Source organism: Scomber japonicus, chromosome 15 (genome assembly GCF_027409825.1).
Source record: "Scomber japonicus isolate fScoJap1 chromosome 15, fScoJap1.pri, whole genome shotgun sequence".
In the NCBI taxonomy this organism is placed as follows: domain Eukaryota; kingdom Metazoa; phylum Chordata; class Actinopteri; order Scombriformes; family Scombridae; genus Scomber; species Scomber japonicus.
In genome coordinates this window covers 12,321,640-12,609,350 of record NC_070592.1, presented here as the reverse complement: position 1 = coordinate 12,609,350, position 287,711 = coordinate 12,321,640, and the positions used below count along the sequence as shown (strand labels likewise).

The following is a 287,711-nucleotide window of genomic DNA, read 5'->3' as shown; positions in this document are numbered from 1 at the left end:
GTTTGGGGTTGTGTATCTGCAAGTTTCTGGTGCATCAACAATCTCAGGCTGCAGACTCTTCATTAGCCCTACTATACAGCTACTCTCAACCTCGATGTCACACCCAAAACTTCAGCAGGAACAAATCTACACCAGCACCACACCAGCCCTCCTCTGTGAGAGGATAACAGCAGGGGTCTCAGTGTCACACTGCTTCACGTGAGAATGTCAGGCACACAGCAGGTCGACTCATTTGTACCGCAATGATGCACAATTTCACACCGGTAGTGTACATTTTCTACCCACTGGCACTGGTAATTTGTCTAATGCTTTTGTCATGGAGTGATGAGTCGCCAAATTATCTTGCTCCACAAAATAATTTAAAAAAGGAACATTATTTAATCAATGTAGTAATTAGGTGTGCAGCTAGCTGGACAGGAATAGAAGTGAAAACCTTACTGACGTCGACTCTGCTCAGTTTCCAACTCATGAATATAGAAAGGAAGACATGTACAGTACACAACAATCGGAGGGTGGCTCTCAGACATGACTCATCTTTGGATGCTTTCTCAAAATAAATATTTACCCCCCTTTTTAGTCAGAGAATGTTAAGACTAAAACTATAAATATCAAAAAGGAATAAGGTATCATTCTGTTCATCCTCTAATACATCCTGTTCATACTATAATGACTAAAGCAAGCTAACAAGTAGCTCCATTATACCCATTCCGCTCATGTGAACTCTTATCTTCCTTTTCCCCATTTGGCAGCCTGGGGGAAGTGGTTTGGGATGTGCGGCTGTGTACACACCTTGTTGAGATCCATTAGGCCATAAAAATATACCAGATCTGAAAATAGTGCAAAGCAAAGATACAGGGCAGTGACAAAGCAGGTAGCTGTATTTGAATGAAAAGCAACTAAGTGAATGGAAGACATTAAATGAACATATTTTTTTATGTCATATCATTTTGGCCAATCCCTACAGTGGCAGCCATAGCTCTCCCAACATCAGTTCAGTTTTGCTTCTTTTTTTCTTTTTTCCCCCTCCTAGCGACCTTATTTTGGCTAGCGTGGAAATGGAATATGTTAACTCAAATGACCATGTTTATTTTAAGGCAAGGCACGTGGTTCACCCGGAAGAAACACGAGATGTTGCTTTGGGTGTGTTTGGATGCTGCTGAATTAAAATGCCAGAAGAAACCAGAAGAACGTACAATCTAATGCAAGAACAATACAACAGATACAGCGATGTTTCATTTGTGTTTAGACAGTCACACAGTGTTGCTGTCTACTTTTAATAGGCGCGTCTAGGTACTAGGTGTTCCCGTAATTGTCCCACATGATATAATATACAGTATTTGTGCCACTGCATGCAATTAGCAGAGTGTTAAGTGGGATTGATTAGTCAGAGGGTACACTTTATAGGGTTATGCAATGCAATATTAAACTGTGACATCGTCTCAACAAAAAATTATCACAGTTCTGTTTGAGTACATTAGGTTTTGCAGGTCTACATATGCGGCTGTCGCTAAGGAGGTAGAGTGGGCCGTCCACTAATTGGAAGAGCAGTGGTTCGATTCCCAGGTCCACCAGTCCACATGTTGAAGTGTCTTTAGGTAATATACTGAACACTATACTGCTCCCAATGACTGTGCCAGCGCCCTGGATGGTAGCTTGATGCCATCAGTGTGTGAGTGGGGGAATGTGGCTTATTGTGTAAAAGCCCTTTGAGTGGTTGGAAGACTAGAAAGGCGCTATATATAAGTGCAGTCCATTTACCATGACGTTTTACCATGACATTAAGATACTCATGTAATAATATGCATATCTTTAAAATCCCAGTTTGGTGTTACATGAAAGTTTTCTGTGGCAAAGCAGGAGTGACCTAGAGCAAGCAAGATCAATCTTTGTAAACACAAAACACCCACATGAAAAGCAATGGAGAACAGCCCCAGTTGTGTTTTGCTGTGAGCCAGAGCACTTACCTGCTGTGTTGTTCACAGTATGATATGTGTATGCCCCTTTGACTACTGTATAGAGGCATTCTTTCTTCTCAGCCTGGCTGTGCTGCACCACAGCTGAGTGGAGAATCCAGAAAAAGACGAGTATACAGTGGATGCATATCAAGCTACATTCCCTCTGACAGCCACATGTTGCTTGCTCCAAAAATCTCCAAAAAGAAGTTTTCTCATGGTACAAAGTGAATAATTTTCGGTGATGTCATCATTTATGGCTATTGGTGTAAAAGCTTGAGGACAGCTGTGCATGGGGCGTAGGTATTTGATGAACACATCTAAGCTCATAAAAATATTTTATTGTGTTTGCTACTTGAACGTTTAACCTCGCCTACAACTTTTTTTGCCAGATTTAGATTTTATGTTTGGTGAACAATAAGTCCAAATTGAGACTTCACTCCCCCAAATGTTTTCTACATCTTCAAAGTGATATCTTACTTTACTGTATGCTATTATAGAGTTTGAACAGTTAGACTGAATCATGTGTTCACTCTTTAGGTAAAAGATACTTCTGCACAATTCATTGCATATTTTCTGTTATTTTTCTGTTTGTGTCTGTCTGACTAAAAGCCATGAGTGCTGATAACCTGGATACAGCTTGATAGGCACTCAGGCTTGAGGGGCACAAGGTTTCTCAGGCAAATTTGTCCAGATGTCAATGTAAAGACTGACTGAGACCATGAAGAGGAAACACAAAGAGAGAGAGAGAGAGAGGCCAATATAAAAGAGAAATGAACAAGCAGAAGCAGCTTTGAGCTGTGGGCAGAAACATAACAGGCTCATATTATGCTGACGTGAACCTGGCCGTGAGACAAGAGCCAAAGCAAAAGAGAGAGATGCAGGGAGGGAGGGCTAGCGGGAGCGAGCGGAAGTGGTGGGCGAGGCAGACAATATATTGAGTTTTTGCAAGACTGATAGAAAAGCAATGATAAGAAAAATAAAGAGGTTCTGCAGAGGAGGAGGGAGAGACTTGCAGAGAAAAACTATGTAGTGAGAGTTGATGAAAATTTGGTGTCAGGGGATCAAAATAAAAGAGCTCATCAAGGATGAGAGAGCAGCACACTGGCAGAGTTCATTCTGTGTAGAAAATGCATTATGCATGGACATCAATTGAATAAAGAAGAGACGGGAGGGAATGTAATGTCTTGCAGGCACTAAAGCTGAAGTCTCTAAACCCACTCTGATAAGAGAAATATAAATGATTCTGATGTCACCAACTCAAATAATATGCAATTTGAAGGAATACTTGTGTAGAGATAATACATGTGTCTATACACTTGTAGAAGCAATGAAATGTATATATGGTGTTTTAATTTTCTTATACAGCACTACATTGTATCTGTAAGGCACATTAAAATGATCAGACGAGCCTAAAGAAAAATGATCAGCAACTGGAAATGTATGAGGTAGAACACTTCAGCAATGTTTCATGACACTTTTTAGTCCATTGTTATGCCAAGACAACATCCATACTGGGCATCCTGTTACTGTTTTTGTGTGTAATGCACAAAGCATTTTGTGCAGCTTTACTAATATTGCATGGTTCATATAATACATTATTTTTTAATACATAAGTTAAACTTAATAATTTGACTGAAAGGACTAACGAGGCTTGATTGCAATAAAAATTATGCATTATGTCCTCATGATGAACAAAAGACTACAAAGTCAAACCACTGTGACAGTTTGAATGAATGCTAAATGAATTAAAAGCATGTGGGGAGAGACCAACGACTATGCTCTTACACCCAGAAAACATCTTTCCCATTCTCTCCTCCTGTCTCTCTTTCATCCTCTCTGTCTGACACTCTGTCTGTTTCTGTCGCTCTCTCTCTCTGCTGATTAGGTTTCCATGGGGACAGCAAATCATTCTGTAGGCAGGTGGTGAATTCTCAAGGACTTGTATTAGCAGTGGATTTTCCACTTCCGACAGGTTAATCGGTTCTTGCAGGAAATAAAAGAGACAAAAGAGCTTGAGAGGAATTCAAGAAAAGTTCTTGCAGGAAACAGCTGTGTCTGTCAACTACTTTTACATTAATATATGCAGCAGCTGCATACTAACTGTTTTAAATCAAATGACACAGCTAAAAGTGCAAATGCACAAGCAGCATGTGCACAGCTTCTGCTTCATCCATGGTGTCTGTGAGCTGCTCTATTATGCAAGCCATTATTATGGGATGATTAAGGGGCCAGCAGCTCAGTATAATACAGGAATGCATTTTTGTGAGTAGGCGTTTAAGAGGTAAACTTGATGTGTCAGTACCTCTCTCAAACAAAGAATTCAATTAGAGTGTTACTGAAATAAGAAAAAACTAATAATAAAAGATTAAGTAAATTAAAGTAGCTTGACAAAACCTCATCTCAATAAACATAGACATTTTTGAAAAAATAAGTTCAAAAAGTTAATTCAAAGTAAATCATGTTTGGAATTTGTGTCTGATTGGATGAGACCAGTACATACCAGTTGGGTTCAGACAATATCCAAAAGTAAATTGAAGCAAATCTGGAGCTCTGTCCCCTCTGCACATTTTCTCTGCAAGCATTTTTTTTCTACAATGAAAATGTTGGTGTTCAATACATGACAGCAAATTCAATACTTACTGTGAGAACGTATTGACCTTTACTGGCAAGCTGTCTGTCTGTCTGTCTGTCTCTCTTTCTCTCTCTCTCTCTCTCTCTCTCTCTCTCTCTCTCTCTCTCTCTCTCTCTCTCTCTCTCTCTCTCTCTCTCTCTCTCTCTCTCTCTCTCTCTCTCTCTCTCTCTCTCTCTCTCTCTCTCTCTCTCTCTCTCTCTCTCTCTCTCTCTCTCTCTCTGGCACTTTGATATACAGTAAACAGTGTGTAGCCTACAGTATGTATCCATATGAAAGGGTAATAACTGCATTTAGAGTGCTCCAGTGGGGCTGTAAATGTCTGGATATAATGCCTGAATATTTGAACTTTACATCCAACTCTATCAACCTCAAACTGAGGGAGTGTTCTCCTGAAGTAAGAAACTGTGTGGTGTAATTATCTATCTGACATCAGTCTGCGATGGCAAACAACATAAAATTGCTCTCGAAGTTGAAAGTGTTGGATAATCCACCTGCATTGATGTAACATTTCTTCATTAATGTTTGACAGAAGAGGAGCTGCAGGGAACTTTAATCTTAGAAGGCAGCGACTAGTTTGTAAGTGCTGCTCTGCTCATTTTGTCCAAGGTAAAATCTGAAAACCTTTTGGATGCCTGTTGATGAAAAATGCTGCCATGATGTGCAGAGATCCAGGAAACACTTATGCAAATTCAAGTAAAAAGATTCTCTGAAGAGCATATTACATGACAGCTCTGCAGAATCCCTCTGCTTCTTATACCCTCTCTCCCAATCTCCTTCATAGAAGATGTATTCCTTGTGGTGTTATTATCATAAAATAATTTCAGCATCCCCTTAAGACTGAGGAAGCAACTCTCAGCTGGTTATTGGGTCTTTTCTTTTGAACAATTCCTACAGGCCCATACCATTTGTTCTGTATCAATGGCCCAGCAGCAAACTGTCTCTGTGACTCACAGTGGCAGCTGTTCCTTCTCTACTATATATCCACAAGCAAATTGCTCTTTGGTCTCGTCTTGATATCCGAGGCATAACAGAAAATTGGTCTACCAAATTTATGTAATGATAGCTGGATTTTACTCCAAATCCAAACACTTTGATCCGATTTCTGAAGGGAAAAAAAGAAGAAGATGGTTTTCAGGTTTTTTATGGGAATCGAAGCGTGCTTGCCCAGTAAGTGTTCATATGTTTTTGCATCTCAGAATAAACAGTCCATCATTAAAACTATTCTGGGACGGGATGGATAGATGTTGCATGACGAGAACAGACATAGACTTTTAGTTCAGGTACTGCCATAGCTACAACAAAGCAAAAATAGAGTTAATTTAACCAAGTTTCATAGGCGAGGATTTTCAAATGTATGATGTCCAATTACCCTTCATCGAAAGGACCTCTTCTTTGAAGAAAATAGACTGTATGTATCACAACAATTTCACTTTGAAAAACAGATTGATTGAGCCACTTTTAGAAGCACTAGCCTGACTGACATCTGTATTTGTTTTCATTTAGCATCAAACAATCTCAGCCAAGATAAATGTAACATAATTGATTGTGCTCTGAAAATTGAAATACAAAGTGGTGCCCATAATTCAGGAGCTATTTTTGCTTGTCTGACCATTTCAACACAAATCTAGAAAAATAAGAAGACGGGGAGTGTTTGCAACTGTTTATAGATGCATTAAATGGACATCTAACTGCATGCTATGAACTTAAATTATTATTAGATTTCTTTGACTGTTTTTTTAATGTAATATGAGTTGAAAATTAATGTTTTGTGCTTTATTAAAAAAACAAAAATGCAATAAGAGTTAAACATACTGTACAGTAACTACTTCACCTCTCATGCTAAACTGAGCAACTCCAAAATGGATATTTACTGCAAATAAAGGTGTTTGACTTGAGAGATTTGCTGAAAGAACCTAAAACACTCAATAAAGTTGATGGGAACCTATTACTGTTCATATTTATATGCATATTACACATAATCATTTGATCCATTGTTCATATAAAATATTTAATAGTGCAGCTTTAAAATACAAAATATATTCATAAGTAAGTTCAAAGTACAAAAACATGACCTATATTTGGCTTTCAGCCTCAATTTGCACTGAAACACATCAGTTTATTCACACTTAAATGAGACTTTTTTTCTGGCTGTCACGTGTTATGGAAACATATGGTTCAACATATGGAAGATATCCTGCCATACTGCACTGACTTTTTATTGAGGTGATTTGAAATACACCTATAACACCAAGTCTGAATGAACCAGAGAAAAAGCAGTACGTTGTTTTTTTTTGTTTGTTTTTTTTTTAAGTTATGCACAAACAATTTTTATTAATAAAAAGCATCAAATATTGCTATGAGACCAAGTGAGCTGCCCTTCAAAACAGGAGAATAAATAGATGGGATGGGTTGTCAATCACCCATTTTGCTGTGCATCTGGCAGGGATGGTGTAACTCACAGCAAACAGATGTCTTGGAGGAGTTGTAAGCCATCTGTCCCCATACTGAGCGTGCCTCCTGGTACACTCTGACTGCCTCTGATGTACTCCATGTCCTGACCCAATATATTTGAAGGCATACCGTGTACACAAACAGTGTAAGACTCCAAGGATCTAACTGTATTCCTCTTAATCCCCAAAAGTTTGTGTTCTCAGTGAAAACACAATAATCTGCGGAAAACATCTCAAAATATGCACTGAAGGCAAGGCAAGGCAGTTTTATTTATATAGCGCATTTCATACACAATGGCAACTCAATGTGCCCCCCCCCCCCCCACACACTAATAATAAAATAAATAAAAAAAATAGAAAGAGAGAAATAAAATACTAGAATGGAGCATTAATTATAAGATTGCAGCATAAAATAATGATTTGCTTTAAAATCATTAAAAGGACATAGAGTGCAAATGAAAGATTAAAATTTAAAGTGCTTTAAAAGAGCTCAATCATAAGCACAGGAGAAGAGAAGTGTTTTTAACCTGGATGTGTAAATGTTCACAGTTGGGGCTGATTTCAGTTCTGCTGGTAGTTTGTTCCAGTTGTGTGCAGCATTACAGCTAAAAGCTGCTTCACCATGTTTAGTTTGAACTCTGGGCTCAACTATCTGACCTGAGTCAGTAGATCTCAGAGCTCTACTGGGTTTATATTCTACTAACATCTCATTCATGTAATCTGGACCTAAACCATTCAGTGATTTGTAGACCAGTAGCAGAACTTTAAAATCTATTCTATAGCTAACTGGGAGCCAGTGTAAAGACTTTAGAACTGGAGTAATGTGCTCTGATCTCTTTGTTCTGGTCAAAACTCGAGCTGCAGCGTTCTGAATGAGCTGCAGCTGTTTAATGCTTTTTTGTGGGAGTCCAGTCAGAAGACCGTTACAGTAGTCTAATCTACTCTCCTGGTCTGTTTGAGACATAAAACCCTTCACTCTGGATATGTTCTTAAGCTGATAGAAGGCTGTTTTGGTGATTGATTTGATATGACTGCTGAAGGTCAGATCAGCACGCCAAGGTTTCGGGCCTGGTCCCTAGTTTTTAGAGAGAGTGACTCGAGATGTTTACTGACAGCAATCCTCTTCTCTTTATTGCCAAAAACAATGACCTCAGTTTTGTCCTGATTTAATTGAAGGAAATGTTGGTTGGCTGTATTGGACTGTAGTCATCTGGGGACAGTGCTAGGTATATCTGTGTGTCATCTGCATAACTCTGATAGTCAACATTAGAGTTCTCCAGAATTTGACCCAAGGGCAGCATATATAGACTGAACAAAAGGGGTCCAAGAACTGACCCCTGAGGAACTCCACATGTCATAGTCACTTGATCGGATTCATAATTTCCAATGGTCACAAAATAACTCCGCTCTTCCAAGTAGGACCTGAACCAGTCTAGGACTGTTCCGCTGAGTCCTGATTTCCCTGAAGTGAAATCTGATTTTCATGTCTCGTTATTTTATGTAAGGGAACCAGCATAAGTCAAGGTTGTTTAAATACACATGCTGCTTTACTATGTACATGTTCTTGTTCCATGCATAAGTCAGTCAGTTTACAACATGTAGCTGGTACAGTGCCATCAGAACAAACTCATCCATTGTCAGTTGCACTCTGTTATGCTTATCTAGCAATAAAAATAACTTAAACCCTCAATTTTCTACCAAGTTGTTTAGATACTGATGTTATAAACTACACTAGCATAAAGAAATATTTATTTTAGGCAGCTTGTGAATCTGCTTGTGAATCTGTTTGAGACTGGGGTTGGCAATCATACATGTGACAGTCCATTCATCTGCTGTATCTCACTTGTGCATGTAATATGCATCCAGTAAAAAGCAAAGTAATGTTTGTCTTTTATTACTTGTTTAAGAATTAGTAGAGTTACATATGTTTATCTGAATGCTTTTAATGTGCACACACAGTTGCTTCATTCTTCTTACATACAGCACTTTTGCTATAATCTCACCATGAGGTCCATTTAGTAGCTGTTCTGGTGCTTTCATATGTACTTTATGCTTTAATGTTATAATCTAAAGGTCAAAACAGCTACTAAATTAATCTTGTGGTGAGAAAGTTTTGTCAACTACTTTTTTCCAAGATGAAAAATTAACTTTAGATATCAACTTTTAAGCCAGGATGGACAAGAAATGCTTCAAGTGCTCAGAAAAAAACTGAATTTTGAACATGTACAATTCTGGGCTTCGCTGACATTCAATTGAAAACTTCCCTGAGCTGAAATGGTTTTGTCAAACATACAGTGCTTTAGGCAATTTCCTGGAGTTGTAAGTCAGGGTGGTTTTCTTTAAGTAAAATTGAGCTATCATGTCTGGTGAGAAGGCTCATTTACTGATGATTACCAAAAGTCACTGGTCCTGAGTAAAGACTTTTGAGTACATGTATGTACTATTAGTGGGTATTAATACACACACAACTCAAATTATGATTCCATAATTCCAGTTCTCTTACTGTAGTTGTTGAGTTTGACATCTTGACCATTTGAACAGTTTTTAACACTTTATTTCTGCCTGTCACACAGTTTTCTCCTTCTCCTTGATCATCTTATCTTTATGAGGCTGTAATGCCACTGCCTCTGCAGCAGGATCATTCATTACCCTACTTCTACTAAAAAGCACTGATGAGTAAAAGTGAGTACACAGTGTGACAAAACACCAGACAGTTTAAATCCTACAGTGTTACTATTAATTCCAACATTTCCACTGCCACCAGCCCACTATGATATTACTACTTCTTGTATGAGATTAAATGTGTGGGACAAGCGGAAGACAGTTGGCAAAATAAGACAAAGGACAACAAGAAGTCATGTCTCTGTTTCATTATTGATCCACCACTACAAGTTGTAGTATGAGTAACTGCTGACACACAGCCCGCTCCCACCTCAACCCCTGGTGTAGGCTGTGAAATGGGCAGGTCTGAAGCACGAGGCTTCCTACCGGGCTGCCCAACTCTGCATCCAACAAAAACACAAACTCCCACATAAAGATAGAGAACTCACCACCAACACACACTCACACCCCCTCACTCTTTTCACTTTGTTTATATGCAGGAAAAGAGACCACCTACATTACCTGACAAATATATAAATAGGTTAACAAATCTGAGGAAGATCTAAAATTATATATATACTTCATTAAGTTGTTTAAACAATTATCCTAGGCTATACTAGGTTGTACGAAAGCTTAAGAGAGTAATGTGGTGAGCTAAGAGGTAGCTTTAATCTAGCTTTCACTTGTATGTGTCCAGATTATTAAGGAGACCTTGATGTGATGAATCACTGTCAGAGCACGTGAAGAGAAAAGTGTTGATGTCATCTTCAATATGGAGAAAGATGTGCGTCATGGGATGAAAGTTTTAATGACAAACATCTGGTGTGAGTGTATGAAGATGTATCCTCATATATGTATAAATGCACACGTGAGAAAAAAACACTCAAGTTTTAGTCAAAGTAACACCGACATGATAAGGTGAATACCATTCAGAATTACAGTGTGTCAACTTCATTGAAAAAAGTTGCAATTGTTAAATGAGCTTTTAAAGAAACCTGAAGGAAACTACTAGAATAGGTGTCTGAATAGCAGCTGGATGACTAAACAGCTGAGATGTCTTTTAGTAACCTCACTGCTTGTACTTTCCACAGGCAGTGTGCATGATGCCGCCTCAGACGAGGCTTCCCCAGCTCTCTTCTGCCCCTCTCAGGTTCAACTGGGAGTAGCAGGACTTCCGGTTGTCCTCATCTTTTCTGCTCCTATTGTGCTGCAGTCCTCTTTCACTTTTTCTGATTTTTTACGAACACAGGGACACAGATACTTGGTTGTATTGTGCAAAGTGAAATTGGTGAAGAATGAGAGTGTGGTTCAAACTTATGTGTGCATAGATTTATATTTAAAGTACTTAATTTAAAGTAGACTTAATTTACAATGAGTGAAACAATAACATAATCATAATCATAATCATAATTACTGAAGTTACATCATAATCTGCTTGTGAGTGCAAGGGCAGGTCTTTGTGACAAAAGAACTGTCATGTCAGAGTGACAGGGGAGCAGAGAAATTATGTTAGGTATTGCTCTGCCTTTGTTGCAAGATCTTGAATTGAATCGGTTAAAGAAGAAAAGGAGCTAACTAAGAAGAAAGGAAGTGACAATTCCAACACTGACATCTTAAAGGAAAAAAGTGTCATAAATTGCAGCAGCAGCAATATAAAAGGACTTACAAAGGAAGATGAGGGCTATCTACATTATTAAAACTGGAATTATTGACAGTATGTGCTATATATAATGATGAAAGGGGTCTAGAAAAGATAAATGCATAGAAGCTCTAAATTGAATGTTCACAATCTTATTTTTTAATATACATAATGTACAATTTAAACAGATTGGCCCATATATATATATATATACGTGTGTATGTGTATGTATGTATATATATATATATACATCAGGTTACCTTAGTGGATGGGGTTTTCTTCTAAGATGGAGTCTACTTTAACTCTCATCCTCCCCTCTGTTCTGTGGATGTTTCAAGGCTGAGCACAGTCACAGAAAACCCTCCCTGCCTGCCTCACTCTCATGCAGCGTCCTAAACAGACCTCTGCAAACAGACTTCACATTAATCACTTCATTATGTTATTCAGTTACATAAACAAGACCTGTGTGGAAAAAGCTCAAGAAAAAAGTTCATTCTGCTCCCACTTGTGCAATACCCTCTAGTTCCCTGCTTACGCATATGCATACCTTAGGAACAGCACTTATACTTGAATCATCTCCACCTTTTCAACCCTGGAATGTGACAGGTGTCAGTGGCTATGTTGGGAATCCACGACTGAATCATTGGTCTTACTGGTGCTGAGCTGCACGTGATTCACTGAAGCACATGTTGAAGCTGTCCACGGGACCGCAGCATCCCCTCCCTCTATCTCCCACTGATGTATGCTTCAATAGATAGCCTCAACCAAATATCTGATTTGTGGACAGTGCACAAGAAGGGTGACTGTAGTGGGTGGATGGTTTTTGCAGTTTGCTACAGAAAAGGGAAAAGAAAGTGAGACAGTCAGCCAGGCAGAGAAATGACACAGCAAGAGGAAGAAACATACATACATATAAGGCCTGTTAGCAATATTATGGACCTAATGAAATACCAGTTACACACACTTAAGTTAGTTAAGTTGAATATGCCTCTTAGTGCCTGCACCCTAACTATAAAGCGTTGTTGATATCTTCAGGTTGTAGCACTGTTTAATTTATGATTATTATGACTGTATGAGATCTAGTTAGAGAATGTGTATTTTAGGTGTCTGAACTTTCTTGTCATTTGTTTCAGCAGATCTATGTACAACTCAAAAGAAAAGCCTCTTTTCACCTTCTTATGTGCACAAACCATAAGATTGAAGGGGAGCAGCAAAAAGAAAGCTTTGCCTGTAATCTGTGGTAAATAATGTTCCTCAGCTGAACTCTCCATGTGCCATGAATGCTTCGGTACAATGACTATCAATTTATGAATGACGAGGAAGTCCATTTATATCTAATATGTTTAGACTGAGTCAGGGAAGCTGATTAAGTTGCTCACACCACTTAAATGGCAAATAAAAGCTGTGTGAATACACAAACAGCTCCTTTATTGAAGATTTTGAACTCACAGTTGCACAGTAGATAGAAAATTAATACAGCCATTGGTATGCAGCAGTCGTCTGAACAGATGATATTGACATTTTGCATCTAAGAGGCAGCAACATTTCCCTAATTGCCCCTTTTAATGAATAACAAATTATCATATTTGCACATTACACAGACTACACAACACTTCATTATTTTAAGTGTAGGATTTCTTTGTGTGTGCACAGATGTCAAAAGGAACAGAGTGTAGGTTGTTTACACAGAATTCTGTTTTTTTATTGTTTCATTTAATTTCTTTTACCTGAGATTGTTTTCATCCATTTTTTCAGCCTGCTTTATTTTACTGTTTTTAGTCATCTCTCTTCCTACCTAACATGGCAGGATTAATAATAGCATGCAATATGTAGGATCACACATTAAGGTTTTATTGTAAGTTCATTCTGGACTTTGACAACACATACAAGGTCAGGTGCAATGGAGCTGGAAACTAGACGAGTTACTGGATTGACTGATTTTATAAGAACTAAAGCTGTGCTGCAGTAGTGAAAGAAGTAGAGTTCAGTGTAAATTCAGTCTTTCATTCCTAGAAACCTTTCAGTCTGACACCTCAAACTGACAGCAGCAGGAGTAGGAGGAGGAGACAGCAGTCAATCAACACTTCATGGTCGCCAGGTATATCTATGTACATGTGCACGCAACATAAATATCTATAATATCACACACAGACGATCCAGGCATCTCACTCCAGAGCAGTGAAGATGTTATAAATGGCTGCCCTGGGTTAAAAGAGCTATAGCACTGGAGAGGACATTCTGCTGTTCCTGTGCTGGCAAAGCTGTAATTAGAGTCAAGAGGTAGATTGGGGTTTATGTCTGTTTCATGAAGTCTCTCTACCTTGATTTCTTTTAAAGGCACTGGCATATAATAATACTAAGATCACATTTTTTCTGAGCCAAGTGTTACAATATTCATACTACTAGTGCTTACACGACTTCAATAACTAGTATTGCAACTTCTACTTGAATTTCTACCTGATGAGAGTGTAAAAAGGCATTTTTATGTTGCACTTTTGCTCAGCTTGAATTCCACAGACGGAAACAACTGAGAGTCGCTCTTGTGACTTCTTGGTGTAATTCCATCCAAACCACAATCGCAGCAGCTTTTTAGATTTTAATATTCTTGCTAATATGAACTGTAATTAGCACTGATTTTCTTTATCCATTTATCTTATCTTCATTTAAGATACTTGCAGTAGTAGAGTTGTGTGAAACGTTGCACCTGCAATCTGCCAATAATGATTTATAATTCTGATTTTCTTATGATATCAAAATATTGAATATTGATATGGCCCACATAAATGACTCATACTCCCCGAACTGTGTCTTTATTTCAGTTGCTGAAAGGTTACTTTGGGGATTCCTCAGGAAGTGGGAGATGACGACATTGTTTACGGTTTGAGCAACCAGGTTATTGCTTTTAATCCTTCTTTGATACTGCAAATTTCATTTTAGTAGTGAGCACAGTACCCTCAGTGAAGTCCTCTGCTATTCTGAGCATTAGGGGAGCGTCATCCTCTGTCCCACTCTGTACCATGAGCTCAGCTAATTGCCATAAAAGTCAATGAAGCTCAGGGGATCATTTGGCATTTCACGATCAAGACTGCTTTGTCATGTATACACTAGAGAAAACAATTGTATGAAAGTTTTGTTGATCTGCAATTATATTATTGCAGCTCAAAAGTAACAAATCAAGAAATAATGAAATAATGACAAAAATTGTCATGGTAATTTGCACAATGTAAGAAAGATAGGTTTCATATCCTCCTATGATGTGAAGTCATATTTCACTTGTACAGCAAAATGGATGGATTGTAGGTCAGTAGTCGCTGGTGTATTACAATGATCCTGGGCACCATGGCAATAGCACACTGCTCAGCTCAGCCAGATGGCGGATAAACTATTAAACCCTATACTTCATATTAAATCAGCATTTTGTTTGGATATTCCAGTAATGATACTATCATGAGACAAAAAGCAGATGCTCAGCAAATAGCTACTTATGGTTTCAATATTGCAAACTAATAATCCTGACAACCTTTACCTTAAACACTGTCAATGATCAATCAATCAATCAATCAAGCAATCAATCAATCTTTATTTGTATAGCGCCAAATCACAATAGAGTTATCTCAAGGCACTTTACACATAGAGCAGGTTCTAAACCGAACTCTTCAGGTTTTATCTTTAAAGAGACCCAACATTTTCACATGAGCAACAGTGGCGAGAAAAAACTGCCTTTTAACAGGAAGAAACCTCAGAACCAGACTCAGAAGTGGGAGAACATCTGCCTCGACCGGTTGGGGTAGAGAGGAGAGAAAGGAAGGATAGAGGAAGGAGAGAGAGAAAGGATAGGAGAGAGAAGCACAATGAAAATCAACACTGAAGCTACAGTAGAAGGTCCGAGACTGGAATCTGTCATCTGGACGTCTACAGGCCCAGATTACCTGTGAGACGAGAAAGCACAGACAACTCTGGGGAAGAAGTTTAGGTTATGTGAGTATATATACACTTTATTTTACACTTTTATATCACATGAAACTCAGAAAGTCACCCTCAAGTAACATAGTCTAAACTATATTTATTCTCAAATTACATTTCCCTCCACTGAAAAAAGTTTTTCTTCTTCATCCTGCAGTTGGATGTTTGAGCATCACTCGGTGTACTAAGGCTGTTTTCACATTCATCTGCTGAGGGAGGAAAGTTTTCATGTGCTTACCTTTTTAAATCTCAGTTTAAGAGCCAATCATGCTCCATGCACCTTATCACAATGTGGAAACTTGAGGCTTCCAGTGCACATATACTGAGAAAGTATGTGATGTGTCCAGCAGTTTAACTTTCTGAAATGAAAAATATGTGAATATAAAAAAAGATTCTGGCTCTTTCAATACAGCTGAAGGAATAGATATAATTTGTTTATCTCTTGTTGTAGAGAAATGTGCCAGACACTGCAGGATTTTCTTTGAGCAATCACAGAGTAAACACTGGCCTGACGCATGGTGGAGTAAACAAAGAAAACACTTCAGAGGAGGTATATGGTCTCAAAGCAAACATTTTGGAAGGATTATTTGTTTGGAAATATTATCTGACGTGGCAACAAAATGAATTTCACTGCAGATTCTTGTTTTGAATGGATTGTGATCTCTTGTTTTTCAACTCTTCTATGACGTGGCCAAACAATTCAGAGACACCAAGTATGAAGGACCATTGTGAACAATTTAATGACTGATAATGACTTTCTTGATAAAGTTAAAGGAAACATGATTAAGGATTTTAAATGTTTGCATACCTCCTACACATGAAAAGTTGGATGAGGATGCAAAAAGGAAGACAATGAAAAGTAGTGTCAGTCTAGATGTCCTCTCCTTGCCAATGTAACAAAATGAAACTCAGCTATGGAAAACCCCAGCTACTTAAGGCTTAACTGAAGTTCCCTCTTCTCTTACTCAGACAATTACCACTTGAGGAGGATGAGGTCATCTATGCAAATGGTATACGGAGTAGATATGCAATCAGTCAGGTCCTCCTCATCGTCCTCACCCTTCTTCATCCTTACACATTAGTGCAAAGGCAGAGAGAGCAACTTTAAAGGCCAAAGCTGCAAGAAAAGCTTTGAAGAGCAGAGACTACTGCTAAGAAAAAGAGACAAGCACTCTAGTAGTTAGACTGGCGCTCAGTTTAAATTTCCCTTTCTTGATTTAGGTGCTGATAATCATCAGAGTCAGTCTGTTTCTAGGGCAAGCAATAACACCCAGCTATTACCAAGATTACAACAAGCAAGGTAATTTCAAAGTGTCTTGTATACCAACATATGAAAGGAAAACAGGAGAGTAGAAGATGACAGGAAATGACCCTACCTGACCTCTCTCCTTTTACCAACATCAGATTGGACAGTTTTGGCCTGATTGAATTGAGCCGGGGAAAAAGCAAGATCAAAAGGTGAGAGTCCTGTTTACCTGCATGTCTAGTAAGAAAAAGTGGGTTACAGCAGGTGCCGTCTTTGACCTCAGACTCAGCCCTGTGAATTTGTATGCTGGGGAATAGCAACTGCAACACTACAGTTAAAAATTCAAATTCAATCAATCAATCAATCTTTATTTGTATAGCGCCAAATCACAACAAAGTTATCTCAAGGCACTTTACACATAGAGCAGGTTCTAAACCGAACTCTTCAGGTTTTAACTTTAAAGAGACCCAACATTCCCACATGAGCAACAGTGGCGAGAAAAAACTCCCTTTTAACAGGAAGAAACCTCAGGCAGAACCAGACTCAGAAGTGGGCGGACATCTGCCTCGACCGGTTGGGGTTGAGAGGAGAGAAAGGAAAGATAGACGAGAGAGGCACAATGAAAATCAACAATGGAGCCAGATGGTCCGGGACTGGAATCCGTCATCCGGTCGTCTACAGGCCCAGATTACCTGTAGGACGAGAAAGCAGAGCCAGAAACCAGAAACCAGAAAGACAACTTCCGGGGAAGAAGTTTAGGTTATTGAATGCATTAATAGAACATGAGTGTTAATGGATATAGATAGGTAGAGAGAGAGAGAGAGGGAGGAGGAGGAGAGAGAGGCCCGGTGCATCATGGGGGTGGGGGTCCCCCGGCAATCTAAGCCTATGGCAGCATAAGTTAAGAGCTCAAAGAGCCCTAACTATAAGCTTTATCAAAAAGGAAAGTTTTTAGCCTACTCTTAAATGTAGGGAGGGTGTCTGCCCCCCGGACCAAATCTGGAAGATGGTTCCACAGGAGAGGAGCCTGATAGCTGAAGGCTCTACCTCCTGTTCTACTTTTAGAGATATTAGGAACCACAAGTAGACCTGCATGCTGGGAGCGCAGTCTTCTAGTAGGTACATAAGGTACTATCAGTTCTTTGAGATATGATGGGGCCTGACCATTAAGAGCTTTGAAGGTGAGGAGAAGGATTTTGAATTCTATTCTGAATTTTACGGGAAGCCAATGCAGTGAAGCCAAGATGGGAGTAATATGATCTCTCTTTCTAGTTTTTGTCAGAACACGGGCAGCTGCATTCTGGACCAGCTGGAGAGTCTTTAGAGACTTATTAGGACAGCCTGATAATAATGAATTGCAGTAGTCCAGCCTAGAAGTAACAAATGCATGGACTAGTTTTTCAGCATCATTTTGAGACAGGATATGTCTAATTTTTGCAATATTACGCAGATGAAAGAAGGCAGTCCTTGAAATTTGTTTTATGTGGGAATTAAAGGACAGATCCTGATCAAAGATAACTCCTAGGTTCCTTACAGTGGAGCTGGAGGCCAGAGTAATGCCATCCAGAGTAATTATGTCGTTTGATAGTGAATTTCTAAGGTGTTTAGGGCCAAGCACAATAACTTCAGTTTTTTCTGAGTTTAATAACAGGAAGTTGCAGGTCATCCAGGCTTTTATGTCCTTAATGCATTTTTGTAGTTTAGATAATTGGTTAGTTTCATTAGGCTTTATTGATAGGTATAATTGAGTATCATCTGCATAGCAATGAAAATTTATTGAGTGATTCCGGATAATGTTTCCTAAAGGAAGCATATATAAGGAGAAATTAAGGACACTGAAACAATTTAATCTACAAGGCGTAGAAAAACAAGGCATGTGCAGGGACATACTGCACCCACACTCTCCCTGTGGTAAAAACAGTAGGAAATTGGAATAGGGGTTAAAGGAAAAGTCCAACTTTAAGATGAATCCTAACCCTAACTTCACATATTCAAAGAAAAGTATTTTTTTTATGTTTTTTATGTTTTTCAATGTAGATTTACATTTAAAGTTCAAAGCAGTAGGTCTTAAAACTTTTTTTGTTTGTCCTTTATGATCGACTTTGAAGAAAATGAAGATATTTAATTAATTAGTGTTCCATCACCTCCTACGTTCCCCAGATTTGTCATCTTCATGTTTTCTGCTGTCACCATGTCAGTCACAGACACAGTGACACAATCCAAAACGTCTTTATTGAATGAAACATGATTCACCAAGAAGCTATTTAAAGATTGTGGAGGATGAGATGCTCGCTTGCTTTTCTGTGGGCAGAAGAAAGATCTTTTCACTTGATATATAATTTTAACTTGGTATGATGAATAAGGGCCACATAGTGGTTCATAGCAAGGTATTAGGGACTTTGTTTTGAGTTCTAAGACTTTAAAATATCCTGTTTGGAGTTTGCATGTTCTCCTTGTGTTCTCTGAATCCTTGATCTGCAATAAAAAAAAAAAAGAGGTATAAGTTCATGCTATTGCTATGTGGTGTGGTATGGTGTGGTGTGCTCATTAATATATTCTCTGTTATTGATGCATCTGTTGTTTAATACACTGATAGAAAACATTCAGAAGTCTGAGAGGAGAATTAAAAAGAAGAATTGTTGGTACTATTTGCTGCTGTTTAATTTGAGATAACACACCCCTGCTCCACTGACAAGTGTCTCACTTGAAGAGAAAATACTTCGTTGCTACAGTATGTGAGATTGAAGAAGCAGTTCATTTTAACTAACTGTCCCTGTAAAACAATTTATTTAACTGTAGCTTTTAAAAAATGAGACAATAAAGATTATCATTAGCAACACATAGAAATGTATGTGTTGTTTTCAGCCCATTTATTTCAGGGTCCACTGAGCAGACCGATAGGGTGCAGCCTGCATCTCTGCCCTGCCAGTGTCTTTCTGTGTTCAAATCCTATAAAGACTTTAAGGTCCAGCACTGTATAATGTTACTAACCCTAACTCCATAAATCAGATGAAGTGATGCCAAATAATCCACACAACTCACTCAATGACATGGCTTATTAACTGACTCATGCATCTTTTGTCTGCTGTTTCATTTAGGTACGATTTTGAAGCTGAAATACAAATAACTAATTACTGTCCTCTGCCAATAAGAATAAATAATGTCAGTGTCACCAAGCCTGAATTTTCATGTGCTTAAATATTTGAGAAACTACACACAATTATTGATTATAAAGTCAAGAATCAAAAAGTTAATAATCATAAATTAAAGGTTAATTATTGTGTTTTCTCCCTATTAATCTAGATGTATTGATGCATGTATCATTTCAATTCTGCATTTGATTTATATTAGTATATATCAGAACAACACCATGGCAATTCATTTGAGGACATGAAAATAGCTGTGTTAGAGTAATCAGAGAAATCTAGGTGTATCAGTAGACAGACAGACAGACTGACAGATATACAACCTGGAAGCTAATGCAAACATTACCTGTCTCTAAGGTCACATCTAATTGCAATTGAATCTAAAATGCTCTGGCAAGTCTGTTGTTCCTACTGAGAATCATTACTTCTTTCATGTAGATAACTGCTTATTACTGAGGAGAAATGACTGTAGCCAGATTGGTTACTGTTCCCATCTGTGTATTTTGTGTTTTAAAATATTATCCTGCTCTTATAATTTCCGTCTGGGAATAAACAGACAATCTGGGGTCTTTCTTATGTTAACTCAATGTTGCACAAGACACGAGGTGCAGACCTGTTTGTGCTGTTAGATCAGTGTTTTAGAGATGATGCTGCAGTCAAAATACCACACTTATCTTAATTTGTGTCAGAGAAATTACTGCTCTATTGTGCGCCTAAGACCCATTCTTTGTGTTGAGCTTGAGAGATACTCTTATTCTTCTGGACTAAATTTTGGTAGAAATGGAACTCAAAGGTAAATTGCCTGAGGCTATCATGTGGTGGATACATTCCCTGTGCTTTCAGACAACATTAAGAGCAATGCTTATCACCAGGTATTACTAATTAATGTGGTGTGTAATTGTTTTCTTTTACATACGCAGCTTAATTGTCACTTAAATAGCGTAATGACTGATTTCATACAGGCATTTCTTTTTCTTGTGGGTGCTGTAAAATTGTTACTCAGAAAATTTTAAGACCCCTAAAATTCAGAACAATGTTGCGTGAATCATGCGTTATTATTGCAGCATTGCTGCAAATGATCGTTAGCAACAGAAACTGCGTCAAACTCTTCGCTCTGTTAAATTTAATCAGGTAATGATGTGTCTTGACAACCAAATGTCTGGTGAGATTCAACTCTCTATCACCACTCTTACTCATTCTGAATTCATTTAGGAGAGGAAGTGACACATCAAATGACCTTAACACTCCCCCACAGATTCCTTCATAACCTCAGTTTCTTTGTGGATGAACCAGCATTCATTTTGTCTATTTGCCTCATCCGAACCTGCTCTTGCATTTATGTCTGTGCGACTCTAATACTGTGGAAGGGATGTTTCACATTGGCACCAAATTACATTACTATTACCCCTATAAGGGTTTGCACCATTCAGTTTTATTACTCTTAAAATAAATGGTTTGTCTAGTATGCAGCGCTCTTATCTGGTTGTCCCTATTTTTACACAGTTCCCGTCTTACTTTGTAACAGACTGAAGTTTGATCTGTCTGAAAGGGAAGTTGTAAAACAGAGGTAAGTTGTTAAGCATTTAAAATCAAAGTATAAACCCAGCACTCCTGCTCCACGGAAATCTGTCTACAGTATGTGGTTGTTCTTTTGCATGCAAACATTTCTGCTCATTTACCCTCTAAATTATATTTCTAAGCATTCTGACACACATTGCATAATTTAGGGATACAAACAATGCCTACAATCGGTTCAACAATCTTTTAAATCCTCACAGCTGTCTTACTCAGTCATAGCAAATGGTACATCTTAAAAATGTTATATAGTTTCCCAGGAAGTAACTTACATCTGTACCAAGTTTGTGCATTAAAAAAAAACCTTCACTCACAGAATTTTGAGTTTCATGGTGTAGCACTAGAAGGCTGATGTCACATTTCATCTGCGGAAAATGGAACGTTTTTCTATCCTCACTGAACATCTGATTTTAAGGGACGGGTCTGCGAACATGTTTTTGACATTAAATCTAGTTTAAAAGTCAATCCTTTACAGTATGGAACTTACACAACTGTGATGTGGCAACTTGAAGACGCCAGTGGACATTCACTGAGAATAGACTTTACAGTGAAGTAGGAGATATCTTGTGTCTAGCAATTAAACTTCTGAAATTAAAATTATTCATTCATAGATTCTGCCGTTTTAATGGTGAAAAGGATGACATGTCATGGTAAGGATTTAACATCGTCATTGGTGTGGCATTATTATTCCAAGCGAGTATTTTTATGTCTGGAGAGGATCTTTAATGAATGGGCCCATAACACAATCCATAACCTCTTTAATGACATGCTGTGTATAGTGACCCAGATACAAGAATGTTTATTACGTTATCCCACCATGAAATTTATCACAGCGTCCATCTGAACATGAACACCAGCAATCACGGCTCAGAATCCAGAATTCAAGGGCTTCTTATTTTACTTAAATCCATTGTTTTATCCGGCTGCACATTTGCATTTTTTGCTGTTGGCATTTCCCTTTATGCATTACCATAAACATAAACCTTTCTTCAGAGAGCTGTTACACATTTTCATCCTTTCCCACTCACTCTCTCAGATCAGTGCGTCCGCTGTATGACCCTTGTTGCTGGTTATGGAAATTCAACCTTGTCAGTAGAGATTACAGTAATAACCTAACTAGCAAACTAGGGACGACTTAATATGTCTATCTGACATTTAGATGAGACGATCAATACCATTCTAATATTTGCACGTAAAGAATGGAGCTCGAGCTTGGAGGCAATTAGCTGAGTAAACAGCATTAAAAGCGGGAGGCAGGGGGAAACATCTAGCCTCAATCTGTCCATAAAGTACACCTCGCAACACCAAAGGTTGAACACGTTGTTGAGCACTTAAAGTAATTTTTACATTTCTTTTTTGTATGGATTATACTAACAATTATAATGTTAATTACTGCGCCTTCAATTTCTCAGTAGGTGTATTTTTGGTCTATACTTGATTGACAAACATAAATGGTATCAATCTTTTCAACTAACTACCGGCAAGAAAATAAATGAGTATATTTCAAGATTTTGAACTTTTCCTTTTAAAATAAATGTGTGCCCAATCCCTATCATGAGACAAAACATATTAATCTACAGCTTTATCAGTTTATGAGTTGACCCAGAATCAGCATAGTTAGAAATCTCATCGGTTCAAAATTCAAAGGAGCAAAAATTTACACATGCTGCCAACAGTGTGTTTATATTTAGCCCGAATCATATAAACCACATTTGTTGCTTCATAATATGGAAGACAACCTGTTTAGAGCGAGACGATCCTTTTTGAGCCAGGGAAAAAAAATTGATGAAAATCTTGTTAACCACATAAAAAGCAGAAGCCACGGGGAATGTATTCCAAGTAATTCTGGAATAATGAGCATAAACAGTGCAGTATTTAGATTACGTGGGAGGAGTATTTCTGTGCAAGAACACTTTGCTTGGCAGTCTTTGCTCTTACGTCGACAGTGATGCAAATGCATGTATATAGTACAGTTAAGTTAAACGTAACTGATTCAAGTGCCACATGGAGCACACACCCACATACACGAACAGAAGACAGTTTGCACAAACAAGCTTGGAGGCACAGAAAGAATATCCCATCCACTTTACCCCCCACTGCCTCACCTCTCCATGATCAAATGCCATTTAGTCAACTGTGCATTAACACCTGCTTGCAAAGACAGACGTGCATGCAGAGAGGCATCAACGCACATCAACACATTTTCCAACTACACCAGTGTTAACTAACAAAATATGGAGTGTGCAGTTTCTCTTTAGCGTCAGTTTCCATTAGGTTTGACGTAGTGTGTGACGTACTCCCTTACTGTCTCATTGGAGACCAGCAGCAGTGGAGCTCTCCCCTGATGAAGTGGAAGGTCCAAGGGTGACTGTGAATCACTGCCTTCCTCAGTGGTTGTCATTATTGGCTTGGGCTTCCAACGGCGAAGGGGAAGTGGATGATTGTTTTTATATCTCTCAGTAAGAACAAGAGGTGTGGGAGAAAACAGTCACATAGTTACAATTGCCTACTCATAGCAATTCCATGATATGAGAAATACACTGTACAGTAATAATGATAGTTCTTTTATTCAATGTGCCTGGATTACTTTTCCCATGCCACCTGATCTATAGGCTTTGACCACACAACCTTAGGCCAAATCAGCAAAACATTATACATCTCTTCATACAGTACACACAAACCATCACTTGCATAAGTACATAAAGCACCAACTACACACTGATAGCATGATGGAAAAACACCAATGGCTTTTGCTTCCATGTGTGCCGAGCAGTTTGCCATCATGTTTTGTCATACATCCAGTAAACACACATATGCACAGGTATCCAAATGTGTAAAGTATGGATGTGTAGTCCGAACACAACACACTATCAGTACAAATAACACCAAAAGCACAGCAGAATAAACAAAAAATGTTGTGTTTGAAAAATGAACAGAAAATAATTAGGCTAAATCTGGGGCTGGTCATAAGACTTCATCCACATAACACGTGATGTTGTCTTGAGAAAGTGTCACCTGGAGTGCCGTATCCAGGCCTTGTCATGACCCCTGATCGTTGTCTCCACAAGCCTCCTCCATTGCTTGTAGAAGTGTGTTGATGGGGCTAGTGCTCATACACCTTTCAACGTCAGGCAGACAATTCTCCAATACAATTCAAGAACGAGGACTGTGAGGGGAGATGGACTGCAATGAAAAGTGGGTGACCTGTGGAGCAATTGTTGACCAAAGCAGCCTGGTAGAAACTAACATTGTCCCAGATGATAACATATCTGAGCTGCTCTGCCCCCTTTCATTACGAATTCTGTTGTGCAGGGTGTCTAGAAATGTGATAATGTGTGCAGTGTCGTATGAGCCGTATGAGCACTAAAACGGCACACATTGTCATGCTGTCACCAAATTGCCCCAGGATGTTGATGATGGCATGGTGGCTAATGATATTCCTGCTGCAGCCCCTTGTTTTTGCAAGGTTGAAACCTGACTCATCCACATATATTACAATAGCTCATGCTGTATCTGCTTCTAGCTGTATGACTCTCTAAAAGACAAAACAATAAAGCACAGTATGAAAAGACAGGGATCAGTCAATATGATGTAGCACCATACACTTCCAGATCCAATAGCAATGTTAGGGTAGTAGAGCTTAACTGCACATATTCACCAGTAAGACTACAGCACTTACAGTTACTTACCGGTTCCCATTTTGAAATATCTGGATGATACCTGCAACAATATAGCAGTTCAGATTGGGTGAACATCATCCTGTCAACCACAGTTGCTTTGATTTCATCATTTATTCTGTTGTTGACTTCCGATGAAAATAGTGTAGCAACTTAGTTTTGCTAGAAGTGTGTCATAAAATTAGACAGTGAGAGTAGAGCAGAGAATGTGCAATCAATTTGGTGCTCTTGGTAAATGCGTTGGCTACAAGTGTTTCAGAGTTTCAGAGATAGATCTTCAAAAATCACAGTCAATGTTTAAAAAAACTAAACAAATGTGGGTGAAGAATTAAACATGATTAATTCAGTAAGTCTATTCATGTAGACGTAGAGTTTTCGACAATCAGACTCTCCAAGAATGTATTAATCAGTATCATTTAAAGCTTGCTTGTCATTAAAGAAGAAAGGTCACGGCTAGTGTGATAAATTTAGAAATGCTGTAGTTGTACCTACTCTACCTTTGATTGCAGCAGATTTTAAATCATGTTATTTTTAGATACTGTATTACAGCATCTTCAAAGTTAAAAAAGAACAAACGCTTGTCTTTACAAGCCAGAGACTTGTGGAGTAATTTAACTTATCTCTGTCAAACTTTCAGCAAATTTTCATGTTGACAAAACCAAACCTGACAAATGCTCAGAAAAGCATGCCGGTCACATGCCTATAATCAATGTTTAGCTCATTGAAATTCCAGGTTGTAATGCAAACAGCGGTATTACCAAAACACTTTAGGAGTCAGATGAACTATTTGAGATAAATTGTGAATTATAATAACATTTTATTTTGTAGGTTATGAAACATTACGGACTTAAATTCAAACATTTATTGAATTTCAAATCTACAGGAGTATAAAGCAACAAGAGCCACTAGCATCACATCTAATCTACATGTTGCACCTGAGTCTGTGACTCAGATGGGTTGAATATTGGGAACTGAGATCCTGGTACTTCTCATGATTCTTATTTAAATTTCTTTCTGCTTTCTGTATACCTGGAATGGATTCCCGGGATTATTATCCTTTCTGTGCTTGTTTGTCTGTGTGTTCACCTACTGAAGAATTTCATACTGCTCTGAAACACAGTCTTCAAACCTCATCAACACTTCAAGGCAACTAACATAAATATAATATGAAATTACATTTTGTTCCATAACAGTAACAACTTTTCACCTGCAGTGGTTTATTTCACTTACTTTTCATGCCAATATGGCAATAAGACATATCTCCCCCGTAAAACCACAATGTTTGTTTTATATTTTGTCTTGTTTGATTAAATAAACAAAATATTGTGTTATCACTGTAAGTAAAGTTTAGATGTGCAGGTCTTTGCTATCTTTGACAGGGCCTGCTAGCTGTTTATCCCTGTTTCCAGTTTTTGTGGAGATTACTCCACAAGATTCAGATTACTTTTTGGAAAGTAATCAGATTACTTTTGTGAGAGTAATGAGATTACAAGTTATCAGTTTACAAGTAATCAGATTGCTATTTTAATCTTATTTGTGTTTCCTTTCTTTCTAAAGAACAATATATACACTTTTTAAAACAAAAGTAGGTTAATTTCTATTTTTTCAAATAAGCTGAGCTTCTCCACAATCTTTCCATATACATAGGTTACTGGTAACTGCAGAGGTACCCACTGGTGTATGACCACTCCTGGTTGGAAATCACTGAGCTACGTAGGCTAGCTGTTGAAAACATAATTTGCCATGGCTAAATAAATCACATTAAGGTCCCTCTTAGCTAGACTGAAATGTTAAACCACTGTGGTTTAATTCATCCAATGAGATTATTTCTGACTGGCCAACTGTACATTCCTTGAACAAATCAGTGCTTTACTGCATGTCCCTACTGTATGGGCCTATACTGTATGTGATAATGGTTGATAATGAAATATTATTAATGACAATCATCATGATTTGATATGGCAAATTGATACTAAATATACTAACCACATCACTGCACCAAAACCTTTATTTAAAATCCATTTCCATTATCGTTTGTTTACCGAGAAGGTGACACTGCCACTGGCAGGTGGATCAGGAAAACCAGTGGCCTCTCTCTCTTGTGTGGTGTCGAGGTGTTAGACCATAAATATTATTGGCATTCTGACAGTCTCCCACAGTGCCATGGTGTGTAAAGTTAACAAGCAACATGATGGACCCTCTCCATCCCCAAGGTGAGAATTTGGAGAGTGTTTTTATCAGCCATTATCCAGAGGATGCACCCAAGTGTCCAGTGTCACATGATCTGTCTAGCGAACAGAAAGTGCCTTATGTCGTCATCACTGAGAAGGCTTTATATAGTTCCTGTGTGATACATGTAAGTAAAATGTGGCCTAGAGCTGCTGTTAAGTAATATCTTCTGTGCTGGGCCCAGTGACAAAATATTTAACTTATTTTCTAATCATTCCTACCAGTTATGATCTTGTTGAGGTCCTCACTGTGACCGCAAGTTTAATAATGCTATATCTGTTTTGTTTAATTGTTGTCAAAAGTTGTCATCTATTCAGAATATTAAATATGTTTTCCATCTTTTCAATAAATAACTGCTTTGGGAAAATAACTTATTACTCTATTGGTGTAAGAGAGACAGAATCTTATTTGTTAGATATGTAATTGCCATACTTTGTTAATATTTGATTGGTGAAGACTCCACATAGGCACTAAGAATTAGTAATTTTCTTGATTGTGTCGGTATGCAATGAAAATAGCATCTCATCTGGGTGTCATAACACATCATTTACTGAGATGATGATGAAGGGCACAGTTAGCATTGTTCATTGACAGGTGCAACTTTTGATCAACATTTCTGACTAACTCAGTGTGGAGGTAATTATCATGGTTGAAGAGTGTCTCCAGCCACGATAAATGCCCCACTTTTAGAGTCTCATCACAGGCGCAATTTAAAGACCCTCACATACAAACACAATCTTAACAAGGACTTAACAATCACTACATTTAAAATACAGGATTACAACCTGCAGGGTCTGAGGCTGTGTCACTAACTGTAATCTTACTTTCTCAGATAAAAGCTAGCGTTAATGTAATGACTTAGGTCATTATATTATATTAAGGTAGAGCCTAAATCAGCAGACTGATTGATATTAAGTAAGCGAGTGACTGTCTGTATTCTGTTAGAGAAAACAAGGTAATAAGTTATGACATGACTATGTTGTAGCCTACTGAGGGGAAATGATGCTGTGGTAATGTGTATTAACCTGAATTTCCAATGATAACAAGTAAACACAGATGTTTTGAAAAACAGCAACAAGAATAAATGAACATGAACAAAATGGGGCCCTGTATTTGAAAAAGGAAGCTTTTTTTCTCAATTTGATCAAATGTAGGCTGACTTATAAAACAGAGGAGATAAGACAGAAAATGATTGTTGCAACATGCATCTGTCTTCAGTTGAGGTAAGTTGACAATTTGACAGTTAATATTAAGTGTATATTAGTGAATGGATTCAGTCAAACCAGTGTCTTCAGGGGTGTAGCGGCTGCATGCTAAATGAAATGACTACCAAAACAAACAAAGGTACAGCAAAGAGGGTTTTGAAGGTCACTTTCAAGGTCTGAATCAATTCTCATACCAAATGGACAAGAAATGGATTAGAAATGGACATTTACATGTAGCTTGTGAATGAATGTGTTAATTTGGGTTAATCATGGTTGGCTGTCATCCCCTCAGGTAGTCTGTGTGAATGTTGAAGATATTCACCCTCTAAACACTAGTCTGAATTTAATGTGGAATGCAGGCGTTATTAAAAAATTGCATTAATGTACTTTGTAACACAATCTGGAGAAGAGAATGCTATGTGGAGTAATGTTAGCTAATTTAACCCAGCAGGAATTACTTGCTTGCTAATGCTTTAAATAATTGAATTCTATGTTTTTTACTGTAAAAGTGGAAGTTCATAAAGGGAAATGTAGCATAAAGTCAGGTAATTTGGGACATCAAGTAAAATGGGACAAATAAGGTTCCACATCTTGGGCTATTTCAACATATAACTGCTTTTACCTCTTGGACATATTTCTTGGCCAAGCAAAAGTGTCCAAATGAGCCAGCAGTAAGAGCATTTTAGATAAATTAAAAATGTGAACACTTTAGCATCTTAATCTGACAATTATTCATCCTGTTGACATGTTTGTATATCATGTTAATTCATTTCACAGTACAGCTGAGGGAGACAAGAATTTGGCGCCATATTAATTAGCCTGCCTGAAATATTCAACAGGGGATAACTAAAGATATTAGGATTCATTCATTATTGACAATGAATGACTGTGCTAACTTTCATTGCAAAATCCAAAGGTTTTAGAGATATTTTCCTCTATCACTGGATGGGTCCACAGACTGACCAACATTGCCATTTCTGCATGGTTAAAAATATCTACTCACAATCACAGTAAATTGTCTATTATTTCATGGCAATCAATATTCCTTTAAAGAGTCAATTACAGAGAAAGCTTGAGGAATTGATGCCATTGTCCATCATGGAGAGAAGTGGCTATTTTCTTGTACCATTACAGTATCATATCTATTATGAAGCCTTTCCGAACCATTACAGCCTTCACAAATGGTCCTGCATCCTGTAGGTTTTCTGATCCAGTGCTGCAAAGGACAAAGCAAACTGAACGTGAATGTGTGATGTTCACTCCTCCACTGTGAATACAAAATGACCATAACTTTTTTTCCCACTCTACATAATTTATTGATTTCTTTTTAAACTTTGTACTTGATATGTATTTTATCCATTATGTGAGCCTTACGTTACACAGAATTGGATTAATTATTCAACAAATTAGCCTGTTTGATTAAAATGCACCTTTGAGGGACCATTCAATTTAATGGGCAATTAATAAAGGGCATCTCTCGTCAACCCTAGACCCAACGCGTTAAAAGCATTTCCCTGACTACTAAAGTCATTAATTCAGATTAATTCCTTTGTCTCTGTCTTGCTTTTACTAATGTGGACATTTTATCTGTGTTCATAGAGCCTGTTTTCATTTGACATGGTGTTTACTGCACTTCAAACACATTCAATAAGGCTGAGTGGTTGACCTTGTGCTCTCCGCCATATTGTATGTACAATGGGAGTTGTATTAACCTGTGTTACCTGACTAATATGTAGAACTGCATGGCAGACAGGCACTGTATATCAGTTCTAGTTAACCTTCATAAGTGTAGGTAACCGGTATTTAAAGAAATCCCTGTGACCCTGCAAGCTAATAAGTCAAATTAGAAATGTAACTTGTGTTTTTAAATGAGAAAGACTTTTTGTAAATGTATAAGTTACATCATTTTGCTTTAATCAAGTGTTTTATAATAATTAATCTATCTTCAAATGGTCAAATGTTAGCAAGTTGTTGTGGCTTTGTTACATATCTGTTTTGTAATACCAAATACTGCAGGCAAAAATGTCAGCCTGAGCTCCACCTGGACCTCATAAAACCCCCAAGTATACAAACATTGCTGAGATGATTCATGAATACCAGGTCTTCTGTGCCACAGGGCCTATTTAAGTATAAAACTTGAACAAATTAAGCAGGAATTTACAAGCAATATGAAATGATGTGTCATGTCCCAGTACTGTGGCAATAAATATTATCGTGTGGCATTATGCAATTTTATGTGTGAGTGATATAATTTCCTATTTCATTAGAACATTCATTTTACTCTTACACTTAAAAATGAGTCAGTAATGCTTGATGTGTCTGTATGTGTGTGTGTATGCATACTGTATGTGCGTGAATGTGTGTGTAGGCAGCTATTGTAGAGCCATCAGGTGGGCGCTTGTGTCAGTGATCCACACTATAACCAGTGAGTGATGCCACCTCACACGTCCTCAATCTAACCCAAACACAGTGAGAATGATAATGACGCACGGGCCTTTCCCAACACCATCTCCTCCATATTTATTACGAGATCTGGAAATGTATAATTAAGGTTTTAATTGGCGCATGCAAGGGGATGCAGAGATTCTCATTAACTTGCTAATGTAAGGCAATCGGGTAGAATATTAAAACGTGTTTCCGGTTCCTCCGTGAAATTACAATCCAAGAATTGTTAAGTGACAATTTAGTATTGTGGGTTCAATGATCAGGAACTTTTAGACTACTATGAAATACAAATAAATAAAATCCTGCAGCCAGACTTCATACACTTGGCTGTACTCTGGGTTTTTTTGCGTAGGTTTCTTTCCTTGAACCCACTGAAAAGACTCAAAACTGTTCATAATTCAAGTTAAGTACAGCCATGTTAATTCTGTTGATTTCTTCCTTATTTTTTGCCTCTGTGATATGGTGTCTATTAACAGAAAGTGAGGGAAGCAGCAGAAGAGAGTCCTTTAAACCCCAAATAGGTTCAGAAGCATAACATCCTCATAATGGACAACAAGTCTGAAATGTAGCTGGCAGAAACGACCCATAGATACTTTTATGCCATCTAGTCTGCTCTCCAGAATAACACGCAACAAAGTTTTAAAATATAATTATGTTTTATGGTGTGACAATGCTGTGGTTAAGGTGTGGTTAGGTTTAGGCCCCAAATCTACTTGGTTATGGTTAGGGAAAGATGATGCTTGGGTGAGAATAATTACTTGAAATGCGATATATACTTAACCTTCATCTTCATGTCAAAAGTGAACTCCAAGACGTTATGTTTCTGGCATCTAACTATCTAGTCATATAACTCACCTGCCTCCTCCCAAATCATCTTATCAAATCCTCTTACATTAATGTAATCTGAATTGTGTCACTTCCCTGGGTCATCATTACTACGACTGCTAGATTGTGTTAACGTAATGCCCAAATTTTAGACCTGTCTACTGTAGTTTTTCTTGTGTCGAAGGTCCATTCAGAGGGCACATATGGATTGAAGCAGCAAGATTGTTGGATAATCAACCAACATTAGTATCTCAGTTGTACTGTGTACTGTTTGTTGTGATTATGACTGGCTCCGGGCTACAACTCTGACACTGAGTTATTGGGATGGGAATTTAAATGAGGCGAGCTGAGTGCAGAATACAACTCTAAATTAGCCTCACATCAAGCTGTCAATTTCAATTCTTGGAATAACAGGCTTCTTTTTTTTTAAAGTGTTTATTAAGTCATGTCAAAATTTGAGAATATAGTAATTATAATATGATGTTTAAGTCAACAAAATGATTGCATTATGATTCATTTGGCTTTTCTAAATGCCATAATATAATGAAATCATATGGTGCTATTTATGTGTCTTGGGATTTTCTTCATTAGCTTTTGTTGATTTTTTTCAGGACCCTATAGTGCATATCCAACATCATCATTTACTGTAAGTTTTAACCATCTGCACTGTTGATATAAGGTTAACATTTGTGGTTTTTAAAGGAAATAACAATTATTTTAATCCATTGATCCCTAAACTTTTCATCTATCACCACCGTTAAGTGTTTAAAATTCAGTCCAATACTTTTCTTTTCAACCAAATAGGGTAAACTTATTGCAAAATGAATTCTCACCAGCCTCAGCTGTACTTCAGATGTGCTTTTTAGCTAATGTAACAATGCTAAGTAGCTAAACTTAAGAGGCTGAACATGCCTTCTAACCATCAACATCTTGGTATTGTTATTGTGAGCATGGTAACATGCTGACATTAGCATTTTCTCAAATTACCACTGTGAGTAAGAACAGCCTCACAGAGCTGCATGTCTGTAGACTTTTAAGACAATAAAAAACTTGCATTGGTTATTCTTGTTGAATCAGACTCAAAGTGTAAAATTGTCATCATTGCATTTGAATTTTCCATTATGCAATCAATGGTAATTCTAAAATGCAACCCAATATCTTAATGAGGTAATATCTTTTTAAAATGAGCATAGCAAATGTGTAAATAACCTCTGAGATAATGCAGTTTACTTATAGCAAAAAAGATGAAAACAACCATTTCTCTCTGTAAGGCATATGAAAGCTTCAGAAAGCCAGGCATCCCAACCAAGAGGATATGAATGAAAATATTAAATTGTAGATGGGTTAAATATTAAATCTACACTGTGGGTGAAAGTGCTCTCTGCTTAGATCAGCAGGTTAATGCCTGCGGCTTGCAGTTGGAGGGATTCAGTGGCCCATTATGGTTGCTTACAATTCTCTGAACAGACTACCTTGATCCCCTTTCACCTGCCTGTTTGTGTAACAGATAGGAAGCGGTGGAAGCTGTGTTGTTTAATAAATTGTATGACTGAAAGCTCTTTTGAGCCTCTAATGGTCACTTCCGCTGTGGAGCGCTGAACATGGTGATCTGCACGTCTCACACATTTCACCCCAGAGAATTCCTCTGCCATCTGTGTCTGGACTCTATTAACCTTACATTTCACCTTCAAGGTGATTACACACTGAGGTAATAAAAGACCTCACTCTGGCTTTTGTGTATGCCTGAGTGACTGATGTTCAGTGACATACAGAAGAAATCAATGAGATTCTAGCTTTTATTTCCCTTGCAGACCAAGGCTTCAGCGTCTCAGTAGCTGCACAACTAGCTTCAATAGTTTCAAACCGGAACTGATGATTCATGAATCATTTTTTAGATGTGAAATGTAGAGAAAATGTCTGTTCATGAACAAAATTGTATGTTTTATTCAGTAAACAACTATGTACGTGCAGGAAGTACATTTACCTCCTGAACAGAATATTTTTGGTGCAATGATGTGCTTTTCAGGAATAGTTCCATATGCCGTCAGAAGGACTGCTTCCCCCCAAGGACCAGTTTTACAATGAGATTTCTGCCTTGCCCCCCATGTTTCACCTCCATACCTCAATTTCTCTCCTTTTGATCCTGTAATTGCCTTTCTTTCTTATGAGCAGAAGCATAAGCAGCAATATTTGCAAAATATACAGCAAAGCAGCAGAGCAAAAGGGCAGCAATGAATTGAAATAGACCACCTGATTGCAAAGAGTGCAGAGTGTAGTACAACTTAGGTTTTCTAACAGAGCTGGCCATCCATATTTGATTTTAAAGGCATAGTTGCAGTTGAAAGTCAGCAGCTTGTTAACAGAGAAGTTGGTTAAATGCTCTCTGCATCCAAGCTGAGTGACTGGATGTCTGCAGAGTTCCACCTTGCTGACAAGAAATCCTTTATACGAGGGAAAGTCAGCAAAGGTGTTGGTGTCCGGAAATGCCTTCCGACAATTACAGTGAATCAAAAGAATGTAATTTTTTTTCAGAGGCCTAAGCACTCAATGCTCCTTTCTAATTGCCTGTGTGAGCTGGTACTTCCAAGTAAGTGATTGCTGTAAGTTCCTGCCTCTCTTAAAATGTCATTGACGTCACTTGGGTATATATATATAAAAAAAAGACTAGCCTCAACAATTTTTCACAGACCCTTTTCTTTTAAAGATTTTTTTCTGGCATAGACACCTGCGCACCCTGACAGACCCTTTTCATTCCTATTTTGACACAAATGAACCATGCACACATGCTCAATCCCACATACACAACACACACAGAGTCCACAGAGAGAAAGCAGAGTGCGTGGGCTGATTGCAGTTACTAAACACAATGACAATATGAATGACAGCGCTTCAGCAGCCTGAGCTGAGACAGACGTCATTGAACACCATGGTGAAAAAAGACACATACTGAGAGACCAAGTAACTGAAACAAAATGAGAGTGAAAGATTCAATGAATTCTCAAATGAAGGGGGAATTCAAATCCTGCTGTACAGTATGAAACAGACACTGAGAGGTTATCAATGAAACTCACTACTCACAATAAAACTGCAGGAAGTATGAATGAAGAGTAGATGTGTATGAGTCCCCCTCATTGATTTTATCTATACCACTTGTCTGCACACCACTTCACTTCACTTTCTAGGAAAATAGGAAATTAGATTTAACCAAATTGAATAAGTCAAATTCGTAGACATTTTTGCAATGAAATGTCATTCTGCACAGAAGAATGGGGGGTCATTCTCACAATATGCTCTTATTTTACTATCTTGGTAAATGCCTCTCTGTGCAATAAACTGCTGACATCCTGGCTGACAGTTTACTCGAGGAGTACAGTTCATTATAATTGAATTAGTGCTTTGTTGTAGAGCCACTCCCTCACTGAAAAAGACTAAATGGTGCTGTTTCATCTGAAAGTATCACCTAAAAAAGTACTTCTCTGAGAGCTGCAGTAAACTTATTATTAAGTTGCACTGACTCTTAAGGATCTTAGAGAACAGGCAAACAGAAAGTTGTTTACACAGTGAGTGTGTCTGTGCAAATGATGGGCTAGGATGCATACATGTGTGGTTGGCACTCTGCCAGTTTGTGTAATGATTGTATGGTTGAGGCAACAGATGGATTTTCAGTTTTCTATTAATGCTACCTAATACATTTGTGCACAGGGCAACAACACTAACATGAAATTAAAGAACTTTATCCTTTCTGTCAAATCATTGTCATCACTGCTATTGAATTGTTATCAGAGCAGATTTTCAAGATACACAGTACAAGAAAAGCAGGAATGTAGAGATGTTGATGCCTAGGAGTGCTTCAGGTATGTAGTGACACTGTGGATGGTGAAAGATAATGGAATGGAAATGGGCCTTATTTAATTTCCTGTGGATAAAATCTACTGTATGTAAATATATTTGAGGATTTTTCACCTTACATTGCATTATATTTTTTTATATTGGGTCTTTCTCTTCTTGCATTATAGGATATAAGATTTCCATTCTTTTATTTTTGTTCCTACTGTTTTAGTAAATAATGGTATCTGTCATTTTCAGCGACATCAGTGAAGTTGGAATATTGCTTTTCAGACTCACTGTTTTTCAGTCATTTTTCGTTCCATCATTGAATAAAAACAAATGGCCTTATCTTCACAGTTTTTCAAATATGGTGGAAACACAAACCGGAATGTGAAAAAAGGACTTTCAGTCCCCCAATTTCGACTTTAAGTTGCTCATTTGAGCTCCTCTTATGTCATAGCTCCTGGAACATTGGAATCAAAAAGGACTTTTTGTCACATTACAACTGAATCAAATCAGCAAAAAACAAAACAATAAGCTAAGAAAAAGCTCAAACACTTTTTAGCTGCAGAGTTAAACAATTATTCTCTATGGGTCAGTGCAGGGCTGACACCTTCTACATTTACATGGGCCTTTGATCCAGTTGTAATATAAAAATATTGATTAGTAGCTTTAGAATAATAATTTCATATAGGAGTATAGATTGCATGTCTTGATAGATGCCTAACGATAAGAAGCCTGAGTACTCCTTTAGCTTCATGAACATTGTAGTCTAAACAATTTTGTGGGCAAATGCTACCTGCAGTGCAAACAGTTCTGTTGAGTTATCATTTGTGATGTAACTCAGGGCAGTTTTATGTTACACCACTTCCACCAAAGAAATGTTTGAGAAGTGGGTTGTAGGTGGTTGCTTTGATTGGCGGGCCCTGTAAGTGATTGCATTACCTAAACATGCTACACAAATGCACCTCACATTATAAAAGACCCTGTGTTTCATATAAAATGATTTCTGTCATTTCCTGCAGCTGTTGATGAGATAAGTAATCCCGCTCTCTTTCTTTAGAGTTTGCTGATAACTGTATAAGTTCTTCACCTATAATTGTTTCATGTCACTCTTTGTCTTTCATTTACATTAAGATACAAAGTACTAACTAAGAACCTGTTGGCCACATGACAGAAGCAGAGATGTTACTGTAGAGAGATTGGTCTCACACAGACCTAATGACGCACATCAACCTGAAAAAAACATATGCTCAGTGAGGCAGAACGACAGGTGAACAGCAGGAAAGTGAAATCCATGGATAAGTGAAGCTTTTTTCAATTTTCTTCAGAGACAGACAGAGTCTTGGTCTGCCTGCAAAATTATGAAAGTGTGGTCATTTTTAAGTTTCTGCTGCAACAGATTTACTTATGCTTAGTGCACGTGGTTAATGTGTGGAACAGGAAGTAAATACACCCCCTCCTCCCCCCCTCCACCAAAATACAAAGCGTGGTCTAACACTCTCAGGATGACACAAATTCACAGCCTGCCTTTGGCCAGGTCAGGGATGAATGCAGGCTACAAAAGATCTTCTGCGTCAGATATTTTGAATGACCGCCCACTCCCCTGCATGCAACACCCTCTGACAAACCAATTCATGTGTGTGCAAACAAACATACAATCTGCATAAGCACATGCATGCTACAAATCAGACCCGGAAGTAAACACCAAATAGAGAGTAATGTTTTCCACCAAAAAGGTAATTGCTCTTTTTCTTTCAGACTCTGTGATTATGATGAGTATTCTTCATCAAGATGTAGGGAGCCTCTCTGTGTTGGCACTTCATCATGAAACATGTTGTCACGGTAACTGAGCTTGGCATATGGAGAAACCCTATGTCTGTGATAGCCGTGTTGCTGTGGTGATGTATTTTCCTGCAATAAATGTAATGATTTGTCATGACGATTGTGACCAGCACAACATTAAAATGAACATTTAATAATTTAAGATGTGTAATTTCTAACATGCACAAACACAGAATATCAGAGCAAGCAAGTTTATGATAATATAACATGATAATATTTAAATACAAGTCAATCAGTTCAGTTCAGTTCAGTTCAGTTCAGAGCCCCTCCCTCGAGGGGAAATTTGGTTTGCAGTGACAGTACAAAAAAACAACTAACACAACAACCATAAATACATAAATAAACAGTGACATAACAGACATTGTAAACAGTCAATGTAACAGTCAGGACAACTGTGCAGAACTAATAATTGATTATGCAGATAATTGATTGAACTGAATATCTGATTCCATTTTGCAAATAATAAAACTGTGCCCTACTGTACACATTATGCTCCTTCAAAAATCTTAACTCCCATTCAGTCTAACTATTTCTTTGGTTAAAAGCACTGTGCACACATCGGTTTTGTAGAATCAGCTAACCATGACTTGCAAGATCAACGGGAGGTCTCACATCAAAAGGCACTGCTCCTGTGTAGATGTGGTGTAAAGAGAGAAATTGAAAATGGGACCATGCATCCCTTTAACTGAAAGGTCGAGCAAAAATGAACACAGTCAAAACGGAAGCTGGCATGTGTTTGCAAGAAACTCAGACAAGGTGTACACTGGGTCTCTGTGGTGTTGTAATTACAATGGCTTGCATTGGCCATCGGTGTCTGCTGGAGCCTCAGCTTCCGGCAGCAGCTTGATACAGAATACTAATGCTGCAATTAGTGTAACCCAGCAACAGGAAGTTGGCTGCCCTTGAGGGGAGACGGGAGAGCTGAGCTGAATACATCACTGTGATACTGACAAGCTCTAGTGGCTGCTGTCAGGTGGCTCATACTCTCTGAAAGAAAAGACTAGAACAGCAGGGCAATGCAGAGGGAGGACTGACCGAGGTGGCTCGACGGGGGCAGGTGAAAAGGGTATGTCAAGGTAAAGTGCTACAGGATCATTAGAGGTTATCCCTATGACAATAGAGTTGAAATGCTGCCCTGAGAGGTTCTTGACCCTGCCTTTGCATTCAGAATATGTAATCTAACAACAAGAAAAGTTTGGGAACCACAATGACAATGACTGGTCTCCTGCTGCAGACTGAAGGTAGTAGTGCAACCAGGAGGAGCACAAAAGTCTCCATTTTTACCTAGCAACATTAACAGGTAGGCCTCCTCAGCTATTGTTTTATGTGACTCATCAGCCCATTATCTCTAGGAGTTACATCCATACGAGAAGATTCTGTACCTCATGATTTAAAGGACCAGAATACTCCATCTAAAGTGTAGGACTGTCGAATAGCATTTGAAACCTGCTCCTCTCCACACCTTTCTAATGTCATATCAGGGGGAGCTGTGTAAGGCCATTTTTGTAACATTACAAAACCGATGATCCAACACATCCATCTCTGCAGAGGTTACATCTAGTACTTTATATGACAGCTGACTTTTCAAAAAGGTACAATTTAGAACAACTACAAACATTTTCCATCAATATCGGACATGTTGTACGAACTAGGTCTGGTTGGCCTTAAACCAGCCCTTACATCCAAAATCAATGTTCAGCGCTGAGGGAAAAGGTAGGATTCCTTTTAAGTAGCGATAGTTTATTCACCCTAACGGATCACATGCACAGATATAGTAGATAAGGAGAAAAACGTTGGCAAAAAACACAAAAACATAAAAAAACAACTGCACTTAAGGTAACTATTTTGCACCATTGTAAAATATTAATACTCTTGTTATAGGGTTGAAATGATCCAAGGAATTGACATCACAATCATTTAAGTTTTTCTTTTTGAATGACAGGCACTTTCTCTTTCTTCTCTTTCTTTTATTTTCCTGTTAATCAGATTAAACTGCTATTTTGTTATCGATTTGATTTGCAGAAAAAATCAGGTGTGGGCAGGAAAGTCTTGAGACAGGTATCCCCAATGTCAGCATGTAGTTAACTTTCATACAGACAGGAGTCATACTGTGGACTTCCGTAGTATAAAGGACCATTAGGAATAACTATCCAGAAAACAGCTTGAAGATATCCGATGGGTACTTACTAATTGAACTTAATGGTACCATTTGTGACTCTGCAGAGTGCATCAATTCAACCTGCCTGTGCCCTCTCTCACATCTCAAGTGGAGTTAGACTATGCGTGTCCTGCATGCTGATGAACCCGTATCTATGGAAACTCGAGTGATAACTTGTTCAGTACAACACACTTTGAGCATTGCACAGCACTTTCACTTAAGTGCAGTTTTCCGCTTGAATTGATTATTGCAGAGGCCTTATCCTACTGCTGATTGACAATAAAATGATAGACACACGGTACATTTTCAACAGTTTGTATACATGCCAGGGTTCTTTAATCTGAATGAGGAGTCAAGCTCATTGACAGCACTGACATGTCTGAGTCTGTACCTTCATTCATGTTTTGTTTCTTGGCTTGTGGGAACGAGGAGGACTAAGAAAAGAAGAAAAGGGGAGGTTTACTAGTTGTCATGGCTCACACTACCAACGCAGTTATTGCTTTATTTTTGTCTTTGGTGGGATGACAGTAAACACACTTGGTGTTATAGTATTATTCATTAAAACACGGTGTAGGAGGAGGATAGCATAAACGGGATGTGACATGGTTATACAAGTGCAGCAATTTATAACAAGCCTTGGACATTCATGACATTTTTAAATATTTTTTATACACCTTTAGGCTACATATTATAACCCTAACCCTAACTACATCCTACTGTTTCACTTATAATGTGCAAATGTACTTTGGATTAAAATTTAAAAAAAAAAAAAATGTAAATGAAAATTCTGCTTGAAGTATGATTGCCATGCCTGACTGTGGTGTCTAAATCCTTTGCTTCCTATATGGTATTTGTAGGATGATACATTTTGTTATCGCTTGCTGTCCAAGCTGCCAGGTCCACCACAGGCGCCTGAGGACATGTTGTGATGTCAATGGTGGTGTTGATATCCATTTCCTGCTGAGGACTAACACAGGCTAGACAAGAAAAGCTATTTCATTTCGGTCATGCTAGGAGCCATGATTATAAAGACCCTGATTTGCAGAGATTGCACTGCAAGAGCAACCAGTTCAGACAAATTGCCCCTCAACTGACGAGCAATGTAATGTTCAGGAAAATATGTATGTAAATCAAGTGATCAGGAAACCCCAAAAATAACATATTGCACTCAGTTGCCAGAGAAGTGTGTGCAAAAAAAAAAATCCAACCTTTTTAAGGGGGAAAAGTATTGACTGCACACTTACTCCAAGCCACAAACTTTAATCAGAATGAGGTTTCAATCCTACTCGCATCTTCCAAATGAAAATGATTCACTGATGATGCTTTCTAATAGCCTTGCACATACTTGATGTGCGTGATGTGCTCCCCTTCAATGAATCATAATTTTTATTATTGTCTTTCTAAGAAAACATGCCTATTATGTGATGGTTACAGGCTCTCACATTTTAGGACTTGAAGCTTTTCTGTGTAATACATGACAGTAAACTGAATATCTTTGGGTTTGGTCAGATGAAACAATCAATTTTAAGATCTCATTGTGGCCTATTAAAATTTGATTGAAAAGTTTTATAGATTCACATTTTTTAAAATCTATTATAAAGTCAATACACCAGTTGTACACTGTCTGACAAAGAGGTTTATTTAGCAAAGATTTGCATTTTTATTATGACATTTCGTCTTTGTGGTTCCCTGGACAGTTTCCTGGCTGAGCTAATTTTGTACTAAAAAGACAGACCTGAAAAATTATTGTTTCTTTTGTTTAGTAACTTTATCATCATGATCTCAAATTAGTCTTGGATAATTTAGACACTATATCACCACATCTGCTGTTGGCTGTGTTGTGTGTTATGGATGGTATAACAAAAGCTGTCAGAATGGAACATCGACTGTATTTTAGTGAGCTGTCATGTTTTCCAGACAGTATTACAAAAATATCCCAAACCATCACTTTTATTCTCGTATCCTCCAAATATCTAAGTAAATAAACCCTTTAGTAAGCTTGTCAATTTGAGCTCTTTTCTTTGGGTTATAAAAAAAGACACCATTGGTTTCTTTTTTTTCTTGCTAGGTCTACGTAAATGAGAGACCTACTGTATGCTATTTTCATACAAAACATCTTGTGCCGCAAGTAATTCTTTTTAAAAAATTGCTGATTTCCAAAAGTACTATTTCAAGCTGTTGTCGACTCCATTTTAGATCACATTGTCCTATAAATACATGTCTTGAAAATGAGCCACCGGTTGCACACCAGCAATAATTATCCTTAATGCTTGGGAGTAGATTCCAGGGACTATTTTTAGGTGGTGCAACTAATAATTCAACCGCGTAGGGGACCATTTTCAATCACAATGCCTCTACCAAGATGTTCTTGCCTCAATAGTGTACGCCCAGTATGTGTTGAGTACACTATTCATGGTTTTTATGGGACTGTTTGGAGCTCGCCAGAAATAAACACAAGGATGTTACTCCCACAGATGACACATGTATCAGTCATGGGTACATTGTGGAGACATGGCAAGGGGTCATCCTGTCTTTGATGTAAAAAACCCACCAAAGGTTGATGACAGAGACAAATACTCTTACTCTGAATTAAACTTCATGGACAGTTTACGCTCTCATCTTTTTCAGTCATCACATCCATTTTCAGCACTAGCGGTAGGGATTTCTTTAGCCAGATAGCCTGCAATTGATCTTGCCGAATTTGTACTTCTTTCCGTCCTGTGGGTGGAGGGCACTTAGATATAGGAGGGGCTGAGTCATGCTTATTGTCTGATGGCTGCCTTGATTCACTCTTGATTCACACTGGTGCACAAGGAAAACTTAAAGCTAATGATGTGAGCACCAACACGAAATGCAAGATGCATCCAGCCTGCAGGTGAGTCATAAGCAGCTGATGATACAAACCCAGGTGAAACAAGAACAAATGGCCTATAGAACTCTTAATATACAGTTTGTGCAGATACTATATACTGTATATAGGTAGGTACGCATGGATGTTACAGAACCCCCCATCTGTCTGTTTCTCCCTCCATCTCTTTTTCTCTTCCTCCTCTCTATCAGGTAACCTGTTTATAGAGCTTGAGTTGAACCTGTTTCCATGGGGACTGCTGTCTTTTAGACTGGCTAGACATGTGTGCGTAAGAAAGTCATGCAGCTCTGAGAGAAAAGTTTTCAATGTGATGCTTAGCTGCTGACGTAAAAAGAACTGCTGGGGGCAATCTTCAAATTTCACTCCCGTTCATAAATGCCCCAGTGGAACAGCACCTATTGCGAGTTAAAACAGTAAGTCTGCAGAGTGGATCAAAGTGCACACAGTTAGGCCACCTGTTCCATCAGAGACACAGTAAATGCAGTCATTATTATAGAAGCAACCATTGAAAGATCTTTCATTTGAAAATAATAGTGGCTGCATCATCATTTTTTAGATCCACTGATGGTACGTTGAAGTGTGTGTGCATGCATGTGTCTATGAAAGAATTACTGCACCTTGCAAACATGATTATGTTCCACCTTACAATACACACAAAAGTGATAAAGTTACAGCAGTTCTTTACTAACCTTGGAGCTACATTTCATGTTCTGCCATAGACAAGGGGGCCATGAAATGAAAACAAACCTCTTGAATTTGAAAATGTATTTGTACCACATTTACTATGATTTATACTGTGCACAGGAGGTTTAGGTGCAGGAAGTAGAGGAATGCTGCACCCCACAAGTCAATTAGCCTCATGGTGTTAGTATAAAAATGAATTCATACTGCCACCCAGTGTAAGCAACAGGTTTGTGGAGAGGTGTGAGTGTATGACTCATGAATAACTGTGCTTGTCAAATTAATACTTGATGTTGATGCTTTATGATCATTGCAGCAGAAATACCTAAGTATATTTTATTTTACATCATTTAAAGAATGTATGAAATAGGTTGATTCATTTCATTTAGATAGCTGATTTCATTTAGATAGTGTGCCGTTGCTCATATTCATATTACCAGTGTGTTTACACTGATCTAAATATGCAGCATGCGGACAGCTGCACGGGCACAGTGAGTCATCAACATTGCAGGGTATGCTGTTAATGACCTTAAACACTGAAGAAGCTATTATTATTACAGCATAATTAAGGGTGAACAAACTTGACTTGATCTTCAATACAGTCGAAACAAGAGTTCAGGCAGTTAAATCTTCCTCCTTCCCCTCCTTGACTTTTTTCACAGCAGTGAGTCAGAGATTGTAGGCACTCGTCATGAATTACACAGAGGGGGTACGAGGGCTTCTGAATCCATTCAGCACAACAAATAAAAAAATAATAAACTGACAGCAATGACCAATAGATAACTTCTGTCTTTTATTTGTTGTGACTAATAGTATTTCAAAGCGGAACTGTCATGGAAACAATAGAGACATGCCCTTCACAAAAAACGTTTCACATCCTTTCAAAAGGATTTGACAGTTTTATTAGCTAATGTCATTGTGATTTCAAATCCTGAGCAATAGATTAGCTTCACGAGAGGAAACATTAGATGAATAGATAACCTGGATAAAGTTCAATTCAATTGACTTTACAGCATGCTCCAACATAGATCAAAACATACAATCTTTACAATAAACCGCTGAAAAAGATAGAGAAAAACATACAAGTGCACAACTGGCATTGAATGAAACATGTCTGTCATCCATGTCATCCATTCACAAAAGCACTAATACTGTAAACACACTATAGCATCCTAATGCCATCATTGTGTCACTGCGTACTGCTCTTTTACGTCAGAGGTGAGCAATGTACAGGAAGCCTTGAAAAGACTGACCTTGATATTAGCTGAGGTGAAACTGACGTACAAGCACGTTACCAAGAGTGTATATACTTACGACACTGTCAATACAGAGCCGGATCAATACAGTGTATCATCTGTTCAATGATGACTGAGACACCCGATCTGAAGAAAATGTAGCCAAAGCTTCTATGTACGTAAGCTTTGCTTGTTTACCAGTTGAATCTTTTACTGTATTGCAGGAGCAGAGAGTGCTGTGATCCTTCAGTCAGGCAGAATACCTAAAATACAGAAAATAGAAAAGCATTGAAACAAGTTGCAAGAAGATGTTTTTCAGTTTCTTTATGGTGCCATGTATAATATTAAACATCAATGCTGTAATTTCATGTGTTATAGTGTAATCAATTCTTATGTGCAGTAAACACATTTTGTTTTCTTGTATATTGATTTTAGAAATACTGATGTCATGAGTCCAAATGAAGCTACAGATGCTTTTTTTTCATTTTCAAACTTGTAGTCTTCCTCCCACGCTGACTTTTCCTTGAGTTTTTAGCAGACTTCATGCAGCCACAAAATTTAGTCAAACGCAGTAGTACTTCCTAACACATGTAAACAGGCTATAATGTGTAAAATTGGTTCACTTTGACTTTAAATTTAAAGTTTGGATTTGTTTAGGTGTATAGCCTAATGATGACTGGGACAGCTGGGACATGAGAATAAAATGGTAATAAAGGATTATATTGTTTTGAGCACAATTGCAATTTAACACATGAAGTCAAATCAAATTGTACCCTGATCCTAAAATCCAAATGTGTTACACCCCTAGTTCTTACTGTTTAATTAATACCTCCTCCAGTGAGTGACCTTTCCACATTAGTTAGTCACTAATGTGGGTACCCATTATGAACAGAGGGGGAAGAAGGGCTACGGAAGCTGTTCAGCCAGTAGAAAAGGAAAACTCACAGCATGATTGACTAATTAATGGCTTTTTATTTGCTTTCACTGATAATATGTGAAAGGTTGACATTTACAAAAGCAATGAAAGTGCAAAACTAAAATAAACCGTCTCATGATTAAGGATGGTGTGCATCCTCTGCATTTTCTGTTTCTTTTGTTGGTTTGTTTGTTTTAATTCAATCTTTGAGTTCTTTTCATACATCAATAATAATTGATGACGCATTGCCTCCTCATGGCCACCAGGGGGCAGTTAGACTAACTATGGGTCTATGTAAAGGACAGACATGAATCATTAAATGCGTCACCTGCTGTTAAATGTAATTCAGGTATGTATGTAGGAAATGAATGTCTGCCTCCCTCCATGACTTTTCTTGTAATGTGCGCATAATGCAGATTAGCACAGCTTTAACACGCTTTCCACTCAATGACCCCTGACATATAAACTTCATACTATTCTTAATGTTGCATTTCCCTCTGACGAGGAGGACATCCCCTAAAAAAATGCCATGACTAAAAGTGTCCTAAAAGAAGCACCACTCTGCACCAGTATAGGCCACAGGAAGCTCTCTGAAGGTTTTGAGAGCTGGCTGACATTTTACAGGATGACGGAAAAAGCAGAAAAAGATTGAGGAAGGAACATTTTCTGCAGTCCTTGAGTCAGGAAAATCCACGTCTCCCTTGCTTAGTATGTTAAAAGTGGTGATGATCATCATCCAAAATCGGAGGAATTTAGCATTTATAGGCAGTATATGAACACCTGACAAATTGTTTACAGACAATAACTTAGATATGAGCTTGTTGTCCTTGTTGTCCTTGTTGTCCTTGTTGTCCCTACAATTGAATGCTTGAGCTTCACTGTGCAGAATGATGTATGTACAGAGCTTCTTCTTTCTAGACTTCAGGAGATTTCAGCTGCATCCTACATGAAGTATATGGGTGAATTTTATATGATTATTTACATGTCATTCATTACTAATTATTAATGCTTTAATTTGACGAATACATTAATAAACACATACAAATGTATATGAGCAACAACATTATAGTGTGTTAAAAGCAGCTATTGTTTATAAGCGGTTTAAAATAAAGTGTAAGTGCAACTTGTTCAGAATATATAAATAAGGTTCAGCCATTTTAAGGCCATCTGAAAGCTAATCAGACAAATAAGGAACAATCAATGAGAATCACTGATCAATAACGTCCTTTCACGTCACCTCCTGAATGCAAAAACAAATCTTTACTTAGGTGCTTTGCACAGACTTCAGTTCAGTTTTGTATAAAATCCACTTAGACCCTGTGTGGCTACAGCATGAGGCTGAGCAAATATAAACCCAATGAGAACAGCATCCATAAAAGTACTCCAAAATAAAGCTCCTAGCAGCTTGTCAGCTGAATACATATCTGAAAACATGATTTTCTGTGAGCACCGACAATTACATCATAATTCTGGTTAATGCTGACCTCATTTTAGCCTCTTTCATTTTTGAATTCTCACAAACAGTGGCAGTGGGTCGGAAGCGTCCCATATTACAATGTCTCCCACTGATAAATTGAGATAAGGTGTGAAAAACAGCTCTTTGTGCAGCATGATAATAGATGGTACACACGCAGGGAGAGGGAAATGAAAGAAATTGGACATCTCTACTGCAGTGCCACTAAATGAGACATGCGGATAGATACACTATAGGCCTACATCGCCTTGTCAACATGTTGCACCCTGAGAGACTGAGAGAGAGAGAGAGAGAGAGAGAGCTGGCTGTCAAAGGTGTTAACTTAGTGAGACAAACACTATGGACGTCAGAAGAAAAGTGCTTCAACCTCCAGATGAGAGGTGTTTTTTTTATTTTTCATTGCAGGATGTATTTAAATGGTTGCACAACCCTTGATGGATAGGCAAGCAATCATTCAGCAGGATATGATTCACAAAGTGCTCATTCTTAAAGTCGGATTTGAAGTAGCAGGCTTTAAGAGTGTGTGTGAAAAATGCCAAAACACTTTTGAGGTCCAGAGGTCTGGTTCTTTCATTATACCTTCTTTATAGGCCACCGTTCAGGGTCATGTGGGGCCAGATTGCAGTGCAGCATACATTGGGTAAAAAGATCCACCTGACCTATATAGACAGACGAGCAAGTTCACATTCACAGATATTATGTTTGAAATGTGCCAGGAAACTGGAGCACCTGGCCGGAAATCTGGGTCAATATCTTGATGTATGATGTTAAATTGCCGTACAGTCAGGGAAATACACATTGGGGATGTTTTGGTGCAACTTGCTGTGTAATTGTGATTGATTTCGAAATTATTGCAATCTCTTGTTCCCTAAAAAAACCACAGCGGCATGACAAAGAAAAAAAAAGTGTGAATAACGTCAAGCTCTTATTCACCCAGAAAAGTGTTACACAGTGGCCTGCAAGGTTTCCTGAGTTCAATGAATCAAGCGAAAGTAGGTTATATCATTTTAAGAGCAAATTGATTTTATTATCAGATTTTCAATAAATATAATAAAAGGCCAACTCAGTACTTCATGTTATCGGTGGATTTGATCATTTTTCTTAGATTTAAATGTATAGGTGCAACATATATACATAAAAACATGAAAAATGTTTTGAGAGAACTTGGTGTATTGTCTCTATAAGTTCATGTTTGTCCATATTGGACAGCAGCTCTCAGGATGTGGGCATACTGCTGAAATTAATGTAGGCATTTCAGACCTGCCTCCACTTCCCAATGGACTGAGGAATAACTTATTTTCTGTATTAACCAAACAATTAAAACTATCTATAATATTTTTAGTGTGTGCGTACTACCATTTTAATGAAAAACTGTGATGAAAAACTCCACATAATATATTCTCCATGCTTTGCTGATGAGAAATGTAAATGGGGTGTGTCAGATCACAACAAACTTTGTAGAAAAAAATTGTAGAGACTTGCCTCCCCCTGTCCCCTCCTCCCCAGACTCAAAGCATAGCTGTTTACTGTTTTTAGGTCAGGTGGAATATATCTCAGTATATAAAGTTCATTTGTTTGCTTCCAGCTGCAACACGCTGTGTTTGTGAGCAAATATTTCATATCTGGCAACCCTGAGGTGTGGAAATGGGCGTCCACCTGATTTCACTGAAATACATGAAATGACCACATCTGCATTACGTGGCAGTGGTACATAATGTGTTAAAATTATGTCCCAGCTCCATGATCAGGTTGAATGGATGAATGTACTGTTTGTAGTATTATAGTCGCAGAAGCCAGTATTTCAATTTAGCATGTCCTTAATCTCTGATAACCTATTACAGTCTTTTTATGAGTTAGTACAGTATATTACATATTGGTCCTTAAAATCAAATCAAGGGAAATTTGCATCCAGTGCTGCTGTCATACTCTGTTAGTGATCAGTATTTATTACTCACATCAGAAACATGATCTCACATCCTTTTTCAGAGCTGAGGGTGGATTTGTCACAGTTCAGTAGATGGAAAAGGTGTCTGTGTGTGTGTGTGTGTGTGTGTGTGTGTGTACAGGCTACTAGTTTATTTAGAGACGTCACAGGTAGAGTTAACAAATTCTAATCAGCTGAGTGCAAGGTCATAGTGAGTGAGGTAAAGCAAGGATTACTTTGAAATATTTTTATTCATAAAAAATCTAAATATAAAATCCAAAGTCACAACTTAAAGCATCAACATTCAACTGAAGGAAAGCAAATCAGGAGGTTACATGAACTTTTTTCTTTACTCAAATACAAACTGAGTTGATTATACATCAAAACCTGCAAATAACTTGATGAAATAAGCATCTTTTGTAAACACTTTAAGGGTTTGAAAAAAAAAGATTTCTCTCTTGAGTTTTTAGACATTAATACATTCCTCCAAAAACAATGTCAAAAAATGTCTCTGGTGATCCAACCTGCCTTCATCATTCTGAATCCCCCTCATCAGGTATAAAAGGTTGCCTGTCGCCTGTCGTCTGTTGGTCTGTACCACTTCTATCCTCCCTCCACAGCTCTCTGATGGTGAGGGTTCGTATGAGCATGGCCTCCATGGTGCCGTCATCCAGAGGTGTGGAGGAGAACCACACAAGGCTGTTGGGGAGGCAGAAGCGATCGGGCTGAAGGTAGAACAGATCAGAGCGCCGCCTCACCGACTTTGGGCTGAATGAAAGGAGAGAAAACATACATTTTAGATGTTCTTCAGATACTCTTCAGGTGGTGTTCAGGAGCTGTTCTACTTTCTTGTGGAATAAATGATAAATCATGAGACACATGTCATCACCTCAATAACTATCCAGTGTTTTTTTTGATGGGTGTTTCTTAGTCTGTATGTGTATTTTAGACTGTGTCAAGACTTGGAAACTGATAAAACTTAGATCTTTGTTGGAATAATAACATTTAGCTATCAGTGTTTAATGAAACTAGGTCCGAAATATCTGTGTATGTTTTGATCTAATACAGATTTTCTTTTCTAATTTTAAAAGCTATAAAGATCTATTTTCTTTCAGCTTTAGTTGATCAATTGAGTTTTTAAACATTTTCTGGCCACTAGGGGGCAGCGAAACATGTCAAAACTTTTTCACTAGATGTGAACTTAATTGCAAACCGTTGTTTATTTCCACATTCAGCAGTTACATAATAATTCATTTGGAGTCCTGGTTCTGTCTTCCTGCTGAAAGCTCTGTTTTTGTACTCCTGAGTTAAATATATGCCTCTTGAGCTGCTAAATGCTCCACTATGTTCACCAGCCAGTCATGAACTGTGTCTGTTTTCCATTTGGTGCTGAGCAGGAAGTGTACTGTGTCTTTTTAGAGCTTTTTCCCTAAAAACAGCCGCCTGCTGCAGCTAAAAATTACACAATGAGAGTGCTTAGAGGGAACCAAAACAATCACGTTAGACAGCTGAATAACTATAAAGTTGAGGGAAGCTGCAGAGGCACTGATAATTCTCTGTAGGTATGGTTAAAGCTTACTTTCTGCTACAAAAGTATTAAGTGTTTAATGGACCAGATGAAACAAGTGAGAAAAGTACAAATGACAAACAAGTAAACAAAAGGCAGAAACTCAACATTATAAAGAAAACCTAATTACATAAAAAAAACATTAAAAGACACCGAATGTATACACTGTATTCTGTATTTATTGTCTTCAAAATCCCATATCAAAAGAGAAATACACTACAAAAAGTCAACATAAATGCATAAAAGCATAAAACACTCACCACTTGGAGACGTAGAACTCGTAGAGTCTGACCGGACAGCGAAGAGGGTTCTTTGTGTTTTCCTTCATCTCCAGGATTTCCTCTTCACTCTCATTTTTTCTTCGTTTCTTGGCCGGGACACCGTCTGCATTTGAAGAAGACACAGAGTTGCACACTGTCAGATAAAAAGACATCCTCAATGTGAAAAACTATAACATAAATTTGCATGTGACAAAGTTTTTTTAATGCATTTCTCTCTATGATATTTATTATGCAGTAGAGAAAGTGAGGAAAAGTGCGTGTGTTTCAATCAGGTGCACGATCATGTGATATTCATTTTGTGCATGCCAACTTCTTTTAGACAACAACTATCAGACTTAAAAATATTCATATTAACTATGAGCACAAAATGTGAATCTAGTAATCAAACTGCAACGACTCCAATTTAAGATATAAGCAGTGTTGTTACAGTATTGTCAGGTATTTCACTCTGACCCTTAGACATAACGGTACCTGAATCTGCCTCATTTGTAGAGGGCAGGTAGAAGCGCAGGAAGGTGGTCTCGGTGTTGTCCTGGTTGGTTTTGGTGTAGTGCACGACATGGGCGAAGGACAGCTGGCGATGCTGCTCCACCGTGGTGAAGTGGAAGTACTTGCAGCAAAAGAAGAGCAGAGTGTTGAGGAGGACGATGGGGGAGTACGCCCCCAGCTGTTTACAGTCCCACAGAAACTCCTCCTCAACACAGAAATGGATATTACCTGCAGAGGAGAAGAGAGACTTAGATATAGTTATAAATATCAGTTAGAGTCAGGAACAAAAGACAAAAACGTGGATGAAGTCTCACCACTGGCTGCGACTGGAGGTTTGAAATCTTGCAGGATCTTAGTGAAAACTGTCAAGAACTTGCTGTAGGTCAGATCACTGAATATGTTCTCCATTCGACCGTTCTTAAACAGATACTGAAAGAGACAATTAAGACACTCAGTCATGAACATCAGCTGTGTGAGCATTTACACAGTTTAGTGGATGCATTAAAGCCTACTGAGGAAAAAGAAAATAAGATCATTCTCAAAGTCCTCAATTCAAAAATGGGTTTTTAATATTGTTATTTCACTCAGATGTTTGAGCTTCACTGTGCAGAAGGATGTACGGGTTTGTTTTCACATTCATCTGTAAATCTCCAGTGCACAAACACTGAGAATGGACTTTACAATGAAGTAGAAGAAATCTTTAGTCCTTGAAATGAACAATAATTAACATTACAAAAAACAATATCAGACACAAATGATTATTTAAAACCAGGTTGTTGGGGATGTGGTGAATGAACACTGCAGGTAGGTGGCGCTGTTACTGTTAACAACACAGTCTGCTTCAGATTATTTCCTAGTTCACTGCACAGTGCGTTGGTCAGAGATACAATACTATATGTACTATGTACTGTATGTACTGTATGTACTGTGTGTGTGTGTGTGTGTGTGTACAGTGTTGGTCATCTTGCCTGTTGTATGCTGAGGCAGAGGTAGAACAGGCTGTCGGGGGTGTACTGCTCCCCGTCAGGTCGTTTCACCTCAGTGATGAAACGACAGAGGCCTTGGCTCAGCTCAGCCGCAGAGCAGCGAAGAATGTCTTCTTTTAAGGCTGCGTCACCTGCTACAAGAAGAAAAGAAGGAGTGGAAAGTTTTAGTGCATGTAAACTATGTTGTATTTGTTTAATATAAATAAAAAAAGTCTGACAGAGCTATTGGATTAAGTTTAGTCTATTAAATGTGAAGAAATCGTCAAATCGTCATTTCCCAGAGTCAAATATCCTAAAATTGCTCCTTTTGTTATTGCAACTGAAAAGTATTAGATGAAAAGAGAAACATATTCATCCAGTGTTTATAAAATACCTCATTGCCAAAGTGGATAAAATATCAGAATAAAGGCAGAAAATTACAAATAAATACAATACACACATTAAAAATTGTGCACAGCGCCATATAAAGTATTTAACTGACCTTTTGAAGCTTTTCTTCTGGTAACAGCTTATACTAAAGTTTAAGATGACTTCAAGGAACAGCAAACATCCTGAAAATGATTGAAAATGACCCAAAAAACCTACGAGAAACCAGGTCCGGGTTTGTTTGTGATTCCCTCCACCGTATCCATCTCCTCCAGGCATCGATCCCGTACTGACTGTTCAGTTTGCGGTACCCGCTGGTCACAGCCTCTGAAAAGTTTCTATGAGATGTTCGCTCTTTATCCTCCTGAGGCGACTGTTGCAGCTTACGACCCTAAAATAGAACGGAGAAACTGAATTATATCACAAGCCATATCTTAATCTTACATTTTTAAAAACTAAAAAACCCAAAACAAACAGTTTTATGGTCGCAGGTGGTTTATTACCTTATTCTTATTGTGGACTTTTACGACAGTTTCTTGTAGTAGCGGATGGGCCGGCACAGGGCTCAGTGAGCTCAGGGGATTCTCCTTCATCTCCATCGTGAGATCAGGAGGAGGAGGAGCTGGATGGTCCATATCGAAGTTCAGAAGGGGTTCCTTGTGGGTATGTGGTCGACTGAGCGACCCGAGTCTGGTGTCAGAGAAGGAGTCCTCCTGGTTGTTTAACCTATCCAGGTCATCACTGCAGTGACTGGTGAGGTCTGAAAATAATGAATGATATAAGTAAAAGGGGACATATCATGATTTTGTGATCTTCCGTTATTCTTATACTGTTAAAGTGTTGCATTTTTAAACATGGTCAAAGGTGAATGTGTGTATAAGGCTTCAGCCTGCTGTAAGTGTTCACAATGTAATCTCTGCTTCACCACTGGACTGATTGTAGTTTTTTGTTGCTAAGATTGTTCCATCGGTTGTTTGCGTTGGTCACTCTCATACAGGACCAAAACTTTTATACACACCTTCTCATTCAAGAGAACAATAAGGTGTTTACAAACTTCTGACTGGTACTGTATTTCAGATCAAATTCAGTCTTGAACATGTATGGATGTATTGAAATCCATCTTCTATAGTTTATTTATGTAACCTCTGCTGAGGGACGGCTTACAGAAGCTGGCCAATCAGAATAGAGTGGGCTCATTAGGAGGGGGGCTTAAAGATATAGCAGCTAAAACAAATTGAACTGAGGGGGCTGCATAAGGAGCCAGTGTAAGATAAATAAGGAGTGTAAATCATGCATAGATATTACACTAGAGTCCCAGAATATAAACATGGACCTGGAATGTGCTGATTACTTCCACTTTAAGGATAAAGCAGCACAGACCACAGAGTTTGCATTTTCTTTTGTTCCCTACAGAGATCACAAGACTGGAGGATAAACCTGAACATGTACAGGTTGTTGGATGTAAAGCTCTGCAGTGTTTTGGGCCTACAGAAGAGGACACTCCTGAAAGATAAAATGGATGTGGAGTAAGTATGGGGCCAAAATGACTGAAATGAAATGATGAATTTTTTTGTTACCTTTGAGGACATGAGTGTCTTGACTTTCTACTTCGGAGCTGAGCTCGCCCTCAAAGCTGTCAGGGGGAAGCTTCTCCCTCATGGATTTTATTGTTGAGTCTGAGTTGTCCAGCATCACAGGGACGAGCACGGGCACAGGCAGCTGTGGTAAGCAACAGGACTTGTTTTTATTTGTTTCTTGTGTTAAGGTATTTTGACTATAAAGAGTGACATGGACAGACTGTCAATGACACGGAAAAGGTTGCTGGCTGAAGTGAAATTGAGTTGTCATGTTGTCACCAGGACACCTGAATTCTTGATTCTTGATGTTTTCTCCCACGTAAGCTTTCAGTCCTAAGAGCTAAATGTCATCATTTAAAGGTTCACCACAGAAATACATGAAAGTGATTTTAAGCCCACTGGGGTTGAGTCAAGTGAATTTATTTAGCCTAAAAAAAAAAAAGGTTGACCGTAAACAAGAAAGGAAAGGAGATTCACAGTAATAAAAATGTAAATGTTTTAGAGAATCTTTGGATTTACGTTATTCTCCAGATGAGCACAATGATCTACTGATTTTTCTGATGGCATAACCTAGACCTCACAAAACAGCATTTAGAGAATGGCAGCATTTTTCTTGTCTGTGACCAAATTAAAACAAGGTTCAAGAGGTGTTTTGGAGGTGTTTTACATACCGGTAAGGGCAGGCCGACGGGTTTGGGTGTGTACTGGCTGTACATGTTCATCGGCACAGGAATGTAGACCGGAACCGGCACAGGCAGGGTTATGACTTTAGGTACAAAGACATCTTAATACAACAGACAAAGAAAACAGAAACAATATCAGAAATCTTACTTCAGAGAACAGAACAATAGTTCATTTTATCTATATAGATACTAAGTATCAAAGTATCAATCGGTCTAATTGAAAAATCAATCAAAATATTAGCAAATACACATTTTTTCGAAATCATTCAGCTCTAGTTTGTTCTATTTAAGTTGCTGTTTCACAACTCCATCCACTGATAAATATACTGTACAGATTTAATGTGACGGAGCATTTAAAACACCTGGATGAAGAATTTACCTGTTTGAGCCTCTGCATCGACTGTCTGTGTTGCACACGAGACTCCCTTGTTGTGGACTAACGGTGTGCAGAGCATGGACTTGTTCTTCAGTTCCTTTGGGACAGTTTGGACACTGGCCTGAAGAAAAGACCAATAATAATTACCATGATTAACACCAGAAACAACAATAACCACTGTACTGATGTCTAAATGAGCAGGGCTGTAAGTCATGACTACTGTTATTGTTTTCAGTTTGCAGTGATATAAAAACAGAGAAAAGCAGCAAATCCTCACATTTAAGAAGCTCAAAATAAACAATTTTTATCAGTTTTGGTACATAAATACCTGATTAAATGATTTATCCATCATCAAAATTGTGAATTAGTGCTCTTAGTGCTTTACTGACTAATCATTTTGGCACTATAAAGGAATAATGTCTGTCCTCAGCCTCAGTCATACAACATCAGCTGTAAACATCTGGTTGTTATTATTAGAGTAAGAACTTGGCTTATTCGCAATTATGTTATATACAGCTGGTCAACAAAGTCAAATTGATAAACATTGAGGATAAGTGTGTGGGGACCTTCATATATGGATATGAGTGTAATCAGATCATGAACTTACATGCCCAACAACCTTTGTTTGAATGTCAGAGACCAAATCTGTGGAGATATGAGTTTGAGAGTTTGAGTCAGAAGAAAACAAACAATAAAAAAAAGGAAATAAAAACTGATGTCCATATAGGTGAAATCTGCACAGTCGACTGAACCAAAATATATGCAGCATCATTTCTCACAATTACACTTAATATTTATTCAGCAGAGTATTTGTGAATCATGACACTAATCACAGAATGATTAGTGTGTGTGTGCTACCATGCTGTGAAGTGTCGGTTGAAGCGCTGCGATGCCGTTTCAAAACACCAGCGAGTGAAATAACGTTAGCGATGACAGGAGAGGACTCAGCTGCACCTGCAGATCCAGGAGGTGAGGAGAAACAGAGCAGTCAGAAGGAGTTATAAGAGATCGATTTTACTCCAGTAAATAAAAAACTTTAGTCAGATATCTTGAGTTAATTCTGATCTCTTGAAAAACACAGAAATGTAACCACCTCTGGTTGTAGTGCATAGAAATTAAAGTAACTGTATGGTTTCTAGATATAGCTGTGCACATTTCTGTACAGGATAAATTAAAAATCAGCAAGTGCAGCGCAGCATAAAAGTAAAAGGAGATGAGTGCTCTACATTGGATTAAAACTAAATGGAGATCTAATCCAGTTTCATCTCTCTGACTGGTCTCTGGTCCAGTAACTGTTGAGTCAATTTGGGTTTGAGTCTGTCTGGATTTTAATTATATTCATGTGTGCAGTTTGTATTTGGTGTGTGACAGAAACAGGGATATACAGACAAAATATAAAATAGCAAAAATACAAACCTGTGTTGACCATTTGTCCTTTTTTGTTGCAGAAGAGAAGCAGACATTTCATATCACAGAAGTGTTTGACCTCCCCCAGCATGGAAAGACTCTGCTTTAGTTTCCTTTTGCGACTGCAGGTGGCACAGCTGGCAACCTGATAGAAAGCAGATTATTTGTTCATCATCATTTGATTGTTTCTGCAAATGGACCAATCGACCCACCACATCTGGAAGAGATGCCTCTAAAAATAACTAGGAACCTTTTTTTCCGAACAACTATCAGCGCCTGTGTGCACTGATGATCAGCCTTTTGATTTTATAAAGAAAAATAAGTATATTATTGCAATAAAATGTACATATTCACATTACTTACACTAAACTCATAAAAATATCATAAACACTGGAAGCTTGAATACATCATTATTAATTTTAATTAACTAATTTTTGCCTCTACTTACACGGCAGTGGAGCATTTTGTAATTTAAGTTGCAGTCTTCAGAGCAGAACTCCATGGTCTTTTTTTCGTAGGATGCTGTCACCACCGCCTCGGAGATGGAGAGGCAGTAAGCACACGAGCGACAGTATTTCCCCCACTTCTTTTCAAGATTATCTTCAAAGAGCATCCTGCAGCCTGAGAGGAGAGAAAGATGCTCAGGATGATTTTTCTCACTCTGAATTACACCTTTAAAGACACTTTATTTATTGCACTTTTATACTTGATTAATAAAAGACAAAACAACTGAACCATAACGGCTGCATCTATATCTGAATATTTAACATTAACTGACAACTGTGCTATACAATTCTGCATGAAATATTTTGATCTGTCCTCTTACTGTCACTACAGAAGTAGCAGTCTTTGTTGTTGACTCTCTTGGCGTCTCCGATGATCTTTTCCATCTTACAGTATTCACACTCGCCAATAATGTTGTTCACTCTCTTAAACTCTTGAGCACAGGCCGGGCTGCAGACGAAATTCATTTTGCCCTGTGCATGCACACAGAGAGTTGAAAGTTGACAATGTAATCAATGTTATCATAAAACTGTGAACTTTAAATGCACCAAGTGTGACTTTTCTACCCTGGTTTGAAGGGCATTTTGTGGCTAAAGAAAGAGTAAAAAGCTTCACCCAGATCTTCTCAGCTTGTTAACACTAGAAGTGCCTTAAATTTCATCATCTTGACTCCAAACTCTATAATTTCTCATGATAAATACTAAATGGAAAGATTAGTGTATTTATTGTTTTATGTTATATCTGTTGTAATATCTTCTTTAAAAAAGGAACACCACCAAAATGTATATTTTAACAAGTTTAATTACACATTTATCAAAATTCATATCATCACATATATTCACATCATTTTTTATGCAGAGAATTCATTCAGTGTAACTCAGGACATCATAATATAAAATAAAAGCATCATATTTGATTTTGAGACATTTCACTTTAACATGATAACACAGAAAGCAAAAAAAGGCGAGAATGAAGTTTAGGCTATAAAACAATAAAATGAAAAAAAAAAAAAAAATTCAACTAATTACATCAATGGTTAATTAAACGTCACAGTTAACACACGTGACCTCTTTCCTCCCTGCACAGTTTCCACACACAGGTTTGTGACACAGGCGGCAGCAGTCATGTGTTTTATTCTGGTTGCACCTATTCCGAACTTGGCACTGTCTCCGTTTTGGTGTCTGCGGCTGACTGGTGCTTGGTGTGGACATCAACGCTGCCCTTTTCTCATCCATGAAGTCGGCTCTCAGCTCCTCAGCCAGTTGATGCAGGAACTTCCTCCGGTTTATTCTGCTGCCGGTGCATTCTTTGAAAAGGATGTGGGCGTTGATCCCAGCCAGGTCCAGGATATTATAGAATACGGCCACAGGCCATCTACCTGTGCCGCCTTTCACAGAGTACATCTTTGCGTTCTGATTCAGAATGTCCACGCCGTACTTTGTGTTACTTAAGTACGTCACAGACTCTGGCTTTGCCTTCGGCCCATTGGTGATGCTCACACTTGTGTGCACGGTGCTGAGAATACACACATTCTTCTTGCGCTTTCCCTGGTAAACGGTGAGTGTCGCATCACCACAATTCAGCACCTTTGTACTGAACAGCACCGCTCGCTCTTTCACAGAGGGGGGCAACTCGCACTTTGTTTTCTTCAGGGTACCAATCAGGCTGGTCCTCTTGGCCTGTAAGGTGGTGGCCAGTTTCAGAGAAGTGAAGGAATTACCAGTTGTAATATTTCTTCCCTTCCCAAAGAAGGGCTCTGCCAGTTTCAGTACTACACTCTCTCCCGTGAGCTGACCTCTGCTCTGCGGCTCCTCCCTTCCCAGAAACGGAGCCCCGCTCAGCATGTATTTTGTTTGGCCATCCACAGCTAGCCAAAATTTGATGCCAAATTTTTCAGGCTTGTTCTCCATGTACTGAATAAATTTGCAGCGGGCCTTAGTGGGGAAAAGCTGTTCATCTATTGTGATGTCGACACCAGGCTCGTAGCACGCTGTGCAATTCTGAACAAACTTGTTCCAAGTGGCCGACACCAGGGCAAACTTGTCGTTCTGCAGACGCACATGTCGAGTCTCCTTCCTATCAAACCGCAGGAACTTCATTATGTCCCTAAAGCGGTTTCTGGCCATGGTTTCCTTGTAAAACAGAAAGCCCAATTTTTCCGACCACAGGCTGTCCATGTGTTTTGCACCCTGTGCTCCTCGGATGTATAGCAAGGCGATGAAGGCTTTCAGCTCAGCAACTGTCAGGTCCCATGAGCTGTCACCATAGTGGCGATGTGCCTCTGCCACAGTGCAGTCCCTAATGTGCTTCAGCATGCTGTCATCAAATACACACAAGAATGCTGTGACTGCATCTTCAATAGCGCCCTTTGCATGTGCTGTGGGGCCGGCAGCTTCAGTCAGAACATTTTCACTCTGCCTTCTCCCTGAATGTTCAGATGGCTGAACGACGGTCCACACCGTCCCATCCTGCCCCTTTTCCACAGCTGCCTCCAGCCCAGATGACTCCAAGGGCAGGCTGAGCACACCGGTTGGATCAGGAGCAGATACTTTTTCTGGAAGATCTGAAACAACAGTAAAACAACAATAATAATAACAATAATTTTAATAATAGGACATACAAGAGCATAACGCAGCACAACAGAAAAGGACAGCAGAGCTCACCTGGTGCTTTAGCCGTTAACTGAACATCTGGATCCTTAGTCTCCAATGAAAGCCGCCTCTTTTTTCTCGGTATGAACTCTGAATCACTCTCTGATGATGATGAAGTGTTTTCATTCACCCATGAATGGTCGCTGTCACTTTCCCCCTCTGACAGATCCCCTCCATCAGAGTCATTGCTGTCCAAGTTCTGAAGCGTCTCCAAGGCAACAGACTGTTCCATGGTAACACTCACATTTCTCTTCATTTGTTCATTCATTTCAAACATTTTCTAAACTCTAATACAACAGTACCAATACAATAATTTGTATTTGTAAGCATGTTAGCACTTGCAAATAGCACTCAATACTGCTAGTGATGTTTCTAGGACATTTCAGTTGCTATGGTTACTCAGCAATCAAAATGCAACATCAACTGTGGGGAGTGGAGTAGCGCAAAATCACTTCTGTCAATATGAATGTGTACGACTGAAATAAGTAGAAATTATTATAACATCTTTGCCTTTTGTGTAATTTATGTAAAAAAAAATGTTTCAATAAAATACAGGAACTTTTAGGAAGAGTCAGGCACCAGCAGGACTGTTTTTTGTTTTCAAAATGGTCCAAATGACTGTTGTGGCCATTCTAGTGTTTACAAACTTGCTTTTTTTGTCCAATCATAGTTGTGTTTCTATTATTCCCTACAACAACATGCACCAACAGCGACATCAGATCACATTTACTGAAGAATTCTTATTTTATATTTTTTTAAATAGAAGCAACCAACCTTTTTCTGGACGACTTGGGGAGCAGTTTTTATGATGCGGCGACACTGTGCGCATGGCAGTTTCTCTGGTGTTTTTTGGGAATCACACTGTGTTTGGTCGTGGGCCCCTGTGGGGCTAGTTGCATCATTCATGTGAGTCTCCTGTGTCACATAAAAAGCAAAGAATATGTAAAGGTTTCACATTTGTACAAAAAAAGTATGTGTTATATGCAGAACATGATAGTGGAGTAAACTGGCCATCAACCTGCTAATGACACTACAGGTAAAGTCAGGATTTTATATATGTGCAGAGACATTTCAGTCTGGACCAAAATTATGGAACGACTGAAAGAATGACAATGTTGACAGCATGGCTAAACATGGGTCAACTTAATGTATGATAATACTCACTTAATAGTAGTATTTACAGCACCACAAAACAGATTTGTGGGATTGACTCAAAACAATCTACAATAAGTCTTGACCATTTTATAAATTTGGTACTGGAATTGTTCAATAGTACGTACTTTGGGAAGGAAATAGTGCAAATCATTTCCGTGATTAACAGACATTTTCTGATCTCTTTAAGAACTTTGGACTGCTCCCAGAAAATTCACATATAATACTGTTAGACCATAATACTGTTTGGTGATCTAAGATGATTTGTAATTATTGGCTGTGTGAAAGACAAACCACCCAGTGCACAAATGTGGCTCACTTATATTAGTTTTTGAACAATAATGGAATAAGATATATCAGCTATAACTGCACTTATAATACCTGTTCATAGGCTCAAATAAATACTGGTCAATTTGTTGTAAAATATAGAATATAGACAGACTTACCCATATTGTATGTAATCTTAAAAAGAGTATGATGAAATATTCTTAAAATGTTCCAACTGTTTTATAGTCAGAAGGCTGCATTACCTTAAAAACCATGGCACAGTTTAGCGCGCAGAAATTTTTGATGGAGGCATCTGACATGGCGAGGTGGCAGGCGGGCACTGTAGTCTTACTGCAGTTATCACAATTCAATTCAGTGCCTATGGAGACAGAGAAGTTTAATGATTGACACTTACAGTATGTCTAAAACACAAATCAATCTAAAAGTAAGTTTCATGGGACCAGACAAGTCCACAGCTTTGAGCTTTTGGATCCCATTAAGTTTGCAGTTATTTAAGGTGATTGAAGACCTGTATGATTTCTAGTCCAATGAAATGTGACCAAATAAAAAAAAATAATAATTACTTGATTCACTGAGAGCGGGAACCTTATTCTAGAGAACAGCAGAGAGACCAAGAAAAACATGATCAGATGCTTTCTTGAGATAATTGTACAGTACCTGACGCGCTGACCGCCTGAATCTTAGACGCCGTCAGACAACTGCTGGAGCAGAAGAGTTCCACCACATCCTCACTGCTTTTGTTTTCCACCATGTCCGACATCAGACAGGATGTGTTGCACATGGAGCAGGGCTGTGGCGCTGTGATTTCCTGCCAAGTAATAAAAACACAAAGCTTTTTACATCCAAGTATTTAGGTGACCGCCTCATCATGAGAAACTCGTAGAGTGGCAAGACATTTGAAAAAAAAAGCACTAGATAGTTTGTTTTTTTTAAATCTAGTTTTTTTTTTTTTTCTCATTTATTTTAGCCAGCATGGACCTTATATAACATTTGTCTAAAAGAAGGATTTAATAAAATCCTATTTTATCACCTTTTCTTAATAATTCTGTTTCATCATTGTAAACCTAGAAGCCACTAGTCATCAAAAGTAATGAAAAAAAAATGTCCAAAATTTGATATTATTGCAGATTTCTTTACATGTTTGAAATGTTCCAGACACTCTGCACTACAAAATGTTTTGCTGTCGTCATCCATCTTGAGCGTCAGTGGTGTGTTGCAACGGGCGTTACAGTTCTTGCAGATGGACAGATTGCGGAAACGGAGGAAGCAGGGTTCACTGCAGATTTTGTAGACGGTGTCCTCCTGTATGACCTCATGTTTGCTCTGCAGGAGGATCAAAAAAGGGCAATGTGAATGCTAAATTATACTTATTTCAATTCATATAACATTCAATATAACAAAGGGTATAGAGTTAAAATTAATATGTGACAAATGTTAAGATTTGCACCGTAGGTTTAAAAAAGGCTACAATTAAGAAGGAGGATATTCCTATAACAAATCAGTGTTTATTCAATATTACAATAAAATAAAATAATTTGATATTTGAAATCTGTCCACTTGTCCCTTACAATGCAGTATCTGCTGCACATGCTGCATTGTGACTGTGACGGGAGCGGCACGATGGGTATTCTGGTGGATACAATTCTCTTGTAGTTGAAGGAGGAGAAGCAGGTCTGGCTGCAGAAGTCCTTTATCTGGCCCTCATTATCCACTGGGGCCTGGAGGATGTCCTGAGGCGCTGTGATCACCCTGAGAGGACGAGGAAGGATGAGATCAATTCAGAATCTATAATCTTTGACACAGAAATTATGTTTAGATGCAGCTGAGATGAAGGATGATAGAAACAGTTTGAATATCTGCAGGATAAATGATGTTGGGCCTTGGTTGAAAGTTTGGCTATCAGCAATATGGCCGACAAAAGGCCATATCATTACTTTCTTGAGTAGTCGGTGTTCAGTTGTGCAGATCAGATGGTCCAGGTTTCTGAGGAGGCTGCTGATTGCCTCTTTGTTGTAACAGTTACCAGCTCATTGTTAACTTACCTTTCTAGATGAATTCTAAGCAGACTCTTGTGTCACTGCTTTATCTGAAGGGTTGTTTTTGTGTCTGCTGTGAGCAGGCCACATGTGAGGAGAGCTGAGAAGCTGAGCAGCTCCTGCAGCAGCAGCTGGAGAAAGAGCAATTCCTGCTATTTTTAGCCGCAGCAATTCAGAAAAGAGCAATAGCTGCTGCTCTTGGCAGCAGCGATGGAGAAAGAAAGAGAGCAGAGGGGGAACTCTGATTTTGTTGTCTTGTGTTCATGGGTGGAGTTCACACCTAGGTGCGAATAATGAAGGACTGTGGGGAGTGGAGTTTCTTAACGACTCCCTTTGTTAGAGCCTTGGAACATGTGGACTTCTGGGGAGACCCAACAGTGATTTTAACCCAAAGAAGACAATGTAGGTTGACGTGCACATAAGACAACAGAGCATTACCCTTCTTTCAATGTAAGATGAAGGTTTTAACTTTTTCTTATTATTATTAACTAATCAGTTGATTATTTTTGATTATCTGACTAACCACTGAGTCTATAAAATGTAAGAATATAGTAATAAATGCCCATCATAATGTAGGTTTTGTTTTGTCCAACCAACGAAAGAAAGAAAGAAAGAAAGAAAGAAAGAAAGAAAGAGGAACCAACTTTTTGCTAAATGAATAATTTATACCACTAAATGATTATCAGCATTTTTTGTGATTAATACACGGCCCACTAACTCATCAACTAACATCTGCTAAATTGAAATGTATTTGTCAAAATGTTTCTTCCTTAATCTTCTTGCTCAAGTAAATGAATTCATTAAATGCATTTCTTGCAAATAAGAAAGAAGAGAAAATAAAACAAAAATGACACGGATCAGTAAAAAACATGTGAGACTCACTGAAGGCAGAAGTGGCAAGTCTTCTTCACTGGTGTCATTTGATAAAACTGTAAGAGGCAGGAGCTGGAGCAGAAGATGTCTGCGTGGCTTTTCCTCTGGTACACAGTCTTTCCATCCATCAGGACCTTTTCGCAGGAGGAGCATGATGCAGGCAGATCCATGTGGGTGAGAGTGGGAGCAGCAGATGTGCAGCTGTCCGTCAAGGAGAAGACTGAGCCGATCTTTAAGTCCTCCTATCAACAACAGAACAGTAAAATGATGCACTGTAACCCCGGCAGCTTGAGATAAAACCCCAAATATCTACATATCTACTGCAGAGCTGAGTGACAACAGCAAAATGTGAACAAAGATACATAAAAGCGTCTAACATACAAACTATATCAATATTAAACCCGGCATCGCTTAAAGCAGGACTTGCTCAGGATATTATCTTTATTATTCTCACATGATATTACTAGTATCTTCATTTACACATCCAGCAGACACAGAGCAACCATCACTGAGTTTCAGTCCAACATGTGAATGTCCAGTGAGTCAAATATTCACTCTCCTTTTAGCTCCATCTTTAACCTGTAACTACTTCTGAGGGAAATATCTGGCAATTTAGCTGCTAAATGCTCCACTATGTTCAACAGCTAGTCGCTAACTTTGCATTTGTATTCTATATTACACAAAATTCAAAGTTTTTTAAAAACTGAACTGCAGAGTCAGGTGATTATTCTTTGTGGCACTACAAGCAACCTCTCACATACAAGGAGCCATATCACCCATTACTAATCTAAAAATATGGATTACAGCCACTTTAAGAAATTAATGATGGGAAAGACAGACTTTATTTCTAATTTTTTCCAGCAGTCATGATTTATTCAGCATATTTTTTTCTGTAAGAGAAGTGTGTGTACCTTTTTCATATTTGGCTCATCCTTGATGTCTGCTATAGATACAGAGGATGGGAGATTCTGGTTGTACTCCTCATCAATGGGCTCTTCTTTTATCTTGAGGAGAGAAGCTGGATTAGCTGTGTAATATCAGCGACAATGACAGACATCTCCCACCAACTTTCTGGTGTTAATATATAGTCAGCAACAAAATCAGCAGCTAAACTGTATATCAGCACCATCTCTACATAAACAGTAGACACTATGCTCATGATGTGGATGTTCAAATCAGAAACTTTGTTATAATCAAGTGAAACCTTAAATCAGTGTTTTACAATATTGAGAGAAGACTAAATTAAACGTGATACTCACAAACTCCAACTTTGGTACTAATGGCTTTACTTCTCTGATGTCATTCTCTTCCGATGATGGGCTTTTCGTCCCTAAAGAAACGTTCAAAATGTGTGATTGTGAAAAATCAAAACAACAACAAAAAACAACTAAAATTGTTTTCTTTCAGGTTGGAGATTTATAACAAATGGTGGTTCAGAAAGATTATTTCTTTTGCTCGAGACACTTGAAACAGATTCTCAAGTCAAGCAAAAGTGAAGTCTGTGGCATATGCTTAAAATTAAATTCAGGTTTTATTCTTTTTCACTGAGTACAATCTTACAGAACAGAAGATAAACAGTTCTTTATCTTATGTTTGTTGCTATTCAGTTATTCAGTAATTCATTAAACAGTTAATATATGCAATACATGAAGACAATGGAAAGAGTCCAAGTTGTGAGAAAGGGAAAAGATTATTTTAAACATGTGTCAGTACACTACCTGACTCAGTGAGCGACTGGGCCTTGTATACCATCATGCATCGGATGCTGCAGAAGAAGTTCAACTTGCCCTCGTCGTTTTTGTTTTCGACCATATCTGACAACCGATGGGACGTCTGGCACATGGTGCACAACTGAGATGACTTGACTTCCTGCAGAGTTATTACAAAAGAGAGAAGAATAACAATGTCAGACAGTGTACAGGTTAAATAACCACTAACCGGTAGTGTGAGACTCCATGTGATTGTACCTGTAACTTTTAAGTTTTACTAAATAGCGAGAATTTTGAATGTATCAAAAAGAAATGATTTAATTCTGCTGTTTGAATATGAGCTGCAAAAGTTGTTTTCTTTTATTAAGTATTCAAATCTCTTTTTATACCTCAAGTGTTACTGAAAGTGTACACGTTTCTCTGTTCTAATGTTTGTTAACATCCAACATTTATTTTACCTAAGAACGCTGACAGAATTTAGATTTTTGAATCAATGCATTTTAAATCACAGCGTGGTACTGAACAAATAAACTGAATACTGTAAACTAAAACGGGCTAAAATTAAGTGATCATGACTTTTGTCGTTTGTTTCCCGCACCTCTTTGAACTTGACCAGACATTCTTCACTGCAGATCGTTTTATCGCCGTCTTCTGTCACCAACAAGAGCCGTTTGTCAACATTGATATCGAGGGTGTTGCAGATGTCGCAGGTAAACAAAGGCAAGTTGTTGACTTCGTGATACTTGATGAAGCATGCGTCGCCGCACACTCGGTAGAGCGTATCATTGATGGTCAGCTTGTATTTGCACTGAGGATGACAAAAGAGCAGGTGTAGGTTACTGCATGTAATTATTAAGTAATAGAGAAAAAAACATGTTTACATATATTTAATATAGGTCATATATATCATTTAAAAGATAAGATAATCTTTATTTATCTTATTGCCATCTGCTATAAAAAGGATTTAATGAATTGATCCTACTACAGTATGTACAGTGTGGCCAAGGCCTGACATCTTGTTACTCTGTGTCATAGGATTAATTGTTGTCCAAAAACTATGAGAATGAGAATTGCTCATTAGTTGTTCATGCAGGTATATTGCATCCAACTGGTTATTTTTTAAGTCCTAGCAGATCGAACATTGAACTTTAGGACTGACTGAACTTCCTACAGCTATGTGGATAATGCGGAGACTTTGAAGTAAAAAACATCCAGGGCTTTATGAATAAAAGATGACTGAGAGGGTCCCAAATTCTCTGTTAAACAAACTTGATCAATGTGTTCACCAGACTGCTGTGTTTAATCACAGAGACGATGGTGTTTTTTTGTTTTTTTTTAAACTTTGTGTATGTGTGTCTATAAGCCACACCACTGAACTGGGTGACATATTTCCTCATTATGAACACAGAAACTGCTGTGCCACTAACACTGCCCCCAGAAATAGTCATCATGTGTAATAGTTGAAACAGCAACAAATAGTCTCCAGCATCTGCACTATTTACTGCTGTTTCAGTCACATTTCCCAAGAACTCCAGTATCTAACTACTTTAGGAAATTGCTTAGACTTTTTTTCTCATTAAAACAATGCATTTGCTTGAAGCTGAGAGTCACAGACAGTTTAGGAAGTTGGAAAGTATTGAGACACAGAAAAAGGTAATGTTAGTTTTGGTCTTCTTGTGAGGTTTGTTAACAATAAGAAACATATAGAACAGATTTTTTGAACCCATGTTACCCTTTAAATATGTCAGATCAACATTTGAGTGCACTATCCCTTCAGTAAAATATTAAAATCATTCCATTTCTGTTTTCCTTACCTTGCAGTATCTTCCACACATCCGGCACTCTGCCCGAGGTCCTTCCTTCGGTGGAAGTTTTGGAGCAGCCATTTTAATTTTGGATTGGACAAAAGCGAGGCAAGTCGAACTGCACAACTCCTTTATAGTTCCTGAATCATCCACCGGAGCCAGGATGATATTGTGAGGTCGCATTATCACCCTGAGGGAAAGACGAGGAATTAGTTCAAGATGACATTCACCAATATTTTCAGAACAAAGAAATGTAATACTAAACACTAGCACATTAATATTAGAGAGTTTGAGATATAATAATGGCAAGGCAATAACCCAGATATGTCTACATTGAGTACAGTAATCCACCTGTAATACAGTGTGCTCATAGTATGGAAAGACTAAAACATGCACAGGTAATTCAATCAACCTAACCTAATTCAGAAATTATATTTTACTCTCAAAACAAAATTCTTTTTTATTAAATTAGAATATGATGGAGTTTTTTTTCCAAATATTCTCACTTTTTTCTTGAATAATACTACATTTTTTTCATAATTTTATGACTTAATTAAAAAACTTTTTTCCTCAACTGTGGCCCTAAACATTGTTGTACATTATGGTAAAAGTGATTTTGATTTATATATTTATAAAAAACACTAATGTGGTCCCAAGATGTCATTCATCCTTAGAAACCATCCTAAGAAAAGGAGAACAAATGATGAACAGAAATGGAAAAGTATGAAATAAAGCATCCTTTACTTACTGACAGCAGTTGTAGCAGCTTTTGGTGGCTAAGTTGATGTGGGGATGCCTTACAGAGAGGCAGGAGGCAGAGCAAAAAACCTCTTGTGAGTTTCTCGGCTGGTAAAGTGTCTGTCCTCTCGGCAGACTCTTTCCGCAGTGGCAACAAAGAATACATGAGTCTGCGATGGTTAATGTTGGCATGTTCGCTGAGTTTGCAGCTGGAGACACATCGTTTTGGTCTGAGCCCACCTGTCCATCCTCCTGTCAGATAAACAGTAAATGTTGTAGTAGTTAGTAGCAAAGTAGTGTTTGCAAATGTTTATTTATTCATTAAGTGACTGACATGTACGATTTAAAGCAGTGATTCATGAAATCCAGGATAATTTTCTTCTTCAGTAAACAATAACGGCAACTTTGACCTTGATTAAGAGCCGTGCATGTAACCCTGCTAGCAAGGATCAAATCTGACAACCTTTGTTACTGAACTAAAATATTTGATTAAATACTTTTTTAATGAAATCTTGTTTATTTATTGATAACATTTTGTATTACTCAGTCTTGTTTCAGCCTCTTTCTCTTCCATTTCATTGTCTCTCTCATTGCATTCCTCTTGTGTCTCAGTCAAGTCAATACATTACAAAACATGAAAACAAGGACAGCAACATGCAAACATGTCTGCTTTATGTAGTGGCCATCTGTTACACATTTATCTCATGACTTTACATTTTTAATTGTCACTGTGTGAAATAAATTTGCTGTATGAAATATACTCACAGTATTTGTTTTTTCATTTGATTGTGTGCCTTTACGCCACTTCTTCATCCGAGCCTTTCCTGAAGGGAGAATCAGAAACATGATGTGTGAGCTGTAGACACTTCTGTCTTTTCTGACCCTCATATGGTCTTCAGTGTGCCCAACCCATAATAGAGAGAGAAAAGTAATGTTGCCTACAGACTGCGCAATAGCAATAACCTTACAAGGATCATGTCTTATGATGTTTCTAATAAAGTGGTTACAATCAATTTCTGAGCTTATTTATTTTGGTTTCTTTGTATGTGTGGATTACTTGGGTTTCTACTGACATCAGAGGCCTGTACTACGAAGCTGGATTTTCTCTTATCGAGGTAACTTCAGGGTTAACTCTGGGTTTTCCGTACTACGAAGCTGGTTCACTTCTTACCGGGGTAAATCACCATGGTAACTTATGCTGAACAGCTAACCTGCTCCGGAGCAGGTTATGTTCTGGATAAGAGATCAATGAGTACAAAAGCACCACCTCCTGACCAATCAGCTCTCTTAGAAAATGACCTGCCCATTCTTAAAAGATCCTGTCAACATTGGTGCGCGGATCATGAGAGGAGCGCTTAGGAGAGAATGAGTTTTTAGTGATAGATGCAATTTTTTAATTGGCCAAAACATATATTTAAAAAATAATCATTGAGGCACGTGGGGGATATTATTCTGTAGGTTTGACATCCTGAGATCAAAGTGTCAGGGAGCATAATAACTGTATTTATTTATTGTAATTGTAAAAAATTGACGAAAATATATATTTGTAAAATAAACCTTGAGGCACATGAGGGATATTATTCTGTATGTTATACAGTTGGTTTGAAATCATTCACTCAAATGGTTGTAGCGCATAATAGGTTTGTATTTTGAATGTTGAATATTAAATTAACTTAATGTCTCTTATGAAAGGAAGGGCACTGAGGAAGCGATCTGCCCCAAACGTCTGTGCCGTAATAAAGTGGCATTGTGTGATCAGAGTGCTGTCCGTTTATATTGTCTGATATATTAATATTGTATGATCTCGTGAATTTACACATTAACAGAGTCGGCAATTTTCTGCCAGCATTCCTTCCTGGCTTTTGCTGCAGCATCAGAGTTACTTTTGGCCTGGATGATGTTTGAATTCTTCATATTTATGAAGAATAATTGTCTGCTCCTCCATGGTAAAGGGTAAAGTAGGCTGCTCTGCAGGGTTTCTGCATGTTTGTGATTGGTCAGACGCTGCAAACACCTCCCCTTTATGTGAACGCGCACTGATCCAGATTGGAAAACCCTGGGTTGATTTACCGAGTTGATAACCAGCTTCGTAGTACCGCTTATCCTGGACTGCGAAGATCTGGTTAAGTCAACCCAGGTAACGGAGAGAGATCCTGGATAGGTTAATCCAGCTTCGTAGTACAGGCCTCTGGTGAAACTTTCATGTCAATAGCACCTTTGGAAATATATTTACTGAGAAAAATGATGATGTGTTCAATACTTATTTTACCCGCTGTATAATAACACCCATCTACACCATCACAGGCTTTTTTTCAGTTTTAAGCCTGAAAAAAGGCAGAGAGGAGAAAGATCAAGAAAAAGAAAAAGCTATCTTGATAAAGTTATTGTCTGGTACCTTGAAGCTTGTAAACAGTTACAGGCCGTAGCTTGTAGGACGTCACACAGGTTCGAGAGCAGAAGAGTTCCACAGTGTCGTCATCATTTTTGTGGGCAATCATGTTGGAGACCGGTTGACATGTGTTGCACATGGTACACTTGTGAGGTGTGTTGATATTCTGCCGTGTAATAAAACAGAAGACAGAGAGTCAGCGATATCTAAGGATGATTAGTTGTCTCAAAAAAAACTTTTCAGTGTGCAGGCGTCTCATAGTCTTGTTAGCTTGAATACTGATGGTAGATATTAAGGGTGCCCATCTGAGATGTAAGTTTAATTTGAGCTTTTGTGGTAAATTGGTCCAATTTTGGTGTTGTTTCCTCCTTTGACAACTAAATTCACTTTTGGTTTTTACTGAGTACAGACTTAATGCAATTGATTTTGTGTTTGGTTGTAAATTGGTAAGAGCTATTCTATTACAAGTGAAGTTGTTATGAACATAGGTGCTGTAATGTCACTATCAGAGTTCACGCTGGCCTCAAAATACACTATATAGTATGACTGGAGCTGTTTTAAATGCTTTAGGCTAAGTCCTTTACTTCAAAGTGAAATGCTATCTTAAAAAACTGGACTTGAAAAATTGGACTTCACTAATTGTAGCTAAATGGGGAGAAATCCCTGCTGTCACACTCCAAAATCTTGTGGAAAGCCCTCCTAGAAGAGAAGAGGCTGTTTTAGCAGCATATGTTGCACATGTTCCCATGTCTGTGGAAAAACCTCTTTGGGTTTGGGGCTGTTGGTTGTACAGAAAACACAATTACAAGGGGTCAGCTTGTGCTCTGGAAACTTAAGAAGGAAATATTTTGAATTCTTTTGACATTTTATAGACCAGTAATTCCTCCTGTTGTCTTCCCATTGACCATGCAACTTTTGTCCTCACGGGTTAAAACTGACCTAGTTTGGTTTGACTGTTTATAAAGCATAAGGTGTAAATGACCGAATTCTGTGTTAGACCTTTTTGGCCAACTCACATATTTTTGAAAATTATAGTCAATAGACCTAATTTAAATGAATGTATGCCTCATTTTTGAGTTAATGCCTGTTGTGCTCCACAGTCAAAATTGACCCAAGGCCAACAGGAAGGTTAATGTGCTAACCATAAAACTGTTTTTATTGTTACTGTCAATAAAATCCCACTAAAAGACCAAAAACAAACAATGAATTTATCCTAACAAGCATTTAACAAGCATTACCCGTGCAGCAAAAGCTTAATATATCTCATTCCTCTGTGCCCACAGGTTTCTTTTTGCCCAAACACTGATAAACACACAACACCCTGCTGCTGTACTGGAGGACGTCTTCCTTCATAACCATGAATACACCCACAGCAGTTTATTTTGAGACAGATCCACAGACTAATAATAGTGGCCTAATTTCATACCATCAGCCATCAGACTGCACAACACCACAGCAACCAGTACCTCCCACTCCACTGACTAGGACTAGGATTAAGACTCAAACCGTACACCACTCACTCACAGTTTAAAAAAGACTGATTCTGTACATGTTTTTAAGTACCTTACTTCGTAAACCAATTCAGAATTAGTGTAAGGAATTTTTTGAAACAAAAATTGCCTTACCTTGTTAGGGCCATTTCACCCGCGCAGGGAGGATGCTCCTCAGAGCCACAACCAACCTTCGCTTCCCTTCAAAGACAACTATGTAGACTAATTACTACTGGATTACTTAACTTCAGTCATCTTTAAAGTAAGAGACTGAGAACAGAAGTTGTCCAACAGCCAACTGGGATCTTTATTGATGACACAGCAAAACACTGCAGACACCAATGAAACAGCAGAACAGCGAAAACAGCCCCGATTCGTGCCCCTTCAGACTCTTTATACTACCGTCGGCATGTGGGCGTCATTTGTTAGTGCGTGTGTCTCTGGTCAACTTGACCTGACGTGTTCCAGCCAAGATTCGGTTTCCTGGAATTCTAAACAACTTTGTCGTAAGTGTTGACGTCCTGATCCCCTTTGAGGATATCAATATGGTAAAAACAACTCCTTAAAAGGCTTGTCATGACATCCCCAACCTGGTACAACTCTTGACCTTTTGCCTTTCTTGTTGTTTTCACATTTCACTATGATGCAGACATATCTGCCTCTACAGAACGTTCACATGTATGCAATCTTAGGAACTTCTGAATATTAGACATTTATATATTGCATTTTTATTTACACAAAGATCCAGTTTACTGTATACAGCATTTTATTTATTTTATCCTATTTTATCTTATTTATTGTTGATTCTTTTTAGCAGTGGCGGTAGATTTTGATACAGGCAGCCGTCCAGGGCAGCAATTCAATTCTCAAAACAATGTCACATATTACATTTGATTACTTTTTGATTACTGTTCTAATTTCATAACAAATGTTTTCAACTGTTAGGGTAAGTAAACCCATTAAGGTAACTTTGAGGAGAGAGAGGACTTAGCATCAAATTTGAAGAAGTACAACTTTCAGATCCCTCCCCTCCCTCTCCGCTGCACTCCTGCCCTGCCTCCAAAGTCCCTCCCCCAGAGGAGGCTGACATGCGCGACCATGTATGTGCACGCGTGTATGCTGTTGTTGGTAACGGAGGTATGGGTAGTTTTGTCCTCGCTGATGGTTGTTGCTGCGCCATTACTTTCTCTACACTCCTGAAGCCGCGCTCGGAGATATGAGCTTGACCAAGCTGAGGAGGAAGGGGGAGGGGACTGTGTGCAGTGATTGACAGCTGTCAGACACTCCACCAGACACAATCCTGGCTCTGATTGGGTCTTTTTGTCCGGTCGCGGTGGATTCTGGCAATTTGCAGTAGGAATTGCAGCTTTAAGCCACCAAAATCTAATAGGGTGTTTTTCATGGATACTGACTTGATTTATATGGGAGATCATTTCTTATAAAGTGCGATTTTCTCTTTTACTCATTAGTTCATGTAGATTTTGGAATATAGATAGAACATATTTTACTGTAAAAAGTCAAAAGGTACTGTGACACCATTTAAGCCCTCATCATGATTTACTTAAAAAACATTTTTTTAAATTGATTTCAAAGAATTAAATAAAGCAATATATGTATTCAGTAACATGTTAATTATTAATAAATAATAAATTGTGAAAAGCCCTCCTCCTGAGCAAAATCTTAAAAGGTCTGACTTCAGATGTAACCTCCTTTGTAATCATCAATATTCATAGGTAACTGTAACTTAATTACATTTTTTTCCCCCCTCAGTAACTGTCCATTTATTTTGCAATTAAATAACATAACGTCGTTACATGTAACTATAATTACTCCCCAACACTGCAGATAGAGGCATTACAATATGCGTGATCCAGGAAGTTGTTAATGTTAGAAACTGCCAGTACCAGATAAATATATATTTATAAGTGAGTTGTCCAGCTTCAGTGCTCATCAGTGCAGACTCACGGTTACCTCTTGATGGGACAGACTTGTTGTCGGTGAAGTGACAGTGTGAGATTCAGGCTCTGTCCAGGGGAAAAGTGATGGGACAGTTCCTTTCTTCAGCGCTGCGTAGTAAGTCCTCTGTCTTCCGATGTAGTCCTTGTGTGTGAAGTGGTCGCTGCACACACGCAGTCCGTGGGTCCGGGCCATGGACGCGGTTGTCACTGTCGGGTCGAAACGAGGGTTTCTGATGGCTTCAAGCCACTTGCGGCACAGCGCCGGGTTGGGGGGGAAAATGTGAAATTTGTGCTGTGTGGATATTTTTGACTTGCGGACATTTCCACAGCCCGGTACGAAACACATCATTTTTCAACAGTGGTCTCGAAGAAGATGTGAAGATGGAAACAAGTGGATATTCTTCACTTTATGCCGACTGTGTCAACGCAACCTGACCAGAAACGGAGCCGACAAGTAAAACACGGTAATGAGAAGTTACCCGCCCCCCTACAAGCGCCTGCTCATCTTTCTTTCCTTCCTTTTTTATTGTACAAACATACATGTACAGTATACGGTGGCCGAGAAAGGTCAGCGAATTGCAAACACCACAACGCAAATTAAAAGAAGCTACGATGCAAATTAAAAAATGTTTTTAAAAAGCCACAATGCAACTGCTCATCTACTCCTGCAATTACGGTACATGTGCTGCCAGCAGCCAAAAAGCATCAACTCAACAACAACCTGCATCTCAAAAACAGCAGAGCAGAGCCTTGGTCACTCCTGCCCTTGATGAGTTTACCTTTTGCCACAATACCCCCCCCCTCTCCCCGTTTTTGCCATTCTCATTTAACACTGACATCTGACTGTCTGAGATCTGAGCTAATTTTTCCCAGTGGCCATTATCTTTGTAAAACTTGAGTCGAGAAAAACAATTTAAAAAATCTGGAATATCACCACAATGTAAGAAAAAAAGTCTATGGGCTGATTGGGAACACCTGGGGGCAAAATATAAACAGCACTGTTAAATGTAATCCACTCCAGTACACCAACACCACCACTAGCCTGTACTATTTCAGTTTCCATTTTTCAACAGGAAGTCCTTGTGGGGAATATGTGCTTTTTGGCCTCTTTGTGCTCATTACTACAACTGCACAAATAGACGGTGTGACAGACTCTGACGATATTCACAAGCACACCCAAATGTGCATATAACAAATGCACCATCTAATCCTGCCTCAGTAAATACTCCTGTTTGAGTGGGCTAAAAATGATATTAGCTCACTGCTGGTTGGCAGAGTGTCACAGACAGGGTTGTTGGTTTTGGTCTTTTATGGGATTTGCTGACAGTAAGAAATATATATATAGAATAACCACAGCTTAAAGTGTATTTCACCTGATCATTTAAATTTTGTTACTTTGCTTTTTTTTTTTTTTTTTTATCTTATTTTAAATTCTATAGTCATAACTGCAGTTAAGTGCATTTTTGGCAACATTTTTTGTGTTTGAGTGGATTAAAGTAGTGTGTTTTTATTTTGTAGGAGGATAGGAGGTTAGCAGCAAAAGCTAGTAGTTTTGTATTCCATCTGTCTATGTTTTGCATCTCTGATTAAATCAACTTTCTCCCCACATGTTTCCTTTGGATAATAAAGTTGAATGGGATTATCTGATTATATTTATTTCATAAAAAAATCTAGAATAATCCTATACTTAACATCTATGGAATGATTGGCTCTAAATGTGCCTACTGTTGTCCTATTATGTGCATGCAGTGTTTCGGTGCAAGTGGTGGATAAATCATTACACCAAAAGACATTCCCTGTTTGTTTTCTGTCAAATTATTTCAAACATGGTTGAACGTCTTCGAATGCTGTCTCTGTTTGTATGTCTGTTGTAAATCTTGTTGTTTGTTACTTTGAATTTGTATAGTGTAAACATTGTTTTTATGTTCTGTATGTTCTGTATTCAGGGTGGCCTTGGAAAAGACAGCATGCTCCTAATGGCCTGTCCCTGTAGAGATGAATATTAATAAATTAATTGACCGTAACATCGTTTTTTTCTGCACCTCTTTGAACTCGTCCAGGCATTTGTCGCTGCAGATGGTTTTGGTGCCCTCCTCCATCTTCAGGACAAGCGGTTTCCTGTGGCAGTAGGTGTTGCAGTTCTCACAGACGGTCATGTTGTAACTGCGGAAAACTTCCAAGCAGGCAAAGTTGCAAAACTTGTAGACAGACTCGTCCAGGGTGAGCTCACATGTGCTCTATAGAAGGGATGACGAAAGGAAAAGTGAGCATGACAAAGAGTTTATAAATTAAAATAAACATTTTTGTTGGCAATTATTTTAAAAAAACATTTTAATGATATGAATATATACATTTTTCTTACAGTGCAGGTTTTGTAACACTGGCAGCAGATTGACTGCGGTGTCTGGGTGGACTCAGGGTTGGACTTGAAAGAGAGAAGGCACGCTGGACTGCAGAAATCCTTCATAGTTCCCTTTTTGTCCACTGCAGCCATGATGAGGTCCGAAAGCTCTGTCATCTCCCTGACAGAATAAAGAGGGGAAACCATTAATATTAGCCTTTAACATGGTAATTAAGCTGATACTATCATTTGTGTATGAAAAGATTTGATCAGGTAATCAGGGAAATGAAGACGATGAGAGGCCTGCTTGATTAGCTTATTAAATTACTTTGAAGGATGTGTTTTTCTACATTATAGAAACACTTGGTATCTATAATAGCACCTATAATCAACATTTTTATAATAATGAATTAAATGATTATGTGTAATGTGAAAGCGGCTGCTCGAAGTGATTCCATTCATTGTTTTGGTTTTAAGACTTGAAACTTTACTGTTTTGATTCACTTCACCAATCTCACAGCTGTTGTCAGCAAAGCAGATAAAAATGGACTGTACACTATCTGCCCATCACCAAAATGCAAATAGGCAAAGATATCTAGTGAACATAGTGGAACATTTAACAGCTGAGGACCAGATATTTTCCTTAGGAGTAAGTGAAGACTAGACCAGAGCTACAAAGGTACAGTGGACACAAACATTAAGCCAAATAAATGTTAATGCTGCTCTGTTTCTGCTTCATGAACTTGTTTGCAAATAAGTTATCCAATCAAAATAAAAAGCAAAAAAACCATATTGCAGGTTTAACATCTACATTATCCAAAGCACACTGTCCTTTTTCAGATTTGTTTTTGCCCTCTAGGCAGCCTTTTGTTTCCTTTTTTGAGAACATTATGAAATTGTAGAAATACACAGACAATAAATAATAAGTGTATTCACTGTTGTCAAAGGTAAGAATCACTGGAGGTTCAAACAAGCAACTTTAAAACAACCGCACACATTTACACCATGATAGAAGCAAGTTTTAAGGCTCCACTAGTTGCTTTTCTACCACACTGAAATAACTGGAAAACTGTGACTGCCTGCAAGTTCATTCAAATATTTAAACCACTAAAATGTGGTTTGTACTACTACAGTGCACAAGAACACCAGTGTAGTCCACTGAGATTAGGTGATGTATTTCACAGACTCACTTGAGGCAGTAATGACATGTCTTGACAGCTCTTTTGTTGATGGGAAACATTTGAAACAGGCAGCTTTTTGTGCAGAAGACATCCGTGAATCCCTTCTTCTGGAAAGCTGTTTGGCCCTTCAGCATGCTCTTCTTGCAGTGGGAGCAGTTCATCCGTATGTCCTGATATGCAAAAGAACAAATTTCTTTTGTTCATTTGATAATTTGATTTTGTTGGGTAGGTTTTATACACATGAATGCAAATGAACTAAAGACAAAAATATGACATTCAGAATAGATTTGCATTAAGACCAATGCTTTTTTCAGTCTTTGCACTCAATCGATTAAAAATGGCTAAAAATTACAACACTTACACTTAGTGTTGGTATTTGAAATGTCAGAGGAGCAAAGACTCTGAAGTGAGTTTTCCTACCTTTTCAGGGATAGGCTCGTTGTCGTTGTCTTGGATTGGTGGATATCCGACTGGCCTCTCAACAGAGTTACAGGGTGGTAACTGGTACATGTGGACTGGAGACTGCAACTTCTCCTAGGACAAAAAAACACAAATCATCTATTATGAACACTGTGATCCTTGTACAGAAAAGGATATGAAATTTAACGACTACATCATATATTACAATAGAAAATTATGTTTATTCTTTTTCTATTTTTATACATGTGTGTGACTGACAGTGTGAGTAACTAAGCAACACCAGAGGAAAAGAAATCCACAACTAAAAGTGAAAATGCGTAAATTTGTCATTATACAGTAGAAAAGTCATGTGGTTGTCAAAAGTTTGAATATAAAAAAACTAACTATGAACCAGTTTCAATGACAGAAAACAGGTTAGGTAGGAAAGTGGTTACTCACTATGTCCAGTTTTGGGATTAATATCTTCAATTGTTTCGTACCAGCCAGTGCAGCCAACAATTTGCTCTTCTTTACTATAAAAAATGTATTGAAAGGTTAGAAATGAGAAACACAAATATTTATAAAAAATAAATAGGATTTAGGATTAGCATCTTTATACAGATACACAGGGTACCTGTAAAAAGTATTCAACACCCCCCACCCCCCCCAGTTAAGGGTTAAGGAAGATAATGTACAGAGGGGAAAACACTAATTTTAAATAAATGTCTCATATATATTGATTAATTTAATGAGAACACAATACACTACTGAGAAGCACAGTATGGAGATTATTTTACCTGTATTTAAGGTGGCAGATGAATACCTGCAATCCACATCCATCAAGTTACTTTCTTCCCCTCCTTTCTTTTGATTTTCTTTCTCTGCATCGCTGTCCATGCTCCCTTCAAGGTCCATATCTGGGGCAGACTTGGAAGAACTGTCTTTCTTCTTATCACCGCTGTGACTGTCCCTCTTCTTCGTGACATCTTTTATCACAGGTGTTGCTGCTGGGCTGTTTGTATCACTGCCGCTATAATTTTCCGGATTTCTGTCCATGTCATCATCGGTGTCTATGTCCATGTCAAAGTCCACGTTCATGTCTTCGTCATCATCACTAAAACAAATGTTTGATGCGTTGTCCTTGCTACAAGATGGTCTTTCCTCTCGTGTGTTGACATCAAAGCTCAGAGACATTTCCTCTGGCTTGTCATCCTTCTCTGTGTTCACTGCATCACGTTTCTCATCATTCAGCTCAGAAGATGCCTTTTTAGACTCAGTTTTTTTGGGTCGGCCACGTTTCCTTGGAGGGACTTGGCAAACGCTGCTAGTTTTTTTTAAAGCTGAAAAGGAGCGTTTCGAAGAGGAATGACCTGGAGGAGAGACAGGAAGTTCCTCATCGGTGTCGAAGTCCATGTCGAAGTCCATGTCGAAGTCCACATTCATGTCATCGTCATCATCACTAAAACAAATGTTTGATGCCTTGGCTTTGCTACGAGATGGTCTTCCCTCTCGTGTGTTGACAGCACAGCTCAGAGACATTTCATCTGGCCTGTCATCCTTCTCTGTGGTCACTGCATCACGTTTCTCATTATTCAGCTCAGAAGACTCACTTTTCTTGGATCGGCCACGTTTCCTTGAAGAAACTTGGCGAACTCTGCTGGTTTTCTTAAAAGAAGAGTTTGAAGAGGAACGACCTGGAGGAGAAAGAGGAAGGTTATTTTTCTTGTTTGCTAATTACTTTTTATTTACAGGTTTTATTTCTGCTTTGCTGGTGAAGACAAAAAGATCCTCTCCAATTGTTCCTACTGGGTTTCTTACAATTCATAGATCGTATAGATAATAAAGATTTTGAAACAATGCGACCAAATCTCTAAAACTAAGTCACCTAAATCCAATAGTAATTTTCAAGACACCCAACTCCTTGTTAGTTAATAAAACTCACACTTTGACCAATTTGAGTGAAGAATTTCAGTTTCTTACTGTCTAACACTAAAAATTCTGAAGGTAGTGGCTTTGTCCTGAGCAATTTATTGCATTTTGTACATAAAGCAAAGCAATGCATTCACTGAAAAGCTTAAATGACAAACATTTAGTGAATAAAAAATGATTTTGTAATTTGTAGATCAATTCGGTGACCACATTTTCATTCATCTTTGACTATATTAATGTAAACTCTCCCTATCCTTGGTTTCATATACTGTGTGTGTGTTTTTTTTAAGAAAACAAAGCTTGTCATTTATTGGTTGAGACTTAAGCTGTAAAGTAAAATACATCATTATCTCAAGTGTCATTGTTTTGATGTGGACTTTTAAACTAATCCGCCACTATTTTGGCAACTGTCTAATGTGTAATATGTAGCACTGAAATCTCTAATGTCAATTTTGTAAAAACAAACCAAAAATTAGGTAGAGATTAAAAAATCTATTGAATTTTTTCCTCATTAGTGCACAAAATAACTTTAATTGTAACACCATATTAAAATGTTTAACTTTTCTGTCTTCATTTGGATTTATGGGAGGATAAACTTTTGTCAGTGTGGTATGTAGTAATGTGACTTTTCAGCTTCAGTGGCCCTGGTAATCTCTGTTGGGAAAACTACTCTGAAACACTGTATAATAGATATACTAGTGTTTCGGTATTTTTGACATACCCCTTTCTGATTCATCATGGCCCTCCTCAGCATCACTGACTTTAGGGTTGTCCTGCTCCGCCTCTGGCTCCCATTTGTCTTCAAAGGAAAGCATTATCATGAAATTATATATATATATATAATGTTAAGCCAGTTGTCAACAAAAAACACACTCTTATCCTGGCAGGTTAGAAATTTAAGTATTTAATTTGACACATACCTGCAAACTCAATTTCCTCAAGAGACTTCCCTTTGAATCTTTCAAGAGATCCATTCTCCATTGCCGACAGTAGCTCTGAAATCTTTGCGATGTCGACAGCTGCCTCTGGTGACTGATAGTAATCTCTGTCCGTCCGAATATCACAGCCCAGCAGTTTGCTTAGCTGATCAAGTTCGTTGTTTGTGAGGCTGAGAATCTGGAACACTCTCAGAATGTGCTTATGAAAGAAAAGAGACCTGAGGTGCTCGGGATTCTTTGCCTTACACCGATCTACAAAAGTCTGGACACACTGGCGTCCCTTTAAGTAGCCAATACATTTGGCAGCAGGCCTCCCAAATAAGAAGGGGTTACTTTCATGTACATCACATGATTCTCTCTTGCTCACAAGCAGTTTTATCGCACTGAGCACTTCAGGTGTAAGTGTAACTGCTAGTTTTTTGTCTCCACTGATCATGACATTGACCTTCATGAAGCGCTTGGACAGAATTTGCTCAAACTGTGACTGGCAGACAACAGTGTTGTCAAGAAGCTCAGTTTCCTCCCATTCCTTGAATGACTTGAGTGTTACTGTTGAAACGTCTAGCGCAGATTTGTTGTAGACTGACACTTGTGCAACTGTGACTCTGAGAAGTGCAATATAGACTGGTGGGCTCTCGTACATCGTCAGGCTTTCAACTGCAGAGGATGCGGTCTTATCCATGCACTGGTAGAGGAGCTGAATATCCTGTATGAACGGTATCGTTGACAGGCCATCCACATTTGGTTGTGATGAGTGGACGTAGATCCATTCTTCAGCACACAATTTCACAAATGTCTCCGCTTCTTCTATTGTCTGTTTATCAGCATTTTCTTTTAAGGCCCTGGCAAGATTAATGTTGGCAAGGTTCTTCAGTGACATTCCCAATTTCCGGTAGACACTTGGTCTGTTACATGACTTCATCTCTTCACTGAAACCTGCAACCTCTTTCACAGCTTCAGCAAGTTTGCTGAAGTTTTGTGGTTTGATAGCTTCTTCAAAGCTGAATATAGACTTTGTTCTCAGTTGCAACAGGAGTCTTCCCATTTCCCTCAGTTTCTGTTGGATGTGTGAAACGTTTTTTGTTTTACCTTCATTATAGAGGTGTATGTACTGCGCCAGCTGCAGTATGTGGGAATCATTCCGAACTACAGAAGCAACCTCATCATCCTTCAGCTTCTTAAGGACGTTTCTCAAATCTGACGAAAGTCCCTGGGAGTCAGGTGACTCTGCAACAGCAACCATAGTTGAGATTTTAGTCTTGACCACTACTGGAGATTGCGTATATTTCTTTGCAGGACACTTTTGCAAATGTCGCCACATGTGCCTGCGAACATGCATGCCTTTACAATAGAGACAGACTGCAAGCTCTTTTTTATCAGTGTTGGAAATGCTTAATTTTCTTATCAATTTCAGTGGTCCTTGGTTACTCTTCAAAACCTTCTGATTATGTTTAAAATTTCCTCTGTTTCGTAACTCATTCAGTAGTCTTTTCCGTTCCTTGGATTTTCGACGTAATGCAAACGCTTTAGCGATATCCGCTTCTTCATTTTTGTGGGTGAAAAGGTGACGAGAAATTTTGGCCTTCGATTCCCCACAAACATAACAGTAATTTTTGCTGGTGCAGTGAGGGTCTTCAGACTGTGATGAAGCATCACTGTGTGAGGAGTCACTATCAGAGTCGGACCCCTCAGGGCTGTCATTCCCTTTGTCCTCCTGCTGCACGAATGAAGCATCTGAGCTCTGCTGTTTAGAACAACCAGACTCTGTGAAACCTGAATTGTTCATCTGGTTGTCACTGGTTGGTCCACTGTCAGGTAGGTACTCTTCATCACAGCAGGATTCTGCAGAACTGCAGACTGCTGAGTCTTTAACCTGGAACAAGTAATTTTGAATAATTTACATACACCACCCACAACACTATGCTAATCATGTATTTCTCAAAATACCATAAAATATTAACTGCTGACATTTTAACTTAACATACCCAAAGCAGGTGCTGTATTCTGTGTTCACTTTTTTAGACTTCACTCTTTAGCTTACTCATTATTGCTAATATTACAGGTTTATTGATACTGCTATTTCTGTGCCTCCTGTAGCGATAATGGCACATGTAATAAATGTAGTATGTTTACTTGGTTAGGGGACAGGCTCAGTGAGTTAGAAACGCAGCTCTGCTTCATTGAAACCCAGTAGTTAGCTGCTGTAGTTAGCCAGCTCTCAGCACCTCCCAAACCCATTAAAAAAGACTGATGCTGTCCATACTATGTAAATCCAGGAACATTGGAAACATATGTACATCAGTTGTTGAGAAGTTGTTTCTGTTCTGTGATATATTTAAAACTACATTCACAACCAAGGCATATAGTTTGACATAAACTTACCCCTGAGCGCCACGGATAAGAGGAATCCCCATACTTGTAAGTTATCTCTTCGCCTGGGGATATTTTCTTCACCGCAAACAAGCATAAGTGTGGTTTTCCCTCACAGACAATTTTCTTCATTTTGCAGTTAGGACTTATATGATCGTCGTTCACAAGTCTTCCGAGGGTCTTGTCCTCTATTGAAGCATCAATGCTGCAAGAAAAATAATCATGGTGAAATTTCACCTCCTAAAATGACTGCCTTTTATCAAATAGAGCTTTTCCCATTATACATTTCTAGCACTACTCGGCTCGACACGTTTTTTCCATTAGGGTGGATAGTACCTGGTACTTTTTTAGTACCTGCTCTGGCGAGGTTCCAAGCGAGCCGATACTAAAATGTGACGTCAACAGACTGCCAGCCACCGATTATTGATTTAATTACTCATTTTTGTGTCCTGACAATAGTTTGATTCTCTTTTTAGACTTTTATAAAAGGCATTCGACACTGTGGTACATAACTTTATATTTAGAACGATTGAAATGTTTGGTTTTGGTGAATTTTTCTCTAAAGCTGTCAAAACATTGTATTATAATGTTAATAGCTGCATCAGTTTAAAAAGTGGGACATCCTCAAGATTTGAGTTACGAAAGGGTATTCGGCAGGGCTGCCCTGCTTCACCTTATTTATTTATTTTATGTACTCAACTTCTTTCCACCCATATTAAAAATAGTCCATTGAAAGGGATTTTTTATAGCAGATAGAGAGGTTATTATTAGCCAACTGGCAGACACCACCACATTTTTCTTAAAAAATGCCAGCCAAGTTCACACTGCTATCAAAATAATAGATATATGCTCAGCTGCATCGGGTCTTTGCCTTAATTTGAAAAAATGTGAACTGTTCTCACTTAAAGAATGCACCACTCCCCAAATCTGTAACATACCTATTAAAGAAAAGATAACATACCAAAAGGGACTACCCAGCCCACTTGTTTACCTCTGGACCCAAAAACCACCGCAGTGGGAGAAATGTGCTTCTCTAATAAGGTAAAGAACAACAACCATGTTATTCGATCTCTCTTTCAGAAAGACATAACTACTGTTCCTGCTGCTGTTCATTACTGGGCGGGGTTTGTCCCTGACTTGCACTGGCGTAATGTCTGGAATCTACCTTATAAATATCTCCTCACTAATAAAGTGACAGAGGTGACTTTTAAGCTGATACACAGATACTGTCCTGCTAAACAGTATCTGCTCAAATTTAAAAAGGACCTGTGTGTTGACGGCTTGTTGTGTGATCGGTTTCCTGAAACTGTTGTCCATATTTTTTGGCAATGTCTCCACTCTAGTAAGTTCTGGAAAGACTTAACCCGTTTTGTTGTTGTTAAAATAGACTCATGAGTTATGTACTTTGCTTTATATTTTTTAAGTGAAACCCCCACTGGCTGCTATGTTGTTATATATTAACGACTGTGTGATTGTATTGTTCTATTGTCTCTTTGTATTGTTTCCTATAGCCTACATCAATAAAATATGTATACAAAAAAAAAAAATCAAAGCCCGCCATTTTTAAATACCGGCAACAATAGTTACAGCGAGTTTCACAGGAGTTAACATGACTTCTATGTGCAAAACTACACTGTGGTCCTTTGACAAGGAGTAGACGTTCCTTTGTGTGGTGGCTGACGTGCTATGATGACCCCGCCCATGTTGAGGAGGTACTATGAAGTAATGGAAAACGACGTATCTGGTACCAAACCGAGTAGAGTCGAGCTGAGTAGTGCTAGAACTGTATAATGGAAAAGCGCCAATAGTGAATGATGGTGGCAAGACATTTTGTCATTCTATGAAACTACTCAATCGTATAAGTGAATAAAATATTTTTAAATGTTTTTTACATTACGTGCAACTTGTCCAAAGCCACACTCATAAATGAAAGTTAAACAGTTTTTTTATAATTATATAAACATTGTATATACTAATTGAACACATGAGAAAATAATGCATGAGGTTAAAACAAACGAGATGTGTAGGCATGCTGATGTATACTTTTTTTGCATCAACTGCGATTTACGGTGCAGTAATGTGCAAATAAAGGCAATTCATTTTGCAAAATGGCAATTCAATCTTCAATTTTGTCATGCAATTTGAAAATGCATTTGGCAATTCACAATTCAATATGCAAAGTGATAATGCAATCTTCACTACAGTTTTAATTATCTCAATGAAAATTAGGAACTAAAATTAAATTATGTGAATTCCATATCAACATGGTATTCTTGCACCTTTATTCAAATGGAAATTCATTTAGCAAATTGGCAATTCAATTCAAATAACTAAAAAACCAGCAGTAAACTCACCGCCAGTTTTTTTCATTCCACGAGAAGTCAAAGAAGTAACCATTCAGAGTGTCACCACATTTCTTGTTCTCGGTTTCTTGGTGAGGGAAAATGTTCCCCCGATATTCAACAACGAATGTGGATGGTGCAATGGATTCAAGGGTGAACACACCTCTTCCTTTGAAAGCAAAAAGAAAAACAGTTTAGGGCCACGGTCTCCAACCCTGCTCCTAGACAGCGACTGCCCTGCATGTTTTAGGTAGCCCCCCACTCTAACACCTGATTCTAACAATAAACTCGCTATGAAGCCTGTTGATGAGCTTCAGCTGCTTGATAACAAGCTAATAATTAGCATCAGGTGTGTTAGAGTGGGGTGATACCCGAAAACATGCAGGGCAGTAGCTCTCCAGGAGCAGGGTTGAAGACCACTGGTTTAGGTAGTATAATGACAATTATAAATTATAAATGACTCCCTGAAAAAACTAAAGACCATTTAATCTGGTTTACATCATGTTAGTCTAAATTTGTTAGGAGGTGTACAAAGAAAGTTTTTTAAGGTGTCTTCTGCATTATTGCAAATAAAGCATTTCCATCACAACCTGACTGTTTTTAGGGAAACATTTTGGGATGCCGGCATTTTTATTATTTTTTTTATCATAACAGCAGTAGAGAGTAGACATGATGGGGAGAAAAGGCTGGGGAGTTGACATGAAAAATGGCCCACTACCAGAACTGAACCACAATGTCAATGTTATAACATCATGCCTTCTCAAAACAGAAAAAAAAATTAAGAGGGACTAACTCCTCCAGCCAGTTGTAAATGACTCCCTGAAACACAAATAAATTGACTGCTATGGGAGATGGAGACACTTACCTTTAGACGGGTCAATAAACCTTTCTTCCAGGGACGGTTTGTCTCTGCAGGCCATTATGTGCTCCAGGGCATCTTGCTCAGGACTCAGTTGACTCCCCTGTTGTTCCACTGCATCTGAAAATTTTTCCAAAATATTAAATAGCATAAGCAAACATCACTCAGACAGATCGGTAATAACGCCCCTCTTCTGTAGTGTCGTTATTTAACAACTCACTGTCTGTAACCTCTGGTAAGTTTAAAAAACAAAACAAACAACAGTTTTGGACATGGTCTGAGACTGCATTTTTAATTCTATACCTACAACAGTATTTCACCCACAGACCTTTTCACAACTGTTAAACATCTGAATGGTTCAATCACAAAGAAGTCACAATGCTAAGAAGTACATACAAACTAGTAGTAAAAAGTTTGATTAGTATTTTAAATATTACAGAAACAACAGAACTACTGATTGTTTGATTGCACTTATAGCAATCATGGAAAGTCCAATGGGAATTATTCATACTTTGTACACTACACCTGCACATGCTAAACATCATAATATCATATGAATACTTTTTCTGTGTTACAATATATGAATTGCATTTTGCCTCCCCTACAAGGTGTTTAGGGTTTAATTTTTTTACTGTCTTTCTTGGAGCAAATTGCTAACGACAATAAAACAGCTATTTGCACTATCAACCTCAGTGACCCTGGCAGAGAAGAAGAATCCTGAAAGAACGAGTATTACAGATCAGGAGGCACTGGGATTGTTTATCTTCTTCATCACATACCACTCTGCTGAGGCAAGCAATCTGATTCTTCATTGTCCTCCTCAGCATCTGCGTTATCAGGGTTGCTCTGCTCCACATCTGACTCCAATTCATCTTGAATGAAAAACAAGATACAAAAAGTAATGCTTAAGAAGTTCCTTGTCTCCTCGCAAACAAGCTCTGGTAGAGTATATTACATAGAAAACGTACCCTCAATCTCAATGTCCTCAAGAGAGTTTCCTTTGAATCTTTCCAGAGACCCTTTCTCCATTGCCAGAAGTAGCTTCGCGATTTTTGCAAGTTCAACAGCTGCCTCTGGCAACCGATAATAGTCCCTGTCAGCCCGGATGTCATGGCCCAGCAATTTAGCAAGGTGATCCAGCTCGTCATTCTCGAGGTTGAGAATCTGGAACACTCTTGCAATGTGCTTGTAAAGATGCATCGACCTGAAATACTCTGGGTTCTTCAAACGACACAGGCTTGAAAAGGCTCTGATGCAGATCCTTCCGTGGTAGAAGTTTGTAGCAGAGGAGTTAGGCCTTGCAAATAAGAAGGGATTTTGTTTGTGCACTCCACACGCATCTCTCTTGTTTACAAGCAACGTTATTGCATCGACAAGTTCAGAGGTCAACAAGACAGCAACGTTTTGGCCACTCCTGCCTTGGGTATTTATTCTGATGAAGTTCTTGGACAACACTTTGGTAGTTTCATCCCTTTCCTGAAATGCCTTGAGTGTCATTCTTGAAACTTCAGGAACACATTTGTTTAGGACAGATGCCTGTGCAAGTGTAACTCTGCAAAGTGCACTGTAGATCTGTGTGTTTTCATACATCTTCAGGCCTTCAATGGCAGAAGCTGATGCTGTTTCTAGGTACTTGTGGAAAAGCTGCACATCATGTGTGAATGGTATGGTAGATGGGTTGTTTACTCTTTGTCCGTTCTGCCAAGCCTGGACTGTTTTGTAGAAAAGCGATGTCCATTGTTTTGCATACAATTTCATGAATTTCTTTGTGTCTTTCATCATCTCTTCATTGCCATCAGCTTCAGCCAGGGCAATGTTGCCTATTGCTTTGAGTGAATGTCCTATTTTTGAAGCAAGATTTGGTGTTTTGTAGCACTGCATCTTTTCATCAAAACCAGCAATGTCTTTGACAGCCTCAGCAACTCGGTAGAAGTTTTCAGGTTTGATAGCCTCCTCAAAGGAAAATATTGATTTTTCTCTCAGCGCTAACAAGAGTCTTCCCATTTCTCTCAGCTTCTGTCTGATGACATCATGTTTATTTGGTTTATTGCCACTCTTCTCGGACAGATATTGAGCCAGCTGCATTAAAAGATAATCATTCTGAACTGCCATACCAATCTCATCTGGTTTCATGGTCAAAAGCATCTCCCACACATCAGATGTAACTTTTTCTGAGAATGGTGACTCTGCAAGTGCAATCTCACTTAAGACTCTAGTCTTGCCACCTTTTGCTGAGTTTTGTGTCTTAGCGGGGCATTTGGCTACATGCCTCCACAGCTCCTTACGTTGAAACATGCCTTTACAATATAGACAGTGTGTGCATGTTTTAGAGGTTACTCCTGTAGATGTTGGTCGTCTTCGCAGTTTCAGCTCTCCACTGTTATTTCTCAACACGTCTTGATTATGTTTGTAATTTCCTCTGTTGCGCAAATCATCAAGCAACTGTTTTCGTTCCTTGGAGTGTTTTGGTAATGAAAATACTTCTGCGATTTCAGGCTCCTCATTAGCATGCGTTAAAAGGTGTCGAGCGCTCTTAATCACACCTTTCCCACAAACATAACAGTAGTTCTTATTGTTGTAAGCAGAGACTTCGGACTTTTGTGTAGCATCACTAGTTCCATCATCTTCATCCCAGCTGTGTTCATCAGAACTGAAAGCAGCCTCCCCCTCCTCCTCCTCCTGCTGCTGGGTACATGAAGCAGTCATCTCTTTAAAGGAATCTGATTCTGTAAAAGGTGAGTTGTCCCTGAAATCCAGCTGACAATTGATGTTGGTAAAACTGTCATCATCAAGACTTGGCCCAATATCACATTCTTCATGATCATCAAAGCAGGATTCTTCAGAACTGGAAGCTTCAGAGCTCTGAAACTGGAAATATGGAGATACTTTATAGATCTCATGATGATGATGATGATGATGATGATGATGATGATGATGATTATGATGATGATAATAATAATAATAATAATAATAATAATAATAATAACAACAACAACAAACAGAAAAATGGCTATCTACTAATTTACCAATATGCTTTAAAAAGGTGGTGGTGGTGGGGGGGGGGGGGAGTATACATTTATACACAGTATTGCCATACCAGTATATTTGCTGGGGTGGCATGAAAAAAAACTGGAGGTAAATGCATTGAATGTAGTCTTTTAAATACCATTTCATTCTTTGGATTTAATGAAGAAGGACATGATTCCATGTTGAAAGAACTCAATTCATCATAGGATTCCTGTAAATACAGATGTAAAAGACGTGAAAAAGTATCAAACTTAACTGGATTAAAAATATCAGTATTATATTACAATACCACAGGCTAAGAGGATTTTATTCATCCAAGTCAAAAACTTATTTTCATCAAAAACATGCCCTATAAGTCTAATACAAAATCAAATGCAAGGTTCCTTTTCATAATATTAACTTACCCCTGAGCGCCATGGATAAGAGGAGTCCCCATAATTGTAAGTTATCTCCTCACCCACAGATATTTTTTTCACTGCAAACAGGCACAAGTGTGGCTTTCCTTCATAAACAATTTTCTTAATTTCACAGTTAGGACTTATGTGATCATCATTCACAAGTCTTCCAAGGGTCCCATCCTCTGCTGAAGCATCAATGCTGCAAGAAAAATAAAAAACTTTGTCAACCGTCCTTAAAATGACTACATGAACATATGAATTTACTAACAGCAAGGCCCCTTTATGGCAAAGTGTAAAACATGCTAACGTGCCAAATAACTTACCACCAGTGTGTTCCAATCCATGAAAACTCAAACAAGTAATTGTTCAGCGAATCGCCACATTTCTTAGGCCTTTGTCTTTGAGCAAAGATGTTCCCCCGATATTCAACAACAAAGGTGGATGGTTCAATAGCTTCCGAGGTGACCACACCTCTCCCTATAAAATAATGAGATGAAAATTTGCTGGTGTTTAATCTGAAACAGTTACTGGAGTCACAATGTCACTGTGATTGTTGGATTACTATGCATTTGGTATTCTGTCTTTATACTTCATACCACTTGTATACTAAATGCAAATAAAGTGTATAAAAACTGAAACCCTAAATGTATCCTCAGTCAGCCTTGTCTAACTGAAATGCAACACTGTAGATTTTTCCTTTATGTCTTAACTGCCAAAGGACATGAATATACCTGGCTGTTACAAAGAGTACTCCACTGATTTAGCATTGCACTCCCATAACATGGACAGTGTTTTTGTTTTTTTGTTTTAACAGAATCAAAACCTACATTTTGTACCTACATTTCCCACAATGCAGCTGAACGTGAGCCACTTGACTGTACAGACTTTGGTGTGTTACGATAGTAGTATCTAATGTAGCCTCTAGGTACTGGCAGATTTGAGGAGCAGGCTTCAGAGTGCTGGTAACCTCACATCTTTCTTTCTAACCCTAACCCCCACATGAAATTTAGCTTGTAAGTCCCAAAAGGCTTTATACACCTTTTTTCACATGTAGTGGTACTCCCTAAAACCTGTAAACGAACTTTGATGTGTAAAATCATTAACATTTACAAGAGGGTGTATACAGGCACAAGTAGGCAATAATCTAGTAAATCTATGATATTGTTTAGCTTAACACATAATATCTGGAAGACACTTAGTTCACTCCAACTTCTCCTCTGACTCACCGAAACATTAATGATATTTGGATCATGAGTCCTTACCATAACACATAATTGCAATACACAATAATGGATTTAGAGGGTCAGAGACCCTCCAGCATGAGATCCCTCCAATATCAAGACAGATATCTGACTGCTATGGGAGATGCAATACCTACCTTTAAAGTGGTCTATAAACCTTTCCTCCAAGAAGGGTTTATCTTTGCAAGCAACTATGTGCTCCAGGGCATCTTGCTCAGGACTTAGTTGCTTTCTCCCGTTTTCCATGACTGCCTGAAAATTTTCCGAAGATACTAAATTAGGTTTGGGTAATGAGGAGTTAAAGCTGACTTTCATTGATGTACCATATTAACTTGCTGATCTTCCCTAACTGACAAGAACATATTTCATAACATTACATGTAGAGCTGCAATAACTAGTCGGTATTGCACTATGAAATGAATCACTCGCTAGCTTGATAACCAATTAATCATATTTTTCAGAAAAAAAAGCTGAAATTCTGATTCCAGCTTCTCAAACATGAATATTTTGTAGTCTCTTTCATCCTCTATGACAGTGAATATCTTTGAAGTGTGGACAAAACAAGACATTTGAGGACATCATCCCTGGCTTTGGGAAACAGTGATCAATATTTATCTCCATTTTTAGACAACCAATTGATTAATTGAAATATTATCAATAGATTAAGTGATAATGACAATAAAAATTGGATGCAATCAGATCAGGTTCAATTAAATCCAGTTTGATTCATTCAACTACAAAATAAGTTTAAAATATATCCCTCAGACAGCTTGTGTAAATCTTACACTACAGTCATTACATTAATTCATAATGAAAATAATTGTTAGTTGCAACCCAGTTGTCTTCATTGGCCACTAATTCCCTGAACAAATGCTGTGTGTTTACATAGGCATCATCATGTGCATTTCTACCTGTGCACTATATGTGGGCATGAGCAGACATTTGTGTTGAAACTATGACAACAAAGACAATAGTACAGATAGCTAGCTAAGAGTTAGCATGGAATATTGGCTCTTGCACTGCCTAAAATGTATTATCTGATTGGTTTTATATTAAACCAGTTTGGTAAGATAGTTACCCTAACTGTTGTTAACTCTGCACATACTTTCTAAGACTGCTAGCATTAAACGGCTGGTAGTGTTACCAACACATGTATAATTGATTCTTACACAATATAATTTCAAGAATTATCTTTTTAATACAGAGTAACGTTTACCTTTGATTCAATGTCCAAAAGCAGTGGCAAGAGTAGCTAATATATTAGCAGCCATATTTCCTTTTCTTTCGTCTTTTAGAGGGACCACGTGACCACGACGTTCCAGAATCTCGGGTGAGTGGCGGCGGTTCCAACCAATCAATGATATCTACGTCACAGACTGACTCCGCGGAGGACGGTCAGTCAGACATACAGAAAAACTGGTTTATATGGTTTATGAGGACGTAGTTGTGCTTTCATATAACCGTCCCCATATTGACGTGCACACATACAGTCATTATTACAACCGCACAGATATTCAGCAACTAAGACAATATGTATATATTTTTATTCAAAAAAGAACATACAATATAGAAAATACTCAAGAGAACTGTATAGGTGGATACCCTAAAGACTGGGGTTAACATAACCAAGGTATACATGTAGGGATAGTATTTTGTTTTATACACTAAAACACCAGGTGTGATATGCAAAAGGTCAGAGTCCGATGCTTTGGATAACACACGTCCAAAATGTCCAAAACACTCAATATTAGACTTTATTTCAGTATGTTCAGTCAAGAAAAAGGGATAAAATTCCATTTTCAGCGATCGTGGCTACATTCAAACAAACATTCTTCATCCCATTAATTGGACACTGATGATCAAAATATGTCCTTTAAGGAAGAAATCTAGAAAGCATAGTCTGAGTCTTTCATTAAAAACAAAAGACAGTCAGTTTAATCTCACAATCAAGTGAGTAGACCTTTAAAAGCTTATCCAATAAATATGAAACACAAATGCAAATAAGCAGTTTATTGTGTGGATTGATCTGCTACTCATTCTGCCACAGCAAGTTGGATAGGCCTCTGGAACGTCAATTAAAACATAAAGGAAAGCTCCACCCTCATGTCACACTTTGGTATAAACAAATTTGTGATTTTCAATGAGTTGCTGAAATTTTCTTTTTTGTGTTGAAATTCAGTTTGTAATTTCCTAAATTTCCAACAACTTTCCAATAACCTTCAGGGTATATCTGTGCAAAAATATTTTTTCTGTTAGTAAGCATTTTCTCATTGACGGCATTTTCTGATGAATTGTGTAAAAAACAAGTTATACTGCAGGTTTGCCACTCAACACGATGGTTGGTCATTTACATCCACATAGCAGAAAGTCATGTTCAGTTTGGCTTCTGAGGTCAAAGTTTTTTCTGTTGACACCAACAGAAATCAAGACTGTTTTTCATTCTAGCTCTTTCAAACAAGGACCACCATTCTCCTACTAAGAAAGGTACATGCCTTACAAAAACAGAACGAAATGAGAGTAGCATTGTCCATGAGAAGAAACCATTTAGGAAACAAAACAGGACACGTGCCCTGTTGGGCAGTAGTAAACAGTCTGAAGGCTGAACTGAATCTTGTACCTCATTACTCAAGTTTCAGCTACACACTGTGCGTTTGAAGATCTATAAATCCTGATCAACATGTGGTTTAGGAAGTCTGACTTTCTTTACCGTTCAGCACATTATAGTTATGCATGTGAGAGGTTTATTCTGTCCATTTCAGTTTATTAGGTTGTGTTTAAATGAACATAAGTTCTACAAATATTTACATCACAAGCTGCTACCCCAGTTAAAAGGTCACTTCTGTTCTCATCACTCTTAATCACTCTGAATCCTCATCTTCCCCCTCTTCAGGTAGAAATGAAGGGTCTTTGGGTGTCTGCTGCTCCATCCCTTCCTCTTTCTTTGTCTTGAGATGCAGCTCTCGAACTGTGAGGATCCGGATCAGCATGGCCTCCATGGTGCTGTCATCCAGAGGGGTGGACGAGAACCACAGTGGGCTGTTGGGAACGCAGCAGCGCTCTGGGTGAAGGTAGAACAGGTTGGTGCGCTGCTTGACTGACTCCGAGCTGGAGGGAAGACAGATGTTGGATTGAGGAGACCAACTAGTGACACAAGGTTCATTTCACACCAAAGTGTTCACTAAGTAAATAAATAATAATAGTAAAGAAAGAGTGCTGGGGGGTTGCCATACTTACCACTTGGAGAGGTAAAACTCATAGAGTCTGACCGGACAGCGGAGTGGGTTCTCTGTGTTCTCCTTCATCTCCAGTATGTCCTCTTTACTCTCCTCCTCCTTACGCTTCTTTGCCGGAACTGCCTCTGGATCTAAAAATGATACAGTGCACAAACATACACACTAACACATTATCCTTAGTACAAATCAGTTTCACAGGTAAGTGCTCTGGTGCACAATTTAACATAAAACCACTGGTAAAAAAACAACTGTAACACAACATTTTGAATAACACCATAGTGCTTTCCAAGTTTATGAATATACAGTACATTTAAATAGAGGCTCATACTTATGTAACTTCTATCGTACTGCCCAGTGTATCACTGTTTAATGAACTTGTTTTTTGATTATAGATGTCCAAACTCCAAACTTTGAATGAAGTAGAAATGATTGAAATAATGATGATTCCAGTGTAAGAGGACTGTTGATATGCTTTCTATCTTAAAAGTACTAAGTCTTAGTATGAAACTAATAATTTCATTCTGACCCCCAGCCATGATGGTACCTGACTCCGCCTCATTTATGGATATGGGCGGGTAGAAGCGCAGGAAGGTGGTCTTGGTGTTGTTCTGGTTGGTTTTGGTGCAGCGCATGACGTGGGCAAAGGACAGCTGGCGATGCTGCTCCACAGAGGTGAAGCCGAAATACTTGCAGCAGAAAAAGAGCAGGGTGTTGAGGAGAACTATGGGTGAGTACGCCCCCAGCTGTTTACAGTCCCAAAGAAACTCCTCCTCAACACGGGAATGGATATAACCTGCAGAGGAGAAGAGAGACACCTGATATAAATGTGGTCCAAAGTGGTCCAATGTTTTCTCAAGACAGAAACTGACAGAGAAACTATTAAACTAAATTATTAATATTAAAATAAAACTACTAGAACTTGGATGCTGACTCACCACTGGCTGTGATTGGGGGTTTGAAATTTCTCAGCATATTGGTGAACTCAGTGGAGAATTTGTTGTAGAAGCGATCCATGAATATGTTCTCCATACGACCGTTCTCAAACAGGTACTACAGAGAGAAAAACAGTAGCACCATCATTATCAATTTTACTTAAGTACGTTTTCTGGAGTGCTACTTTTTAGTCATACCAGAGAAGTGTTTCAAAGTCTGAGTGCTGGCCATCTAATTGTCAAGTTTAGACACCATCTAATGTTGTGACCAATAGCTAAATTCTAGACTTGCAGGGTGGTGGTGTTGACTTTACAGATTTTTAATGCTGTTATTGATAACGATGGTTCATACATGCATGACTATCTCCACATCACCTTTATCGGTATGTACTAGTTGTGTGCTCAATTGTACATGGTGAAACAGCACTGTGTTTCCTTTCTGTTATGTAAGTTCAGTGTATTTGTGTAAGTACGATTAATGTCTTGCCTGTTGGATGCCGAGACAGAGGTAGAAAAGGCTGTCGGGGAAGTAGGGCTCTCCATTGGGTCGTTTCACTTCAGTGATGAAGCAACAGAGGCCATAGCTCAGCTCAGCTGTTGTGCAGCGAAGAATATCCTCCTTCAACTCCATGGGACGTGCTGACAGTTGGATAAAAGGAGAGAAGAGTAGGTCAAAAGTGATGATTGACAAACAATCTTCATACGCTTGTTTTTCATCAAAATCTGGGCTCATAAAGCTCAAGGCCACCTGGACAAAAGTCGTGGTCTGTCATTGATCTGAAACCAAAAACTTATCTCAAAAAAGGTGCCAACTCTGCAAGTTAATGTAAAACTTTACAGTCAAATGTATACATTTTCACTTGCACACTATTTTAACTAAAAAATGATTTGATTTATACACATTACAGTGTTTCCCACAGATCTGAAGGCAATGTGTGGCGACCGCCGGGGGGGGGGGTTGGTTGGTCGGTCGGTTTCGGTAAACCGGCCGACGGGGGGGGGGAATGATCTCGCTGATGGAGACACACGCGGTGTGCACGGAGGGGAGGGGCTGTGTGTGTGAGCTATGTGAGAGAGACGCGTGAGTGACAGAGAGACGCAGGGAGAGCAGAGAAAGGAAAAAGGAAATGCAGCTTAACAAATACGATGCGTATTTTTTAATTAGCGTTAAAAAAAAAATTAATAACGAAACGCAATATGTGGCGGCCGGTGTTGAATCTGTGGCGCACCGCCACAAATTAGTCTATGTGTGGGAAACACTGCATTAGACATTACACAGCTGTACATAAATTCATAGTAAACAGTCACTTGTGCAGAAGTGGTAGGAAGCTATATTTGAAGACCTCCCAAAAATGTTCTCTTCAAACCACTTAAAGCTTGTTTGTGGTTTCATTCGCTCTGTGGTTAAATAGGTTTAATATTCACTGAAGATAGAATCATACAAAACATGTTAAATTCACTCTTCAGAGGTGTTTTAAATGAAAATGTCGTCATGGTTAGCTTTAGTGATTTAGTATTTAATGACTTACAACCAAAGCGCGGCTTCTCCAGGTTTGGTTGAGTTTGTCTCCACTGGATCCATCGCTTCCAAGAATCAACTCCATATTGACTATTCAGCTTAAGGACCTCTGGAGCCTCTGTTTTGTTGGAGGAGCCTTTCTGAGATGTCGTTTCAGCTGCCTTTGCCAACCGTTGTGACTTACGACCCTTAAATGAAGTGGGGAAGGAGAGGGGAGGCTGCGTCATGGATATGATCAGAGTGAGACGAAAAGTGATATTCCAAATCCAAGCTAGTTTTTTCTCTAGCTCATTTTTGGCACTCCCAGCATCTTAACTGTAAATTACTTATGCAAGTAAAACCAGTTCTAATCTTAAATGCCCAAACATCACCATCACTCTTTTCCTAAGCAGTTACCTTCTTTTCTCGGGCTTTCCTGTGAACTTGCCGTCGTCTTCGTTGTTGTTGTTGTGTAGTGGCAGGTGGAGAACTCAAGGATTGCTGGAACTCCTCTCTCAGCTTGGCCATTTTCTCCAGAGTTTCTGATAATGACACAACCTGATACAATTACTACTTAAACCAACCAAAGTTTCCCTGATTGTTCATGTCACTAATGATAAGACCTTGATTTAATTTTTCTGGCTAAACTGCTAATTAACTCTTACAAAGTCTTAAACACAGGTAAAGTTTGATATTAAAATGGCCCTTAAGTGTGTAACCAGAATAACAACTGTAAGTAATTTTTAACTTCATGAACTTGACAAATTTGTTTCTAAATTTGTTTGTATCTCATTCCCTCACCAACAGTAAAGTCACTTTCGATGTCCATGGGAGGCGGGGCTGGAGGTGGGGGCTCTGAGAAAGGCACACTTGGCATGCCGACAGGAATGTCTATGATTGGGTTGAGCTTTTCATGGGCGTAGAGTCGATTGGGCGACCTGAAACCAGCATCTGGGGAGGGTTGTTCCCAGTTTTTAAGGAAACTGTCCAAGTCGTCTGTGTCCAAGTCGTCACTGTAGTTACTGGCATGGTCTGTAAAATAAACATAAGAAACATGAAAACTTGTGAAAAGGATGACAAAATATTAAAATAAGCAAAAAACAAAGCAAAAATAAATATAATCCCTTATAATCCCTTTTTCCATTCCTTTCACTCATTAATCCCTTTCTCTTACCATCTGGAGCCAGTGCTTCATGTCTGCCTGTCTCTTTTGCCACCACTTTCTCTTTTGGTTCCTCCCGTTTGTCATTCTTCTCCTCTTGTTCCGCCACCATCTCAGCCATGAGGATGAGCTCGGCCTCGAAAGGGTCAGATGGGATCTTTTCTTTAATCTCCTGGATGGTTTCCACGATGCGCTCAGCGCTGTCCATTGTCACAGGAAGGAACATGGGAACAGGCAGCTGTGGCAGACAGATTGAAAATATGACATCTTATGTGCTGATTCTTCAAAAGGATGAAAAGGCTGAATATTAATTTGTGTCTTAAATACATCTTTCAGTTTAAAATCCTGATCATAAGAGGATCGGTTTCAGATCTGATTTAATTTAAGGGCGAAGGAATCACAGCTGCAAACTAAGTTTATGTAGAGCTCTACAGGACATGGTAATTTTGAATGAACAACTCATTGTAGGAAAATTAAGTCATAGTTCAAATTAACCAGAAGTATCTTTTAACAGTAACTTTGTGAATCCAGGCTCAGTGGTGGTTGTGGTATTTCACATACTGGAAACGGCAGGCCGACAGGTTTGGGGGTACACTGACTGTACATGCTCATAGGCACAGGAATGTAAACCGGAACCGGGACAGGCAGGACCAAGAGTTTAGGCAAGACGTCATCTATAAGAAAAAGAAAAATAGTTCATTAGAAAATCTTTGAATTTGATCCATGATAATGTTGCAAATGATTTCATAACATAGCAAGTATTTAGTCAAACTCTATGAACGCTAAATAAACATAAACAAGAGATCATACAGCAGTTGTGAAAATACAAAATATTGTATATCGATTACAAGTTAACAAACAACTACAGAGCAGAGATCTCATTACCACGGAAGCACTGTAAGATTTGCTTTTACCTGTCTGTGCCTCGACGTCAACGGTCTGTGTTTTACAGGAGACCCCCTTGTTCTGCACCAGCGGTCTACAGAGCAGGGCCTTGTTCTTCAGAATTTTGGGGCCAGGAGGAGGATGAGGCTTCACCGTATCTGTCTGAACACTGGCCTGAGTAACGGACAAAAAACATTTTCATACATGTCACATGTAGTATTATGGAGCTCATTTATATATGTTTTTCCTTTAATTTGTCCCCTGTCTGTATACATATTATATTATATTTATTTTTTTCTTTATGTTAAAAAGGACCAGTTAGTAAGATTTAGTGACATCTAGTGGTGAGGTTTCAGATTGTAGGAGAATCTACTGTGTCTGCGAAAGCCAGTGTTTGGTTTGTCCATTTTGGAGTACTGTAGAAACATGGCAGTGCAACATGGCAACCTCGTCACTATGAAGGGCTAATTCTAAGGTAACAAAAACATGATTATTATTTTCAAGTGATTAAAGACTAATAAAACATACTTACGTATATTATACTCCTTTTCTGCCAAGTCTGTCCCACTAGATGCCACTAATTTCTCCACACTGGACCTTTAAATACAAATAATATAACTTACATGTCCAGAGTTCTTGGATTGAAATTCGGTGACAGTACCTGTGGAGACAATGACATCAACACTGGCGATTAACTGAAAATGTTCACAGCATGTTTTCTCTCTTTAGCACATAAATCCTTTGTGTGTGTGTATATGTTTTTCTTTTGTACTTTGCTGGGCAGTTCTGTTGGGAGTACTGGGTTTTACTGTCGGGGATCCTGCAAGCGAGACGACATTTGCAATCACAGGTGTGGCCTCTTCTAAACCTGCAGGAAACACAGCAGAGACAGTGGGAGGAATTACAGATTAGTTTCATAACATTTTTATTAAAAAGTACTAATATAAAACTTGAAATTAAGTAATGAAAAGGCAACAACAATACAAACCTTTGAAGACTTCTCCCTGTGTCGTCACCTTATCACAGCAGAACTGAAGCAGACATGTCATGTCACAGAAGTGTTTCACCTCTCCCAGTATGGGAAGACTCTGTTTTAGTTTCCCTTTGCGGCCGCAGGTGTCACACTTTGCAACCTGATGGAAAACAGAGTAAATGTGTGGAATAGCAGAGCTAGATGATCATAATCACCATCATTTTAGTAAAACTGTGACTTTAATAACTGCATTGCTTACATGGCAGAACAGCATGGTGTATTTGGACCTGCACTCCTCGGAGCAGAACTCCTCAGTGGAGCCTCCATACTGCGCCGTCACTAGCTTCTTGGAGACACTGTGGCAGTAGGAGCATGAGTGACAGTGTTTCCCCCAGGTTTTTGACAGGTCGTGCCTATATAGCAGCTTACAACCTGAGAGGAGGCAGAGGAGACGCTGCTTAAAAGATCCAAATGTGTTGTATGTTAACGGTTATATGCATTTTGATGGTGCTTGTGTGTTTTGTAAGTAATAAGTAAGTAATATATTTCAAAATCTAGCCTACAAAAAAGAAATTCCTGAAATTAGACACTGGTTTACTTACCATCGCTGCAGAAAAAGCAGTCTTTGTTGTTAATTTTCTTGGTGTCTTTGGTGATCTTTTCGATCTTACAGTATTCACACAGGCTTGTCACATAGTTGGCCTTCTTGAACTCCTGAGAACAGTCCGCACTACACACGAAAACCATCTTGTCCTGCACACATACAAAGTTGGCATTGGTGAGATTAAGCACTCACACAGAGAAACATACGATGCAACTCTCCATATTTCCACTCTCCTATGATTACACTTTTTTCACTTTAACATAAGTATGTTGTTACAAAAAATGAGAAAAAGATCCAGTCTAGAGACACTGTTGCTTTCAATAATCATTTAGTAAATAAAAACATTGTGCCACGTGTGATTTACCAAAGTTGTTTTCATATAGTTTGTGCTTATATATTATTACGTGTGACAGATTTGTAACCTGTGCAGCTGCCTCTTGCCTTGGGGGTTAAAAAGTTATGAGAGTTACAGATTCAAATTTCAGATCCAGACCTTTTTATTGACTTGAAATGAAAGAGCACATTGTAAAGCGTTTTAGCACATATTAAAAGTATGAACAGGAACATTGTAGGTTAGTTTTAGCATAGGTTTTAATTTTGTATATTATATTTTGTACTTTGCGCATGTTTTTGATCTAATTTCACTTTGAGGATAAGAGAATTGAAGTATCACAAAGTGGGTGCCAAGCAGACACTTTTTATGAACTCTCGTTATCATGTGACTCTTTCTTGAGGCATTATTAAACTTCTTTGCCCTCTTGACCTCCCCTTCTTTCCTGTTGCATCAATAGAAATCATATAATATTGATTAATGCATTAAAAACTTATCCCTGTGCAGTGCTGTACCTTGATCTGGATGAGTTCCGGTTTAAAAGTTATATTATGGGCACACTGGGAGCAGTTCAGTACGGCCAGTTCTTTGGAGGCTTCTTGCAGGGACTGGTTAGGGGAGATGGACTGGATTTGGGTGGTTCCGATTGGCAACTTGGTGAAAACATTCACCTGTTTCTGGGAAGTCTTGAACTTTTCCTACAGAATAAAAAAAAAAGATTTGACAGTAAAAACCACTGCAGAAAAAAGGTTGTTTTGAGTTAACAATGACTGTAAAATCAACAAAGCCAACACGAAATTTGTTCCCCACACGATTAGTACTCGATAACAAATAGGACTTTGATGTCAGCTAAGAAAATACAATTACAAAATGTGAATTATAACATTTAAAGACAGAATAATTAATTTCATAGTTAAACATATGTGGTCCTGTGTTAAATGTTCAGTTATTAGAAATAAACAGTGCCTCTCTTTTAGCATCAGGCTGCAGATTGCAAATGTATGACAATCATTTTATCAATGCTTTACTATGCAGATGTAATTTAGATTTATGACAAATGTAAAATAACTCAGATACATTATCTCTTGAGTCTTTATTTTACGTCTACAGGCATCATTACCTGAAATGCCATAACACAGGGGAGAGTGCAGAAGTTTCTGATGGAAGTATCTGACATGGCGAGGTGATAGGCTGGTACAGTGTTTTTACCGCAATTATCACAATTCAACCGAGCACCTGCAAGAAGAAAAAAAAAGTTTAACAAGACAAAAGCAGGAATATAAAATTGAAAGCAATCGCCAAAGAAAATCTGTAATAATGGGTGTTTTCAAGCCTGAGCTGTTAGTCCAGTTGAATCAGACTTAGTGATTACCGGTAGTTTCATTTGAGCAAGTCTGAACATGGAAATCGTCATGTGTGGACCAAAAATGGAAGGAAGTCCCCAAACTAATTCTGGAGCACTTTTTCTGTGGTGAGAACGGTCGCAGCTGGCAGGAGAATGAATTGAGGCCAAAGTACTCTGCCTTGATTGATATTTGGGATATTTGGGCAGATGAGACCACAGTAGGACCGTCTTCAGCTGGACATGCTAATATTTTTTATGTAAGTCTAAAATATACCTCTTTAACCTGAATTTTGATTAGAATGCTTTATGGACATTATTTATTTCAGTCACTTAGTACCTGATGAACTGACAGTCTGGACCTTGAATGCCATCACACAGCTGCTGCTACAGAAGAGATTCACTGAGTCGTCATTGTTTCTGTTGTCAACCATCTCTGGTAGCGGCCGGGAAGTGCGACACATTGTACATGGGTGTGATATCTTGGTTTTCTGTTAAAAGGCATAGAAAAGGAGGATGTGAGACACAGAGCACCAACCCAAAGACACAGTCACATTTCACACTATTTAATAGGGGTGCTGTAGGACTGTTAATATGTCAATTTATTAAGTTTTAATATTATAATACAATTCCACCATGTAGTCCACACCAAAGGTTTTTAAAGTGAGAGGTGGGCCTCCTCAGATGGGCTCCAAATGGTTTCAGGGTAGGCTCAGTGATTGGAAGTGAAAAAATATAATTTATTACATTGGTTAATTTAAAGGGGATCGCGTTGAATAGCCTAAATGTGTGTAATTTGGTTAAAGAGATAGTTCAGAGATACAGCAGTTTTATAAAAGCCTTCGGACAGGCCTCTTTTATGTATTTGGTGTAGTCTGTTCAAAAAGCCATATCTGACTATCTCTGCAATTATTGAGTGTTTGTGTGGTCAAATAACATAATAAAGACCCCATAGTCATCCAGAAAGTGAGAGGGGGCCCACAGTCTCACACTTTGAAAACCCCTGGTCTACACCCAAAATCTGGTATTTTCAAGTATTTTTAAAGTTGTTTCTTATGTGTACAGCACCTGTTTGAAAAGTGCTATACAAATAAATAAACCTAAACTTGCACAAACAAACATCTTACAAATGCTGCAATGCCCATGTCTGATGGTAACGAGGCAGCAAATTCAAAGCCCTCTAGCATTTCATACATGTTCAGACATATACAAGGTTTAGGTTTAGTCTTGTTCTTTAAACACTGGATTCATGTACCTCCTTGTATTTGGCCAGACACTCTGTATTGCACACAGTTTTGTTGCTTTCTTCCATCTTCAGCAACAGCGGTTTGCTGTGGCAGAAGGAGCCACAGTTTGCACATCCAGCCATGGACAAGTTGTTTACAGTACGGAAACGGTTAAAGCAAGCATCGCTGCAGATTTTATGAACAGCACCGCTCAGGATCACCTCATGTTTGCTCTGAAGGAGGGATGACAAAAGAGTAGTGCATGTTATTTCAGAAATGAAAACATTGTTTTTAGGTACAGTGAATCAAAAGGTTTTATGTGTTCTCTCATTTGTTGCACACTTTTATATAGTATAAGAAGTTAAGTGGAACCCTTCAACTCTAGAACTCGACAACTTAAGATTATGACTTTCTAAGTAAGTTATGAGAATAAGAAAGAGATACAACTTGTAAGTTTTCAGATTCAGTTTGACTTACAACGCAGTATCTGGTGCACATGCTGCAGAGTGACTGTGGTTGAAGTGATTTTTGGGTGGGGGCCATTTTTTTTAAGGTGGCATTTTTCTTGTAGTTGAAGGAGGTCAGGCAGTTCTGGCTGCAGAATTCCTTCATAGTTCCTTTAGTATCTGGAGCCAGGATGACGTCCTGAGGTCGAAGTATTACCCTGTGAGAAGAGAGAGGGATAAGATCAACACAAGGTACAGAATCAGAAGTACTTAATTTTGGTCATAATGAAGCGGTATGAAGTTGATTACACTGCTTTTTCTCACCCATAAGTCTGTCTTAGCTGTCTAAATGTTGTATAGCTGCATTGACTGCTTGATTAAATCAATTAGTTAGAATTATTATAATAACTGAATAACAGTAATACTACGGTATTGTCATCATGACATTATATAGACAAAAAAAATTAATTGATGAATCAACAAAGTAATCAGTGGATAAATCGATAATAAAAATAGTTGGCTGCAGCCCTAAAATGCTGAGTTGATTCAAACAGGTAAACAAACAAACATACTTTCTAATGAACTCACTTTTGACAGTTGTAGCAGATCTTACTGACACCTTTGACGGTGGGGAGCGATGTGGTGAGGCAGATGGTGGAGCAGAAGAGCGACGGGGAGCCCTTCCTCTGGAAAGCTGTCTGTCCTTTCATCAGGCTCTTCTTACAGTTTGAACAGGACATGTGCAAAGACGTGGGGTGGACGACAGGAAGCGTCTGCGTTTCAGCAGCAGGAGTCACAGAGAAGACCGATCCGATCCTCAAGTCCTCCTGTCAACAACATAACGGTCAGTTAAAAGCCCACAATGATCCATTGATTCAAAAAATTCACATTCAAATAACTTTAAAAACACTTGTGAGAAGAAGTGTGTGACCCACCTTCGCAGTATTGGGCTCATCCTTCACATTCATTGTAGGTGTAGAGGATATGAGAGCTTGGTCATAGTCCTCATCAATGGGCTCATCCTTCACTTTGACCAAAGGTAGTGAAGGAGACGACCTGGCTGCTGCCTGCGATCTTTCCTACCACAAGGAGAAAAGACAAAACAATTGCCTGTTTGGTCTTCTATTACTGAAGCAGGTGTAGATTTTGATGATTACACTTCATGTCAACTTCTATGGTACCATCATAAGAAATAACTTTGTATGCACATTGAACACATTGAAGCAGATCACATTTTTACTTACATTGTCTGATCTTGATCGCCTGGTTACTTTCATCCCGTTCACCGTGGTCGCTGGTGATGAGCTTTCTCTTCCTGCAGTAACATGAACTTTTAATTATCTTTTAATGTTGGTGAGCATTTTTCAACACAAACAACATAAAAGCACCAAATAATCATTGATTCACTAGTAACCTACAGATAACCTGACAGACAGTCTGTGATTGAAAAGCTAAAAAAATTTACTCTGCCAATTATTTTTTAATTCCCTGACTCTCTTTGCTCCCTAGTTTCCTGTAATATCTTGACTATCTTGGTCCAATAAAGACATACAAAATCCCCAACATAAATATTATATATAGGATATTGGATGCAGCTTTTTAAAATTAGGTTATTTCTTTTAAGTTATTTAAGTTAACTGCTTTATTATATGAAAATACAAAAACTACATAATAAAATGGAACACCACTGGTTAAAAACAGGAGTTTGTGTGTGTTGGTCCTTCAGTCTCGTTAGTTCAGTGCTTCACTAACACTCCACCCTTGCCTCGCAGAGCTAATTATTAAATGCAAAATGAACCTTAACATCTGCTTTTTTCTCCTTTTTTTCTTTTTAGATGAACTACAAAATGACATGTAGGTAAAGTTGTGCATATGGGATGTGCATTTCTTACAGGATCCCCACACACTCTTCTGAGGTCTCTCACCTATACATGCTGTGGCTCTGGACGATGGCGATGAGCTGGACTGCATCATATCAAAAGACACAACGGGTTTCACATCAGTTTCCTCCTCAAAAGAGTTACACTCCTCTGCCACTGACACTGAAATGGAAATTCAAAACAAAAAGAAATTACTGGGATGATGAAGATCAGTGATTTCAGAGCAGATCACTGACTGCAAAACAAGTAACTAAAGTATGTCAGGGAGCCATCTTTGGACAAGACACTGAAGCTTCTCGTTATTTAAGAAGTTACAGAATGTTTTCCACCTCTGTGCATGAATAAATGTTTAAATACTGCCATGAAAACCCAGTTTTCGGAGACAGATATTTTAAGTCAACCTCCTCCAGCAGTTCAAAAGGAGGGCCAGAGAGTCCATCCAAAGCCTCTGCCAAATCCCACAGGGGCACCATTGGCCTGGGAAAAGGGACGCGTGAAAATCCCACCATCTGGACATTTAAAAGTGACGTGTCCTTCCTTGAGGCACCACTCCCTTCCACACATTTACAGTGATGAAGGGACCTGGCGGAAGATCCTCTAGCGCTCTGAACAGTGTCATTACACTCTGAGGCAATCCCACTATGGTACTTGGACTAATGTGTAATGTGAATGTATCATAACAGAATTAATATATGATATATTGTAGAATAAATTATCTTTCAGTATGTTATGTTACCAATAAGCCAGAAATAGAAGTAAAACTGATTATGTGCTTGGATTTTTGCTTTTTGCTACTAAACAGTAATTCCACCATAATAAAATGTGTATCATTCATTTCAACAAGCTTTAAACAATGTGATGTAGTATAGAATAAAGACCCCTTACTTTTATACTAATTACACATTTTACAGAAGAAGCTCCTAAATTGCTGGTCCCGATTGAAAATGTACAGATGATGAGGGTGTGAGTCTTAGCCAAACACTTCTGTGAGGTCGCTCACCTGTACTGGCTGTCTCCTCGGACGATGGAGGTGAGCTGGAGCGTATCATGTCAAACGACACTTTCACACCCTCCAGCTGGTCGTCTTCTGAGGTTGTTGGTAGCACAGTGGGTTTCACATCAGTCTCCTCCTCAAAAGAGTTACTCTCCTCTGCCATCGAGACTGAAATGGGATTTCAAAATGAAAAGAAATAACTGGGATGTTGAAGATCTGTGCTTTTGGAGCAGTAGAAAAACTTCCAAATGCAAAACAGATGTTTTAGCTGGAAAAGCAGGACTGAGTTTGTCTTTGAACAAATCAACGAAGCTTCTCAATATCTACAAGTTTCAGAAAGTGTTCTACTTCTATGCATGAATAAATGTTCCATGTTCTCAGATTTGCTATATAATGCCTGTCACGACTTCCTGAAGCCCAAGGAGTCATCTTCAAGTTGCTTGTTTAGTTTTTGTTTTGACCAAACAAATTCAGTTCACATTGACATAAAAGAGAGAAAACAATAAAGTGCTTGAGAGTTTGGAACTGATTAATGTTCGGTAGTTTTACTTGAAAAATTTTCATAAATATTTTTTAATTAATGATCATTGTAGATTCAATTTCTTTCTATTGACTGATCAAATAATTATCAGTTGTTTCAACACTCAGAAGTGGAGCTGCAATGATTAGTTGATTGATCAGACAGAAAGTTATAGGGCAGTTAATTAAGAAAATAATCAGCAGAAATAATGAGCAGATTAGAAATATGTTTTCATGGATATTTTCTGTGTAATTTGCCCATATGCAACAGTTCATTTTAAGGATATTTTACAGAAAGGTGCAATTTGGTACAAATCATGAAAAACAGAAACAAACATGTTAAGTTGGTTTATATGGTTGGTAAGTGCCCAATTCATATTTAGGTTGTTAATTTGCAAAAATCAATTCAAAAAACAGAAAATACTGAGATGTATTGAGATTCAGTGTGTGAACAAAGTGTGACTGAAATTGCTGATACAAGTTCACTTGTTACACATTTTTTAAGAAACAACCTTTTATGCTGATATATTGTTTGACACACTAAACTACACACTGAAAAAGTAAAATCTTTCAGTCTGTTAAAGATATTGTGCCACTTTTCCCATTTTTTTCTTGTAATTTGTACCAAATTGCAAAACGTCTGAATGAAAACGTACCATTACGTACCCACAAATTGCATAAACATTTCCAAGAAAATCTGTATAATATTAAAGGATCAGTAAAGTGTTATAAAACTTTTTCCTCCAGCATTAATGTGACTTTTACTTTGCAACGTGAATCTCCTGCTGGTTGAACATGTTTCTCTGCATCAACACAAAAACTTTGTGATAAACTTGTATTTTACCTGTATTTGAAATAGCAGGTGAACTTCTTCTGTCCCCATCTGACAAATTACTCTGTTCCTCCTCTTTCATCTGAGCTTCTTGTTCCACCTCATCCACTGTGCCAATGTCCATCATCTCATCGAGGTCGTCGGCTGTAGAAACCCTCAGATTACAGCTGAGCGACTCTGCTTCCTCCTGTGTGACAATGTCCTCCTTAGTGTCCGTGTCTGAGTCCATCTTTTCATCAGTGTGTGATTCCTCCTTCCTGCCGCTGTGACTCGTGTCCATATTTGTATCCTTGGTCACATCTGGTCCTGCAGACGTTTCCTCTACTCCGTTGTCTTTTACTATCACATTAGAGGAGGATGAATGTGAAGGTGACTGATTTAGAGGAGATACAGAAACAGGACCAGGAACAACCTCAGCCTCAGTTTGTTTATGTTCTAACTTTTTACTTTCCATTTTTTCAGCAGCAACAAAGTTTTTGTCTTCCTCATGTTCATTCAGTCTAGAGGATCCAGGAACAAGCTCTGTGTCTTCAACATCTGCTGATGCACCAGCATCCAAAACAGTTTCCTTGGACTCTCTGTCTGCCCCCTCTGTTACCTGCACAGGACATTAAGTTTAGAAATTAGTTTGTTTTTTTAACTATACTGATGTTACCACAAATGGGTTGCTGCAGACATTACAGTTTGTCTGATACTGGTGTTTTAGTACATGATCACAACAAATAACTTCTGCCCCATTCTATCGTTTATTACATCTTACTGAGATATCCTTTTAAGGATGTAGTCACAATTTTTCAGGTTTCCATATTAACACTATTGAGGTTTTCCTTGCTGCAATCACTCCCCCTGTTCTTACTGGCTATTAAAAGATCCCAGTCAAACTTGTTTTCAATGTAAGCAATGAAGGGGAAAATTCACAATGTGTCCACACAGTCATTTTGTGCAAAAATGCATTTAAAAGTTTATCTGAAGCTTACATAAGGCTTCAGCAGTCTGAGTTAGTCATATCATGGATAGCTGCCACACTTACAGGTTTATTAGCATCAAATTCCCTCTTTGTGTTTCTCTGTTGAGCTGTGGTGGAAGTATAGTAACAAAGAGAGGAAGTTTGGCACCAAAAAGACTGTAATGTTTAAAGCTATGTAATTGACTTGACTCTTTTGGATGGCTGAAGCTTCATATTAGGTTCAGTACCCTAGTTATGTGCATTATGGAGGGATCTTCTAATCAGTATGAACTAGATGAATGATTAGAGTAAAATAAAAAAATAAAAAAACATGTTTCAATGTTCATTTAGGCACATCAACACTGCTTTAAGACAGTACTGGGAACAAGTGGGAACCCGCCCTTTAACTATTAACTACTTCTGCTGAAGAAAATAGTTATTGATGTGAAATAATAAGCTGACAAAACACCCGGTGCAGCTAAAAACAGGCATTGATGGGCAGAATAAAGTTATGTTTGACGGATTTAAGTTTCTGAACGGGCAGGTTTCGGGTCATTTTGCACACCCGTATGGACTATTGCAATGTGCCCGAGGAGGAAATACTCAACTTTACAATACTGACTGAAAACCAGTTATAGCCGACACGCATGCATGCAACAAAAAATAACCAAGTAAAACACGGGTTGTGCATACATAAACTAAAGTAAGCATGCATGTGCACAACCAGTTAGTTTAGGGCAGTTTTTGGCTAGATGTAAGCATGCACGACCTGCATTAGCTTGTTGCAACACTGCCCTCGCAATGTAAACACAACTACAGCCTTACAGCCGCACCGCTAACAGCTGCAACCTGGCGCTGGGTTATAACATGCCGGGTTTAGTTACCTGTGTATGGACCGCTCCACTGGATTCAGACATGTTATGCTGATATTAAGAGACTTTTAAAGAGATTTCATGACCTGTAAACAATAGAGCTAAGCTAACACATCTGCACAGAGCTCAGCCTGCATGTTAGCTCGCCACACTTAGCTGCTGCTTTGCCCACAGCTAACCACAGCACTCATTAAATAACTTGTCTAGTTGGTGTAATGCTACAGACGACAATGTTTTCATGTAGCAGCGTTATGAGGAGTGCATACAGCCGTAACAACAACGTGCAAAAACATTACCACGCCAGTTTCTCTGACGGACGACACTTGATTGGCCAGTCGATGGTGCCCGTCGCCTGTTTCCGTGGCCGCCATGTTTGCGCCAAAAATCCTGATTTTTGTAAATATTTTTTCCTCTTCTTCTTTTTGGTTTTGTTGGTGGTTGGCAAACAGCTTTAGGATGCATTACCGCCACCCACTGATCTGGAGTGTGGACTAAAGATATACTTTAATATTTCTACCATGGACTTAAAAAAAAGAAGGGGTCACCTTTATGTCACCATTTGGCTTTTAGTGTGTTCCAGTTGTACTCAGAGGTGGGAATTTATGACTCCCCAGTTGGAAATTTCAATTGGAACGCCTGACTCTGAAGGTCAGACCACCCTACCGACCAGCCCTTAAAATCTAAGATGGTAGCCCTGAGCATTAACAGTGTGAAAGTTTTATTAATAGGCCTATCCAGTTTAATAACATGTTTATCAGTAGCACACACATCACTGTCCAACTTCTATCTGTGGACATGTTGCTACACTGTTTATAATGCGCAGAATACAGCGAAATGTGTTTTCTGACTTCTAACTGGAACATTCAAACTCCATCTTCCAATTTCTGAGGTAAATGAAAAGCAGTAATACTTTCCCCCTAATATTTTTTTCCAATGAACTTAAACAAAATAATGGATGTAGCTCAGAATCCTGCACCAGTTCAGGTACCCGCAGCTACCAGGCGGGAAACCTGCAAATTGTGATGAAACGGGTGAAAAATAACCTACTGTGTAATTTGTGGGTATGAGTCGGGTTGGACACATGTGGACCACGGGTGTAAAGTGCAATGCTTACACTATTTTTAATTTTTGCAAGCGTAAAAATAAATATTTTTAGCAACACATCCACAACAATATGCCTGCAATTCAAGTTGATAACAGCTTAAATCAGAAGTCTTCAAGCAGGTTGGGATGTCTGGTATTATTTGAATATCTTAGTATTCAATGCACAATAACAAGGCACATTTATACATGGCACAATAGGACCAGTTTAATATAAAACACAATTTTATACAATATATATAAGTAGGGGGTCCCCGCTCCATTTCTTCATCAGTTTGGGGGTCCTTGGCCTGGACAACGTTGGACCCCTGACTTAAATCATTGTTCATTTTTGCATGCGTCCTCCCAGAACTCTGCTGCAGTCGTTGAACCAGTGACGATGTTTCATGGATGTATAATAATTATCTTATATAGAACATGGAATACATATAAATGATTCACCAGCAGCACTGATTAGTCTAGAGGCAAAATAGGCATTGGACAGGGTAAACTGGGAATTGGAGGAATTTGGATTTAATAAAGAAAACATCAATTCACTAAAGACACTTCAATGATGGGACTAGAAATCAATAACCAAAAACTTATAACATGTCTCTTTGCAGATGATATTATGATCTACTTGAGCAACACAGTGAACAATTTGGAACGAAAGTTCATATTCCATTTACAAATTAAACATACTTAAAATGTTTAACTGTTCACCAAATCAAAAACGTAAAGAACTGAAAATAAATTGGGAAGCAAAATAACCTAAATACTTGTGTATATAAAAAACTAAAAACCTACTAAAGCGACATTGAACGTTTTGTTGTCAACATGAGGAAAGCTATGGCCAGATGGTCCACTTTCCCAGTGAGGTTAAATAACAGGATAATTGCAGTAAAAATGACTTTTTTATATATTTATTCTAATATTTGTCTTTGAATATCCCACAAGTCCAGTTTCTTTAATGCGATAAGCTCATATCAAGATTTATATGGGAAGGTAAAAAACCTAGAGTAGATGGTATTCCATTGTTAAACAACTTTGAAATTGGGAAAGAAAAATTATTACTTTTGATGGTGAATTTAAACCAGGAAGGTCTGACTTCAGATTTTAACAGTGGGTGGAATGGGTATAACACAGTTACTCAAAAGGGTGAAATGAGAAGCTTTCAGGAATTAAAAAGCACTTTTAGACACGAGACATTTTAGATATTTCCTAATGAGGTATCATATTAAAAAATCAGGAGAAATTATTATATCTATATATCGCATAATAAATAATAATTGAATGCATATAATGCTATTCTTAGAGTTACATTATTTCTGCACCCTTTTTAATAACATCTAAAATGGATATTATACGGCTAAATGGAAAAGAGAACTGAATGAGAGTCCCAGAAAAGATGTGGACCACTACAGTCACAAAGATGGGCAGAATTTATTTGGAAGAATCAAATTAATTATTTCATCACACCCAAAATTACAAGTAAACAAATGAATATTCAACAGCCATGCTGGAGACTATGTAGGCCTAACCACATGAAACCAAACCATACACATTTTTAAGATGCATGAAAATACCCAACCTGTGGGATGGTTTACATTCTGTTCTGTGTGAAGTATTGGGGGTTATGAAATTCTTCAATCCCATCTTGTTTTATACCTGGGACAAATGGATCAAACTGTGCATAGAGGAGACCAATACTAGGTTAAGATTCTCCTCACTGCCTGACAGCTGGTCTCAGATTATTAGCAATGGCCGACCATCACAGATGACGTCTCAGAGATCAAGAATCTCACGAATCTCAAGAATATTTTGCAAAAGGCCGGGGAAAATGGTTAAGATACAAATTTTTAAAAAACGCATAAATAGTGATGTTGTCAAAACAGAATGTAGACCTGTTCCTCCCCACAGGCTCTGTTAACATTTTTCTTTTCTTTTATTTCCTTTTCATTTATTTTCTCTTTTTTTACCATCTGTAAGTATACTCTAAAAAGAAAAAAATAAGACATTAAGTTTAAGTAAAAGGTGTTGGATGGTACTGTGGACACCGCTCTGTGCAGGCCAGTCAAGTTGATAAAACCACTATGGACCCGCTTCGTGCACAGCAACACTGTCAGTTTGAAACAGGAAAGAGACTTCCTCAAACTGTTATGACAAAGCTGAAAGCCGTTGTCTGAAACGTCATTATGTATTAACAATAAATTTCCTTTTACTACTGGCAGTACTTCATTTATGAAGTCAAACTCGCAAAACAATGATGCTCTTTGCTTACAGACCATCTTTTTGTTGACTGTGCCTAAGGTTCAAATGGTTTCGTAAACAAGCTTCTATGTATGCTGCTCTCCATCCTTGATGTAATGATCTTCTACAAAATTAGTTAAAATTAGGCAGGTTTAAAGCTTCACTGTAGACGGAGATGATGAGCATCATCATTTATCTGCCAATGTCAGAGTGCTTGCTAGAAGGCATTTAATGCCTCAAATTGCTGTTGTTTCTCAGTCTAATTCTAGTTGTACATTTGTGTTTTTATTTTCTTTATTAATGTAATTTTATTCATGACTTAATTATTTTATATTGACTGATGATGTCTGTCTACATTACTTGTTTTTATGTTGTTTGTCTGAAGTTTATGTTGCTGCCTGTCTTGGCCAGGACACATGGAGAAAGTGATTTTTATTCTAAAATAAATAAATAAATCTAGCCCAAACTATAAAAACAGCTACACAAGAATAGTGTCCACATATTTTTGGCCATATAACGAAGGAGATTCGTCTGTTTTTGTCTCTCAGTCACGTAACTGTCTTTGACGCTCTTTGCTGGAGCTTCAGGGAATTTATCTTACTGTCCAATTCATCCATGAAGCCTTCATCGACAGACTCACTGTCCACCTCCTCACCCTCCGCCTCAGTGGGCAGAAACACATGAAGCTGGGTGCGTCCTGGACCGTTGGCCATGGCAGGGCGTTGACCGCAGCTCAGAAGACACGGCTTCCCGACGACAGACAGAGGCTCAACCTGAGAGGAGGAGTTGCGGCACTGCATTGCCAAAGGTTGGAGGTCACCTTGTACCATCTCTGGGCTCAGGGCCGAGTTATGTGAATGACGCCTCACTGGTCTTGGCTTGGAACTGGGCTGAATGGCCTGGGAGAAGTGAATATAGGCCGGCCTGCTGCAGCTTTGTACCTGATGCTGATTGTTCTGCTGCTGATTAGGCTGGCTACTCTTCCAAAATGGAGGAGGTGGTGGTCGTTTTTGTAACACACTGGGGCGACGGTTGATGGAGAATCCCTCAAATATGGTGCTCTCCTTCGGGGTGAGAAGAGACGGCTCACTAAGGCTGTGGAGACAGAAATGGAAGGAAACAACTTCAGCAACATACAGTATGCAGCTAGGTTAGCAGCTCTGGGAGGCTGCACCAAGACATACAGGTGCTTTAAAGGGGACGTAACATGTTTTTGTGGTTTTCTATCATTTATATACAGTTATAACGTCAGATGTTAGAGACAGGAGATGAATGCATGTGATATGACGTTTTGTAGGTATGATCACCATTGTCAGCATTTTGATTTACTGTGTTTGAATACTTATTAGCACTCAACACTGCTGCTGAGGCTGACAGGAATGTCATTAGTTCTGCAGTATTGGAGATATTTTAAATTATGACCAATAATTGGCGCTTTATTGAAAGTTGATCACAATTAATTCTTTGGGAAACATTCATGTGCGAACCAAATTTCATCATAATCTATCTGATAGTTGTCAGGTCAGAATCTCTCCTTACTTCCTCCTCATTCATGTGATAGTCATTCAAACCCTGCTCTGCTTGTGGTGACCATCAGACAGACTCTGTCAGACAGTGACAGAGGTGTGTTTGTGTGTGTGTTTAAGACCCTGAAGTGTGTATGTGTGCGCTTCACTCAGGTTTCTCCCTCCTCTGAGTGAAACCAGCGTGGCGCCACTGGATGCTGCATCAGGCGATGGATCAATTTCCACACCTGAGATTTATGGCACACTGGTTCCATGCCTTCTGTACTCAAAGCAAACCAGCAGGGGGGCGTAGAAGCACCCTACATAATGCTATCAAATGGGGACAGACCCAAGAGGAAACAATTACAGTGTAATTCCAGTCAGGCACTCAAACTAAGCTGTGACAGACACTTTTCCTGAAATGAATAGCAGAGACAGTTGAGATGGGTTGGTGGAGATGACACACGGGGGATTAATCACATTCAAACCTGAAGTGACGTGGTTAAGTGGGGGTTATCAAGACATCCTGGTGTTGATTATCTGAGCACTGCTGACTCTGTCCTTTGTTTTGTGTTTTTTGAAATGACAATTTATTCATGCAACCAAAACTTCGACCCTTGAGAAGGACAAACAGTCCTTTCTAGCAAACTAATGCCTGAAAAAAGCTGTACTGTGACGTTGGACTCATTTACTTTGAGATACTTAATATTTTGTTTTATTTAATCCGCAGGGGAATAACACTTAATCTGAAATTGTTGATTTCAGTAACTTTTGCAAACACGGATACACCAAAGACGAGATCAAATAATATTTCTGTAAATAAATCTTTATGTATCTCTTAAATCAATTCAGTTTTCTATAATACATATAAAAATAAAGCATCCTCACGTTTCCTCAACTTTGAGAGGCTGGAACCAGAGAAATAGAGTTTGTCAATTTGGCTTAATTATCTAAACTTTCTTTCGATCATCTAATTAATCAGTAAAGCAATTCAGGTCTACAACAAAGTGATTCATCTGAAGCCCTTCACTCTTCTTAATATCTCAGAACAATCTGGGTAAAGTCAACATGATGTTGTCACTCACAGAAACCTTTAATAAACTGTGCATTGTATTGTTTTTTGCCTCTTATGAATCAATCACAGAGCTCAGCATCCAGTGGTTTTTGATGAACAATTGAACACACAAAGTATTTCCACACTCCTATAAGATTCTACAAGCAATCAGGATGAAAAAGAACATACATTGAGAAAAGAGTATTTTCTTGAGTAATTGTTTATGAAAATATGAAAAAACTGCATTCACAATTTCTCAGAGGACATGTTTCTTGTTTTGTCTGACTAAGATAACAAATATATAACAAACTAAGACAGCAAATTGTCACATATGAGAAGCTGGAATCAGAAAATGTTTGGTGTTTGGTACATGAGAAGCACAGACTGGGACCCCTGCAGTAAACTGAACCCACCTGGTTCTGTAGCAAAAACTAAATTCTTTAAAATCCCGCCCAAATATACAACTTCAGCTCACCTGAGACGAGCCATGCTGCTTCTCCTTCGAGGTCCTTTGGCTACCAGGGAGGGCAGCCTCAGTGGGGTCTTGGTACCCCTGCTTACTCCTGCTGGGGGCAGTGGGAGCACCGAGCTGGTGAGCATGTATGTATGGACCATAGCTCTGCTCTTCTGTGTGGCTCTCTGGTGCCACTGATGGGGTTCACCGATGTCCATGTCCAAGCCGAGCACAGCTATCGGGGGTGTAGATCCAGCAGTGCCACTCATGGATCTCTTGGGTCTGTTGCACCCGGAGGAGAATATACCTGAAAATGCGCTCTGAGAGTTAAACTAGAGTGTGATTTATCCTAGCATACCTGGACATCCCTAAAAATGACAGCATAATCACATGAAGGATGACAGATAACAGAAACAAGCATACGGCTGCAGACCTAGATCTCTCCGTCAGCTGAGCCACAGGCCCGGGGGGGTGATTGGAGAAGGGACTATACTGATCCACCTGTGGGCAGTGGACGTCATCAATGATGCATGTCCATTAATGATGCATGGCTAGGGACGGTCAGGTGGACAGCACCTACTTTACCTCCTCTCCCTCTCCCTCTCTCCCTTTCCCTCCTGCTCAGGTCAGTTTACAGACGAAGAACAGGTGGTAAACAGGCGTTTTCATTCAGTGGATATAGATGTGAACATTTTCAACTGTGGCTCACATATGAACTAAAACTACCATAAAAAGTGTTTTCTCTGTACTATTTGTAACAATTTATTGGCAGAAAATGAATGTGAAACTATTTTGATAATAAAAATAGTTTAAGTCATTAGCCTATTTAAGGAAAAATGCCAAACATTTGCTGGTTGGGGCTTCAAAATATGAGGATTTAAAGCTTTTATGTGCCATAAATCATAGTAAACTTAATATCTTTGAGTTTTGGACTGTTGACCTGACAAGACAGGACATTTCATGTCATTATTTAGTTATTTTATAGACTAAATGGTAAATGGGTTTCATTTATCTAGTACCTGTCTAGTCCTCCGATCACTCAAACCGATTTACACTACATGCCACATTCATCCATTCAGACACTGATGGCAGAAGCAGCCATGCAAGGTGCCAACCTGCTCATCAGGAGGAGTTTCACACACTGATGGCACAACCTTCAGGATTAATCAGTTAATTTGGTTAAGAGAGGCCTACTAGGGGTTAAGCCCTAACCTCTGTACTTAATTTTAAGCATGTTTTATGATTACCTGCTATAGAAAAATCCTTTTTTTTTGCACTAATACAGATGTCAAGCCTTCATAATAACTTTATTGTTTAGATTCACCAAGTTTGAAACTCTAATGGAGGAATAAAGTTCTAAAAGTTAATAAAGTTTTAATTATGTTGAGATGTGATGACTGACAGTCGTAGTTTAACATACAAATAATTCACAAAGCATTCATTAACCTCTCAGGTCGTGTATGGGAGCATCTGATTTCATTGTTTCACCCGTTTGCTGTCTCCTTTCTCACCCCTGTATCTGTTAACAGCCTGTTTACAAAGTCAGTGTCACTGTGCCAGGATGCAGCCCAGGTCAGACAGCACGAACCTGACCCACATTCAGTCTTCCTCAGTCAGCTCATGCCTTCAGACTCCTCCGGATCGTCTTGCACCCTGTGAGCTGGACCTCCTCCAGGGTTGACAGCCAACCCTTAGCATACAAGTGTGATCCAGGAACGTTGCACCTTTACTCTTAATTGTAACTGGACCAGCCTCATGGAGCATCAGAGAGGAGGCACTGAGGCAGGTAGACTGTTAGTGACGGTTAATCAACTGATCAGGTACAAGTTGGAGGAGCAGAGGATCAATAAAAGGCAAAATGATGGTAATTTTTCTTCTTGTTTGTGTCTTCATGAAGGAAAGGCCCTCTCTGTTTCCCTTCTAACTCTCACACTTCACTCATGATTACATGAAGTGATCATCATCAGCAGCAGGCATCATGTAAAAAATACAAACAGAAGAGGTCAGGTTTATATTTTTTATTTAGAAACTTCAAAGTAAGAAAAGTGCATCCATTCCTCTGGACTGCAGGCTGCTTGTCCTCTGCTGGCTGCCTCCTGTTAGTGCATTTGTGTCACCACCTGCAGCTCTGGAAGAGAAAAGCAGAATAGAGTTGTTATTATTTAAAAAGGTCCAGTGTAGGATTTAGTGACATCTAGTGGTGGCTTTGTAGATTGCAGCCAACTGATTACTGAAAATTACTGATGAACCTGAAAGTGTCTGAAATACACGTCACAACCTATTTGATACAAAATATTTGAAGAGGAACTAACCTGGAGGTCATCCTGGTGTCACCACAGTGGAGTAGCTGGTGCTCCGGCATCTCTGGCATTTAATCAGATATCAGTCTTCATTTTACCTACAAAACAGGAAGAAAAATAAAAAGGAAAAATTATGCTGCATCTCCAACAAAACATGAAAACTGTCTCTCTAAAATACTGAGACAAGATTTTGTATTTTTAAAAGAGGCCCTGCAAACCTAAACATGTTTTCAATTATCATGGCTGGTTAATGATCATGTTGATTACCTTAAGTATGAGTTTGACTTGAGTAAAACATACTGAGTTCAAACATCTCTGAAAGTCTGTTTTCACTTTGTCATTATGTGGTTCTGAGCGTAGACTGATATGCTAAATTAAAGTTAATTTTTGCATCAAGACTGAAAAACAACAAAATGTGAAAAGTGGAGAATACTTAATGAACCATACGCTTCTAAAGGCGTTTATGCACAAAATATCTGGACACTGTGGATTTCGACCCCTATCACTTATACTGAAAGCACATCTATAAAAACACAGGGTCCTTCTGAAACCTTACCGTGGGCTAACGGTGTGGATTCTCAGCCTCCTTCAACTGGTCGAGGCTCCTGTGGCAAGAGACAAACAATGAGAGCCTGACAGTGGACTGGTCAGCAGTCAGAAATTACAGATTTGAGGTTGCCATCCTTAAAAAAGGACAAAATGACAACCTGTGTATCTATATGGAGTGTGTATTTATGTGTTTTGTGTGTGTGAGCAGTGACCAAACACACGTTTCAAATAGGTTATGATATGAACATGCATTACAAGTAAACAACTGTTAATGTGTATGTCAATGTGAAGAGAAGTACAATATGTAGCATGAGTTGTGTGACAACGTTCATACAGGTAGGGTTTTAGAAAGGCATCTCAGCAAACTGATATTGGTTCATTTGTTCAGAAACTGCAGGGGGGACGACACAAATTAATGACGACGACGTTCATCACTGATGCAATCCTCGGGGACTGTAATGTTACAAAGCCATGAGAGCTTGACTTCATACTGACACATCAGGGGTGTTGCTGCAAAACCCCAAACAGAGCTGGAGCTGTTCCCTAACAGGTGGGTAACCTTGTACAGAGGTAGACCTGGTCATTTGCTGTGTCAGTCTTGCAGAGTTTGGGCAGGGCCCTTTTATTTAGACAAGGCCGTCAGAAGCCACATGGGGAATTCTGGCATCACACTCAGACAGGATGTAAAAGACTTTAGCCAAACAGAACTGAGGACTTAGAAAATGGATCACAGTGCAGACAGATACATCTCGACAGCATCGAGGGCTTGATTCATTGCATTGGCTGAACAGTGTAGTTTCCTCTTGAACAAGGCTCGTCAGAGGTTGCAAGAACCTTAAACTCCAGGTACCACGGTCCTTTACAGCTACAAGACAAGTCTATATACAAGCAACAGAAGGAAAAATGCCACAGTCATGATGTACTGTACTTGTTCAAAATGGCTGGCTGGTCACTGGTATGACATGGCATCATTCAAGTATAACAGGAAGAACAACAAAATATGAGCAGTAGGAAGTACCGAGTATCAAGAGGGGAAAGGAGAGCAGGTGCTGTTTTCAGCTCATAACTGAATCACTCAGAAGTAAACCCATTACTGACAAACTGTTCAACATTCAGTCGAGCACTACTGCAAAACTTAAGGATATGAAGCGAGTAGCTTTTCAAAGTTCATGTTTGTGCATTGTCTAGTATGCAGGTCTCACTGTATACATCTGCTCTACAAACGTCTTCAGTATCATGACTATAAAAAAAAACTGTCATTTAAATGTCTGTTCAGTTTGAGGAGTCTACATGTTACCAGTGAGCGTAGTATTGAGATCTGTGGCGGTTTGTGAGGCAGTGATCAAAACCAACTACTAAACTCAAACCATCAGTTACATTATTGCAGTCAAGTCTTTATGGTTTCTTAACCTACACTGGCACGGATTTTAATGCACAGCAGTATAGTTTGCTTGTTGTTACATTTGGTCTCCGTTTTAAAAATCAAATAAGTGCAGAATGTTGACATGTGCATGGTGTCAAGCAAATAAAGTTTACAGCTCTTAGATGTATGTATAGTGTAGTGGGAGTGCCCACATCAAACACCAAAAGCCCTGTGAAATATATATCCATGATTTTAAGCAACGCTGCAAATATATTCAAATCTGGATCATGAACTGAGGAAACTAATCATCATCCATTTAAGATTAGGTATTTGTAGAAGTCAACAGAAAGAAGAAATCCACCCCAAACCCCATCTACACACACACACACAAAAGTCAAACGGTTGTGGCGGAAGGATTTAAGTACAGGCACTCTGCATGGTAAGTGTCTGTTAACAAGGGGATTTTTTTTCTACAATCCCACCCAGAACAACCCAGCGAGACACTTCACTTCCAAACTGCAAAAAACACCCCAACCCAATACCATGATTTCATGTTCATAGTTGCAGACTGTGTTCAGCCACAAACAAAGAAGTATGGCAGTAATGATAACAGATGGTACACTCTGATTTGACAGGGTCAATAGATTGTAAACAAAACCAACTAATACAAAGTTTAATCCTTGACTACAATGCTCTAACTTTCTTTTTGGTATTTTTCTAATTCAGCAATGATTGACTGTCAAAATCTGCAAAGTGTGGTTTAAAGTATATATGTAAAATATATCAAGGTAATATTTGAAAAATATGAAACTACTACAATATAAGAATTTTGTGCTCTGCGCCACTGCTTAAAAGAGACAAAGTTGACAGTTTAAGATGCAAGTCAGGCACAAAGAAGAGAAACTCTATAAAAAGGAAGCTCTTTTGTTTAAGTGGAAACTGATGTCAGATGAGCTGGTCTTCATTGTTGAACACAACCTGCCTTTTCATACTGCAGATCACTTTTTAAATATAATAAACTAAGTTTCTAAAACCAAAGAAATCAGCAGATAGAAATTGAAAAAAAAAAAACCCACTGAAATACCTGAAAAATACAGTACTGACCATTGGTTCAAGATATAAACTGCCTAAAGAAAAGGTTGCTTTTGTACTTTGAACCAGAATACACTTCCAAGCCCATTATTTGCATTGTGTGTCAGGTTTCAGCACTGTATTCCACACATCTGTTTGGAAACTGTAGTAATGAACCAGTGACTCAGCCGTCCATACATAGTTCATTTCATACATACAATACATACATACATACATAGAAGCCAAAGTACTACAACCACACACACACACTGCACGGGCTATAATGCTTTGCCACATTCACACACAAAAGGGTAGAGGAACAAAAGATCTGCACTGTGATGCCATTCTTTAAAAGTGTGATGCCAGAAGCCCTGTAAATGTCACCTTGAGCAGTGACATGGTATGAAAGGACAGAGAGAAGAGTTAAGTTATGGGAGAACTGTGCATCTTGTATTATAAACATGGATGGGACACTTACCTTACTTGTTCAGCTGATCTGTGTAAGCATACCTCTGGCTGCAGTGCAAACAAGTCCAGGCTTTACTGTCCACTGACTTCTGCAGAACTACTCATCGTCAATGTAACCCAATTGCAGAGAAGAGCCTCTATTGTGGATTGGGGCAGCCTGTCTTTGACAAGCTGGCTGACAGCAGCTAACACACCTCTCATTTTCCCAAAGACATGACACACACAATCACTCGGCACAACACGCCACTCTTTCTTCAAACGCAAGGTTACAGACTTCATGGGACTTCCTGCCTCAGGTAGTTTGGTGATCAGAGAAGGTGAGGTCTGGTAGTGTAGTTTTCCATCGACATTTTTTCCAAAGGGAACCAATATTGTTGGGGTGCAGAGTTAAGAAAAGCCATGAGGCAATCTATGAACAAATCTGGACCTGGAACTTCTCTTTAAGAATGTCATTGTCAAAGTTTTGATTCCCACTTTTACATTATTAGTTCAGAGTCAAAATATGGTGGAAATAAGGGCCATCTCTGTTGTGAACATCTGTAATATACAATAGTTACTTCAAGTGTGATTTATGTCTTGAGTTGGGAATTCTCTAGGAATGTCCGTGTCAAAGCTTTGTTTTCCAGATTGACACTAATAATGCAAAGTCAGAATGTGTTGGAAATAGGTGGACATACCTGGTCCAAACCTCGATAATATAGTTTTGGAGTAATATGTTCAGTACTTATCATATTACTTAAAACAATCTTGAAGAAAATTGTATATGAATTTTAGTGTCCAAGGTAGACACCATTTGTATTCCAATAAAGTCAAAATATGTTGGGTAAATTGGGAGTTATCCTTGTTCCTTTGTTATATTGTTGAGTAATTCATTAACTGTGCTTAATATTACATTTCAACATATTTTGACAAACTTCTTTAAGAATGTCAGTTTCAAAAATCTGATTTTCTTTATTGCTTTAATAATGCAAGGTCAAAATGTGTTGGGAATAAGGGACATCCCTATTCTGAACCGCTGTGCAAACAGTGTAATGTGTTAAGTTTGTTTGGGATTACAGAACAAAATCTCAAAGAAATTCTATTTAGGGATTTGAGTGTCAGAGGTGGTTGCCTTTTCTATCTCAATCACTACGTGAAATGTGTTTGCAATAAGGGACACCCTGTTCCGAGCCTTTATAGTCAAGTGTGCCAGGTGCATTATGCAAGACATAAAAAAGGTATCTGACAAAAGCTTAGAAATGGATCCAATGTCACAGATTTTGGGTCACCCAAGTGTAAGTACAACTAGCAAAAGGTTATATGAGATTCTTACTTTTGCTGCTAGAAAAATAAAGTTGCGGTGGACTAGTCCTATTAAGGACTGGTGTACGGTTGTATATGAGCTGGTCCCTTTGGAATATCTAAGTATTCTACACATCAAAACTGATCAGTTCAACAAAGTCTAGTAGCTCTATCCAAATCATCTTGGACTAGATTTTTCCTGAACTCTGCTAACCTGTCACTTACCTTCAATATAGGCTATTGTAACCTCCTGTATGTGTTTGTGAACTGAGTGGTTTTTATATTACATTTTTGTCTCTCTTGTTCTTGCAAGGGGAAAAAAAAAAAAAAAAATCAAACATATTGTAAAAGTGTAGTATACAGCATTCTCTTAAAGAAAGTGTGTGACAATGATTTGATTAGCTTTTTTACTTTAGTAAAGCAAAGTCAAAATGTATTAGCACTACAGGAGAGCCCTGTTCCAAACTTCTGTAATCTTGCCACTGTGTGGTAGGCCTATTTAAAGTGTGCTAGACGTTATTTTTAAACAAATCTTGACAAAGGAATTCCATTTAGGAATAAGTGTTAATGATTTGATTTCTTTTTACTTTAATAACGCAGGGTCATATGCTTGCAACAGGAGAAATGCCAGTTCCAAACCTAACACTACCATGCAGTATGTTAAGTGTGCTTAGCACAGTGAGGTCAAACACTTTTACTTCAAACAGAAGAATGGCCAAATGTTAAAAAGTCCATCTTCCAACTTTCCAAGCTACAGAGCAACCACCTATCACCATCAATAAAGAATGCAAGTTTTCTAAACTATTTGGTCCACGAGAACGACTGATTCTCCACTCAAAAAAAAGCTAAAACTAATTTCAGCTAAATGTTTTAACTGCTACATCTGTGGTTTCCACTGATTTTGAATTTCTTGGTATGGAAAGTTCCTTCTCATAGTCCAACACCTTTAAAGATGGTCAAACCTGTTAAAGAAAACAAATTGTACACAACACCAACACACAGACATAACATTACAAGTTTTCAAATTTAAACGTTGGTCAAATTATATTACAAGTCCATAGTATTTTGAGTACCGTTTTCTTTTTAAATATTTATCCTCAAGACAGCAGAAAGATATCCCCCTCATTATCTTACTCTTGAGCAATGGTGGGTATTTACCTCTTCCTTCTTCCTTTCAATTTTGTATGTGACAAGAATTACTTCAAGGGGGTAAATTTTAATTAGAAAATCCAAGAGTTCAAAAAGTCAGCCTCTGGCTGTTTGCAAAAGAGCGCTACATAAAGAGTGGTCAAGCTACAAACTTTTTGTTCGTCTTCATAAAGTGAGAGAAACTCCTCCAGGAATAAAGCAAATGTGGAAAACCATCAGGGATGATCTTACCTACGGTAAATACAAATCCTCATTCAGCTGTTCCTTGACTAGTTCATTTAATGTGGAGGTCTGAAAATTAATACACCGGCAGTGTTCAAGTGTAGCAGTTGTAAGGTGCCAGAAACCAACAGACCTTTTTCTGTAGTCTACAATGGGCCTTTTCTTCACACAAAATCTGATTGATATTTCCACAAAGAAATGACTTAATTCTGATAATTAGGTAGACCATTTTGCGGTGAAATTGATGACTACAGTATGATGACTAAGAAGAACAAAAGCTCACTGATCCCATCACTGGCCTTTTAGCCACATGAGTCAAATATCATTGCTATTCTATATAAATAGGCATTGCACATTTGAAGTGACATCTATCAAAACATTGGGGGATCTGCATTAACTTTACCAAATTATGTTGAGAATTTCTCAAAAATCCATTAATGACAAATGATCTACGCTTTTGTGTTCATAAAATATTAAAAAGGTTTAGTGGTGTGATACTTTATCTACAGTTTTCATAGGCAAGACAAAGAGCGCTAAATCGTCATTATCAACTATCTGTCCATAGAACACCACCTCAAGGTACATATACGTTAACAAATGGCAACCTTTTTCCAAACCTCTTTATGGTTCCTTTGTAACCTTTTTACACAATGCCAGCTGAACATTACTAACTCAGGACTCAAGTCCAGTGTTAAGGTCTCTTTGTGCAAGCATTCTTGAGTCCTGGCTATACAGCCAAAAATTCCTTCCATAGTCCATAATGTTTAAAGTTGGTCAAACCTGTTAAAGAAAAAATGTACATAACACAAACACGTAACATTTCAAATGAACACTCCATGAAAATAATTGGTAATAACATTACCAAATTCAAAGTGGATTAAATCCTCTATTTTGCAGTGGTGTCAGCTTTGTGGGATTCTCAAAAGCAACACAAACAAGGACATTTTACTGGATAGTCATTGCGACTAAGCAAAAGTTCTTTAATACCCCTTAAATTAAAGATGTACAGAATCAAATATCTTACTGTACACAAGAGTAACACTATAAAGTACTTCAATATGTCATTTCTTTTAAAGTCTTAGTACTCCCCTGTTTTAACAATCTTCCCATTGTTTTTCAAATGCTACTTGACAAATGAAAATGTGGGATTGAAAATCCAATTGATATTCAAAATGTTGTCCAACGTTGGACTAAAACTGTTTCCAGAAGAATGTGTGTGTGAGTCCACAGGTAAGGTGGAAAGTCACTTATTGTTCATTTTGGTAATTTGAAAAAGAATGGCGTGGGTAAAAAACAAATGCTAGAAAGTACACTGATACATGGTGCTAATCTCAAGACAAGAAAGTCAGTACACCGCCAATAGTCCACAGAATGTCAGTCAAGCTAGTTTAGGAAAAAATAATATTGTGTATTACAACTGGTTTTGCTTCATTTATCAAGCATTTTTTCCCATTCCTTTAACATAAATGCAGTAAAGTGCAGTAAAGTATACTAGTCACAATTAACGACAATTAAATTAAAGTTGTAATTTATATAAGATTACTTACACTCACGGTTTCAGCCCGTCTCCACCTACCACATAACTCTGAAAGCACTTGCTGTGGCAAGTCAGTGAATGAAAAGGTGTCCAAAGTTTTGATGCCAAAGAGATACCAAGGATACCTCCAAAAATAATAGACTTCTCACTGAGGTGGGGCCAGAGTGAAAATATAATTTTCAAATTATGTGATAACAGATGTTTGTGTGTAACGAGGTTCTTAAATGTTCTCTTTTTTGATAGTTTATGCTTCTCGTAATATTGCCACAGATCATGTTAATGTAACTGCACATAAACACATCTCCTAGAATGACCAAATGTATTGCTGAATGTAATCCATTAATGATATGAAGAGTGAGAAGTTGTTTGTTGTCAAAGGTTGACCCCTTACCATCCAAAAATAAAAAATTTTTAGCCAGATCTGGGGAGAACTAATAAAATTAAAAGCGATATAGTACCCAGCTACAGCCAAGTAATACAAGTGCTCGTCTGTTACCAAGGGCCAACTACAGAAGGTGCTTAGAAAATCATCTTTTCTATGTATAGCTGGCGTAAGCCAGACATCTGTGCAACACATTAATAAATTCATCTACATAAAGTTAAGCAGGGTTTATACATTATTGAACCAAGAAACCTTGGTGACAAAAATGGAAAGCATAAAGCATCGTCACAGATGAGCCACAACATCCACTGCAGTACAGGTCATCTCCATGCAGTTTTCATTGGTTACCAATCAGCCAGGACTACACCATGAAAATTCAGACTGGATTTTCCTGTGGAGTGATGTTCTTGTCTTCTTGAATGCAGTGCCACTTGTGTTTTTTAAAAATGGTTGTTTGCTGACTTTTATCACACCTGTGTCAGGTATGTATAACGTCGTTATCCGTCTGAGAAGAGGTCTTGATCTTGCTGGGTTTTTTTGTTTTGTTTTTTAACTAAATAGAGATGTTGGTCTGACATCGACATACATTACAAATCTGAAACATATTTGGTTAAATTCTTAGTGATTATCACGCTTTTAAAAACTGACCTTTGGGCCTGTTAGTCACGTTAAGGCAGATTTACTCATGCCAACAAAGTATTTAACTACAGCAAGAACATTTTTACTTCCAATTCCACCAATCAAGACATCCTTATATGTTGATTTTCTAATGCTATAGACCTCTATTGTACCTAGAAATGATCCACAACTGAAAATGACTACGTTTACATGCAGGTTTGTAAGGGTGTCAAAAATAAGAACTATTGAAATGGTTATTAGCTATTTAAGGGAATGAGGTTAGGGGCAACTCTGTTTTTACTTGACTACTCTACTACTAGGTGAAAGTTGCCAAAGATTAAAGAGCTTAATGTCCAGTTATCCATCAGGAAGATAACAAACAAGGTGATCTAAGCATGATAGACCAGTAGCAACTGGGTCGAGTCATCACATAAAAGTAATTCAGCTCCATAGAAGGCAGAAATACAATGCTCCTCGTCAATCTACAACAAAATGTGTTTGTAACTGGTGAGTGAATATGGATGTGCACACATACACAGCAAACACTTATGAAATTTCTAAATTTCAGGTGCCAAGCTGTTTGGATAGCAAAGCCTTTACTGGTTTAAATGTGCAACACGGATGAGTGTGGTTTCTTATTATGGTTGTTGTGTATTGGACTGCATGTAAACGTAGTCAGTAACTCCAGCCTCCAAGCATGCACACAAGATATTCACAATGTAGACTAAATGTGATATTAGTTGTATGTAATAGTATGTAGACAAGTTTGTGTCCAGCTTGGTTACCCATAACCACATGCTTTCTTAAAAGGTTCTATGTGTAGTACTTCTGCTTTCCTGAATAATGACTGTAAAAATGTTAATGAAACAAATCAGAATAATATAGAAAATAACTACAGAGAGCTCCATTTCATCTGTGGACAGTTTAATGTCATGTATCATGAATATGTAAATCATTGCAGCTCATGTACAATAATCATAAGCACTGGGTGCAACATCGTCACCACTTACGGTCCGGTGTATAGAACTTAGTGGCCTCTAGTGAAGCAGACTTGGTAGAAATTGAATATTATGTTTATATGCATGTTTTAATCAGTGTATAATCCAGTGACACTACCACCACTGACATGTTTCTAAAGTAGCCTAGAACAGACAAACTAAACCGAACTGACTCTAAAGGCCTCTCGGGCTTCTTGCAAGTTTTACAGCTACTGGAGGTTTTCCTACACACTTCAAAAAAGGGGAGAAGGAGGGTGGAGGGGTATTCAGTTGGTTGCAATCTGCAACCTCTCCACAAGATGCCACTAAATCCTACACACTGATCCTTAAATTACTATTGCTCAAGATCAAATTTTGACCAGGCAATGACAGTCGTTTTACATAACTGTTTGACAGACTAGTATTTACAAGTTATTACAGGGAAGGAAGTGGAGCACGTGGTGGGGCATTAGCAGCAAGCATAGCTTGACGTGGAGCAATGCCTTGTTTATTAGATTTTGTTATATATGACGCTGAATAAAAGATATCAGGATTGTGGCAGAGATAACACATAGAGCCTTTAAGACCTAATGTGGCAAATCTATCCACAGTATTTAATTAGTGTGAACCACCAATTTGAGTTTGATTGTTTTTGAACAATAATTCAACTTTTAAGAATAAATGTTTGGTTTGTCCTGATAGAACCAATGTCTCTTTATTATAATACATGCTTTGACTCCAAATGTATGGCACAAAACACAGCCATAGAAAGTAGAGAAATATTTTACAGTTATCACTTCACGACGACTCACAGAGCATAATACATCTAGAAAAGTAAATCATACAGGGGTTAGATAGAACTAATGATCACACGAATGTGACCTATTTTTCATACTACTGACAATACAAAATAAATGAAAATATTGACTTTGTAATAAAAAGAGAAAATTGTCAAGCTAAAACGTAGCAACATTTTAAACTTAAATACAAGAAATGTAGCTCAACATATTTGTTTTGGAGAATCTATACAAATGGTGCTGCTAAGAGCATCAAAGGGAAGCGTTTAAAAACGGGGTTTCTTAGTAGGACCATCAAACTCCTCGCGGACCCTGCCGTACCCGGGGTTACCAGGACCCATTCCCCTAGGACCACCCTGGGCGAAGCGCTCATTGCGCTGTGGGGTCAATTTGCCATGGAGGCAGATAGGAGGTTGGGGAATTAGGAATTGGATGGCATCAGTGCACAAGCACACAGTTCATGTCCATATGGAGGTGTATAAATAGGTATGGCAATAGACGGTTTTTATATTTGAGCACATTTACGACAAAACCAGCAGGAGACACATCCGAAGAAACGGTTCGTTCCAATATTGAAGATCCACAGGTGCCACAGGTTACATACGGAAAAGGAAGAGAGGGTAATGCTTTCGTTAGTCAGTGCCTACCTAGTACGGTCTCTCCAGTGCATGCCAAGATTAGGCTTTAATCCTTGATTGATTATCAGGTCTAGCATTTGTAAATGCTAGTCAGATTTTCCTCTTTATGATGACTGACGATGGCAACAGATAAATGCCCAAACCTCTATGAAAGAGGTATTAACCAAATATACTTGGCATTTTCAAACTAAGATTATGTTTACTTAGAAATTTGGCAAAAATGGTTTATAATATGAAATGATATGTCAGTGTTATCAACTCTGAATTATCTGAATTTTAAAGTTTCCTCAAAAGAAATTATGGTGTATCAATCTGTGGTCCAACGGGCACAAAAACTCTTATGGCACTTGATTAAATTGCCTATTGTTTCCTATTGTGTCAAGCATCTGGAAGTACAAGGACTGTACCACAAATACATGTGTGGAAATAAAGACTTAGGCAGAACAAAATTTACATTACAAGACATTCAGCATAACACATTTTCCAGACCTTTTCAAGGAAGCAATTTGGTTAACAATATGCACTTTAGGGCTGCCCCCAACTAAAGAAAGTCCTAGTCAACTAATAGTTGTTATTAAGAGTCAATAGTCGACTAGTTGTTGCAAGTTTAATGACACTACATATTATTTATCAACCATGCTATGTGGCTACTTGCGTGTTTCAGATGAGTCATGTTTGATTTGAGTTGATTGGCGAATGTTTGCATGTTAGCTTCTTGGCGTTGTCCTTCACTCTCTCAAAATGATCCCACACTTTGGATTTCTTGTTCGATATGGTAACTAACTGACAAAAGGCAGGGACGAGGCGTGTAAACGCGACTGTCTATCCCTGACTGACTGAGTGTCACCACTTCATGGGTCCATAGCATTTCATACACAGTCCAGCCATGTGGTTTTGAATTAATTTTGACAAGGTGTTGAGTCTTTCCTTCCTTGGACTAACTACCACTGAAAACTTGATTGACTAGAGCTAGGCTCTTCTCGTCTACCATTAGGGGGCAGCCCTAATGCACTTCAATTGGCTAATTCAGCAAGTTTTTGCAAAACTAGAATTGCGTGAGAAAGAGTGAATGCCTCAGACAAAAATTCAACAATAGAAGGCGGCTTTGATTCACAACACAAGGCTACAATGAAACAGTAGAAAGTAGAAATAGAAAATAGACGATAAGTGTGTTTTAACCTGGATCTATACAACGTCAAACTACTCGGCCAACTGAATTATCGTAAATTATTTATAATACCTTTACTGAGCTTCAAATTCAGGTATGAATTTAACTACAGTGTGTCAAAGTGCACACTTAATGCAATTTTGTGGACTGTTGCATTGCCAACCTCAAACAAGATTGTTTCCAATAGGCTTAAACCTAAAAGGAGGCATGTCCTATATAAGTCTTCCAAAAATGACTTTAAGGCCAAATGCTGTTTCAAATCCAAAACACTGAATAATGCCAAGCGAATATTTGCATGAGTAAACATAACTGGTTGACTCATCAAAAGCTACAAATGTGTCAGGCAAACAATTTTAAATACAAAAATTCAGTAAGAGTATATACAGCAAATATAATCTGTTAAATGTGATATTTAAGAACAAAGCCTGATAGAAAATGTATTGTGAAAATTACTTCCATTCAGGACCTACAGTGTTAACACACATCTACCCATTCTTACTGTCAACTTTAACTGTACCAAGCAAACACTGGTACTACAAGCCTGCCAAAGTCGTAGATCTCCGATTGTATATGAAATAAGTCTGTCATATGAACTGTCATAGTCCAGTATTGACCAGGCTGTGCCTGCCCCCGTCAATCAATTCTGATGTGATCTTCAATTTTAGAGTGATTTGTTAATGATTTATTGCTTTAGGCCATCAACCTGCACTAAATGGACTGTAAATACACACATACAAAAAAGGTTTGAGACGGTAAGTTAGTCCAGATGATGGACTAAACCCCTACACAAAAAAGGAGCTTTACACAGGACTTCACACTTCCACCCAAAAATACACGTAGCCTGTTTATATACAGCTTGATTTCTTCTCATGATGGATGATGCTTGAAACTGCTCGCACTGCATTGAAAAGTGATTTAAAAGAACATGAGCACATTATCAACAGTAAAAGTGAATTAAAAAAACACTGGTAGGTGAAATGCCTCCGGTCAAGAAAAAGTGCCTGTCCAGATCACGAGACAGGGCTTGCAATAGCAGTCCACTACACAAAGTGTGTGATGAAAGAGCAGAGCCACTGAAGTCTGTCGATAGCACACTGGCGAACAATTTATGATTTAGTGCAGGTTGATGGTTTGTTAGCTGAAAGCCGTAAACTCCTGTGAATATAACTGAGGGGGCTTGGCTTGCCATTGAAAAAAAAAAAAAAAACCCTACTAGGCAGGCAGCATATCTGTCACACTCAACAAACAACAAGCCACTCGAAGAAGGCTAGGAACACAAATCATTGCTTAGCCAACTGGCCCTCAAGATTAAAAATCAGCTGGGAGACTTTCCAGCAAAAAGGAAAGCCAGACATAAGCTACATTAACTACTGAGCATCCAGAAAGTGGGATACATTACCATTTCGTTGTTCATTAAGCCTCCTGCAGATGGTCCCATTCCCGGCTGTCCCTCAAAGCCCAGTCCACCCATAGGGAACTTCTGGTTGGATGCAAAGGGCATATCTAACAGAAACAAGTCAAGTAAACATATTTAACTTTGAATAAGCATGTGAGACAATATACTAATTATGCTCAGTTGATGGAAATATACAGGAAACCACAATTGTTACATACACTCATTTGATCCACTTAGCTAAAAGTAAGGCAGTCTGATACTACAGCCCTGTAATAAATCCTACCTTTATCAAAGTTAATGCTAAATTTTGTTGAAAATTAAAAGAGGCACTGATTTAACTTTATGGTCAGTTGAGGAGATAATTTGACAATGTGTAAAAGTGAGAAAAGTTTCTACTGTTTAGCAACCGATAATTGAGAATAATTAATATACATAGAGTACAGCATATTCTTAGTGCCATAATTTTTTATTCTGTGTAATTTACGGTCGTTAAAATGAGATAACTTACCACCCATTCCCAAAGCTCCGCCAGAATTCATTCTCATTTCCCTGTCCCTCTGTAATAAGAAAACAGACAAGAAAATAATCACAAAACCGGACGCCATATGATAGACAATGTTCATTTAAAAATCACTTCATTTAAATAATATTTTGTATTCCAATTTAACTCACATCCATGAAGTTGCCCATTCTGTAGTTCTCCTCACGCTGGCGGCGCATCTGTTCTTCCATCTCTCTCTTGCGAAGCATCTCCTCCTCTCGCCTGCGACGCTCTTCTTCTTGCCTGTTCAAAGCGAAGGAGAAACAAAAATTAGAGACAGACATTGAGGTACCATCCATTAGGAAAGAAACAATTATAATGTATTAATGCGTTTTTAAGAGGACGCCAGGAAGTCTGTCTCATTGAATAACCAAACATAAAATACCTTATCTGCATCTCCTTCCTCTTTTGCATCTCCTGACTGTGCAACTCCTCCATCCGCCTCAGTTCTTCCTGTCGCCTCAACAGATCTGCAGGGAAACACGAAACCAGTCTTAACTATAGAACTTCAACATTAGATGCTCTAAATCTTTCTTTAAAATATTAAAAAAAAAAAAAAATACCTGCAGAATTTTTATTTTTAAACTTGTCAGAAAAAACAGTTCTTACCTTGTCTGAGCAGGTTGGCCTGGTGTTCGTGATAAGCGTCCTCCATCTCACTTTCAAGCTTCTCACGGGCTTCACGCATGTTCTTCTCCACCTGGTCCCTCTGCTGTTTCTCCATTTCGTCAAGGGACTTCCAGCGCTTGGAGTACTCGAATTCGAACGTGCCTGGACGAGCAAAGCGAGGAGGTTCTTCCCGCTCTCTGTGGACAAAATCATCAAAAGTATACAAAATCAGCAGAGCATACAGCATGTTAGGCTTACACAACTGTATCTGCAACAGGGTTAGTAGTAATGGACAATAGGTTGTTTTCAATCTTTCATTAGTCAGCTTGGAGCGGGCTACATCCTTGCCCCTCAGCTTGATTCACATAGGTTACCATCTGCTACTTCACAAAGCATATTGATTTCTAACAGCTGCAATCCCTGAACCTCCTCCCCCATTACCATTTCAAAGCCCCCACTAGCACATCACACCATCTGCTGCTCCGAAAACACTGACGTGAAGGGAATCAATTGCACAATAAAGACTAAAAGGGGACGGCAATACAACTAGCAACCCTGTAACAACTGTCATCTAATGATTAGACATCTCATCTAACAGTATCATATCAACTTAAAGAACAGTGAGAGTGAAAAAGTGTGCTTACGCTTGATATCTGGGGTTCTTCTGTGCCAGTTTCTCTGGCAGACCATCCTCATCATCAAACTGGTCGAGAGGCTCTACGATAACTGGTCTGGGTGACCTGAATGGGGTGCCACAGACAAAAGATAAATAAGCAAGGTATTCTTCACGGTGGTGTATCAATCAAATGTAATGCAAAAGTGTGTCTTTTGAACTTTAACTTCACTTACGCTGTGAGCAGGAAAACGCCCTCATTGCAACGGTCCAGGGCCTTTCTGGCAGCGGGTTTGGACGCAAACTCCACAATACCCTTGCCTGTGGAGCGCCCGCGGTCATCAACGATGACGATGGCCCTTTCCACCATGCCAAACTGTGAGAAAGCTTCTTCCAATAGCTCATTGGAAACAAACGGTGACAGGTTCTTCACAGACAGAGCTGCAGAGTGTGTGGCGAATCGGACACGCAGGGGTCTTCCTTTCATTGGTATGTCGTCTAACTCTGCCTTAGCTATTTCGGCGAGTGCACGGGACTCCTGCGAGAAATGGAAAAATATTTAAGCCCTTCATTCATCACAAGTAGGAAACAATTCACTAGTTTGACATGTTTAAAGACTAAAAAAGTTGCTTTAATTGTTAGCTGCAATTTATCAGTCAATTGACTTCAAATTGTACCTCATCAGTAATTGTATTAGTTCTTACTCCCACATTTCAACTATGATACTTGTATCTGCCTCAAAACTGGATAAATAGTCTTACCAATCGGATGAACCCGAAGCCTTTGCTCTTATTGATGAAGACCTCGCTTGGCTCTCCATATTTGGCGAACAGCTTCCTGAACTCGTCCTCTGTGATGTCGTTGGGCAGGTTACCGATGAAGAGGCGACACCGCTGTGTGTAGGTCTTCTCACCGGGTTTCAGCAACATGGACAGAGTCGCCCTGAATTCCTGTTTTTAAAGAGATAAATCACATTATGAATTCAAAATCTAACTTTCCACAATATAATACAATTTAAATTCAGACGACAAAAACGATTATCTTAAAAAAAAAAGATACAAAACTGAAACAACTGCGGATGTTTAAGTTATGTCTAGTTTGGGTTTTCTTACGATAACGTTAGCCTTCATTCATGCCTTCGTGTGGCCAACCCGCCCATCCCCCACCAGCTCCGTGTGCTCAAAGGAAAAAAAACAACTTGACCTATATTTCAGCTAAATCTATGGCAAACTAGAGAGCACACGGAGAGCTGTTGTACATCGCCATTTATCAAATAACCCACCTTGAATATGTTTATATTTTATCTGATTTTTATTTTATTTTAGCACATTTTACGAATACACGAGTTATACACAAGATGGCGGCTAGACGAAGCTACTAACCCAAAGCTAACAACAAAGCCCGTCGACGCCTGTCTGAACATAGAAGGGCACAAATAACGCTGCACACCCTAGGGTGGCTCTGGACATAGTCACAAATAACGCTGCACACCCTAGGGTGGCTCTGGACATAGTCACAAATAACGCTGCAGACCCTAGGGTGGCTCTGGACATCGTCACAAATAACACTGCACATCCTAGGATGGCTTTGGACATAGTCACAAATAACGCTACACACCCTATGGTGGCTTTGGACATAGTCACAAATAACGCTACACACCCTAGGGTGGCTTTGGACATAGTCACAAATAACGCTACACACCTTAGGATGGCTTTGGACATAGTCACAAATAACGCTACACACCTTAGGATGGCTCTCGTCTGCGTTGTCGTTTGAGGCCTTGCGATCCGATCCCGCCTGGTCCTGTTTGGGCCTGTTGGGAGTCAACTGTGGACCCGACCTTTGGCCTTGTGGGGGGCCAGACCTCTGGCCTGAGTGCGGGCCTGACCTCTGGCCTGGCGGGGGGCCCGTCCTCGGGCTCTGTTGCGGACTCGGCTTCATGCCTTGCGGGGGCCCTGACTTGGGGCCTTGTGGGGGCCCTGACTTTGGGCTCGGAAGTGGCTTCTGCTGCTGTCCATTGGTGTTTTCCGCCGGTGATTTGATCTGTTGGTTCTGGTTCTGGTTCTTGTTCTCCTGGTTGGGCTGGGGAGAGGTTATGTTTGGTTTGGGTGGTGGTGACTGGATCTTGGGCTGGGTAGCGGGGGTGGTCGGTGTCGCCGGTGTCGCCGGTGTCTTCGGCTCCTCTGGCTTCTGCTGCTGCTGCTGCATCGGGCCTTTCATGGTGAGCGCCGGGCCCGGAGCCGGCGGAGGAATGATGGGCAGTCCCTGGTTCTGTGGCTTCTGGGGAGTCGTCTGAGGCCCCTGGTGAGGCGGTCTATTGAAGTTGTTCTGTCCCCCTCTGCGATGTTGATTTTGATTCTGGTTCTGAAAAGGATGATTCCTGAAATTTGGGTTTCCCATCAACCCACCCCGTATGGGTCCGCCGGGTCCTCCTCCTCTGCGTGGCTGGAAATGATTCATCCCCATGCCGCCGCGATTATTATTAAATCGAGACATTGATTCTTAAACTACTCAAAAAATATGATTAAAATAGCAAAAACTGTAAAGCTTTGCTGCGTAACAGCTGCCTGTGTCGACACACTGTAGGTCGATCGTTTTAAAATGGCGACTAACGGTTACGCAAAGCAGGCTCCTTCTTTCTCTTGCACAATGAAAGCCGGCGGTGGCGCTGATTGGTCCGCTGCTCGATGGGGGGAGGAGCCTTCATGGGCGTTCGGAGTCTTTTGAAGGAATCGTTTCGTTTGGCCCCCCTCCACTAAATCGTTCACCCCCTCACATAACACACACTTCTCCAAGATTCAAGATCTTTATTATTGTCATTGTAGATTACAGTGAAATTACTTATTTGACAACCTAATTATATGTTTAATAAATGGGTTACAGTATAATAAGTTGCCAAACGGAGGGCTGGGAAGAAGTGACTATATTCTTACAGCGGAAGTCTCTCCATCAGTTTTAAACTGTTTTGGTGTTGTGGATGAAGCATTGGAATAATACATCAACACATAAGCATGTTTAAAAAATAAAAAAGGGACTTGGTGAAGAGGAGGATTTTTATGAACTGGCTGCTGCAGACACAGGAGCACTTTAAAAGCAGATTGATGAAAAATAACAAAATGAATTTATACACTATGAATAAAGAATAAAGACAAAATGATGCCAGGCTCAGTATTATTATTGCACATATGGCAAAGAGTGTATTGCACATTATCAGCATAACTTATTGTCAAGGGTTTATGGTAGTTGGGAAGAAGTTTTTTTAGTCTGTTGGTGTGTGCATAGATTGATCTGAAGCGCATGTCTGATGGGACAAGATGGGTGGTGTCTTTGAGGATGTTTTTGGCCTTTCTTACACAATGAGTGTTGTAGAGGTGTTCAAGTGATGGCAACTCAGTGCCAGTAATGTCTTGTGCTGTATTTACAACACACTGCAGGGCTTTGTTGGCAGCTGCTGTACCAGGTGGTCATGCAGTTTGTTAGGATGCCCACTATGGTGCATCTATGAAGGTTGACCAACAACTTTTGGGAGAGGTTGGCACTTAGCTTCCTCAGACAGTAAAGGTGTTGTGCTTTGTCTACTACCACTGAGGTGTTATCAGCTCAGGAGACATCATCTGTGATTGTGATTGTCCTGAAGTCTACAATGATTTATTTGGTCTGCAATCGGAATAAGTAGTGTGTCCAGCACACTTGGTCTGGAGTAGAGAGACAGCTCACTTTTGGGCTTGGCTTTGCACATGTGATCTTATCAAGAATGTGTCCTTGGTGCTTAAGATTTACGAAAAGAACAATTTTCTGCTTTTCCCACAGCCGACAGCTGTTCAATAAGAACCATTCGTTCAGCAGGAGCTGTTGGCCCACAACTCCCCCCACATACAGAGGTCTGACTGTTTATTGTCTTCCTGTTTAGAGCAATCACTATTGTTTGTTTAACACCTAATCCAAATCGGAAAGTGATGTCCATCATCATAACTAAAATGATAAACTGTAACTCATCAACTGTTTTCTTCCTCTTGCATAATTTTTAATATTAGGCATACCTGAAAAATGCAAATGAACTGCAGACATATAGGTGGGCAATCACAAGTGATGACTTCCAACCATTATTATCAGCAGATAATGTCTGATATGTGCGGGGGTGGGGGTTAGGTTATGTAGCCAGCATTTTATATATACTTCATCTTTTTTCTTAATTCAAATGTAATATATATGCATGTTTTCTTTATTCATAGCTAATTATAATTATTAAATTCACGGTGTAGTTTACTGTTTCAGTGCACTAACGTCATTTAATACAATAACGTTTATTCTTAAACTGTAAAATATCCATTAGCTACATATCTTTGTCACAAGTGTTTGATAACCACGTTTAAGGGATTGTTAATAAAACAAAAAGGGGGTTTATGTATGTATTTTGTACATATAACATTATGAGCCAATATATCGAAATCAGGATTTCTTTTGCTCCCTGACATCGGTAACGGCTTCGGCCCTTAAATCCAGTATTGGTCGGGCCCTAATACCCATCATTGTTTATTCATCCTCTGATTTATATCAAGGAAAATAAGGAAAATGGAGAATAAAAGATGCTCAACTCAGATGGACTTTTTTTTGTCATTTATTCCGCATACAGGTGTTTTGGAAACAAAATAAGTGGAGAGACCACCTGTCTCACCTCAACATGTTTAATTAATGCTCATCATTATAAACGCACACAAAAGAGGATGAGATGACAACAGTGACAAAACACAATGAAACATAAGTCCAATAAACAAAAACACATGTAAAAAGTTTAACCAATGACAACATACAACCCAGGAGAACACACAAGACAGTGTGACGTTGTCACACAGGGGGAATTGTTGGAATAGTTAAAAAAAAAAAAAGGTGAAGGTGTCAAAGAGGAGAAACAATCTCAATCAAGTTAAGCACAGAACGCAGGGCTGCATCAGAGATTTAGAGAAAATATAAAAGGAAAAAATATAATAGCACTCAAGGAGATAAGAGAGACATTCATTGATTTACTGAACAACAATCAAATCAGATGTCTTTCTTCCTTTTACACTACTTTTTAAATCAGGTTTGAAAACAGCAATGAAGAACAAGTAATGAGGAGAGCAAAAATAACATTCACAGAGGAAAATGCAGAACACCTGATTTTTTTTTTTTTTTTTTTAAGCACACACGACTCCTCAGAGTTACACTCCTATGTCCAAGGATCACAAGTTGTTCAAGGTTAACTTTTATTTGTAAAATCACTCTTCAGTTATGTTGGAACAGCTTCTTGCCAAAGCTCTCCCAGTGTATAGCCTTTTTTTAATAAGAAGTGAACATTAATAGTGTGGGGTTTCACTTTAAATCTGACCTTTTATGTTTAATCAATGGGTTACAGTATAATAAGTTGCCAAACGGAGGGAGCTGGGAAGTGACTATATATTCTTACAGTGGAAGTAAATGCTCTCCATCAGTTTTAAACTGCTTTGGTGTTGTGGATGAAGATATGGAATAATACATCAACACATAAGCATGTTTAAAAAAAAACAAAACCATTCAAAATCAACAGGGACTTGGTGAAGAGGAGGATATTTATGGGCTGGCTGCTGCGGACACAGGAGCACTTTAATGGGATAAATGTTTTAAATGAGGAAAATTCGGTGGGAGGAACAGTGAAAAGACTTGTGGTGTGCAGTCTGTGCAGGTCTGCAACCATCTGGAGTGATGCATTATTTCATGCATCTCTTTCAGTCATTCACCTTTAAGCCTACAATCTTATTAAAAAAAAAAGAAATCAACTGAGGTACTTTTACATAAAGAATCACATAATCAAAGCAGAAAGAAAATACTAACATGCAGGTGTGGAAGTTTTTGAAATAAAAAGCGCAGGGTAGCAAAAATATCGATTGATACGTTTTATTTCAATTGGATTTTATTCATATAATGCAGCAAATTTTAATCACAATCATTAAAAAAGAAAAGAAAGGCTCCTGTAGAAATTTCATTAAAAAGGAGCCTTTGTAGATTACCGATGCAAGACCAGGACAGGCTGCATTGTTCTGTCATGGGGTGGTAGGTTAGTGTGGTGGATGTGTTGATGGGAAACCAGCTGCTCCAGTTCTGAAACCACTTAAAAAACAGCGCTCACTGCACCTGAGCAAGACTGTGTGGGATCATACCACGCTAACTCTAGTGGAGTTATACGGTCAGTATGGTCACAAACAGAATCAGGTATGGTGTATTTCTTACAAACTGAAACAGCAATGCAAGAGGGAGAGGCGTGGCAGTGGAAGCAATGGAGGATGTGACAGCTGAAAAAAGGGAAAGATAAAGCAAAATGAGGTAAGAATGGAGTAAAAGTGGGATCAGGATGGAGGCGACAGGTTTTAAATAAATCCAAAGGGAATGTTCTGTGTGAGTCAGTGTTTCTCCCTCCGAAGGCTAAGACTTGTAAGTGCTAGCACTTAATTATGTTATCAAATCAGTGTGTCTGACAGATCTGTTTTCAGTTTGAGTGTCATTAGCTTGGACTGCATGAGAAGCAGATGTTTGTTTTAGAAGTGTGGATCCAATCTTTACCGTGAAAATGTGAGTGCGTGTTCATGCGTGTGTTTGTTATCTTGTCAATGTGTGTGGAAGAAGGGGGGTGCTCATGGCTGTTTCCTGTGGGAGAATGGCAGATTGGAGGGGGGACAGGGGGGTGGAGGTCAGTGTCTCAGGGGGTCACAGTAGGGATGAGGTGAGGTCAGATCCGGGGCAAATACTTCTTAATAAATTCCTTTACAGCCTCCATCTCCTGCAGGAGAGAAAAAAAATGATGTTGGTACAGTGGACTAATAAATGGAAGTGGAAAAATAAAATAACTGTTTGTCTACAAAATTAAGGGGAGAAAACAGTTTTTAAGATGATCTTAAGTAAGGAAAAGTCTAGTTGTTGAGTTGAAAAGTAGGAGGAATTATTTCAGCCGAACAAATTTCTAGAAATCAAAAGTCAGTTCACTTTCTGCAGATAGATGAATGGCAGGTGAAGCCGTGTGTAGGCATGATAATAATAATAAACTTCAAATTTTCTTTATTTATTAACATTTACAGAAAAAGAGGGAATAATTAAACAGCAAATTAAATCAAACACAGATATCATTAAACATAATAGTGGCCAGAGTGGGATGATAAAGTGCATGAAACATTAATTAATGCTTTCCTATAAAAGTATGTATTAAGAGGAGTTTTAAAGACACTGAAGATGTAGCCTGTCTGATCTTAGTAGGCAGAGCTTTTAGTGTCATCCATCACATCACAAAGAACAGAAAAATCATGACTTCTTAATTATAAAGTTGTCCATTAACACAAAGTACTGATACATTATCCAGGAGACTGCTGGGCTTCGATGTTGAGGAACATCGAGCAGAACCTGAAAACTTCTGGAACAAGGTGCTCCTTCTATACTCACAATATTTCAACATTTGAATCTGTGTTAAGCAATATTTTTGATATGGACACTAAATCGAATGAACTCTAATGACGTTTGACTCAAAAATCTCTTAATGCAGCTTTAATTATGATGAGAGTATCTGTTTGTTTGTATTCATTTTGAAAAACTGAATCCTGGTGGATGAAATTAGGACTTTACACTAATCAACAGGAGAAACTAAACTTTAATATGAATCCAAATATACATGAACACACTCAGTAGTAAGGTTACCTGAGGACAGGAGGAGTGTTGGACATCTGGGTAGGTTTTGAAGGTGATCATCTGAGGGTTGACTATTGATTTGAGTTTTTCTGCCGTCATGGCACCAAATTGCACCGGGATCATTGGGTCCATCTCACCGTGGCACTGCAAGATGGGGATATTCTTGTGGCCGCTTGACGCCTGCAGAGCAGAGACGACACAGACTGTGACTGTGGTCAACATTAAGACAGATTTTCAGAGTTTTCCTCCCCAATACAACAATCTTTACGGTGGATAGATCCAAGAAAGCTCATCTTTTGGAAAACAATGACAGAAATGACAACTTTTATGTCACCTATAATCCTGGATAGTTCATCATACAATAAAAGCTGTATTTATTTATCAGATGTGATCATAAAACAGTCATTGATTTGTCTGGTTAACAAGTACGACTACTAGATCAAATCAGTGCTATTCTGCTTGTCCAGACAGAAACAAAGAAGTATGATAAAGACAATGATTACATAATGTGTTCAGTGTTAAAACTGTGTCTAAATACACAGCCTTGAAGTGATAATGGAGGTAAGGTGGAGACAGAACGGAGGTTTAACCATCAGAGTAACCAGACTCTCAGATGTTGGCTGTGACAGACCGTTTGTCAACTGAATGAGAAAGAAATATTTTCTCCTTTTTACTTGGTTAAGCAATTAGTGTGGAGAGTGTTTTTTACATGTGAACACTGTTTTTGGTTTTAGCCAATTTGGGTGTGGAAGTAATCTTTAAGCCTTCCTCTCAAAAATATTTCAGGACTTTTGAAAACACTCTTCTTTGAATGACTTTTTGTCTTTTATGTTTTTTCCACAAAAAAGTTCAGAGTTAGAAATAATTTGTATGACATTGAGTCCTCCTCCAATGAAAAATCCTGAATCTATGCATATACAAATACTTTTCATTTCCAAAGTTTAACTGCTGGACACAAGATGTCTCCAACTTGAACTGAAAAGTCTATTTTTGAGTGTTTGTGCACTGAGGACTTCAAGTTCCCACATCACGCTTGTGAAAGCTGTATACTGGACCACGGCTGGCTTCAAACTAAATGTGATAAATCATGCTCATGTATTAAACTCAAATTAAAGGTGAACACCAAGACACGTTCCCTTCAACAGATGAATGTGAAAACAAACAGCACATACATCATTCTGCACAGTGAAGCTCAAACATCCAGTTGTCAAAAACTCATTATTCATCACTTCAGGCAGCGTGATATGAAAAATTTTAAAGTCATCTACAGCGAGGAACTACTTCAGTAGAGAAATTAAAGGCAGTCCATCTAATACATAAAAAAGCTGGAATTAAGGAGGCAGAAGAACCATAAAACTTGTAAAAAAGTGTGACTCTACCGATGGGAAACTCCTGTGAAGTGGAAGCCAGCAGCTGAGGGCCACAACACCAGCCAACTGATGCTGGCAGGTCAAGGCGGTGTACAAGGACAAGGCCCCACCCTGAGGAGAGACAGAGAGAGAGAAAAAAAGAGAAGAAAATAAGTTTATTATATGTATTAACAAGCATTTTCTAATATACTGTGCTGCAAATATGAACATCAAAGAAAACTAAGATGTGAAATTGTACCTGAGAGAAGCCACCGAGTATTATACGGTGTGGGGGGATGCCGTTTTTAGCCTCATGTTCGATGATGGCGTTGACTACAGGAAAACAACAAGGATTATGTGTTATTCAATGGAAATAATCCACATAATGCAGATTGTTAAATAAACCATCAGATGTCATGTATTCGGGGTGATTTTATGATGCTAATGCTAAAATGCTCATTTGGCTTGGTGAATGGAGGCAAGACAAATTTCTGTCATACTTAAAAAGCCAGGGTTTTTTGTTTTTTGGGAGTTTTTTTTTTTTTTTTTACCAGTTTAAGCTTCTCTCCATTTAGCTTCCTGTTACTTTCAGGACTGATTTCTATATTCATAGGGGTTGTTATGCCCTCTGACCACTGGGAGGAGCTTCAGATCTTCAAAACATTTCTGGCAGTTTCAGGGTCAGTGCTGAAAACTAAACGCCAACAGAAACTAGTTTGTTCAAAAGGGTTAGGATATCAGGATGAAGAGTCTGCCGGCACAGAGAGGGGCTAGACGTGATAATCATACACATAGGGGAAACACATTCATGGTGTTACAACTGAGTTTTGCACAGCAGGCCAATTTCTATATTAAGATGGTGTGATGGTGGGTTGTGAGTTTTGGAAAAAGCCTCACCTTTCCAAAGCTGGGAAGGTGTTTGAGAAAGAGGATTTCAGACACTGTTTGACATTCCAACAAGCCCTCATAACCTGGATTGGACCCTTTTTCAAGATCAAAAGCTCAGCCCACGTTCAGACTGGCATCAACACTTTGAGAAAAATGTCCTTCACTTATTTGAATGGAGGTCAGTGTGGCACCTACAAAGGGCCACAATGTAATTCAGTGTCTTTTCTCCCGTGCCATAAAATAGGTTCAAGTGGACATTCCTCGTAGATTCCTTGTCACGTGAACAGTGTGATGCTACTGTTTATCTCCCGAACGTGGCAATGAAAAAAAAGTAATTGCTGCTGTAATAACTTTGCAGAGTTGGGGAATCCTGTCCCAGAGTTTTATAAATTGTGCTGTTTTGATGCAGGCCTGTTTTCAGCCTGTACATCCACTAAAAGGTGATGGTGACGTTGTCTCAGAGAAGCCAAGTTTACACCTTTAAAAACCAGCTGAAAACCAACTTGTCTTCTTTGGCTTTTCCCTAATTAAAACTTTACAATTTGTGGTTTGTACACTTTATTCTCCTTTTATAAATTATTTACTTATCATGATTTCTTTATTTATTTCCCTCTTTTTCATTCTCTAAGGCACATCATAATTTTTGTTTTGAAAAGTGCTTCTTGAAAAAAAGTTTGCCTATTTGCTTCAGAATACCATTTTACCTGGTCTGATGTTATCTGAAGCTAATTTATGTCAAATGTTAACATATACAATATTTTTCAAAGTCCTTACAAAGTTGATAATTTAGAGGTACAACATCTTCATCTTTCAGTGATTAGACTGGTCAGACTGGGCTCTACTAGGAGAGACAGAAATCTGTTTTTCAGAGGATCTTTCTGGCGTGCTTTCCTTCATCTGCTAATCAACAGCAGAGAGTGACAGGAAACAGGAGGGGAAGTGTGGAGTAACATGTGATGAAAGTCCCTAGCCAGAATCTAACTGGAACAGACCTTTCAAGCTGAGAGCGTCGCAGCCACTACAGGCAGCACTGATGCACAGAAATACAGACATACAGAAATACCATTCTATGACATTAAACACTCACTGCTGTCTGCTGCCTTCTTGATTCCAGATTCGTCTTCTGGGGAGTCGGGGCTGAGACCCATGAGGTCAAACCTGCACACATGCAGAGGCCAGCGTGTAAAGAAATCAATAGATATAATCACAGTATTGTCACTGGCAATATGGGAGCCTATTGTGGTTTCCAGGGAAACAATAGCATCCAGTGTTGAGCTAAAAGGCTGTCTCTTTCATCACGCCAACTCACCACGCGGGCATATTCATCTTCATGTTGAGAGTGACGGGGATTCGGGGCCTGCGGGGGGGCGGGGGGGAGAGAGAACATGACAGTCACCAGCAGCCAGCAGCTGAATGTGAGTGAAATGATTTATTCGCTCTGCCAAACAGGATTGGAGATAAACTACTGAGTTCAAGCTGCTTTTGCATTCTGGACTAAAAACAAACAAAAAAAAAGCTATTAGTTTTTTACCGCACAAAGAATAAAGATGTTAGTTCTCCTTCCTGCTGATAAGTGACAGTCATGGAAGCATAAAATATGACAGACGGATGAGAGAGGAAAAATGACTTACGCGTGGGGGCAGATGAACTTGACGTGCGGCAGCTGGATCTGCGTCAAAGTGTCTGCCCACCCATGCCTGACAGAAAACACAGAAAGCACTCCTTTGTTTCTAATCCAGTTTCAGCAGAATTACTGATACACAGAGCATCACTCCCAGATGCATTACCGCTTAGTGCAGTGCAGTATACAGTATCATAGTGGCTCGTTACAAATGTCTGTGTCTGAGATACACTTCAACAGAAAAACACTCAAAAAAGGCCATTTTATTTATATGCACTGACACAGCACGTTAATTTCAGTACCAAACATCTCATTAAAGTGAGTCACCCGAAACAAAGTACTTATTTAAGTACTTGTTAAATGAGTCATTCATGGAGTTGCAAGCAGTGTATCATCAATGTGGGCATAAATTATCCCATTTACACTTTGCCACTTTGTACATTTCGAGCTGATTACGTATGTTCTTTTTTTTTAAATTAAAAAAAAGAAAGAAAAAAGGACAAGAAAGAAAGTGTTAATACAATCAGGATCTTACTTGATAAAAAATAAAAAGTACTGAGGTAATGAGTCCACCAGCACAACTTAAGTCTCCAAAAAAACTATTATAGTAGTAGTATTTGTTTTTAGAAAAGAAAAATCCCCATATTTCCACATATTACCTATTTATTTAACTTTAACTTTTGAATTCCATCTTTTATGATTTCTGCTCTCAAAGTCTTTCACTGAAGAATGAACGTTCTCACATGCAGAAATTACAACATCACTCACCCTGTGTCTCCCAAACCATGAAGGAAGATCACCTGTAACAGATAAAAACAGAAGGTAAGACTTTCAGAAATTATAACTCAATCACAGATACAGTGGTGTTGGCATACATGTTGTCCAATATGTGTGAATATGTACATGTAAACACTACCGGTCAAAAGTTTTAGAACACCCCTATTTTTCCTGTTTTTTATTGAAATTCCAGCAGTTCAAGTCCAATGAATAGCTTGAAATGGTACAAAGGTAAGTGGTGAACTGCCAAAGGTTAAAAGGTCAGGTTACCCAAAACGGAAAAAAACAAAAACACATAACAATGTACAGTCTCCTTCACCATCAAAAAGCACTCAGAAACTGGGGAAACTCTGAAAGGAAGAGGTCTGGCAGACCCAAAGCCACAACAGAGTCAGAAGACAAGTTTCTGAGAGTCAACAGCTTGCGTGATAGGTGGCTCACACGACAACAGCTTCAAGCACAGCTTCATAGCGGTCGTAGTAAGCAAGTCTCAGTTTCAATTGTGAAGAGAAGACTTGGAGTTGCAGGTTTGAGAGGACATCAGAATAAGAAGAAGAGGCTTGCCTGGGCCATGAAAGACCACCAATGGACTACTGAAGACTGGAAGAAGGTGTGATGGACTGATGAATCAAAATTTTAAATATTCTTTTCATCACGCAGGAGTTTTGTACGCCGTCGAGTAGGCAAAAGGATGGTTCCTCAGTGTGTGACATTAACTGTCAAATATGGAGGAGGAAGCATGATGGTCTGGGGCTGTTTTTCTGGATCCAGGGTGGGCTACCACAGCATTCTGCAGCGCCATGCAGTACCCTTTGGTATGCACGTAGGTGGTCAGGGGTTCATCCTACAGCAAGATAATAATGACCTAAACACAAGTCCAAGCTATGTTATAAATACAGAATTATTATGTATATTTGATCCTTTTTCATAATTCAAGTTTCATATAGGTATGGGTACATGTTTTAATTTATAGGTATTTATAATTAAATCATCAGTGAAGTTTACTGTTTCAGTGCACTTATTTCATTTTGTACAATTAAGTTTATAGTTAGAGTGTAAAATGCCTCCATTACATATCTTTCTCACAAGTGTTTTTTTTTAAGATTTTGTTGGCATAGACGCCTTTATTCATCAGTAGATACATGGGAGAGAGGGGGGTGTGACATGCAGCAAAGGACCTCCGATCGGGATTTGAACCGGGGTCAGCTGCGTATATGGCATGCACTCTAACCACTGGACCACCTGCGTGCCTCTTTCTCACAAGTGTTTGATAACCACACTTGAATGATCATTGCAAAAAATGTGCATTTGTGCATTTATGTATATATATAAAAGACTATCAGCAGATGTATTGATATCAGATTTTCTTTTACTAACTAACATCAGTATCGGCATCAGCCCCAAAATTCCAGTATCATCCAGGCTCTATAAATATTCATGCTAAACTCAAAATAACTGGAAACATATCTTAACATTTCCGTCCAAATCCAGATACAAAGACGTTAAGATGTTCCTGATATTGATAGATTACACAGGAGATATTAGATGCTGAAGGGAGGAAACTTGTGATCTCCCTGTGAGCAGTACAGTATGTTCATATCCATCTTGAACTTTACAGATGACAAGAAAAAAAAAGAACCTTCTTCTGAACTTTCAGCCAATTTATCAGATTACACACCATGTACTACTGGTAAATGCGTGTACTTGTTCCAAAACACAGAAAAACAGGACCCAATCTCTCATTCTTGCCAAAATAAGCGCTCAAAGCCAGTTTGCACACACGCTACTCCCCTGCAGAGAAACTATGACAGGGAATAAAAACAATTTAGAGCCCTGGCAACACACGGCCTGTTGGCTTGAAATCAAAGATTCGGCTGTCTTCACCGAGATCAGAGAACTTTTCTTCCATGTAAGGTTGGAGACGAGGTTCAGAGCCGGATCCAGAGACAGTTTGCTTTTATTCTGGTGTTTAACTAAATCTGAAGTGTACATGACGACGGCTCAATGAAAGACGAGTTTAATTTGTACACACAGCTCCAGCTGAGCATCGATACAATGTGCCAAGTGCAGCTACAGGTGTGACTGCTCATTATGAAGGAATAATGGACGTCTGACTTGTAATATGTCAGAAAGCTCAAATATATTGGTCAAGATTGAATATGGCAGAAAATGTTCTTTTTAGGATGAAATCTGTGATCATTGCATTTAAATGCCCAATCTGCTAAGTTTTAGGGGTGTGACGAGACGAAAACACAACGATATTTCTCGCTGAAGTGAATATTGTCTTGCGATACTATAATTAAGGGGCACACAAAAAAAAACGATCGGTTTTCTATCGCTCATTTTTATAATGTCACGTGTGGATCCTCAGGTCTCTACACTGAGCCTGAAGTAGGAGCGGAGGAATCTAGCGCAGCTATGGAAGCCTAATGATGCCAAAAGTAAAATGAGTCACACTACCAAATTATAACACAATTTATATTTTGTTCTACTAGTGTATTTATGTGATACAGGATTTGTGCAATTTACTTTCATTTTTTATTAGCAATATGTTTTTTTATTAGCAATATGTTATAATTTGTGATAATTGGATTCTTTATTTAATTTATATTTATATATTAGAATTGTTTCTACTCTTTACAATTTACTTGTCTGTATTTGTGATTGTATCTATCTTTTGTATTTATGGTTGTTATTTCCATAAATACCAAAATTATCCATCTATAAAATATCTATATGGGGAAACCTTTTACAGTGCTGCATACTGCATATGATAATTATATATTTAGAAAGTAGAACTTAAGTGATTCATTACAATTCACCACGGGCTTGGAGGGGAATAGCACTAACGTATCATAACTAAATATTGGTGAAATGAACTAGTTTCGTGGCAGATAATGCGTTATATAGAGGCTGCGCTTCGGTCCCCCGTGTACTCGCATTATACGGATATACGCGGTGCAACACTGGAGCTAATTACGTCCGAACGACTCCAAATGACACCAAAGTTGTCTGGGTGAGTAAATGATTGTATTTTATACTAGAAATAAGGTCCACGGCGCACAGGTGGTCGAGTGGTTAGAGCGCATGCTATATACGCAGCCGACCCCGGTTCAAATCCTGTTGAATAAAGGCGTCTATGCCGAAAAAATCTTTAAAAAAAGAAAAGAAAAAGAAATAAGGTCCAGGTTGTAAAAAAACAGTAATTATCCTTTAAAACATATATTTCAGGTCTGTCTTATGTTAGTTTGCTTTTGAATTACGGATTGCTCCTTTAACTAAGGGCTGGGTATTTATTATTATTTATTTGGTTTTTGAAATGTTTCACAGCTCTTGCCAATATGATATCAGATTTTAGTACAAATAGCAAAATGAATTCTTGGAATCTGCAACCTCTCTGCCAGATCTCTCACACTGGTCTTTTTTTTTTTTTTAAGTATATTTTTGGGGCTTTTTGCCTTTAATGTACAGGTTAGTAGAGAGAGAGACAGGAAAAGGGAGGCAGAGAGGTAATGACACGCAGTATAGGACCGCTCGGCATGAGATTCGAACCAGGGTCACCTGTAGTGAGGACTGTAGCCTCAACACATGGCTCTACCCACTGAGCTAAACACCACCGCTCCCACACTGGTCCTTTAAATAAAGAACGTGCTGATTAATGAATGAGTCAACAAGATAACTAATCTGAGTGGACGTGAGATACTAGCATTTAACTACTTGACAGAGTGTTAGAGACACATTTCCAATCTGTGTCAGCTTTGATATAAAGCCCTTGGTGATGGTAAATGTGATGTCAAACATTATACATTCACGTCTGTCATTTTAAGACAACAAATTTAGTTATTTAGAAAAAAATCTAATCAGTATCACATGAACAATGTCAATCATACTGCTCGTTCTCATCAGATGTCTAATTTTCTCAAAAAACCCCATTGAATTTAAAGCAGAAGATTTTGATTTAAAAATGTCTACGTTGATTATTAAAATAGTTGCAGATTCATTTTTTATCCATCAGTTAATCGTTGCAGCGGTAGTATCACAATATTATCAAAAGGAGTGTCTGCTAAAAGAGGCAAACAATAAGACAGGTTTAAACACAAATAAAGGGATTAAAACTTCAGTTCACTCCTTTGGATTAATAAAAGTCTCTAAGTAAAGGAGTGTCTGGCTTCTTAAAGTGCTTTTCCTGAAAGAAATCAGCTGTAGCCAAAGTAAAGGATGTCAAGGTATTTTAGTTGTGATATCACTTTGTAATATCAAGCACAACCGGGCAGTGATCCAGGTCCACATCCCATCAGCAAAACACATGTTTGATACCAACAGCTGACTCTTTGGAAATGTCCTTGAGCCAAACGTTCACACCCCACCCAATATGAACACAAAAGCATCAGTAACACACCAAGATAAGGAAGTGAAAAGTGTGTCTGTGTGTCCTGTTGTCTAACTCACCGCTGCGGTCTCCTTCTCTCCCCCGGACACCGTCACGGCCTCAGCGAGCAGCGGCACAGACATGTTGTTGCCACACATACACTGTAAGAGGTGCTGAAGTCAGAGAGGACAGAGAAACCGGAGGTCAGCTGACTGCAGATCGGAGAGTCTGGAAGCACATATTATTGTTATTATTAAATACATAATATGTTGTCATGTGAATTTGGGCGCAAAAAAAAAGAGCTTTAAACCACGAGATGATTCACATGATGGCAGATAAAACTGGAGCTCAAACTTTACATCTTTGAATCCTGCGTTTTTGTATTGAGAGCACGCTCCCTCAAAAGGCAGTTTGTGTGTGATAAATGTTTTTAAAACTACAAAGAGACATCGGCATACACCAATAATCCACCAGGCTACTTTGCTGCTAATGAATCAGCTCCAGGCTTAAGAGTAATTTGACTGATCACATTAAATTAGAGAAGATTGTTTTCTGGTTTCTGGAGCTGCAGGACAAGAGGACTGTGAAAGCTCAATAAAGCACTCAGGGACAAATGTTCCTTTAACTTTTAAAAATCTGATTTTTTTTTGAAGTACATTTGTAGTTCCGTTTTTATTTACTCACTAAAATCTGTCTAATCAGCGTCCTCTGACTGTCCGGCTGCCAAAATCCAGATGACAGAAGACAAAAAATTTTAATAAGCTCATCTGAGTTGCATTTTATTATAACAGCTCAGAACATTGATTTTTATGCCCCGTGTTTCGACTGTCAGGCTTCACACAGACCGCCGTACGCTCCGATTGGGCGAGGCTGTTGTTGTAAATGTTCAGAAGTGGACGGGGGGGTCCATTTCCTGTGCATCTCAAGTATATAAAAATTATTTAATCTATATTTTTATTAACAGTTAATATTCAGGCATGACAATTAAACATCAATCAAAGGCTGTCAAGAGCTCTTTTTTAATTTTTTAGTAGAGATGTAAAGAACAACGTTCGGGCCACAACGAACGATTACTTTCATTAACGGCCATCATAATTTCCCGTTTAAAAAAACCTTTCTATCAATCGACTAAATGATTAATGGATTAATCTGAATTCTAGCTACCAATATTATGAAAATCATGATTCTTATAATGTATTTAAATACGTTTTTGCGTTTACAACCCCCAACTTCCTGTGTCCCCCGCACCTCTGAAACCAAACCTGCACCCGTGAAAGCAGAATAACTAAAATGTATTTTTTTAAAATGACTTAATAAAAAAATTAAAGGGCTGCAGTCTTTCTAAAAAGTCAAAAATCAAATGATAGATCATCGGGGTGTGTTCAAACTCTGAACCAGGTGGATCTTATTAAAAACAGGGGTCAGCAGTGGGATCTGTCATGTGGTTTAGGAGGCCTAAACGTTGTTTTGACATCAGCGATGACAAAGAACAGCTCCGGCTGGTTATCAGTGCGGCCATTCAGCCGTCAGACAGGAACAACAGAGCTGGACACGCCGCGTCTACACACAAACACATAATGAACCTGCTGCTGGACCTCAGTCATGAGGTATGTGTTTGTGTGTGTCGGCCGGGCAGGTTTCTGTAGTCAGCAAGTGACGAGACTCATTAACTAAATGAAACACACACCCGCCCTCCCTCCCTCCGCCCTTTTACTGTATTCGGTAAATCCGCTGCAAACATCCATCCTGCAGCACAGTGAGTCAGCTACCGATAACAGATCAGGTTGATATTTTACAGTAAAGTCGGGGCAGTAAAAGCTCATTAATGCCCTTTGACTTTTCTGGTGATGTGGGGCAACAGTAGGGGAGACGAGACGGGACAGGCGTTCTGACAGTGAGCTCCCTGATTGGTGAAATAAGCGGTGAGGAGACGGGGGAAATGTCTGAAACACAAAGGTTAATGTGTAAACCTTGAGCGGGATTATACTAGACGGGTGTTAAAATTCCACCGCCGTTATGAGTGAGCAGCTAAACGCTGCACGGTTCAGCCTGTGGCCTCGTCTGTTTGCTCTCTGGCTGGTGACAAATTATCACTTGAAGGTCATATCCGCAGTTAAAACACAAGGAAGTGGAGGGTGGACTGGAGCGATTTAGGAGTTCAAAGCGTGGACAAAAGGAGTTTGTTTTCACCCTGCACGCTGACCTTTGATAAATGAGTAATAGCTGAATAATACCTGGACAAAGTTAAACACTGAGAAACAATCTGGTGCAAAGTTTTGGGGATTTATTTAAGCATTAAAACTTTGCCAGGAGGCCGATTTCTTACATGTGTTTTCTACCATTTTAAGCTGAGAAACACCCCGCAGCCTTGTTCTGCTTTAAAAGGCCAGGTTCACCATTTTTCAAGCGTGTCTTAAAACAACAGATGAACACTGGAAGAGGGTTTTTTTTCCTCGCTGTAATCATTCCTCCTGCTCATACTGGCTGTTATATTATCTGCCACATTTACAGTCTTTTTAGCATCAAATTACCTCTTAGTGCTTCCCTGCTGAGCTACGGTGGAAGTATAGTAACAAAAAGAGGGACTTTGACACTAAAAAGACTGAAAACTATAAGATATTTACTTGATTTGCCACATTTACCCCCATCATTTACACTGTCAATGCATTATCAAGGGATCTTCTTGTGGCTAGTATGAACAGGAGGGATGATTACAGCAAGAAACCTGTTTTAATAGTCGTTCGTTGGGTTTAAAACACAAAAAACCCTTTTAAGTGAATGACAGGTACAAAATGTGACTCAGGAAATAATTAAGATGTGTATCACAAGACCTGCATTCATTTTCTAAGTCTAATTCAGTGTAGGAAGGACATTCTTTTACCAAATGTAATTTAGCTGCTCTCAAGAAAAAAGAAGAAGAGAAAAAAAAGTGAAGGCACAGATCCGGAGAGACACTGTGACTAACAGCAGAAAGCACAAGTGAAAATAAAGAGATAATAAGAAAAGACGCAGAGGAGCGCAGGAACGTTGGACAATCTGTTCAGAAAAAAAAGTAGGACAAGCTCTCTAAAAGTGGTAACATATGCAAAGAGGCGATTAATCACTTTTATACCCCCCCTCCCTTTTCTTTTTTTCCCTTTCACCTGTTATTGTTCTGCAGATTCACAATGATCCACAACCCGGAGCACCAGCATAACGCACAGTGTGGGTTTTCAATGCTTGCTCTAAGAAACAATGGCTCACTCTCTACGCTTCTGGAGGAGGCTGGTGGTTAAAAATAGTGTCACGCTGTGCACAAGCGAGTCGAGTCCAATTCAGGTTGGACCTGAAAAACAACTGAAAATAGGGCTCGTTCCAATTTACTAATTCACTTTAATTCAATCTATCACGTAATGTAATTTTCTGGCCACATACATCCTACATCCTCTGTCGGTGCTGCTAAAAAGGACGCAGCAACAACCTGCATATTTACGTTCCCTTGATTTCTTCCAATTTTCATCTACAGCAGAGCCTTCAAAAGTCACTGTTACATTTTGCAGATACAGCAGATTAATATCAATACTGTGATTTAAAACTATTTCGTAATGGAGATATTGTATCGGAATTTGTTTTTTCTTCTTTTCTCTCCCATTAATCATCTCACAACCCCTCACATTTATCTGCTGACCCTTTATAGAGGTTCCTGAACTCTTAGGTTGGGAACCACTGGACTAAACTAGCTAACTGTATATAAAGTAGTGTAAACTAGCTCCACCTCCAGCAGCTACAGCAGTAACATGCTGCTCTAACACTGATGCTACACTATTAATAATCTAATGATGTCATGTATAATAATATAATATATCAGTCAGAGGGACCAAACCACTACTTTTACTGTAATACTTTAACTACATTTAGTTGCTAATACATGTGTAGTTTTACTGAAGGCAGATTTTTCATGCAAACCTTTTTACTTTAAATTGACTATTTTTAAATTGCTGCTTTACAACTTGAGTAAAGGATCTGGGTACTTCTTCCACTTAAAGTGAGGAAGCAAGCAAGCAAGAAAAGAAAGATGCCGCTTGTGTTGCAGCCAACTTAAAGCATATCACGAGTCTCCATCCTGCATGACTCCAATTACAATAAAGTCAAACAAAAAAAAGAAAGAAAGAAAGCAGTGCTGCAGTCTGTCAAACACACAAACAGCGGGCTGCTGCACTCAGACTGCTCTCTGCTTAATGGCTACGGACGGCTGGCAAACAACGGGATAATATGCGGCAGTGAGTGGCAGGCATCCCCTCCTCCTCCTCCTCCTCCACCTCCTCCTCCTCTTCCTCACACCATACACCATACACCAGCGGCTAACCTTGCTCTCCGCCTGCTGATGGAGGTTAATGGCTCGCCTGTTAAAACACACTGCAGTCAAATGGCACCGCTAGCTTTACATTAAATGAATAAAGGAGAGGAAAGCGGCTATCGAAAAGGAAGGGGAGACAATGAATGGTTGAATGTGTTATCATCATCATTCTCAGTATAGTGAAGGCATTCAGCGGTGTGTAAAGCTCAAAGAGACAGACTGACCGCATCTCAAACGTCGGGGTTTTAATCCCGGTTTAGCTCGACACACACACACACACACACACACACACACACACACACACACACACACACACACACACACACACACACACACACACACACACACACACACACACACACACACACACACACACACACACACACACACACACACACACACACAGGAGCTAGCGTTAGTAGTAACGTCGGAGCTGCTAGCTACCGTCTCATTAACTGTATTGTCTTCTGCCGGTGTGGCCCCCTCTCTCTTTCGCCGGCCTCAAGCTAACGACACGAACCGTATTAAACCCTCAAACCCCTCCAGTTTTTTAGATGACTCCTTTAGCGACAAACTGACACCGAGAGGAGTCACTTTGGAGCGCGATAAAGTGGTTAAAAAATGACAAATCGCGGCCCGCTAGCTAAAACAGATTCATACACTCACCGCTTGCTGTCCCAGTTCACGACGGAACGGAACTTCCGCTACTGTCCGCACACAGGAGAGGGGTGGGCGGGGGTGTGTGCGTAATGACGTCACATAAGACCACGCCCACTACAGATCCCTATCCCTACATAGTTTGTTGTTTTATTAGCTAATATAAGTAAGAGGTTGATCTTTTTTCTTTTTTAAAATTTGTTTTTGTTTCTTTCTTTCTTTGGTTGTTCTTTCTTGTTGTTTTGTAGGTTTTGTTTACCATTTACTTGTGCTTTTTTTTTAATGAATTTGAATATCCACACTTTTGTGATGACCTTGCTAATTGCTTGCTTAATTGCTGTATTAGTTATCTTATTTATTTTTAATTTACCAAGATGTGTCTTTGTCTGTTGTCATGTCATGTCTGTGTTTGCAATGGAGCTGCTGATGGACGCAAGAAAAATGTCAGACCTGTATGACCATATCATACCTATCTACTTATTGTGTTGTACTCTCTGGGTGATACACTTAATCACATAAAAAGAAAAGGATTGTGTTTTTTTCTTACTTATAAAGTAAGAAAAAAATAATATGATCTTTTTTGGGCCAAGTATATATTTACACATACAAAGGATTTGACTCAGGTTAAGTGGCTCTCAATCTCCAGAGATATACACAAGCAGTGGATGACTGTATACAGGTAAAACAGCTTTTAATGTGGACTGTAAACAGGATTTTTGTAAAGAAGTGAAGGAGACAAAAGACATGTTAGGTAAGATATTGATCCTCAGAGGGGGGAAACTTACATCTTACAGCAGTGCAGGAAACACCATAAGAGATAAGAACTAATTTGTAAGTAATAAACATAACATAAAATATTCAGGTGAATGTAAATCAATCTGTGTGCATTAAAAACATGACCTAATTTATAGGTTGAACAAATATAAAGGTTGTATATCAAATACTGTAAATAAAGTAATTTAAAGTCTATAAAGTCAGTTGATTTTTACTGTAAATGACCTTAATCCCTTGTGTCCTGATTTTCCTCCTTTTAAATAATAATTGTTGACTTGTGTGGCAGCTTAAGTTTGTCATGTCATTTGTGTTATTGTGTATAAAAACAGAAAAAAGTAGTAGCAGTAGCAGTAGAAAATTACTATGAAGTTAAAAGACTATCAAGTGTCTACTTTTTTGTCTACTTGACTATATGTCCATTTTATGTCACTTTATACTAAGAGGGAAATATTCATATTTCAGGGGAGAATATTGTAAATGTTTCCTCTAATACATTTATTTAATTGTAGTTACTTTTCAGACTAAGATTCTTTCATAAATGCATAGGAAACATAAGATTAGTACAGATATGATGCATTATTTTAACAACCCAAATCAAAAGTAACTGATGCTCTGCTGCATTGCTGTGTACAAAACATATGCATCAATATGATCCAATAATGTAATAATGTAACATTGATGGGCTGACATTCAACCTGGTTGGGGTGAAATTTTGCACAATTAGTTCTACATAAAGTGCATTGAGTTGCTAATACTTCTGTATCCTACTTTTACATAAGTTCATTATTTGAATACTTGCTGTCAATATACAGTGTATGATATATAAGATAATAGATTATCAATACCTGCAACAGTGTGATTGTCAGAATTATTGACCTAAGACAGCGGTACATTTATTAAAAAACTTATTCTATAATTGTTAATTTTTATTTACCTTTACAAAATTATTTTAGGTTACAACATATACTTTGAGATTGTTTTTTGCTTCGTTTTTTAATGTTACCTTGTCTTCTCAAATTTCAGTGTTTGTTTTTTCATTTTGCTTAATTAAGACAAAGTCCTTGAAGTTTTACTGACAGTAACCAATGAAGTCAACTGTCTGAAGCACATGGATATTGTTATGCTAACTGTAATGTAACAGTAGTATGTAGTAGTTTATGTTCCATTTTCATTTCATTGGTGGTACTGACAGCATTGAAAATGTTATTTATGACTTCTGTAGATTATCCAGAGTTACGGGAACACACTGGTACTGATTTGATAAACACTATGTGCAGCAAAGCCATGAACATATCTATATAAAGGTGAGGATTCTTTTTGAATATAGCAGCCTTCTTGGAGAGCTCCAACAACCCATTTTCTAAACCCTCCAACCATGCAGTCTTCAGTACTGAGCTCACACATTCTCGTAAATGCACTCGCAGGCTGCCACATACTGCATGATGTCATACTGCATTACTAATGCAAAGAAATCAGAATGACATAACCCCTTTGTCAGGAAAAAATGGCAAAGTGAGGAGGTGACGAGAGTTAATACAATCAAGTATTGGCTCAATAGCTTTGGAAAATGGCCATGTGGATGAGAATGTGACATGTTTGTATTTAAGTGTTACTGCAGAGGAATAAAGAGCGGACCTCTACTGCAGGAGACTTTGGACTTGGGCCAAGCACTGGTCTCAAATTATATTAATTCCTCATCTTTCATTCATCTTTCCTGAATGGTAGCATATGTATTTGATTAACTCTATCAATTCATAGAGCACTATGGGTATGGAAACCATCCCAGGTCCTGCTCAGACTGAACATCAATCACACAGTGAACCACTAGGTGGCAGAAGACATTCAGCAGAAGTCAATGGACAAAATGATGGTTTTACAAAAGGCAAATGATTAAATTATATATCTATCTTTTTCTGCACGTTTGTGATGATGTTGTTGTGTGCTACTGCAAGATCCTGAAGCCCATCTGCAAGTTTTTCTAGAATATTTTATTGGAAGCTGTTAAACAGTGGAGTGGAAATGCAGGCAAATATGTTTTATTTATTTCAATTCATTTAAGAATTAAATTGATTTATAACCTTTTAGGATTGTATCTCAGGACAAATGTGGTTTTCACATTAGTAAGTGAAGGCTAATAGAGCTACAGCTTATTTTAAAACTCAATTAGCTAAAAATGTACAAATGTAATGCAATATGCTCTGTGTTGCACTTCAAAACCACAGACTTGCCTGATTAGTCTACTACACATAAACGGTGGCTTCATTTATAGTTGATTGAAATTTCTGCTCGGCATCAACAGAACATTTCCTTTGGACTAGCACCTATTTGTGTTGTATTATGTGTAATAAAAACAGTAAAATCCAGTTATTGGTGGGTTCATTACACTTAACAGCACCATGCACTGTTCAAATAGTATAGTGCAACCATGGCTTAATGCTTGGTTCATATGAGAAGCTGATTATGCATCCATGACAACCAAAGTCTTGAGTTAAATTGATCAAAAAGTACAATAGCTTAGTTTGATTTTCAGCTGTCAGTGTTTTATTTTAGCTTTATTGCAGAGGTGGGTATCTTTGACATGAATCAGAGTATACAGGTTATACTGATAACAACAGACTTTATCTGAGTGTCAAATGTTTCATGCATTTATTAAGCTTTTTGCCGACATTCTTCAAGCCTTCACTCTTTTATTGCCACAGAAAAACAGCGACAACGTGGCACTTCCAGACTCATCTGAAGCTCTCTGGTCTTCAGATTTCAGTGCTCAGTCCCGGTCGAGCTCGACCAACCTGCCAGTACGCAGCGTTGAACTCATCTTTGACTTTTTCGACTTGTGTCAATGACTGAAACCTCTCCTCCTCTTCCTCCCGACTCTCTAAAGCTTTTCAGGAAATGAAGTTGGTTTGCGGGATGATGCTCTCCACCTTGTGATCTGCAGGGTTTGCTGATGCCTCGTAGTTACAGATCGTCACTTCATGTCTGTGAGCCTTGAAAATGATAAAGAGAAGACACGTTGACTTCCTGTAAGGGTGAGCGTTAGTCGATACAGTATTTCTGGTTCAAAACAAGGACGTTCACAGAGGAAGTTGCTCTATATTCAAGAAAGGTCATGAGTTTAAACTTAAAATGTATGTTTGTGTAATCAAACACAAAGGAAGATAAGCAGCACTATTATTAAGTACTAAGGTGAATACTAATGGTTATTGGCACTAAAATTTACATAAAAATAATAAAGGAATAACAATTGAACATTTTTTCGTAGTTTTACGTCCCAGAACTCAAACCCACATTTTTAAATAGCTTTTTTAGTGTCGGTCCAAAACACAAAGATATTCAGTTCAGTATCACATAAGCAGCAAATCTTTATTATGAAACTTGAACCACAACATTTTTGGCATATTGCTTAAAAAATTACTTAAATAATTCAAAGGTGGTTTTTCAAATAATTCAAAATAGTTTTCTCATTTCTAGATAATATTGTGTGAGCTCATGGGTGGCACATTGCTCCTGTGACACTATAGGATGTAACAGGATGTACACAATATGATCTAAATAACTTTGAATATTTTGTCAGGTTTAATGCCTTAACAGAGCATATCAACTTTTCCTCCATGCTTCTCACAGATGAGTAAATCAATTTAGATTTTTATCAACTGGCTAAACTAACCATAAAATGAGCCACAAAAAACTATATCTAAATAATATTATCAAGAACATTAACTGCATATTTATTTGCACGAGTTTAAGTTTTGTAAATGAATAATAAAAATAAACTGCCAGAGTTTTTAGACAACAGGTCACACCGCTGTCCCAGTATATTAACAGTGGACTTGAGATCAAGACAGACTTCTTAACACTTGGAATTTGATCATGCCCTGTTTGTCTTGTTTCACTGTCTAAAATCTGTCCATTGTGTACTTTAAATATATACAGTTCCAGTCAAAGGTTTGGACATACTTTCTCATTCAAGGAAATGGGAAAGTTTGTCCAAAAACTTTTAAAATCTGACTTTATTCATTGTTGCTTATTCATTCTTCCTAAAAACCAAACAGATTCTTTTAAAATTTTACTCTACTTAAATGTTTTGTCCCTCTGGTTAAGCACAGTTACCCGTAACAGCTTAAAACCGTCCCCATTTTGGGAACCACTACGAGTGACTCTCCACCCAAATACTCCATCCAGTCTCGGGCTGATGTAAATCATATCAAATAAAACAGTTTTCTGCAGAGAAAACCTGAGGCATCAAGCTTCAAGATCTCAACTCAGACATAAAAAGATTCAAAGTTCTTAAATAAGCCTTGGAAATCTGTGAAAATTATAATGGAGCGAATGAACTGGAGTGAAAAATGGAACAAACTGATCCTCTGAAGCAGACGATCAGTCATGAGGGGTTTGAAAGGGGCGCATGGCTGTGAGGCCGCGGGCATAAAACACACAATCTCAGCAATTGTGAACCGTGGGACAACGTGGCGTGACGCAACTATTTCTGAATAATGTAAAAAATGTCATGTTTTGATTCTTTCACGTAAAGGAATTGATATCAGCACGATAACAAGTGAAGATGAAAGGGAAACTGAGTTACATCAGAGAGATAAGACAATATTTTGGGGAGGAATTTCTTGCCCTCGGGATGAAAGATGCAACAAAATAATGTCTCCTTTCATTTAATAGACAAAGTCTGCACACGTACAAAACATATGTGAGATATATTTTTGTAATGCTAGAAATACTCTTGTTATTGAGGCATTTAAAATGATCAGACGAAGAGAATAAGAGATGCTTCGGCATACTGGTGGCGTTTAAAGTTCAGACTGACCTCTGAGTATTCTCCTCTGAGACCGATGTAGTAGACCCGGGTGCTCTCTGCTCCAAAGTTCTTGGAGATGTGGATGGAGAGGTGCTGAACGTTGGAGAAACGAGCAATCCTGGAAATCATGAAAGAAAAAGAGACATTTCAAACATACTCAAAACACTCTGTACATGAGAAATAACTGTGATCTTCAAAACCAGGATGGTGTCGTCGCACTGTGTTTAGAAGGCTGATAGGAAGTTAAAACAGTGATGGCAGATTGTCAGTGTGTGTGTGTGTGTGTGTAACAGAAAGAGAAACAGATTTGGTTTCATTTGTCTTTAAAACGCTTCTTTGAGCAGATTATATTTCACAGTTGTTGAGCGTCCAGGCTGTGAAAATGATCCCGGGTATCTTGTCTACATCTCTGGTGTGGGCAAAATCTACATTTGTAACAGATGTGTGGTTTGGGATGGTGACAGAGCCCTGATGTGTATGTCTCCAATGTCTCTTATTAACACTTGTGCCTTTAATATGTGTTAAACGTCTGTCTAACATTCTGAACATCTTCGTCCTCGTAGTGTGAGCAGGTCAGCAGTTAGCTGGTTGCAGCTGTCAGCTTCAGCTCGGCCGCCACAGAGACTGAATCACACTCAAATGAAAAAAGGACTCCTGCTTGTGCTCTCACTTGGTCGGGTACTCCAGCTCAGCATGAGGGTCTCTGTTGAGCCTGAAGGCTTGTTCGGGTTCTCTGCCGGTGTCGTCGAAGGACATGTGAGGGATGTTCTTGTACCTAGTAAATAAAAATCAACAAGAGAAGGTTAAATTGATGAAGTGACCTTTCTCTGGTGAGGGAAAGGGTGGGAGTACTATAATGTATAGTCTATTTTCATTCATATAGCCCAATATCACACATTGTGAATTTGCATTTAGGGTCTTTACAATCTGTACAGCAATACAACATCCTTTATCCTTAGACCCTTGTACTGAATAACACACTGGACAGTTGAGTGAATTGTGAAGAATGTGTCAATTAAAACATTTTTTAAAAAGTGCTGCTTCAGTTTTGATCCTGTTTTTTCTCCACTGAGAGCCTGACGGGAGAGCAGCAAAACATCAGTGGAGGACTCTTGATTCACTGAGCTAAAGATCTCTGTGTGATAACAGTGATCCTGCAGGTATAAATCACCTGACACTGTGCCAGATGGGTCGAAAAACATCTTGGTGGTGAGTCGTGTCAGATATCAGTTACTACACCTGGTGGATAGTAGTAGCACTACATCGTAAATAGGATAAAAATGCTCTGGCTCCCTTGGTTTTAAGATGCAACAAAAAGAAGCAGTGGCTTTTACAATGGGACTGTTGTATTTTAGTTTTTTTACTTGATTAAGAAGATGGGACGTTACAGATATATACCAATGTGATATCTAAGTGTTTTCTTCCCTTTGTACTTCAATGTGCTTCTCTCCTATCCTTTCTACCCTCCCTCCTCCTCCTCCTCCTCTCAACCCCAACAGGCCGAGGCAGATGGCCGCTCACTTTGAGCCTGGCGCTGCCTGAGGTTTCTTCCCGTTAAAAAGATAGTTTTAGCTTGCCACTGTCGCCAAGTGCTTGTTCATGTGGGAATGTTGGGTCTCTTTAAATTCAATTAAAGACCTGCTCTGTGTGTAAAGTGCCATGAGATGACTTTTGTTGTGATTTGGCACTATATAAATAAAGATTGATTGATTAACTGATATATAATTTTGTATTTTTATCTTTTAAGTTTTTAAATATTGTGCTCATAATTTAAATGTTCATATTTTTTAAAATCTAATTTTCAACTCTGTTTAATTATCTATGGTGACCAGAAGGGGGCGCAAAGTACATGCAACTGACTGTTCTCTGTATGTATAAGAATAAAGGGTTTCATTTTGATTTCAATACATTTCTCTCACACCTCTTTCATCTGAGATTACAAAGTCACACAGTGATTTTGACTTTCTACCTTTCTAACTGGAAAAATCTCATCTCATGATCCTCAGGTGACTTGATGAAGTGCGATGGAGACAATCAATTTATAGGAGCATCATTTTTACATACGGTTGTATAAACCAGCTTTGAGATGTTAAATCTGCATGACCTCCCTGACCCCTGATCAAAGAGGCACCGTCAGACACTCACAGTCGTATCTCAGCTGGATGAGAGTCGTCGTCTTCTCCAGCGATGATGATGCCTTTCAACTTCACACTGCCTGTAAAACTGAAAGAGATGACGCAGAGTTTCTTTGCTATCTTTGAGAAAAATGGGGCAAAATCACAGAGACAAGAACAAAAAAATAGGTCGCTGTGAAAGGCAACTAAGCAGAAGCTGTAATGAGAGATGAGCGCGGAGAAGTGAAAACTAAAAATGAAATTAGAACCTGAATAGCTTTGGTCTGTAATTACAGACGAACTAAAAGAGCTCATCTCAGTATTAAAAACAACCTTTATATAGAAACAATTTGTAGTAAAATACAAGTTAACGCAGATTCCGTATGTTGCCATCCACAAACATACTTTAAATCAGTAAAACAAAAAACATCTATATTCCAGCGCACCACAGCTTCCTATGATTTACATTTTTAATTAGCAGATTTCATTAAAAAAAAAAGGACTGAAGTAAGCATTTGGGTTTTTGTTTCTATGACAACAATATCTTAACACCACTAACTGCAGCTGTATGATAGACTAGTATCGCCCCTCTCATTATCAGTTTTCATCATCTATTTGTCAACCTTGTTCTTCTTTGACATTGTTTTTCCACCATGAGCACCAACCAAAGGACACATAGTCTAATAGTCTAATATATGATTGGTTGCCTGACGGTTGGTTGACGACATCAGCGCTTCTCTGAAAAGCTCATAGATTTTTAACTAGAAGCCCTGGGGCAGCCGCACAAAACTCTGAAAAAAAGACGCTGGTTGCAGCACATTTTGGTTGCCACATACAGTTGAAAGCAATTGGGAGAAAAGGCACTGGGGGGGGGGGGGGGGGGCAATGGGGCTCAGGAATAAAATGCATCACGTACATTCAGCCTTGGTGTTCATATGGAAATGATAGATATTGTATGTGTGCACGTTCCTATAACACTATGAGTTTTGCCACTGTCACTCAGGTAAAAAGTATAGAATTAAAGAGTTTGTTAATTATGTCTACATGTCATCTATATGCTGAAGTGTCCACATGGTTTTACATATGTGGGTCAAACGGATCATAATTCAAAATTGAGAACAGCTGAACTTAAAGACAAAAAAAGAAACCATGATTCTCCTGCCTCTCTTAAATTCACAGGGACAATTCTATTTTTGGCAATATCATAAATGAGTCATTGAAAAGGGAAGCATACTCAAAATGCAGTTTCATCTGGACTTTTAATATTCTGTAATGTCATGTAAGAGAATAGATCAAGTTTAAAGCTAATCATGACGATGACTGTGATGATGATGATGTTGGATTTTCAGTACTCACGGGATGTTGAACAGCAGCTCTTCATCTGCGTCGCTCTCGACAAACTAGGAAGAAAGACAAACATTTTTGTGTATTTTTGGAGCTATAATCCAGTGTGGGTATATATTTATTGCATTACGATGGCATAATCATGTATGTTTATGGGGTGTACAAAAATATTAGGAACACTTGTCAATATAATGCACTCCAGTACACGACTACCACCCACTATGACCACGGTTATAAACATAAAGTAGAATTATCACCTTTCCAACTATGGCAATAAAAACTGAAGGCTATGCTTTGTAAGAGTAAAATTTATAGCAGAGCTGCAGGGATGCACTGATCCAACTATTTCAGTCCAAATACTGATACCGATACCTTGGCTCAGGGTATCAGCCGATCCTGATTAATAAGCTGTATGCCTCACTCTGTGAAAGAGACTGGGATCATGACTTTATGTGAAGGGCAAAATCAGGCTTGACTTAAACATTGATTTCCTAACTCTGTAAAACAAAATGTAAAAAATGAATATTAATTTACTCAATTATTCATTAAAATAATGGTATCCAATAACAGATTGGCCCATTGTCACCAACACCTGATGCAGCTATTTGTGATAGTATTGGATCAATATCTGACATCAGTATTACTGGTGCATCTCTTCAGAGCTGTTGTATTGGACTGCACAGGTATGTATCAAGTGCATTGCTTTAAAGTAGGATGTAGCTAACCATTATTTTCATTATTGATTAATCTGTAGATTACTTTCTTGATTCATTGATTAGTTTTTCAGTCTATAAAATGTTAGAGAATGGTGAATAATGTTGATCAATTTTTCCAAAAGCCCAAGATGATATCCTCAAATGTCTTTTTTAAAATCCTGAACTGTCCACAACCAAACATATTCAGTTTACTATCATAGAGGACTAAATACTCACATTTTGTAAGCTTGAATCAGAGAATTTTGCAGTTTTCTTCTTTAAATATGACTCAAAGGTGTTAATACTCAAAATAGTTGGCAACCAATCAAATAATTGCTGCAGCTCTACGTCAGTTTAATCATTAGAGTTTGTGGCACATCATGATATAAATAATCAACACCAATATTACTTAGTGTTTCTATTTATTTATTTTTTGCTACTACTGTCCTTTATTGCTTGTGTACTTACTTATTATTTATTGTGCGTTATGCTTTTTATTAAAGCTCTTTCTGCTGCAATAATATACATTTCCCCACTGTGGGACTAATAAAGGAACACCATATCTTAATTTAAACATACTGCCCAGCCCAAATTACTAAAATAAATTACAGAGCAGAGAATAAACCAAGAGTTCATTTAAAGGAGTTTTAAATAGTAACATCACCAGTGTCAAGAAAGTCTGTTAGTTGTTTTTGGTTTGTTTTGTTTGTTTGTTTTTATAACTGCGCAGTGAGGCTCCGCATGCAGAGACACTCCCCACAGACCTGCAGGGAGGGGGGGTAGACCGAGGGTAACTGACCGGGGGAGAGGCTCTGGAATACGGTTACCTTGTCCCGCTGGTTCCGCTCCTCCCACGGTTTGAACACCAGCTTTCCGTCTCCGTCCCTGCTCTCGTTCAGACACTGCAGCTTCTCCAGGTCGATGCGCCGGTACAGTCCGTACTCCAGGCCCCTCTCGGCAGGTTCGTGCTCGCCCGCGCACCCACAGCCGTGCCCGTGCCCGTGGCCGTGCCCGGACATCGTGGAGTTAAACACGCCGCTTTTCCGTCAACACAGACACACACACATACACCGTCCGGAGGATGGAGACCGTCGCACTGCCTGCTCTGTGTTTTTCCTCAAAGTGAAATGAGATCAGCAACTTTTCACTTAGTCAAGAGCCCCCCAAAAAACCGAGACAATCACTTCCGGTTTGAGTTTTTCAAAATAATGGATATGGTCGCCGTGACGTCACCAACTGCTTTTTGACGCCTCGAGGTTGCATTTATGATTTTTGACCGACGCCATTATTTAATTTTAGAGCCAGTAGTTAAAATATTTGGCATGAAGATGGTTTCTTTAGTACGGTGCATTTTTAGTCTGCGAATTTAACTTCCTAGGATGGTGAAGTCATGAACCATACTCTGCCTGCTCTGACTGGCTAGTAATCATTGCATTGGATTGATAAGGTTTAGGCCTGAGGAGTAAGATTAGTTAGGGGTTAGGGTAAGGACATCAAGGTAAATGTGGCATAAAAAACCTTCAGTTATGGCCAGTCTTCACAATATGTATTTTCAATTAAAAACAAAAGAAACTTCAAGAGTCAAAAAGACACTGAGTCAAGCAGAGTTCAATGCAATATTAGATTTACTGTTCATAACACAAGTAAAGTGGGGATGGTCCGTAGACCAGATGCCGAATAACACTGAATCTGTGACTTGCATTCTTTTATACCCATCTGTGATGGAGCTTATCTGCTGTGACCCTGACTGTCCTCTCACACATTATGTCATCGATAGCCTTGTTCTGAAAGTTTTACAAGAGCCTTAGTACATCCATGGCTTCAGTGTGCTGCCAAAAAATCTAGCATTACTTGAGCATGCTGCAAAAAGTTATCTCAATCTTTAATCTCAATCTTTATTTGTATAGCGCCAAATCACAACAAAGTTATCTCAAAGCACTTTACACATAGAGCAGGTTCTAAACCAAACTCTTCAGGTTTTAACTTTAAAGAGACCCAACATTCCCACATGAGCAACAGTGGCGAGAAAAAACTCCCTTTTAACAGGAAGGAACCTCAGACAGAACCAGACTCAGAAGTGGGCGGCCATCTGCCTCGACAGGTTGGGGTAGAGAGGAGAGAAAGGAAGGATAGAGGAGAGAAGCACAATGAAAATCAACAATGAAGCTAGAAGGTCCGGGACTGGAATCCGTCATCCGGTCGTCTACAGACCCAGATTACCTGTAGGACGAGAAAGCAGAGCCAGAAACCAGAAACCAGAAAGACAACTTCCGGGGAAGAAGTTTAGGTTATTGAATGCATTAATAGATCATGAGTGTTAATGGATATAGATAGGTAGAGAGAGAGAGAGGGAGGAGGAGGAGAGAGAGGCCCGGTGCATCATGGGGGTGGGGGTCCCCCGGCAATCTAAGCCTATGGCAGCATAAGTTAAGAGCTCAAAGAGCCCTAACTATAAGCTTTATCAAAAAGGAAAGTTTTTAGCCTACTCTTAAATGTAGGGAGGGTGTCTGCCCCCCGGACCAAATCTGGAAGATGGTTCCACAGGAGAGGAGCCTGATAGCTGAAGGCTCTACCTCCTGTTCTACTTTTAGAGATATTAGGAACCACAAGTAGACCTGCATGCTGGGAGCGAAGTCTTCTAGTAGGTACATAAGGTACTATCAGTTCTTTGAGATATGATGGGGCCTGACCATTAAGAGCTTTGAAGGTGAGGAGGAGGATTTTGAATTCTATTCTGAATTTTACGGGAAGCCAATGCAGTGAAGCCAAGATGGGAGTAATATGATCTCTCTTTCTAGTTTTTGTCAGAACACGAGCAGCTGCATTCTGGACCAGCTGGAGAGTCTTTAGAGACTTATTAGGACAGCCTGATAATAATGAATTGCAGTAGTCCAGCCTAGAAGTAACAAATGCATGGACTAGTTTTTCAGCATCATTTTGAGACAGGATATGTCTAATTTTTGCAATATTACGCAGATGAAAGAAAGCAGTCCTTGAAATTTGTTTTATGTGGGAATTAAAGGACAGATCCTGATCAAAGATAACTCCTAGGTTCCTTACAGTGGTGCTGGAGGCCAGAGTAATGCCATCCAGAGTAATTATGTCGTTTGATAGTGAATTTCTAAGGTGTTTAGGGCCAAGCACAATAACTTCAGTTTTTTCTGAGTTTAATAACAGGAAGTTGCAGGTCATCCAGGCTTTTATGTCCTTAATGCATTTTTGTAGTTTAGATAATTGGTTAGTTTCATTAGGCTTTATTGATAGGTATAATTGAGTATCATCTGCATAGCAATGAAAATTTATTGAGTGATTCCGGATAATGTTTCCTAAAGGAAGCATATATAAGGAGAATAGTATTGGTCCAAGCACTGAGCCTTGAGGAACACCATATCTAACTTTTGTTTGCATGGAGGATTTATCATGAACATTTACAAACTGAAATCTATCAGATAGATATGATTTATTTGTTACCTGCCATGCTGGCCTTACATCAGTGCCACTCTGTGACATGATTATGCAGATAGTTCATAGTAAATGATTATATGAGCTGATTAATACTATATTGATAATATATAAACAGATGGAAAAAAAATTCCCACATATAGGCTACCAATGAGGCAGAGTAGAGTGGGTCATGACTTCACCTACTAGGAAAAAATATACAGTTACAGTCTACGGTTAATTTTGACAATAAAATTAATAAGTTTGGCTGGCGAAAAGGAGGTTTAAAACAAAACATACTTACCAGACAAATTGAACATCGGACTCCTTTGAGGGTTTTTTAGTACAACCAAACGTTAAACAAAACTTTTTCAGCAACCAAAACATTACAATTAACTTGTAATGAAAACACACTAAAACAGCTGAACTCCTGATCTAATCTAGGGTTAGGATGGTTATGATATGTTGTTACGTATATGTTAAGTACATAATTAGCGTTGTCAGTCATGATGTAGGCATGCCCTTAAGTATATAGTATAATTTTACTGTAAATACTTACTTCCATACAATGACTTCTTTTTGGAGCCAGTGGAGTAGCCCCCTGCTGGCCATTGGAGAGATACCAGTTTATGTCACATCCTTGGTTGGCTTCACTTTTCAGACCTGGAAGAACTACCAACTGGAAACTGCATGCTAAATTTGATTATTTTATAAATTGCATTTATGTAGTTCAACCTATATGAAAGCACTATATTTTATGAGCCAGCATTTATTTCTAATGTACAATCTAGTTCACTCAAATACTCACTACTAACTATAAGTCCTCCTGTGGGGCCTGGAGGCTTTTCTATAAAAATATAATGAATGACAATATCAGGAAGCACAGTTGTAATATTAAAAAAATTAATAAAAATGTCTCTGTTGAAGTTATATTTCCTGACAAACACTGTACATTAGAACACACTTGAAATTGTCCTTATATCTGCTTACAACTACATTAGAGTGAGTCATAAACATTTTAACAAGTCTTTATACTGCTTCTAGTTATGTAATGCCATACTTACTTCTGAACCTTCATCACAGTCAACATGAGCTTTGAGCAGCTCAACCAAAGAGGGTATTTGTTTTCAACAAAGCAAAACTTTTTAAAATTAGTGGATTACTGGTTAGCGTTTTTAAAAAATCTTTATTTGTGGGTCCATTAGATTGTTGATATCTTCAGCACCTCAGTTCCCTGTTATTTTAAGTAAAAACATAAAGTTGCAATAATTTGGATACTAAAGTACATCTGCCGTCTCTACAGCTTCATTGTTTCACCTCTTTACAGCATCTGCTTGAACAAATGAACAAAGGCAGCTTTACTGTTTAAAAAAACGATTTAAACTAGCTGGGACCTCTACAAGAGAAAATCATCAATTGAGGTCAATGATGGTTATGATGAGAGATATTCAAAACTAAAATTATTACATGATTGAAGGAAAACATTACAGAAACAATAAACAATAAACACATTTTTTACTGAGGCCAATGGATGGATGGACATACTGTAGTAAGTATTTTTGTTTACCTCCTCTTTAATGATATAGAGAGAAAATGTAGATTTGGTTTTCATTCACACCACACACAAAGCAGCACAGATAGTCTGTAAGGGCAAAAAGTCGATTTTAATAAAAATGACCATAGAACATTTATTAAAATCTAATAAAATTACAATTTTTAATCTACTTCCTTTAGGGCTCAAGTAGAGGGGTGCCAGGTCCCAGTGTTTGAAAATAAATACATCTCATCATCATTGAAGACTGAAGCTGCAGACGTCCAATCAATTTCCTTCCTTATCGTTGTTTATTTTTGTTGTTTTCCTCGTTCTTTCTTCTTCTTCTCTTCCTACAGTTTCTTCAACTCTCGCTCAAGCTATTTGTCACAGTGAAGCAGATAAAAACGGGGACGCACACATTCGACAGCAGGAAAACAGGGTCTGAAGCCACAGCAGGGTTAAAATCAGTCTACAGAGTATGTGTGTATGTGTGTGTGTGTGTGTGTGTGTGTATGTGTATGTGTGTGTAGTTCACCATTATCATTTGAGCCTTAAATATTTTTTTAAAAAGTGTTTGTTTTTTAAAAAGCAGTCTTTAAGCAGCCGGTTGATGTGTTGGGTCGAGTCTCGAAGCCGTGACTGACGTGCATCATGCATGCGATTAAAGGACAAAACAAAGAGCGCTTGAAGATTTTTCCTAAGTGTAGTGTTTGGTCATGACGGAAAGTAACAAAAGGCTGTTCTTTGAATGAAAATAATGAGTTTTCTTCTTTCTTTCCCTCAAAGAAAAGAAAAAAATAAAGCCTGCTGGAGAACACGGAAAAAGTAACAGACTGTGTGCGTGTGCATGTGTGTGTGTGTGTGTGTCCTTTTGCATCCTATAAAACGTTAATTTTCTCTACACAGACGTCGCAGCCTTTTGACTGCAGTTCATGATTTAAATACTTATTTAAAGACCCCCTCCCCCCCGAACAGATGCCATCACTTAAATAAAAAACAAGAAAAAGTCAACCATTATTCCATCAATCCTGAAATGTTCACATGATATGTAGAGATGATGATGATGGTGTGTGGGTGTGTGTGTGTGTGGGTGTGTGGGTGTGTGTGTGTGTGTGTGTGTGTGTGTGTGTGTGTGTGTGTGTGTGTGTGTGTGTGTAGAGGCGGAGGGTCTCCAGTAAAATTTAAAATTAAATTAAAAACACAGTTGGAATTCATAAAATACATTCAGTCTCTTTCACACTATCGGCGGGAGAATCTGTTCTTGAATGCTTTGATAGTTTTGGCCATCATGGGGGCGATTTCTGCAAGAGAGAGAGAGGGGGAACAAACGATTTATGATTCAGGGGATAAAAAGAAAATCACATTCCCAAAAATATTCCTACTATCCTGAACTACGACTCAGGACAACCAATGCCTACTTACTTTTGACCTGTGGCTTGTCCCGGGCGGCATGGCCTCCTCCCGCTGCTCCTCCTCCTCCTCCTCCTCCTCCTGCTGATGAAAAGCGGGATGAGCCGGGAGAAGGTTGAAGACCAGAGGAAGAGGAGCGACTGGATTCACCAGAGAAGTCCATAGCCGGCCTGACTCTGAAAGACACGAGAAGAGATGAAAGGTGTGAGAGTCTGATTAATCTAAAATAAACCAGAGTGCCAGTGAGTGTTGAATTAAACCAAAAAGTGCAGAAAATAAGGAGATGGAGTTTACATTTCTATTAGGACAGTCTATTAATTAATTATGTAGTGTATGCAATGCCAACAAATATGAAAAATCACATTTCCCAGAGCTCAATTTTATTTTCAAATAGCTTGTTTTGTCTTATCAGGAGTCCAACATGTTATGTGAAAAGAGAGAAGAGCAGCAAATCCTCATATTGAGAAGTTGGAACCAATAAATATATATCCGCTTTTCCTCATGAATGATATAAACCATGACTCAGTAATTGACACATCTATTAATGAGCTGATCTTTTCAGGATGAATCATAGTCCTGCACAGAGTAACATACAAAAAAGTTGCATAACGGGTTAAAAAAATATGATTATATAAAGTCACACATATGGTCAAGGTTAAAAATGAACTTAATGTGGGTGGGTAGCAGGTGAGAACAAAAAATGAGAAGTCAGAATATTAAAATGATTTGCAGGATTTGAGCAGTCATTTTAATATTAGTGTGAATTCATTATTAAATGTGTGTGTGAGAGAGAAAACAGTGACATATCTGCACTTTCTTATATTCACTGGTCCGGATTTGACATGGAGATAGATTGCGGGTAACGAGTCGGTTTCAGTACTGAGCTTTGCAGGTGCAAGTTTGCAAAACTGGAACCCTGCAGGACGTTTTAAGATGTGTAGCTAATCACTTTGGTATATTATACATTAACACGTGTTCAGAGTACTATAATAACTCTATTTAAATATTTATAGATGTACATATACTGGACTCTTTCAGACAGTATACCCTCAGAGGAATTAAATGATGCTTCTGAAAGTACCGTTAATGTTTTGTATTCAGCTGTATCAGTGTGCAGTCACCTATAATTCATCTGTGTAATGTCAGCTGTTACTTTGTGTCACTCACCTTCAACAAAGTTATTTATTTTCTTTCACTAGAAGGCGCTTGAGTTGTGTTGTATGTTTTCTTTTATCTGTTTCTTTCTGTTTGGTATGTTGTGCATGTTGTGTTTAATGTAGTAAATGTTCAATATAAAAGTTGACAGTATGTGTGTATGTGTAGAGTGTTTTGTGTATCTGACTTCAACATATCTGTATTAACATGTATGTGAAGTGCAACACACTCTGTTTTTCTCCAGCTTGTCACTGATGTAAGCAATACACTGTCCACCTACCAGAGGGCAACCAAAAACCACTCATATCAAGAAAATACAAATGTTCATCAACTGGGAAAATGTAGAGATGAACCCTTTATAAACTGGTTAACATGTGTGCCCAAAGTCGGTAGGCAGTTTCTACAAGAACTGAAACTGAAATTGAAAATGCACATCCTGAAATTCAAAGCAGTGTGATAACAGGCTCTCTGGATATTTTATGAACGACTGTGAGAAAATGCAGAACATGGGAGTTTTGAGGGAAAAATGAACTCCCCTGTTATGCTGTGCTGTAAATCTATTTCTGTTAATTGCTTGTGAATTTCTAACACAATTTCATTCTGCTGTGCACCTTGAACCTTGAAATAAAACATTTATGTAACATGATGCATCTTTTATTCTCTGTGTTTATTCTTTCTCAACAGCGCAACTTCATCGCCAAAAATACATGAGTCATGAACCTGACTGCAAACATGATAAAAAACCCTGGATAGTGTGATACTGACTTGATGGGAGCTGAAGCGGCAGTCGAGGCCATGGAGGAACCGTCAGTGGTGCCAAACCTCTCTTGTCGGCGGCGGACGTCACGCGGCGGCTTGGCGACGGAGTTCACAAACGCCATCTTGACCTGCCGTCCTGCCGGAGGAAACACAACACTCACACTGAGACACTTAGGACATGAACAAACAAACATACAACGACTTAACACTTCATTATGTTGTCATGTGTGTTCTTTTTTTTTATTTTCCAGACTGATGATTAATGGATAATAATTTGACCTGAGATGTGCATCAGGTCTATCGCCTTAGTGACAGCCTCTCCTACCTTTGGGCTTGTTGGCGTGTGCGGAGGTGATGTTCTGCGTGAGCAACCTCAGTCGCTCCTCGCGCTCGTCGTGCAGCCGCAGGTACATCTCCCGCCACGACTCGTACTCTTGAGGAGACTCCCGCTTAAAGTCCCGCTGACAGTGACGCATCCACAGCTCGTCAGAGTCCTCCGTAAACCACTGAAACAAGAGGAGAGCAGAAGTCTAATAAACCTCCGTTGATATGTGATCTCTGCTCAGGGTGTTTTATTTGTAAGGTGGTTTTTCTGTCTCCTACAAATTCCTGGGAGCTTTCTTTTGTTTTTCCCCTAAGCTGCTCTAAAATGAAATAAAGATTAATATTATTCTTCATTGACAAAAGACTTTAGACATGTTTGCCTGCTGACTGTACAACCAGGCATTTTATAAAATATTATTTTCAAGGAGCAGAGACAGAGCAGAGGACGGCAGACAAAGAGGAGGAGTCACAACATTGCTGCACTTTGCTACACAAGGCAGGAGGATGATGAAATGTCCGCTGTTTGTACATTTCATCATCCTCCTGCTGCAAAGCATTTGATATTAAAAACAGTTCGACTCAGCGCAGAAGTAGGACGAAAGACAGATTTGATCTATTGTAAGGATGTGGCAGACACGTCTTCCTTCCTGACACCCTGAAGAAGACAAATGTGCCAATACGTGTTGACATATATTCTGTATTTGCTCGTATTTATTGATTTTAAACTTCAACTTGAGTGTCTGGAATTAGATTTTTCATTTATGTCACATTTTTCCCATTATAAATGATAAACGGGGAATCATTTAGAGATGAACCAGAATGTGTGATTCTGCAGAAACCTTTCATACTGCAACAAACTGTGACATGAACATCCATTTTCCAATTCTCAATCAGAACGTTGAGAAATAAAAAGAAAATCTAAAATAATCCATGGGGCAAACATTTAGGGAGCACCCTGTCTGTATGTGTCTGTGTGTGTGTGTGGTCGGTCATAGGCTACTTTTGGGGACAAATTTCAAGACTCAGGACAAGTTAAATGGGGACAAAACCGGTGGTTGGGAAAAAAGCTGATTTTGGGGTCAGTGGTTAAGATTAGGGTTAGAAAGTAGTGGTGATGGTTAGGGTAAATATCCAGGAAATTAATATAAGTCTATGTAATGTCCCCCAAATTGACCATGATCTGATTTGTGTGTATTTGTGTGTGTGTGTGTGTATGTTACCTGGTTGCTCTGCTCAATGCGGTACAGCTGCTCTGGGGTACATCGCTCCAGAACCGGTTCCAGGATCTCAAACGGCACTCCTCCCACCTCGGCGATGGCTGAAAGAGCATCAGGGCCGATCAGCAATGTGCATTTGTTTTAACCACACTGGGATACCAGATGGGTGGAGTTTATCAGAGCAGATAGCATCAAGACATGAGGTCACCATGGAGGAACAACTACATGTGGGTGTCTGTGCTCTATTGTGGCTGTTTTCAGTTTTTTTACACTCACAGTCGATGTTGTTCTGCAGGACGCGGATGCACTGCTCGTACAGGGTCATCATTCTCGGCAAGTAGGAGGTCTTTGATCCCGAGTAGACCACCATCTTGGAGTTGAATCGTTTCCCAGTGAAGCCGGCGTCCTCTTCATCGTTGCAGATGGGAACTGAAAGTAAAGAAGAGACTGGGAGTGTAAACAGCCTGACAGACAGCAGGCCTGGAGCTGATATGGCAGCGATCAACATGTAGACAGTTACAAGAAACATTTGAAGAAAAAAATTCACTTGTTTGGACATGTTAAGCAGACCTTTTTGGTGTTTGACACTAAAACTATGTTAAACTGAGTCTGGGTGGACTGAGAAAAAGGTGAGGTTTAAAGCTGTACTGTTACTGTGTGTGTCTAGAGAAAAACAGAAAGACAAACAGATGAAATGACTGAAGGAGCGGGCCAACTTTTATAACTTTTTTAGGATTACTTGTCAGCATTTTTTTATTTGGCAGTCAAAAGTGTAGAAAGACAGGACACATGGACAGAGGAAAGAGAATATGCCAATAGTAATTATTTAAACTGTGCAAGTGTACTGAGGATAACTGCTCCTGTTTTAAGGGCAAAGCTGCTCGTACCTAATATTGATTTAATCGAGGTGCGTTCTGTTTGCCAAACATTGCAGTTAACTGATAATTAAAAACTATTCACTGCATTATTTTTAAAAGCATCCTTTTAGAGCCTGAAACTTTTGCACGGTGCCGTATAAAATGATGAAATGTGCTTCATAGTAAGACGAACAGATGAAGGCTTCAACCAGCAGATACTCCAGATTGCAAGTTACTTAAAAAGCTCTTCCTCTGGCAGCTTTAAGAAGTTAATGCGGACGTGTGTGTCGAAAATAGGGAAATGATGACGTCATACAATGGTCACTGAGGAATTAGGAGCTCGCAAGGAGGAACTGCAAAATTTACATTTATGCATTTGGTGGTGCTGTGACATTTAAAGGGGCTTTACCTTTCCGTCTCTGCGGGGACAGTGGCGTGACGTCGATGGAGGGCAGAGGTCTGTAATTGGGCTGAATCGCCGGCAGAGGGATTTCAGGAAGAGTGGGAACCACCTCGACAACCTGCACAAAAACGACACGAGTCATCATTATTATTATTATCGTTATTATTATTCTTAGAAATTATTTGTAAAAGAAAGTTTCCAAGTAGTAGAAAAACCACAAAAAGAGGCTTTGTTAGTAGCTCTTCCCTGGACTACACAGACAGCAAAGAAACCGTCTGTTGCTAGGAAACAAACATTTTTCCACTCAACAAAAATGTCCTTCCTAGAAAGAACTACTAGAGTAAATGAATCATGAGTTATGATTATTTTATCCACTTATTCGCTCATAATCAATTTTCAGGCTCCAAAAGGAAAAGTAGTTTATTTAACAGAAATGTTACAGATGTTATTTTAATCTCTTCTTAAAGTCAACTCTGCTGCACCTCTTACCCTCTTGTGTTTTTCCGGCGTAGCTGCAGATGAACTGGAGCTCGAATGCTGCCTCTTTTTACTCTGAGTACCGTTTGATTTGCTCGCTTTGGAGGAAGAAGATGAGGACGAGGAAGAAGAGGCGGCTGCAGGCTGAGGGGCGCGATGGGAAGATGACACGGAGGAGGAAGAGGAGGAGTGAGACGGCCGACCGTGTGACGACGAAGACGGCGGCGGCTTCTTCTTCTTCTTGATGGGCGTTGGGGCGTCGTACGTGAGGAAGGACTCGAAGGACATGGTGGGAGTCTCGAAGTCCTCTTCTTCGTCATGGGTTGGCGACTCCTTCGGCGCTCGTGGTCGTCCTGGCAACAGAGAGGCAGAGGGAAAATTTAAACTTTGGCTGGTGATGAGCAGGAAGTGTACAGACTGTTTTTAGAGCTACAAGAAAGGTGTGAAAAACATGCATAAATGTCTTGTGGAGTCAGGTGAACTTTCATGTACAAATAGTTGTTGTTCATCTAAACATATTGAATCTGCTTGTTGGCAGCTTTAAATAACACACAAACACTTTATAGAAGCAGAAAGGATGAGAGATAAAAAAATAAAATAGAAAGTGATCACTCTCTGCTTTCCAGGAAACATTTTAAAGTTGGCTTTTAAAGTTTGAAGATCGTCATTTCCTGTCAGCGGAGTTACTCAACGCTTCACTCTGACGCAGGCAGGATGCTCTTCTGTGTTGTCGACTCGGCACATTTTCTGTTTCAGGCTGATAAAACTAAAGCATCTTTTCTGGTGCACGGATCTGCATCATGAACAGTCTGATCACCACGTAGTCGTGATTTTGGCTTCCGAGATGAATTAGTCTTAATCAAGTAATTGCTGCTCCGATGCTTCAGAACAAGTGCAGAGTATTCATAGTTTAAACTGTCTTACAAATCACTTTATTTTGCTATAATTAAAGTACATCTGCTTTCCGAAAACACACAGCAGTCTCTACTCAGTAAAATACTTTTAAACTTGTTGTATGCTAAGTGAAAGTTTATTTAGAATTAGCTTTAAGACAGAATGACACAACTGAATTTTATTTGTGTCACTCCACCATGATTCATTTTTATTTTAAGATTATAAGTCAAAAAAAAAAAATCAGTGTTTGCAGTAAAATAGAGAGACGTGTTTGTTTAGAGTCAAGGTTTAAACATTTGAGGAATAAGGTAAATTTAAAGGTTTATTAAATCAAAAGCATGAAGGTTTTCTGAGAATAAGAAATGAAAATAAAATACATTTCTATTTAAAGACAAGACAAGTAACGGCCCGTCACTGCAGTGTATATTATGCAGGTCTGTTTTAACCTCCGTTTCAAAGGCCGCTCTATAATCCTCTTATTCCACACTTTCTGTCGGTATCATAAATGTATCCTGCAGCACTTTTCAGACAGGGAGTAAGTAATGTTGCACGCTTCATCACGCTGTAAAACTGATGGCTTTTTGTCATTTTGACATTGGTGATTTACTTAAAATGTGCGGTTTTATTCAGACATGACTGGACATTTATGGGAAGAGACACAAACATCAATGTTTGCACAGTACTTGGCGCCCGGAGAGGGAGCGGTGAGTTAAAAGAGGCTGTTTCTGTTTGTTCACAGGCTGCATTACTGATCCTGGTCTCCTTGTGATCTGATGAGAAGTTCGATCTCCTCATCACATGAGAAACGGCTCTTTCACAGTTTTTCCTTCCAATCAGTTTTACACCTAAAGAGATGATGACTCAGATATTAAATGTGGTTTACTGTTAGGAGGCAAAACAACACGCACGTTTCTCCCTTTGCCTGTTTCAACTTGTGCTGCTGTGACTGTTTTATGTTCATCTGACAACATCCAATTCAGACTTGTAGTGTTGAAAGTGGTATCAAAATGTTACTCTGACCTACAATAGTGGTATTGCTGTTATGATTTTAAAGGACAGGTTCACCATTTTTCAAGTCTGTCTTAAAACAATGTTCAGGTACCCAAATGAACACTGACACATGTTTTCTTGCTGTAATCTGTAATCATTCCTCCTGTTCATACTTTCCTTGTAAGTGATGGGGGACAAAATCCACAGTCCTCCTCTTACACAAAAATTGACTCAAAAGTTTATCTGAAGCCAATATGAAGCTTCAGCCATTCAAATGAGTCAAATCAAGTCAGTATCTTTTAAAGGTTACTGGAGGGATTTTTTTATGACCAAAAAACTATGAAAGATATTGATTTTATTTGACTAACTCAGAGGAGTGAAGCCTCACATTTATCTTTAGATTTTTTGTCCCATCACTTACGTTGTGAGTACATTTGGAGATGATAAACAGAAGAAATGATTACAGGAAGCAAAACCTTGAAAAAAAACTGATGACCAGTCCTTTAATGTCAAAGTGACCAGAGCGCTCACTCAGACCACGGATGTATAAAGAGAACTGAAGGATTACAGGACCCTGTTCATTCCTATAAAAGTTGCTCAGTGGGGCATGAAGCCAAAAACGCCACTTCCTGAAAACATATTGCACATGCTCTACGGGCCCGATGCGTCCATAAAGCGTGTTTTACAGAGAAGTCTGCTGGACAAGGCCACTCACTTCCAGTTTAACCCTCCGGCCAACTTGAATGGGGATAAAATGACTCAATTGTGAGGCTCGTCTACACTTTTGAAATGTTATAGGACCAAATGGATCAAATTCTGATAGCGAAACCAATCATTTCTCGGGTGTTGTGACGCTAAAAAAAAATGTATCTGTTGATTTACAGACATGTCTTTCACACTGAAGTCTTTTTGGGCCTAAAAGCATCATATGATGTAATTATACAGTTTGGTTACTGTGTCAAATTGGCTTCAAAGCTTGACGCTGTTCAGACTATTGGTGATGGTTAAATTACCATCAGATTAACATAAAGGGGTTCATGTTTGGAAAGAGAAGCTTTTAAAGTATCAGCTTTTTAAACTCTTGCTTTAAAATATATCTGTGTACATGTCTGAGCTCAAAGGACAGATTTTTAAAAAAAAAAGAGAAAGTAACACTTCCTGAAAAAGAAGAAAGTGTCTCTGTGATGCTTTTTCAACACACACACAGAGAGACACTTACCATCATCTCCTCCTCTCTTCTTCTCCTCCCTCTTGCTGTCATGCGTGGCAGACTTCCTGCTGTGCTTTGCAGACTTTTGAACTGGACTCTGCTGTCTCTCTCTGTCTGTGCTTCGCTTCTTTCCTTCACCGCCTTCCCTCCCTCCTCCTCCTCCTCCATCGTTACTCATCTGTGCGTGGCGCTGCCGCTGTCCTTCGTCCCTGTCCCTGCTGCGGTCGCTGTGGGAACTGTGGTGGTGGTTCTTGTTGGGCTCTTTGCTTGGCTTGGCGTGTCGGACTTCTTTGCGAGGAGGAGGAGGGCTGGGCTCAGGCTCAGGCTCGGGCTCGGGTTCGGGTTCGGGTTCGGGTTCAGGCTCGGGGCTCCCGTACTCGTCCGACTGGTAGCCCCCTCGCTGCGGGGGACTGTACTGCTCGTGCTGTGGAGGCGAGGGAGAGTAGTTGGTGTGGTAGCCTCTCTCCTCCTCTTCCTCCTCCTCCTCTTCCATGTAGCGGGGCTCTTCCTCAGGGGAGGGCTCACGATGACGCCTGTGACCTCCCATCTCGAAGCCTCGAGAGTGTGCGTGTGACCGCGGCGCCTCTTTGGTGTGACTGTTGGTGGGTCTGAGAGGAAAAAGATGGATAGTGATGAGTTTAACACCGAAACACACCGACAGAGTCACAATAGTGTTTGACTCGACAAAAACACAAATTTTGATGTATTAGCAAATTAGCAGCTCTGCCTTTGGCCAACAGGCACACAGACTTGCTGCTCTTTATACATCAGTCACACAGAGTGGATCAGAGCAGAGAGACGGAAACGCTACAGTTTGCATGGCTCAGGTATGCAGGACGAACCTGTCTGCAGACTGAGGAACCAGTCGTTTCCATTTGGCTACGAGGCCTTTTGCCATCTCTCCGGCTACTTCATTCTTCCTAAAAGAGTTCACAGTCTTCCCCACTCCAGTTTCCTATACGACAAGAGTAAAAGAAAATGAGTTAGTTTTTAATTGAACAGCACAAAAAGGGAAAGCAACAGAGTTATAGCCTGGAAGTTTAAAACCGCAGATAATTAACTTTAAAAGTGTTTGCCATTTAATTTGTATGTGTTCATTTTACTTTTACAACTGCCAGCTTTAACTGAGCAACCTGGTTGGTCCGAGGCATGTTTTAGATTAGGCGAGATTCAGTTTTATTGTCATTGCACAGAGCACAAACACACTGGAAAGCAGTTTTGCATCCAACCAGAAAGAGCAAATAGTCAAATAAGGTGCTGATAAGGTCATATTTACAGGTGGAATATGTGATATATAGTTATATAAACATTAATCTTTATATAAGGGTATTGACATTAGGTGTGATAACTGTGATAAATGTTGTGTGTATGTGTTCAAAAAGCAGCTTCAACTGACAAAAATGTGTTTTTGTTCTCAGCTGATGGTCACTCACAGTTAAAACACATTCACTGCTGGGAGCTGCCCAGTACGACCAGTTAAGGCTTATAACATCTTAAACTGGAGCAGTCAGGAATTCAACACTCAAGAGCATCTGGTCAAACTGGAGATCTGCTGCTCACGTCTGTTTGAGCCGTCTGCTGCGTGGACAGTTACACTCCTGCTGCGTGATTCTTTCTTTTTTTCTCTTTTTTCTTTGGCAGACGTTCTAGTTTGGAAAGCACCAGGATGAGAACAATGAATCAATATATTCTTACCACCAGTATGTCCACAGTCATTGGAAGTTCCCCCAGTCTTTTGAGAGTCTTCAGTAGCTAGAAAAGCAAGGAAAGTAAAACAATAGTGATCATTTCCGAGAAGAATCTGGCATTCCGTTGATTTTTCAATGTCCATACTGCACAGTCTCACTAGTTATTATCACTGCCTTTGACATTATTGGACATTATCGACTGAAATATGAGCCTTTAAATCATAAAACGTACAAGTAACAACCCTGAAAATGTTGATAAGATACAAAACTATGAATTACTTGATCAGATTTTAATTGCTTTGGGGCATCGTAACATGCTTATCAACAAGACTATAACTACACTGATTACTCCTTTCAGACTTTGTACACGTGCGGTCCTGAATGAGAAATAACACTGAATAGAATTACATTTAAAAATGCTGCACTGAATAGCAAATTATATAGATGTCTTTAGATGTTTAGATTTTTATCCATGATGTAAGACCAGTCAGACTCATAAAAAACTACCTTCAGCAACAAGGGGAACGAGGAGCTGATGGGTTGTTTCTTAATTGCCAATCTGAACTGAACGATAGGGCTGGGCATTGGTACTTGATATCTTTAAGGTATCGACCAAAATAAACTGATACCAAGTAGTATCAAAACATCTCCCATCAAATGATACCTGCATTCGATCCTTTTTGCACCAACACATGGATTTAAAAGTGTGTGTGCTGTATACTGTGACCCACATGCTGAGTGGTGGTTTTCCATGACATGATGGGTATCAAATAAAGTACTCAATTGCTATCAGTGTCACTTTAAGGGTACTTGGATTGGTACTGGTATCGTAATTTTTTAAATGATACTCAGCCTTACTGAACATGGACTCTAATAGGGATGTTACTAACTATTATTTTCATTACTGATTATGCGATTACTTGTTTGATCTATAAAATGACAGAAAACCAAAAAACGTCCATCACCAAAGTCCAAGGTGATGCACTTAAATGTCTTTCTTTTTTTTTTTGTCCCAACCAAGAGTCCACATCCAAAAGATATTCTGTTTACTGCCATAGAAGAGTAAATATTCACATTTGAGAAGATGGCATATGAGAATTTGGACATTTTCTTCTTGAAAAATGACTCAAAGTCAAAACAATTAATATACAAAATAACTGGAGATTAATTTAATAGCTGGCAAGTTATTGATTTATCATTGAAGCTCTAGACTCCAGCTGATAGTATTTAGAGCTATCATGACACAGACAGAAGAAAACTTAATTATGACTGTTAAATTAGTGTCAATCACTGCTCCCCTAGAGGCCTCCATGACTGGTTTGACCAGGTTTGGATTTAAAGAGCTGCTCTCCCCTCATGTGCTTGAGGATATTCTCATATATTTGCATATCTAACACATTTATATTTGAGGTTCTCTGACGTGGAAAAAGTTGAGAGATTCACCTTGACTTTTTTTAAGTTCAATATACAGTTACATTAAATTGAAAAAGCAGTTCATCTCTGTCTGATTCACTGTGAACAGCAACATTTCAGACTCAATCCTGCGTCATGGAGACTGAAAGATGTCGTGGCCTAACGGGGCAGGGCTGACATAAACCCACAGAGCTCCACTTTCACTGCTTATTTTATTAGTTTTTTTAGGGGAGGTGGGGGGGTGACTGAGTTTGTCCTCGGTTTACTAAAACTAATCACACCGGCTGAGCACAACAACAACAGCAGCAGCTCATATCTGCTTTGTTAGGAAGCACTTACATTTCTACCACACAGTAAACAAAGAGAAGGTCGTGATTTTAGTCTTTATCCGATTTTTAATTTGGGATGTTTTAATAGCAAATATGTGCGGAGTGATTTAGGAGTGAAAGTTACCAAATGTGTGTAACATTATCGGGCCAGAGCCGCTGCATCTGTCACTACTGTCCGCAGCAGAGTCAGCTAGCTGCTCGGCTAACAGCTACACTGGCCTCAGAGTTTCGTTTACAGATGAATTATGATGTGCTTTATTGTTATTATTTTTAATATCCGACAGAGCATGTGACAGCAGACAGTATACGGAGCGGACAGGTGTTAATGTTAGCTGTGATTCAGGGTTAAAGAAGTACGTTATTAAGTTAAAACCCCTTAATTATCGTGACGTTTCACACGCTGCGTTCAAACGCTGTCGGACATCTTGATGTTGTAAGACTGTTGACTAGTAGGTTTTGTTTTTTTAGTAAGGATGGCTTTTCTTTTCATTTCTGGTGGACTATTTAATTACATTATCATATTTCTCTTCTTCAGGATAGCTTAAAGGAAAATAGTGTATACACTAGCACACACTGTATAATCAGAATATTTACATGAGTAGATTTTTTTTACTATGCAAGCCACCAAAATGAAATGTCTGAATGTATTTAAAAATATGTCTAATATAAGCACTACTGAGTGACAGAAACCTATTCAACACACTATTTATATTGACGTAGATCCTGGTAAAGGATTGAGATTAAGAATAGAACTTCTACATTTTCATTTTCATTCATTCATTTTGAGATGAATCAATCCAGTACACTTCTTAATCTAAGTCTAAATTTAGCCTAATGTTCCCTTTACAAAACAGATTTTGAAACAACATAATCTATTTCTTCTTGTCACTGGATGCAAAGGGAGGACTTTTTTAAAGAAAATGTATCTGTTGAACTTATGTATGAATTTTTAAAAATTGAGGAACTGGAACGTACTGATTGACTGAAGACGATTACTGCAAAATATGTCAAGCCAAATCAAACTCACAGTTATTGTTCATGCTTTTTATACTGAAATGTATGACCATAAATTAAATGCTATTAAATTAAACTCACTATCCTTCATTTTTTTAATTTAAAATTTAAACACCTTTGAGTTGTCACAGTCTAGAGGTTTCAAACTCTTTTCATTCTGGGGCCACTTCAGCATTATGTTTACTCTCAAAGGCCCACTGGTAAATGTAAGACTATCAAATTACATGTATCAAATTGTTATTCACTAATTGCTTCAGCAATTGATTATTATTAGTTTTAGTAATAACTTAATAATCAATAACTAGCTCTGAATATGTATTTCTAGGAAAAATAATGGCAAGCAGACATTCAAGTGTACAACTATAATAGCATTTATTTAAAAATTGAAGTTTACAAAGTACTAGCCCTGTAAGTAATAGTGGCAATATAACAATTAAAGGTTGATTGAGTGATTAATCAACCTTTGAGTAGCCTTTATAAGATTCAGAGATTCCAGATAGTACCCAGCATCTGCCCATTTAATTTGTATATTATCACAGATTTTAGACTCAACGTTAAATTCAATTATTGAGATGGCCAACCCACATGTACATACATGCTCTCACAGGTTAAAAAAAAAAAGAGGTGCCAGGCCTTCAGTTTGACACACGGCTTAGTAAAGCAATCGATTAGTTGTCAACTACTAAATTAATCACCACTCATTTTAATAATTGGTTATTATTAAAGTTATTTTTATTTATAAATGGAATAATCACAGCAAAAAGCTACAGTCTCAGCTCAGCTACAGATCCCTCAAAAAAAAAAACTCAGCTGAATGCTCCTTTACGTCAAAGATGCTCAGAAATCGGAGCCCGCCACCGGCACTTAAACGCAGCATTTAATAACCGTTGCGACTTTCGGACAACTGCCTCGGCAACGGTTACGTGTCGCGCTCCGGAGACTAACGACAACATGTCAGGAGACGGTCGATACTAACGACCAAATCTCTCCGCCTCGCCCGGTTCAGTCGTTACCTTTCGGGGCTCCGGGTTCTCCAGGAGCCGGGACTGAAGTCTGTCCACTGTTTCCAGCAGTTCCTCCGCCATGTTTACTGCTGGCAGCCTCCCTGTCGCCCGGAAACGACTTCATCCTGACCGAAGAGAGAAAGGAGAAAAAAACGGAGAAGTTCCGCTTATTTAAAGTTAACTTCTGTCGGTACAGGCGTTTAAATTCACACACAATGCTTCAATAAATTAAACACAGTAAAAAAAATACACCGTTTAATATATTATTTAGTGTATAATACAGAAATATAAGTTTGAACATGAACAGAATAATTGCGAAAGACGGAACTACGTCACAGCACAGCTGACGGCGTACGCAGGGAACACCTGTTGGTGACGTCAGTGAAAAAAACGCTGAATTGTCTCAAAGTACTTTTACCATTTGATTAAAGTTTTATTATTATTATTATTATTATTATTGTTATTTATTATGACATGCATTAGAAGAGACAACACTTAACTGAATCACCAACTCTTACGAATCTTTTGGTTTGCACAAAGGAGATGAAACATATTGATTCCATTTGATTTTTCTTTGCCCCAAGTTAAAAGGAAAGTACATATAAGGTTTACATTCATCAGGATGACAGAAACACGAAATAAACAACTATTTATTTTAGAAATGTATCTTATGTATTTTAAGTGCACATTGATCAATATTCACATTTAATTTTTAAAATGTATCACAACTCTTTGCCCAAACACTCAATCTAAACACTAAACAAACAATACAATCAGATAGGAGAAAAAAAACTACAAGTAAGTTAAAGTTAATTTTTTTTAAAAACACACACTTCATAAACAGATTTTAAGCATAACTTAAAGGGCAGGTTCACAATTTTTGTTTTTCAATTCCTGTCTTAAAACAAAAGTCAGATGTCCATATGAGCAGTGAAGAGGTTTTCCTTGTTGTAACCATTCCTCCTGCTCATGCTGGCTGTTAAAAGATCCACTTCAAATGTGCTTTCAGTGTAAGTGATCGACAAAAAATGTATGTGCCAAAGGGCAAAAATGCATTTAAAAGTTTATCTAAAACTTATATGAGACATAAGCAGAGAGAGTGAGTCATATCATGTGGATATTTGCCACATTTAGTCTTTTTAGCACCAAATTCCCTCTTTGTGTTTCTCTGTTGATCTGCTGTGGAATTATACTAACAAAAAACCGGGACTTTGGCACTAAAAAGACTGTAATGTTGAAAGATATCTACTTGATTTGGCTCCTTTTGATTCAGAGGCTTCACATTAGCTTCATATAAACTTTTAAATACATGTTTTTGCATAGAAGGAGGACTACAGATTAAAACTTGGCAGTGAAGGAAAACAGTCTAGGCATTGTTACTTTTCTCCAAAACATACACTCTTTATGGAAATAGTTGCATACAAGAATAATTAATGGGAAATAAACATACACACATAGCTGTTTTGTTCAGATTTTAAAAAGTTCATGTTGAATAAACGTGTATTTTAGTTTTATAGCTCTAAAACCTTGAAGTGATCGTCAGTATTTACTATACCTGAGGTTAGAAGCTGATTAGTAACTATAATGAGCCACATTCACCCTTTCAGACAAGACATAATTCAGATAACATTTGTTAGATGACAACAAGTCAAACAACAAACAGATACACATGGCTTAAGCAAAATCTAAAACCCATAATGTCAAGGCCAAGGGGAGGGAGGGGAGGTCAGTGTAAGAAGACCTCTTATGGGATATTTTTGGAGGGGAGGGCGCTTAGGGGTGGCTGTATTTGGAGATGGAGGTGGATGTTGGGGGTGGGAGGTGGAAAGCGGCACCAAAGTGGTTTGATGTGAGCTCAGGGAGGCGGTGCTGGAGGCTGGAGGTTGTTGAATCATACGTCAAGGCCTAGGTTTTGGGACTATGACTTCCCTCTGACACCGACTAACACACATACACACATACACACACACACGTACAAAGACAGCACTCTGACAGACTGACAGAGGACAGTGGGACGAAAGCAAAGAGGAACCTGAGAGAACATCAACAAAGCAAAAAAAGAAAGAAAGCAAAAGAAGAGAAGCTGAAAGGAAGAAGAGCGAGTGATCAGGCAGCCGGCGGACAGAGGTAAATTTGAGTTTGATTTTGCTTGATTGTAGTTTAAAGAGCTGAAACACTTTTGTATCTTAAAATCTCTGCACAACATTTGCACTTTTATTTCCACAACAAAATCCTTAAATCCTCCAAATAAACCCCACTGATGCTCTGCAAACGACAGTCTCCATCTCTCTCTGACTGTATTTATAATAACTGCTAAATGGAAACAATGTGAAGCAGATGCTGTTGGGATCCTACGATAGTTGGGGGGGGGGGGGGGGTATCGGTCTCTTTTCCAGTCCTTAGCTGTAAAACACACACACACACATATATATCCCGTGTGGGTCAGCATCTATAAATACCCTCCTCAGATAGGCATAGGAATTTTGGAAGGGGTGAAACATGGCGGACAAATGTGCTAAAACACTTTAGGGGTTCAATCACAACATTTAAAATCTGTCTCAAATGAAAAATGAAACCTGTTTTTCTTGCTGTAATGGGGGGGGGGGGGGGGCAAAATCCACAGTCCTCCTTCCTTGTGCAAAAAAAAAAAAAAGTTATATATAGTTGATCTGAAACAGAGTACACACATTATTATATAGCTCCACAAATAACTGATTTAAAACACTATTTCCTTCACTTTCCGACCTAAATTCGGAGAAAACTTTGCTGAGTGTGGTGAGCTAACTAAAATCACTGAACTCTGCAGCAGTGGAGACGGGGCCTACGGTGCTAGATAAGTCAAAAGAACATGATCACTAATTTAAATAAACACCTAGAGGACATTCATAGAAGTTCATGTCCACCTTAAACCACATTGGTTTTGGTAATATGTTTATAAATAGAATTCATATCATCTACACTCAACCTCAAGCCTCCATTATTATCAATGAGATATCACAACTATTCTACTTATATAGAGGCGTCCGTCAAGGCTGTGTGTGCTCGACATTTCATTTCATTTAGGCATCAAAGTGCTTACTTGTCTCAGATTATAACCCTATTTAAACACATGGAAAAATCCACCACTTGTCACTTTTTGCAGATGACATAAGTTTATATGCTTATGAGATATAAACTTCAAATAAACTTTTAAATGCATTTTTGCACTAAAAGACTGCGTGGACACACTGTGGATTTTGGCCCCTATCACTTATATTGAAAGCACATTTAAAGGGAATATTTTAATAGTCAGTATGAACAAGAGGAATGACTGCAAGACAGAGTTTTAAAAACATCAGGACATCAGAAAATAATCTCATTTCAAAAGCTGAAAATGCAATTTAATTTAGGCACGAGTATTTTTGATCTTTTTATAACATGACCTGTCAAAGTGTTTCTTCTACATCTAATTTGATAGTCTTACATTTACAAGTGTAGTTTGACTTTCCTCATATGATTTTCATGAAGGCAGAAATGAGCAATATCAATCTGGATTGTGCAAGAGGAAGTTTGTGAGAATGACAGAACTTAATGTTAGTTGTTTTAATAGTGTTTCACTGCTTTTTAGCAAGCATTAGAATATATTATATATATTTATGAGTTTATATTAATGTCATATTTAATATTTGTTGGTATTTATGTGTTCTATATTTTGATCAGTGTTTGTTGACTAGTCGTGGATGAGTACTGTTATTTCCATGATTTGATAATGACCCTTGAACCTTAAACAGTCAATAATAAAATGAGTTTCCATGGCAACACAATACATCTTACATAAGTACATAAAACCAGACTATTGCTGCTCGACTTGCTGGTGCATTAAGTTGTCAAGACACTGAAATATAATATGATGTAGTAAACGGAAAACTCTCAGTGATTATAGAGTTACAGAAAGATGAATCCCTGGTTCACTTCCAGGTTAGTTTCCGTTCCACCAGCTCTCCGATTTCAACATATATACATATACAGCTGTACAGGATTTCTGTCGTCACTCTGGAAATCACCTGGAAATTACCTGGACCGTTTTTAACCTTCAGATGCAGCAAGTTGAGTGTCACATATCCAAGTCTCAAAGTCTGCAGCTCTACATCTGCACATTTTATGATATATTAACATTTGTTTGTGACACTTGACATTTTGATATTAAAAAAAACAATTATTTTCTCAGTATTTAAGAGCTCAAAGAGTCTCAATAAACCTATTAAACCCTCAGTGTTTAGAGGGTAATTGCTTTAGGGGAAACAAGCACATTTAACAGGTTATTTACTTAATGACTAAAAACTGCAGCTTCAGAAATGACAATCGAGGAGAAGCAGCACCTGTAAGAGTCTAAAATAAACAAGAGATTCACTTGATGTGTCGACTGGGGGCACATAGCACAGAAAGAGTGAAATGGGATACTGTACTCTGTGTTTAGGCAATCCCAAGGCGTTGGCAGCAGCTGTATTTCTCCATTATCATTATGTTTAGCTACTAGATTTTTAGTGTGGTAAAAACACTTAGTTATGAAGATGTTGGAGCTATCTATCACTGTAAACAGTTCAGACAACATCTATCCTGTAAGATTAACCATATTTTTCTATAACATTATACATTCAGGTGATAAAACTGCTGTCAAAAAGTCAAATTCTGGTCTTAACTCAATGCTGAGCAGATATCTGTCTGTGTTTTGGCTTTGTTGGGCTGTACAGTGAAGCAGCTGTTAGAGAGCTTTAACATGAGCCGGACATGTGGCGGCAAACAGATGCTGCAGGCAATGATCTTTGTTTTCTTTGGCTCGTCGTCGGTTGTTATTGATGAGTTTTATGTATGTATGTGTGCATGTGTATGGGTTTATGTATGTTTATCTACTCTTTTTATTTAAGTGTGAGATGAGTGTGTGTGAGTGATGACCGAGGATGGAGCTGTTTTAAATTTCGTTGGGTTGACCTCAATACAATAACAATAAAGATAATTCCATTCAATTCAATTCAATTATTCACCTCCTAGACCAAAAAGCATAAAACATCAGAGATCTTTGCTGTATTTGGAGTAAAAAGCAACCTCAGTATCAACGTAGAGCTTGAGCTTTGTGACAGATTTCTCATCTTTGCTTCACTTTTTCCTTTTAATCCTTCCAGTTAGTGTTATTAGTGTAGACAGATGTATGTATTGTAGGCTGATGTTTTTCATGTTAGTAGATAATTACAGAAGGCTTATCATTATTTCTAAAATACTTGTGATGACACACATTTATAGCCCCTTACACCACCAAGACACCCCATATCTTTACTATCTATTGCAAATTAGACATTTTATTGTCTTTGAAAGTTTTTTGACCTCAGCAACCTTAACACATTTTTTATAACACCTCAAAATCAGCAGTATCTTAATACTTTCTATCAACAAGATCTATTTCACATCACTGTTGGTGAAAAACCCGCCGAGCATGATCATTATCTTCCTCATCTTTGGTTGAGGTTGTCCTTTTCTATAATATATAAGCAAGGAATTGAAACAAGATGATTATTACTATAAATATTGATGGTTCCAGCTGTTTTAATGCTGTTATAATAATAATCATGATATTTGATGTAAAACTATTAAACAAAAGGAATACAAAAAAAATGCTATCAGCTTTCAGCTCTAACATCTGCATATCACTCTGAAATGTGAATCTCTCAATCTTGGAGGTGAGCAACTCAAAAAGTATCCCAGCTCCATAAACTCAAACTCAGCTACAGACAACCTTCATGCCAAATGTGTACTACGTCTCTCCTCCGTCCCCTCCCTTTCCTGACACCCCTCCTCGTTAGCTCTGTGTCTGAACTCGGCTCCTTTTAAAATAGCACTTATCGGCTCGATGGCCTACGGGCTCCACACATGGACAGAGCGACGAGGGGAGACAAGATGGTACAAGACAAGAGCAGCAGCTGTCGTCGGTGTCATATGAAGAGGAGGGGTCCCGGTTAGAGACGGTACTATAGGATGTTGCAATCCCCCTGAAACAGTGGCTGTGACTCCTGTTAAACCTTCTAATGAGGCAAAGGATAGACGCAGACACCCTCCAAATGTTTGAATGAGTAAGATTGTGTTGTTTGTCAGCAGTCCAGCAGTTCACAGCAGTTCCTGTGAATGTGACCCCTCTTGGGTCTGATGATTGAAGAGGAGTGGAGCCTTTGAAAACATGCAGCGAGGTGATAAATTCATTGTTAGAGCCAACTGGAGACACAAGGTGACAAAAACAACAACATAGACGCCAAAACATCTCATCTAAAAGCATAAAGTCGAAGTTGAAAAAAATGTCAACTAAGCATTTAAATAAGCACACACATCTATAGATTGTGTGTACGAGATGTAAAAAATAAAATAAAGTCGAGATCTTGGCGATATTTCAACCGAGTGATTCACCGACATGAAAATAATCTTTGCTCTGCATAGATGAGCCTGGCAGAAGTATCTGGGCCCAAGGTTACTGCAGGGCGCAGCTGCTCTGTCATCTACCATACTGGGAGTCAGACGTCACCCCGCCCCAAAACACCATCATCATCCTCACATAATAAAAATATACTGTAACGAACAGCAGCGTCTCCTTTCAAAACAGCAGACTTTATTAGTAACCTGAAGAAATATATCAAATATGGTCCTGGATAAAATGCAGATGCCTTTCTATTATTGTTAAGTATCAGAGCTACTGACTCCAATTTTATAGCTCCATAAAAAGGTGCAATTTTCCACTAATTATAAGTAAAATAGAGAAACCAATTGTTTAACTGGTTCAATTCTACTTAATTTGTCTTTCAGTCAGTTCATAAAAGTGAGCATGTAAAAATGTACAATTCAATTTATTCAAGTGTTAGTGCAATGGTGTAAGGGTTAATGTAAAATATCACTATTCTCCCTATAAAAAGCACCAGTATATACATTTAGAATAAATGGGGAAGCAAACGTCAAGGATTCAAGCGTTTTATTTGTCACATTCAACAGAAATATGTGCAGTAAAATGTAGTGTGGAGAAGTTTTTAAGATTATATCAAAAGGGAGTGTGAGAAATAAGAAGATAATAAGAAGAAATGAGAATATACAGTATGTAAAAATGTAACATGTGCAAATCTACAAACATACAGTGACTAACAAATGAGTGTAAATATAAAGTATGACCAGTACTGCAATGTTTCTAACTATACACTACAGTATGCTCTCATATGAGAAACTTGAGCTCTGAGTGAAGTATTCTGCATTTTGAAAGCGTAACTCAACTCATAAAGGTCACATATGTCAGTAACAGGTCAGACCTCTGTCCGTTTTGTGAACCAGAAAAAATGACTGACACCTGCATCAAATACAGAAATATTAAAGATCGAGATCCGAAAGGAACAAGGTCTTAACTCACGTGTTTGATCACAACACGCCGCTGCAGGATAACATCAGCTTCAGTTTACAAGTTCTGAATCTTTCTGGACTGGATTTATTTACACTCTCAATCCTTAAATGTAACTTTTATCATATTGGTTTAATTAAAAACTTTATATTTCTTCTCAGCAGTTTTATGGCTTTCCTGAGTTTCTCATGGAGAGTAAAAACCTCTTCTTCAGAGGTTGTTAATAGGAAAACAGGGAATTACTGAGTGTAATTAAAATCGATTGATGATGTGTGTGGGTCTTAATCCAAAAAAAAAGAGAAATAGTTTCAGTGTGTAATAAAAGGAGGAGGGAGGTAATTTAAGCACTGGAGGCCCTGACATTTTATTTTTAGAGTCTGACCTTATGGGCTTGTTAGTGAATCTGCGTTAAGCCTCGTAAAGAAGCACAACTTTGCCCAACAACTGACATAAGTGATGCTTTGTGAAGCTTTAGTCGAAGCTGTGTTTACAAGGAGTGATTTCAGAGGAGAAAATAACTGTGATCCTCACAATAAATGACATAACTGATGGCTTTCAGTCTGGAGAGCTGTACAGTAGATCCACACTTCTCTGTTTCCGATGCAGCCGAGTGTCTTTATTGTTGCGGTTTGAAAGTTTTTATGTCGAGCTGTTTGGAAACGAGAACCACCAGCAGAGGTTGGAGGTTGGGAATGTTTTCATGCTGTCAAGAGACTTTGTGACACTGTCGAACTTTTGAAAGAGGAAATGACATTCTTCGACTTTCACTGCTGCAGCCTTACTTGGCTAGGTAGCTACTGTTAGCACACGTTAATTGTTTCTCTATAACGGACATTACTCAATCAGTAATTCAGACTTTATGACTTTGTGCTACTGTGCTACAATAGCTTAGCATTTTAGCGGCATTAATAAGTAGTAGTAACCCTATAACTTACATTTGTTGCCAGGGGCGACACGCGGCATAAGCAACAAAGGTGGTTGTCTATAGGGCGCAAAATGTTACGGTGGTGTTGCCAGATAAAGTTTGAAAAGAATTTGGCTGCCATAATGTTAAAAAATTAAGTGGTGTTTAATGTTTAGGGTTTGAAATACGGGGTGGGGTCGGGGGGCAATTTTAAATCTGGCCTTGGTCTCCAGCATTCAGAAATGTTTTTAAAAATCGTTTTAATGCACAAACTAAAGGTGTCTGGACAAAGCTTTCAATAAATGACGTTATTATGTTGCTGTTGAGGTGGAGGTTAGCCTAGTTTCTGAATCTAAGCAGAGTTTAGTTTTTTGTGAATTATGAGTCATCGCCACAGCTGAAGTCTTCAAAACATCACAAGGCATCAGATAAAGATGAATAACAACAGACCTCAGACACAGAAATTTGACAAAAACATTGTCAACCGGGGACTGATTTATTTTCCAAAGTTTCAGAAACAACAAGTTAGTTGGATTCTTAGTTGACGATTTTGCACATCAAAGATTAAACAAATGCTGAAATTTGGTCAAATCAACACTTTCTTTTTCTTCTGTTAAATATTAAGTAAAAACTAAATATCATCATCAGAGTTGGAGCTCAGAGACTCCATTGTTGACCAGTTTGCATGAACAGACATAAAGAAGATGTGTACAGATTCATCACGACCAAATGTACACACACAAGTTTCTGTATTTTTTACTTTAAAGTTTTGGTTTGTTTGTTTTTGGTTTTTCATATGAAAAAAGAGAAAATAACACAAACACAAGAACAAGTCACCCAATTCTTTTGACCCACACACCCAAAACAAGGATTACAGATACACTGAATGAGATGGAACTCCACACACCATTTCTCAGCACTAAAATATGACCTCGTCCCCTCCTCACTGCTGTGAACTGCTGCAGTTTGCAGACTGTGGCTCATTGCGAGCATGAATAAGATTCTCCAGTTGCTCTGTGGTCAAAAGACACAGTGTGTGAAATACAGCAATGGATCCAGAGCCTGAGCGAAGAACACGCGCACCTGTCATTCACCCTGCCACTGCTCCATAGTGAGAGGGTATTGGGAGGGGAGGGGTCAGAGTTCATGTGATCCTCAGTTGGATTTAGAAAAGGTGTTGGCACTCAGCGTGTTGTTCAGAGATTAGAGGAGTCATGTGCATCTGTCTGTGGGCTCGGTGTTTCCGCCAGCAACCGTGAAACAAACAATGGTGTGATTTAAGGTCTTGAGAGTTGCCAAGTTTGCTTCTGTTGTTTATCAAGAGTGAACCATTTGCTTGGTGCATATTATGCATATTATCTTTTATCATTTCATATTTAAGAACATGTTGTATCAGACAAAGTGAAGGCTCTTGTTTTGTCCAGATTAACAGTGTATGGAAGTCAAAACAACAACAAAAATATTAAAAAGTCTTGCGTCACTCAAAATGTGTGTGTAGTTTGACACTGAAATGCTGTTTTCATATTCATTCAAGTATATTTATATGTCTGGATGGGATCTTTAAGAATCAATTCTGTACAATTCTGTAATTCTGTATCAATTCTGTTTCTGTACACTGTATCCTATATAGTACAAATGTACTTAAGTTTACATAGCTGATTAATATAATCCAAAACTCTTCTATGAATTGAATCTTGCTTGCGGTATCTTCTTTTATCATGAACTAAGTTATGTCATGATATTGTGGCGTCTTTGTTGAAAGCACAGATTGATCCGTAGTGTCACACAATGATAACACTGGTTTGAGATTAATTTACTAAACTCAATCAAATTTCAAGTCTCTGGAAGTTTGTTTTTCATATGAAAGTAAACTACAGGCTAAGTAGAAGTCAGAAAAACACAACAAATTACCAAGAAAACTGTCCCTCAATGACTGGATATAAAATATAATATATGTAAATAAGTGGTTAAAGAAAGTATATGTGTTTAATTTAACAAACTTTAGTGTTTTAACTCAGCCTGGTCTGCAAAACAGTCTCCGATAGAAAATCTGAAATCTTTTTGATCGGGAACCAACATGAACAGTATTCACACCTTTTAGATCACTTTAGAACCCAATAACATAAGCAGGGTTTAAACAGCTCATGTATTCACTTTGCAAGAGACAATAAAACTGTTTTTCCTCCTTTCTTTTTCCAGGTGCTGTGTTACACTGAAACCACCAACATACACTCATACACTGATCCGTCAAGAGGAAGACGGATCACAACCACATAATCCAGCCACACTGTCTGTCTGAGGCTGTTTTTCTGTTAGTGAAGGGAAGTCAGCACTTATCTCAGTGTCAGGAAACATTTAAAACATTTCATTTCATTTTGTTGATCAGTTGGATTATTAGCAAGTGAAGAAGTGTCCTCGTCTGTCAAGAGGTCGACTCAGTAAACCTCACTTTACTGCATTAAACCTAAAGTAAAAGCAACATACACAAGAGTCAAACTATGGCCCCCAAGAAGAAGGCCTCACGTCAGAAGAAGGTTGCCGTAGACACCATCGCTCCGGTCGCTATGGAGACGACCCCCTTTCCACTGAAGGTGGAGAGCCGTGGTGACGGTGTTGTGGTGGTGGAGAGCGGGGTGAAGAAGATCGAGCAGATGGCAGCGCTGGACATCGCTCAGCTGAACAGCCTCAACCTGCCGCTGCCGCCTCCAGTCATCAAGCCTGGAGAGAGAGGCCTGGGTCTGGGCAGCGAGCTGACCCGACCCCTGCACGGAAACGCCCTGCTGGAGGAGCTCAGCAAGATGAGACAGGAGAAGTATGTTCTGCTGCTTATTGTACTGTATTGTGCTGCAAATCAAGGTTTACAATTATGATACAATAAGATAAAATAATATGATACTATTACAATACAATACAACTATGATACAATACAATTATGATACGATACGATACAATTATAATACGACACCATACAATTATGATACGATACAATTATAATACGATACCATACAATTATGATACGATACAATTATAATACGATACCATACAATTATGATACACTTATGATACAATATCATTGCAGTATGATCTAATTAAGATATAACTAAAATGTATCATTATCATATCATACTGTATGTGATAATGAATCATTTATTGTACAGTCAACTTGAATTTCGGTTAGTTTTTATCTTTAAAATAATCTTTAAGTAACTAAAAAGAGTATTTAAAAAAGGTAAAAATCAGATGCTCAAAATCTACTTTAACAACAACAGTCTTTATGACATCATATTATATCATATTTTTTCATTTCACTTTTTTCTTTTACTTCGTTTCATCTGTCTGATCATATTGTGTCATAATCAATAGGCTACGAGTTCCTTACCGTGAGATGTCTGTGATGACTCCACTGTGTTGTTAGACAGTAACAAATCATATCATATTACTGTTTATGGTAACTTGTCATATTATACTTCAATACTGCATCTTGTATTGTAACATCCTGTATCTCATCAGTCTTTCTGTTCCCACCTGCTCTCCTCCTCAGGTTTCTGACTGACCTGGAATTGGGCTGTAAGACTAAAGCTTTTGACGTCCACAAGCTGGTCATCTCTTCAGTCAGTCAGTATTTCAGAGAGATCCTGGCCAAAGACCCTGGCATGAAGCGCCTGGAGCTCCCTTCACTCTCACCTCTTGGTAGGCCCCTCTAGATCAACCTATTCAAAACTGAAGAGCGAATAATAAAGTTTATTTATTTTCTGCTTTTTATTCAACTATAAAACATAATGAAAATCCAGGGATGGTCTGTAAACTGATATTTGTTTTAATCAGATCTGCAAGGAAGAAAATAAAAAAAATCTTACATGTTATGAATATCAAAATATCAAGGAGCACAAGTTTTTCATCTCCACTAGATCCACTGGTGTGTCCATCACCATATATGCATGTAAGGCAACCAAAAAGGGACAACATTTTAGTTAAATTCACAAACTATGCCACAAATGTCAGGTTTAACTTAATTCTGGGGAAATAAGAATAAAAATTATTGAGCGAAAATGCCAAAAATTCTCTTAATATTTCTCATTTTAAAGCTTTTCGAGGGATAATTGAAAGCACATGAAAACAGACTTATTGCTTATTAATTAATGTGTGGATGGACTTTCAGGTTTGAATATACTTAAATCAGATGTCCTCTCTATCTGCAGGCCTGGCCAACGTGATCACTTTTGCCTATCTGGGACGTGTCCACATGTCCCTCTACACCATTGGCTGCACCGTCTCAGCCGCTGCGACTCTGCAGATCCCCCAGCTTCTCAAAATGTGCATGGACTTCCTGCTGGCCGAGCTGAACGTCCAAACCTGTGTCTACATTTGGAACATCGCCGCCGCCTACAGCCTGGTGCCCGTGTGTGATGCCGCCCGCCGCTTCGTCCTGGACAATTTTGTGCAGTTCGCAGAGACGCCGCTGTTCACCCAGCTGACCCTGGAGCAGATCTCTGCCTTCCTGCAGGAGGACTCACTGGTGTTGCCTTCTGAGGTCACTGCTTTCCAGGTCAGAGGTCACACATCATCTTTACAGGTCAACGGTTGAAATTTGTAACTGGAAAATTAGGTTTGAAAAAAATGACGGGTATTGTTTTGTTTTTCACTTCCAGCAGGAAAAATCATGACTGCTGGTATATAGTTCTTGATGAGTAGGAAATAAACCAGCACAGATATTAATCACTTCTCCTAATCGGGAAAAAATATCTTCTAGGAGGCAACTGCTGACGCTTCCGCTAACAACTCATTGAACTTTGGGGCTTTCCTGCTATTTTGATCCAGGCCTAAAAAGAGACCCCAGACCAGCTGTTCAGAGCCTGACTCAGAGCCATGAATCCAAGCCAGTCACCTGCAGGTCCATCGTGAGCAGAAAAAATAAATTCTCACTGTATGCAAGCAGAGAGCTCGTTTATTAATATACAACTCCATTACGGACCTAAATAGCTGAGCAGCTTGGGGGGAGCGAGGAAGTGAGAGTTGTATTTATAAACAGGACCAAATGTGAGTGCTGGACTCAACGTGACTCTTGCTTAGGGGCTCTCTAACGTCTGCCACAGTGGACAAAATTCAGTAATTCAACAAATCTAAACACAGTATATCAGAATCAAAGAGCAAAGGCCTCTTTAAAAACAACCACAGAGGAAGAAATCAAATTTGAGTTTTACTCCAAACCCGACATGACATATATCTCTTAGTGTTTATTTTTACAGGAAACCACTAATAGGCCTTTCTCACAGGCAACACTTTGACATGTCACAGCAGGAAAAGCACATATTTAATAATACTCTTCACCAGACTTGTGAGCAGATATACCAGGACCAAAATGAATGACGCAACTTGAAATTGAAGGTGGAACCTGGGCTTTGAGGAACTGAACAAGACTTAAAGTTGTTGGTTTAATCTCATTGTCCTTCTCTCCAGCTGGCCATGAGGTGGCTCGACTTCGACGTCGCTCGTCACCCCCACGCTGCGGAGCTTCTTTCCCACATTCGTTTCGAGACCATCCCAGCCAGCGAGATGGTGAGCCAGATCCAGCCAGTGCCGCGCATGATGCTGGATCCTCATTGTCACCGCCTGCTGGTGGACGCCATGAACTACCACCTGCTGCCCTACCAGCAGAACACCCTGCAGTCCAAACGTACGCAAGTCCGCGCCAGTCAGCAGACCTTGCTCACCGTCGGTGGCCGGCCATCTCTCACTGAGAGAGCTCTCAGCCGTGAGGTCAGTGTGCTTTGTGTGTCACCTTTATGTATTCGCAGATGAAACCCAAGAAAAATACCCTCATTGACCTTTGACCCCGGTGTACAGGTGATGTGGAGAGACCCTCGTGATGGAGGAGCCACCTGGCGTCACCTTACCCAGCTGCCAGCGAAGAGCTTCAATCAATGTGTGGCTGTGATGGATGGCTTCCTGTACGTGGCAGGAGGAGAGGACCAGAATGACGCCCGCAACCAAGCCAAGCACGCTGTCAGCACCCTCAGCAGGTAAGAGGACAGGAAGGAACAATGAAAATCCTGTTATGTGCAGGATTATCTGTTGGCCAGACGTACTAGAGGCATTCAGTCTTAATGTTGAGCTAATCACTTGCTGGCGGTGGCTTCATATTTACTGTACAGACATGGTGGTATCAAGCTTCTCATCTACTCCCAATTGGAAAGTGATAACTGTATACTACTGTGTGATTATTTGATCAACTTTATAATTAATGTAGGAACATGCACCATGTATTTACAACATCAGCTGAGTAATAAAAGTCTGAAACTACATTGTTGAGACAGGGTTAGGGACACAGGACCCACCTGGGGGCCCTTGTCAGGTCACGTAGTTTGAAGTTTAATGTTGAAGTTTTGTTAAAGTTGAATTTTAGAATTAAAGTTACCACAGACCAATTGCCACACAATGAATCTGAGGGGTTTTGAATCCCTCAGCAGTCTGTGGCCATGGGACAGTTGCCCTTTTTGTCAGGTTGAATTAATCTCTTTACACATCAATCTAAACACAACTCTCCGCTCTGTGTTTCGCCTTCTTCAGATACGACCCTCGCTTCAACACCTGGCTCCACCTGGCCAGCATGCGCCAGCGCCGTACCCACTTCTCTCTGGCAGCCAGCGGCGGACGCCTGTTCGCTATCGGCGGCCGCAACGTGGAGGGTCTGCTGGCCACCACTGAGAGCTACCTGCCCTCCTCCAACACCTGGCAGATGCGTGCTCCCATGGAGAACCCCCGCTGCTGCCACTCCAGTGCCACCCTGCCCTCCGGAGACATCCTGGTGAGTGGTGGGTACATCAACTGCGCCTACTCCCGCTCAGTGGCGTGCTACAATGTTAACACTGACACCTGGAGTGAGAAGGCTTCCATGGAGACACCCCGCGGCTGGCACTGCTCTGCCACCCTTGGAGGGAAGGTGTATGTGGTAGGAGGAAGCCAACTGGGGCCCGGTGGCGAGCGGGTGGATGTTCTCTCTGTGGAGGTCTTCTCCCCTGAGAGTGGTGTGTGGAGCCGGGCAGCCCCCCTCCCGCTTGGAGTGAGCACTGCCGGTTTGTCCCCAATGGCTGAAAAGCTGTACCTGCTGGGAGGCTGGAACGAGGCAGAGAAGCGCTACAAGGCGGCCGTCCAGAAGTACGACCCGGCTACAGACAGCTGGTCCATGGCGGAGGATCTGCCCGAGCCCACTGTGGGAGTGTCCTGCTGCGTGCTGTCCCTGCCGCCCCGCCACACACCGCGCCGGCAGCACCGTAACACCCCGTCCCACGAAGACCAGCAGCAGGCTGGGAAGAACCGGAGCAGAGAAAGCAGCATGGCTCCATCACAGATCATAACAGCATAGAGGATCCTCACAGGAGGCAAAGACTAGAGGACAAAAGGGATGGTAAAACCTCTGGAGAACATCTGGATCATGCCTGCTCTGTTTTTTTATTGATGTCAAAAAGTTGCATCTTTTAACACCCAAAAAATACTGATAACAATTATAATGGAGAGCCATTCTCCTCATTTTTATGATGATAAGAAAACTAAAATAATATCCATGTATCTGTGCAAGAAAGAAATCAGAGCTTGCATGCTCTAGTGTGTTCTCAGTGGGGTTTTTCGAGTGATGATAAACAGAGGAGAAAAAGGTGGAGAAGGGATGAAATGGAGAATGAAGGAGGTGGAGGTAGAGAGGTGAAGGCGGGATGGTGTAGGATGGAAAGAAGGGGAACAGTAGCGGGCTGTTTGAGGTGTTTGGGTTGAATAAGCGTCACTGTGAATCCACTGGCAGTTTGTGTACAAAGATGTATCTAGGCAGCATGTGTGACGAGTAACTGTGAAAATTAGTGTGAATGTGTGTGACTGTGAGTGTGGAGTGAATGAACGAAGTGTGTGATCACTGTAGGACATGAGCCATTTACTGTTTCTGACAAAAAACAAACAATAATCAATCATTTTTCACCAGCAAACTTGAAATATTTCTCACTATTGAAGTAGACCAGCGATAAACAAACCTGTTTATTGTATTATTTATTTAATGGATAATGTGCAAGAAGTAGTGAAGTTCAATTGTAATAGAAATGACTTTAAAAAGAAAGAAAGATGTAAGCTAATATTAAACATTTTATAAGTGCAATGGAGGTGAACACCAGAGGACAGCAGTGTAAAATTAACAACACAGGTGAGATATAAAGAGAAAAAAATGTAAAAATAAATAAATAACTTATAAAAAAATCACGATAAAAAGAAAATGTGCACAAGCATTTTACGCTTTTAACTCCACAATCAGCTCTAAGTAGATTGAGGAAAAAATGTGAAAATGCAATTGTGCAATCTGAAAAAAGAAGCAGAAAAATCGAAAAAATGTAAAGAAAAATCTAACATAATACGTTAAAAAAGCAGAAAAAAAGAAAAAAAGCGCACAAAAGTTCTCACCTGTTTGAATTTTAACCCCTGCCATCCTCAAGACAACTCATTTTTACCGAAACTAATATGAAAAACAACTGAAGAACCAGTGAGACTCCAGCAGGTGGAAACCGCTAAGAGCTGTGAAGCACATTAGGAGTAAATGATAAATATTGTTTATCATGTGAAACAATGAGGCTAATCTGGCTCATTTGATTTGCATAAATCCCTCTGTATCTGTCTCCTTTCTTGGCACCTGGATGAGCTGTGGGACAAACATTTAGATGGTGGTTGTGTGGAGTTTCACTGAATAAAGCCAATCTGATCAACAAGCTGATTCTTTGATATTCTTTCATTTCCTCTATCCTCTCTGTACAGACTGCACCGCTGGGAAATGTAGTCTGACCACAGAAGAGACTATGCTGCAATTAAACATGTCATTTATGATTATATTGAATATTAAATTCAGCAATATAATGGATCACTATAGTTACTTGTTAGTTAATTAATGCCAGATATTTCAGAAGAACTGAATTTTTAGATCCAAGCAGTTAAAAATAAGCACATTTTGAGCAGAAGAATCACTTTATATGCATGTATCCTTGGAAGAATCACCTGTATTAACATGTTATGCCAACATAGACCTATTTGATTATGTGTGCAGTGTCTTTTAAGGGAACATATCTTGGGTAAATACATGTTAACGTTGGAGAAGATTTATAGGACTTCAGGTTAATGTTAAATATGAAGCTACAGTATAAAGCAGACAGTTATTTTAGTTTATAATAAAAACTGCCGCCTATCAAACCTATAAGAAAGTCACTTTCTAAATACTTGTATCTCCTTTGTTGTATATAAACGAAATTTACTAGTTTAAAGAAAGACGTTAAATATCGGACTATTTTTGGGGCACGAAAAGTAGGCTCCACGGGTTGCCAGGCAACTATTAGAAGCCATGATCCGCCCTACTGTGTCTCTGATTGGTTGACTTTCATGTTCTTCACACATCATGACTAAACCTAACCAATCCAAACAAGGAAGGCAACGACTAGTAGCCAACCAGAGGCGGAGGAGGGCGGGGCATGACCTGACTTCCTAGGTAAGAAACATGTGGCACTGGCGGACATTTTTAAGGTTTTTAATGTTTGTTTACTCTCTATTACAAGTAATTGTAAGACAACCACAAAGTAAACTTACTCAATAACATATCCTGCGTTGAAAATATACTTAAGTAACTGTACGTATCAACAATAAACCTTAAGTATGACTCAATGAGGAAAAGTACACAGGCCTGCCGGACTACTGTGAAAACTGCATTTGAATGTTTATAATAAAGCACATTTTACATATTTTATACGCCTTTGTGTGGTTGTCGGATAGTAGTTTATATGCTCAATTATTGTACAAATGCACTTAATAGAGTTCAAGCACAATATTTGCCTCAGAAATGTGGAATAAGTAAAAAAAAAAAAGGGCAATTACTGGAGCACAGTACCTACCACTGCCCTTGAGTAAATTAACTTTCCCTCTAAAACTATATCAGACCAACCAGGTTCTCCCACTATTCAGATACAAGCATTATTTACTGGATTTATTTTTGCCTCTTCCAAGATTTTAGTTTTTTAAATTGTTTTATTGTGCATGTTCCACATTTAAGAGCTTTTTTTGGTTTCACTAAAAGAAAGTTCATATTTACATTTTAAACTGTTTTTTAGTTACCAACCTGACCGTGATATTAAAGAAGTGAGATGATTCAATGAACAAGCCAGGTCAAAAATAGCAGTGAGCTCCTGTGAATGAAACTTAGTACCAACCCGGCATGTGAACACAACACCACAGACATGATTAGGTCCGCCACTAGAAAGTCAACCACATGAGACCCCTGCAGGAAACTATGTTAACTTGTCAAGATTTAAAGCAATCAGTCGATGACACAACTAATTAAAACCTTTTAGAGCACATTAGAGGTGAATTTCCACACATTTGTTTACTGGTCACAGAGAACAACTTGCCCTGTAAAAATCAGTTGTATTTTATCTTATGTGATCTAAAGAAAAGCTTTAACTTGAGCACGTATGGACGATCTAATGAACTAAAATTATGTAAAGTTTAGGATCATGCCAGGGACTATTAATCCGATTATCTGACTCTCTGCTGAATCAACGGTTGTCATTTCACATATCCATAAATATTTTAGTTCTTCAAACCTGTCTGAAGTGCAGCACTAAAATCTTTAACAACCCTCCAAAACAAGTAGGTATACACACTTAAACACTACAGAAACACACAGGACAACAGAATCATTTTTTCCCATTTTATTACTTTGTTACAAAGATCAAAAGGTGGTCCTTTACTTGCCAGGGAGGATGATACCGTCATACTGAAAGAAAAAAAGACATGAGAAAAATGTTTAGATTGTGTTTGACAGTTTGAAATAAAAAATAAAAAAGACTGTTTCCTTCTGGTTTATGTTTTTCTGAATGTAGCTTCAGGCAAGGAGAGGACTGAGGGACACAGGGGCAACAATAAACACCCAATGATGGAAATATATTTCAAAATGAGATACACATCTCCAAATAATTCAGGCACAAGCATTAAAAACAACTTGACCCCAACCTGACTCTTTCTCTTCAGTTACCGAGCATGACTGCTGCAAGTCTCCCATCATTATCATTTATTGTCAATGTAACGTGAATTCAAATTTGAATCATTTTTGGAGCTCACTAGCAATCATATTTCTTTCATTTCTATTTATTAAATATATATTATATTATAACTTAAGTTTGTTCATGAACAAATATAAACCCCACCTTTACAACCAGTAACAGATGAGTCACTCACATCTGCTTTAGTGTTATTTATGTTAACAGGATAACATCACATCTGGATCAACTTCTTTTCTCTAGTCTCTAAAACTTCTAGACGTTGACATTTCAGCCACTCTAAAGCATGTCAACAGTTTCCAACATCTTTAACAACATGTTAACACTCACTTTCTGCTGGAACCAGCGCATGGCCTCCTCTTTGCGGATGCGGTGTCTGAAACCGATGCGGCCTCTTTTCCGCTTCTTGTCAGCGATGCTGAAGCCTGGTCTGCCCAGAACCTGAACACAGAGAGAAGAGAAAGCTGGTCAGAAAAGCTGAAACTACAAATAAAACATTTCTTCATCACACAGGAGAATCTGAGACGCAACCAGTCAATATTTTGAGACACAAACTGACCACAGTGCAGGTTTAAGTAGTCAGCATCATCAGCATCATTCAATTTACAATGAATGAATTTGAAAAAAGCAGCACATCCTCACATGTGAGTGACTTTCATTTTAAAATTGGTAAACTTTAAAAGAGTAACAAGTTTCTAAAAACAGCTGTCAATTAAAACAAACCTATGTGCCAATAGTTTCGGCACTACAATTAAACTCTGATAAATGTCAGAACTTTGACTTCTTACACTAGACATTTTACTACTCGAGTATTTCACTACCTTAACACCACATATCCGGCCCCATATGTGGGCCGCAAACATAACAACATTCAACAAACTACAAGAAGGAAGTAAATGATATTTAAGTGCTATCAAAGTGTAACCACTCAGTTCATTTCAAATGCTCATTAATCTAAATGTTGTACCTTACTCATCACGTTTATTATCCTCATTTTAGCTGCTTCACATCTTCTAATAAACTGTTTATTCAGTGGACAAATATAGCGACACTGAATACTAATGGTCTAACGGTGCTGCAAATACTAAATGGTCAAGTGTCGAGAAATAAGAAAAAAATCCAACTATCCAACTACAAACCCCTATTTCTTCAGTATCTGGTCTAACTCATGACACACTTACTGCAAACCTTTGTAAAATATAAAACTCTTAGTAAAAGAGAGTAAGACCAGGTTTATCTGTCCCAAGTTGTGGAGGAAAATAAACTTGACTTTGGGATGACAAAAAAACAACCTCAATACTAATAAATACTTTGTCTCAATGTCACCAACAAAATATCAAACATTGTAACCCTCCTGTCAAACATGTCGTATCCCACTGCTTTTATTCCATCAATTATTCACACAAGCAAATCCAATCTATAAAACTATAGATAGATTCGACTGACACATCAAAAAGCTACAGTAGGCATATTTTGTGTTTTGGTCACTCACCACGTAGAAGTCCAGTCCGTAGATACCAATGCTGGGGTCGTACTTGATGCCCAGATCGATATGCTCCTGGATGCCGAAGCCAAAGTTTCCGGTATCGGAGAAGTTGTTCTTTCTCAACTCGTACTCACGCACCTGGAAGGAGGAGCAGCACAGTTAGACCTCTTTATTAAATAACATGTTCATAACAATGACACAGCTCCAATGAAAGCTTCAGTTGATTTATCACAGTTACAGAAATCAAATAAAAGATACACAAACTAATTCCTGAAGTGTTTTTCCACATTCAGTTTTCTTTTTAAGTGGATCATAAAACTACTGATGCAATGATGTCTACACCCTTAAGACTTAAAATACCTGAACGTGAGGTAAAATAATACTTCTTTCCTTTTTACTTCAGGAGCATATTCAAGTTTAACTTTAACCAACAGGCCAAAACTCAGTATTAGTCTATTCAGTCATAATTGGACACTCTCCCGTATTTGATTAAAACTGTTATGGTGTCAATGTGGCTGTCAGAGTGAGGATGCCCCCTTAAGAGGTCGCAAGGTAAATCTGAAGGGTTGCAAGAAGATTAAAAATATAGGAAATAACGTTTCTAAACTAAAGACTGTAAATGAGTGATAATTTAAACCCCAGAGGCGTCTAAAACCCATTCAAATGAAAAACTGAGAAAGGGGCATACATCTCTGTGTCACAGATAATCAGTAACATGTGACGGGACCAAAAATGGCTGTAAACTTCTAATCTATGAAGCGACACAGGTGAATACAAATCAATGACTCTCTAACCTTCAGTCCTTTCTCCAGGATCTCCTCTGCTTTGGCTCCACGGACGGTACAATGGACAGCAATCTTTTCATTTCTGCGGATACCGAAGGATCTCACAGTGTAGCGGGCTGCGAGTGGAGGAAAGAAAAACAAACATTAAATACAGTGATGAGATACCTAGAAATCCTGTGATTGCCTGCAGCGCTAACTTTGCTGGACCACTTTAAAGCTCTCCTTCACTAAGACTACTAGCAGCTCGCTCCACCTTTAGCTGCATGTTTAGGGTTTATTATCATGGCAAGTGTGATTAAGTTAGCATCAGGCAAGAGTGGCATTTAGACTCACTTTTTATACCAAGGACCCCAAAAATTACAGGTTTAACTCGCCCCAAATCAACTTTAAGATTTATTGTGTTTTTATCCTCAATTTAATTTTAAAGCAGGACGGAGTGACTGCAGTCTTGTAATAACTTTTATCCTTGTTAAATAATCTGTTTCTGGCCTGGTAATATTTACACCTTCAAATATGTAACCAGTTTTAGTTTACATTCAGTACTTTTACAGACATTTTAAACTCCAGTCTCTACAGCTCCGAGTCTTAACTCCACACACATCAAACACTCACCCTTGGAGAAGACGGGAGTCTGTCCTGTGAGCTGCTCCAGCACTTTGGCAGCACGGGTCAGTCTGTCTCCGCTCTCACCGACGCAGATGTTAAGGCAGAGCTTGCGGATGCGGAGCTCTCGCATGGGGTTCTCCTTTTTCTCACCCTGGTCCTGAAGAAGAAAATAAAGAAAATTAAGTGTTAGTCACATGTTTTAATGATTCAAGAAGATCAGAGTAACACTAAAGGAGCGCCACCTGCCTACAGAGAAGTACCCACACCTGCCACCATGTCGAGTTCACCTACTAGAGCATGTAAGCGAGCTGGAGTGTAACAGTGACATTTAAGTAAACACTGACAGTTCAAATTGCGCTACAGGGGTTTCCTATCCTAACTCCGCTCCACATTTCAAGATCTCACATCAAACGGTGTCAGACCTTCACATGCCGGTGTTTTGGTTTAACTTGTGACGCTGTTAACTAGTGACTCTTAGCCAAATGTGCCCATGGTCGACGTAGAAGCGGCAGCTATTTAAAATACGAACCAAACACTTAAATGTCCTCTTAAAAGCCTTGAACCCTCTTAAATTGAACACTCACAGTATGTACTAGCTTTTAGTCCTTTATGTCTCATGTTATATACATCAAATGTGTCATTGATAAGCACTCACATTTCTTCACTTAGTTATCTGAAATTAATATTTACATAAACTGTGTAAGATGAAACACTGAATCTGGTTACAGTATTCCACACCAAAGGGTCAAAAGTTTCTCCAGAAGCAGAAGGCCTGGTCAGATTGTATAACTTTTAGCCAAAAACTTTAAAAATCAATATGTGTATATAATGACAAATAGGTTTTGGGCCCTTTTCTGATTCAACTTGTAGGCTATATGTCTTGTCTCCCACATTGTAAGAAGCATTACGAGGTGAGTCAATCTTGAAGAGCACAATTTAACTAATGTAAATGTTTAGCAGCACAAAAAAAAAAAAAAAAAAAAAAACACACACACAAGTCCATAAGGCTTTTTAAGAAGACAGCTACGTATTCTGTTCGTGTCAACTACTGAGTCTTCAGTTAACACGGTCCCACATTGCACCGTAACACCAACACTTATGTTTCCCACATAATACACGTTACGAAGTGAATGAAATCTTGAAGAGCACAGTTTAAATTTTCGTGAAAGCTTAGCAATTAAAAAACCCCTTTCATAAATACACAAGGAAATCTACGTATTATGTTGTCTTCAGTTAACACGGTCACACATTGCACTGTAACACCGGCCAGAGAGGACATGCCCGCACATATCCCCGCTGTTAGCCACACATCTACACGTCCGGAAACTTACTTAAATCACACATAAAAACGCCACAAAGTAACACACACGCTAACTGAGCACAAGCAGCTTCTTCACATTACTACAATCTCGTCTATATGACAGAAATCAGCGACATTTTAAAAAGAGAGGGAGACAGTTTCTCAGCAGCTAGCCGATTAGCATCACTCGGTTTCCTCCCCCGTTTTATCAAGTTTATTTTCATGTATTTAAGAAATATAACTCTAGTTTGATCATCCGTCAGTGTGTCTACGCTTCTGTACAACAAACAGCCGTAAAGACGGCTTCACAGCTCCGATGATGGCGGATTTCTACAACGACTGCTCAGCTATTCGCCTCCATATAATGTGAGACAGTACTCACCGCCATGTTGGATCACTAGAAGAGGACGAGACGTTTCCGGTAACAAGTATTTATAGTTGAGTGTTCCCCGCAAATAAGATCGGGAAAACATCGCAGGGTTAACGCGAGGGTTCCGCTTTACGCGCTGACAGCTAATTAATACTGTAAAGCCAAACAAATCATTGCAAAAAAGGAGACAAATATAAAACTGTAATGTTTATATTACAATATACTAATCAATCAATGTATTGAATAATTCATTTAATCGCGTTCATATAAAAACAATACATTCAATTAAATAAGATATTCCTTTATTAGTCCCACAATGGGGGAAATGTGCATTGTTACAGAAGCAAGTGGACAGTAAAATAGAATATAAGAGCAGCAATAAGAAAAGAATAAAGAACAATAAATAATAGGTACAAAAACAATAAGAACAATAAAAGTAAAAATATGTAATAAAAATAATCTTGACATTATTTACAAGAGTGATATTGGTATTGAGTGGTAATATACCAGAGGTGATATTCTTAATGCATAGATTAAAGTGAAATAAATATATGTATATATTATATGAATATTGCACAAAATTGAAATTATTAGTATTGTCCTTATACATAAAATACCAATATTGCAGAGTATTTGACATTAAAGTGCAGTGTGTCCAATTGTCCAGGTTGGGGAAATTTTACTTCAACTATCCAGTAAACAAAACTCTGGATCTCAAAATACTTGATTACAAACAATTTCCGAGGTGTCTGTCTAAAAAGACCTCTATTGGTGTGATCCAATGAAGCGTCTTAAAATAATAATTCTGTGGACTTGTTAAGTAAAGGGCCCTAAACATTTTCTTTCTTTAAAAAAAAATCCCTCATACTATTTTATTTGGTAAGATTAGTCAAGTTATTCCTTTATTAGTTCTGTAATGGAGAAATGTACAGTATTGAGAACAATGATAATAAGTAAGTACAAAAGCAATAAAAACTGTAGTAGTAGTGGTAATAGTAAAATAATAGTAACACTATGGACAAGAGTAATATTGGGAATATATCTCTTAATATATTTGTTGTATCAATGCTTTTGTCGATTTGATTTACTGTCATTTTAAAGTGATTTTATGATGTCTGTAATTCAAAACAAAAAAGACAGTTTTATTGTTTTAAATATTTTTATCATATTGGCAAAAAGGTAAACCCTCATAAGTTAAAGTACAACAATTACATTACATTCTTTTAATATATATATGAAATATACTTTTATTATACATGTAACACATGGTGTATTATTATTGTTGATCAAATTTGTCATTGATGCTGTTTAAATAGTATCTTTCATTTCAAGTTTACTTTGAATAAATAAAACATTAGAGCAAAATTATCATCGTTGACTGTCCAAAATATTATGAACAGACCAAAAATTGTGTAATAGCACATGAAGGCATGTCTTCATTCAGATGTCCCTTAGTGAGATGATGGAAATAAGAGAGAGCTAATCACTCTACCTGATTCCACCTTTTCATGTCCACCATCAAACAAAGTAATATTTTATTTACTGAGAGCACCTCCTCACTTTCCATTAATCACAACAAACAGGGCAAAAACCAAAGCAGCAACCATCAGGAGAATTTTATGCATAAATGTGGTGTTCGAACACTGAAATGTAGTCATCTGGTGCGTTGGTTGTGTGGATTCTTCTTCTTCAATGGAGGAACCTGTTAACAGAGACAGTTGTCTCAGTGGTGGGACGGGGCCTGGAGGCTTCAGCAGGGGCAGACCCTCCCTCCTCTGCTCCTGCAGGGCATTGATGAGGAAAGCCAGCGTTTTGCGGGGGAATACAGTCGAGGAGAAGAGGTTGCATTCAGGGACAAAGAAGTGAGGGAGGAAGCCTACACTGGCATAGTCCTCCAGAGCCTTTAGGAGATACAGGAAACAGGCAGGAAGATTTTGGCAAGCCCACATGGAGTCTTGGTACCTGACAGACAAGATGCAGGGAGAAGAAGACGGTTTTAAAGTGACAGAAAACAGAAAATCTGAATGAGTGGAAGAGAAATAGTGTCAGATTTCTGCAGTAGGTACCACAGTATTACAACTACTACTACTAAAACAACCACTATTACCAGTCTTTAAAACCATAACTACATTTTCTCAGAGCCCCAGGTAATATCTTTAAATTGTTTGTTTAGGCTGACCATAGACCAAATATACAATTTATAATTATATAGAAAGCAGAAAATCATCATATTTGGGAATTTGGGACCAATGTCTTAAATGATTAATCAATTATTCAGATGTTGTTGATTCATTTTCTGTCGATCAACTAATCAACTAACTGATTTATTATTTTACCAGCTAATCCCACAATGAATACTTCTGTGCCAACACGTTTTACTATTTCCACTACTACCACTAACAGTCTATCAGTATTAGTATTATACTACTATTACAGCTATTACTAGCTAGCCTGGCTAACACCAGACCGATTACCCAGGCTAATTACTAGTGGTACCAACACTACGACATCCACACTGTGAGTACTGACACTAAAACTAAAACATGTACTTATAATCCCTCTACAACAGCTACTACTGCTACCATTTCCATTGTTTAATAATGATGTGTACCTGACAGACAGGGTGTTGAGGAAGGCGGTCTTGCCGTGGTATGAGCAGAGGTCATCCAGCTCTTTGGGGAAACGTTGTTTCAGGCCCGTAATCAGAGATTTGAGCAGCATTAGGCACTGCTTACTGCAAGATAAAACATTACATTAAAAAAAAACCTCAAATAATTACAATTATTTTTTCTAAAAGATAAATTAAGAATATTTAGAGTAACTGCTTTGAAATCATTTACTAAGAAGTAGCTGCAATATAAGATGTCCACAACTGTCAAAATGGCTAAAAATGATTATGGATTAATTCAGTTTATGAAAAAAATATCATTAAAAACAAGAAAAAAGATAAATGAACTATGCTAACAAGAAAAAATACTCCATTAATACAGATGATTGTATCAGTTGCCCTTTTGCAAAACTTTGACTTGACTAAAATTGATATTTACTGATTTGAGAAACTTTTAACTGAGAAAACAAAAGGTTTATGTTTGTATAGCAGCGTCTGACAGCCTGCTCATATAGGTGATAACCCATAACTGGCAATGCTTCAGTTATGGGTGTTTCCAGCTGACAGGAATTGTCCTCTCAATAAAAGATGATACCAAGTTCCTACAGATAATAAAATGACTTTATATGTGAATCATACAGTTCAGATTCTCACCGGCAGCATTTGGTAGCGTTACTCTCACAGCAGGTTTTCTTGTTGCCATGGAGCGTGATGATTTTCTTTTCAATGAGAGAGAAAGAAATCCTCCAACTCTCTGTAAGAGAAACACAAAAAAAATGTTACATACATACACTCACACTGTGGTTGTATAGTGATACACACACATAAATGTTGATTAATTCCTCTCACCTTTTGCTTCCTCGCTGAGCTTTCGACCTTTCAGCCTCTTTGGTACAAAGAAACAGGGCAAAGTTTTGATTTCCTGGCGAAACTTCTTCCCCAGCCACTTCTCCACATCAGGGCCATTACGGACAGCAAGCGGCCAGCCCTGTGAGGGATGAACCTCCAGACAGGAACATGGACAAAATATTATATCAGAGTAGGTCAATAATTATCTGTCACTATTACTACCTCTATTAGTATTAACTAATCCTGCCTTAACTACTGCTTCCATTGTTGTCATGGTAACTGCTAATACTGCTATCACTTTATCTGCTACTACTGCTAACATTACCACTATTACTGATAGTAGTATGAGAGCTACTATTACTATTAATAATACCAAGAGTGGATATGCAGTACTTCATTTATTTGATTCCGGCTGTCATGACAAAGATGAAAAGTGAACATGATTTACCTCCAGAGCAGGAACCACATCCACAGAGATCAGCTCGTCACTTTTGCCCCCGGTTTTGTACAGAGACAAAGTGACAGCCGGGGAGTTGAGGCGCTTCCTGTTCACCTCCCAGCGACAGCGTGGATCAGGTACTGGATGAGCAATGAATCAAGAAAAAGCTTTTTTAAATATATGATGTTAGATATAAGATGAGTGAGCACTTTTTAAGGGACTGAGGGATGTCGTTATTTGATTTGGCTGTTGGACATTTCCTGAGAGTTGAATTTCTTTAGTTAAATGTCAGATTATTGGCAGGAAGGAACGAAGACAATTGATGCAAACAACAAAATACCAACAGAGAAGAAAGTTGGCAGTCGAAACCTTTATAGGTTTTGAGGAACTTGCGGACAAGGCGGTACATCTCGCTCAGGATCTTGCTTGATGAGAGAGTGAGCTTATTCTCCAAAACAAAGGCCCGTATGGGGGTCCTGGTGGGCCGCGCCAAATCGATCTGGTAGAACAGGCCGCTGTCGAGCTTTGTCATCTTGAGGCGTGAAGGAACCGGAAGCTTCAGCATCATGTCAAACTCATCAGGACTGTGGATCTGACGCAGGAATCAAATAACACATAATGTCTTTAAAACCAGATGACAGATACTTTAATTGTCACTATCTGTCATATTGAGTTTTGAGCGTTTCTACTAATCATTTTCACTTCACTTATGAAATTAGAAAACTAGAATAATCCAGCAGCACAGATCATTCGGTGCAACACTTAGAGGATTTAAACCAGAAGGGTTGAGAAGATTAAAAGGTCAATTCACCCAAATCACAAAAAATACACATATTTATTATTGGGGAACGTTTTTGATGACAGGTCCACATCTGGACACAAAAAACAATTCTTCCTTCTTTTAGTGTTCTTGTTCAATTCCATGTTGCTTATGTGCTTATCTCTTGTAATTGAACTATAAAAGTGCCATCTATGAGAATATCATTAGAATGACGTGATAGCAGCCTGAGCAAACAGGATTATCACAGGAATCTAGTGTGTAGTTCAACGGATGTTTACTTCCTGTTTTGAAAGAGGGAACAATCTCTGTTACAGTATGAGAAAGAATCCAGTGAGAATTTTTAGGCTTTGATTAAAGTGTTCAGCGTGAGTTTTACAGGACTATCTGTTATATTATGGGGCCAGAGCAGCGACAGTTCAACTTCAGCATTGAAAACAAAGCCTGGATTTAAAAAAGGAAACATTGGCATTAGAACACTTTGTATTAAAAAGTGTTGAATTGAAAAAAAGTTGAATTGAAAAAACTTCCACTGAAAAATAAAACAGAGGTATTAAAATGTAAAGCACAATACAAATTAAATGTATTATTAGTATTATTATTATGTTATTTTATCACTTTTATCCCACTTCTAGTTACAAACAAACAGAAATATTTGCTGTGTAATTAAATTATAAGAGACAGTACACATCTTTTAACAGTAGGTGGTGGTTGTAACCAAGTTACATTTATGGGCAGTTCATCTTTCCACCACTGTGCCTTCACTGATCCACAGCTGGAAATGTTGTGGTTCATGGCCTTCACATTAAACAACCTTATTTTTTCACTTTACCCTGGCGGTATCTAGCTATGCAAATATGTTTATTTTTACATGCTGAGATTTTGAGATGGTCATAGTTGAGATTTCTGCTGTAACCCCAATATAACGGAGGTGAACTGGACTATGTGACAGGTACTCAGTCTTTCAGCAGGTACTCAATCAACAGCAAGATGTTTTTTTTAAGTCTGTCCATAAATCCAGAGTAACACTGTTTCTGGAAATAAATGCTGCTGCTGGATTTCTAAATATTTATGTGCTTTTTAAATTCTATAAGCACAACAAATAATTCCATTAATCTCTATTTTATTGAGGTTGCTTCTAAAATAAATTTAAAATCAAATCAATACAATCTGCATGGTTGACTACTTCTTTAAGGTAAGTGAGTAATTTGGGTGAACTAACCCTTTAACAGATTTACAGTAAGCAGTAGACAATGCTTCCTATGTGTGCCTACAGTAAAGATAAATTAATGTTGTAATCTTCTTTAAGATATTTTTTATTAGTTTCTATTTGTGAGTAAATCAGTGTCACTGTTCACACCAGCCTCTGTCTGTCAGGTGGTGAACTCACCTTAACCTTCTCAAAGTAGCTGCCAGACGTGAGGAATTCGACTGACTGGAAGAAAGGTTGATCTTCATTATTCTTCAGGAACCTCAGCAAATTCTCACGGAAGTCGTTGACCACCTCTGCAGCCCACCGCCGGTCTGTCAGCCGGATCTTGAGGTCTTTAGCGTTGAGCTTGATCCAGTTGGTCAGCTTTGGGGAGACGGAGACCGACTTCTCGTCTTCACAGCATCCCTCCACTGCCAGGTGACACATTAAAGGATGAGACTAGGATGCTGTTTTAATGCCAGAAACTACATTCTTCAGTAAAGTTTGACTGCAGCGTCACCTGATGGTTGCTGAACTCTCTGCCGTTGTCTCACTGATGTGGACCGGGGAGGACTTGACCTTCCTCTGGTGTCCTCGCTGAGGCTCACGTCTCTGTCCCCTCTGTCCTCTCCGTCCATAACTCGCCTTGTTTAGTCTGTACCAAACATGCAGATATCTTAAAGAATGACTCTACTAAATATAGAAAGACAGTTACATTTCAGTTTTAGAGGTTTTAGTGAGACTCTTCATGGATTTCTAAAGGTTTTGGTTTAGACTGGTGTGTCTGATGTTGCACCAAGCAAAACATCTTTGTTTACATGGATTAATTATCAGTTATTATAAACCACATTTGGACAAACATGATGCTCAAATGAATGTTATATAATGAACCAATACAAACAGACACAGGCCAGAGCCCCTGTTTGAAGTGACTGTTAATATCTTTTATAGGAAAGTTGAATGGCTCAGTGGAAACTAGTGATGCTCAAATGACACTTTTTATCCTGATATTGATTATGATACCACTTACTTTTCTCTTCTTAACACTTTTGGGCTTCATAATGTATTCTTAGGCCACAATAAGCCGACTAAAATTTGTAAAGTCATTTAAATTGAAAGCAGGATAGCTCTGCTTTATGAAAATATGGTTCCAACACAGGTTTCTTTAATGTTTTTTGGCCCTGTAGGGTAGTACAAACCAGAATTATTTCAACCTGTAAAAGACGTTGCTCTAAACAGTGTGTAACCAAACCCATTGTAAACCTTTACAAAGCCACTGTGAGCAGTAGTCATCGTTCCACAACATAAATGAATTAATTGTAATTCAGTACATCCAACAATGAAACCTTTACAGTCCATTACATACAAATTAAACTACGGATAGGAAACATCACATCCACAGGAGATGTAACTGAAACCATTAGATCAGCGTCTACTACATATCATCTATGTGTCCAATGGTCTCTGGTACTATTCATTCAATCTGTTTATCTGTTCATTCAAACAACATTCAAGTGCTTTAACTTACCTGCGATGGAGAAGCTGTTGTTATAAATGGAGAAGATGAATGTATTGTGTCAGCAGTCTGTCCTCTCCAGCTCGATCCACTGACTCCACCTTTACTTTCTGTTTCCCAGAAGTGATACTTGTAATCTTCCACCCAGACCCCCCCCCTCCTCCTCCTCCTCCACCATGAACATCAACCTCTTCATTAATTTAACAAAAACTTTCCAGTAAAAGACCGTCAAGGAACAATTTTTCCTGTCAAGTTCACTCCCATACATACTGGACCGACTAGTTCCACCAGTGTGCATCCTGCTTCAAAAGAATAAGCATTTAAATTTAACAACACCAAAGTGTAAAATATCATGGTGTTTAACAAAGAAACCTTCCTTGTAATTGAACTATATAACTGCCATTTATGATAATATCATTGAAGTGGCGTGATAGCCTGAGCAAACAGGATTATCACATTATCTGTTCAAGTATGAGAAATAATCCAATGAGGATTTTTAGTTTTTGAGCAAAATGTTCAGCATGAGTTTTACAGGACTATCTATTATCTCATGGGTCCAGAGCAGGGACAGTTACATTTGGCGTTGAAAACAAAGCCTGGATTAAAAAAGGAAACATTGGCATTGGAACACTTTGTATTAGAAAAAGTTGAATTAGTACTGAAAAACACTTCCACTGAGAAATAAAACAAAGATATTAAAAAATTACAATCTTATTGTTATTTTATCACTTTTGTCCCACTTCTAGTTATCCCACTCACATTAAAACTTTTAGTGAATGTCAGAAAAAAAATGTATAAGAGACAGTACACATCTTTTAACAGTAGGTGGTGGTGGTTGTAACCAAGTTACATTTATAGGCAGTTCATCTGTCTGCCACTGTGCCTTCACTGATTTATGTTATATGCTGTGAATGTGTTTATGACCTAAAAACTTAAATGTATGTATTTCTGTTTATTGTCTCTAGTTTTCCTTCACACTTACATCAGATGGTAATGGTGGAAAGTAACTTAGTATATTTATTCATATACTGTATGGTACTGATACAATTTTGAGTATTTCCATTTGATGCTACATTATATTTCCACTCCACTATGTTTCAGAGGGAAATATTATACTTTGTACTCCAATACATTTATCTGACAGCTTTAGTTAATTTTCAGATGAAGATTTGACACAATTGATAATATAATAAGCTAACACATTGTTAAAAAGTGAAACCAGTGGTTTCTGACTTTTTTGTCTTATAAAAGCAGTGTGTAGTCAGGGTCACATTTCAGATGTCTGTGAGTTGTTAACAGCTCCACCAAATAGTGATTTTCCCTCTAAACTTCTCACATGGTTTCATTTCAACAAATGTTCAAATGATCCAACATTTCACCAAAAATCAAAGATTAGAGAAAAGGTCAAAAAAACAGAAAACTGATCATCTCACCATCCCTCAGATTCATGTGCTGACCCTTTAGAGGTTCCTGAACCCCTAGGTTGGGAACCACAGGACTAAACTAGCTAACTGTATATAAAGTAGTGTAAACTAGCTCCACCTCCAGCAGCTACAACAGTAACATGCTGCTCTAACACTGATGCTTCACTATTAATAATCTAATGATGTCATATATAATAATATATCAGTCAGAGGGACCAAACCACTACTTTTACTGTAATACTTTAACTACATTTAACTACTGATACTTTTGCATTTACTCAAGTTTTTCACACAGGACCGGGAGCATTTGTACATTGCTGTACTGGTACTTTTACTGGTAATTTTAAGTGAAGGATGTAAGTATTTCTCCCACCACTGGACCTTATTGACCAGTTGTATTTGAAATGTGTTCTGTTATGTTTGCTGTAGTTTTCAGTTAATTACCTTTTGCAATAAAACACAAGAACAGAAACGTATTAATTTGGCAATGTTTGAGGTTTTTATTGTTTTGGTTTCATCCTAATTATGATCACAATTATCCCTAAAAGGCACAGACCTTCCTTTCCTGCGGAAACTTTTCCGATGGGTTTTAATCAGCATAAGCCAGTCCTTGAGTAGAGAGCTCTGCCTCAGAGAAGACGGCGCTGGGTGGCAGGGGAGAAGAGGGGATGGGGCGGCCCGCTGCTGCTGAGACGTGACTTTGTGTTCGACGTCCTGCATGAGAATTCATTTTTTCTTTTCAGCCTTCTGTGCAGACTTGGTGACCTTTCCACCGGAGGGGAGCTTCTTCACGACGGACTTGATGACACCAACAGCAACGGTCTGCCTCATGTCACGCACAGCAAAGCGACCTGGGAAGATGGACATCGACGAGAGTCAATAAGAAGCAGTTTTTAATAATAAAAAAGCATAAAAATACTAATACATTTCATATCCTGACAGTTTAAAAAAAAAATAATAATAAAAAAAATAATAACAGTGATCAGTATAAAATATATTTTTGACTTGAGTAATCTCAGTGTTTAAGGTGGAACTGGTGAGTATACAGTGTACTGTAAGTAGGCACAAATGTACCACTAGAAAGTAAAACAGCCGCATGGTTGACTTTATCTAAAATCAGTCATGATAGAAAAATGTTGATTAAACCACCTCAGCTAAGAAATCATCACTGAGTAATCATTAAAAGCTTGATAGAGTACTAAATAAATGTTTTTCTTTATGAAGGAGTAAACTGATTAATGTTATTTACAAAGCATAACATATGTAATTTGAATAATAAATCGTAGGATCAAATGTATCAAATAAACACCAGCAAATGATTTGAATAATCTAAGCAACATTCAAACATATCAAATTTGTTGTGGATTTTTTGGGGGGGTGGGAACGCAACATGTGGAATTAAATCTGCAGGTTACTTAAAGTGAAATGGACTTTTTTTGCACGGAGGAGTAGGACTTAACTTTGGCATTATATCCTATATGTTTAGAAAACAATTGACAGGATAAACACCCAGAAAGCTAACATTACAATTCATTTGATGTCATCTTTTACAGGACAGCATACATAAAGAAAACCGAAACAATGTGCTGAAAGACGCAAAAAAGTGTAACAGAGCTGAAGAGTCAGGTGATAATTCTTTATGGGCAAACCTTTAACATTACACTCACTCACTCTCTTATATTACCAAAAATATTTATCAGTACAGCTTTAAAATAAAGTCTAACTAACCCTTTGTATTAAAAAAAGGAAAACAGCGTTTTACTTACCCAGTGGGGGGTACTGGGAGAAGCTCTCAACACACATGGGTTTTCCAGGTGCCATCATGATGATGGCGGCGTCTCCGGACTTCAGAGCCTTGGGGTTGTCCTCAAGCTTCTTGCCGGAACGACGGTCAATCTTCTCTTTGAGCTCGCTGAACTTGCAGGCAATGTGAGCGGTGTGGCAGTCCAGCACGGGGGCGTAACCCTGGGAGATCTGGCCGGGGTGGTTCAGGATGATGACCTGCACAGGGAGAGAAGAGGAAGTTCATTTAAGAATTGGATGTGGACTCCAAAAGAGTATATGAAAGTAAACTAACAGTTGTGTGGTCTTAACAGGGATGCTTAACTGTGTTGGTCAGTGTTCCTTCTGCTGTATAACTGTGATGGTTTTCACTGGTAATGGTGGGGAATTATGTTTTTATACAGAAATTGTGATATTTAGATGCCAGGTGTTGACATTTAGTAAGGCATTTAGATGGCTTAACAAGCTCTCCAGCCTCACATCTATAGTTTGTAATGCAATCCTCAAATAATATGAAGTTCTGTTATGACTTAAGCCTTCTTTTCTTCTTTCTGCCTCCTGGGACTCACCTGGGCGGTGAAGCTTTCAGCCTGGATGGGTGGGTCGTTCTTGCTGTCGCCAGCCACATTGCCACGACGGATTTCCTTGACGGACACGTTCTTGATGTTGAAGCCAACGTTGTCACCGGGGACGGCCTCAGTCAGAGTCTCGTGGTGCATCTCCACAGACTTCACCTCAGTGGTCAGGTTGGGGGGAGCGAAGGTGACGACCATACCGGGCTTCAGGATACCAGTCTCAACACGGCCGACGGGTACAGTTCCAATACCTGAGGGAGAGAGTGAAGCAATATGTTTCCAATATGCTCTTCAGTTAACTTCAGCATTTAAGGACATTCATGAGTAATAAAATATAAATTTCTTCAAACAAAGCCCTTAATCAAGGTTTTTAGGAGCTATAAAGTATGGAAAACGTATGTTACACAAAATTGGGCTGAATTTGAAGATTACAGTTGTGACTTTTAAGTAAAAATGACTCAGGTTTTATTACAGACATGATACCAACATGTAAAATTGATACAACATTTGCGCAGTGAAGTGCATATCTGAAAAGTCAGTCAGATGACCATTTCCAATGACATTCATGGCTGCTTTCTCCTTGAGATGACGTATGACATGACTTGGTAAGACTACAGGTGGGTTTAGAGCATATGACCCTGACACTCCTTACCGCCAATCTTGTAGACGTCCTGCAGGGGCAGACGCAGGGGCTTGTCGGTGGGACGGCTGGGGGGCATAATAGAGTCCAGAGCCTCCAGTAGGGTAGTACCAGTAGCACCACCCTCCTTGCGGTCGATCTTCCAGCCCTTGAACCAGCCCATCTGAAGTGGAGGGAGGCAGGGAGGGCAGATACAGAAACACAGGAGACAGAGAGAGGAAAAGGGGATGAAGTAAAAGAAAGAAAATAAAACAAATATAGTACTAGAAGATTGTTTGAAGTGACAATCAAAGAAATTCATAAAATATTGCCGTAGGAAAATAGATATCACATAAACCCTGCTCACTGTCACAGATGTATGCATTTCCAAAAAATATGATCTTTGAAGCCTCTGTTTTGCAGCATGTAATAAGCTCCTCACCTTCTCACTGGCCTCCAGCATGTTGTCTCCGTGCCATCCAGAGATGGGGACAAAGGCAACAGTGGCGGGGTTGTAGCCGATCTTCTTGATGTAGGTGCTCACTTCCTTGGTGATCTCCTCAAAACGCTTCTGGCTGTATGGGGGCTCAGTGGAGTCCATCTTGTTGACACCAACAATGAGCTGCTTCACACCGAGGGTGAAGGCCAGCAGGGCGTGCTCACGGGTCTGGCCGTTCTTGGAGATACCAGCCTCAAACTCACCAACACCAGCAGCAACGATCAGCACAGCGCAGTCAGCCTAAACAGAGATTTTTGTACATGTGTTTTTTATTTTATTTTTATTTCTAAAGTGATGAGTGTGTAGACAACATCTTAAAAGGTATGCCTTTACCTGAGAAGTACCAGTGATCATGTTCTTGATGAAGTCCCTGTGTCCAGGGGCATCAATGATGGTCACGTAATACCTGCTGGTCTCGAACTTCCACAGAGCAATGTCAATGGTGATACCACGCTCACGCTCGGCCTTCAGTTTGTCCAGCACCCAGGCGTACTTGAAGGAGCCCTTACCCATCTATAGGCCCAGGCATGTTAAAATAACACAAATAGAGCCAAATATAAAGGAGAAAAAGGATGAATCAGTTAGAATACCTTACCAATAGTACTGATATTAGTCTTATTATGGTACTAATGTAATCAAACACCTCTTAATGAGACCTGTTGGCTTGTTAACCTCATAGAAATACCATATATCACCAACCACCCTTTCCTTTGCCATAGAAACAGTTTTTAAATAGGTGCTCACTGTATATATCACAGCCTGTTCACATCACATTACATAGAGTAAGTGCTCATCAGGTTTCTCTGTCACAGCTCAGGGGAAACATTACATAATATTCATATGATAGTTAAGTATCTAATTAGACAATACTTAACACAAATAGTATTTGGACTGCATTATTCAATATTCAACACTTATATTATACTGTCAATACACAAAAACTATTCAAGGTTTATTATCAGCCCAATTTGTTTTAAACTTCTTAAGCTCATTCTTTTCTGTTAATATACTTTGTTTGAAACTACTAATCAATACACTTTAAAAGTGTCTATCTTTAGTCTGATCCCCTCATTTGTCTTTAATTTATGCTACTATTTACATCAGTATTCAGCTATCAGATAGGCAGAAATGTGTATTATTTTATGGTTAGTAATATGGCAGATTTTTTTCAATAGTGAACTTATTGAAATAAATAACACTCAGTTACAGCTTCTAATTTGTCTTTTAAATAACTTTTTATTCAATATTTACTCAATTATCCATGAGGGAATAATTACATGGGAATAATTAGTTCATTGCTATTTGAGGCTTTTGGAAAGCTTGACAGATTAAAATACAACTTTTGTGTTTTTTACTAACTCAGGAATATTTTTTGCAGACTTTACAGTGATAAGTACAGTACACAATGATTTGATGACTGTATAAAAACTTTTTTTTAAATCAGCTATCACATAATTAAATCAACAATTTCCCACTTTTCTCAATTCGTGTGGAAAGACTTTATGCGTCTATTAATTTATGAAACTACATGTCCTCTTTAAAAATTGTAAAGTTCATTTTGTACTCTATTAGTTGTATTTTTATTTTTATTTTATTTTTTAAATCTAGTTGTTTTTGTAAACAGCTCTCCCTGACTTATAATTGACTATACTGCAAAATCTGCCTGCTGTCCTGCTTTAAGTACAGTACATGTTTCACAACACTAGGTGGCACTTTTCACCAACTAATAACAGTGAGCAGCTCTCTCCACCACACCCGTTTCACACACTGTGCCCCAATGGCGTTATTGTCTTGTGTCATTTGTTGAAATCATTAAACGTGTGTCTTCAAATACCAACCGACCTCAGCGGCTTCCTTCTCAAACTTCTCGATGGTTCTCTTGTCGATTCCACCGCACTTGTAGATCAGGTGGCCGGTGGTGGTTGACTTGCCGGAGTCGACATGGCCAATGACCACGATGTTGATGTGGATCTTTTCCTTTCCCATTTCGACTTACTGGTTATAAAATAACACAGGGGAGCAATCATGTAGCCTTTTGTAATTAAATATGACATGTTTAAACGTGTCTCCAAAAAAAAGGGGGGGGGGGGCAAGCCTGGGGAGGTGATTGACGTTAATTAAATGTAGCTCATTTTGGCGAATAGTTCATATGTTGTGAATGTGTTGTGATTTATCGCCACCTCGTCATAACAGCGGTTAATGTGTGAACGGCCAGCTAACCACAGCATACAGGCGAGCAAATTAGTCCTTTATAATGTAGCTGTACGTTTGAGTTAATATAAACCCCTTTATTCAGCTCAAAGAGACATTTTGATTATAAAATCATCCATGGTTCTTCAAAAAAACCAAAAACAAAACTACGTTAGGGTTCTAGAATCATTAATGCTTCTTTAAAAACCTCACTAGGTTAGGATTCCAGAATAATTAATGGTTCCCTTAAACGAATGTCACACGTCCGGCGCTCGTGCCCGCCGCTAGCAAAAACCACACTGATGAGTCACGCGCCATGTGCTCGCTCTGCGCCGGTTATTCTTCGCCCTCCATGTTGCGTCGGGAGCGCAAAGCCGCCATGTTATCAACTGACTCAAGCGCGTGCACACCCCCATAAAGGCAGCACTAAGGGCGGATGGATGCGCGCTCCCGAAAGCACAGCACTACCATGACTGGCAGAAAAGAAAAAAAATCTGGCATGTCATTTATAGTTGAAGTTCACAGTAATTGTTCCTTATTAACGTGAATATCCAGGGACACTTCATCTCATTAAGAAGCCGAATAGATGAACACATGCTATACAAAGTTTGGAAGAGAAATTCATACAAATAAGGTGAGCAAGCTTGCTATTTTTACCTTTTTATGTTACCTCACTAAAAGACAAACCAGCATGATTTTGGGCTGCAGACATTTTCTAGCGCAGTCTAAAATAGACCCATTCCAATTGTTATGCCTTGAACACTGTACACATCCTTTTAAAACATGCAGTTCAGAGCTTAGCTTTGGAAGATGGATTTAAAAGATGATATCACTAACCTGTGCCCAGCAACCTAGAAGTCCCCTGATTTAGAGCGGAGGTAAAAAAGGACAGAATGTGACCCGTCCAGAGTTTTTATACCGAACCAGGGGAGAGGGAGGGCTGTGCATGCTCTCATTGCTGTCAGACTAAAATAAGGGGTGCCATTGGCTGGGCTGGCATAACTCCTATCCTAGGCGATTGGATGACAAATGCATCACCAGACTCAGATAGCATGCTCAAAAAAAAAAGGAAAAAACAGCTGCAGCACAGGACAGAGGCTCCCTGTAACAGCCAAAAGCTACAGCAACTACACAACATAAGGATCAAGACAAGCTATGTCAATTTTTTCAAAGACATTTATTTTATTAGTTACCAGCAGCTTTCTTTCCAATCAAATTTGTGACATTTTAATCATCAAGATGCAGTTCTATACCATTTCCAACTTAAACTTAACTGAGAAGAGGCACTGTCTTGTGATTCGGGTAAGTGACAATGCCACATAGTTCTTTTTTCCTGCGAAAACTTTTGCGATGGGTTTTAATCAGCATAAGCCAGTCCTTAAGTAGAGAGCTCTGCCTCAGAAATGATGATCCAGGATGGGGAGAAGATAATGGGGTGGCCCACTGCTGCCTACACACATCTCGTTGCTGGATGTCCTGCACGACCATTCATTTCTTCTTGGAGGCCTTCTCTGCAGCCTTGGTTGTCTTTCCGGAAACTTCCTTGGTATCAACAGCCTTGATGACACCGACAGCCACGGTCTGCCTCATGTCACGCACGGCAAAACGACCTGGAAATACAGAAGGGGTGAGCAAATGTTAGCAAGTTTACATGTGCACCATGTTTTAGGATTTTGTGATGCCAATACAAATCAAGTTTGGCCATTTCTAGTGTATATTGACTCATGTACAAAACTAACCAAGGGGAGCGTAGTTGGAGAAGGGCTCCACAACCATTGGCTTCTGTGGGATCAGTTTGACAATGGCGGCATCTCCAGACTTGACAAACTTGGGGTTGTCCTCAAGCTTCTTGCCGGAACGACGGTCGATCTTCTCGATGAGCTCCTTGAACTTGCAAGCAATGTGAGCAGTGTGGCAGTCCAGAACGGGGGCATAACCCTCATTGATCTGGCCAGGGTGGTTCAGGATGATGACCTGTTGACACATTTTGAGTTAGACATAAGCCCAATGCAACTTGGCTGGTAAGTAGAAGCAACTGCTTTAAATTCACAACACCAACCTGAGCATTGAAGCTGCTAGCAGCCTTGGGTGGGTCGTTCTTGCTGTCACCAGCAACGTATCCACGACGGATTTCCTTGACGGACACGTTCTTAACGTTGAAGCCAACGTTGTCACCGGGGACGGCCTCAGGCAGAGACTCGTGGTGCATCTCCACAGACTTCACCTCAGTGGTCAGGTTGGGGGGAGCGAAGGTGACGACCATACCGGGCTTCAGGAGACCAGTCTCAACACGGCCGACGGGTACAGTTCCAATACCTGAAAGAAAATGAATTTTTAGTACTCAGGATACAAGTTACAACCATTTATGTGCTGGATCTCTTGCATGTGGTAGTATGAAGTTAATCAGTCCTTACCGCCGATTTTGTAGACGTCCTGCAGGGGCAGACGGAGGGGCTTGTCGGTGGGGCGGGAAGGTGGCACAATGGCGTCCAGAGCCTCCAGCAGTGTGGTTCCGCTGGCATTGCCCTCCTTGCGCTCAATCTTCCATCCCTTGAACCAGCCCATCTACAAACAGATTCAAGATTTACAGTCAAATCCATGTTCATAATCAGGTTAAAACAAGCTAAACATGGGCATCAAATGTAGTCATCTCACCTTGTCACTGCCCTCCAGCATGTTGTCTCCGTGCCATCCAGAGATGGGGACAAAGGCAACAGTGGCGGGGTTGTAGCCGATCTTCTTGATGTAGGTGCTCACTTCCTTGGTGATTTCCTCAAAACGGGCCTGGCTGTATGGGGGCTCAGTGGAGTCCATCTTGTTGACACCAACAATGAGCTGCTTCACACCAAGGGTGAAGGCCAGCAGGGCGTGCTCACGGGTCTGGCCGTTCTTGGAGATACCAGCCTCAAACTCACCAACACCAGCAGCAACGATCAGCACGGCGCAGTCAGCCTGAAATTGCGATTAAATTTCAATTTTAATACACTGAAGTAAATGCAAAGTCAATTCAGACTTCAATGCTGCATTGCATTAACATGCTTACCTGAGAGGTACCAGTGATCATGTTCTTGATGAAGTCCCTGTGTCCAGGGGCATCAATGATGGTCACGTAATACCTGCTGGTCTCGAACTTCCACAGAGCAATGTCAATGGTGATACCACGCTCACGCTCGGCCTTCAGTTTGTCCAGCACCCAGGCGTACTTGAAGGAGCCCTTGCCCATCTGTTGAGGGACACATTTATAAATTCAGGGTTAATCTATTACCAAGTTATTACCAGAACTACAAATAGTTGCTTTGGGCATTTTATGACATCACTGAGTATAACTGAAATGTATATAAACAAAGCAAAAAGCTTCAGGTTTGATTTTTCATGGGTCAATCTTTCCACTGGTAATTGTCACATTATAGTCACATAAATAGTGGGTCTAATGCATATTAATTACTACATTTAACAAATACCACATTTAATATGACAAGAAACCTTCCCTTTCAGTCTATGACATGGATGGGGCAGCTGCCACTACAGATAAGCAATGTCATGTATGATTTGATTAGATCATACCAATTAGTACATGAATGTTGTAGTTCACTTTTCAACAGATTCACACTCCAATGAAGGATGAATCCCCATAGCCCCCCCTCACCCCCCCTAATTTTACACTATACTTGTTTTTATCTGTGGGATATGTATATATATTGTGAATTAAGCATTTTGTCTTCGCCCACAAGCTGGAGGCCTCTGCTGAAGTGCACCGTCACCATCGCGTTTTAAGCCCCACCCAGCGTGCGCGCACACAGCCACTAACACCCGCGCCGGGCAGCAGCGTCGCTCCGAGTAGGGCACGCTGACGCCGCCATCTTGGACATAACTAGCGGGTTGTGAAAAGAGATAAGACTGATTTCATTTTTTATTATTTTTTTTATCTTCTCACCTCAGCGGCTTCCTTCTCGAACTTCTCGATGGTTCTCTTGTCGATACCACCGCATTTGTAGATCAGATGACCGGTGGAGGTGGACTTGCCGGAGTCGACATGGCCAATGACCACGATGTTGATGTGGACCTTTTCCTTTCCCATTGTTGTAGTTTCTGTCACAAAAATAATAAGTAAAAGGACATATTAATATCATCTTTTTCTATTGAAATATTCGCCTCGTTAACTAATGCGCAACTAACATTAAAATTACGCAACGAGAGTGAACACATCTTCAACCCGGCTTAGTTTAATCTCAGTGGTTTATATAAAAGTGTATATACACAAAGCTCACATTTCACATCATCAATCGAGTAATTTCATATTAATATATTCATTATTGTTACTCGGCGGTAACCATTACTACTAGTAGCCGCTATCAGGCTGCAGCTGCTACTGCTAGGCCTCTGTCGGCCCCAGGCCAGGCGAGACACGTGTTACTCAATGGGCCACGTCGGATAAAGTTACAAAGATCGCCAAATATTCAAGAGCTATCCTATCCAGACTCCCAACACCTGTTACTGGATAGTAAGAGGAGTTTGTTCCAGGGATGGCAGAGAGAACAAAATGCCTTTGCAGCATCCTCGGATCTCTGCTTTCCCTTTGTTCGCCTTCCTCTCTCCCCCAACACATCCTTTCCTCTCCGCATTCAAATCTTTTGTTTAAAAAAAACCCTTAACCAATAAAAAAAAGCCTCCTAAAAAGAACTCGACATCATACACAAAAACAGCTCTCATATCAATCAAAATACATGTGACAAAGTGGTTGCTACTAGTGAAGATTTCCCGGTTAAATCGTTCATAAAATCCACAGGTCGGTGTGAAGTGTTCAACTTACATAACACGAAGGAAACTTTAGCAGAGATAAAAGTGATATATCCGATAAAAGTTCTCCACAGGTTGAACACGAGAGGGGGTTTTAAATGAAGGCCTGAATCCGGCTCACTAATCTAGTTGATGAATTGAAGCAGAACTTACCGGTGTTTCTGGGTTTTCACGGCCAAAGCTGCTGCCCCTAGCCAGGTAACAGAAAGAGGAAGACAAGGGCTGGTCTGGGAGGTTTTATACCAAATGGGAGGCGGCCTGACTACCCGTCACCCACCCCGGTACAAACCCCGCAAATCACACACATTCCTGCAAAAAACGTCAGCACGCCACCGGATGAACCGCCTGAAACATGCATGATGCTTCACACATGGGTCCCACCAGGGGTTGAGATTGAGTCAAACACATGATAAAAACCTCTTTTAAAAGTACTAAAATAAAGATAATGATGCACAGATGTAGGCTATTAAAAAAAGCGCACAATTGAACCTGTTGCTGAAGTAAATTAAAATATTCCCTTGACCTTCATTGATGATGGGAACACTGATTTCTCAGTTGTTTTTACTTTCTGGTGGGAAAAATACCAAAAATACACTGGAGATTAATGCCATAAAATATATGGAATAAAGTTTAAAAATATCAGAATTATAATTATCTTAGTTGGATAAATACATATTTACACATGCAATGAATTTGACTCAAGTTTAATGGCTCTCATTGTATTTTACACAGAATAACAACACATAAATCTTCAGAAATCTTTATTTTATTTAGCAGTGGTCCTTTTTATTTTCTACTGCCTCGCTGTCTCTTAATTGTTGTATCGTGTTTCATGGGTATGATTAGTTATTTATTAGCTATTTAATAATAGTAAGATGTATGTAATAAGTAATGAGACGTATGATACAGTGTGTGTGTATATATACATATATGTGTGTGTATATATATATATATACACACACACATCTATGAATATGATGGGAATATAGATTTTTTTCCCCCCATTATCATCAGATAGAGATTTACACAACTGCTATACAGTAGCTAAGCAGAACATGTGTAGTAATAATGTTACGTCAAGTTGTATTAAAAACATGAGACAAAATATTTCTTGATGAGAAACACAAGGTTTTTTTAATTAATCATTCACTGGTAGTCGACTGGCTTTTGATTATTATGTTTTAAATAGAGATAGAAAAAAACTTTGCTTTTCTAAATCAGAAGTTTCAAATTCAAGAGTTGTTTCATTCATTTACTGTACATACAAGACTTAACCCATTAGTCCCCTCCTCCCACCACCTCCCACTGGTAATACTGGGACGACCCAACTGCTTGACAAGATTATCTAAATCCGAATGAGATTTGCATTCAAACAGAGGGACAGACGGTGAAAAGACAAAGTCCTGCTGTTTTCAGGACACCTTAACAACTGCTTATTTACATTCACAAGAGATGCATATCTAAGTGTTTGATTGAATTAAAGACAATGTTCTTGGGGTACGGGGTATCCTGGCTACTTTACAACCCAAAAAAGGGTGGGAAATTAAAATGAGCAACCAAAAGAAAACTGGTATGTCCTGATTGCTCAAAGGTTTCCTGATCATATAAAGGAGCCAATATTAACCAATATTTCCACCAAATTTGGGTTATTAGACATAATTTAATGACTCATTTGGGGAAATTTGGATATTTTTTCTCCTTCAGATTTACACATATTCACATTTTACAGCTGTCCACAGCAAATTGTCAGCTTAAAATAAAGGGATAAACCTAAGAAATAGGCCTTTTTTTGCCACTGGGATGCTGCTTGTGGGTCAGAAGGTCAGATTCGGCCTCTTCCTCCATCAGTGTGGCATGTTGCCCAGTATAGAGGCAGCTGGCGTCCTCTAGTTCACACACACAAACACAGAAATACACACACACACACACACAGAAACACACACATCAACACGCTTTGCTCTCCGTCCAGTTCAGGTAACAGCCACTTCAATTTGGCAGCTGCTGCTTTCACTCAGCTGATCCGATGGCGAAGTAGGAAGCAGAGCGAAGGGGCCGAGAGGTGGGGGAAGACAAGGCATGCTGGGCTGAGATATGGAGACACGAGGGAAGAGAAAAGACGACTCGGGTGCGAAGAAAGAGTGGCAACTTGCAAATGACCAGAGGTGTGCTTTCATCTGCTGGTAAAAAGCCAGAATAGGCAGATATCTAGTAAAGGAATCCCTGCGACATGCTTTCACAGACATGCAAATCAACTTCTCTTTGAATTATCATTATATAACCTGGCAAGACCAGTCATGATCAATAGATGAAAAACCACACCTACTCTTCACTTATATATACTTTTTCGCATTTCTTGACAGTCAACTCCACAGGCTGTTACTGTAGTTGAGCAACCGCCATTCATAACTAGAGGCTTAAAAATGTGGTCTGAGCCAGTTAAAATTAGTACCAGTATGACAGCGTAGACTACTGATTTGCTACAGCACAGCAGAAGCAGCATGGTGCTTTTAAACTGTCTTTCTTTGATTGGAACAGACGCAACTTGAGTGTGACAGTTCACAGCGGGTCCATCAGTAGTAAACACGTTGCACAACTCTCCTACGTTACACCGAGCTTAATTTACCAAATGTTTTAGGCTATTTTTCTTTCATCATGAAGGTGCCTTAGATTTTCTCCAATATTCTTTACATAACATTCACCAATATGTCCTGTGACATAAATCCATAATCAGCCATAGCATTTTTCATACATCATAATGTAATACAAAGTGATTTACATAGTCAAATTAAACCCCCCAAAACAAACAAACAAGCAGAACCCCCCCAATAAAAACATGAACTGAGAAAATGCCATCATAACTCTCATGAATCTGCAGCGAAGAAACACCAGCGGTAGGATAAAAATGTAGAAATTAAAAATACCCAAATGAAATAAAAAGTAATAAAAGATTAGCAAAGACATAAAAAGTGTATAATAAGGAAAGAACAAAGTCACTATAGAATGAAGTGAGTAAAACCAGAAATATAGGAGGGGTATTATAAGAAAAAAAAAAGATAAGAGGAAAATAAAACAATGGAACAACTCAAAGTGAAAGTAATGAAGTGAAACCAAACATAAAAGGTCAGTTATGAAGAGGAAAACAGAAATAAAAAGAATAGTCCGAGTAGTAAAACAGGCTAAAATACAAAATAAAAGACAGAGTATTAAATAAATAAAGTTCAATTGGAAGCAAGATTAAAAAGGTAGGTCTTAAGTTTGCTTTTAAAAACATCAACACTCCCTGCTGCCCTCGTGTACACATACTATAAATACTAGTGCTGTGTCTAAAAACTGTGATTTCCGACTTCCAACACAGTCAACCTCTTCCTTTAAAATTTCTGTTTTGTTACATCAGAAAAAGTACATTTCAAGCCCAAATTGGCTTTTTGTCAAACACATTCAAGTCTGTCACTGAAAGATAATTACACAGTAGTTCAGCTAGCGCCACCTCGCAGCATCAGTATTTATTTTTTTAGCTTGGGTACTTTAAGTAAATATAGTTTGTAATGCTTAGGATAAGATATTCCTTTATTAGTCCCAGAGTTGGGAAATTTAAATGACTGTAGCAGCAAAGTGGACAGTAAAAACAGAAGAACGTCAATAAAAAAGAATAAAAAAGAATAAATAATAAGTACAAAAACAATAAAAAACAACAGTAGTAAAAAAATACAAGAGTAATATTAGTGTTGAGTGATAATATACCTGAGTTTGATATTGTTATGGCACAGATTTATAGTTAAAAAATAATATATATACATATTGCTCAGTTGTACTGAAGTAGTAGTATACCTGAAATATTAATATTGTACAGTCATGTACATTAAAAAGTGCAGTTTGTCAAATTGAATTATATACTTATTATATACTTAATTATACTCATACGTAATTATATAGCCTACTTTTATACTTTCACCTAAAAAGGATTTTAAATGCATGGCTCTTCCTCGTATTTTTTATACATTGTGGTATTGATATGTTCACCAAAGTAGAGGATTTTAGTACTTCTCCCACCTCTGGAAAGGAGGATGGAGAGCCTCGGACAGCTGAGGATAGGGGGGTCATTTCTAGACTGTAACCCTAGATGTGCGAAACTCTCGCGAGACTTGCAAGTGTTTAACCGGCGCCACGTTTCAAGTGATAATTTTAACCGGAGCCTTTCCCTGGCTCCAGCCGAGTGATTTTTTGTGCAAACCTAACCAGACCTTAACACAGCGCTGTCACATCATAAAACCGTATTATTTTTTAAGCGGTCACGTGTAATCATTTTGGAAAGCAGTGTCGCGAGAGTTTGGCGCGTCTAGGGTTACCATAGCCACCATCGGGACAGTTTTCCAGGCTACAGAGGGTAGTTGGGTGGAGCAGTGAAACTTGGCAGGGTACCATGGTTTGACTCAGCGTTCAGGGTGACAAAGACAGGAACTTGACCTGTTTTACCAGTGTGTTTGGAGGAAAGTGGCTTTAGCTGTGAGACTGGCTGGACAAAACACAGTCAACCAGGCTACATACCTGTCATGGTCATCATTGAACTGAGCATGTCACAACCTCTGATTCACTAAAAACATGCTGCACATTTCACACAGACCTGTTAAGCAGCCAGACTAAAAGTCTACAGCCAAGCTACCAGCTTTGTGAGGCTGCAGACAATAGTGCTTTGAACTAAATGCTAAGGTCAGCACGCTAACATGTTCGCAAAACAATACTAGCATGTTAATGTGTGGCAGGTGTGACATGCCAAACATACAGCACGTGGGCGATAACAGGCCTGCCAAGGGGTCCAGTCTGGATAAGTTTGGAAAGTGTGATAACTACAGAAAAGTAATTCCAATTTTTCTGCTGCTTCAGATGTTTTTTCCCCCACCCTGACCAGAAAACAATTACTTGAAAAAAAAATTAATACATATTTTGGTCATATTTAAGCCATTCAAATATTGGCCACTAATCGGAAGTTTCTGTGCAAATATTGGCATAAGATTGTTGAAACTGCTCTAGTTTTTCTTCAGACATCTCAGGCTGTTCATCTGTTTTGTCAATAGATTTATTAAAGTTATATATATATATATATGTGTGTGTGTGTGTGTGTGTGTGTGTGTGTGTGTGTGTATAAATATATATGTATATATAGAGAGAAAGATGGAGAGAGAGAGAGACAGAGAGAGATGGAGAGATCAAAATGGGCTTAATGTGGCCCCTGAACTACGATGAGTTTGATGCTTCTGGTTTAGTGTGTTAGCATTAGCTAATGTTTGCTAATGAAACAGAAAATACATGACTGTGTGCACCAATTCATGTACAATAATAGCACCTGAGCAGTACTACAACCACCATAACAAATAACAATCCTGCATGAACAATCCCACTAATGTAAAAGTACACCAGTATTATCTGCTAAATGTAATGTATTGTACTAAAAGTAGTGGTTTGGTCCCTCTGACTCAGATATTATATGACTTCATTAGATTATTAATATTAAAGCATCAGTGTGTAAGCTACACATTACTGTTGTAGCTGCTGGAGGTGGAGCTAGTTTGAACCACTTTATATACACTTAGCTAGTTCAGTCCAGTGGTTCCCAACCTGGGGGTCGGGCTCCTACAAGACAGGGTCACCAGATAAATTGGGGGGGTTGTGAAATGGTTAATAGGGAAGGGGGGGGGGGGGTCTATAAATGTGTTGTAGAAAGTACAATATTTCCCTCTGAAATGTAGTACAGTGGAAGTAAAAGGTAGCATGAAATGAAAATAGATCTGCTCAAGTAAAGTACAACTACATCAAATGTGTACTACAAAGTACTTAGCATGCGTCCTCTGGGAACCATGAATGTCTTTACACGATTTCATGTCAATTCATCCAATAGTTGAGATATTTCAGTCCAGACCAACGTGGTGGACTGACTGACTGTTCCTTGCAGCCACGATGCTAGCGCAACTACAACACAGACCTGTACACTGAGTCTGTATAGGTCTGTGTGCCAATACAGTGCTTTAAATTCAGCTCACAATGATCTGATGACTGATCAGCACGAAGTACAACAGCTGTGCTCTTATTTCAGGATCTGACTAGAACAGGAGGGCAGTAGAGAGAGAGAAAGAGAAAGTGATGGAGCTACTGCATGTGTGTCTCTGTGTTTCTGTGTGAAAGGAGAATGTGATTCAACGGGCAGGCTGGCAGTCAGTCGGCGGACGTCAGTGATGAGTCATGGGGTGTGAGTGGTGGTTATGGCAACAGAGGAGAACTGAACATTTTAACTATTGACTGAGAAAAACATGTTTATTAGAACCGATAGATGCTAAAAATTTGATGCAAAAAAGACTGTACGTGTGGAGGATATCCACTTTAGTTGACTAGCTCACATTTTTAGTCAAAGGGAGGACTTTTGGATTTTGTACCCCACCACTGATATGATCAGTATGAACAGGAGGAATGATTACAGCAAGATAAAACCTGTTTCAATGTCCATATAGGCACCTGATTGTTGTATTCAAATAGTCTTGAATAATAGTGAATTTAACCTATAAGGTAAACAGGTTGGAAAGCATATGTCTGAAGTATCAGTGTATGTTGTAAGATTTCCCTCGAATGGAAATAAGGAGCCATGACCAAACCGTGAACACCAGTACACCACTGCCCCATAGTATATAGATGGATATACATTAAAACAAAGATAGATAGATTTCAGTTAAACCTCACGTTGTAGCATCAACTTATTCCTGGTGCATCAGAGTAATTTTTCTCTGCCAGTTTTTTAGGAACACGACTTGTCTGTGTGGGCTGAGAAAGAAAAAGAGAAAAAAAGGCCAACATTCAGAAAATCCCACGACTCTGGCATTCATTTACATGCAGGCAGAGTTTAAGGTAACTCAATATAAATTGTAATGTCAACTCATTTTATGCTAATACAATCAGAGCCAGGGGGACAGTTAATGCAAATAGAGCACATTTGCAACACATAGCTAGTCCCACATCTCCAGTTGGCCGCTGCCCCCCTCCCCACACACACCCACACTCACACTTGCAAACACTCCTAGTTCACACTTGCAAAGTCCTTTTGGTGTGTTTGGACATTTGTTTCACACCCTGTGTTAAAAAAGTGTTTGTCACATACGCATCACTGCCTTCAGATTAGGTAGCTGCTTGTTTTCGAGTCTTGGTCCCCACTTTTGAAGCGGCTGGATATTTCATTTGTCCACCTACGGCTCTGATTGCGCCTCTCAGTCAGTCAGTCAGCCCAGGAGGGGGATGTGTATTTGAATGGCCTCCTCCAAGGTTTCTTCCATTTTAAGGAGTTTTTTTCTTTGTCCAGAAAGCCTGGGCTGCTTCCATAATGTAGCTGCTGTGGGTCTGTTAATCCCACTGAGACACACAGCATTACTGTTCAATACTGATAATCCACTATAAATTAAGAAAATGCCAGTTAAATCTTTTTTTAGCCAAACACACATCCTACTTCAGGAACCTGTTATAACATTGTTAAAGCTTCTATGACCTGATTATCAACATTAATAAAAAATGAAACTGCTCTTGCGTCACTTCTCCTTCACTTGGATAAAGATATGTCATAACTGCAAAGCAAAAAACTCAGGAAGAGACTGAGGTTCAAGACGACAGACCCCCTTCAAATCTGCTTTTAGTGTTTCCACAAAATGTATCTAAATGCCACATGTAGTCTTTTTAGCATCAAATGCCCTCTTTGTGTTTCCCTGTGGTGGAAGAATAGTTACAAAGAGAGGGACTTTGGCACTATAACGACTGTTATGTTTAAAGATATCTACTTGATTTGACTCATTTGTACGACTGAAGTTTCATATTAGCTTCATATAAACCTCTCAATACATTTTTTGCACAGGAGGAGGACTGTGGATTTAGCCCCCATAACTTACACTGTAAATACATTATTATAAAAGGTCTAAATCTTCTAATGGTCAATATGAACAGGAGAAATGATTACAGCAAGAAAACCATGTTTCAATGTTCATTTGTACACCTTATTGTTGTTTTAAAGAAAGACTGGAAAACTTCTCAACCCATCCTTTAAGGATTATTGCATTTCAGTGTGAATCTGATTTTACAAAAACAACCTTGGTAAATTCACTGCCATGAGTAAGTGAGAGCAGTCCTACAAGGTCTGTAAGGTATCAATCAAATAATCTGAAAACAAGCTATCTCCATTTTACTGTATGTTTTAAATGTCATATAACGTTGGTAGCTGTAATGACTTTCTATGAGACGAACTAAGACCCTCCATGTTTTATGGTCGTCTTTACTGTGCTTAAATAATTTATTCTTCAGATATGTCCTGCTGCTAAACTTGTATTCCCACGGTATGTGTATCATAAATCAGTAAAACACAAACAATCTCAACAGGGTCAAACATTGGTTAATAAAAACAAAACTAGGCTAACGCTCATAACCCTAATCTTTATAATAGCGTCTCGAAAGACAAAAACGCGCTGTATTTATTACTCTGTAGCTGTTAAAAGGGACGTGCGTGTGAATAACGTGACGTGACTGTAGGGGGGACGAGAAAAGCCGTAACACCACACCGGCTTCTGCTCCATGGAGATCCGGGTCGTTCATAGAAAATCTGATGCAAGCTCCAACAACATCCTGGTAACTAGAAAAACACCCACTCAGCAAACTGTGACACCCACTGCAGTGTTAAAATGTTCAAACACACTCAGAGGACAAATGTCACTAATAAAATAAATAAACAAAGAAAAGTAAAGTAGGTATATAAAATGTCAGTGTTTTCATCTACTTCGCAAATCACTATTTAATCCTAAATGTTATTAATAATAAATAAATAGGCCTAAATATTATCTGGTACGTTTTTAGACAAAGCCATCTTAATAAGTTTAATAGATAAGTGTAGCCTAAATATTTGATTTTATGAGAATATAACTTCAAAAAAATCTAATATAGGCTATTTATTTATGTCAGTAGTATAAAACACCATATAATCATCAATAGCTGGGGATTAATGACTAAAACCAATATTTAGGTTTTAATGCAAAGCTACAGCTACTTTAGATGAGATGTTTTATTTGAAATATTTGTGGTATTTCACTCTCTCTATGTTTTTGAGGCTTCTCACTGCTAATATTGATTTCCTTGCGCCATCTAGTGGGTGTATTTTGGGTGTCATTGTATGTGAAATTAAGCAGTCTTGAAACTCATTTGTTTGTTTCTGAGGCATTTATTGCTGATTGTGTTTAAATAAAGTGGGGAAAACTCATTTGTGGTGGTGCTAAGCTCCACAGGGAGCTTCTTAATATCCCAACAGCCAGAAGAGAGTTGAGCAGGACCAGAAAAACAAATCTGTGTGTTTACACAGAGAGATTTATGACCTCTGCAGACAGTCAACAATATTGTGAAGGGGTAAAAAACTAACTAAACTAAATATAAATGTAGTTCCTTTGTGTCTCAGAATCACTGATGTCCTGTCATTTTTACACAGAAGTCTCCAACCCTGGGTCATCATGCAGAGACAGAGACTTTACCTCAACACAACTGTTTTTGTATTTAGTTTCATTCTGAAAAGTATTTTTTGACCCTCTGTCTTATTATCTTATATCTATGTCTATTGTTCGGAGATGTACATGATCATATCTGACTGATTACATCGTCACATGACAGCACCACAGTAAAGAAGTCTATATACAAACACACACACAAATATACTGACTAAAATTGTAAAAATGTGCGTCCACTTACATATCATTGATTTCAGTTTTGTTCAGTAAAACAACTATTTTTCTCACAATATAAGACAAAGCAACACATAAACATATTTAACATTATTTGCACAACATCACCCATTTTCAAAAAAGCATAGAGAAATAAAAATAAGTTATTGCATCCGTTCAAGAACATAACATTCTTAAATCACTGTGCACTTTGACGTAGGCCTACTGTATGTTTACAGTTAGTTAGTTTGATAGTCCCCGTATTGCATAGAAAATGAAATGAACTTGTAAAAACAACCGATAACAGTGCAAATTCACACATTTTTTAGAAACTAAAACAAACATAAAAGTCTACTAAAAATGTTGAAATCCAGGCATCTGAAGGTGCTTTGGTTTTATGGATATAAAACACCTGAAATGAGCTTTTTAACGGATAACTGGATAAAACCATTAAACCACTAAACCACTAAAAAAAAAAAAAATGTTGCACAAATTGTTGGCACTCTTATCAAATATAAGGCCTTTTGGTATGTTTCTAGTATGTAAAAAAGTGCTTTGTTTTGTTCTGTAGAAATGTTATGAAAACATATACAGCTATAAACAAATCAGCTACAATGCATGTGGTTAGTAACAATCTGAAATCCTCTTCTGTAAAGTGTTTAGCTCATAAACTATTCGGTCCCATTTCATTCACAGTTCAAAAAAAGGCCCTAAAATACACGAAAAAGATGAACACAAACTGATTTGATCAAACCTGAGACACTGTATAGTCCGTATATTACGTATGAAAAGAGTTGTACCTTTGACTGTACCTAAAGAGTAATCACAGTTTCCTGATCGATAGAGGCAGTGAGTGTCCATGCAGCAGCTATGATGTTTCTTACATCAGTGTTAAAAGTTAATTTGTCCACTTCATATGTCAGAAACCGTGTTAACCTCCACCAAAACTACTTTAACATTAAATGTGATTTTGATGAAGAAAAGTTCTTTTTTGCTGCAATTACTGTAAAAATTAGTCATTAAAACTTTAAAAAACCAGAAGCAAAATATAAAAGTTATTGATAAAAACTGTAGAAATTCACTTTAGTTTAAAACTATCCTGGTCCACTGATATGATATGATATTTTTTTCACTTTTGATGAACAGTATGTTTGTGTGGAGACTAACTACTCACACTCTTCCTGTTTAAGTGTGAATACTGCATATTTTCCTTTAATTCATACGTCGGTTTATGAAAGCAGACTTCTAAATATCTTTGTCTGTTTTCAGTTTAACTGTGGGGTTAACTATATGCAGCTGTGCGTCTGTATTTTAAATCTGTTGTATGTATTCATAGTTTATGTTGAGATGGACCTGCTCCTCTGTTTGTCTGCCTCTGCTCTGTCCTCCTCAGTGATGGCCCATGATTGGATCTTTCCGCTGCCAAATATTGTGAAGAAAAGCGCACCGATGGCGTTGATCACAGCAGCGACCCAGAACACCTTTCTCCAGCCTTCCAGAGTGTGCTAATAACCACAGAAGAAGAAAGTCAGATCAAATGCAGGGGAGCTCAGCTGTTAATAAGTACGAGCACATTCAACACGATTTGTTTCTCCCTCAAACTTAAAATGTAGGTTTATATCTTATTTGATGAGTTAGTTTTAACAGTCTGTACAGATATGTGACATCATTAATTCCCAGAATGACATCACGCTTCTTCAACCTGGAGGTCTGATCAGTTCGAATGAGAAAAGTAAAGTTATACTAAAACACTAAAAATCAGAACACAAAAAACAGTTAAACTCAGAGTAAGCTCCGCCTGTGTGTGTGTGTGTGAGTCCTTCTGTTATCCAAAGCCTCCCCTCACATAGCGCTCATGTGGTGTTATTACATGATACCGGCAATCAAACCTGTTTGGTAACGAGCGATTTGAGTGACTAAACTTTGGTTTTAGAGACTTACATCTGCAGTAAAGTATCCTGTAGCGATCGGTGCAACGACGCCAGGAATGGTCCCGAATGTGTTTGTGATTCCCAGAAGAAATCCTGCGTACCTGCGGGGGAAAGAAAACATGTTCGTAATCTCAAAACACAGAAACAGTGAGATGAGAGGGAAAGTGTGTGACCTTACATTGTTTACTGGCCTCAAATATATCATCACTGTGTTACAGCTGCTGGGTATCATAATCTGTGGGTAACACTTTACTATTCATATTCATATGTCTGAATATTAATTACTAAGCATCTTTCATTTGCACTGTATGTTCTTTTAATTATTTTAATGCAAATCCTTATTTTACGCTTCACTCATATTTTATGCTCTATTTCAGTCTAGCTTTTTGTTTTCTTGCTCTCTTTTTATTCTTCTTTACTATTTTCTTTTTTGATTGGAATTGGGTTTTCTTGTTTTAATGTTTCCAATTTTTACTGTATAACATTTTGTTTTTATGTAAAGCACATTGAGTTGCCCCAGTGTATGAAATGCTCTATATAAATAAAGCTGCCTTGCCTAATTAGAGATAAAGTGATTAAATAATTACCCAATTGCAACAGTTCTGATCATTTCTATATATTTATATAAGTCATTCTACATTATCTGGTTTTAGACATGTCATTCCTCTATCTTGTAAACTGTATATATAAGGGTTTTGGACTGTCTGTCACCCTAAAAAAGGTATCTGAAGGGCTTCTATAAAATTGTGACTGTTGTATTTCACCATTTACCATATTTCTGCATTTTCCAGACGAACATTTTTCACCTGATGTGCAAAATGACGATTAGTTGCAGCCCTGATCTGAATAAATGACTACATTTCTGAGGAGAGAAAAGTGTGTGGGCGTTAAAACCCACCGAGGAGCAATGTCTATCTGGTTCATGTAGACTCCGGAGGCGCTGATCCCTCCTATGGTTGTGCAGAGCGTGAGGAAGGTGACGGCCAGGATGTGGCTGCAGCCGGAGAAGCTCACTGCCACGAGGAAACCTGAAGCCGGCAGCAAACCTGCAAAGAGAGAAAGATATGTGAAGAGAAGGAAACTCCAGCCTATCTACAGAAAAACTCAAATGTGGTTTTGTTTATTAGTTATTAGATTATTAGTTCACCCTGTGTCATAATGAATTTAAATATACATAACAATTCACTCTATTCACTGAGTGTGTATCTGGATATTTGTGTCATGAACAAACTGAATTCAAACCAGATGAGGGCAGCATTATTCCATTCAAAACCAGAGCCATGTGTCACAGTTCAGTCAAACTTCTCTTCTTCTCTTCAGTGACAGAATAAGTTCTTACATTTTTACGAACTTCAGTCTAATTTTCACATACAACCTTTATCTGCAAAAGTCAGTAATAAGCCAACAGAGAGACGTATTGGTAGATTCACAATTTTTCCACTCTGTCTTAGAAAAACAATCAGGTCCCCAAATTAACATTGAAACCTGTTTTTCTTGCTGTTATCATTCCTCCTGTTCATAATGATTAGAAGATCCCTTCATAATGCACTTACAATGTAAGTGATGGAGGACAAAATCCACAGTCCTCCATCTGTGTAAAAATGTATTTAAAAGTTTATTTGAAGCTTTGAAATATGAGGCTTCAACCATCCAAATGAGAAGATATCTTTCAACATTACAGTCTTTTTTAAGTCCCTCTTTTTGTTACTATATTTCCACCACAAAGAGGGAATTTGATGCTATAAAGACTGTAAATGTGGCAGATATCCACATCATATGACTAACTCAGACTGCTGAAGTTTCATATAAACTTCAGATAAACTTTTAAATGCATTTTTGCACTGTGGATTTTGGTCCCTATCACTTGCAAGCACATTTGAAGGAGATCCTTTAATAGTCAGTATGAACAGGAGGAATGATTACAGTGAGGAAAACCTTTTTCACTGTTCATATGGACACCTAAAAAATGTGACCCTATCCTTTAAAGTTGAAAGTCAGCACACAAACCTTACTGTCATTGTTTCATTTAAAGTCCAATGTGCTGGAGAACAGAGCCAAAACAAAAATGTCCACATACTTTAAGTATGACTTAACTTTCTCAAAACCTGGATCCCTCCGGCCCTCTGACAGTGACAGCATTTGGACACAGGGGCACACATGACACACACACAAAGAGGATCTGAGGGGAAAACTTCTCTTGCCTACGAGTGTGAAGATCTTGCGTACGCTGGTGATGCTCAACATATTCTTCTCGATGAGTGTGTCTGCTACAACGCCTGATGTTATGGAGACAAACCAGGCACCCAGGTAGGGCAGAGCGGAGAGGAAGCCATTCTGCAGACAGAGAGAGAGACAGAGAGAGAGAGAGAGAGCGAGAGTCTTTAGAGCTGATGTCCTGAGTTTGTATATCCATCACACCTGATGTACTTTGATAATGAATATTCATATCATCACTAACTTAACTCTAACTTTTTGAACATAAAACAGGAACAAATGAATCCAAACCTCACCGATTTGAGGTCAAAGTGCAGGACATTGTTCATGTAGGTGGGCAGGGAGGTGAGCAGCGTGTAGTAGGACCAGTTTGCACACATCTGAGTGATCATGATCGCCCACAGAGGGACAGAAAGCAACATTGACAGCAAGGGCAGGGACCAGCCATGACCTGTACCCTGGAGGTTGAGTTCAGATTAGATGAGAAAACACTTAAACACTGACAACAAATTATACAAATGTTGGAAAATAATCCTCATTTGGAAATTAAAGTATATACTAATAGAATAAATAAGACTATGAGGGATGTAACTCACAAACTACTACAGCGCGACAATAAAAGGTCAGCAGAAAGAGAGAACGTAATGTGGAAAAAGAGAGAACAATAAGGGAAATGAAAACAGGAAGTCTGGGAGGGAACTGAAGAATAATATTCACTGCGAGCAAATTCTTCCATAAGGAGAAGAGATGTGATGAACAGCTCAGTTTAAAAGACAAATGACAAAAGTGCCAACGCGTGTTTCTTGTTTTCTGACGTGCGGCACAATGTGCAGCTGTCTAAAGGTCAAAAACATCAGAGAAATCCCCCTCTTGGCAGCTTAAAAAATATTTGGAAATACAATAAACCCACATAAAGTGACGTCATATAATCAAAGTTTTAACATGCTTTATCCAATGAGGTTTACTTATGAAAAAATGAGTTTATATCTCATCAACAAATGGGAAGTGCATACAGTGTTTTTTCATCTGGTAAAGTTGTACAGTTGAGGTTGAACAGTTACAATTGTTTTTAACCAGTGACACTTTTGTAATTTCATGGGAACATTGAACAGGTTTTACTTCCTCTTGTTCAATAGTAAATCTAACCCTAACACTAACCCTAACCCTAACCCTAACCCTTCCTTGGTTCTCTTTGACAGTATTTTCATGTTGATACCAACAGCTTTATGCAGGAATCTTTTAATGGTGTGTATGAGCAGGATTAATGTTTCAGTGTTCATATGGAGGCTTGACTGCAGTTTCAAAAATCACAAGCTGTCTCCTTTAATGTTTCATGTGTACCTGAGGCCCGACGGAGTTGATGATGTAATCTCTCTCCTTTTCGCTGATTCGCCGGTGGGTGCGAGGGTCATCTGACACAAAAATAAACCAAAAGACGCCCCAGAGGCAACCAGCACCCCCTGAAGGGAAAACAGAGAGAGAGGGAGAACTTTTTATTGTACATGTGGTGAATGATTAAAGGAATTGTGCAAGTATTCAATGCTGACAATAAATGACTGAGAGGAACATTATGAAGCCCAATCTGTATTGATATTATCAGTGATATAACAAATACTACAAATATCAGATAGAAATATGAAAGAAAATTTTTTCCTCTGTATTATTTTTCTTGATAAATATAATGAATTCCTAAATTAACTTTATAAATTAAATTAACTTTCTAGTGTTCACCTCCATCCTTTCACTGTAGAAGCATTTAACTTTCAGTCAATCTGATGTGTGCATGTGCTGTTGTTTGTGTCAGTGTGAGTCTTTCTCTCCCTCACCACAGAGGTAGAAGACAGCGGGCCAGCCCAGGGTTTGGCAGATGTAGCCGGTGAGCGGAAGAGCCACAAAGGCCCCGAAGTTGGCCCCGGATCCCGACAGGGTCATTAGGCGAGATCGCTCCGTCGGAGGAGCCCAACGAGCCCACATTGCCATCATGGCCGGGAACGTCACACCCTGTGGATACATGAACAGTCAGTCAGACCGGCAGAGAGACAGAGTGGAGACACAATCAACAGAATCAAATTACTTATGATATCATTTATTTTATGGATTAAAGACACATATCTAAATCCAAGTGATAACATGTTGAAAACAGTAATTTCCAACATGGTCCCAAAAACACAAGATATTGGACACACAACTAAAATAAAACTAAAAATCACCACAATTAGAATAAAAAAATAACAACTTTGACATAAAAGTATATTAAGCACAACAAGGACAATTTGATAGCTAGCTAGTAAGTGAAGATTTCATTATAAATCTGTGACTATATTCCACATTTCAGTCCTAACCTAACAACCATTTTAATCTATCTAAACAGGCAGCAGTGAAAAAAACAGGAACTTCTGGCTACAATATTTACTCAAGAACATGAACACACACAGGCTCTGGTGTAATAGTTAAACTGAATATGAACCATTTATATCTGTGAACTGAAGGGAAGTGTTGAGCAGCACATCTATTGATAATCTGCTGTTGTTCCGTTCTGAGCTGTGCTGACAGCAGTCTAACAATTCTGAATTCATCGCAGCCAATGAGGGAAGTTTGAGGGAATTCATTTAATAAATATAGATTATTATTATTTTGCATCTCCTGCAGTTTCTCCTCAGTTTTGCTGTGAACACACTGTATCAAGCAGACCAGGCCAGATCAAAATGACACTGTATCAATGATGACACGAAAAGTCAAAAGTCAGACTTTGTTTGTTTGTTTTTTGTTTAAAAAAATTAGGATTTGTAGCAATGAAATACTTCTAGCACTTTTATTGATGCTACTCAATCGTAGAAATGAAACACAAAATTTTGATTCTTTAGTCCATTAAATTAGAGGAAATCTTTGGAAATCATTAATAATCATATAAATAACATGTAAAAGTGATCAAATAAGCCTATTTTATAGTCTGCTTTTATATATCTGTGGTCAGCCAGTAGTTTCAACTGCAAATATTTCAATAAAAGCCAGTATCTGATTAGATTTATGTATGATTTATGTATTAATCCACCTATTACTGCTGTTAAATAAACTCTTCTGTAAATTAGAGGTATAAAGACAAAATGTAGGGTTAAGGTTAGGGTTAGGCACACTCTTACCTCCCCAATGCCCTCCAACACTCGCAGAGCAAGCAGCCAGTACACCCCCCACTGTGCAGCCAGAGGGGTGAGCAGGGTGAGGGCAGCCGTTCCCAGGACGCCCCAGCCCAGGAAGATCTTCCCTCCGTAGCGACCGGATAGGTAACCCCCCGGGATCTGAGTGCACAGGTAGCCAAAGAAGAACGCCCCCAGCAGCAAGCCCTGAACCTCTGAGCCCCACTGGTACTGCGGGACCTGGAATGGGAGGATTTATAGTCACAGTAATTAAAGAAGTGGAGAAAGGTAGTGAAATAGCCTGGTCAGCTCAATCATGCACTCATTTACACCATAGGTCCCAGTTTTTTTTCACAATTTCTGCAGGTTCACTTTAAAGTTTTTTTAAAGGTCCAATGTGTAAGATTTATTGGCATCTAGTGGCATCTCTCCAAGCATGTAGGAGAACCTATGAGGCCACAAAAATTACACAAACGTGAAAGGCCTTCTCTAGAACCAGTGTTTGGTTTGTCAGTTCTGGGCTACTGTAGAAACACAGCGGTGCAACATGGCGGCCTCAGTGGAAGAAGACTTACTCTCTATGTAGATATAAAGAGCTCATTCCGAGGTAATGAACAATCCAGGATTCTGCAGGATTATCAGGTGATTTTACACTAATTAAAAACATACTTATGAATATTATATTCCAATTCCATCAAGTCCATTCAGCTGGATGCCACTCATTTCTACACACTGCACCTTTAATACTACATTAAATGTAATTTCATGTCTGTTCCAAAATTATACTGAACAAAGTATGAAAGCCATTAGGAATGATATAAAAGAGCGTTTTGCACTTTGCAGAAGAATATAAAAATAATTCCAAATTAGATTATTAATTAAATGAACAAGCAGCAGAAAATATTGATAGTAATATTGGATTAGCTCATAAAAAATGATTCATTTGTTAAAGTAACAAGCCTAGTTTTCTGACATGCTTGCAGTGTGTTAATCACCCCTCAGGTGGTTTGTTCCAAAGTTCAGGATCAAGACTTCTGGTGAGGCTTTTAGTTTTTATGGTCTGAGCCATTACAATAATCTGAGAACGGAGAGAGTGTTGCTATCTTTAAACTTAAAACCTCCATATTTAGCCTTTTTATTTGAATATTTCATCACCATTACTTATTTCATTCAACCTTTTTTTTTATTGTAGTCATGTTTTAAATAGTTTTATTTCATCAGTTGACATTATGTTTTATTGGGTTTATCGAATCCCTATTTTATTTGTATTTATCATTATAATTTTTGTGCATTAAAATAACTTACAAACATGTTTTCTGATTCTCTTATTCCAAACTGTACACACGTAATCTATATCTATCTTAAATGAATTAAAGGATACATTCTTTAAAAATAACAATGAAGTGTTACCCAGTCTGGCTGATTGAAATCGTCAGTGCTGTTTTCCGTCCCCGGCGGCAACGGACAAGCGTGGACCTTTGAGCTGTTCTGGCCCGGTGTTTCGTCTGTGCTATTCACCATGGCTACCATGGCAACACTGAGGTTGACACGGAGGCCGTAGACGACAGAAAAGCCGAGAAACATCAGGATGGCCAGATTGAGGCGAGCCGAGCAGCACTGAGGAGGAACTTTTCACATACAGTACAATGATGATGTCAACCATAAAACATACAGTAATTATAATAGTACATTTTAGCTGCATATTTCATACATATTACTTTTTAATGATATCCACTCTCATTCATTTACTCTAAATATTCAGGAGTGTTTCTATAACATTAAGCTTTCAACCATGGTAATGTATACTAATAAACAAAAAGACAACAACTCGAGACAGTTGGATAAAATTATTTGCTCTCAACACATAGACAGAAACTTTTTTTTTTCTTTTTTTTTTTTAACTGATTACTGATAAAATTGGAAATGTAGATTCACTTTACTACTGAATAGTTAGACATTTCAGAGTATTATCATCACTATCATATTAAAAAGGAGTAGAAGAATCAGGTTGCCTTCTTGTGCTTTGAAATTTGACAGTAGGGTATCATTTGTGTTATAGATTGTGTAATACTCCTTTAAAAACATCTGGAAATAGAGGAAACCTTAAATTATGGGTTCTCATTGTCCTCTATGTTAAACTCTGCCTTGCTCATCTTTACTCCAGCAGCACGTGATTTTACTGCATCGTCAGTGTAACTGCAGCAGCCTGATGGTCACCTGCATCATTAAGAGCTTACATAACCAGTAATCTCTAACTCATAAAGGTGCTGATGTCTTTACAACTTCTGTAAAGTATTTGCTGCGTAAATTTAGACATACACCTGTAACACTGTTTGCATAACTACTAGAGGAATAAATAAAGCAACCAGCAGTGATTAGAGGAACAACTATGACAGGAAACGATGAATTAGGAGTGTTTCTATTAAAATAAAATAGAATTAAAAAGAACTTCTTGAGAGTTTTAACATCGAGTAACAAATAAAAACATACTTTCATCATTCTCGATGAGCGGTTCGCCGTCTTCACTCTCGTCCGAAGGGGGTGAGTTGATGGAGTAGCCTTTTGGTCGTGGCATAGCGGCGGTCGGCTGACCCGGGAGGTTCGAGTGTGCTAAATGATATCACTGAGCCATGACATCCAGTAAAACCTGTGGCCAGACAAAAGATACAAACACAGACGAAGGATTAACACACAGGGGGAGGAGGATATGAGATAAACACATGACAGACAAGTAAACATCAGAAGATAAGTCAAATGACGCGACACATCTGCAGATATTGATTAAACAGCAGCTTTTCACAAAAACATGTGAAGCAAACCACATAGATGTCAGACACTGGCAGCTTAATAATACCGGATCGTACTGATGGGTGGGGCTCGATTAGTCGACTGCTAGGAAAAATAATTGGTAATATACGTTTGGTTCAGTTTCATTTCCTGGTTCCTTGCTTCTCTTCTTTGTTTGTGTCAGTAAATTGAGTAGTTTTGTCTTTTGGACTGTGCGTTGGACAAAACAAGACATAAGTTTTGGACATTTTTCATTTTTTTCAGATATTTTATAAACCAAACGAACACTTGATAATGAAAATAATCATTAGTTGCAGCCCTACTGGTTAATATAATAAAAACATAAACACAATGGCACTTCTTAATTTCACAACATGATGGACAAGTCTGATCAAAACTGCACTTACAAGAATGATTGATGCTGAGAGTGACTGAAGAGCCTAGAAGAGGGATGATAAGATGATGAGACTCAGTACTGGTAACTGTCCTCACTGAACTGGAACCTGGAAAACCTGGAAACATGAAAAAAAAAGTTATATTCTTGTTAGATAACCAGCCGTGAGCTCAGCTTCATACGTGTTCATTTCTGAGCTTACCAAGGTGTTTTTAAAAAGGTCTCATGCACCTGAAATTCAATTATAGGCCCTAAAAGTTGTGTTCTTTGTCAGCTTCTTACCATCAACCAGACCAGAAACACAGTAAACCTATTTTAATGTCTTTACATTGGTTACCTGTTAGTTTTCATATAGATTTTTAAATTATTTTATTAGTTTATAAGGCACTAAGTGGCCTTACCCCAGATGACCTTTCAGTAAGGCTTCTGGTTTATGTAGGAAAGCCCCTCAGATCCTCTGGTGCTTCTCATTAAATAAAACAGAACAAAACCCTTCATTTCTAACCACTGCAGCAGCTTTTAGAGGATCTGAAAACACTGACCTTTAAACTCATAAACCATCTGTTTATATGTATTTATTCTATTTAATTTAATTTAGATTTATCTATTATTTTATTATAACTATTATAACACTTTAAAAAGCAAAAAGCTTCACAAAGGCAGAATATTAACTGTTATTAACTTAACTCCTCTTTTATTGTTGTCTTACAGAATAAACTTAAATAAATAGGTTTTTTTTCTTATTTTGGAGGGGTGGCTTTTTACTTATTCTGGGTGTGTATTAGTCTCCAAATCCATATTTACCATCTTGTATCTTTGTCAATGTCTTGTAAAGCGCTTTGAATTGCATTGGACTTGTATTCAAAGTTCTATACTGTATATATAAAGTTTGATCGATTGATTGATTAATACTGTGAGTGATGGAATCCTAAATAAACACAGTATTTTCTGCCAAAATACTGATATGAGGTCTCGAGTGTGAATAAATGATACCTACAGATTTGTTTTACTTCGATTATCTCTTAATTAGTCATAAATATGTGATGTTATGAAGACCTATCTAAAGATCTGAGTTTTCAGCTTTAAACATCTTCAATGTGGCGTTTCAAAGTTTTAATCAAACTGACCAAAAGAAGCCTGAATGGAAATGATGTTATCAAAATCAGAATTAAGTGAATGGAAAGAAATCAACCCACTAGTGCTGTGAACTGATACACAGTGTTATGATACCAGGATATAAAGCCTGAGTCACTGTTTTGAGTTTCATTTCTTACATGTGTTGATCAGCAGGGTCACTCCTACTGCTGCTGCCTGGGTTACAACTTCATAAAACCAAATAAATGAATGAGGAACCAAGACAAAATAAACTTCTTTTGGCTTGATGATGGTGCATTTGGTGGGGGGTGGGTTGGGTTTCATAACACCATGACTTGGAGAATTTTTCTCATGACAGTGTTGATTTGCAGCGTTATCACAGTACATGAGTACAAGAATGTCACAAAGATCCTCTTGAAGCAGCTGGTCTGAGATTATTACATCAATAAACAGTTACAGTGGTGAATGATCCTTCAATGATCACTGTGCTCTGAGAGATGTGGCTGAAACATTCTTGTATTCTGCCGTCTTATCAGTCTGTGTACGTCTCACATTTCAGGTCAATGCATTGTCATTGTCTTAACCCTTACATACTGTTCAGGGTCCCATTTTTTACATTTTTACTTTTTAATGATACACCTTAAAACTTTCCTTTTAGCCAGAAATTTGATGACTCTGAAAATGTTTTGGTGCAGTTGAGTGTTTGACTCATATTTATTAAAAAAACACTGTTTACACACATTTAATGTCATAAATTGAAAAAGTTATGTTCTCCAGTGCTATATAACGTTGGACCATTATATAGTGAGATTGTAAATATTTTTTCTCCATCAACAAAAAACCCAAAAACTAAATAATACACTATCTCTGCTCTCTGAAAGCTCCATTAAGGATTAATGACCAAATTGTTAATGACTGATAAGGTATTCATGAATGATTTGAAGCTCTGAAAATATATATAGAGAGACTAATTATGTGTAAATGTCCCAAAACTTTGATCCCAGATGCACAAGTGTATGTTTGTATAAAAGCAATAAGACTTTGTACAGTTTTCTAACCTCTCTGTACACAAACATGTCTGTACGTATATACAGAAAAATAAAGGAATTACTGTATTTTGTCTGTTATTAAGTGTAAAATATGCAAATAATTATTTCTGAATTGAGAAAAGTCATTTTAAATTCTTTGTTTCCTTATTTGTTTTAAATGTGTGTGCCAGTATGTATTAAAACTGCCTGTGTGAGATGACAGCTGTGGTTCTCGAACTAATGATGGCTTAGTCTGACTGAGCACATAATGCTACATATCGCACTCAGTAACCCTTTGTCTGTTTTAACCTGTCTGTCTGGCTTCCCGCATAGGAGTACCATCAGATAATTACAAGTAAGTTGTTTAACCAAGGAAGATGTCCTGGATAAGCTTTTATTTGCTCTCTTAATACTCTGTGACACAACAGACTGCCTAAAGATACATGAGATATTCAGATATATTTTTAATATATATATTTAGCAGCCATTTAATAAACTGCCATTGTTTTTTGGCTGGCGAATGAAGCAAATTTACCAGCTACTTGCATATTTTACCTGTATTTGACTGGTGGCTGGTGCTGAATTTGTGCCTTGCCTGTAAGAGGTTATTTTTGTTGTGTTACATTAATCCTAAAAATTACACTGTTCTTTTAAAATTTGACCAGAATTGACCACAGCTAAGATGCAGAAATGAAGTTTAGATCCATAATGGTGGAACATGCCAACTAGAACTGTACTGCTTCTATTTCAGATTTGATTTCAAGATCTTACTGAGCACTTTTTAAAGCACATCTGGGTACCTGAATATATTTCTGACCTTGTACCTTGTCATGAGACGCAGAGCACTTCTGATGGTCCCAGGGTCTATACTTAGAGATCGAGGATTTGCTGTTGCGGCTCCAGCTGTGGCATGACCGGCCTACAGAAATGACATTAAACAAATCACTTTAATAAACTTTTTACACATTTTGTTATACATGTTTTCCTTTAATGTAGAGTTTTGTTTTGTGTATTTACTATCATTGTCTGTAATTGTCCTTCTACAAGGTGCTTTCAAATTAATTAGTAATTATTATGACATGTAATATTTATTTTTAGTTGGCAGATGGGGCAGTGAGCTGGTTGGCAGAGGAGGAACGGAGAGTTCAGGAAGGTGTGTAGATGTGATTAAGTTCAGAGAGATATTATGGTGCCAGGTTGTGAAGGATCTTGAAAGTGAGGAGTAGAATCTTAAAGTCAATGCAGGATTTGATAGGAAGCCAATGAAATTGCTGCAGGGCAGGAGAGATTTCCGCAGAAGACCAAAGAGGAGAGAGTTACAGCAGTCCAGATGGGATGTGATCAGGGTGTTTACCAGGATAGCAGTGCAGGTTGATGAAAGTCAGGGACGGAGACGATTGATGTTACGTAGATGGAAGTATGCAGACCGAGTAACGTTATTGATGTGGGCTTCGAAAGGTAGTGTGCTGTCCAGGATGACACCCAGGCTCTTCACCTGAGGAGATGGAGGAACAGTGGACTTGTTGAAGGACATGGAGAAAGTGTTGAGTGTTGCTAAGGTTGATCTGGTACCGATGAGGAGGACTTCAGTTTTTTCGCCGTTGAGTTTAAGAAAATTGAGAGGCATGATTTAATTTCCAGTAAGTAGTCGAAATTTCCTGAGAATGTGACCAAGTGGCAGAACATAATTAATGACCAGGAGGGGGCCAAGGACAGAGCCCTGGGGAACACCATTAGACTGGAGAGGAGCCGGATCTCAGGTTCTTGAGTTGAACAAACTGTGTGCGGTCAGAGAGATATGATCTGAACCAAGCCAGAGGTATGTCAGTTATTCCAATGGAGGCTAACCTGTCCAGGAAGATGTCATGAGAGTTTTCTCGTATTTGAGGCGGGAACCAACGAATGTTGATCAAATGCTTCTGTACGCTACTGGACAAACTTACAGCCAATCATATCAATGATACACGATGACATATTCAGAGCCTGTAGGGAGCATAGACTGTATAAAAGAAAGGTAGGAAGCAGCGGAAACACACCCTTTTTATGAAGGAAAAATGGGTGTGGACCTGAGCTGCAACAGTTCTTTCTAGTATTTTGGAGAGAAATGGCAAGTTTGAGATGGGACGGAAGTTGTTCAAATCATTCGGATCGGCCCCAGGTTTCTTGAGTGTATATATTGTGCTTAATTTTGAGTCACAACACAAATAACACATTTTAAAGCAATTACTGCCAGATAGTAAGCTGACTAACATATGTATCCTTAATATATTGTGCTACGTGTATCTTAGCAAATCATTTGACAGCTTTGGAGGCAAAAATATACTATATTTAACACAAGCCATGTGACCCGTGTCAGCAGTAAGTGTCCAAGTATGTATGCGTGAGTTAATCATGAGATCCTCAGTAAAACAGCTCAATGCATTTCTTATTTGTGGAACAACTAACTTATTATAATCCTCTGCCAGCAAATTACCTATCTGTGATTCATAGTTTGCTGTGAACTTGGTTTAAAATAGTCTGTTACTGTGTGGAAGGCTGTTTTTTTCTCCAACCTTTTTATTTGATAAGTAATGTACTGTGAATGAATCACATTATCAGCAAGAAACACACTTCCTATCATGTGTTATATGTGGTTTCAGTTACTTAATGAATGAAAACATGCCAATCACAAGTTGGAAAGTTGCCAAAAGTGAAGTTTTAAGCAGCTCTTCATGCTCCAGTATCTATAAATGGCAGTTATTTGCCAATTTTACCTAAATGCTTTAAGTAATTTACCAACAATTCAATGTTTAGCTGATTCATTTTATGTCTGGTTTACTACAACCTTACAAGACAAAATGCAAACATCTGATTTAATAAACAACATATTTTTTAATCATAGATTACAGTGTAACATTTCCCTCACAATAAGCCTATTTCATGACTACTAAAGGACTCGTTCGTGGCTGAAATTAATGCTGGGGGACTTTCTAAAATGTTTAACACCATCAGCAGTAACCTACTTCTCATAAATCTATAATTTCTATTATTTTTTCCTGTTAATGTCCAATTGTCACTAAGGTGGTAATGTGCCAAATAACATAAATAAATGACAGTGAGATAACGTAGTCTTATCACTAAACCACATGGGACTTTAAATAGCCACAGTAGCTAGTTACAGATTCGTAAACTAGCTAGTTAAATGTTTTTTTATGACAAGTGTGAACATTTAAAAAACAGCTTACCTTGTAAAGACTCTTAATTAAAGCAGTTTGCTCATTTGGAAGTAAACCTTAAAGCAGACAAAGATACAAACAGGAAGGATTAAAGTCACATAACAGCCGGCAGAATGACACAGTCATTGTGTATTTCTGTTTTTCTCTCCTGGAGTGAGTAGAAAAACAGTCATATGATTAGTGGGGTTTTTGAGGAAACACCGATCTAAAAATAGAGTGGAGTGGCAGCAACATGTTAGAGATAAAACCAGTGAAACCACTGCTTATTGTTTACAGATCTACACTCAGGATGTGACGTTCAGGCACCTGACCGACGACAGGCCCAACCTCCTTTAGGGGTTGACTTTTGATTTTCGACCATATTGGCTCGATGGAAATATAATTCAAATGATCCCAAAAACACTCCATCTTCTTTTTAATTGCTTTTAAGTTTAATTTCAGCCCACTCTAAAGTTACGTATCTAACAGGTTAAAGTCGTGAAGAGACATTATTTCCTCACGATTTGAATGTGTTGTTATGGCAACGGATCTGTCCTCTGTGTTGTTGCTATGGACTGAAGCTCACAACAAACCAGCTGCAAACAGTTCGCGTTAATTAACTTGTTCTGAGTTTTTTAGGGGTTACATTATATTAAAACATCTATCGTCGCATTCATGGCCCATTACAGAGTAAGTGTTCGGTGTTATATGCTTATTTTACGGCAACTGTTTCTGGTGTGGAAAAGTTATGAAACAAGCATGTGCTAACTAACTTAGCGAGTCAGTGAACGCATCACAAGCTGAAGTGTGTTTGTTTTTGTTAAAATGTCATCTTATAGACACCACATACATTTGTTTGCAAGATTAAAACCCTGTCAGGCCTGTGCTGCTAACTTAACTCATATGTTTGTCATGTTTCAGGCCTCAGAGTCGAAGAGAGAACAATTTAGAAGATATCTGGAGAAGTCTGGAGTCCTTGACACTATAACAAGTGGTGGGTATTCAACACGGGACTCATGGGCTGTATTTGACATGTAGATTTGAATTAAAAGATTACAGCTATATTGATTAGTTACTTCAGTAAACAAGAACAAACTAATCAAACAGACTAAAAACCCTTCTCTTAAAAAAATACATGAATACATTTGGCACAGCGCTCTGGTATATTTGGGAAAGACTACCAAATGATCACAGTTTTTAGCCAAGAAGAGCAGACTCAGGGTTTAAACATGGACATCTCAGGGTATAGCCAATGTCCTTTGACCTGACGTCTGTAATGACAATCTTGCTCTATCTTCAACTGAGAAGTTTCATATTCATACACTAATAGCTTGAAACTTCCCCCCCTTGAAGATTTCACATTACAATGTTCAAACTCTTGGGGGCAGATGTGTTTATGAAATTACCCAAAAAACCCAAAAGAGTCATCACAAAACATATTACAAACATGAAGAACAGATTTGCAGTAGAGTTTAACAGAGGAAGTATGGTCCAAATCATGTTTTTACTCTATCATGTTAAGCTCTGAATACAAATTCTAAGTTATTGCAATACAAATGGATAAGCAAACAGTATATTACCCTAAGTACGCTGCACCTCTTTAACCCAAATATTCCAGATACTTGCATTAAATGTAAAAACAAAGTAAGTGTTGGACCTGGCCAGTCGAATCATTATATTTACCCTGATGACTTTGTGACCATTAAAACTCTTTTTTAGAAGCTAAAAGATGTATAACCTGTTTATGGAAAACCATCTACCTACAGCACAAAGAACAAACTTTTTTTTTTTTTTTTTAACTACCATAATGGTTGTAATATATACAGTGTCATATTCGTTACTGTATGTTTATTACACATATGAATAGGTGTGTATATGCTGAGATGATATAATTTTTTACCTTAAAAACGCTGACTCTATTTTTGTATGTGCCTTCTACATTCTTCTGTGATCCTTGTTTTAAACTTGTTTTAACTCACTTTTCACTGATGACCCTGCAGTACTGCTTCCTAACCTTTTTTATTTGTCTCTTACAGTTTTAGTGGCACTTTATGAAGAGACTGATAAGCCGAATAATGCACTGGAGTATCCTTTTCTCTTTTATAGTCAACTGTACTGACACTTAAGTCACAATAAATAGATGTCATAAATGTCTTGTTGTATTTTTTGTCATGTTGTTTTTCTCTTATAACAGAAGAAATCTCCATTGTGGTTCATAGCATGGTATAAAAGCATGGAGGCCAATTGTCGTGACTGCCCGTAAACCATATAGCTGTTTAGTTTGGTCTATAACGTCTAGTACATGGTGCATCTGATAAGATAGATTGAGTTTATCTGTATCCTACAAATTGGTGCTTTTAAAATGAAATGTTGCACCTGACTTTTGAGGTTGGTTTGTTGCTGTCCCCAAAATAACAGAAACAGACGTAGCCACTGCTAACACCATTTACCACATCCTGTAGAATACACCCTTTAGATACCTCAGTAATGCTTTGTGATAGCATTGTATGTTTTAACAGGAAACTATGTATTTTAGCAACTCAAGATTTTGTTAGATTTCCATACAAGAGACTCTGTTGCTCTGGTGCACACAGAAACAATACAGTTCCTGAAATTAAAAGTTTACATTGCTCTTACAAGTTCTCTACATAGCCTTAGAGTCAGAACTTTGTCTGGTGTTGCAGATAAGACTGCGATATCTCCCCTTTGAAAGTATTTGTGGCATGTTTAAAATGTCTGGACATCATCTGGAGAGATAATTTAACTGCTAAATTGAGCAACGATGTGAAATCTGATACCTACTTATAGCAATGTTGCAATATCATAGTTTCAACAGGATTTTAGATGATTGTGTTCAGTTGTGTTGCTGTCATCTTCAGCATCTTCAATCCCACTGAACACACTCAGCACACTGGACAAATGTTAGCCATTCACAGGTAGCTTGTTCTTAAACTAAGATCTTTTTTTCCATGCTTAAGTGTCCACACCGAGTCCTCACTGTCCTGTTTTTCTTGAGAGCACACATTGACCTGAACCACCTACACAGTTTCATAAAGCTTCACCTTGGAGCATCTGGTCCAGAGCCTGCAGACGCCGAGGCTCTTCGCATGGAGCTGTCTGATCTACAGCAGAAGTGCAACCTGCTCATGGAGGAGAACAAAGAGCTGAGAAACAGGGTGAGATGATGGCAAAATATTTGATTCTGAACTGATGTTGAGCCATCGCTGTTTCTCTAACCTTTGCCCTCAATGTAACTTTTCAGCTGATGCAGTACGAACCATCGCCTGAGGAGGGAGCAGCGGAGTAGAAGGGAGCCGTTTGTCATTACTGTCAGAAAACAAACAAACATTTTTTGTAGAGTATGTAAATCTTTATTACATAGTAATGGAAGTACAGTGAGCACAAAATCACTGTTAATTTTTGTTATATAACAAGAAGCATCGTTTGCTTTCTCACAAATAAACTTTTTTTCTAAACTTACAATTGTTCCTCTGTTTTCAACCAAAAAAAATCTACTTACATACTCGGCCACTCATCTGAAATAATGACTTATTTGAAAAATTATAAATTTTTTTAGAAAGCTCCAAAACGTCATTTTTATTGATATTAATTTCATGACAGAATATCAAGTAAAAAATATATTTTCATACAAATGCAATAATGTACAGATTGCTGCCCATATGCCTGATGGGAAATAACGGTCTGATAGATGACAGAACATTTAAAGATGCTAAGTAAAGGTCGTCATACCACGTTTTGCATTTTGCATTTCATTGTGGCAGACACATTCAGAGCAGGATATTCGATGTAATGTTAAATGTTCAGACTCAGACACTCAAACAAGTTGGAACAGGGGCCGGATTCATTCAAAATGCGTCACTAAATTAAAAAGTATCCCGTTGCATAACATAACAGCAACAGCTGCCTAAAACAACATTATAGATTTTTGGTTCAGTTTTCCATTTCCCTTTAATCATTCAAACAGAGCTGTTGGACACAGCCAAATCATTATACTGTAGGTCTATTTGGATGCCTGTAAGAGGCCCAGAAAACAGTGCATTATTTTCAATTCTCTTTGGTGAAAAGGGACTTATCTCCTTCGCAGTGGCTTTTTGTGCTTCTTTAATGTTTTGTGTGTGGTGGTAGTACAGTATTCACATACAGACGAAGACAAATAAAAGGAAAAAACAATCTAACATGTTTTAGTAAGGCGTTGGGCCACCACATGTCACCAGAACTTCAATGCAGCTTGGCATTGATTCTACAGTCTCTGAACCTTACTGGAGGGATGAACATCATTTAGTGTTTTCATAGTGGTGGAGAGCGCGGTCTAACATGTCAGTCCAAAATCTCCCATAGGTGTTCAGTTGGGTTGAAATCTGGTGACGGTGAAGGCCACAGCATATGATTCACATCATTTTATACTGAAACCATTCAGTGACCCCTGGTGCTCTATAGATGGGGGGCATTGTCATCCTGGAAGAGACTACTCCCATCAGGATAGAAATGTTTCATCATAGCATAAAGGTGATCACTTACAACAACTTTGTGTTGATTTGTAGTGACCCTACACTCTAAGGGACCAAGGTGACCCAAACCATGCCAGCATAACAGAGCCACCAGATCCCCTTACTGTAGGGGTCAAGCATTCAGACCTGTACTGTTGGATTTTTTTCCTTTAATTTGTCACTGGTCTTTAGCTTGAACCCAAATGTGGCTTTCTGAGGGTTTCTGTTGCAGTGTTGGGAAATTGAGTCTGTGGTTTATATCTGCAGATCAGTTGGCGCTCGTCTACTGCTGGTACTGCTCGCCGCTGACACTCGGCGGTTTGGAGAGGAGACTGTGGGGCTGTTACTCTCACGGCTATGTCGAGATACAGAGCTCAGCTCCCCTGCAGAGTCCGGGCTCTGGGACCTGCTCGGTCTTTTAATGTCTGATTTGGAGAGCACTCTCGCTCTGGGGCCAACACAGCTGCTACGTAGCTTCATGCTGTTGTTCCCATGGTAGGAATCTCCACTGTCTGAGCCGTTCCCCTCTACTACTGTGGAGCAGTTCCACGGTGGACTGACCCTCCTTGACTTCCTTGTAATGCCAGACAGTGTGGTGCAGGACGAGGTGTCTGCTACAGGGAGAGTGGGATACTCGGACCTCGCACATACCAGGTCCTCATGATGGGGTGATTCCTCTGGTTCGTCCTGTTTGTCAGCAGGAGGAGATCGGGTCTCGCTGCTCGTGTTGTTGGAATTGCTGTTTTGCTCTGTGGGGCTCGGCATGCCCTCCTTGCTATCCTTGTGGCTTTCTGGCTTTGCACCAGGGTCTCCCTGTATTGGGACGAAGGCAGAGGAGGCATTGAGAAGAGGGTAGTTGGGTCCATTGCCCTGCTTCTCCAATAGTAACGTGTATCCACTTGGTGCTGTGGGAATAGTACTCTTGCGAGGCACAGACGTGCCCATGCAAACCTGATGCACAACTGAGTTCTTCTTTGACTTGTTGACGTAATAATCATCAAGGTCGTCTTTGAGATGTGGGTAGTAGTCCAGGAAGCCCTTCTTAATCTTCTTGTAACTCAGGTGAATGATCTCAAGCAGGCTGAGAAACAGGGAGATGGAGGCGATGGCTTGCATGAACATCATGAAAACGGTTTTCTCTGTGGGCCTGGAGACAAAGCAGTCCACAACGTTTGGGCACGGCTCCCGTTCACACTTGTACAGAGGGCTCAGGCGGTGGCCGTAGAGGATGAGCTGGCCCATCATGAAGCTGACCTCGACCACTGAGCGAGTAACAATGTGGGCTATATAAGTACACAATAGAGAACCCCTCAGCGGTGCCTTGTTGAGCTTCCCTTGCTCCAGTTGCCTCACCTCCTTTTCAATCCTCCTCCGCACCTCCACCAGCTCCGCATCCACAGCCTCCAGCTCTCGACGAAGAGCCACCTTCTTGCAGTGGCGCTCCTTCTCCAGTGCTCGCAGTTGGTAGATGGCATGACCCATGTAGACCAGTGAGGGGGAGGACACAAAGATCACCTGCAGCACCCAGTAGCGGATGAGGGAGATGGGGAAGGCTTGGTCGTAGCAGACGTTGCGGCAGCCAGGCTGCTCGGTATTACAGACAAAGTCGGACTGCTCGTCGTTCCACACATCCTCCGCAGCGACGCCCAGCACCAGCATCCGAAATATGAACAGGATGGTCAGCCATATCTTACCCACCATAGTGGAGTGGATATGCACTTCCTCCAAGATCCCACCAAGGAAGTTCCAGTCTCCCATTTTTTAAATTACAAGTGCTGTAAGTGGGACAAAATAAGTTAAATTAAGCGAGTAGCATTATTATATAATCATATTTTGCTGCTTCCAATGAAAAAAGACAGCAGGTGACAACGAAACAAAGATTTTTATAGTAATCAGTTTAACACCTTAAACCCATATTCTAACCCAAGTACTTGTTATATTTGTATTAGTTGTTTCATTATATTATTATTATTATATTTTCATTACCTGTTATGTACAGATTATATTCAATTAAACTCAAATTTGCTTTATTAGCATTAATGCATCAAGAAATCAATGAAATATAATAACATTTAATATAACATTAACATTGATATATATTAATTATATATAGTGTATCTGTGTATATATTTAATACAGAATATCCTATACCTGTGTTTTATGTGTCTTTCTATCTTTGAGAGAACCAATTTCAGCTGAAAATATAAGGTATAAGCGCTGTTAGGACATTTTGGCCAATTCTTATAACTTAAAGGGGCAATTTGAGGGGTAAAGAAAATACAAAGTCCACACACTAGCTCCCAATTTGAGGGTTAAGACTTGGTTTTAAGGTTAAAGTTAGATTGGTAAGGGTTGCATTTAGGTGTGATGGGCAAGGTTACAGTAAGGGGCTAGGGAGTGCATTATTTCAATGAGGGTCGGGTCCTCATATGGGTATAAAGACAAACCTGCTCTGAAAGAGTTGAAGTTGTTAAAGGAAATGTTCCTTATTTCGTTTATTTTACTATAACCTTTAGTACTTCTCCCCATACTTCTTCCCAAGTTCTGGATCATTTAAACAGTCAAATGGAAATCAATCATTTTAATCTATTGTTATTGTTATTTATTGTATTCTTCTTATTATAGAAAAAATGGGACCAGAAAAAAACCTGGTCCCATTCAAAGCTAATTTGATTCTTTTATTATTTTTCGCAAAGCTACACAACTTCCCCAGAAAACTCAAATCTTTAATTAAAAATGATTGATCTTACCTTCCATCTTGGATATGAAATGTAACAATAAAGGCCTTTTGCAATAATGCTGCTGATCTGCACAATCCTACAGAAACATGTTTTGTCTTCTTTATCCTCTTGAAGGAAAAATGTTGTCACTCTGACGGAAATCTCAGGCTCCACTGTTGAAAACTGACACAAACAAATGATCCCTGCCTCTAGCTGTTCTCAACTTATAGCCTGTGAAGGAATCAATATGGCTGCCCTGCTCTGTTGCCATTTACCTTGCAGCAGTGTCAATAGACTGGCTGCGTGTCATCAGGGGTGAAACGCATTACAAAATATCCAATTGTTTGTCACCTATTTGTGGTTGAACCGTAAGGACCCTGAACTTGCTTGATCCTTCTCACAGCAGGACAGAACTGGTGCACTGGGTTGGCTCCTGGTCCGCCTCAATCTAATCAATAAAATAAACTGTTAATGAGGTGGATTCATATCCTGGTTTGATTGTATGTCCTCGAAACAGACAGACATCTACGTTGCATAAGGAAATCTCATTATTACCAGTGTTGGATGTTATTGCAGCTGAAATAATTGATTAATTGACGGTTGTGGAAGAACTCAAAGATCCTTTAGTAAAAGTACCAATACAGCAGTGTTAAAATACTTAATTACTGGTTTCAGAGTCTCAGTCGAGAGGATTTGCTGCTTTAAACTGAAATATTTTTGTTAATTGGACAAATAAAGCAGATTAAATGTCATCTTGGGTTTTAGGAAATGTTGACAAGCATTTTTCCCGCTATTTTCTGACAATTTATTGATCAAAAGATCTATCAATTAATCATTAAACTATTTGCAGATTAACTGATAATTAAAATAATCCTAAATTGTGGTTTATCTACATGGCTACATCCTCAGAAATTCAGTCAAAATGTAAAACTGGGATTATGAGTCAAAACAAAGCTAGAGGCCAAACCACTGAGACTCACTGAATAATCACAGAGGAGAGATCACAACCTGCTCTAGAAAATGAGAGGAAATCCTAATTTAATTTCCATCCTCAACACAGAATATATATTTTATACAGTAAGAATATCAAGTGGAAGCAAATTCTGTCTTAAATTGAACTGAAATGTGACTATTTCAGGACGATTACTCTTCATCTTCCAGGCAGCTTTACTTTAACCAGAACCCATCTTCATCTTCCAGGCAGCTTCATCACTGCTGAGAAATCAATTATTATTGTTCTGGGTGGTAGATTGTCTTCTTGTGCGTTACAAACCGATCTGTTACTACGTATAAGGAAGTATTTACATGAAATCTGACAAAAAAAATCAACCAAAGTATTAATTTTGTCACTGACTCTCTTATTTTATTGAAAAATGGATTGTTGTGCTTTACAAATGTCAGAAAATAGGGAAGAATCTCCATCATAATCTCCCAGTTGATTCAAATAGCTTGTTTAGCCTAACCAGCAGCTCCAGACACAAAGATATTCAGCTCACTGTCATACAATTAAGAAATTCAGTGATTATTCAGCCATGTGCAGACAGAGACGGTGATTTATAAGTAATCCTATGTACAAAAATGACTGGAATTAAGTGATTAGTGACACCATGAGTTAATTAACTGTATAATTGTGTTAGCTCTGCAGTAATACCACTTTATGTCAGCTCATTGAGAAAGAATGACGGGAGATTAAGAGGTTTAACAACTCTTAAAATGATCAGCTTTCTACAGATCGTCCCTACTCCTTTATTTCTTTAGAGGGTGATGGTCTGCATCAGATTATAACTTGGAGCACGTGGACACCACACATGTTGAGGCAGTCGTTGGTACACAGCTGGATATAAACTATCCACTATTAAACCTTTTTTCACTCAGTGATTTTTTTCAATTATCCTCTGCTTTAGCATGTACCAGTTACATTTGGTAAAGTAGCTCTCATCAAGCCTCTATGCTAACACTGTACTTTTGTTTAGATCGATGCTTTTTTTTTTTCCAATGCAGTGATCAATGGGGCATGTCCGATTTCATACATGGTTGCGTTGTCACTGTGAATCTAATTTAAGCCGTTCCTCCCAGCTACACTGTTCCATTAAAAGGAAATCAATGGATCTGGCTGGATTGACGGACTGTACTGGTCTGTTTTCCATGCAGATGTGCTCCAGAGCGGCAGACTGAGGATCCACTTTTTCTCAGAATAATGAAACGTCTCTTAGAAAACCAGGTGTCTGAGGAAGAGGATCCTTTCCCCCCATTTTGTTTCCTTACACAGTCACAGATGTTTTCCTAATCTTGATCAGTGTTGGGAAGGTTACCTTGGAAATTGAATTGGTTAGAGATTACTAGTTACCCTATTTAAAATGTAATAAGTAATGTAACTTAACCAAACTAATGTTACTTATTACATGTGATTATTTTCACTGTTAGGGTAAGTGTACCCATTAATCCCTGCACCAAAATCTACGGTGTTCAGGTATTTTTCTCTCATTTGAATGATTTGATGAAAAAAGTCAAGTCTGGCATGGGATTAATTGGTACTGTGACACCATTTAGACACACGTCATGATTTATGAACAAAAATTAAAAAGAAATTGATTTAAAAAAAGAATTAAAACACCAATGTATGCATTCAGTAACATGTTAAATATAAAAAAATGGGGGGAAACCCTCCCCCCGAGCAAAATCTTAAAAGGTCTGACTTCAGATGTAACACCCTTTGTAATAATCAACGTTTTCATAAGTAACAATAATTTAATTACACATTTTTCCCAGTAACTGTAATGGATTACAGTCACATTTATTTTGTAATTTATGTAAAAGTCATTACATGTAACTAGTTCTTCATCAACACTGATCTTGATATAAAGCTGCCTCCGTAGGGAATGACTAATGTGGATATCCCTTTTAGACATTAAATGAATATTAGGCTATAGTAACAAACTTAAATTATATCTATTAGCAGATTTTACAAATTGAAGCCACTCATAGTTTCCTTATACTGAATGTTATCTGTTTATTACTCAAAATAACAGTTTACTAAAGAGAGATTAGGAGGATAAAACATGCAGTGACAAGATTTATTCAAAAAAACAAAATAAAACAAACATTAACTCAGTCGTTTAAACACCAATGACACTCTGTTCCTCCTTTTTAGAACCGATATTTGGAGAAATGTTCCAATATGAAATACCTTTTTTGAGAAGGTCCACTCTTACAGATAACACAACTAAAATAAAAACAAAAATGTACATTTCCAGACAGTTTGTGGTTTAAGTCACATGTATAACACTTTAAAAAGGGCCATACGGACACAGCATTTCTGTGTGTTTTAGCCAACATACTCAAACACAGGCTGTAACACTTCCTTCCAGGCAGCCGCTCAAAAATCTATTTAAAACTTGTTCAACATAATTCATCACAGTGAAGTTTGTGTCTGACTTCATTTTTTCGTTCATGTTATTGTTGCAGAGAAATGAGGTGCACTTTACACGTGAATGATTCATGCTCTCATTATTTAAATGTGACAATAAAAACTGATGATTATCTCAATATTGTTCACCGTGGCAGATTACATGTCTCAAGCTAATTTCTGAAGATTATTTTCTTATAATGAAGGACACACGTGGCTGATAGAGGAAGGAAAAACAAGAAAAAAAATCTTCTTTTTTTCTGTTTTGGAAAATGGTCAGTAAAGTAGAAGTCTGTAATTAGTCATAAATGCAGTAAAACACACAGGAACGCTGGTATAGCTCAACAAACGGGACTTCTTTAAAATACTGAATGTTCTTTTTTATTTAATAGCAAAAATGGGTACATAAGGGTTTAGAAAACAAAATTATCAGTTACTGTATATAAAAAAGACAATAGATTATTCTTGGCCAACTAACCACTGAACACAAACCGCTGACTGTTTCATTTTCCTCTCAGGAATTTTTTTTTTTTACTAAAGACGAGTTTACAAAACCAAGAAAAGGACCAGCGTCGTCTTTATAATGGAGCTGCAAAAACAAGCAAATCTACAAATGGTTCAGTGGAAGTTACATTCATGTCAAAACAAACTTTTCTTGACAAATGACCAACTCTGGTCCAACTGACTGAATGAGGGTTATGGGGACGGGGTGGGGATGGGCGAGGTGAGGGTGTGGGGGGGGGAAGGATGGGGAAGGGAGGGAGACACTTTCTAGCGTCCTCCTGACTTGCGTCCCGCCCAAGATCGGGATCGAGAGCGTGAACGAGAGCGCGACCTTGATGCGGACCGGGACCTGGAGCGGGATGGGGAGCGCGTCCGTCGCACTTCTTCCTCGGTGTAGTGGGAGGACGACGCCGGGTTGACGGCCTCTCGCGGAGATGCGGATCTGGAGTGCGATCGAGATCTCCCTCTGGACTCTCTCCGAGGCCTCTGCCTGTATCTGACCACAGAGGAAAGACACCTGTAGCACATTTCGCCTATAATTTCACCTCTAAATTTTCATTCTGACACATTTTCATGAGTATATCTTTAAAACCATTTAACCACAGACGACCTTCACAGACATCTTAACAGATGACATCATATATAAACAGAGAGAGAGAGAGAGAGAGAAACCGTACCGGTCGTCCTCGCGGCTCCTGCTTCTTCCTCTTGCGCACATCCTTCCACGAGACCTGAGGACAGAAATCAAGTTAAAGCAGCGACAAAGAACAATAATCAGGAGTTTTAAATCTTCAGCGACAAGTTACTGAGAGAAAAACAAAACTCACTCTCGGGGACTCTCGGATCGTCTGCGGCGGCGATCGTAGGAGGGGCTGCGCGATCTGTATCTGTCGTAGCTGCGGCTGCGCGAACGTCTGCGCCGGCCGTCCCGCTCATAGTCGTCGTGTCGAGAGGAGGATCTGCCTGGTGATCGCCGTTCTTTTGTCTTCATCTGATTTGGTGCTGTTGCAAAGAAACGGTGACGAGAAAGAAGTCAGAACCAAAAAAAAGAAAACCTGAATGCACCAACATGAATGATTGGAATTAAGTTAACAGAAAAAAAAGAAAGAAAGAAAAAAGAAACGTACTCTTTCTATCGCCCTGGGCAAACTGGATCTCAATCTGGCGGCCACACACCCACTTCCTGTCCAGGCTGTGAAGAGCGTCTTCTGCATCGCGCACGTCTTCGAATGTGCTGAGTGGTTAAGGGTTTTTGTTTGCTCTTTTTTTTTTTTTTTAAATCTTCTTGGAAATGCCACAAAATGCAAATCAATATTTTACTCTTAAATAAAGTGAAGGAAACAAGCAGAAAAGGAAACAACAATTTTTTTCCATCCCTCATATTGTTCTCTTGCTCTTCATTAGCACCATTTTTACATTTAAGGCAAAAAGGGATGGAGGTCATTCATTAACATCATTAACATTTAAAAATAAGAAATTGTATATTACTTCATATTGTAAAGAGTGTGGAAAATAAAAAAAACATGCTCAGTTGATAGATTTGTAGAGATAAAAGATGAAGTGAGCTTTTCAAACACATTCAATAATAATAATAATTGGGATCAGGAATATAAATATATAAACAAATCAAATACATTGATAGTTGATTAAATTGCTTTGATTCAAAATTAAAACGTCATTATAAATAACAGGGAAAGCTGATTTTGTCGTTCATGTCAGATTTTTTTTAGCGGATTCGTCTTTGGGGGAGGATACAAAATAATTCAGACTTGTTACCTTTGCCCATGCTTGACTTTGAACTTCATCTTGATCTTTACACTCTTTAATTGACTTCCCAGAGAGACTTGGATTTCCTGCTTTGCCTTTTTTTCCGCTTTAAACCTCTTTTTCCTCTTTATCCCGCCATATCCAAGCCTTTGTCTCCGTTCCCTTTTTCCTCTTCATTCTTAACATTTTCTCTTTTCAACCTTTCTCCTCCCTCCCTCTGTTCCTGCGGGTCTGTGTGTGACTTGTCTTTACAGCTACTCTACACGGGTCTTTGTTACTCTCTTTGTGGCCGGTTTTCCACAACGGGATGCTTTTACATTTTCTGAAGCAATAACAGAGAAATATGTATTAGATATTCAATCAAATTATGAGCAAAAAAGAAAAGAAAAAGAAAAAAAAAACACACACACAAAAGAACTGCAAATCTTCTCTGCTGTAAAAGGAAATTAAAATAAGTTGTTAGCAACACAGAAACAGTTAAAAAAGCTCATTTGGGAAAGGATATTGAATGTATGCAAATCCTCTTGGTTGACGTGTATAGAAGTCAAGTGGGATGTAGACATCTACTACCGGCCCATAGCGGCCAAACTCACGCCGCAAATCCTCAGGCCTGAACACCGTAAATACAAGTATGACTCAACTGACTGTGACGGGTACAAATAAAAACCCTGTTGTACATCATCAACCAGTTAACAACAGCAACTGGGAGAGCAACTGGTGAGTGAGCTCAGAGGGGGGGCACACAATGAGACACTGCCCCCCTGTCCTCCACCTGTTCACGTTTTTTAAAGTGTAATTTGATGAGTTTTTTTTTAACAGTCATCACCTGTTGCTCAACCCAGGCACAAAGAAGCTCAAAGATATTTATTATTCAAGCATTTTTTTTGTTTTTGTTGGGGTTGACTGTCCCTTTAAAATGTGCACACTTTCTGCTCTAAAACATGCATTTGGAGTCTAAAAGTGAAGCAGATACAGGATTGTTGCTGCGTTCAGGCTAGGTTAACGCCAAATGGAAAGTTTCAGCCTCATTATGTTGTGAGTGTAGGGCTGCAACTGATTTTTTATTTTTGATTAAGCTGCTGATTGATTTTGATCAAAAGTGAGGAAAAGGTGGCATTCACAATTAATCAGAGGCCACTGTGATGTCTTCAATTTGTTTGTTTGCTCTAAAAAAAACAGGCCAAAACCTCATAAAATATTCAATTTACTGTCATATGTGATATTATCTGATTAATCGACTGATCGTTGCAGCTCTACTCAAGTGCACACGGCGCAATATCAAGATCAACAACAGCAGTGGTGAAAATCTACACATTCAGATTAACACAAACATTCATTAAAACACCAAGTTAATCAACACCGGCCAGTAATTCATCACACATATATATATATATATATATATATATATATATATATATATATATATATATATAAATATATAAAATGTGGGATTACAGTCAGTGGATTAAGAAATGATGAAGTTTGTGCTGTTAATACTTAACGTTTGTCTTATATTATCTGTAAACTATGAAATGAATATGATAAAACTAATCGAAAAAGGTTTTCTGATGAGATTACTCATTTAAGCCAATGATTTACATAATTGTTTATTTGTATTCAACATCAGACTACATTTAAGGGTAATCTGACCCAACTATAGTGTTGGAAAAGAAAAAATTCTTAGTATTGAGAGAGGATTTGATAACCGTGTCAGTGAAGTTTAATAATCCGTTTTATTATGTTTAAAAGATCACTTTGGTGATCTTCAGGTGAACCCTTTAAATGGTGGAGAAGTAACAGATAATATCTTTTTGTACTGTACTACATCATACTAGGGCTGTGTTCTTTTTAAATTATCACAACATCTGTTGATTATTTTCTGGATTATATGAGCATTCAAAAACATTTAGTTTAACTACTTAATTTAATAATTAATTTAACTTCTGTATGTTGTTGATGCAATTTATAACATGTTAATATTTAGAAGGCAACTAAACAAGTCAGAGATGATTTCTTATAGGCATGTCAATGCATTTATATATACCCATCACACACTGAGGGTTATTAATATTGTATTGCTTTTTCCAGTCCTGCTAGATACCACTAAAATCTACACACTGCACCTTTAACATCTTACTTTAATTGATACTAATTAGTAAAATTAGTGGTGGTTAGATGTGAGATGGTAAAAGATTTGGAAAACAACAGTTGGCTGGTTAAACTTAACAACGACGCTGAATAATAACAGTATAATTTAAAACATATAGTTCATATTATCATATCCAACCGTTACTATAGTAACATTAAAGTGAAATTATGGCTACAGTGAGTACATTTAAAAAATACAATCCGTTCCCTCCACACGTAAGATGAATTCAGCCTGAAACTCACCAAAATATCTCGTAAAACATAGTTTAGTGTGAGCCTTAGCTGCTCTGTTAGCTTATTTATAAACATGAAAACGTGCAGTCAACGTGCATCAGAAACAAAGAGACGTAACCAAGACAATAAAACGACATAACTTCACTGAAACACATTGCGATAACCTGTGTTTTACTGTGGACTATATCCGTTACTTGAGGCGTTTTTATAAGTATTTCCTCACATTAAACGACTCGCTTGGATGTGTTTAACATGCACGAAACTTGAGGCTCCTCCAAGGAGGTTTCAGTTTAGCTGCTATGCTAACCCAGCTAGCTACCATTAATTAGTTATTTAGTGCATGAGCTGTGGTGCATAGCTGCGACTGAAAGTGAACTCACCTGGACTCATCGGAGATGTTTCGCACAAACAAAGACGTATTTGGAGGCCTCATGTATCTGGCCATAAAGTTTCAATCACTGCAGAAGAATTTGGTGGGACAGAAAAATCTGCAGCGAAAAAAAAATTGCAGCGCATGCGCACTTCCTCGGCGCCTTCTGTCTCTTCCTCTGAAGAAAAAAAACAACAACCCGGCAAAGAAACGTCACAGCGCCACCTGCTGTTTAGACTGCATCCATTACAAGTAAAAGTCCTGCATTCAAAATCCTACCCAGGTAAAAATAGTGGTTTGGTCCCTCTGACTGAAAAATTATTATGTATGTCATTATTAGATTATTAATATGAAGCATCAGTGTTAGAGCAGCATGTTTCTGTTGTTGCTGCTGGTGGTGGAGCTAGTTTACTATTTATACAGTTAGTCTGGTGGTTCCCAACCTTGAGGTCGGGCCTCTGCAAAGTGTCATTGTATAAATCTGAGGGGTTGTGAGATGATTAACTGGAGAAGAAAGAAGAAAAAACACAAATCTGTTTTCTCTAAATTTTTGATTTTTGGTGAAATATTAGATCATTTAAACATTTATTGAAATTAAACCATGTGAGAAGTTTAGAGGGAGAAAATCATTATTTGGTGGAGCTGTTAACAACTCATAGACATCTGAAATGTGACCTGACACACTGCTTTTTATAAGATGTCAAAAGTTAAAAAGGTTGGAAACCACTGGTGTCATCTTTAACAATGTGTTGTATTTTAAAAGGTATCCATTGTGTCAAACCTTCATCTGAAAAGTAACTAAGGCTGTCAAATAAATGCAGTGGAGTAAAAAAATACAATATTTCCCTCTGAAATGCAGTGCAGTGGAAGTACAAAGTAGCATCAAATGGAAATACTTAAGTACAAGTGCCTCAAAATACAGTACTTGAATAAAGGCACTTAGTTACTTTCCACCAGTGCAAATAAACAGTGGGTTGAATAAAAACAAGTTCCAGCTGTTTTTGTTAACCATATGCATTTATTCAAACATGTATTATTTATTATAGTATTATTTCTCTGTTTGGAGATGAGGAGGCCTGAGAGGGATCCACAACGTGTCGATTAGACTCGTTTACTTTTGCTGGTGAAAGTTACAGAGCCAGCAGTGAGAGTCTGGAGGAGTGAGAGAGAGCAGAGAGAGAAAACATGGCTAGTTTACATTCTTGTACATTCACAATTTATTTCTAACACTGAATCTGTAGTTTGTGCATGCCTCTTTAAGCAGACATTGATTAACACATACAGTATTATCACATTAAGTTACAGTTACTTGACATGTGACTCAGACTGGGAAAACAAGAGTGAACTTTCTAAGGTCCGAGAGTATAATCCTGATGATCATGATGGTCATCAGTATCCTTGACATAAAGACACCATATTTAACAGAAAATCATGGTGTGGAGTCTGTAAAATGTGAGTGTTTGTTGGGCAAGAAGGGAATAATAAAAACACACCATTTAGTTACATTACGTGAAGTATAGGATCCAGTTCCTCTCTGAGTTTGAAGCACATTTATGACCAAAAAGTCTGGCTACCTAAATGTTGGCTCCATCGATTTGGACCTTTCTGCTTGAATCTGTCCCTTAACTTTATAAAGGTTACAACACTAAATCAAACAAATACAAGATCGCAGGAGTGTCCCTCCATTAAAGCTACTGACCTCAATCATGTCCTCTCCTTGGATTTCTCGGACAGAGGTGAACTTGTCAGTCTCAGCAATCAGCTTCCCACCTTCCTCTCTGACGATGCACTAGTCAGGACCAAAAACATTGCATGTGGCATTATTGATATGACGAATGAAGACTAACTCATATTATTTTCAGATATGGTTTTAAATACATTTTTGCTCAAAATAAGGACTATGGATTTTGGCTCCCATCATTTGCATTGAAGGTGCATTATGACAGGAACCTCTTTAATACTCAGTATGAACAAGTATGAGCAAAAACCTGTTTCAATGTTCTTTTGGGCACCTGACTGTTGACACACTTTAAAAAAATATGAACCTATACTTAGATTCTTGGATGAATAAACTTTCTTCGACAAGAGTAAAAAGTGATTGAATTACCTTAAACTTCCTGCCATCCAGAGTGGTCATTTCAGACTCTTTTCCGATGCTAAACGAGTGGACTTTTGTGCAGATGGGAGTCTTCATTGTGTAGGTGAAGTCTTTGCCCTTCTGCTCTATCACTATCACAGGTTTGACTTCCTTACGCATCATGACAACCATTTCAGGAGCACCTGGAAGACACATCAAAATATATGATTTATGAATAATGAGAAAAATCACTTTAAATATTAATACAAAATATTCTTACCGACTACTTTCAGGAACTCATCAAGATTTTCCTCAGAATAAACTTTCCAGGTACCGTTGAAGTCCATGCCTGCTGCTTGTCTTGCTTGCCTGAAGATGTTTGTTGTTCTTGTTGTCATTATGGCATCACACATACATTACTGGTTGGCACGTTGGGGACTTTAAACTCCCTGTTATTTAAACTGGAATTTCCAGTGAGAGCCACAAAACACTGAATTTTCTGTTCATTCTGTGGCTGTGGTGTAACATCTTTACACACTGGGACAACATATACATATATGTATAGACTGTAATGTTGAAAGATATCTACTTGATTTGACATATACATATATATATTTTATATATATTATGAAGGGATCTTCTAATGGTCAAAAAAACCATGAGGAATGATTACAGCAAGAAAATGTATCAGTGTTCATTTGTACACCTGACTGTTGTTTTAAGACAGACTTTATGACCTGGTCCTTTAAGGCAGGTATACAGATAATATTTCTGTGTTCATGGATCAACCAAATTACTTTTTAAACATCGTTCAACTTGTTGCGCAATCCAACAAAATCACAGCATATAATTACTGATTGTAGGCATTGACAAACCTTTATTTCAGACATGAATTAAAGCTTTCCTTCATTTGAGACACATTTACAACTTTTTTCCCCCCAAAATATAAAAATACTTCTACTAGCAAACACATGAAAAGCAAAACATTTTAAGGCAAACGTGCAGGCAGCAAAAGCTCAGGCAGTCCAGTGTTGTGCAGTGCAGATATGAAAAGATGATTCATCCCTTTATCATTCCAAATAAAACTCTCAATGCACACCCAAGGACAAATATTTGCGTATTTGACTTTGCCTTTGAAACGGAGATATCTTCCACGATTAAATCTGACAGAACTGACAAACCCAGTTACTGCTGGAATGTATCAGAAGGTCATACCAGTCAAAACACTTGAGTTTACATAGGGTCACATTACAATAAAAAGATCAAGATGGAGAACATTTTGAACAGAAACACTTTTTTTCTGCAGTGGGCAGCTGTTACGGTGCCATGTTGCAGTCCCTGAGAAAAACATTGATCAGTCATGCAGCGACATTTGTAACGATGAACACAGTGCTACACTTGTTCACAGACCTCGGTCAGACAATACTGGCAGTTTATTCTTGACCTTAAAGCTAATTTTACAGTCTTTGATCATCAGACTGGCATTTTTTTTGTTTTCACCACTTCACAATGTTTAGTAGCTCAACCAATGAAAGACTTTTATGGATGATACAAATATTGTTATTTTAGAGTTTTAGAAAAACTGTATTATTATATATTGGTCGATATTCTTTTGACATAAACACATAACAGAGAGACATTTTTAATAAGTTTGTTTTCTTTTTACAAGAATTTTAAAGACCACGATAAGCAGTCAGACAATTTACAGTTAAGCAAGAATAAGAGTCTACGGCCACGCTAGCAGCTCCACGAGTGAGGCTGTACTTTAATGTAAGGTACTGCGGAGGATAAGGCGAACATTATTAGTTTTGCAGATATTGGCACAAAAACAGGAAATTTTGACCTGATGACGGCACTACTCGAAACCATACATGCTGACGTCACGACCGCACTACAGGAAAAGCCATCAGCAGGAAACTACGAGGGCACCATGAATGTCTGCAGGGCTGCAACAATTACTTGATGAATTGACAGAAAATTAATCAGCAACAATTTTGATAATTGAGCTTTTTTTTTTAGCTCAAACATTTCCTAACTCCAGCTTCTCAAACGTGAAGATTTACTGCTTTTCTCTGTTTTATATAATTGTAATTTAAATGTATTTTTGAGTTTCATACTGTTAGTCGGACAAAATGAGACATTTAAAGACTTCATCTGACACTTGTTCACATTACAACAGGCACTTTTCGCCATAATCTGAAATTTGAATGACTTATATTAATCCATAATGAAATTACTCATTAGTTGTGGCACAAAATTTCATTGCACTCCATTGATTGGATGTCAGTTGGTCCACAGTGGCGGACTGACTGACATCCAGGGAGCTAAAAACAAACATGTCAGTGTTCTCTGGTGGAGACACGAATTTTAACTTATTTCAAACTTCTGTTCTGTTACTCATCAGGTGACATATTTTCCAATACTGATATATCTGCTGTCCACTAATATGGACCCCAACAATATATCGGTGAGGCTCTGCTTTATAGGATACTGTGCTTTAAGAGGGGTGAACTCCAACTATCTGGTGCTTCAAGCAGGTTAAGTGCTCTGTCTTATTGGTCACTTTGTGCTTACTAGGAAACTAAATACTGAAACAAGGCTCTCTGCATGCTGGCATACAATCCTCAAACAGCCAGTGGTGCATGCTTTGGTATTATGTTACATGATACAAATCCTGAAAGAATGAAACAAAATACACTTTTCAAAATGCAAGAAAAATATTTTTGCATTATCAAATATTACAAAAACAGAACATAAAACATCATAATACTGCCAAAAATGTAAATTTAAATATCAAGCTTTGCTACGACTCATTCAGGGATCTCCGCTCACTGAATTCAACAGATTACAGGAGACTTCCCCCTCTGACTTCATTGCAACTTCAAGTACTGTGAATATTCATCATGAGAAGAAAGCCCTGTCTTCCTCTTCATTCTTTGGACCGGGGTCACTAAGGCAGCGTGATAGTTTCAGCTGGTCTTGCTCTTCTTGCTCGCTGCTCTTGCCTCCCTGATCGCTGCTCTGATTGGGCCTCTCTTGGGGCGAATCCATAAACATGGTGATGGCATCAGGAGGGCTGGGATTTGGCTCAGTTGCTGAACCTCTGGGGCTCTCGTTGTCATAAGTATAAACCTGGTGTTCTGCCAGAGAGAGAGAGAGAGAGAGAGAGAGAGAGAGAGAGAGAGAGAGAGAGAGAGAGAGAGAGAGAGAGAGAGAGAGAGAGAGAGAGAGAGAGAGAGAGAGAGAGAGAGAGAGAGAGAGAGAGAGAGAGAGAGAGAGAGAGAGAGAGAGAGAGAGAGAGAGAGAGAGAGAGAGAGAGATCACAGTGACATTTTAGTGCATTAACAACATCCTCAGGCAGCAGTTTGAGCCTTAGTGAGGTTAGTTTTTAGGATGTTTTCATCTGTGAGTAATCTGTGTAATCTCTATACTTAGATTTTAAAATAAAAACGTCTGCCCAATGGATAAATCTTAAAAAATAAAAGTATTTTCTGTTGACAAACTAATCGATTCATTTCAGCTCCAGAAAAAATTCTTCTATGGCAATGGTACAAAATGTTGATCAATGTTTCCCAAAGACTAAAACACAACCTAAAATATCTTTAGTCCACCAACAACGACAACAGTTTACTGTCATATGGGAACACTGGGGATCACCCTACATTTTTAATCTGCTAATCCAGGCTTTTCAGATCTTTTTATCTTTTCTAATTATATATATTAAATCTCATTAAATCTTATAAATCTAGTGAATCTTGTTTTGGCTAAATGTTGTTGAATTCTTACATTTTTATTAATCTTGTTTTGTAAAGCACTTTATTATTTTATTACAAGTCTATGTTATATCAAGTCCATCCATTCATTCATTCATACAGCGGCACATTTAAATATTGTATATGCTTTGTACCCTCTGTGTTCAATGATCTAGGTGTTGCTCCCTCTTGCATTACTCTTCATCTCATCATCAACACAGCTGTAAGCTACTGTTATTAGTTATATTTCACACTTTTAAATGATCCTTTACTGCATCATATTCAGCCCAACTACCTTAAACTGTAAATATCTCTATTTACTTGAGACACTCTAACTATTATTTTACTGTAGGTTTAAAGTTTAAAAATAACTCATATGATAGAAATGAATGCTTAACTGACCTGGTTCAAAGCAGACTTTTCTCACAGGGGGCGTTTCCTGCCGGTTTGCAGGGACGGTGAGGTAGTGACTCATCTGTGAACGAGATAAAAATGTGTGTCAAGAAGAACATGATCATACAAATTTGAAAATCACAACCAATTATAATAATGATAATAATGATAATAAAGTTATAAGTTATAAGTGGAGATTCAGAGGTCTGGAGTCAGGCTGCTCTTTGATACCATTTAATTACAAACCAGTTTCAGCACAAAGATCCACATCTCTAAATAAACTTTCATATTCAGAACCATAATCTGTGTCAAAACTCACCCTCCTCTCCAGCTCCACCTTCCTCCTAAATCGAATCTCGCTCATATTGTCCTCAAATGGGTCCATCAACAGGTCGTGTCTACTGTAAGAGCGAAGCTGAGGACACACAAGCACAAAAAGAAAACCATGAGTATGAGTTTTTATAATTTTCATTTTTGCTTTGAAACTCACCAGTTCAACAAAAATATTTATTTGCATGGAAATGTACAACTTAATCAACACCATCTCTCCTACCCTCTGTCTTGTCTTCTGCATGTTGGCTCGCAGAATCTTTCTGATCTCTTCTTCACGGCTTTTTGAGATGCTCGGTATCGCCCTTCGTTTGGGCGCCTCTCGCGGCTGGATGTTTCTGTGGGGACACACAACGCACATCAATGCTTTTTAAAACAACTCATTATTCTATAAATGACTCTCTGTCAAGATTTTAACTGCTCCAAAGCACACAATCAGAATAACATCAATTAAACAATTAAAAAAAGTGACTTACTTTTAAGATATCATTTTATTTGAATACTTTACTTTACTTTTTAGAGGTACAAATAGGTCAAATGATTAGTCATTTGCAAGAAATAAAGCTGAGACATCATTTTGTGCAATTGCTCTTTTCTTGAGACCCTTCAGATTTACCTTGTGATTCCACTCATTTATACAAATAACAGCAGCTTTACTTCCTAAAGTGAAATGTTATGCTTTCTCAACTGACTTTACACTCTTTTTTTTGTACGTGTGGCTGTGTCCTCTGCAGTCACCTGCCAAACCGTAACAAGACCACGATCTCGTGACTGATACTTACGGCATGGACACGGTCGTCGTTACAAGTGACGGCAGCTTGGCGGCGCTCCCGCTCTCCACCATCATCATGGCCTGCTTCATCTCCATCTTGTTGTAGAAGGAGATGAGCTGCGGCTCGCTGGATCGGTCGCCGGCGATCAGCCACTTCTTCACGTAAGACTTATTGAAGCGGTTCAACCTGAAAACAGCAGAAAAGCAGAGAAATCAGTTATTACATTAGAGCTGCAACAAAAGAATTGTTTTTATTATTGCTTAATCTGCCAATTATTGTCTTCATTAACTGATTGTTTAGTCTATAAAATGTTTGAAAAGAGTAAAAGATGTCTGTTTCAGTTTCTGAGAGTTCAAGATGATGTCTTCAAAAGGTTTTGTTTTGTCCGACTTATAGTTAAAAACCACATATATTCAGTTTACAATGGTATAATACAAAGAAAAGCAGAACATCCTTTCATTGGAGAAGCTTCAATTAGAGAATTATTGCAGTTTTTGCATTAAAAAAAAGAAAATGAAAGAAATAATTAGTTTATAATCATTAATACAAATTTTCTGTCAATTGCCTAACCAATTTAAGGACTGCAGCAACACATGATTTTAGTTTTAAAGTTATTTTCAAAACTTTCTTTACTAAATAAGAATCTGCCTTTAATTAAAATGTGGGCCATGAAAAGAAAATAACCCTAACCCAAACTTTCTATTGGAGAGTTCATTTATAGACTGCAACATACACTGCATTACATGAAAGCAAATAATCATGACATTCACCATTAAACAAGGATACATAAAGGTGGACACATTTAAATTAAAGATAAGATAAATAACAGGTAGAATCAGATTAGAAACTGTACATAAACAATAATAATAAATAATCATACTTGTCTTTCCAGTGATGATGTCCATAATGACCACAGATGTCTTCAATTCCTGTGAGAAGATGATCCAGGAACTGAGGACAAAATTAGTTATTAGTTATTCAGCCTAAAATTACATATTTGCCTCGTAGGGTTTTAGTGTTGACACCATTTATCTAAAAACTACTCAAACTAAGATATTTATGATGAACAATGGTAATGCTCATTTTTTGTGTTGTTCTGTAACAGGTTTGGATCTCACCTGTGTGTGAATCTCCTCATTAATCGATTCTTTGCTCTCCTTCTTTCTCTTCACGGCCAGAAGCTCCACCAGAGGCCTGATCGTCATTCCCTGAAGACACGAGAAAGAGGAGGAAGAGGAGGAAGAGGAGGAGGAGGAGAAATGAGGTTAAATGGATATTAGTTTAATTTTTTCCCCTTACAGACACAAAACAGTTGAGAAAATACAACTCTTTCATGAAGCATACTCTGGTCAGATTTGAGAACAATTTAAAAGGAGCCATATTATCCTTTTCATGATTTTCTGTTATCTATATATTATTGTTGTTGTTGGATATGTGTGCTAAACAGATATAGGCCTGGAAAAGTGTATGATATGTCCCCTTTAATTCACAGTAAACAGTTTACTGGAGCACAGATTTGTGCAGGTTTGCCATTTCTGCTGGTTGCCAATAGAGACAAAAATGACAGTATGAGATGAATCAAAAGCCCCAAATGTGATTTAATAAAAAGGCAGACAGAAAAATCTTCATCCTTAATTTAAAAAGATGTTGCAGCAGACCTGCAGTTTTCTGGGAGATTGTTCCAGATAAGTGGTGCATAAAAACTGAACGCTGCTTCTCCAGGTTTAGTTTGGACTCTGGGGACAGACAGCAGGCCTGTTTCAGACCACCTGAGAGATAACGTAGTAGCACGTCAGAAATGTATTTTGTCCCTAAACCCATTCAGTGATTTATAAATCAACACCGCTTCTTTAAAATCAATAATCTGACAGACAGGAAGTCAGTTCAGATCTGAGAACTAGAGTGATGTGATACACTTAAGACCATGGTTTGGTCATAAATAACTTTATGCTATCATCTGCTCATCATCTCAACTGCTCCCACCTGCACAAAGACAGTGAAGAAGATGACCGTGATGATGGCGGTGAGGAACATGTTCTTTAGCTTGCTGTCGGTCAGCAGGAACCCCAGTGAGTACGCGATGGCACCTCGCAGGCCACCGTAGGCCACGATGAACTGGTCCTTTTTGGTCAGCTTCACAATGCGGAATTTATTGATGATGTACGTGAGGCCGATGACCCCTGAAAACACAGAAAACACTGTGATTAGATTTATAAAGAAGGAGAATATAATCAATACTTTACTCAATATTACCATAAAGTATTAGGTGTTTTTAAGCAGCTTCAGGTTTTGACTGAACTGAAATGACCCACAGTGAGGTTTAAACCCTGTGGGAAGACGGTCTGAGACAAGCTGAAAGAGGCTTATTACAGTTAATGAAGACCAGTAGTGAGACTTTGTCTGTTGGGAAAAGGGAGCTTCTGTTTGTTTATGGCTTCAGAGGCTGAGGCGCTGATTGTGTACACAGGGTCAAATATTAAGTCTCAAATTGCCACCACTGAAGTATACATTATTCTATTCACTTTGTTTAATCTTATGTTTATAATATTATCAAGTGTGTTTATTTCCCATCTAATGTTCATTTACATGTTTTTATGTTCATTTTACGTATTTTTTCTTATGTGAAGCACTTGGTACATGACATTTCTTTCGTAAAGCATTTTGAGCTAGAATATTTTGTATGAAAGGTGTTATATAAATAAAGTTAATATTAGTATTATTGTTATCAGTGGGGTATTGCATGTGCTGCAATGTCCCAATGTCCCAAGTCTGCACCTCAGTTTAGGTTTAGAAAAATGTAACAATACTAAATGTTTAATCTAATGTTCTTCAAATATTTGCTTCTAACAAATAATGTTTCTTTTTCCATCAGTTTGACGAAATCTCTCTATATACTACATATCCATGAGCTACAGCCTCTCTCAATGGAAGAATCTGAGTTTTAACAAATTCAAATCTCTTCATTGTTGCAAGTTACTGAATTCACCCAAAACATGTTTGGTTTACATCCAAATATATAACAACATTTTTGATCCAGAACCTGCATGTTTTATTATATTTCCAGACCAACACACTCTGACCATGTTTCTTTGTACTTACCCAGCACTCTCGACACCAGGCAGAGGATGACGGTGCATATGACAAAGGTCCAGTTCCAGGTGTGCGGACCCGCGACTGTGGAAACACCCAGGAAGATGAAGATCAGCGTCTCACTCACGCTGCTCCACATCTTCAGGAAGTATTTGATGGTGGTGTAGGACTTGTGCGATATGTTGGCCTCCACGTACGGCCGCATCATCACGCCACACGCTATTAACCTACACGGGATAAGAAAAGAAACAACATGTATGTTTTTCTAACTGTGTGAACCGACGTAATGTAATGATTGTGTTTTTGTACTTACGCCATGATTCCTGACAGGTGGAAGACCTCAGCAGATAGGTAAGCCATGTAGCTGTAGAGGAACACGAAAAGGGGCTCGATGACACGCGTGTGCGAGGTGAAGCGGGACGTAAAGGCACCCAGGATGCCGTAGAAGGCTCCCACCATGACGCCCCCCAATGCAACCACGAAGAAACAGACCACGCCGAGGAGGGCATCCATTACAGTCACCGTCCCTTCGTGGGAAAACTCATCGAACAGGTGGTACAAAACCTGCACGGACAGAAACACAAGCAGGCGGAGTTTGTTCATTTTTAGATTTCCTGATTCTTGTTCTGTTTCCTGCATCAGTTTAATTATTTACACACACAAAAATGTCCAGACTCACTGCTAACTCTGCAAAAGGGGCCAAGTTCTCAGTTAAGATGCAGTTTTTTCTACTACTACTTGAATAAAATAAATATTGCACACAAACTCCTATGTCACTATGAACATTTACATGCAGACATGGATTCAAACCTTTTTATTATTAAAATACATATAAAAACTCATTTTGAGGATTTGGCAGAAATATGGAGTGTGTGAAGTGCTTTAGGGATGCAACTAAATACGTCTGTATCAGAACACTGGAGGATTTCCGCTCAATGATAAACATCATCCAGATCAGAGGTTAGTAGGTCAACCTACACACTGGATGTTGACAACATGCCACCACGGGCTCGGAGAGGAATAGCACTAACATATCATAACAAAATATTGGTGAAATGAACTAGTTTCGTGGTAGATAATGCTTTATATAGAGGCTGCGCTTCGGTGCCCCATCTACTCGCATTATACAGATATACACGGCGCAACACTGGAGCTAATTTCGTCCGAACGACTCCAAATGACACCAAAGTTGTCTGGGTGAGTAAATGATCGTATTGTATGCTAGAAATAAGGTCCAGGTTGTAAAAAAACAGTAATAATCCTTTAATGTATGACAGAAAAAAACATTAGATCATCACATTTTAGAGACTGAAATCAGCTGATGTTTGGCATTTTAGCTTAAAAAAAAGACAAACTATTAAATTATTGAGATATTGTTGCAGCTCTACAGAAGATAATGGAACAAGAGATCCAAATGACAAAATGTGAGGTGGAAATGAAAAAACTCTTTCCTACCTACCTCAGTGATAAACAACATTTATCAACTCCATCTGTGCACTCCTCCTCACAGATCATTAGCATTTCCTTTAATCTCACAATGCTGGGTTGCTTTATCAGATGTACTGGTGTCACAAACAGGTCTTTAAAGGACTGTGTATTTTGTCTCACATCACTTACATTGTAAATGCATTATGAAAGCATCTTTGAAAGCTCAGTATGAACAGGAAGAATGATTACAACAATGCATTAATGTTTACCTGACTGCTGTTTTAAGACAGACATGAAAAATAGTGACCCTGTCCTTTGAACAGACACCTCTAATAGCTCCTCTAGCCCCCCTCTCACTCACCACAGTGACAGCATCGTTGAGGAGCGACTCCCCGAACACCAGGATGTGCAGCAGCTCGTTGATGTGGATCTCCTCAAACACGGCCAGCACGGCCACGGGGTCCACGGCCGAGATGATGGAGCCAAACAGGAGACAGGACAGCAGGTCCACGCTGCCCAGCCTAGTGCCCTCAATCTGACACACGCCGTACATCATCCCACCGATGAAGAAGATGTTCCACAAGGTGCCCACCACTGCGAAAACCAGGATGGTGCCCAAGTTCTCTGTGAAGGGCCTGATGGGTAGGAAGTAGCCTGCATCGAGGATGATGGGAGGCAGCAGGTAGAGGAAGAAGAGCTTTTCGTCAAGAACAGGGATATTCTGACTGATGGATGTTGGAGACGAGGCTCTGATCAGGCCGCCCACCAGCAGGCCGACGACGATCAGCAGGCAGCTCTCTGGAACAACGTGTGACACTCTGGGAATGATGTGGAAACCTGCGGAGGAATGAAATGCAATTTTGGAGTTGATTATACAATTAGTAGATTAGGCTGAAAATTAGTCCCTCTCTGATTAGAAATGTGTTTTTCTTATTTTTTCCTTCAGTTTGAGCTTCACTGTGCAGAACGGTGTACGTGCAGAGTTTGACATTTAAAGGCTGTTTTAATATTCAGCTGCTGACAGTGGAAAGTTTCTCTGTACTCACTGAAAATCTGAATTTCAGCCATGTACCGAAACCTCCAGTGCACAAACACTGAGGATGTGAAATAGTTAACATTTAGACATGAAAAATATTTGCTTATTTATAGACTCTGGTAGAAGAAGTAAAGGTAATCTTAATGATTACTAAAAAAAAAACTAACTGAGCTGTAGTGGAAAAAACATGTCAGACACAAATTTGTATTTCCAGCAGAGAATTCTTTAAATGTCATAAAATGTGTCTGGAGGAGATCTTTAATTGAAAACAGTCCAGAATCAGGTTGATTTGTCACTTCCATTAATACACACTCAGTGAATACATGGGAGCACAACCCTAACCCTTCTCCACAGGTCAGGGTGTTGACATTTAAAAAAAGACACATCCAATTAATCTAAATTTAATATGTATGACTAATCATGCATGAATCAAAATGCCAATAATGATCTACCTGTTTATAACTTCAAAGTGAAAACTGTTGATGGAATTTAAAAAAAAAACATTTTAAAATGTCATCATGCGTTTAGTGAACTTATGACTAATTGATTATTTTGTGACATTTTATTAACAAAATGATTAATCACAAAAATATTATTGAGCTGAACTTCAACATTAGAAGAAGAAAAATGATTGACAAAAAAACATTTGGGAACTATTTTATAATCTTTTGAAGTCATTTTTCAATCAAACATGCAAAACATTTGATAGAGATCCTGGAGATTCAGACCACTGGTTTGACCGTGAGCTCTGGGAAATTGCAAGGGGTATTTTCCACTTTCCCCTGATGCCCAATAGACAAAAGTAATTGCAAAGACAGAAAAAAATAAATGCACAATAAGTTAACCCCACATTCATTTAAAAAGGGAGACTGTATGACATTAAACAGACATTATGACCCTGTCTTGAGTCTACATTTGGTTGTGACTCGGTTCTGGGAGCTCTCATGGAAAGCCTCTGGCAGGGAAATCTGCCGCAAGTAACCCGTGGGAACCTCTCAGATATGAATATTTTCTGGTATCTTGAATCGTCTCTGACAGTAAACTGAATATCTTTGGGGACTGTTTGTTGGGGAGAAACAAGACATTTAAGGTTTTATCTCATCTAACCATCTAACTCTGTGCTATCTTGGTCTATAAAATGTCAGAAAATAGTGAAATATGTTTCCCGAAAGTCCAGACCAAGAGTCCAAACCCCAAAAATATCCAGGTTATTGTCACAGAGGACTAAATAAAACGGAAAAATATTCACATTTGAGAAGCTGGTTCAGAAGCATTTGGTCATTTTTGCTTATAAAATGAGACAAAATTGTGTGAAAAGTGATTATCAAAATAGTTGGTGATGAATTTTCTGTCAATGGGCAACTCTAGTTTTGCTAAATGCTAAATTCTCATGTGTGGATATTTTCATCAGCAATTTAAAAAATGTCTCATGAGCCACTTGGACACTTTCCAACCAACATCACTGACTAAACTAATATTGAAGCCTGAAAACAGATCAGAAGAGCAATATATTCTTTCAACATCTGTCCTAAATGAACCAGAATAGAGCATTCAGGAGTCTGATGCAGCAGATCGGGGCTGAACTGAGCTCTGTAGCAGCTCTTGCAACTTTCACACTGGGCCCGTTTGTTCATGTCATCTCTCAGCTGAATGAGGCCTCGACGTTCAGTTTCTCCATCATGTGACTTTGGACTCGGCTGCTGTAACAAACGTTTTCTGCTGTCAGTGATCTTGTGTGCCGCTCCTCGCCCCCTCTTCTCCACTGCGACTCTGCACATTGCTGCCTTTTGTTATCGAGCAGTGCATTATGACAGGAAGTCGGGATCGGCCCTCGGTTGCAGCAGCTGGACTTCCAGATAACATGCCAGACGGTTTCAGTCTGCAGACTTGGCCAACGACAAACCGTGGGAGAGACGCCCTGCAGCCAATCAGCATCGTCACTGCTCGCTGTTTTGGCATCCAACATGATTTTGACTTTATGACAAAAAAGTCAAAAGTCATCATGATTTGTGCTTTAAGTGTGTGGTGTCACTGTAACTGTGACTGTAGATGTTTTTTATTTATTCTATAAATATATTTTTACATTTGTGTATATACTTTAATATCATCTTATATTTTTATTATTAGTGCTATTTACTACTGATGTCACCCTGTCTCTACTGTAGTGTAAAAAAACAAACATGACTTGACAATTTTAATATTTCTGCGTGTCTGGAGTTCACATTCACAGCTCTGATACTTTTTATGGCTTAATGTCTTCAAATGGCTGATTTTAAGTTCAAATTCTAACAGCAGATTTTGTAGTATTTGTACAGTATGATACAAATATAAACATCAAGGAGCTAACATTGACAGAAAATAGAATTAAATATAATTAGAGCTGAAATTAATTAGCTGATATACAGAAAATTTACCTGCAACCATACTGATGAAAGATGAATCATTTTTTTCTGGTTGCAGGTAGTAATATAGCTGCTTCAGGGAGCTTTTGATGGTTATTTTAAACAATTTTCTGACATTTTAGAGACCAAATGATTAACAGACTTATAGATAATGAAAAATAATTGTTATTTCAAGTTTGAATTTACAGAATTTGGTTAGCGGTCAGAGAGCTGACATATGAAAAGTGTAGCTACGTCAAAGCTAAAAAAGGTCAAAGGCAAGAGATGAATTAGTGGAAGTCTTCACAGGGGTCCACGTGATACCTTTCATCAGTCACAACAGATGCTTTGAATCCCACTCTGAAGGCCACACTCGAGCTCTAATCCTTCAACATTTACTCTGCTCCAGGCAGACTGACGCTCTCACCAGCAGGCCCATCCTTAAATAAGTTTGGCACCGGAAAATTTCTGGAGCACTCAGTGGAAACACTATTAGCACTCCGACATCGTCAACAGTATCTCATCTTTCAGCACGACTGTGGTTAGACAATATGAGCCTTAAAGACTCCCTCCATTAAAGGGGACCTATTATGCTTTTCTTTATTTTCTGTCATATATGATGTTACAGTGTTGGATGTTCATAATAAACATGGTCAAAGTATTAAATAATGAGGTAAATGTTATAGTAATAATCTCTGTGAGTAAAAAGCAGCGGCCTCAGACTGCTCTGAACAGCTCGGGCCGACGTCGGCTTGTGTCGATGTCAATTTGTGACATCACAACGAGTTTGAAGCCAACGCTGGTCCAGTATGAATCTTTAATTCTTCAGAGCAAAAACACTTGAGAAAGGACTTTACTGTAAAGTCGGACAAATCTTGTGCCTCAAGATTAAATGTTGAAGAAGAAAGAAGTGATTTTTAACACAATAATTGAACTGTTTGTTTTGTTTGAGTCTAAAATGTTAACATGTTAACTAACTGTCATACATGAAAAGAAAAGGAAATGGCAAATCTTTACTTTTGAGAAGTTGGAGCCATCAAGTTCCTGTTTTGGACCGCCATAAGACATCTGTAGACATCAGCATTATGCTTTTTCACTATTTTTAGGGTATTAATTGATTAATCTAAAAAACAAACAAACAGATAAATCTAGGAAAACAGTCATTGGCTGCAGTGTTCACTCAGTCAGTTTAGCTTACTCAGTCATGATTTTAATTGGATCTTAATAACTAGTTTTTATTTATTATAACATTTTGAACTGCACTTATAGAAAATGTTCAGATCAACTATTTTTAAAACTTTTAAAACCTGACCGCCTGAGACTCCAAACTGACCTGAGAAGACCATAAAAAGCAGTTCAGGGGGCCTTCAGCCTGAATGACCAATACTCACAATTAAAAATAAGACACTCCCTCACTGGTGCCAGATTGGGCAGTGTTTTTGGCAGCCTGTAATTCGAGTGATGTGCCACTCACCAAGTTTCATGAGCAGGGCGAGCAGGATCCAGAGAGAGATCTCAAAGGGCTTCCTGACGTGTTCGAAGTTGAAGGACAGGACTGGGAAAGCCTTTTTGTGAGAGCTGGAGTTAGTTTTCTGATGGGGATCCCCTTGTGTCCCTGAATTTTTGCACGACTCGTTGTTCCCTGAAGCAACATCACGACTCGCGGAGGCAACAGTGATGAAAACGAGCAATAAAACGCACATTAACCCCGTTAGACGCAGACCGGGGCTCCGGCCGGGACGGAACACAGCCATTTTCAGATGGGTTTTCACGGCTGAGCTGCTTCTGCTCAGCTCTAGATCCGATGAAGATGAAGATGAAGATAGCAAGGGAAGTGAGCGTGGTGCGCCGCGGTGGAGCGCGTACTTTTACGCACAGAATTCCCAATAATCTTCAAATTACGCATAGTTATAGATCAACAAACGGAGGTTTATGTTGCGTGGGCAAACAAACAAGCTCCTGTCATCGGCGGATGGTGATTTAAAAATAGCATCACGCTTCGTATCTGGTCTGGGATGATTTAAATCATTGATGAGTTGGTGTCAGAGCCTGATGTCTTCTCCACAAACCGTAAACTTGCGTATAGCGGCACCATCCACCAGGCAGAAAGCTTTCTCTTGCTTGTTCTCTCTACTTTTCCAAGCAGCTCACCCAAAGCAGAAAGTTAAAGTGACATCTGCTGGAGTGGAGGACGAAGCTGACCACAAGGCAGCCTCCACGGTACATGTATGCACTGATATATAGCCACATATTTATTTTGTGATTTAAATTTCCATTTTAGATTGTTTACACATTCACACAATTGAGATAGAAGAAGCAACATCTTTGGCAAAGAATAAAAAATGTATATAAGAATCTAATACCTTAATCTAATACCTCTGTGTTGTCACATGCATTGAACATTTCCTAACTCTGTGAATCAGAATATCTTTGCAGCTTTTATCCAGAGAGGATACATCAGCGTCAACCTGTAGCCTGAAAGAGTCCCTCTGCTCTCCAGTGTCATGAATCATTGCATTTATTTTATGGGATGTCATTTTCCTGCAGGGGGAATCAATATCTTGATTTCCTTCGTCAATGATTCAGGCACCTGAGCTGTGGCAGATTTGTGGCTCAAAAGCATAAATCAAAGTCTGTTATTGGCCTCTCACTCCTCTCAACTTTAATACCCAACAATTTACCAACTCTGCTGGCCTGCACTGTCACTCTGATGACCACAAAGTCATTAAACTCATTTTGGTGCCACACTGACATAAACTGTTATCTGAAATAGTTTTCAGTTAAAGATTAGTTCAGAATAAACTAACTGCTCACAGCTCACAGCTCACACATCCTCTTCATCTCTTTCGGGCTCCAGTAGAGAAGAATTAGTAAAACCAACAGCTGTGTCTGTTTCCCACAGGGTCACACCTCCTCCTCTCACTGCTGTCTGGCTAATGGGGACTATAAGAGGCATACATAAAATCAAATCAAATCCACAGGCTGTTCATTTTTGATTGTAAAT

At 38.6% G+C, this 287,711-nt stretch overlaps 17 protein-coding genes across 20 annotated transcripts; 2 read left to right on the top strand and 15 right to left on the bottom strand.

Moving 5' to 3' along the window:
* Window positions 1-48,999: 48,999 nt before the first annotated feature.
* On the bottom strand, window positions 49,000-91,122 carry LOC128373883 (uncharacterized). Its single transcript, XM_053334077.1, has 48 exons — window positions 91,026-91,122; window positions 89,951-90,104; window positions 89,634-89,826; window positions 89,369-89,440; window positions 87,171-89,070; window positions 86,982-87,074; window positions 86,209-86,322; window positions 85,356-85,512; window positions 83,014-83,206; window positions 80,614-82,504; window positions 80,415-80,492; window positions 78,562-79,458; window positions 78,224-78,297; window positions 77,786-77,899; window positions 77,375-77,535; window positions 76,206-76,365; window positions 75,886-76,080; window positions 70,402-70,561; window positions 68,772-68,830; window positions 68,017-68,258; window positions 67,278-67,458; window positions 66,062-66,271; window positions 65,473-65,623; window positions 65,014-65,084; window positions 64,666-64,758; window positions 63,764-63,996; window positions 62,414-62,594; window positions 61,983-62,168; window positions 61,503-61,653; window positions 61,088-61,203; window positions 60,180-60,320; window positions 59,418-59,628; window positions 57,801-59,317; window positions 57,077-57,227; window positions 56,699-56,871; window positions 56,260-56,395; window positions 55,702-55,797; window positions 55,451-55,488; window positions 54,847-54,964; window positions 54,456-54,568; window positions 53,785-53,926; window positions 52,711-52,967; window positions 52,427-52,598; window positions 51,824-51,975; window positions 51,170-51,284; window positions 50,838-51,083; window positions 50,346-50,469; window positions 49,000-49,286 (listed from the first exon to the last, which is right to left on the bottom strand). Exons 4-48 carry the CDS (start codon window positions 89,408-89,410, stop codon window positions 49,052-49,054), a joined length of 12,240 nt encoding a protein of 4,079 aa, XP_053190052.1. The 5' UTR covers window positions 89,411-89,440; window positions 89,634-89,826; window positions 89,951-90,104; window positions 91,026-91,122; the 3' UTR covers window positions 49,000-49,051.
* A 1,292-nt stretch (window positions 91,123-92,414) lies between these two features.
* On the bottom strand, window positions 92,415-109,914 carry LOC128374684 (zinc finger MYM-type protein 4-like). Its single transcript, XM_053334937.1, has 28 exons — window positions 109,840-109,914; window positions 107,738-108,323; window positions 106,381-106,542; window positions 105,426-105,542; window positions 104,726-104,815; window positions 104,436-104,563; window positions 104,089-104,327; window positions 103,532-103,718; window positions 103,084-103,287; window positions 102,169-102,319; window positions 101,607-101,722; window positions 101,002-101,184; window positions 100,154-100,304; window positions 99,811-99,983; window positions 99,567-99,711; window positions 99,351-99,446; window positions 99,202-99,239; window positions 98,608-98,752; window positions 98,255-98,367; window positions 97,706-97,931; window positions 97,333-97,563; window positions 96,949-97,073; window positions 96,563-96,740; window positions 95,521-95,672; window positions 95,037-95,151; window positions 94,646-94,894; window positions 94,103-94,232; window positions 92,415-93,973 (listed from the first exon to the last, which is right to left on the bottom strand). Exons 1-28 carry the CDS (start codon window positions 109,912-109,914, stop codon window positions 93,727-93,729), a joined length of 4,752 nt encoding a protein of 1,583 aa, XP_053190912.1. The 3' UTR covers window positions 92,415-93,726.
* A 7,975-nt stretch (window positions 109,915-117,889) lies between these two features.
* sfpq (splicing factor proline/glutamine-rich) lies at window positions 117,890-136,156 on the bottom strand. Of its 2 annotated transcripts, XR_008323008.1 has the most exons (12): window positions 135,309-136,156; window positions 134,327-134,515; window positions 133,802-134,103; window positions 133,597-133,692; window positions 132,953-133,149; window positions 132,729-132,813; window positions 132,475-132,586; window positions 132,311-132,359; window positions 131,806-131,909; window positions 118,743-118,791; window positions 118,199-118,284; window positions 117,890-118,014 (listed from the first exon to the last, which is right to left on the bottom strand). XR_008323008.1 is itself a non-coding variant. In XM_053334929.1 (10 exons), the coding sequence occupies exons 1-10, from the start codon at window positions 136,059-136,061 to the stop codon at window positions 128,867-128,869; spliced, it is 1,998 nt and encodes a 665-aa protein (XP_053190904.1). In that variant the 5' UTR covers window positions 136,062-136,156; the 3' UTR covers window positions 128,249-128,866. The 2 variants fall into 2 exon arrangements, 1 of the variants encoding a protein (XP_053190904.1); XM_053334929.1 differs by lacking the exons at window positions 117,890-118,014; window positions 118,199-118,284; window positions 118,743-118,791 and adding an exon at window positions 128,249-128,977.
* A 2,011-nt stretch (window positions 136,157-138,167) lies between these two features.
* Window positions 138,168-155,294, bottom strand: lypla2 (lysophospholipase 2). 2 transcript variants are annotated; one of them, XM_053334933.1, is made up of 10 exons: window positions 155,258-155,294; window positions 150,336-150,483; window positions 145,878-145,909; window positions 145,120-145,185; window positions 144,798-144,845; window positions 144,576-144,646; window positions 142,860-142,933; window positions 142,631-142,732; window positions 141,261-141,431; window positions 138,168-140,355 (listed from the first exon to the last, which is right to left on the bottom strand). In XM_053334933.1, the coding sequence occupies exons 2-10, from the start codon at window positions 150,411-150,413 to the stop codon at window positions 140,305-140,307; spliced, it is 693 nt and encodes a 230-aa protein (XP_053190908.1). In that variant the 5' UTR covers window positions 150,414-150,483; window positions 155,258-155,294; the 3' UTR covers window positions 138,168-140,304. The 2 variants fall into 2 exon arrangements, with proteins under 2 accessions (XP_053190908.1, XP_053190909.1); XM_053334934.1 differs by having other exon boundaries at window positions 150,336-150,428; window positions 155,258-155,266.
* A 3,261-nt stretch (window positions 155,295-158,555) lies between these two features.
* On the bottom strand, window positions 158,556-166,113 carry pithd1 (PITH (C-terminal proteasome-interacting domain of thioredoxin-like) domain containing 1). The gene is made up of 6 exons (XM_053334935.1): window positions 165,810-166,113; window positions 164,300-164,343; window positions 162,975-163,052; window positions 161,500-161,604; window positions 160,839-160,947; window positions 158,556-159,009 (listed from the first exon to the last, which is right to left on the bottom strand). Exons 1-6 carry the CDS (start codon window positions 165,999-166,001, stop codon window positions 158,908-158,910), a joined length of 630 nt encoding a protein of 209 aa, XP_053190910.1. The 5' UTR covers window positions 166,002-166,113; the 3' UTR covers window positions 158,556-158,907.
* A 3,955-nt stretch (window positions 166,114-170,068) lies between these two features.
* On the bottom strand, window positions 170,069-185,329 carry eloa (elongin A). Its single transcript, XM_053334928.1, has 12 exons — window positions 185,111-185,329; window positions 181,349-181,405; window positions 180,496-180,608; window positions 179,663-180,261; window positions 176,572-176,912; window positions 176,089-176,200; window positions 175,099-175,251; window positions 174,826-174,923; window positions 173,607-173,787; window positions 173,288-173,417; window positions 171,380-171,543; window positions 170,069-171,258 (listed from the first exon to the last, which is right to left on the bottom strand). The coding sequence occupies exons 1-12, from the start codon at window positions 185,180-185,182 to the stop codon at window positions 171,197-171,199; spliced, it is 2,082 nt and encodes a 693-aa protein (XP_053190903.1). The 5' UTR covers window positions 185,183-185,329; the 3' UTR covers window positions 170,069-171,196.
* Window positions 185,330-195,902: 10,573 nt separating this feature from the next.
* Window positions 195,903-201,505, top strand: klhl43 (kelch-like family member 43). Its single transcript, XM_053334938.1, has 6 exons — window positions 195,903-196,216; window positions 196,946-197,094; window positions 197,604-197,950; window positions 198,862-199,161; window positions 199,249-199,424; window positions 199,972-201,505. The coding sequence occupies exons 1-6, from the start codon at window positions 195,903-195,905 to the stop codon at window positions 200,765-200,767; spliced, it is 2,082 nt and encodes a 693-aa protein (XP_053190913.1). The 3' UTR covers window positions 200,768-201,505.
* Window positions 201,506-204,113: 2,608 nt separating this feature from the next.
* Window positions 204,114-209,070, bottom strand: rpl11 (ribosomal protein L11). The gene is made up of 6 exons (XM_053334936.1): window positions 209,036-209,070; window positions 207,360-207,510; window positions 206,757-206,863; window positions 205,969-206,100; window positions 204,807-204,917; window positions 204,114-204,193 (listed from the first exon to the last, which is right to left on the bottom strand). Exons 1-6 carry the CDS (start codon window positions 209,039-209,041, stop codon window positions 204,164-204,166), a joined length of 537 nt encoding a protein of 178 aa, XP_053190911.1. The 5' UTR covers window positions 209,042-209,070; the 3' UTR covers window positions 204,114-204,163.
* A 1,509-nt stretch (window positions 209,071-210,579) lies between these two features.
* Window positions 210,580-215,527, bottom strand: LOC128373882 (cyclic GMP-AMP synthase). The gene is made up of 8 exons (XM_053334076.1): window positions 215,410-215,527; window positions 215,088-215,320; window positions 213,283-213,511; window positions 212,920-213,041; window positions 212,481-212,619; window positions 212,286-212,385; window positions 211,635-211,757; window positions 210,580-210,985 (listed from the first exon to the last, which is right to left on the bottom strand). Exons 1-8 carry the CDS (start codon window positions 215,525-215,527, stop codon window positions 210,580-210,582), a joined length of 1,470 nt encoding a protein of 489 aa, XP_053190051.1.
* A 2,778-nt stretch (window positions 215,528-218,305) lies between these two features.
* LOC128374679 (elongation factor 1-alpha) lies at window positions 218,306-224,383 on the bottom strand. The gene is made up of 8 exons (XM_053334930.1): window positions 224,332-224,383; window positions 223,147-223,299; window positions 221,638-221,817; window positions 221,248-221,544; window positions 220,839-220,989; window positions 220,181-220,437; window positions 219,596-219,830; window positions 218,306-218,680 (listed from the first exon to the last, which is right to left on the bottom strand). Exons 2-8 carry the CDS (start codon window positions 223,288-223,290, stop codon window positions 218,556-218,558), a joined length of 1,389 nt encoding a protein of 462 aa, XP_053190905.1. The 5' UTR covers window positions 223,291-223,299; window positions 224,332-224,383; the 3' UTR covers window positions 218,306-218,555.
* Window positions 224,384-224,652: 269 nt separating this feature from the next.
* Window positions 224,653-228,513, bottom strand: LOC128374680 (elongation factor 1-alpha). Its single transcript, XM_053334932.1, has 8 exons — window positions 228,445-228,513; window positions 227,429-227,583; window positions 226,538-226,717; window positions 226,150-226,446; window positions 225,909-226,059; window positions 225,554-225,810; window positions 225,234-225,468; window positions 224,653-225,104 (listed from the first exon to the last, which is right to left on the bottom strand). Exons 2-8 carry the CDS (start codon window positions 227,570-227,572, stop codon window positions 224,983-224,985), a joined length of 1,386 nt encoding a protein of 461 aa, XP_053190907.1. The 5' UTR covers window positions 227,573-227,583; window positions 228,445-228,513; the 3' UTR covers window positions 224,653-224,982.
* Window positions 228,514-237,513: 9,000 nt separating this feature from the next.
* si:ch1073-513e17.1 (sialin) lies at window positions 237,514-253,939 on the bottom strand. The gene is made up of 13 exons (XM_053334173.1): window positions 253,821-253,939; window positions 251,421-251,515; window positions 248,487-248,591; window positions 247,783-247,939; window positions 246,703-246,920; window positions 245,299-245,532; window positions 243,985-244,159; window positions 243,500-243,618; window positions 242,455-242,616; window positions 242,146-242,278; window positions 240,843-240,990; window positions 239,955-240,045; window positions 237,514-239,518 (listed from the first exon to the last, which is right to left on the bottom strand). The coding sequence occupies exons 4-13, from the start codon at window positions 247,865-247,867 to the stop codon at window positions 239,351-239,353; spliced, it is 1,533 nt and encodes a 510-aa protein (XP_053190148.1). The 5' UTR covers window positions 247,868-247,939; window positions 248,487-248,591; window positions 251,421-251,515; window positions 253,821-253,939; the 3' UTR covers window positions 237,514-239,350.
* A 508-nt stretch (window positions 253,940-254,447) lies between these two features.
* mycbp (MYC binding protein) lies at window positions 254,448-257,297 on the top strand. The gene is made up of 5 exons (XM_053334462.1): window positions 254,448-254,480; window positions 254,712-254,784; window positions 255,827-255,875; window positions 256,837-256,966; window positions 257,053-257,297. Exons 1-5 carry the CDS (start codon window positions 254,466-254,468, stop codon window positions 257,095-257,097), a joined length of 312 nt encoding a protein of 103 aa, XP_053190437.1. The 5' UTR covers window positions 254,448-254,465; the 3' UTR covers window positions 257,098-257,297.
* A 1,180-nt stretch (window positions 257,298-258,477) lies between these two features.
* On the bottom strand, window positions 258,478-260,056 carry LOC128373990 (gap junction alpha-9 protein-like). The gene has a single exon (XM_053334192.1). It carries the CDS (start codon window positions 260,054-260,056, stop codon window positions 258,554-258,556), a length of 1,503 nt encoding a protein of 500 aa, XP_053190167.1. The 3' UTR covers window positions 258,478-258,553.
* A 3,783-nt stretch (window positions 260,057-263,839) lies between these two features.
* Window positions 263,840-269,596, bottom strand: LOC128374348 (serine/arginine-rich splicing factor 10-like). Of its 2 annotated transcripts, none has more exons than XM_053334638.1 (6): window positions 269,458-269,596; window positions 267,201-267,305; window positions 266,056-266,159; window positions 265,756-265,930; window positions 265,606-265,659; window positions 263,840-265,424 (listed from the first exon to the last, which is right to left on the bottom strand). In XM_053334638.1, exons 1-6 carry the CDS (start codon window positions 269,520-269,522, stop codon window positions 265,196-265,198), a joined length of 732 nt encoding a protein of 243 aa, XP_053190613.1. In that variant the 5' UTR covers window positions 269,523-269,596; the 3' UTR covers window positions 263,840-265,195. The 2 variants fall into 2 exon arrangements, with proteins under 2 accessions (XP_053190613.1, XP_053190614.1); XM_053334639.1 differs by having other exon boundaries at window positions 263,840-265,418.
* Window positions 269,597-270,548: 952 nt separating this feature from the next.
* LOC128374242 (fatty acid-binding protein, liver-like) lies at window positions 270,549-271,886 on the bottom strand. The gene is made up of 4 exons (XM_053334518.1): window positions 271,805-271,886; window positions 271,555-271,727; window positions 271,147-271,236; window positions 270,549-270,599 (listed from the first exon to the last, which is right to left on the bottom strand). Exons 1-4 carry the CDS (start codon window positions 271,869-271,871, stop codon window positions 270,549-270,551), a joined length of 381 nt encoding a protein of 126 aa, XP_053190493.1. The 5' UTR covers window positions 271,872-271,886.
* Window positions 271,887-274,003: 2,117 nt separating this feature from the next.
* On the bottom strand, window positions 274,004-286,461 carry LOC128373718 (Na(+)/H(+) exchanger beta-like). Its single transcript, XM_053333875.1, has 12 exons — window positions 286,182-286,461; window positions 281,652-282,127; window positions 280,176-280,426; window positions 279,872-280,089; window positions 278,756-278,952; window positions 277,891-277,980; window positions 277,653-277,723; window positions 276,782-276,958; window positions 276,223-276,337; window positions 275,989-276,084; window positions 275,679-275,751; window positions 274,004-274,664 (listed from the first exon to the last, which is right to left on the bottom strand). Exons 1-12 carry the CDS (start codon window positions 286,459-286,461, stop codon window positions 274,426-274,428), a joined length of 2,283 nt encoding a protein of 760 aa, XP_053189850.1. The 3' UTR covers window positions 274,004-274,425.
* Between the last annotated feature and the right edge of the window lie 1,250 nt (window positions 286,462-287,711).

What these genes read in the sequence shown, in the direction of transcription:
- LOC128373883 (XM_053334077.1), bottom strand. Translation starts at nt 89,410, where the DNA reads ATGGAATCATGTCCTTCTTCATTAAATCCAAAGAATGAAATG. An exon ending in TAGTACCAAAGTTGGAGTTT is followed by an intron (nt 64,759 to 65,013) that starts GTGAGTATCACG and finishes TCTCTCCTCAAG; the next exon opens with ATAAAAGAAGAGCCCATTGA. An exon ending in ACTGTGCCATGGTTTTTAAG is followed by an intron (nt 60,321 to 61,087) that starts GTAATGCAGCCT and finishes TATGTGACACAG; the next exon opens with GAGACTCACATGAATGATGC.
- LOC128374684 (XM_053334937.1), bottom strand. Translation starts at nt 109,914, where the DNA reads ATGGCGGCCACGGAAACAGGCGACGGGCACCATCGACTGGCCAATCAA. An exon ending in CTGTCGGCCTGCCGTTTCCA is followed by an intron (nt 97,932 to 98,254) that starts GTATGTGAAATA and finishes TGTCTGCCACAG; the next exon opens with CTGCCTGTTCCCATGTTCCT. An exon ending in GGAGAAGCCGCGCTTTGGTT is followed by an intron (nt 95,673 to 96,562) that starts GTAAGTCATTAA and finishes TCCAACTGTCAG; the next exon opens with CACGTCCCATGGAGTTGAAG.
- sfpq (XM_053334929.1), bottom strand. Translation starts at nt 136,061, where the DNA reads ATGTCTCGATTTAATAATAATCGCGGCGGCATGGGGATGAATCATTTC. An exon ending in GGCCAACCTGCTCAGACAAG is followed by an intron (nt 132,814 to 132,952) that starts GTAAGAACTGTT and finishes GTTTCCCTGCAG; the next exon opens with ATCTGTTGAGGCGACAGGAA. An exon ending in AGGAAGGAGATGCAGATAAG is followed by an intron (nt 132,587 to 132,728) that starts GTATTTTATGTT and finishes CGCTTTGAACAG; the next exon opens with GCAAGAAGAAGAGCGTCGCA.
- lypla2 (XM_053334933.1), bottom strand. Translation starts at nt 150,413, where the DNA reads ATGTGTGGCAACAACATGTCTGTGCCGCTGCTCGCTGAGGCCGTGACG. An exon ending in CATGGTTTGGGAGACACAGG is followed by an intron (nt 145,186 to 145,877) that starts GTGAGTGATGTT and finishes GTTTTCTGTCAG; the next exon opens with GCATGGGTGGGCAGACACTT. An exon ending in TACTCGGTGGCTTCTCTCAG is followed by an intron (nt 142,733 to 142,859) that starts GTACAATTTCAC and finishes GTCTCTCCTCAG; the next exon opens with GGTGGGGCCTTGTCCTTGTA.
- pithd1 (XM_053334935.1), bottom strand. Translation starts at nt 166,001, where the DNA reads ATGTCCGGGCACGGCCACGGGCACGGGCACGGCTGTGGGTGCGCGGGC. An exon ending in CATCCAGCTGAGATACGACT is followed by an intron (nt 161,605 to 162,974) that starts GTGAGTGTCTGA and finishes TTTATTTACTAG; the next exon opens with GTACAAGAACATCCCTCACA. An exon ending in GAGCTGGAGTACCCGACCAA is followed by an intron (nt 160,948 to 161,499) that starts GTGAGAGCACAA and finishes CATGATTTCCAG; the next exon opens with GATTGCTCGTTTCTCCAACG.
- eloa (XM_053334928.1), bottom strand. Translation starts at nt 185,182, where the DNA reads ATGGCGGAGGAACTGCTGGAAACAGTGGACAGACTTCAGTCCCGGCTC. An exon ending in CGCCGGAAAAACACAAGAGG is followed by an intron (nt 176,201 to 176,571) that starts GTAAGAGGTGCA and finishes GTTTTTGTGCAG; the next exon opens with GTTGTCGAGGTGGTTCCCAC. An exon ending in GTCCCCGCAGAGACGGAAAG is followed by an intron (nt 175,252 to 176,088) that starts GTAAAGCCCCTT and finishes CTTTACTTTCAG; the next exon opens with TTCCCATCTGCAACGATGAA.
- klhl43 (XM_053334938.1), top strand. Translation starts at nt 195,903, where the DNA reads ATGGCCCCCAAGAAGAAGGCCTCACGTCAGAAGAAGGTTGCCGTAGAC. An exon ending in CCCTTCACTCTCACCTCTTG is followed by an intron (nt 197,095 to 197,603) that starts GTAGGCCCCTCT and finishes CTCTATCTGCAG; the next exon opens with GCCTGGCCAACGTGATCACT. An exon ending in AGAGAGCTCTCAGCCGTGAG is followed by an intron (nt 199,162 to 199,248) that starts GTCAGTGTGCTT and finishes CCCGGTGTACAG; the next exon opens with GTGATGTGGAGAGACCCTCG.
- rpl11 (XM_053334936.1), bottom strand. An exon ending in GACTCCCGTCTTCTCCAAGG is followed by an intron (nt 206,864 to 207,359) that starts GTGAGTGTTTGA and finishes CTCCACTCGCAG; the next exon opens with CCCGCTACACTGTGAGATCC. An exon ending in ACGGACTGGACTTCTACGTG is followed by an intron (nt 204,918 to 205,968) that starts GTGAGTGACCAA and finishes CTCTGTGTTCAG; the next exon opens with GTTCTGGGCAGACCAGGCTT.
- LOC128373882 (XM_053334076.1), bottom strand. Translation starts at nt 215,527, where the DNA reads ATGGACGGAGAGGACAGAGGGGACAGAGACGTGAGCCTCAGCGAGGAC. An exon ending in CAAAACCTATAAAGGTTTCG is followed by an intron (nt 213,042 to 213,282) that starts ACTGCCAACTTT and finishes ATCCACGCTGTC; the next exon opens with GCTGGGAGGTGAACAGGAAG. An exon ending in GCTCAGCGAGGAAGCAAAAG is followed by an intron (nt 212,386 to 212,480) that starts GTGAGAGGAATT and finishes TTTCTCTTACAG; the next exon opens with AGAGTTGGAGGATTTCTTTC.
- LOC128374679 (XM_053334930.1), bottom strand. Translation starts at nt 223,290, where the DNA reads ATGGGAAAGGAAAAGATCCACATCAACATCGTGGTCATTGGCCATGTC. An exon ending in TGCTGGAGGCCAGTGAGAAG is followed by an intron (nt 220,990 to 221,247) that starts GTGAGGAGCTTA and finishes CCTCCACTTCAG; the next exon opens with ATGGGCTGGTTCAAGGGCTG. An exon ending in CTCCCAGTACCCCCCACTGG is followed by an intron (nt 218,681 to 219,595) that starts GTAAGTAAAACG and finishes CCATCTTCCCAG; the next exon opens with GTCGCTTTGCTGTGCGTGAC.
- LOC128374680 (XM_053334932.1), bottom strand. Translation starts at nt 227,572, where the DNA reads ATGGGAAAGGAAAAGGTCCACATCAACATCGTGGTCATTGGCCATGTC. An exon ending in TGATCACTGGTACCTCTCAG is followed by an intron (nt 226,447 to 226,537) that starts GTAAGCATGTTA and finishes TCGCAATTTCAG; the next exon opens with GCTGACTGCGCCGTGCTGAT. An exon ending in CTAGCAGCTTCAATGCTCAG is followed by an intron (nt 225,469 to 225,553) that starts GTTGGTGTTGTG and finishes ATGTGTCAACAG; the next exon opens with GTCATCATCCTGAACCACCC.
- si:ch1073-513e17.1 (XM_053334173.1), bottom strand. Translation starts at nt 247,867, where the DNA reads ATGCCACGACCAAAAGGCTACTCCATCAACTCACCCCCTTCGGACGAG. An exon ending in GCTCATCGAGAATGATGAAA is followed by an intron (nt 246,921 to 247,782) that starts GTATGTTTTTAT and finishes GTATGTGAAAAG; the next exon opens with TTCCTCCTCAGTGCTGCTCG. An exon ending in CGCTGTCTTCTACCTCTGTG is followed by an intron (nt 243,619 to 243,984) that starts GTGAGGGAGAGA and finishes TTTTCCCTTCAG; the next exon opens with GGGGTGCTGGTTGCCTCTGG.
- mycbp (XM_053334462.1), top strand. An exon ending in CCTTGACACTATAACAAGTG is followed by an intron (nt 254,785 to 255,826) that starts GTGGGTATTCAA and finishes TGTCTCTTACAG; the next exon opens with TTTTAGTGGCACTTTATGAA. An exon ending in ACAAAGAGCTGAGAAACAGG is followed by an intron (nt 256,967 to 257,052) that starts GTGAGATGATGG and finishes GTAACTTTTCAG; the next exon opens with CTGATGCAGTACGAACCATC.
- LOC128373990 (XM_053334192.1), bottom strand. Translation starts at nt 260,056, where the DNA reads ATGGGAGACTGGAACTTCCTTGGTGGGATCTTGGAGGAAGTGCATATC.
- LOC128374348 (XM_053334638.1), bottom strand. Translation starts at nt 269,522, where the DNA reads ATGGCCAGATACATGAGGCCTCCAAATACGTCTTTGTTTGTGCGAAAC. An exon ending in TGCCCAGGGCGATAGAAAGA is followed by an intron (nt 265,931 to 266,055) that starts GTACGTTTCTTT and finishes TCTTTGCAACAG; the next exon opens with CACCAAATCAGATGAAGACA. An exon ending in CGATCCGAGAGTCCCCGAGA is followed by an intron (nt 265,660 to 265,755) that starts GTGAGTTTTGTT and finishes TTCTGTCCTCAG; the next exon opens with GTCTCGTGGAAGGATGTGCG.
- LOC128374242 (XM_053334518.1), bottom strand. Translation starts at nt 271,871, where the DNA reads ATGGACTTCAACGGTACCTGGAAAGTTTATTCTGAGGAAAATCTTGAT. An exon ending in TGAGTTCCTGAAAGTAGTCG is followed by an intron (nt 271,728 to 271,804) that starts GTAAGAATATTT and finishes TGTGTCTTCCAG; the next exon opens with GTGCTCCTGAAATGGTTGTC. An exon ending in TGGATGGCAGGAAGTTTAAG is followed by an intron (nt 271,237 to 271,554) that starts GTAATTCAATCA and finishes GGTCCTGACTAG; the next exon opens with TGCATCGTCAGAGAGGAAGG.
- LOC128373718 (XM_053333875.1), bottom strand. Translation starts at nt 286,461, where the DNA reads ATGGCTGTGTTCCGTCCCGGCCGGAGCCCCGGTCTGCGTCTAACGGGG. An exon ending in ACGACGACCGTGTCCATGCC is followed by an intron (nt 276,338 to 276,781) that starts GTAAGTATCAGT and finishes GTGTCCCCACAG; the next exon opens with AAACATCCAGCCGCGAGAGG. An exon ending in AGGTGGAGCTGGAGAGGAGG is followed by an intron (nt 275,752 to 275,988) that starts GTGAGTTTTGAC and finishes TCTCGTTCACAG; the next exon opens with ATGAGTCACTACCTCACCGT.